The sequence below is a fragment of the Vicugna pacos genome, chromosome 5 (assembly GCF_048564905.1).
Source record: "Vicugna pacos chromosome 5, VicPac4, whole genome shotgun sequence".
NCBI classification, from domain to species: domain Eukaryota; kingdom Metazoa; phylum Chordata; class Mammalia; order Artiodactyla; family Camelidae; genus Vicugna; species Vicugna pacos.
In genome coordinates this window covers 89,141,831-89,430,188 of record NC_132991.1, presented here as the reverse complement: position 1 = coordinate 89,430,188, position 288,358 = coordinate 89,141,831, and the positions used below count along the sequence as shown (strand labels likewise).

Here is a 288,358-nt window from a genome sequence, read left to right as displayed (position 1 = left end):
GAACAAAGCAGAAGAAAGAGCAGGGTCAGGAAGCCCAATCAGGTTTTGTTTGTTTGTTTTTTTCCTTGTTTCTTTTTTTTTTAACTTTTTTTTTATTGAGTTACAGTTATTTCACAGTGTTGTGTCAAATTCCAGTGTAGAGCACAATTTTTCAGTTATACATGAACACACATATATTCATTGTCACATTCTTTTTCACTGTGAGCTACCACAAGATCTTGTGTATATTTCCCTGTGCTATACAGTATAATCTTGTTTATCTGTTCTGCATATGCCTGTCAGTATCGACAAAGTTTGAGTTCCCAGTCTATCCCTTCCCAACTCCTGCTCCCTCAATCAGGTTTTGAGTAAATAGAACAACAAGTCTTGATCTGCCCTAAACAGGAATGTATTCATGGGGGTTGGTCAGCAAGGAGTTTAGGAATTGAGGATTTGGGGAACCAGCATTGTCAAGGGGAGAGGGGGTGTTCTCTCTAACATAACCCCAGGAGGTTATGGGGATGGACCTTCAGTTTGCAGACACCTAGAGGGGTCCCACTCACCCGCACACCATGTCCACACTCAGCCAGCCACTTTGGGCGTCCCCTGGCTTCTGTAGTGGATTGAATTGTGGCCCCCAAAAGACATGTCTACCTGCAACCACAGAATGGGACCTTATTTGGAATAAGAGTCTTTGCAGATATAATAAGTTAAAGATCTCCAGACGAGGTCATCCTGGGTTTAAGGTGGGCCCTGCATCTAATGACTGGGTCCTTATAAGAGAAAGGGTAGCTGCTGAGAACGAGACACAGAGATGGGGCTGTGAAGATGGAGGTGGAGATGGGAGTGAATGATGCATCTCCAAGCCAAGGAGCTCTAAGGGTTGCTGGCAGCAAGCGGAGGCAAGGGAAAGGCATGGAACAGATTCTCCCTCAGGGCCTCCAGGAGAAACCAACCCTATTGACACCTGGATTTCTAAGGTGATCATAGGTGTTGGGAAAGGAACTCATGCTTAAATAAATTTGAGAAACACTGGGTTTAACTATAGGTTTCTTTGCTGAGGAATTTCTCAGAGCCTTTAATAGGCTATGAGTCCTGTGAATTTCCCAACGGGGTAGGGGGTGGGGGGTGGGGAGCCAGTATTGAACACACATTTCCCAAGCTTGTTTAACCAAGGAACACTTGTGTATTAGTCAGCTCGGGCTGCCATAACAGGATACCACAGACTGAGCGGCTTAAACAAGAGACATTTGTTTTCCACAGTCTGTAGCTTCAAGTCCAAGATCAAGGTGTTGGCAAGGCTGGCTCTGGTGAGGTCTCTTCTCCTGGCCTGCGGATGGCTGCCTTCTCACTGTGTCCTCACGTGGCCTCTTATCTGTGCTCACACAAGCACACACATGCGCACGCGTGCGCACACACACAGAAACAGCACTCTGGTGTCTCCTCCTCTTCTTATAAGGACGTAAGTTCTGTTGGATTGGGGTCCTATGCTTTTGATCTCATTTAACCTTGATTACTTCCTTAAAGACATCTCTAAATACAGTCACACTGGGGGGTTAGAGCTTCAACGTATGAATTTGCAGGGGAACACCTTACTTCACGGGACTGGTTTTCTCCCAGAGGCATCTGGGGAAATGCAGATTTAACTTCCTTGAACTTGATCCCAGGGACATGGGGTGGGAAGGGGCACTTTGTTGGCAAGTGGCTGTCATCCATCCCTGCCTGTATAACAATATTCTTGATATGGCAGGAGAGGAGAAAGAGCTGCGGTAGATTTTTTAAAGGTCACAATATTTTGTGGCTCCTCCTGTCTTTTCTCTGTCTCCTGAATCAGAGTCAGCCACATGACTTGCCTTTGTCAAGGGGACAGTAGGAAACATGACATGAGCAGAGGCTTAAAAAGTGTTTGTGCTTTGGGGCTTGGCTTCTCTTACTCTTTTTGGAACCCAGCTGCCAAGCAAAGAAGTTTGGCTAGCTTGATAATGAGATTCTTGTGGCCCAGTTGCCCTCATCACCCCAGCCAAATGCCAGACATGTGAGAGGGGTCAACAGTGACACAGACCATTCAGCCCCCAAACCACTTGCCTAACTTTGGCCCCATAGTGAACCCAGGTGAGACCAGCAGAAGAACCACCCAGCTAAGCCCAGCCCAAATAACAATAACAACAAACAACAACAACAACAGTATTTACTCTGAACTACTCAGTTTTGAGGCATTTTCCTACATAGTAGTGAAGTCATCTTAGAAGAGACCTGTGACTGCTTTATACGGAATAGTCTTCTCAGGGTGCTGCTGTCTGAACCAAGTTAACTTCTCAGTGCTGTGGAAAAATATCTTTGCCGCCAGTCTTGTATTAAAGTTTTCTAATCTCTTAAAGATATTAGCTTGATGAATATCAGGTGAAAAATCTTAAATTGATACCCCACAAAAAATAGGATGTGAGTTTTATCAGGTCGATCCCTGAAATTAGCCATAATATATTGGCTATAGCAAAACTGAAAACATGTTTTAAATGATAGAATGTCTTAAATATGTAAAAACTGACCAATCTTGAATATTCTTGAATATCCCACTGGAAGGAGCTGGTGAAACACTTAGGTTTACTTGCAAAGCAATTTCCTTTTGAGAAATGGTACCATCCTCTGAAAAATCAAGCTGAAATGACTGTCTTGTTCAGTCTTGGTTATCTTCGGAGAGTCAGGGGCAGGGAAATGGGAGAGAGAACAGTGGATATGGGGACAGCTTCCAGGTGCCCTCCCAGCCTGATCTGGCTCTCTGCTGCCGCCCAGTGCTGGTTCTGTGGCATCACAGGAGGGTGCCAATCCCTGATTTAGGCTCCTGGCTCTGTAGGAGGCGCATCTCTCTGAGGGTCTGGCTCTGAGTCCCAGACCCCATGTGACAAGATGAGAAACAGGTTTGTGTTCCATACTCACTCCCATCCCTACCCTGAAAGCTACACATTCACTGTCACTCTAAAGGTGTCTAGTGACAGGAGAACAGAGATCATTAGCAACCACTGCCTTTTCTGGGCCGATTTTATTTTGGGGTCCCACTCACATCATTTTAGGTACACAGAAGATCACTCAAATTCCACATTAAATGTGAGTTCCATATAATTATATAAGCGTTGACTTGCATTGAAGTTGAGGGGGTTTTTTCCTGGTCAAATACACGTAATATAAACTATACCATTTAAACCATTTAAAAGTGTGCAATTCAGTAGTATTAGGCACATTCACAACATAATATGACCATCACCACTATGTAGTTCCAGAACTTTTTCATCACCTCAAATGGCAACTTGTACCCATTAAGCAGTCACCGCATTTAACTTTTTAATATGTGTGGTCACAAATTTTAGATATTTAAACATTAACTTTTATTATTAACATTTACTAATCTGAAAATTACACTTTTATTTTTATATTTGGAACCAATGAATCTTTTTTTTAAAGTTACACATATTCTCATAGGACATTAAGTCTACTAGATGTAGCCCTGTGCCTGGGGTATCTGGGTATAAGGAGACCATGAGAAACCTCCCTCCACTCCCACCTCTGAGCCCTACCAGGAACTACTGGGACCCTGGGCTGCCTTCCCAGGGCTCCCTGCCCTCTGCACCACCATCAGCAATGGATTCTTTTAAACATATCTGTACAGCATAACTGTTTACCTAAATTATAAAAGTATGACATGGCCATTATAGACAAGTTGGAAAGTGCAGGTAAGCATGAAGGAGAATAACTACCCTTTCTAATTCCACCACCTTGAGATCACCACTGTTAACATCTAGGTATCTTTTTTCCCGCAATCCTTTTTTTTTTCTAGGCAAAATTACCATCCAACTTACCTCAAGCAACATATACATGGTATATTTTTACTTACAAAACTGGGATTGCACTGTACTTTCAGTTTGAAACTTTGCCTTTGTCCACTTACTAAAAATGCTCCTTGGAGCAATTTCCTATATCCTTAACTATAATTTTAATAGCTGAATACATTCAAATATAAATTTTAATTGAAAATATAACTTCAAATTTAACAGTTGCACTCTCATCATTTAGACACATTACACTTTATTTAGCTAGGCTTCTTTTTTTTTTTAATTGACGTATAGGTGATTTACAATGTTGTGTTAGTTTCTGGTGTACAGCACAGTGATTCAGTTATATAAATATATATTCCTTTTTATATTCTTTTTCATTATAGATTATTACAAGATACTGAATATAGTTGCCTGTACTATATAGTAGGACTTTGTTGTTTATCTATTTTATATCTGTTAATCCTAAACTCCTAATTTATCCCTCCCCAGTCTCTAGATCCATCCATGTTACTGCAAACAGCATTATTTCATTCTTTTTTTGTGGCTGAGAAGTAGTCCATTGTATATATATATACCATACCTTCCTTATCCAATCATCTGTTAATGGACATTCAGGTTGCTTCCATGTCTTGGCTACTGTAAATAGTGCTGCTGTGAGCATTGGGATGTATGAATCTTTTTGAATTAGAGTTTTTTTTTTCCTGGGTATACACCCAGAAATGGGATTGCTGGGTCATATGGTAACTCTATGTTTAGTTTGTTAAGAACCTCCATACTGTTTTCCACAGTGGCTGCACCAAATTACATTCCCACCAACAGCGTAGAAGGGTCTCCTTTTCTCCACACCGTCTCCAGCATTTATCGTTTGTGAACGTTTTAATGATGGCTATTCTGATCGGTGTGAGGTGACACCTCATTGTAGTTTTGATTTGTATTTCTCAGATGACTAGTGATGTTGAGCATCTTTTCATGTGCCTTTTGGCCATCTCTATGTCTTCATTGGAGAAATGTCTAATTTGGTCTTCTGCAGCCAGGCACCTATGGCAGGACGTTTTTTAGTCAGTTTTCACTAGCAATAGCTGCAGGAACAGCGTATCCCAACATCTCAGTAGCTCACGACTATCTGGGCATATTCCTTGCCCTTCTTACATTTCCTCCACAGCTTGGATATGGCTTGACTCCTTTTGGCAATGGGTCAGCTGTGGCTGTGATTCTCTGTTCAAGCTGAAAAAACAGCCCCCACCAGGGACACGTCAGTCTTGGGCAGAGGACAAGTGCAAGTGAGCAGGTGGAAATAAGCAATGGCTCTTAAAGTCGCTGCTATGATGTGCCACAGGTCCTGTCGGCACACAGGCCATTGGCAAAGGCAGTCATGGGGTCAAGGCCAAAGTCAGTGGGGCTGGGTTAATAGTCTTTCCCAAGGCGGCACCACAGGTCACTCGGCAGTGGGTGGGGCTGTATAATCCTCTTGCAGGAAGCGAGAGTGAATAATTGGGAACAATAATACAACTGTCTACAGATGTTTTGTGTTTAAACTATTAAATTGCTTTTGAGCTCTCTTTTTTAATGATATTAAATCTTATGCAATTAAAAAATTAAATTTTCATTTTAACCAAGGTTGCACAGGTACGTGTTTTTAAAAGTCAAATAATTCTTTATGGCTTATAAAAAAACCAAAATGCCCCAAATAGCAGCTTCCTTCCAAACAAATTCCCACACCTCAACCAACTGAAGAAGAACTTTCCCAGTCTTACGATGTGCCAGGAACTATGCTACATAATTTACCCAGATTATCTCAACCTGATCCTTACAACCAGCTCAGGAGGTAAAGTTTATATTATTACTCTCTCTAATAGAGAAGAAATTTAGGCTGAAGAAGCCATTTCTTTGGTATAAGGGGCCATGTGCCAGCAGCAGACATCTTTGCGATTAGAAACCGGGTTACCCAACGCCAGAAACTGGGAGTGGAACATCCCTGGCAGCGTCTCTCACCGTGTGGTCCTCACCAGCAGCATCAGCCTCATCTGGAACCTTGTTAGAAATGCATGTTTCCTGGGCCCCACCCAGCCCTGCTGGCTCAGAAACTCTGGGGTTACAATCAGCAGTTAGGTGACTCTGATAGACACAAAAGATTGACAGCTGGGTTCCACCAGCCTTGCTCCCTCCTCCTGAGAGCCAGGAAGGTACCTGTGCCCTGTTACCTCCCCTCCCCTACTCTACCCCTCCCCTTTCCTTTCCCTCCCCTAACCCTTCCCCCTCCCCTCCCCTTTCCCCCACCACATCAGTGATTTGAGGCTATTAAAAACTTCCCTTTGGAGCCAGACTTATGAGCCCCTGCCCTTCCGTGGTCCTCCTCACTGGCCCTCCCTCACCCCCAACATGCCCCCCATGTCCACCTCCAGCCAGACTGCAGCCACAGCCACAGATCTCCTCTCTTTCCCCTTTGAGAGACGAATGTGTGCGTGTGTGGCTTGGGGCCCTGGCTGGTTGCTCTGGGAGGTCTGTCCAGCTGTAACCTGGGCCCAGAGTTGCCTGATGTCTGGTCTGGAACCGCTAGCTGGGATCTTTGCACTTTTCATCTAGGAAATAGATGGAAAGAAGGCCCAAACCTGTATAAGGTATTCAGGTCCTCCACCTTCTAGTCAGGGGCCCAAACCCCTGAGTAACTGGATGCCATGGCTCCACTGTCAATCACCAAGGGACATGATGGGGCTGGCCCAGAGCACTGTGGGAAGGTGGGGAGGGGCCCTGACCGAACGTGGATGAGCTTAGAAGCTGAGGAATCATTCATTTATTCAATATGTATCAGGCGCTGCCTCCTATGACCTGGTATTGGGAAGACACTAGAGAATGAGATGTTCTCCTGGAATTTCCAGACTAGAGCAAGGAGATAGGCAATAAACAAGAAAACAAGTAAATAAAATCGTTCCAGACTGCAGTAAGTTCCATGTAGGGCATAAACAGGGGATGTAATAGAAGGTTTGGGGGTGGAGAGGGGCATGCCAGAATGTGTTGTCAGGGAAGCCATCTCAGAGCTCTGAAGGATGAGATGGTGCCAGGCAAAGAGCCAGAGAAAGGGAGTCCTACCAGAGCAAACAGCACATGCAAAGGCCCTGAGGTGGCAGAGAGTGGTCTGGCCAAGCACAGGGAAGGAGAATGTGAGCAGAGGTAGGCAAGGCTCAGCAGTAGGCTGAGTTAAGCTTGGGTTTATTCTAAGAGCCTTAGGAGGATTTTCAGCAGGACAGTCATGTTATTTGGTCTGATTTATGTGAGATCTGGCTATGGGACCTGAACTTCATGAGTATTTTGAGTGGTTTTTGTAATTTTCCATTTGTAGTGTTGTGTTGGGAAAGTCTCAATGAGGGCTATTTTTGGTTTTCTGGCCAACTTGGTTAAATCAACAACAGAATGCATGTTATGCATGCAGAACAGCAGGGCAAGTCTCAAAACCTCCACCTGCTTCTTTATGACCTTGGGGTTGTCTCCCCCAGGATAGGTCCTCATGCCCGCTGAATGGCGGACCATTCGTCCCTGACATCCTGTCACTCAGCACCCTCCAGGCCTGCCTTCCACTGTGAGCAGATGCATCAGTCAGGGCTCCCTAGGGAAACAGAACCAATAGGAGATAGATGATAGATACATAGATTGGTAACAAAACTTTTGACCTGGGCTCTTTTGCTCTGTTGCTCTGGGCAACTCTGTGTGTGTGTGTGTGTGTGTGTGTGTGTGTTAGGAACATTAACATCCACCAACTATCTTTTGCTTGAAGTTGAGGGCATTAGGCTGAGGCTGAGCAGGCCTGAGTTGGGGAAAGAATAAAATTCTGGGCACCTGTTTCCCAGCCTGGGCCTGGAGCCTGGTGTGAGAAGCTGGTCGAGGCCAAACCTCTCCCCTCAGCTGTTTGACTCTCAGCCTGAGTTCAGTGACCCCCGATGAGGTTCCCGGCCAAAGTGACTTGGGCCCTGCTAGGCAGGAGATGCCTCACTACACTGGTTCCTTTGCTCGGGGCTGGGGAGGGGGGCAGTTTCCCTAATTTCAAGTCTTGGCTGTGCGATCTTTGCTTTCCCTTAATCAGATACCTCAAGGTCAAATTCGAAGGGTCTGATCCTTCCCACAGAGTCCACTGAACTCTGCTCCCACAGCCCTTCATAACCTCCTGCTTCTCTGTCTCGGTGGTTTGTGTGGTCGGACGACGCCCAGCCGCAGAGACAGGCAAAATAAGCCCAAGGGGAAATGAGCACGTCCCCCACATCCAACTCTGGGGTGGAGGGCAGGAAAAGGCCCTGGTTAACAGTCCCGCCTGAAAGGGTATGTCTGTCTGTGTCAGCGGGTAGGCAGAAATCATACCAGGCTCGCGCCCGGTGTGCTGGGGGGAAGGCGGCCAGCTCTGTAACTATTCTGGACTTTGATTCAAGCCTTTGCCCTGGACAGTCAGCGAGGGGGCAGTTTCCCCTGTTTCAGAATCAGCCCCATCCCCGGGGACCTTGACCCCCAACCCGAAGAACATGATTGCTTTATCTTGAGTTCCCTCAACAGCAAAACTTGAGACAAGAATTGGGTGAAGTCATGTATCTGATGTGATCTCGAAGAATATGGGGTTGAGGAGTGAGACAAAGATGAGAGGAAAGAAAATCAGGTGTGTATTAACGGGCAAGTTCTGGCCTTGGGAAAGTGGGGTTGAGTCCTACTAGGGACCCCTCTGAGAGACTCTGTGGAACATACCTCACAGTTGTCCCACCAGGGGGAAAGAACGCTGTGGTACATTCATTATCTGTTTTTTAAAACAGTTTTAATAGGATATAATTGTCATATGATACAATTCACCCATTAAAAGTTACAATCCAGTGGTTTTTCGTATGTTTACAGATACGTGCAACCATCACCATAGTCAATTCAGAAGATTTTTATAACTTCAAAAAGAAATCCCACCCCTTTAGCTATCACCAGTCTCCACCGCCACCCACCTCAGCCTAAGCAACCACTACCCTACTTTCTGTAACTATAGATTTGACTATCCTGGCCATTTCATATGAATAGAGTCATTAATACATGGATTTTTGTGACTGGCTTACTTTACTTTTCATCATTCAGTCAAGCTATAGCATGTATCTGCACTTCCTTTTTATGGCCAAATAATATTCCATTGTATGAATATACCACATTTGGTTTCTCCATTTGTTCACTGATAGACATTTGGGTTATTTCCACCTTTTGACTACCATAAATAATGCTGCTATGGAAATTTGTGCACAAGTTTTTGTGTAAACATGTTTTCATTTCTCTTGGGTGTTCTAGGAGTAGAATTGCTGGGTCATATGGTAAGGCTATATTCAATCATTTGAGGGACCCTCAAACTGTTTTCCAAAGTGGCTACCCTATTTTACCTTCCTACCAGGAGTGTATGAGAGTATTAGCTATTGCTGCATAACAAATTACTCTAAAACTTAGCAGCTTAAAACAATAAACATTTATTATATCACCCCGTTTTTGAGGGTCAAGAATCCAGGAGCAGCTGAGTTGACTGGTTCTGGCTCAGGGTCTCTTGTGAAGCTGGAATCATCTGAAGATCTGACTAGGACTGGAGGATCCACTTCCAAAGGGGCTCTTTCACTTGCCTGACAAGTTAATGCTGGTTCTTGGCAGGAGTCCTTCGTTCCCTCACCACACACACACATACTTATAACAAAGCAGATGGCTTCCACAAAGAGCAAGTGAAGCAAAAGAGAGTAAGGCAGAGGCTGCAAGACTTTTATGGTTTGGGGTTTGACACACTGTCATTTCTGCAATATCCTATTGCCTAGTTCAACCCTATCAGTGTGGGAGGGATCTACCCGGGGTGTGAATACTGGGAAGCAGGGCTCATTGGGGGCCATCTTGGAAGCTGCCTACCACATAAGATATTTATTGGTCCATTTTCATCCCTCCATGGGAGGGTGGTCCCTGGGGTGTTAAGTCCCTGACACTTCTGGCCTAAGCTAGAACACCCTGGAGACACTATCATGCTGAAGAACAGTCTCAGGCAGAGAGAGCAAAAGATTCAGGAAGCTGTCAGTTTGTATGAGATGTATTTGCAGATGTCTACAGGAGACGAGGGGAGGGCACTGACTTCACCTGCTACAGTGGTCACACCTGCCTGTATCAGGTCTCCTGTGTCCCGCTTCCTTGCTGAGAGGCCCACTGCCACCCAGCATTTGTCCTGATGCCAACATCCCTCCCCTTCCCTGCCTGAGTGTGCCCACCCTTTGGTGTTTCCTATCCTGTGGTTGGAACTTTGTTCCAGCTCTTATCTGCTCCTCCCTTATTTGGTCAACAGCTATTTCAGCAGATTCCTCAGACTTCTTTAACTACTTACTTAACTGATTTTTTGTTTGTTTTATGATTACACAAGCAATACACACTGATGAAAATTAAAAGACCAAAAAACATCTAACTTAGAAAGTAGAAGTCCCTTGTAATCCACTCTCCAGAAATGGCCACTGTTGCTTGATTGACGTATATTCTTCAACAATTTCCGAGGCATAAAAACCCACCCAGTAATTTACGTGCCTGCTGCTATGTTCCTTACAGGTATATCTTGGCAACATATCTTGCCTGGGTGCCTTTCTAGGACAACATGTGTTGTCAGCCTTCATCTTCACATGCATGCACTGTGCTACTTAATATGCACATCTCACCATTTATTTTGCCGCTTCCTTAATAGCAGGTGTCTTTGGATTCCCCTGTCTCCTTCTCTTGGCCTGACTCTGATTTCAGCTGCAGCTGGGGAGGGAGGGTCCCTACTTGGGTCCATGCCCTGCATCTTCTGATTTCTGCTCCAGAACTTTCTCTGACACAAAGGAGCCCTCTGGACTCTTGTACAAACATAGTCAGGAAGTGCCACTGAGCTAAGAGCCCTGGAGGGAGTCAACTAGCAACCACTTGTCTGGTCCTTCAGGCAGATGGCTCAGGAGGTACCCAGAGAACTCTGCTTTCAGGAGCTAAGACAAAGAAAATTTAGATTGTCTTCAGGCAAAATTGCAAAACTAAAAGGATAAACCTCAATAGTTTGGTAGTTATTGTGAAATTTGTCTTCCAGAAATGTTGTAATTCCTATCCATGTTGAGGGAGCCTGTTTCCCTCTATCTGGAGGCTGGGTGCAGGGAGGAGGGTGTCCTGCATGCCTCTTAGATAGAGGTGGGGAGGGGGAGGAGACAGCTCAGAGCTAGGCTTGAGTGGGTGAGGAGGGATCTTCAAGATTGAATACTGGAGGGAGTCTACTCAATAAGTAAACATGTTGAAAATAACAGAAGGCATTTTTTCACTCTCAAGGTGGGATAGAAAAGGATGAATGCTATGGTGTTGGGTTGGAATTAGAGGTACTGATGTCAGTTCATGTTTTTCAATATTTACAGATAGATATAAAAGTAAATCTTGATGTGTGCGTATGTGTGTGTTTATATACATGTGCATTTATCTTATACATCTATTCCCTAGTTCAGCTCGCTGAGAGGGCCTGGGGACAACGCTCCAGTAGTAATGAGCACACATGGCACCCAGAGTTTGGTTTCTAAACTCTAGTTTAAAAGGAACCAGAGCTCCTGGGAAAATGGCTGAATCCATGCCGGCCCAGGGAAGCACATGACGAGCCAGGAATATGTTTTTGTGCTAGAAAATACAGAAATATTTATGGTGCTACATGAAAAGGTTATAGAAGGCAGCTTGAAGGGGTTCCCACTGGCCAAATCTGGGACAATTTAAACATCATAAATAATGACAATGGATAACGATTCATTGAATAAAATAGGAAATCCTGAGTCCACATGGATATAAATAAATAATGAGAGGCAAAAAATTTTTCTCACAGTAAAACGCCAGCTAATTAATGAAGGGATGATAGAATTAGAATCACCATTTGGCAACCAGTAATTAGTTCATCTAAAAATCATAAATGAATGCTAAAATTAGTGGGTAAGAGTTTGGTGAGAAATGGGATATTTGCATAATCTCAAAATACCTTCCACAAAATACAAATTAATTCCAAAAGGAAAACTAGTAGCTTTCCAGAGGCGAAACCTGGCAGGTACCACTGTAATCGGGGGAATAAAATTATTATTTTTAGGAACAGGACCTGGATTCAGGCTCCTGGCCAGAGGCTCCTGTGTGCCCTTGGTGGCCAGGAAATGTCCGTTTTGGGCCTGGGCCGAGGTTGCTCTTCTATCCCAGCCTCTGCACCAGGACCAGCAAGGGGACCATAGGGCAGAAAGCCCCACACTTGGGGGGTGAGTAGTGGAGAGGGGAGCAGGCTAGGGTGGCCTCTGGCTCCTCACACAGGGCCTGGGGATCCTGGGTGCGTGACAGGGGTGACACAGTGGAGGATGTGACAGTTGGGGGTGACAAAATGGCAGCAGTATGGAGGGGGCCTTTGCGCGCCAGGGTTTGTGACCGGCTGGAGTGCATCTCTGTGTCCAAGTTTTCCCAAGCTGTCCTTAGAAGGCTTGTGACCAGACTAGGCCTGACCCGAATGATGGTTTGAACAAAGGGCTTGGCCAGAGACAAGCCACTAGGATTCCATGAGGAACTGCCTTTTAAAATGAAAAAAAAAAAAAAAAAAGAAGTATATAGTTATTATAGGAAGAACAAATGTTGACTGTTGAGAAAAATCTTTTAAACTGAAAACAAAAAGAATTAATTCCCCTCCTCTTACCCGAATCTACTCCCCAGAGATAAGCCTGTTAACTTCAGAATTGAGGGCCCCAAGAGACATGGCCGCCCCTCCCGCAGGGCTGCTGGGTGCCTGGGATGAGCCCGCCCAGCTCCACTCCCCAAGGGGTACGTGCCTCCATTCTACAGACCGGGAAGCTGAGGCTGCAGGAGGGAAGGGACTTGCCCAAGGTCACACGACTTGTCCCTGTCCCTGTCCTTGCTCTCACTGCAGCCACCCTCCCTCGCTCCAGAGGAGGCCCTGTCCCCTTCCTGTTCAGGGCCTGGGGCAGGGTGGGGGCTGCGGTCCTCCTGGGGCCCCGTGAGGCTGGGCGCCTTTCCTGCGGCAGGGGTTCAGCCCGACTGAAGTGGTTCTGCCCTAATGAAGTCCTGCTGGTTGCACCCCACTCTTCCTGTCCTTGTTTACAGCGCCTCCACGCAAACACTTGAGACTTTTCTGGGAACTTGAGAGCTTTCTGGGAACTTGAGAGCCTTCATGGGAAGGCAGGATCCCAGAGAGAGCACCTGCGGGAGGAGGAGGGCTGCCCCAGCACGGCAGACGACTGTGTGTCCTTCTGGTTCACTCTCCACGATCTCCTCTTCCCAGAGGATAAAGAGAGAAACATCTATATTATTTTCTCTTGCTGTCTTGGAAGGAAAATATTAAAAATCTCTTCCCCTGGGTTCAGAAACGTACCAAGCATCTAAGACATGCACTTCCTTTCACTTATTTGAAAAATAGTTCTTATGTGCTGGCTAAGCACTTTCTGGGCACTCTGCAACCTTTATTTCATTTACTGCCCAAAATAACCTTATGAAGTAGGTCTGTTGCTGTCCCCATTTTACAGATGAGGAAACTGAGGCATGGAAAGTCTAAGCAACATGCCCCTCCAACAGACTAAGGACGAAGATTAGTCAACTTCTGTTCCTGGAAATGCATCTCACAGTGTCTCTGAGCTGTGACCACGCATTGTCACCCCTTGGAAGGCACCAAGCCCTAACTTGGGAGCTCTTGAATTTTTACCAAGAGTTCCAAAGTGAACTGGACACCAACACCCTAGGGAAAGGCACTCAATGGCCTGGCTTGTCCCCGCGGAGCAACTGCTTGTGGGCCAGAGCAGGCTAGCCCGAGGCAGGTGCCACCTCCAAGCCATTCGGGGCCAAGAAGAACAACAGCACCCAGGCAGGGCAGCTCTGGGAGAAAACTCACAGCCCAGGGAAGGAAAGGCAGCGTGGGCTTCAGAAAGGCAACCAGGCCAGACATGTCTACAAAACCCTAGTCCCGGAGGGATTAAATATACACACGGGTTTTTCTTTTTCTTTTTCTTTTTTTAAATTTAAGTCTAAACTCTTGAAATTTGACCCTCTTTGGAAGTGGGGGGACTAAGGTCAGAACTGTAAAGTGAAAGGTAAAAGTTTTTACTCACATAAATTTAGTTTCAAATCTTAGCTTCAGCACTTAGCTATGGGTCCTTGGGCAAGTTACTGAACATCTCGGGCTCACTGCTTCCTTGTGTTTAAAGCCAATTTGTCATAATCTCTGTCTCAAGGCAGCTGGGAGAATTAACATTCTCTACTTGAGAATAAGCTGTTTATAAGTCTGCTATTTTTTTTTTTGTCAGTCCAAATGGATCAAGAAGGGTTTAAACTTTCAGTTCCCCATGTGGTTCCTTCAAATAAGAGTGTGAGCTGGTCCTTCCAACTTTGAAAATCTGAAATCTTTTATCTTCTTTGCAGGCACATGTTCTCCTGGGCATTGTTTTCCAAAAAAGTTTTGTCAACACTTGGGAGCCTATTGGGATAAGCACCCCCACCACCCCCAACACCAGGTTCCCTGTGTCCACATGAGATGCACCAGCTTCCTCCTCTGATGCTGATGCATTTGAAGGGGACTTGAACCCCTGGGTGGCAGGGAATTGCGTGCTTTGTTTCAGCTGCTGGGCACCTGGGCTGTCTGCCAGGGGCTGTGGATGCCCCACTGCGTGAGGACTCTGCCTTCCTCCGCTCCAGAAGACCCGAGGGCTCACCAAACCGGAGACGGGGTAGGATCCGTGACATCTCAAGTCTCACCCAGGGCTGGGGGTCCATCAAGTGCCTCAAAGAAGTAGGGACACGGTTCCTGCCTGGGGCTCATACCCAAGGGCCACATTGTCAGCCCTTTCAGCTGCAAGGGGTCTTCAGCTACCTGATGATCTTCAGGAAATCCTGCCTAAATTAGCCAGAGCCAGTTTTTGTTTGCTTGTTTCTCATTGAAGTATAGTTGATTTACAATGTTGTGTTGGTTTCAGGTATACAGCAAAGTGATTTAGTTATATACATATATATGTTCTTTTTCAGATTCTTTTCCATTACAGGTTATTACAAGATACTGGTTATAGTTCCCTGTGCTATATAGTAGGTCCTCGTTGTTCATCTATTTTATATATAGTAATGTGTATCTGTTAATCCCAAACTCCTAATTTATACCTCCCCTGCCCTTTCCCCTTTGGTAACCATAGTTTGTTTTATATGTCCATGAGTCTATTTCTGGTTTGTAAATAAATTCATTTGTATCATTTTTTTTAAGATTCCACATATAAGTGATATCATATAGTATTTTTCTTTCTCTTTCTGGCTTACTTCACTTAGTATGATAATCTCTAGGTCCACCCATGTTGCTGCAAATGGCATTATTTCATTCTTTTTTATGGATGAGTAATACTCCATTGTGTAAATGTACCATATCTTCTTTATCCAGTCATCTGTTGATGGCCATTTAGGTTGCTTCCATGTGTTGGCTGTTGTAAATAGTGCTGCTATGAATATAGGGGTGCATGCATCTTTTCAAGTTATAGTTTTATTCTGATATATGCCCAGAAATGGGATTGCTGGGTCATATGGTAACTCTATTTTTAGTTTTTTAAGGAACCTCTATACTGTTCTCCATGGTGGCTGCACCAATTTACCATTTTTGTTATTTTCAAACCAGAATTGTCACCTGGCACCAGAACCCACTGTCGCTTGCAACAAGAATTTCAGCAGCAGCATCTTCTGGCACTGTGCCTTCTAGTGCTCAGACTCCTGGCCCTCTTTTAACTTTGGACCAGCTGTGCCCACCCTAATGCCTAACACCCCCCACCCGCTCTCAGTGTCCCTGTGTTCTGTGCCCTCCCCCAAACTGAATGGTTGCTTGTTGACGCACTCAGCACTTTTTACTTACCTTGTGATAACCTTAGAAAGACATCGCTCATGCACCAACAACTGTCACCTTGTCACTACTTTTAGATCCTTTGATTTATTTTCTCCAATTTCCTTTGTAATCCTGAGCCTCTTTTTACTAACACTTTGAAAATGTCTGCTTTTGTATCTATTGGCTGTGGAAGCAGTCTGCCTTGGGAATGGCAATAACTGGGAAGAAACGTAAGGTGGTAATCAGACCAACTCAAAGTGGTCTGCTTTCTATTATCACAACACGCTGAGTGGAAAGATGTTACTCCTGCCAGGCGGACTGCTCCCTCTACACCCGCCCCTTGGTACACCACTGCCTATGGGAAGGCAGGATTAATAAATATTTACGGAAGACTTTGAAACTAAACCAGAACTGAAGTGTTAAGTGGTAAAGGGGCATTATGTTTGCAACTGACTCTCAAACAGTCCAGAAAAATTATGCACATGTTCACACACATTTCCAGAAAAGGATTCAGGAAATATAAAAGTTTAACATTTGGGTAATCAGAGTGAAGGGTGTATAAGAATTCTTGGTTCTATTTTTTCAACTTTTCTGCAGGTTTGAAATTGTGCCAATATAAAAAGCTAAAAGGAAAAGCAAAAATACCACTGTGGACTAACAAATTCCCAAGCCCTTTGATGTCAGTCACTGGTGGGTGGTCTGGGGGATTTGGTTCTGAGCTCACCATGAGCGTTCATAAAAGGGATGATCTTAAGAGGGGCCTCTATAATGCATCTGAACGTGGTTTGGTAGCTGGGAAGGTGTGTGGATGAGCAGGTGCCAGAAGTGCTCTGTGGGTACCTGGTAACAACTGGCCCCACCCTGAGGTGGCATAAGGGACACAGTCTCAGGACAAGACAGAACCAGGCCTTTTCTGGCCCTCTCACTGTGTGCCCGTGTCCTCCCCTTGGCTACAAGTGGAGGTTGGGGCCTGGGGCACCAGCGAGCAGCTGGGGTAGGAGGTGGCTGACTCTGAGTCCCAGGCCCTTACGGACCTGAGAAACTGGGGTAGCTCAGAACCAGGGCGCAGGACCCTGGTGGGGCAAGGGGCTGGACAGTCCCAGGTGGCTCTCTGCACTAGCAGGAGAGGCAGAGGTGAGAATCACCGGAGGTCTCCAAGGTCCGCCCGCAGAGCCCGGCCCGCCTACACCGTGGCCGGCTTCGTGTTCTCCTTCCCACTGGGGCACAGCTCTCTGGCCCCAGCTCGCTGGGGACCTTCCCTTCCAACCTGCTAAGTGAAGCTCTTCTGTCCTCCAGCTCCCACCCCAGCCCTGACTCCTGGAATTTTTCCAATATCTTCCAGAGAATTCTGAGCCACCATTATGGCCACCATTTCTTGAGTGTGTCAGCCGTAAGTGTTTTAACCTGTGTTATCCTGCTTAATCCTGACAGCACCCTGAGAGATCGGTGCTGTCCTTGCTGTCTTACAGACCAGGAAGCTGGGGTCTGGAGGGCACAGTGACTTGTCTGAGGTGGCACAGCCAGCTCGCTGGCAGAGTGGGGATTCTCACCCGGGCCTCACTGTCCCCTGCCTTTCTTTGCCATCTCTCTTCTTGGGGGTGAGCCAGTTTCTGTGAGCGGAGCCAGGCCTGAGGACTTGGGGAGTACAGATGGCCACATAATGCACCCAGCTTACTGAGGTGCGTCCCAGCCCCCCACCACCCTGAGGGGCTCAGACCTTCCTCCTCTCTCCTGGCTTGGCCTGACTTGAGCCCAGCCAAGCAGAGCCAGGTGGAAAAGTCTCTGGCCTGGGGAGGTGCCCAGGTAAGCATAGTGACTCTCCCCACCGCCGGATGTTTGCTGTTCCCAGCTCTCCATGTTTGCTGAGCCTGATTACTGGTGGGTCCTGGACCGCCCCGTTTTCCAGGCAGCAAGGCTCCCTGGGCCTGAGGTACGTGACTAGTCCTATAGCCCTCCTCATCCTGCTGAGTCCTGGAAGGCCCAGAAACTCCCATCCCCACGCTGCTTTACTGCTCTGGGGGAGGGGGCAGACAAGGATGATGCGCTGGGCTTGGGGACACTGAGGCAGCCAGCTGTAGGAATTCCTGACAAGCAGGAACCATTCTACGTCTGTGAGGCAGAGATAAAGTTCTCCGTCCTTTCCTGGGCTTTGAGCACCTCCAAAGGGTCCACAGTGGGTTTCAGGCTGCTCAGAGTCTGTGCAAAATGGTCATGGCAGTGTGTGTGAGTGTCTGAGTGTTCCAGTGAGGGGGTGGGGTTGACAAGGCTCATCACACGCTAAGTGCTGTCTGTGACCCCATAGTGGCTGTTTCCAGCGATGCTGCCTGCCCCTCATTGCTCATCTGATGTGATGGCAACCCCGATCTGAAGGTTCCGGCCAGACTTAAACATCTGAGGCTTAGTTAACTCTCAGGGGCACCCTAGAAGCCTTTCCCCCAGGGACATGGGGACTATGTGCCCCTGTGCTGCCTGCAACCTCCCTGTGCCTGGGGCTGTGTTTACATGTGGAGTTGCTGGGAAGGGAGCCTGGCGGAGACTCAGAATGTTTAACTTCTAGTCTCCAAGGCCACACATTGACTCCTGTGGAGGAGGGAGGGGCAGCGAAAGTCTGAAGGAAGAAGGTCTTGCTTCCAGTTGTCATTAAATGGATATAATCAAACCCAAATCCCACCAGAATCCCATGCGATATTCTTGAGTGCTTGCTGTGTGCCAGCCTTGTGCTAAATCTTGGCATTCAGTGAATCACAGCACACTTACAATAGGAGTAATGATGGGGACACATTTTATAGGAAGAGGAACAGAGGCACAGAGGGGCTCTTCCCTACCACACAACTCACCAGCAGATTTTCTGGGGCCTGGGGCTTTGGACTTAACTATTCCCATCCTTCTCAAAGTGTGCTTCTGGGGGCTGGGGCTCTCTGGAGAGGGTGTGTATGTGTGTCAAAAACAAGGATTTCTGGATCTTGCCCAGACTAAGTAAATCTGGGAAGAGGCCCAGGAGCCAGCATTTCAGCCTGTGCAATCCATGCTTCTAGGCTCGCCAGCAAGTTCCTGATGAAATAACTTCAGCTAAGGAGCTGGATGGAGGGGTGAGCTGAGCAGGGAAGGTGCTCCCTGCTGAGTTTACACGTGCATGGTTTGGAGGAGCAGAAGGAGGCTTGGTGGGGTCCTGGCATTCACTGCTCTTCACTCTGCGCAGTTCCCTCCCTCCTGCAGACACCCCAAAGCAGGGTGAGAGGGGCAGAGGGCATGTTTGAATGTATGAGAGGTATTTGGGGGTGTCTGGGGCTGGAGAATATAGCAGTGGAAAGGCCCAGAAAGTCAAGTGGAGATGGGGAGGTCCAACACCAGGGTAGACTTCAGAAGGGAGTGGGCAACTCTACAGTAGGTTTTCAAGTAGAGGAATGTCATTGTTGGGGGTTCAAGAAGATGACTGTGCTGTGGGAGGTCAAACTGAAGGCAGAATGGAGTTTCCTGAAGCAGTTCTGGGAAGGGATGAGGACCTGGACTCAGGGACTGGAAGGCTCCGGAAATGAGAAGGTGGAGACTGCTGTCCTTGGACTGAGATACAGAGATGGGGGGATCTCCACACCTAAGAGAGGGAATGAGATCCTTTGGGGCTTGTTGACTTGGAGAGGCTGGTGGGACGTCCTTGGAGGTGTGTTTGAAACATGGGGCAGGAGAGGGTGGGATCTGGAGGGACACCATAATAAGGGTTATGCTAAGAGTCAGACTGCTGGAGCATGGGTTCAGCATGTGAGATCCCAGTTCACTAGGACTTCACCTCTCTGATGCTCAGTTTTCTTATCTGTAAAATGGGTTGTTTTGAGGGTTCCACGAGGTAACGGTGCTTCTGGAAGCGCTCCATCAAATACTTGAAAACACAATTGCTACGGTCTGGGTGGGTATGAGGGGCCTCAAATGAATGTGTCTAGGTTCAGCGGCCGGGTGGCCTGCGGGGGCGCCACTGCCCCCTATTGGCAATCCTGGCCTGGGCGGTCCTGGCCCGGGCGCCCCGGGCCCCGGACAGGCGGGGCAACCCCGCGGGCTGCTTGTGGCTCCGCCGCCGTCAGTCCGCCAGTCGGCTCGCTCCTGGCGCCGCGTCCGCACGTCGATCGGTCCATGGACGCCCGCCCTACACTCAGCGGGTGGGCGCCTGGCCCCCGGATCTCGCTGGCAGCAGACGGCATGGTAGGTGAGCAGGATGCCGGCGCGGGCAAGGGCGCAGCGGCTGGAACGCACGCGGCCAGGCGGGGAGAGCGCGCGGGCAGGGTCTCCCCAGGGCAGTAGGAATCGGGGAGCCCGTCGGGGCTCCCCCCTCCCAGGGGGACTCGCAGCCTCCCGGGGTATTTCTGTCTTTTTTGCCCGCCACGCGTGCAGCGGGGCTGGGGGGCTCTGTGCGACGACCTTTCCCGGGGGCGAGGGAGTCTCCCTCGAACCAGAGTCGGCGCTTGCGAGCTCCCAACTCATCTCCGCGGTCTCCGCTCGGATCCCGCAGCAGCCTGGGTAGGGAATGAGGGTGTGGTGGGGCCAGAGGACCACTTGAATGGATGAAGATAAGCCTTGATTCCAAGATGCGGGATTAGGCGTCGGAGAGGCAAGGAGGCTGGGGGAAGCTTCTCGGTGGGGGCTTTGGTGAAGAAGAAGATACTCAGGATTAAGAACCCTTGGGATCTCGGAAAAAGAAGGACCTGAAAAAGAAAGCTGAACGGTGGGTGTGCAGGTACTTGGGGACCGGGAGTTCCCAAGCCCCCACCTGAGGAGAGGAAATGGAGCCTAAGAGAGGATCCAGGAACCAAGCCTGAAAATCCGCAGTTGCTCAGAGGGGAGGGGACGTGGTGGTGGCGGTTTGGGGAACAGGCTCAGTAAGACAGCTCCTGGCTTTTTGAGTCAAGCCACATGCCTAGTGGAATCCCATTCAGCCCCTGGCCCAGTCCCCTGAATTGTGCTTCCTTTGCCTGTGGGAAGGAAGGATCATGCTACTATGCACTGAAGTTGAGCACCTAAAATGTCAGGCACACTCCTGAGAACTTACTCTCTCATTTAATCTTCCAAGAAATTATGAGGAAGGCTCTATCGACTTACCCATTTTATAGATGAGGAGACCGAGGCACAGTGAGGGCCTGTCACAGAAGAGGGTGGCAGAGCTAGCATTTGACTGCAGGTCATTAACTTCCTGGCTTGGGTCCTTAACTACTATATCTGGTGGACTAGCAAAGAGAGGAGCCTGAGAGAGGAAAGGGAACCTCAGAACTGGCAGTGTCAAGGTCTGGCAAATATTTCAACTCCAAACAGTTCAGGTGATAGAAAACAGAAACAAGAACGAACTTTCAGATCTGCATTATAGCTTTTGGACCTTTCATGCCTTTGCTTGATCCCCACAGTGACTCAGTCCTCACAGTGAGGTGACATAATCAGGCCCTTCTGTGTGTCAGACAGGCCCTGCGTTAATACCTTTCATGGGCTAAATTCCTTTATCTTTATAATATGGAAACAACTGCAGAGAGGTTACCATGAAAATGGCCCCACAGCCCGGAATTCAAGAGGCTGGATTTGAATCAAGGCAGCTGTTTCCAGAGTCCTTGCTCTTAAAACCATATGATACTATGTATTGTGCCCATTTTACAGATGTCCAAGCTGAGCGTCTCTCCCAAAGTCAATGGCTTGAAATGGGAGAGAACCAAGGAGAGGCTGCTGATAACAAAGCCCATGCTTGAGATCAGCTCCATCACTATTCAGAGGCTTCACTAGATCTTGAAATTTAAAATTGAAGTCCCACTTTTTACTATTTTTAAGATGTATATATTTATATCTCTGAAATTGTAATGCCATTTTAAAATGTATGGCAGAGTTTGTCCTTCTCTGTGTTACATAAAATAATGGCCTCCTTAGTATCTATTGATGGTACTTTTGGTTTGATAAATTATGACGGAGCCAGGTTCCCTGAGTGACTTTTTCTGGTGTCACTCTTTTTTTTTGTTCCACAGGCTCCTCTTTGCCTCAACTGCTCCATCCTCCCTGGAAACAGGTCCCTGGGTGCAAAGAGCCTGGTGCCCTGCAATGGCAGCAGGGCCTTGGAGTCCTTTGACCCTGAGGACTTAAACCTGACTGATGAGGAGCTCAAGTTCAAGTACCTGGGGCCCCAGCAGATGGAGCTGTTCCTACCCATCTGTGTCACATACCTGTTGATCTTTGTGGTGGGTGCTGTGGGCAACGGGCTGACCTGCACTGTCATCCTGCGCCATAGGGCCATGCGCACGCCCACCAACTACTACCTCTTCAGCCTGGCCGTGTCGGACCTGCTGGTGCTGCTCCTGGGCCTGCCCCTGGAGCTCTACGAGATGTGGCGCAACTACCCGTTCCTGCTGGGAACCGGCGGCTGCTACTTCCGCACGCTGCTCTTCGAGACGGTCTGCCTGGCCTCGGTGCTCAACGTCACTGCCCTGAGCGTGGAGCGCTACGTGGCCGTAGTGCACCCGCTGCAGGCCAGGTCCGTGGTGACGCACTCCCACGTGCGCCGCGTGCTCGGGACCATCTGGAGCCTCGCGGTGCTCTGCTCTCTGCCCAACACCAGCCTGCATGGCATCCAGCAGCTGAATATCCCCTGCCGGGGCACAGTGCCTGGCTCGGCCGTGTGCACTTTGGTCCGCCCAAGAGCCATCTACAATCTGGTCGTGCAGACCACCGCGCTGCTCTTCTTCTGCCTGCCCATGGCCACCATCAGCGTGCTCTACCTGCTCATCGGGCTGCGGTTGCGGCGTGAGAGGCTGCTGCTGCTCAGGCAGGAGTCCAACGGCAGAGCCAGGACCAGGGACAGCCGCAGGCTCCAGCGGCTGCCGAATAGGGGTCGGACACAGGTGACCAAGATGCTGTGTAAGTTTTGCTGCTGGCAAGAGGGGCTGAGCCAGGCACTGGGTATGAAGCTGGGGCTTCCGGGGGCCCTGGGGAAGGGGCTGAGTGTCTGGGTTTATGATGGAGGCTGAATGTGAGGTATGGAGTAACACCACTGCCACCCACTGTGTGCCCGCGCGCATGCGCACACTCTCACACTGCAGGTGTATAATTTTTTAGATTACCTTGTGAGAAACCGACACCAAAGAAATGTTAATGGTTCACGGCAAGATCAGCTACATAATTTGTGGGACTCAATGCAAAATGAGAATTTGTGGTCCCCTGTTTAAAAAACTCAGTAAGAATGACAAAACAGCAATAGCAGAGCTGCTCTCTTGACCCTTCTGAGGTGTGGGCCCTGTGCAAATGCACAGGTCGCACCCATGAAGCCAGCCCTGGCTCATGGAACCAACCACAGGCAGGCCGGAGGCATGTGGCTTGGCTGTTCATAGGATCTGGACCCTCCAAGCAGGTCTCTCACCTTTACTCCTAAATATATATTTCTAGGTTCTGTCCTTCCCTAAGCAGCCAGGGCGGAGGGCATGGAGCTCCCCTTTCCTGAGGAACTAACTGTTCTCTTCTCTTAGTGGCTATTGAAAATCCCAGGGAAGGATTCTGATTGATGGGCTTAGGTCATGGCCTGCCACTTGGCCAGAGTGGCAGGATGCTGGTGAGCAGCCCCCACAGACTCACATGGTGGGATCCAGGGGAAGCAAAGTTTGAAAAGATGGGGAGCAGGGTGCTGGAAAGGCAAGATGATGAATTTTCTCTACAGTATGTCTGTGGTTCTCTGGGGACCACAGGAGTGACCATGATCTAAAAGAGGTCATCAGGAGGCATGTTTGTGAGGGTCGGTGTGCAGAGCCCAGGAGAATCAGGGCAGAAGTGTGGATGGGGGCCAGCTGGGGGAACACTCAGCTGCCTTGAGGCCCTGGATCTTTCTGTGGACTAGGCCTGGTGCTTCTTCAAAGACAGGGGCCCTGGGGAAGCCAAACTGATGCTCAGCCAATCATTGATTCCCTCCCTATCTCATCCTGTCCCACAGGACCTGAATCAGGTAGGTGGGGTGAGCCAGGGCAGGACAGGGCTGGTGAGGCCTTGATCAAAGCCATGGGATTATAGCCAGCTAACTGGGGACTGCCCCATTCCCAGAGAGATCCACTCCTCTCACTCCCCAGGACAGTGCCCAGGAGGCCAGGGTCACTTGTGCAGTCCCCTAAGATGGGAGTGACTGTGACACTTTGTGCTTGCCTCCTGCACAAGACCACCTGCCCCTTGGCTGTCTCCACTGCCTCCTGCTCCCCTGACCACAGGGGCTGAGTCTGCTCATCTGGGACGGCTCTTGTCCTGTGAAGGTGGGGTGTTTCCTTAAGGCTGCCTTGCTTGCTGGCCCGGGGCTCTGGCTTTTTCTCTCCTTCCTCCATCTTTGCTTCCCGAGGGCCTACTGTGCACAGGCTGTGTGCTGGGGATGTTGTAACCAACGCCCCGATTGACATCTGGGGCTGTGAGGAAAACCATGCTGGGGTGTGAGGTGGAAGACACTGCAGGGGAAAGATTGTAAATTGGAGAAGCAAACATGAGGAACAAGCAACAAAAATCAAGGCAAACCTGAAGGCAGAGACCCAAGGAAGGGCATGGTTAAGACCAGAGCTGGAGGGAAGCTTGGGAGAAAGAGCGAGCGCTCAGCTGGCCTGTCCTGCTTTTTGCTGGTGGTTGGGGTGGGGGGTTGTCAAGGAAAGGGGAGTTAATGCAGGGCAGGATATTCAGCAGGGCCCGGGAGAGCTGGGGGCTGGGAAGGCTTCTAGGGCCAAAGCAGGCAAGTGTAGGGTATGTGTGTCTGTCTTGCTCTCTCTGGCCCCATAACCTCCCCGTCTACTACCATCTAGCCATGGGCCCCATTCTCCTGCTTACATCAGCAAGCATGGCCCCAAGATGTCACCTAGAGTGGGCTTAGCCCCACAGTCTGTGTCACGCTGGGGCTCAGCATCCCAGCTGACATGAGGCTGTAGAGCACGGGGTTCCATGGGGACAGAATTGGACCAGGCCAGCTGGGCTCGGGTGTCCACACCTGGTCCAGGGCACACACCCACTGCCCAGTCAGTGACGGTGGCGAGAGTAGTCTCTCTAAAAGGGGCACGGTCAGGGCAGGCAAACTTTCAGAAAATTCCAGATGGATGGTGGGCAAGGGTGGCCTGTGGGAGAGGAGAGGAGGTGAGACTGAGCGGACCAAATTGAAGCCCAGGGCAAGCCACTGAGAGGGCTCTGGTGGGTATTCAAGTCTTTCTCCGCCCACAGTTGTGCTGGTCGTAGTGTTTGGGATCTGCTGGGCCCCGTTCCACATCGACCGCCTCATGTGGAGCTTCGTGTCCCGCTGGACCGAGGGCCTGCACCTGGCCTTCCAGTACGTGCACGTCGTCTCCGGCATCTTCTTCTACCTCGGCTCGGCCGCCAACCCCGTGCTCTACAGCCTCATGTCCAGCCGCTTCCGCGACACCTTCTGGGAAGCCCTGCGCCTGGGGGCCTGCTACCACCGCCACAGACCCTGCCACAGCTTCCACAGCCTCAGCAGGGTGACCACAGGCAGCACCCTGTGTGACACGGGCTCCCTGGGCAACAGAGCCCATCCTCTGGCTGAGAACGGTGGCCCAGGGGGGCAGCAAGAGACTGACCCCTTCTAAGTGGAGCCTCGAGGCAGCTTCACCCCAGGGTGCCGGAGCGCCATGCCCAGCTTTGGGGGCCACATGTGCCTCCTCTGCAGGGATGTCTTCATGGCCTATCCCCTTTGTACCTTGTCCCCATTTCAGCCTAGAAACTTGGGCCATCACCTCAGTGACCCCTGCCCCACCCAAGTATCAGAAGGAATTTAAGGTCTTTAAGGGTCTGCCCTCCAGATCCCCAGGCCCCCAGTTACAGGCCCACCCCTGTAGGGACATCACAGTTGGTTAACTGGGCACAGCGACTCCATCTGGGGACTCCCCTCCCACTACAGTACCTGAAGTGTTTCCACGTGGCCCAATCTTTCCTTGCCATTTCTCCCTGAGCTTCTGCAGGTTCTGGCCCATTCCATGCCTCTCTAGCTCTTGGCCTGCACCTGGGGCCCTCCTCTGCCCTGACCCTTCCCTGGCTCCCAGTTGGCTCGTTCTGCTCTGGGATCTCCACCTGGTAGAGTCACTAGGTGGCAGGTATAGCAGGGATCCAGGGAACCTGGTTCCAATCTCAGCCCTGCTGCCAACACTGTGCCCTGTGGCATCAAGGAAGTCACCTCACCTTATAAACCTTGGTCCCTTGTTTGCAAAATGAAAGGGGCCCTGACATTCTACAGTGTCTCCCTTTGACACCTTAGCTGTGGTTTTCTGTGTGTGTGTGCAGAAGTCACAGCTTGTAACAAAAGAGATACCCTCAGATTAACAAGGTGGAAATTTTAGGAAATCTTAAGGTCCTCACCAACCCCCAACCCTTACTCCCTCCCTGACCCCCGCATGCTCCCCACCCCACCCCCTTGAGAGCCACTTGTCCTAGGGCAGAGGGACTGCATGTGAGCAGAGGTCCCTGCCTGCCTCTGGACTCATCTCCTCACAGGCTGGCTTGGGGGTCTGAGGTGAGCAGAGCATTGGGACCGACTGGCCAGAGACTCTGGGGGCAAGAGACATGGGCAAACCAAGGGCAAAGAGTGACCCTGTGAGGACTGCTTGGGGCTCAGTGAGGTGAAAAGAGAGACTGGACAAGTATGTCCTGAAACAAAGCCCCATTCCCAGTCCCCGTGGGCGACCTGGTGCTCAGTAAGGACTCAGTTGATGGACGGAACTTGTCTCGCTGCAGTCCCTGGATGCCGTCCTCCTCCCGAGAGGAGACTGCAGTACAAGGAACCCTGGCCTCCCTGGAGGGGAGCTGCGGGGTGCCCAGGGTGCTATGGGGCCTGCGGGCCGAGTCCTCCCTGCAGCCTCTCCCCTGCTCAGGTCCCAGGTTCCCTGCCTAAAAAGTGGAGGAAATTGTACAGGGTTGCATGTAATGTTCTGGAGTTTTTGCAATTCAATTGTAGAAATAATAAATATTCATTTTAGAAAAATTGGAAAGTACAGATGAGCAAAAGTCAAAACAATTTAAAATAATTAAAAACCACCCTTGCTGGGGGAGGAGGGGAGGGGGAAATGGAGAGTTGTTTAATGGGTACAGATCAGTTTTCCAAGATGAAAAAGTCCTGGAGATTGGTTACAAAACAGGGTGAGCATACTTGAACAATACTGAATTGTACACTTACATAGTTAAGATGGTAAATTTTATGTGTATTTTACTATAGTTTTTTTCAACGAAAGGATTAAGTCAGGAAAAGAAAAAATTAAAAACTATTGTGGCTTACTCTCTGGAAGAAACCACTATATACAAGATGAATGGGGGATTTGTGAAAGGAGCTTGTGAAAAGAGTCTATGCAGAGTTATGAGTGCCCAGTGACACTCGGAAATGAGCTCCCAGGAGGCCTTGAGGTGGCGTCGGGGGAAGGGGTGTGGTTGAGGGGAACGGTCAGATGCCAAGCTTCTGGCTGGAGCTTGAAGTTGAGCTAAAGACTGGACTCCCTGGGACCTCTCTTAAGTGATAGTCAGGAACTTTGGTCAGTGTGCGTTTACAAAGGGACTACTATGTGCAGAGAAGCACTGGGCAGACTGGGGAAGGTGAGGGCTGTGAGTTGTCAGAAGGCACCAGATCTTAGTGTAAACTTGATGTATGTCTCTCAAGGGTCTCCACAGCATGTCGGTGGCTAGGTCCCATTTGCCATGAGTCACTGGTTACCATGGAAAGTAGAAACAGCAGCTCTGGGCTCAGCCTTGGAGAAAAAGGGATGGAGGTGGAAAGGCCAGCCAGCAAGATCCCGCTCTCACTCCTGAAAGCAGCATCTTCCGCTACTTGCTCTCCTGCACTGGTCAGAGTGGGGACAGCATTCCCAAATGCACAGGGCTACTCCCAAGACAGGAGTCCTCAACTCCTAAGTGTCTGGCTCACCTGGGGCTCAAGTCACCTCCTGTCCCAGCTGCGGTCACACACATCCCTCCTTCTCCCATCTTCAAGAGTTTGGGCTCTACTTCTTGTCTGCTCCACTCCTGCGTGGGTGATGCTGAAGTCCACGTGGATGGCCTGCTGCCGCCCTGACATCAGCTTTAGATCTTTCCTGCAGTTTCTGGAGACTCTCCTCCACCCCAGCCTCTCAGTTCCTGGTCACCTCCTCACTCCCAGGACCTCCAGTTTTTCCATTTCTGGAAGTGTGAACTCTTGACTGTGACTGCCTCCTTCCTGCTCTGTTGCTAAGTGATAGGTTTATTCTTTAACTTCATCTAGCCTCTTGACTGCTCTGTTTTCTCCCAATCCATCAGCTTCCTCAGATCTTCACTTCCTTTCTAATGGGTCCCAGATCCCATGGTCCATCACACGCAGCCCTCTCTGCCAGTATTGCTGAGGTGAACATACTGGAATCACCCTTTCCTTCTCAGAAAAAAAAGGTTTATTTTCTTTGGGAACTACAAGAATTCTTGGGAACATCTTGGGAAATCCAAGATGTCTCATCAACAAAGCTGCGTTTGCCCAGCCTTCCTTCTGTTAAGTACCGACTCAGGAAATGGAAATGATGCAGCACTTCACAGCTAGTCTTACATGGTCAGATGGCATTTCCAGACCAGTCCTGACATTAAAAAAAAAATTGTTATTACTTTTTTATTTTTGGTGGGGGAAGGTAACTAGGTTTACTTATTTATTTATTCTTAGAGGCAGTACTGGGGACTGAACCCAGGACCTCATGTATGCTAAGCATGTGCTCTACCACTTGAGCTATACCCTCCCCAGTCCTGACATTCTTGTCTTCTAATGCATCCACCAAGTTTTCTCTGTCCCAAGTTTTCTTTCTAAAGAGGAGTTGCCCTTTTGGAGGGCTCCCTATATTTGCACTTCCTTCCCCTTGTGGGGAATCCCTCAGTGGGTGACTCTTGGTGGGAGACCAAGCCCAGGCTCCCACTACAGAAGCTGAAAGGGTTCTGGACACTCTCCACCCACGATGTCACTGTGTGGCTCATGACTTGCACTTGGCCAGCTGGATGATGCGACCTGGGACTTCCATCTGGAGCAAGTGATACTAAGACCCACGACAACAGGGGCAGATGTGTCCAAGGCTGCAGCGCTAACAGCAGCATCCTGTCCAGGCTGCCCTGGGGCTCCTGCTGCCCAGCCTGCCTTGGTCTCCACCCATTTTCTCTGCCGGGTTTTCCAACCTTCCTGTTCTTCTGAGCTACCAAGAGCTTTTCAATCAATTCCTTTTCTGCTTAAGTTGACCAGAATCTTTTGCTGTTGTTTGCAACCAAGAACCTTAACAGATCCATCAACCACTGATGTGAAGGTTACACTTTCTATTTGTTCTACTAGTTGTTATCTTTACATTTTTCTAAGATGAGCAAATATTATCACTGATTGTTTTAAAACCCCAAACTATAGTCTGTAATACTTAATAATTATTTTCATTCTCTCTTTTTTTTAAAACTCTTTTTTTTAGAGGCAAGAACAATGAGGACAGATTTAAGGAATTTGATCCTAGAAACATATTTACATTTTTCTAATAGTCTAATTCTCTTCAGCACAAAACTTTTGGTGTGCTTCTTCAGACAAAGCAGCAAGGACTCTAGACTCAAGCTACCAGGGTTCAAATCCTGGTTCAAAAGTCAGAACAGCCTTAGGCCAAAGTCAGACTGGACTGAAAGGTATGGACATTACTAAAGAAAGAACTTGCACCCTGCCTGCACACAAGTAAGAGACTCAGAGGCCAGCACTGACCACTGCATCCTTCCAAAGAGTGTCCTAAATCTGTAAGGTTCAGTCTGAGGATGGTAGTTACTCTCTAAGGTAAATGCCCCTTTGTGCGGCCTCTTTATTTATTTTTAAAATGATGTCATTAAATATTTATTGAGCACTTCTTCTAAGCCAGGCACCGTTCTGGGAATTAGAGCAACTACAGTCAAAAAGAGGCAAATATCTCTGCCCACAAAGAACTTTCATTCTTTGGACTAAATTTTGAATGAAAACTCACTGTGCTCAGACATTGAACTAAACAGCATATATGTTAACAATGAAGAAAATGCAATCTCACCCTCAGGAAGTTGCAATTTACTTGTTTTTCTCTTGCTAACTTTATTTTTGTCTTCTTTCCCTGTTTTTTACTTTTCTAGAAAGTGAATCCTAGGATACTTAGGTCCAAGTTAGCCTGCATAACAAAATATGTTGATAATTTATTTAGCAAATATCAAGAATTCCCTTTAAAAATTTTTTTCCAGCATTTATTTTGATGTTTTAAATTGAAGTATAGTCAATACAATGTTGTGTTAGTTTCTGGTGTATAGCATAGTGATTCAGTTATATATATATATATATATTTCTTTCCATATTCTTTTTCATTATAGGTTATTACGAGATATTGAGTATCTTGTTGCTTATCTATTTTATGTAGTTAGTATCTGCAAATCCCAAACTCCAGTTTATTGTTTCCCACCTCTTTCTCCTGCTGGTAACCATAAGTTTGTTTTCTATGTCTGTGAGTCCCTTTCTGTTTCATAAGTAAGTTCATTTGTGTCTTTTTTTTTTTTTTAAGATTCCACATATAAGTGATACCTTACAGAATTTTTCTTTCTCTTTCTGGCTTACTTCACTAAGTACGATAATCTCTATTTCCATCCATCTTGCTGCAAATGGCATTATTTCATTCTTTTTTATGGCTGAGTCACATTCCATTGTGTAAATATATACCACATCTTCTTTATCCAGTCATCTGGATAAAGATGGACATTTAGGTGGCTTCCATATCTCGGCTATTGTAAATAGTGCTGCTATGAATATTGGGGTGCATGTATCTTTTTGAATTAGAGGTCCCTCCAGATATATGTCCAGGAGTGGGGTTGATGGATCATATGGTAAGTGTATTTTTATTTTTTTAATGAATTTCCATACTGTTTTCCTGTGTGGCCTCTGCCTGCCTGCCTTCCTTCCTTCCCTTCTTTCTAAATTTTTTAAATTAATCTTTCTTTTGGCGGTGGGGAGGAGGTAATTAGGTTTATTCATCTATTTATTTAATGGAGGTACTGGGGCTTGAACCCAGGACCTTGTGCATGCTAGGCATGCACTCTACCACTGAGCTATACCCACCCCTCCCCCCAGTGTGGCTTCTTTAAATGCAACACTCCAACCTCATCCTCTTTCAAAGTTCTGCACAGGGCAGGGTAGGACAGTTGAGGGGTGTGGGAAAAGAGGCTATGGCCCAGGTGAGGGACAGTGGGGATTCAGTGGGTAAGAGTGTCCTGGATCAGAAGAGGTGGCCACAGGCTAGGGCTAGACTGGAGGGCCTGGAAGCTGCTGCCACAGTCTCTGGAACATCCCCAAGAGGACCTGGGATATTTTAATCTAATATTCAAGTACCTTCATTAGCTCTAAGCAATGTGGACATCATTCATTCAGCTACCATCTATTGGCCATGTACCAGGCACTGTCCAAACCTGGGATGGGGGACATACAAGTGCTCTGACAGCTGGAACTCTGGGGCACAGAAGAGAGGCACCTGCCTTAGTGGAGCAAAGGCTTCCACAAGGAGGCAATGCTGCTCAAGACTCAAAGTTCTGGGAGAAGGGGCCTGAGTGGCCTCTGAGCTTTGGCCGGGGAAGGGTGGAGCATCTCTAATGACATGTATGGAGCCTGTAGCAGTACAAATAAAGTGTTTACAGGAGAAATAATAGGATGCCTAGGAATCACATTAAATACTCAAGCCAAAAAAGCAAACAAACAAAAAACCAAAGAAAGAAAAAAAAAAGAAAAAAAAGGAGAGAGGGAGAGAAAAAAAAGTGAGACAGGGAATAGCTGAAAGACGAATGGCAAAAATATTGAAGTGATTCATTATGGTAAAAAGGGAATCATTATATATTCTCTCTACTTAATAATGTGTGTTTGAAAATGTCCATAATTTTTGTAAAGGTTGCAGTAAAGATTCACATATTTGTCTCTTCATCAGCACGATCACTTATCGCTGGGTGAAAAGAGTAGAATTCCTAAATGTAAGGAATGAAAATTTTTACCTCAATGGAAATTGCCAAATTTCTCTCCAGGTGTTTGTAATGAGGGGGATCAGGATATGCTACCCCAAGACACAGCGCCTTGGCACAGTGAATAGTTTAAGCTGAATGCACTGGAAAAAAGCAGGTGCAGGAAGGACTCTCTGACCTTCCCCTGAAGCAGATTACAAGACCCTCCCTCCACTTAGAGAAAAGGAACATTCTTTTCTCCAAGACTGGGGAACAACAGGAGGAATCTGGGCAAATAGACCTTGTCATTTCTCCCAGTGAACCACTTACCTCATCACCCTTTCTGTCCTATCACATTTTTTCACACCCTCCACTCTTCATCAGACCTAGCATGAAGAGCAGGGTATAGCTCAAGTGGTAAGGTATATGCTTAGCATGCACGAGGTCCAAGGTTCAATCCCCAGTACCTCCTCTAAAATAAATAAGTAAATAAACAAACCTAATTATCTCCATCCCTTGCTAAAAATAGAACAAAACAAAAATCTAGCATGAAGATACCAATTCTTCAGGTTTTCATTTCCTTACAAAGGCTCTGTGACACATACAACTTAAATAAGTTTATATGCTTTTCTCTTGTTAATCTGCCTTTTGTTACAGGGCCTCAGCCAAAAATTTAGACAAGTAGAGGAAAAAGATATTTTTCCTCCTCTATAGTAACAAGTTGCCTTTTCACCAGTTTCCCCACAAACCCAAAACACTTGTTCTATGCTTTAATTTCTGTTAATCTGATGGATACAAAGTGGTATCATATTATTGTTTTAAATTAATTCCCTGGCAGTTCTGAGACAGGAAGGAAGAAGGCAGGGTACTACCATTAAAAGAATGACACAGCAATTGAGGATAGGATATAAACCATAAACTGGTCAGAACAAAGATGCGGAATATTTGACTTCCAGTTGATCTTAAACTTCATTATACGTTCACCATAATGTATTAGCATGCTAACTGGCACTCCCCTGTTGCACCATGACAGTTCCAAGGCTGGCCATAAAAGGCCAAAAGTGAGCAATAGTCCAATTACTGGAAATCCCTGCCGCTTTCCCCAAAATACTTGGAATAACCCTCCTGCTTGTTAGCATACAAAATCACCCAGCCCATGAAAACTAACAACCCCTCACCTCATGATCACTCTTCCTCTCACCCTCTGAGGTGGCCCAAACTCTCTATAGAGTGTGTATTACCTGGAATAAATCTACTTTCGCTTTCCTATGGCTCAGTCTTGAATTCTTTCCTGTGTGAAGCCAAGGACCCTCACCTGATGGGGTGTGTCCCAGGGACTCGAGGGAGATCTGAGACAGGACCATTCTCTCACACTCCATTTTCCTGAACAGTTGTACAGTTGAGCATCTCTTCATAGCTTTATGTGCTACCTAAATTTCTTCTGAAAATTGCTTTTCATATCCTTTGCCTGCTTTTTCTTACTGTAGTTTTTCATATTCTGATACTAAATTTTTATTATATGTTACAAATATTTATTCCCAATTTGTTCCTTATATTTTAGAATTGTTTATAAAGACTCATGCATCCAAAGTTTTAAATTGTATCATGGCAAACCCGTCATAATTTCACTTACGGATTTTTGCTTGGCGTCTTAAGAATGATGGCGTCATTTATATTCTAAATTCTTATTACTTATTTTAATAAGAATGCTTCTTAATTTTTGCCATCAAAAATATTTTTTACATTTTCACAGATAAGCTTTATCTAAAATGATATAGTGTTTTTCTTCCTTTAGCTTGTTAGTTTAATTGACATTATTTCTTTACCTTGAAGCATCTTGCATTCCAAAGGTAAATGCTATTGGTCAATATTCTTTTACTACATTCAGTGAGGGACTAAAATCTCTGAACTACGTAGGCAGATCGATCTTCCTCTTCTTTCCTAACTTGGAACTTACTCAGGGCCACCCTTCCCCCACACGCCCCCCCACAAAAGCCCTTTTCCAAATCCCAATATGGGTATAATTACTAGAATTTTCATCCTGCTATTGGGCCTAACGGTGCTAATGACCATAAGATAGCACGTTAATGATGGTTTAACTCAAAGAAACTAGGAGACTGTATTAAGTAACTGAGGATGCAAATTAATGGCCTCGGATGAGTTCCTTAACCTCTGTGAGCCTCAATTTCCTTAAAAGTAAAATGAAACTAGCAATAACATCTAAGTCACAAGTTTGTTTCTAAAAGTCCACAATAAAACGTATAAAAAGTAACCAGTACAATGCCTTGCGCAAAACATCTATCAGTGTATTTTACCTATGACCATTACTACCGTCACTACTTTGATGGCAGTTTCAGGAGCCAGTGGGCAAGGAAGCGGCGATGCCTGGGGTCAGAAGGCCAACTGCCAGGCTCTGGTCCCCGCTGCGCTTGGCTGTTAAGGCCTGTGCCTCCTTCTAGGCTGAAAATCGCAGCAGGTCTAACACACACTCCAGTGAGTGGGTGGCTGCCTACCGGGTTAACGGATGTAAGCGCCTGGAACCGACCCTGGCTCACAAGCCCACAACGAAAGACTGTTTTTATGACTGCTGTTTACGTTTTACAGCTCCACCCGTAGGTTAGCTGTGTGACCTCCCGCCAGGTCCCCGAACTTAGCGAAACCTGCGCCTTGTCCCCCGGCAACTTGGGACTAATGCCGAACGACCTCCGAGAATCCGGACCAGGGGTACTACCGGCTCCCGCCCGCACTAAAATGTCCTCCCCGCGCGCAGGCGCAGCACGTGCTGTCCCAGCTCGAGTCCCCGCCCCCTCTCTGGGGTCGCGGTTCGGGATTGGCCCAAAGGCGTCACGGGCTCTGATTGGGCGAGGTGGAATCACGAGGGTGCGGTCCCCTTCCGGTCTGTGTTTGGCTGGGTTCTGGAGTGTAGAGCGGCCGCTGGGAGGTGCCGGCGCCTGCGGGCCTAGTTCTGTTCCGCTGGGGCTTGGCGTCCGGGACTGCGGCCGCGCGGTGTGCGGGGCCCTACCTACACCCGCGGTACTATTAAAAGGAGAACTAGTCAGGGAAGACACTGTGCGGGTTAATTTGGGAAGTGATGGTTAACGGTTCCGGCTTGAGACTCCTTACTTGTGTTGTAAATTTTGGTGGGGGCAGAGATGGAAGCTGCTCCATTCAACACTGAGTTTTCAGTCTGGAGACGTAAAGACTCTTGAATTGTAGGTACTGATTTTGTTCTGGTGTGTTGTGCTGTTTGGCTCTGTGTGCTTCCATTTGAGCAGTCGGTGGTGGAATTACTGATTTTTTTTTTTAAAACCATCACAGTTATTTGAAAACGCGTGGTGAAAGGAGCAGAATGAAGGGAAAAGGGAGGAATTCCTGGGGCTTGCCTATTTTTACCTTGAGGAGGTTCCATTTCTATATCGTGGCAAAAGAAAAGATAAGAGAGACCTAGCCTGCAAACATACCAAAAATTATCTTTTGCTATGTATTTTTATATTAGCTGGTGTGAGTAAAAGATATCAAATGAAAATAGCTTTAGAATGAGGCCTAACACGAATTTATTGCAAATGGAAACTTAACTGCAAATATTGGAGGCAAAAACATGCATAGCATGGACTGTTGAAGGCCCTGTCATGTGCCTAATGATCTTGTCCATTTTAAGCAGGGAAAAAAATCAAGGGAACTGAAGAAAAAGAACCTTTCCCCAAAGGAGATAGAAGATGGGAAAGATGAGATGTCTGAAGATAAGGACAATGGCAGTAGAGATAAGGTAATTGTATGTACAGCGTGGAGCATTAATAGCTTATTAATGTCAACAGTCAAAATCCAGAGTAAGGCTGTTAAACTGCACTGTACAATCTCACAAGTGGTATTGTGAACTCTTTCCAACTAGTTTCGCAAGCCCACCCTAAACTTGGTACCAGAAACTGACAAAGTCATTTTTAGAAAAGAAAATTACAGACCACTCTCATGAGATGCAAAAGTTCCAAACAAAATATTAGCAAGTTGAATATCAGTGTTTTGTAAAAAGAATAAGACATTGTAAGTATGGTTTATTTTGGGAATGTAGAAGTGTTTTTTGTTTCAACGGTGATATTGATTGCCTGGAAATACTGGTTTGAAAGAAAATCTCATGACTCTTAAAATTGCTTTATTAAATGTGTGCCAACCAAACATGTTTATATATTTATTCTTTCTGCGAGTATTTAGATCCGTAGTATGTTCTGCTTTTGACTTGGAGCTTCTGCATTAGTATTTGAATATAGATGGGCTTAAGTTGTGTCCTAAAAGAATTGAGGTGAGTGAATGGGTACACAGGTACTGAATACTGAATGCTTCATGTGTGCAGCCACTGTGCTAGGACTTTATGCATTGTCTCATTTCATCCTCCCAGTGATCGTATTTAGTAGACATCCTTAGCTCCACTTTACAGACAGGAAAACAGATTTAGTCATTGACTAACTTGCTCATGGTTTCTTAACTAATGACAGAATTAGGATTCTGCTGAATCCAAAACCCTTGCTCTTTCCTGGTTCATTCCTCAGTCTTCACCCAAGCAACTCTTTTGGAGAGGCAGACGGTGGATATTTATTGTCTGCTTTGAGCAGCTAGCTGCATAGTAGAAACTTTAACACTATTCAGTCTAGTAGTTTTAATCAATCAAGGGATAGAGCACTGTGCTTAGCATGCACAAGGTCCTGGGTTTAATCCCCAATACCTCTGTTAAAAAATAAATAAACCTAATTACCTTTCCTACACCCCCCAAAAAATAAAACAAATAAAAAAATGTTTAAAAAAAGTAAGTTATCTAGGAGGGTAGGGGTATGGATGAAATAGATGAAGAGGATTAAGAGGTACAAACTACCAGTTATAAAATAAGTAAGTCGCAGGGATGTAATGTACAGCACAGGGAATGTAGTCAATAATACTGTAATAACTTCATATGGTGTGTAATCTGTAAAAATACAGAATCACTGTGTTGTACACTGAAGCTAACAATATTGTACAATAGTACTTCAAAAAAGTCAATTATTCATGCATACTTTTTGATTTTAACTTGAAACATTAAATATGTATTCAGTTGCCAATCTTTTGATGTGGGATGAAAGCCTTGTCTGCATTCACTGTTGGCAGTAACTTATCTTCTCTGTATAAAATACACCCATAGTGCATCTTCTGCATTTTAAAATTTGCTTCTTGAAAGCAAAGCAAAACTTTAAAAACCTAGCAAAGCAATTTGAATGCAGACTTCCACATTTTTACAATTTTCCCCATTCTTTTATGGTTGCTTACCCACACCTGACTTGACTGCAGTTTTTAAACTTTATCAAGTATGTCCAAAGTGTTCAACTTTGTTTTCATAGATTCAATAACTTTGTGCATTAATTCAATCGGTTAACATGACATTTATTATGTAATTGAAACTGCACCTACAGTGGTCATATACAGGTTTGCAAACAAACACAACTGAGGCTTATTAAGGGTACATTTCAGCTCATGGGAGCAGAAATGCCCAGGTGTGCTGGGAGTTCCACATAGCAGTCCATTAGCCACACATGCTTTGCGTTTCATAGGCATCAAGTTAGTAAATCCTGGAATTGAGGCAGTCATTTACTCTAGCCACATAGTTCAGTGTGGCATAGTTAAGTGGACATAGTAGACACAGTTTAGAGAGCACCTACTGTACTGTGATGTCTACAATGCAGTACATTAACTCTCCATAGCCGTCAGAGCCAAAAAAGTCTTGGTGAATGCAGTGTTTGTTTTGGAACCTAGACTGCTAGCTCAGAGGGAAGTAGAAGCAGTCACGTTATGTTTTCCTTAAACTGAGATGCATGTGATATATTTCTAGACTGTTCCCACTGGCAACCTTTAGTCATTCCTCTCTAAAATGTGATGTCTGTAACAGTTTACTCTAATTGGTGCAGCAAATAATAATACTATCACAGATTAACTTTTAGGCTAACCAAACCCTACTGTTGGCCCATCAAAATTATTCAATTTAAACCCAAGTCAGGGGAGAGTATAGCTCAGTGGTAGAGTGCATGCCTAGCATGCAGAAGGTCCTGGGTTCAATCCTCAGTACCTCCACTAGAAGTAATAAATAAATAGATAAACATAATTACCTCCCACCCACCAAATAGATTAATAAACCTTAGTCTTTTTCACATATCTTCCCTGATCCCACATCATTCCCAGGTCAGATGAACCGGTCCCTCATCTGTTTCCTTGTCAATTTTGTTCATTACCAGTATTGCTAATCACATCATATTATAGTTTCTCATCTCTTCCTGTGATGTGGGTTGAGATATATATACCAGTTGTGTTTTTGCTGGGGCTGCCGTAATAAAATATCTCAGACTGGGTGACTGAAACAACAGAAGTTTACTTTTTCACAATTCCAAAATCAAAGATCAAGTTGTTGACAATTTGGTTACTTCTGAGGCCTCTCTCATTGGCTTGTAGATGTCTGCCTTCTCACTGTGGTTTCACGTGGTCATCCATCGCCCATAGTTCTTCATTTTCTCCTTTTGTATATGGTGAGACTTCATTTGGTGTTCTGCTAAACTTTTCATCTTTAGTCATTTAGTTTTGTAACACTGTGCCCTGTTATCAGTAGCCCCGGGATGGGAATTGACAGGGTAGACAGGAAGCATGAAGTCCAGTCTTTGGGGCCTGGCTCTCATTCCTGTGTATATTCCACGTGGCTGTGTGGGGCCTTCTTTGGTGTTTCACTTGTATGCAGAGAGCTGGGACTCCACAGGCACGTGGAGCCTCCTACACAGTAGTTGCCTTGGCGTACTTTCCTTGGGCAGTGCTTGCATATTTTTAGAAACCTAGATCCTTCCCTCTGGAGATTCTGATTTGCTAGCTCTTAGTGAAGTATGAGAATTTTCTTCTCTTCTTTTCCTTAGACAAGCATGCCAGGTTATTCTGGTGCTGGGAGCTCTTTCCTGCACGTTGAAAAATTCATCCTGGAGGAGATCAGCACGGATGTTGACACGTATGCCCGAGCAGATCTTGCACTTGCTGACTGTGCAGTATGATCGTCACCTCCTGGCCAAAGGGGAGACCTCGTCACTGCTGCTCTCCCTCCTCCAGGTTGTCATCCCTCAGAAGAACCATAGGAAGGTTACCACTGCTCCAGGAAATAAAGTCAGGGGGAAAAAAGCATCTGGCTCCCATGTTTGCTGAGAAATTAATACCACCATGTAGGGAGGGAGCCACAGGAGCCAAGCTGCCAGGAGATAGGAGGAATGCCAAGCTGGAGGGCCGTGAGGAGAGACGTGCGGACTCTGATGAGAATGAAGGTAAGAACAGTGGGTTGGATGAGGACCAGGAAGGTAGAGACCCCTTCTGGGGACGTCCCTGGTGCTGGCTGTAAGGCGGCAAAGTTCAGCCCTGCATGCCATCCCACATGGCTCTGGGACGGGTTCTGTGAAAATCCCAGCCCTCAGAACTGTTGCCTCGGAGGTCCCCGGCCGATTCACCAGGCTTGGCTTGAGGAGTCTCTGAACATTTGACTTCTGCTGTCCAGAATCAGAGAATGACCAGAATCAAGGTTTTCTCTTTGAGCTTTATACCTTGATTGTTTCTCTTTTTGTGCTTATGAGCCACGCAGGTGAATCATCCCCCTAACTTACTCTCAAGTGATTTTGTTTTTGTCTTGACAGACTCTGTGTAACATTTTAAATGGTATTGCTTCCAAAGCAATAATTCTTAGCGTTTTTTAAAAAATACAATGGCAAAACATTTTAAATTATTTCAAAATATAAGTTTAAAATGACAGTGAATTTTTCCCCTTAGATTTGTGTATATAGTCAGATGTATGAGCAGTTTCTCTGAAAGAACAGTTTGTCATTTACGTTCTTAACAAGTCTGTGAGGCAGTAATTGATTAGGAGGGTTTTCATTTAGATTCTGAAAAAGAAGTCATATGAGAAAAGCCTTTCCTGTGGGGGCGAAGGAAGATGAGTAGGATAGGGAGGGTGGTGACAAAGGCTGCCAGGAAGAGGAGGAAGAGGGAGGTCAGAACGACCTGAACTAGCTCTGGAAAGTGCTGGCCACTATCAGGGAATAAGAGAGATAAGGGAAACCCTTGGCCAGGGCTGTGGGTTTCTTTTATGAACTTGGACTTTCTAATTAATTTATAAGTGCTTTTAAAAGTGTTCTGACAGACCTAACCCAGGCGTCTGGTGGCGAACAGGCACCACGTAGGTACAGTGTTCGTGGACTTTGTAAAAGCTTCCACTTTACTCATTAGTGGCACAGATCATTAAGAGTGCAACATTCTGGCTTTCACCCGCAGAGTCTATGCAAAAAACCACCTGATAAACAGAAGAAGGAAATGGCCAAAAGAAGGCTTTCCCTGAAGCCAAAATACAGAAATTAGAAGGTAACCTCTTTGCTGTGTTTTAAAGCACAAGAGACACGTGGAGAATTTCATATTGGCAAAACTCAAATCTCTGTTAGCCCAAATGATGAACAAAGGAGTTTTAATTGCAGCCTGGTGTTACAATATGCCAGTCTTTAATGGAAATTTCTTTTGACATCATTCTGAACTGTTTATTTGAGTTCTTTCTTTTCTTTTTTCCTTTCTTTTTTTTTTTTTTTTTGCCTTTTTGTATGGCAGCTGAACCACCTGTAACTTTCAGACTATTTGTTGGAAAACTGAATTTCAACAAAACCGTTGCTGAACTAAAAACTGATCTTAGTGAATTTTTTGCTAAAAATGATGTCGCAGTTGACAGTGTCAGAGTCAGCTTGTCCAGGTAAATAGATTGTTGTTAAGAGTTTATCAGCCCAACAATGATTATTCAGGTCAGACCGTCTTGTGACTTGCTCCTCATCCCTCAGTAGGACATTACCTTGGTCTCTTGCAGTTTAGAGCATTTAAAACCCTTCAGTGGCTTATTTAGTAAATCCATTATATTAATTTTTGCTATCCCATTTTTCCAACCAGAATACTAAAGTAATCCGAAGATCTTCCAAGTCATTCCAGAGACACATTTTCATGATTTTTCAGCTGTGAACAATGCCATTTGCCTTAGAATTATTTTAAACTAATCACAAATTTAATCATGAAACCCCTAGCTTTGGTGGCAAATATAGGTTCTGTATCACTTCCGCTTTTTTGCTGAGTTGAATTGCATCCTTTCTTACTTCTTTCTCATCAGAAGCACATGCCTTGGGCATGGGCGTGTTTATTTTATGGTACTCAGAATTTCTTAGGTAGAGTTGAGAAGATAATAGTAAACATTCACTGAGCGCTAAACTGTTCCAGGCATTTTCTTAGTTCCTTGTTTATTTAACTCCTTGAAACCATAAGACAATCCTCAGTAGTAATTTTTGTCATTATTCCCATTTTACAAAGGAGGGAATTGAGGCACAGAGAAGTTAAGTGACATGCCCAATATCCCACAGTTAGAAAGTGGCGGGGGCAGGATTTGAACCCAGCGCTCTGACTCCAGAACTTCTGCCAAGACTTTTGTCTTATTGCTCTTTTTACCGTTTTTGTGAACTGTATTTTGAAATATTGTCGCATTTGCAGTAAATAAAGGTTCCTTTTGCATTAGAAAAATATTCTGACTGTAATAGCCCTTGAGTTTGCTAACATATTCTGTATTAGGATTGATATTTTTGTTCCAGTTCCCAAATGCAATGGCTGTTTCTTAAAACAGAAATTCAAAAGCTTGTCATTTCAAGCTTCATTTTCTATAGCTTTTGGTTAAATTTAGTCAGTTTTTAAACAGAAAACTAATAAAGATTCAACGGGTAAGTTTGCACTGACTCTCCGTCCTTGCCCTGGAGGAGGGCTTTTCAATTTTGGCACTATTGACATTTGGGGCCAGATAATTCCTTGTTATGGGGGGCTGTCCATTTCCTTGTAGGCTGTTTAGCACATCCCTGGGGATCTTCCCATTGACACTGGAAGTGCCCCCTTACTAGATGTGACAGCCAAAAATGTCTCCAGACATTGTCAGACTCACCCCGGGTGAGAACCCCTGCTCTCTGGTTACTTCATAGCACTGCTGTTGCTAGTTGGTGGAGCCTTGGTTTTAAATTGTAAATTTGGCAGCTGTGTTTGACTCAATGCTAATTTTCACTCTCATATCCAGTGCACTTAGCCAACCAGAAGGCATGTACCTCTTGATTTTACCTGTTTTTTTTTTTTTTTTCCTTTTCGGCTACATCTCTGTTAAGAGATTCGGTTTTGTGAATTTTAAATCTGTTGATGACCAGGAAAAAGCCCTGGAACTTAGTGAGTCGGAGGTCCTTGGGTATAAAATTAAATTTAAGAAACCAAAGGGAAAGGAAACAAAGAAAGGTATGCAAACGAGGTACCTTGTTCATAGATACCTGTGCATCTAGAAGATTCTGCATCAGGCGGGAATATCACGTTCTTTCTCATCCAGGGCAAGTACTCCTCAGTTTCTGGCAAGTCACCGGCCTCCACAGCACAGTCTTTCTCACCTTTAGGCTGCATTGCTCACCTGCCCTGTCGTCATGTTCGTGACTCATTCCCTGGCCACTAACAGCCCCTCCAGAGAGTCTCAGCTTAAAGGTCACTTCCTTAGATCAGAAGCATTTTCCCTGACCCCTCAAACAGTTAAGTCTTCTCTCCTCCATGTTTTCATTTCCCTTTTTATTTACTTTTCCTTCCTGGCACTTACCACAGTTTGTAATTATGTGACTGTTTGTTTACTAGCCTTTTCCCCAACAAGACTACGTTCCCAGGAGTGGAGGCCAAGTCTGTATTTTCACCACCAGCACGTAGCACAGGCCCTCACCCAGACTCTGTGTTCAAATATTTGTTCAGTGAAGGAATATGTACTGTTTCCACTCTTTAACTATTTGAGAAGTATTTTTGTCTCTGTTAGAGCACTTTTGATGCTTATGAGATCTAAACTCAGACTAAAAATACTCTTTTGTGTATATACAGATGGAAATGCCAAAATGCTTTTGATCAAGAACAGAGTCACTCAGCATGAATTAATAGAAGTGTTTGAGGATACTTTTCAAATCAGACTGGTGAGCAAGGATGGGATGAGTGAAAGGTATGTTTTGTACCTTGTACTGAAAATATATGTCTACTGGATTCTAATGTAACAGAATTTCATTATATTCTCCCAAATCACTCATACCTGATTTTAGAGAAGAGTAGTCATCCAGGCTTTCTACTGGCAGACATAAAAAGCATCATAAATGGATAGCCAAAGGCTTCTAGAAAATTGTAGTGGTGTCACAGACAAATAAAGACTTACTCTATCAAGTATAAGATTGAAGACTGGAAGAATCTAGTTATAGGTTTTTGTTTTGTTTAATTTATTTTTATTGAAGTATAGTCAATTTACAGTGTGTCAATTTCTGGTGTACCTCACAATGTTTCAGTCATACAGGAACATACATATATTCATTTTCACCATAAGTTACTACAAGATATTGAATTTATTTCCCTGTGCTATACAGCATAAAATTGTTGTTTATCTATTTTATATGTATTAGTTAGTATCTGCAAATCTCAAACTCCCAATTTATCCCTTCCCACCCTTTTTTCCCCCTGCTAACCATAAGTTTGTTTTCTATGTCTGTGAGTCTGTTTCTTTTTGTAAATTAGTTTTTTTTTTTAGATTCCACATATAAGTGATATCATACAGTATTTTTCTTTCTGTTTCTGGCTTACTTCACTTAGAATGACATTCTCGAGGTCCATCCATGTTGCTGCAAATGGCATTATTTTACTATTTTTATGGCTGAGTACTATTCCATTGTATAAATATACCACATTTTCTTTATCCTTTCATCTGTTGATGGACATTTATGTTGTTTCCATGTCTTGGCTATTGTAAATAGTGCTGCTATGGACATTGGGGTGCATGTATAGTCATAGGTTCCCTGCATTCCACTTTATTTCAGTCACTTCAGGGCTAACTCCAGTAAAATCACACACTTGGTGAGTTACCTGTGCAGGTACTAAAAGAGAACATTGAATTGGTCTGTTAGAATGATGTAAGCAATTAATGAAACACTATCACTGTGTATCTAGGCTTTGGTAGCATAAGAGGGTGAATACGGTGAAATTAGAAAAGATGGACTAGAATGCATTTTGAAGGGATTCTCAATGAGACGAAAATTGGAAATCAGGATTACAGATACACTTGAGCTAAATTTGTTGGTGTCAGTTAACTCTAAAATAACCTCTACTGTATATATATATTTTTTTAGGTTTCTCTATTTTTATTTTATTTTTTATTGAAGTATAGTCAGTTTACAATGTTGTTTCAATTTCTGGTGTACAGCACAATTCTTCAGTCATACATGAATATACATATATTCATTTTCATATTCTTTTTCACCATTCTGCCATGTATTCTGATGAACATAATCTCTAGAAAAGACTCCTGCAGATTTAGAAAACAAGTCTGAGAGGATAAATCCCAAATTGTTAGTGGTGTTTGCTGTAACAAGTACTGTGAGCACTCTGCTGGGCTTGCAAACTATACAGAAAAATTAACTAAAATAGATGAAAGACCTAAATGTAAGCACTACGATGAAAAGACAGAAGTAAATCTTTGTAATCTTGGATGAGGGTATTACACAAGCCATAAAAAAGAAGATTGAGAAATTGGGCTTTATCAAAATTAAAAACATTTGTACTTCAAAAGACACTATCCAAAAAGTCATAAGAAACTCTACATCCTGGGAGAAGATATTGCAAATCATATATCTGATAAGGGACTTATATTCAGGATACATAAAGGACTTGTACAGCTCAATCATAAAAAGGCAACCCAATTTAAAAATGGGCAAAGGACTTGAATGGACGTTTCTTCAAAGAAGGTATACAGACGGCCAATGGACATGAGGAAAGATGCTCAACATTAGTTGTTAAGGAAATGCAAATCAAAACCATGATGTGATACCATTGCATATTCATTAGAGTGGCTGTGATAAAAAAGACAGACAGTGACAATGTTGGCAAGGAAGTAGAGAAATCAGAACCCTCATTCATTGCTGGTGGGGAATGTAAAACAGTGTAGTTGCTTTGGAAAACAGTTTGGCAGTTTCTCAAAATGTTAAACATAGAGTTGCTGTATGATCCAGCAATTCTGCTGGAATTGAAGTACTGATACATGCGACAACGTGGATGAGTCTCCAAAATATTGGGCTGAATGAAAGAAGCCAGACACAAAAGATGGCATATTTGTATAATCCCATTTATATAAGATGTCTAGAATAGACAGATCTGTAGAGACAGAAAGTAACGTAGTGATTGCCGGCAGCTGGGGGACGGCAGTGAGTTGAGGGGAATGAGGGGTGACTACTGATGGGTACTTTGTGGGATGCTGAAGATGTTCTAAAATCAGATGGTGGCAATGGTTCTAGAATTCTGTAAACACACCATTGTACACTTGGTGAATTTTATGACATGTAAACTATATCTCAGTAGAGCTTTAAATAAAAAAAGACGTGTATATGTGTATACATTTGCTTTTATATGTACAGCATGTTACCTCTAAGGATAGAAACTGGGCAGAAGGAAGACTTTGCTATATCTTTTCTATCTTTTGCATTCTGAGTCTTGTATGTTCATTCCTGATTCAAAAGACAAATAATTAAAAGTGCTAAATGTTGACCGTTCTTTCTTCTCTCTCCTATCCCAACCCCACAACTGCAGGATCGCCTATATTGACTTCAAGTCACAGGCCGATGCAGAGAGAGCCTTAGAACAGAAACAAGGAACTGAGATCGGTGCCATAGTTCTGGACCATGTTGGAAAGAAAAGCCAAAACCAAGAAGAGAGAGATGGAAAAAACAGCGCCTGGAGAAGTAAGGGTGTTAAAGCTGTAGATGGAGACTTGCCAGGCTTGTTTGTTAGCATGGCCCCCAGGGAGGGACTGGCAGGAGGTTAAGGGAACTTGATACTTTTAAATATAATTTCTCCCTATATCAGAATGCATAAATCATCCTCATAATTCTATCAAGCTAATGGGTTTTGTCCTAGTGAACTGTGACTTTGATGTCTGCAAAAGGCGTGGCACTTTGAGATACATCAGTTCAGTTCCCCTTTTTGGGGTATCTTCTAGGATTCTGTTTGAACAAGATCTTGAACCTTTGGTTTCAGAATTAGATATTTAATTCTCTTCAACATTTAATTCTCTTCAAATAGAGTTTTTATCAAGTTTAAACCAGAGATTCCAAACCAGTGTCCCTAATCTGCTTAATCTGATTGGTAGACATGATGCCTACACAGTGTTTAAAGAAAAAAACAATAGAATTTACCATGAATATTTTTATTTAAATATTTTTTTCCTTTTATAAAGCTTAAATTTTTTTGCTTGTTCTAATTTATTTTATTTTTTATTGAAGTGTAGTTGATTTACAATGTTAGTTTCAAGTATACAGCAAAGTGATTCAGTTACATATATACATGCATAAGTATATTTTTTCAGATTCTTTTCCATTATAGCTTTTTATAAGAAATTGTATATAGTTTCCTGTGCTATATTGTAGGTCCTTGTTGTTTATCTGTTTTATATATAGTAATGTAACCGTGAATATTTTTAAAAATCAAGAAATTTCACATAAAAATCTGGATTTCTAGCTTCTTTTGCTACATCAGAGAATCTGGTGGCCCTGGGGCCACACTCTACGTGTCCACAGGCATCTGCTCCCTCTTAGTGTTGGCTACAACCCCCACTGTTCTTGACGTTCTCCCCAACTCTGAAGGAGTGACCATACTCTGACACTTTGGAAAAAATAGTTAATACTTTTTTCTTCCAAAGTGGTACTTTTTTCTTATTGATAAAGATGACATTTTAATATGTCTTGTATATTTGTCTTTTAAAAGTGGGAAAATGAAAGTTAGAACAAGAAAGCCATACATTTCAAGAAACATGGGAGAAAACTTATTTCTTTGTGGAGGTAAAGAATGTTCCTACATGTTTAATATGCAAAGTCTGTCTGCGTCGAGAGAATGTAGCCTAAGACAGCATCATGAAACCAGCCATAGTAAGAACCATGACGGGTTTACGGAAAAGATGCGGGATAGAAAACTCAACGAGCTGAAAAAAAGACTGAAATTTCAACATGATTTTCTTTTGAATGTGAGTAAAATAAGTGATGCTGCTATGAAATGTAGTTAAGTGTTAAGCAAGAAAATTGTCCGGGCATCAAAACCCCCTACAGATGGCGAGTTTATAAAGGACTGTCTACTGAGTGCGGCGGAAATCATGTGTCCTGAATAGAGACAAGCGTTTGCCGACATCAGACTCATTGGTGATATTGTTGCGCAGCACGTTGACAACATGACTGAGGACTTGCAGGACAAGTTGCAAGAAAAAGCCAGATCATTTGTGGCTTTCTCCATTGCAGCTCAGGAAAGCACTGATGGAAATGACACCCCCCACAGAGCTGTCTTTATTCGTGGTGTCAATGAAACTTTTGATGTGACCGAAGAACTTTTGGGTGTGGTCCCCATGACAGGCACAACATCAGGAAATGAATTATTTCAATTTGTTGAGAAAAGTCTTAAAAAATTTAACATGGACTGGTCAAAATCAATATTAGCACAGATGGTAATTCTGCAGTGGTTGGTGTTAAAGAGCTAGTTACAATACTGAAATTGAAAGTGTCGGGGCTTTGCCAAGACACAGCACTTAAGTCTGTGTGTGGCCTCATTCTCCAGGAGTCACTTTAGGCTAAAAAATTTAAAACGGACCACGTCATGGACATAGTAATTTATACCATAACCTGGATACGTTGCCATGGCTCGGACCACAGAAAGTTCAGTGCTTTGTTTAATGAGTCAGATGCACAATATGGAAGCATGTTCTGCTCCATGGAACTTAAGTGGCTAAGTCATGGTGAGATCCTCAGGCACTTTTTTGAACTATTGGAAGAAATTGACTTTTTCATGTCTTCTAAAGGAAAAGCTGTGCCTCAGCTTATGAGCAAAGACTGGGTCAGAGACTTAGCCTTTTTGGTTGACATTATGACGTATCTAAACATGTTGGATATTTCTCTGCAAGGATGTTCACAAATGGTGACACAAATGTATGATTCACTTCACTCATTCCTAGCGAAATTGGGTCTTTGGGAGACTCATTTGGCAAGGAACAGTCTGGCCCACTTTCCTACGCTGAAATTAGTTTCTGAAAATGAAAAGGATGGACTGAACTACATTCCCCAAATTAAAGAGTTGAAGACTGAATTCCAGAAAAGGTTCTCTGATTTCAGAGTTTATGAGAATGAACTAATATTGTTTAGTTCCCCTTCTCCATTAATATTAATAATGTGAATGAAGAGCTACAAATGGAAGTTACCGAATTGCAGTGCAACACTATACTGAAAGTGAAATATGATGATGTTGGGGTCCCAGAATTCTACACATACATTGGGAATGGTAACCCTAAATATAAAAACCATTGTGCAAAGACTTTGCCCATGTTTGGAAGTACTTTATGTTTGTGTGCAGCTATTTTCTGCTATGAAGCTGAATAAAACTGAATACTGCTCCCAGTTAAAGGATTCAAAGATGAATCCTCTGCAGGATGTTGCAACACAAAATCCACAACCTTAAGAAAAAAAATATCTACAACCTGACATTGATTGACATCTTGCGGCATAAGAAAGGAATGTCAGATTTTGAATTTCAAATCTGAGGAGTAATACTTTGAATAATTATTTCTATTTCCAAATTATATTTTTTCAACGTCAAAGTTAAAGTGCAATCTCTGGCATCATATGTTTGTGCCTTATAACATATGAAATAAAGTTTGATAGTTTCCTGGCAGTTTATTTTTCCTGGAGTTTACCTTTCTGGCCCTTAGATTATTCAAGTCTATAAACCTCTGCCCTAAAAGCAGCCACATTTTCCCTAAAGGCACTTGGGAGCCGGGGATGTGAACCAGGGAGTCAGCTGCGTGAATGGAATGTTTAGATGCCTTTTTGCAACCCTATCCCCAGGGATGACAGATGTGCCACAGTGATTGTGGAGCTTAGGCCAGAGTAGCCCCCTTCCTTGGACGGAGCTGGGATGGCACAGCCAATAGTGGCTTCTGGGCTTCTTTGTTGGTGCTTCCATTTTGCATTTAAACACATTTCTTTTGAAATTTCAACATTGTTGGTCAGCCCACTGTCAGTTGTGGCTGACCCAGGAGCCATCCTGCCTCTTACAGACAGAGATGGGCATTCCTTTGGCATTTGGGCCACCCCAAGGGGATGAAGAACGGGGTGTCAGTGCATCTAAGAGCTTATGACCATTTTCCCGGGGAGAAGGCCCATAGCTGCCATCCGAGTCTTAAAGAGGTCTGCGACCCAAAAGGTGTTTTTCCATCATGAAATTGGGACAGGATTGCTCACTCATACAGAAACTGTATCAGAAACTTTGTCAAATTACAGAAATGATGTAGAACATTTGGAAACTAAAGAAATAAAAGGAAAAACCTATAATCTCCACAACCCATGGTAACTCCTATAAATATTTAGGTATGTTTTCTTTCTGTTAACTTCCTGTGCATTATTTTATATGGTTGAGTACATTGTGTGTTCTGCTCCCTTCCCCCTCACTCCCCTCTAAACATCTGTCAGCCTTTCAAGTTCAAGGTTGAGTTTACTTGATTCTGTCAGGTGTGCACCAGTGGCCTTTGCCCGCCAGAGTGAGTTCTCTTAGCATCACGTGAACCATAAGGTTGATATCCAGGGGTGGGGTTCCTCTTCCATTCTGCCAGGCTCTGATAGGCCAGAGAAATACCCTGTTGTCTGGGAAGGGAGAGGCAGAGGGCATCTGAAGACTCTCAGCACAGCCTTCCAGCGGAGGTGCTGGGACCACTAATGAGAAGAAATTCAGCTGAACAGCCACAGCAGAGCAAAGAGGGAGACGGGGCCTTTGGATGGGGTCTAAATTCATGGCTCCAGTCTTAGCTGAGCCACCAGTGCTCCCTGAAAGTCTTCCATGTCCCTTGTCCACGTCCCCATTCTCCCCACAAGTCAGATCAAACCTGCCACTCTTCTCTCATTCTCATTTGGTAACTTCACATCCTCAATAAAAGCCATTTGAGAAGAACCCCTCCCCTCCTGTACATGTTTACATACTTGCCTGGATCTGCAGCCTCCTCCCTTCCCATCCTAAGGTAACTTCTTCCTGTCCATGGCCAATCCCTTGATCCTCCCACTGTTCTCTGGTCTCCATCCTTGAGGGCTTTCCTCCATCCTCTACCTTTCTGAACTTCTGGGATTTTTGTTTGTACTGGCTCCTTCCACCAATATTTAAACATGCCCATGTCCCTGTCATACTCCTTTTAATTTTCTAATTCAAAGTTCTAAATTAGGACACACATTCACTGGTTCGGAATGCAATAGGTGTAAATTGAAAGGTCTCCCTCCCACTCCCCTGGTCACCCAGCTCCTTTGTATGAAAGTAAACAGTGTGGGGGCTTCTATGGGCTGAGACTAGATATGTGTTCACCACTACCTTTGGCTAGAGCTTGGTCAAGTGACCATGGCTCTGTTCCCAAGGGAGGAAGGGAAATGTACAAGAGCCATGCATCCAGGAATAAGGAATGGTTTGGATGAGCAGCTAGCCAGTCTGCTGCCATTGGTCTTCTGTTGATGCTGCCATCAGTTCCAAAGAGTCCAAAACAGAGCCTTTCCCTCAACCCACACCTGCCTCCGAGGTCCTGTTTCCTTGAAAGTGTATCTTGTGTGTCTTGAAAGAGTTTCCCAATTTGCTGTCTGTAATTCCCCTACAATTCCTCCGTGCAGCTGTGATGGAGGTGCCCCCACCCCCTCTGTTCTGTTGAAACTCTTCCCAAGGACACCAGGGACCTCTGTGGCAAAGGTTCCCAGATGCTTTTTAGATCATATCTTAATCCCTGTAATATTTGACACCACTGACCACCCCTTCCTCTCCCTTTGAAATCTCATTATTTTCATTTTTCTCCTCTCTGAATGCTTCTTCTCGGGCTCTCCCCTTCCTCTGGCCCTCAAATGTTGTTGCTCCTCAGATGACTCCCCCCCCCCCCGCAGCTTATCAGTGGCTTTTACCCTTTGGGGAGAAGGGGAAAGGGGAGGGCAGTCAGGGAAACTGTTGGCGCATCAGTTAAAAGTTACCAACTCTCTTGCAAGAATTATGTACATGTGCACCTACACATGTATTTTTATTGCACTTTCAGGAGGTCCTCAGATGCAGATGCTCACCTTGATCTCCAGGTTAAGCACCTCTATTCTATGAGTTTCTTGGGTGACTCCGTCTAGCTCATGGCTTCAGTTACATGCAGAGCCTTCCAGAGTGATATCTCCAACCCAGCACTTCCTTCTAAATGTCAGCTTGTAAGCCGCTGGACCTCTCCATTAGGGTATCCTACAGGCCCTGTCAATGTATGGTGTTCAGGATTGAATTCACCGTTTCCCTAACTTCTAAAGCAGCTCTCCCTTGGTTTTGTTTATTTTGCTGAATGGTGCCACCATCCACCTAGTTTCTGGCTCAAGTCCAAAACTTGGGAGTCATCTTGTACTCCTATTTTCTCATTTCCCATTTCTATGTTGCTGCTAAATCCTGTTGCTTATATTACTTAACTAAGCTTTTGAATTTTTCCACTTCTCTAATCCCATTAGTAACAAACGTTATTACTCTTGTTGGGACCATCATCATCTCTTGCTTGATCTTCTGTGCAAAAGCCCTCTAACTGGTCTCCCTGTGTCTCCATCTATAATCTTTCTGCCTTCAAAACATTCTCCACCCAAGTGACCAAAAAAAAAAAACAAAACAAAAACCAAATTAGGTCACATTACTCCCCTGCTTAACAGTCTCCAGTGATTCCCTAAATCATTTATAATAAGACCCAAACTCTTCTTAACAATAAAAAACCCAATTAAAAAATGGACAAAGGACTTGAATAGACATTTCTCCAAAGAAGATGCACCAAATGGCCAATAAGCAAATAAAAAGATGCTCAGCATCACTAATCATTAGGGAAATACAAATCAAAACTACAAGGAGATACCACCTCACACTCATTAGAATGGCTACTGTAACAACAACAATGAAAAAAATAACGTGTTTCTGAGGCTGTGGAGAAATCGGAGCCCTGGTACACTGTTGGTGGGAATATAAAATAGTACAACTGCTGTGGAAGACAGTATGGTGATTATTCAAAAAATAAAAAATAGAATTATCATATGATCCAGTAAATTCACCTCTGGGTATATACCCAAAAGAATGAAAGCATGGTGTCTTAACAGATATTCGTACACCCATGTTCATAATGGCTAAATCGTGAAAGCAACCAAAGTGTCTCTCAATGGATTAATGGATAAGCAGTTTGGTATATACATATACATACAATGGAATATTAGTCCTCCTTAAAAAGGAAGAAAATTCTGGCACATTCTACAACATGGATGAACCCTGAGAACATTCGGCTAAGTGAAATTAACCAGTCACCAAAAAACAAATATAGTATGATGCCACTTATTTGGGACACATAGAGTAGTCCAAATCATAGAAACAGGAAGTAGAACAGCGGTTTCCAGGTCTGCAGGGAGGGGGAGTGTGCATTTTTGTCTAATGGGTATAGAGTTTCAGCTTTACAAGATGAAAAGAGTTCTGGAGACGGATGGTGGTGATAGTTGCACAACGTTATGAATCTATTTCATACCATTGAACTGTACACTGAAAAAACAAATTAAGATGGTAAATTTTGTTATATGTATTTTACCATAGTAAAAAAAATTAGGAAAAAACCCCCAAACCTCCCACCTAATGTGGGACTACAAAGCCCTGTGTAATTGGGGCTCTCCTGTCTCCCCGATCTCTTCACCACTTGCTCCTCACTGCATGCCTGATAGTCGCTTGCTTTCTGTGCCTTGAGTCCTTTGACATAACTGTTCCCACTGCCTGGAATAGTCCTTTCCAGATCTCCTGACCACTCAGATCGGAGCTACTTCTGAGAAGTATCCTTCTCCATGCATGATATCAGGAGGCACGTGGTTTCCATCTGCCCCTTTCCTGGTGATGTTCACTTTGGTCATTTGGTTAAGATGATTTCTATCAGGTTTCTTTTTATAAAATTACTCATTTATAAGTATCTTATGGAGAGATATTTGAGACTCTAATATCCCATCATCCTGCTTTCTCACACTAATTTTACCATCTATTGCTAAATCTTGCCTGAAACAATTATTGCTGAATGGTGGTTTTCAGTTTTTCTCATTTTACATCTATTAGTTAGAATTCTGTGAGATAGGCTTCCCTTATTTATTTCTTCATTCATTCAAGTATTTATATCAATATGGACTCACAGATTCTTATTTTATTCTATAGGTTCTTATTCTGTGGATTATCATCTGTTACCATCATTATTTATTTTGTCTGTCAGATTGTCCCAGATTTGGCCTGGGAGCCATTCAAGTTGCCTCCTGCGTCCCCATCATTATTTGAGCCCTTTCTTCCCTTCTGGCACCACAAGGATGTTGGAGGCTCATCTTGTGCTTTCCTCGCTGCAACCCTGGAAATAGTTATTTCTGTACAGAGTCGTGGTGCCTCTTCTGGGAGAACAGCATTAGACACCAAGATCCAGGCCCTGGTGAGTTCCCTGGTGGTGTGCTTTAGGACTTTCAGGCCCTCTCGGTGGACAGAGTTAAGTAAACGTATATGGACACACGTGCATGTCTAAAGCTATTTCTCCATCTATCAATGTGTATTTTGAAAACCATGAGTTCACACTGAAGCCACCACAGTGTTCATCAACACCACAGTGTTTATTTCAGCCCACCGCTTCATTACTTCCAGCTCAGTTTTCTGACAGTCAGAAATCTGGGTCTCATTAGTCACAATGTATTTACTTATTTGCTTAGTGCTGGAATACACATAAGCAGTTTCTGAATTTCTAAACCATAGCTCTGTGAAAATTGAACCTTCTACTTAGAGTACAATATTGTGCTGCTTTTTCCCTGTAGTCTTGGAATATATAGTCAAATACTCATTTCTGAATTCGCTCAGGTGAGTGCTCCCCGGAGTCCTCAGTGTTGTGATGTTACTCATTTGTGGTACAGTTTGGCTCATTCGTGTCTGTTTGTACTCCACGTTGGGTCGTCTCCACTCCCTGCCTTTCCCAATTCCTCGTTGTTTGAATTTTAAAAATGTGTGGAACATAGAAATGATTCTAAAAGTTGGAACTACACAGAGATACTCAGACAAATGTCACTTCCCCATGTCACCCCCTCCCGTCCTTCACACCCTGCCCCACCCCTACAAGTAACCGATCTCGTTAGTTTCTGGCTTATCTGAATTTATCACTTTTTGCACATGAATATTTTCTAGTTCCCCCGCTTTACATGATAGGCAGTGTGCTATAGATCGCTCTTGCACTTTGCTTTTTTCACTCGACAGTTTCTTGGGAATCATCCATAAACGTTTGGGCTATTGTGTTACGGCACTGTTACTCACCACCAGTTCATTTCAACTGTTTCCCCGGTCCTAGAAGGGGAGGTGGAGGGAGGCCAGGCTGGAGGGGCAGGCAGAGGCCAGATCCCCACCCAGGCCCTTGCTTGCTGCACTAGTGACTGGGACAGGGCCTGGGCAGGGCCAGGGTGAGGAGACAGGGAGCCCAGCCAGGAGACCCCGCAGTCGCCTTGGCCTGAACGAAGGCAGGGGCAGAGGAGATGGAAGGAAGGGGACTAATTGGGGAGGGTGACATCTGGATATGGGGGGACAGCAGACAAAGAAGCAAAGATGCCTCCCAGATTTCTAGCTTGGTGACCAAGGGAGAGAATGGAAGGCAGAGGAGCTGGTTTGAGGGAAACCAAAAGGCTGATTGAGAGCTTGTTAGAGGGCAGGGGTAGGGGCTGTGTACCATCAGCAGATAGCTATGGTTTAAATGATGGCTGTGCATGGGATGCCAAAAAGTGAGATTCAAAAACGGGTGTGGTATAATGCTGAGTGAAAGTAGCCAGACCCAAAGGCTACCTGCTGTATGATGCCATATCTATGACATTCTGGAAAAGGCAAAACCAGAGAGACAGAAAGTAGATCAGTGATTGCCGGGGCTGGGAGTGAGAAAGCGAACTGACCACAAAGAGCGTGAGGGATATTTCTGGGAGTGGAATACTCAGTCTGGATTATATCATGACTGCATATGTTTACTGAAACTCATTGAACTGGACACACACAAAAGGGATGAGTCTTACTGTGTAATTTTATATCTCAATAGGTGACTTTTTGAAAAATGGAAGAGCCTAGGGGATGCTGATGGCTGTGGGGCATTAAGGAGAGGGTCCAGAGGAGAATGAGGGTCCCTGAGCTGCGTCCTGAGACACTATGGAACAGAAGAATTGAGTGTCAAATACCAAAAGGGACAAGTAAGATGAGACCTAGCAGGTTTCCCTTGGATGTGACAACCAGGAGGCCACTGATGACCCTGACCAGAGGGGATTTGTTTTTTCTCCTGTGTAAGATTCCATCTTCCCCATGTAGGGTCCCCAGTCCTCCCTGTGTAGGGTCTCCATCCTCCCCATGTAGGGTCCTCATCCTTTCCAGGCTTCCCAGAAGACAGTGAGCTGTGGAGACAGGCATGATCAGGAGCCCCAGAAACGCTGAGCAAAGGCAAGGCAAGGGGAAGGGCCCAGCACATTTCTGGGAAATGGCAGTGATGGGGACCCCTGAGGCAGCATAGGTCCTGCCTCCCAGCACCATAATTTAGGGCCTACTGCAAAATGAAAATGCAGGGCTCCTGCTCAACAGTTATTGAGCATTATACCGATCCCAGGGCCCTTCTAAGGGTGGGTGGCATGCCCATGAAGCTGGCATGAAGTCGAGTTCCCAAGAAAGCACAGTACTAACTATAGGATCTGGCTGGAGAGGCCCCGCTGCCTTCTCCGTGGCCGGCGGGGCTCCCAGGCTTCGCCAGAACCTGGACATACCGCCATGCTGCCACCTGCTGGCCGTATCAGGCCACTGCACCTCCCTTCAGAGAAGGACCTCGGGTAGAGTGGGAAAACCGGCTTGGTGATCTCCAGGCGACCCAGCCCTTCCTTTCACCCAGGAGAAAACAGCCCCTGGGGCCATTCTGCCTGAGGTCACACCAGCCACAGCACTTAACTGTTGTGTTTGAACCTCATTGTTCTTTACAATCCCGCAAAGTAGAGATGATACTCCCATATAGGTGGGGGGAGGGAGTTTAGAATTTGAGGTTTCCGACTATTGTAGTTGCCTCCCAGGACCCTTTGTTGTCTAGGCACTCCCTTGATCGTTCTTTGGGGGCCCTCTAGCCCAAGGGCTGACCCACCCGGGCCTGGGGCTGCGACAGGTGGGAGGCCCTCACGGATCAGCATAATCCCACTACCTGGCTGCAGGGTAGGCCTGTAACCCAAAGACAGTGAGCAAACTTCTTTTTGGCTGGGACTGCTGGAAAAGATGTTTTCTAGCTCCCTCGGTACCCTAGAATGTGTAGTTGTTGCTTCAATGAAAGGATGAAAGCTGGTCTGAGCATGACGCTGACCTGGAGAAATGGGGAAAGACAGACAAAAAAGTGAGTACAGGATGACACCCTTGAGCTGCTGGTCAAGCCAGCCCTGAAGTGCTGAGAGTCTGAATCCCCTTGTGTATGTAAACAGTTTTGAGCAGCTGTTTACAATGAAAGGTGTCTAATGCAAAAGTCCCTCAAACTGATACAGGAAAAATGAGTGTGGGGCACGAGAAGGGCCGAATCCCAGGTCTCAGCTGAGCCCCTGGGACGTGGCCCGCCAAGTGTGGGTCTTGGGCTTCGCGCAGGAAAGAATTCAAGAGCGAGCCACAGTTGAGTAAAGGTAGATTTATTCAGAGAGATACACACTACATAGAGTGTAGGCTATTTTAAAAGGCGAGAGAAAGGCCAAGACGGGGTGTGGGGGTGGGTGCTCAGGTTAAAGTACATACTCCATAGACAGAGTGCAGGTTGTTTCCGAAGATGAGGGAGTGAGAGAGGCAGCGACTGGGTTTTATGGGCTTGGTAGCCTCGTATGCTAACAAGTGGGAGGACCATTCTAACTACTCCGGGAAAGGGGCTGGGATTCCCAGGAATTTGGCCACTGCCCACTCTTTGACCTTTTATGGTTAGCTTTGGAGCTGTCATGGCACCTGTGGGAGTGCCATTTACCATGTTAATATTACAATGAGCGTATAATGAAGCTTAAGGTCTACTAGAAGTCAAATCTCCTGCCATCTTGAGCCTCAAGGCCTACTGGGAGTTGAATCTTCCACCATTTCGGTTTCAATTGCTGTCATTCCTTGAATGGCTGTGCCCTGACCCCTTCCCTCCTGTCTCAAAAACTCGATCTGTGTATCTAGCCCCATCTGCCAAGATCACAAGTCCTCACATCTCAGTCTCTTTTGAGTCTTCAAAGGCACCAGTCCCCTCCCTCTCTCTCTCTCTCTCTCTCTCTCTCTCTCTCTCTCTCTCTCTCTCTCTCTCTCTCTCTCTCTCTCTCTCTCTCTCTCTCTCTCTCTCTCTCTCTCTCTCCATGGCCTTTGCATAGGCTGTTGTGCCTGCCTGGGACACTCTCCCCTCCCTCATCTAGCTGACTGATCCTAGGGGCCCTTAGGGTTTTAGCCTACCTGGCATCTCCTCTTCCTAACTCTGGTTTACTCCAGAAACGTTGGCTGAGCTCCTACTTTGCCAGGCACCAGGCTAGGCCCAGCTCCCCCACGGGGAGCTCTGGAGATGCTGGTGATTTCAAGGGGAGTGGGGAACGTCAATCAAAGGGTCACACTCATGTCCTCAGAAGGAGACTTGGACCTTGAAGTAAGAGTATGGCTGGGTGAATTTGGGGATGTCAAAGAAAGCCAGTAAAACTGGAAAGCAGAGCCAGGGAGTTGGGAATGGGTCTTACTGTCATAGGAGCACGAAGGTGGTGAGGAGGCTTAGGGTTCTAGACATACAGTGAAGGTAGTCAACTGGCCTTCCACGTTTGCCAAGCTACCTTCTGAGTCAGCTTCTGTTGTAGGTCTGCACATAATCTGATCCTGGTCTAGTAAGAGCTGTATTTCTCCTTGAAGGCTAATATGTTTTTATATGGATTTTTAAATTGTGATTTAATTCACATATCATAATATTCACTCTTTCAAAGTGTACAATTCAGTGGGGTTTTTTGGCTCATTTTGGTATCTTCACAAAGCTGTGAGACCGTCACAACTGTCTAATTCTAGAACGTTTTCATGACCTTAAAAAGAGACCCTCTGCCCATCCGCAGTCACTCCCCACTTCCCTCCTCCCTTGGTCTCTGGCAGCTACTAATCTCCTTTCTGTCTCTGTTGGATGTTTCATATAAGTGAAATTATAAAATATGCGGTATTTTGCATCTGGCTTCTTTCACTTGACATAATATTTTCAAAGTCCATCCATGTTGTAACAAATATAAGTGCTTTGTTTCTTTTTATTGCTGAATAATATTCCATTGTGGATAGACCACCTTTTGTTTATGCATTCATTCTTGTTAGACATTTAGGTTGTTTTGCCTTTTTGTCTACTGTGAATAATGCTACTGTGAACATTCATGTGCAGTTTTTGTATGGATATATGCTTTCATTTCTCTTGGCCAGACACGTAGGAGTAGATTTGCTGGATTACATGGTAACGCTATGTTTAACCATTTGAGGAACTGGCAGACAATTTTCCAAAGCAGCTGCACCATTTTGCGCTTCCACCAGTAGTGTTGAAGTCTTCCAGTTTCTCCAGATCCTCACTAACACCTGTTATTATCTGACTTTTTCTTATTGCCATCCTAGTAGGTGTGAAGATGTATCTTGTTGTGGTTTTTATTTGCATTTTCTTGATGGCTAATGATGTTGAGCATCTTTTCATGTATGTATTTGATATTTATTATATCTTCTTTGAAGATTGTGTATTCAAATGCTTTGCCCATTTTTAAATTTCATTTAATTTAATTTATTTTTTACTTTTTTTATTGTGTGATAGTCATTTTACAATGTTGTGTCAAATTCTAGTGCAGAGCACAATTTTTCAGTTATATATGAACATATATATATACTCATTGTCATTTTTTTTTCACAGTGAGCTACCACAAGATCTTGTATATATTTCCCTGTACTATGCAGTATAATCTTGTTTACCTATTCTGCATTTTAAAATACCAGTCTGTCCCTTCCCCTGGGCAAGTTTGTATTCTATGTCTATGAGTCTGTTTCTGTTTTGTATTTATTTATTTATTTATTTATTTATTTATTTATTTATTTATTTATTTATTTATTTTAGATTCCTCATATGAGCAACCTCATATGGTATTTTTCTTTTTCTTTCTGGCTTACTTCACTTAGAATGACATTCTCCAGGAACATCCATGTTGCTGCAAGTGGCATTATGTTGTCATTTTTATGGCTGATATGACAACATATTTTATGGCTCAATAGTATTCCATCGTATAAATAAACCACAGCTTCTTTATCCAGTCATCTGTTGATGGACATTTAGGCTGCTTCCATGTCTTGGCTATTGTAAATAGTGCTGCTATGGGGTGCAGGTGTCATTTTGAAGTAAGGTTCCTTCTGGATATATGCCCAGGAGCAGGATTCCTGGGTCATATGGTAAGTCTTTTCCTAGTCTTTTGAGGAATCTCCATACTATTTCCCACAGTGGCTTTCCTTGCTTCCCTTTCCCATTCTTAATGATTTAGGTGTCTTCTTTTACAATTTTGTGTTTATTATTTCTGTAATTCAGGCAGTTATCTCCTTTCCAGTTATGAGTTTCTCATTTTTGTAGCATCCTGCTTTTTTTCTATTTAGAGTAGACCTGTCAATATTTCTTTCAGCATGGGTTTAGTGTCATTAAACTCTTTTAGTTTTTGCTTGTCTGTGAAATTCTTTATCTCTCCTTCTATTTTAAAGGATAGCCTTGCTGGATAGAGTATCTTAAGGCTGCATCTTTTTTTCATTCAGGACTTTGACTATATCTTGCCACTCCCTTCTGGCCTGTAGTGTTTGTGTAGAGAAGTCAGCTGAGAGCCTTATGGGGGTTCCCTTGTAACTCACTCTTTGCTTTTCTCTTGCTGCCTTTAGGATCATTTCTTTATCCTTGACTCTGGCCATCTTGATTATGATATATCTTGGTGTGGGTCTGTTTGGGTTTGTCCTGTTTGGGACCCTCTGAGCCTCCTGTACTTGGATATCTGATTCCGTTAGGTTTGGGAAGTTTTCAATCATGATTTCTTCAAATACCTTTTCTATCCCCTTTGTTCTTTCTTCCCCTTCTGGAACCCCTATTATGCGTAGATTGGCACGCTTTATATTATCCCATAGGTCCCTTATATTGTTTTGTTTTTTATTTTTCTCTCAGCTGTTCTGATTGGGTGCTTTCTGTTGTCCTGTCTTCTAGGTCACTTATTTGTTCCTCTACATTATCTAGCCAGCTTTGCACAGCCTTTAGGTCAGCTCTCATCTCAGCAAATGAGTTTACTAATTCTACTTGGTTCTTCTTTATAGCTTCTATTTCATTTTTGACATATTTTAAATCCCTAAACACTATTTCTTTTAGTTCCTTCAGTACTTTGATCACTCCTTTTTTGAAATCTTTATCTAGTAGGCCATCAATGTCTATTTCCTTGATCATGCTTTCAGGGGGTTTCTCTTGATCTTCTTGATCTTTTAATTGGGAGTGGCTCCTCTGCTTCTTCATATTGCTCATATCTCTCTGGCACTGTGGCTTAAGGAGTATCAGTTATCTAGTTCTCCTGGAGATGGTGTGCTCTTAATGATTTTATCGAGAGCTCTTTGTGTCTTCGCCCTGTTTCGCGAACTCAGCTTGCTGCTTCCAGAGGCCCTCTGTTGGCGCCCTCGTCTGTGCTGCTCCCAGTGGCTGTCAGCTAGCAGATCGTGCCCCCTCCCAACACTGGGTGCTGAGCTCTTACCAGGTGGGCGGGCGGGTCACTCCCCCTCCCAATGCCGCAGTCAGATGCTGCAGTCCGGTGAGGCCGGTGGGCAGATCCCGCCCCCTCCCAGCACCGTGGTCAGGTGCTGCGTTCCTGCCAGGAAGGTGAGTGGCTGCCTACCCTCTCCCAGTGCCAGTCACTCCGCTGCTCTGTGCAGCTGTCCACTCTGCCTCTGGTGGGCGCTCGGAAGGCAGGCTCGGGGAAGACCGCGGAACGGCCCCACCCCTCCTCTGTGCCAGATCACAGCTCCTTGTTTGTCTTGGTGGCGCGAGTTCTCTGAGGTGCCAGGGCAGAAAGATCCTATCTGCCTTGGGCTGTAAACAAGTCTCAGTCCTGCCTAGGAGGTTACAGAGCCCCCAGGTGCGGATTCAGGTCTCGGCCCTGCCCCTGGCCGGGCGCTGCACACAGGAGGAGATGGTGGCTGTGGCTGTGCCCCACCTCTCTTCTCGCAAGAAGGGTCAGTAATGGCGACGCAGGTCTGAGGAGACAAAGGCTATGGCACCCCTCCCCCCAGGGCACACCAGACTTGTTGCTTTGCTTTTTTCGCAATTTATGGGGGACTGAGGTGGTTCTGCTCCATATCCCCTCCCAGCCTCGGCACGCAGCCCCCTGCAGCCACCTGAGACGCTGCCTCAGCGCAGCTGTCCCCGTCCTCTGCCCGGCTCGGGCGGCCTGTCCCAGCTCCAGCTGCCGGCTAGCGTCTCGGGCTGGGTGTCACGGGGACCCTTTGTGCCCATTTAACTCAGTTCTGTCGGTCAAGGGGTGCTCGGGGCAGATCTGAGCCTCAGAGGCTCCCCCTCCGTCCTGCTGGCCTCTCCGTTGGAGAGGGGAGACCCAGTGAGCGAGTGCCAGTCCTCCTTTGCCACTCCCTCCCTGCGGGATTAGTCCCACACTGTTTTGCTTTTTCTTCTTTCTTTTCTCCTTTTCTCCTACCAGATTTTTGGTGTCTTTGTCTTTGGAAGAGGGTGATGTTCTGTCGGAGTTCGGCAGGTGCTCTGGTTGGCTGAGTAGGTCCGTAGATGTGAATTTTGGTGTATTTGTGGGACAGGGTGACTTACAAGCGTCCTTCTACTCCGCCATCTTGCTTCTCTACCCTGCCCATTTTTTAATTGGGTGTTTTTAAATTTTTTTATTTGTTGTTATTGTTGTTGACTTATAGGAATTCTTTGCATGTTCTGGATACTAACCTCTTACCAGATGTATGATTAGCAAATATTTTCTCCCACTTGTGGGTTATCTTTTCACTTTCTTGATAGAGTCCTTTGCAACACAAAAGGTTTTTTTATTTTGCTGAAGTACAATTTATCTTTTTCTTTTGTTACTTATGCCTTTGGTGTTATAGTTAGGAAACCACTGCCTACCCTAAGATTAGGAAAATTTCCACCTATATTTTCTTCTAAGAGTTTTATAGTTTTAACCCTTACATTTAGGTCATTGATCCATTTCGAATTAATTTTTGTAAATGGTAGGAAATTGGCATCCAATTCATTCTTTTGCATGTAGATATCCAGTTGTCCCAGAACCATTTGTTGAAGAAACTGTTTCCCTATTATCTTGGCACCTTTGTCAAAATCAATTGACCATAAATGTGTGGGTTTATTTCTGGACTTTCATCTCTATTCATTGATTTATAGGTGTATTCTTATGCCAGTACCACACAGTCTTGACTATCATAGCTTTATGATAACTTTTGAAATCAAAAAGTATGTCTTCTAACTTTGTTCTTTTCCAGGATTGTTTTGGCTCTTCTGGGTCTCTTGAATTTTATATGAATTTTAGGATCAGTGTGCCATTTCTACAAAGCAGGTGGCTGGAATTTTGATAGGAATTGTGTTGAACCTGAGATCAACTTGGGGAGTATTGACATCTTAACAAAATTAAATCTTTCAATCCATGAACACAGGATTTCTCTCAATGATGTTTTGTAGTTTTCAGTGTACAAATCTTGAACTCTTGTTAAACTTATTCCCAGGTGTTTTACTCCTTTTGATTCTAGTGTAAACAGAATTGTTTTCTTAACTCCATTTTTGATTATTCATTGCTGTCGTATAGAAACATAATTGATTTTTGCACATTTATCTTGTATCTTGCAATCTTACTGAACTTTTCATTATCTTGAATAGCTTTTTGTGAAATCCTGTTGGATTTTCTATATATGAGATCATATGATCCACAGGTAGAGACAGTTTTACTTCTTCCTTTCTGAACTGGATGCCTTTCTTTCCTCTCCCAAACCACCTTGGACAGAACCTCTAGTACAATATTGAGTAGTGGTGGTGAGAACAGGCATCTTTGTTTTGTTTCTAATCTTAAAGGAAAAAGCATTCAGTCTTTCACCGCTAAGTATGATGTTAATTGAATTTTTTGTGGATGCCTGTTACCAGATTGAGGAAGTAGCCTTCTGTTTCTTTTTTGAGTGTTTTTATCATGAAAGGTGTTAGATTTTGTGAAACATTTTTTCTGCATTTACTGAGTATAGTATATGGTTTCTGTCCTTTATGGTTAACATATTTTTAAAAGTAGTTATTTGTGCAGTTAGAGGAATAGGAACCAGGAAAATGGGAGACAGGAGAGCAAGAGATATCCTTTTATGTTTTTTGGTTTCTTGAATATATTTCTTGTTAAAAAATGAAATTGTCTTTAAAAAATTGTTGCAACATATGCATAATGTAAAATTTACCATCTTAAACATTTTTAAGTGCACAGTTCAGTAGTGTCAAGTATATTCATACTATTGTGCAATCTCCAGAACTTTTTCATCTTGCAAAACTGGAACTCTATACTCATTGAACAACAACTCCCCATCTGCCTTCCTCCCAGCCCCTAGCAACCACCATTTTACTTCCTGTATGTATGAGTTTGACTACCCTAGTACCTCATACAAGGGAAATCATACAGTATTTGTCTTTTGATGACTCACTTATTTCACTTAGTATAACGTCTTCAAGTTTCATACATGTTGTAGCATGCATTAGAGCTTCCTCTCATTTTGTTTATCCTTTCACATGCTGATGGACATTTGGGACCTTAGGCTACCATGGACAATATTGTGAATAACAGCCAAACATGGCTGTTGAACAAGGGTGTGCAAATGTCTTTCAGACCCTGTTTTCTATTCTTTTGGATTCATATGCAGAAGTGTTATTGCTGGATCATATGGTAGTTCTATTTTTAATTTTTTGAAGAACTACCATACTGTTTCCCATAATAGCTGAACCATCTTGCATTTCTACCAACAGTGCACAGGGTTCTAAGTGTCTCCACATCCTTACCAACACTTGTCGTTCCCTGTTTTTTTTTGTCTGTGTGTGTGTGTGTGTGTGTTTGGATAGCAGTCATCCTAATAAGTTATCTTTTAAAAGTTCAGGTTTCTGAATCTCCAAAGCTGAGGTCCAGGCCCTCAGCTACTTTCAATGTAACCTTCTTTCAATCCTCAGACAAGGCAGGGCCTTAGACCCAGGAGGACAATTGGAGGAATGGACAGGAACAGAGGCTGAGGCCCAGTATGGGGCAGAGGCGGCTCAGGAAAGGCAGTACCTGGCTGGGAAGGGTGCCTCAGCTCAGGTAAGGTGACCATTGGCTGGGTTAGACTGGAGGACCTGGAAGCAGCTGCCTGGTTCTCTGGAGTATCTGGGATCTCCACAGTCCCTGGAATATCCATCGGAATTCCTGAGCACTCTGCAGCTAACCCTGAAATTCTTCCAACAACTCTAAGTCATGTGGTCCTCATTCACAGAATCAGCATTTAGTGAGCACCAAGTGCTTGCTGACACTGTGCAGAGCCTAGGGTTAAAAGAAGAAATTCCACGCGCCCTCCAGAAACTCACTGCTGAGTAGAGAAACATGGACGCATATTCACCCTCAGACACTGGGACAGCTGGTACTTTAGAAGCAGAGAGGAGTTTCCAACCTAATATGAGGGTAACAGGAGGTCTCCAAGAAGAGGTGGCTGAGTCCAGATCAACCAAGAGGCCAGGGATGGGGGGGGAGGTAGTCTCAGGTTGCGGAAGGAGCATGGGAGAGGGTACAGGTGGGACAGAGCCCAGTGGCCCAGTTGGCTGAAGCCTGGAGGTCACGGCCAGGCACAGGACCAGGACTAGGGGAGACAAGTGAGGCAGCTGCTTTGGGCGTGAAGTTGAAGGCCAAAAACTCAGTCGTCAATACAATATTTTACTGCCAGATATGAGACATGTGTTCCAGGATAGAAAACTGAATACTGTGAGAATGTCAGACTTTCCAAAATGAGTGCAAGAAAATCCATGATGAACAAAATAGCAAGTTTGAAATAAAGACAGGATCAATAATGGGGCTGCGCAAGCCACAGTGGGCCCTGAGGCCAAAGACGTACCAGTAATACTGAGCCTGTGGGTTTTTAAAATTTGATTTTCTGTTCATTGTCTTTCTCCCATTAACAGAAAAATATTGCACTGAACTATTGTTCATCTTGATCACTGAGCTTCTGGGTCCCTTAAATTTTGTGCCAGAGACACAGGCCTTGCTGGCCTCACCTTTGTCCCCCTCTCTCAGTAGGAAGTGAGCTTTCAGTCGTGGGCTGAGGAGGCGCTAGGGGTTCACCCTGCTGGCTAGGAGAAGTCATTGAGAACTTTTCATTATTAGAATGTATATCTGTTGATGAAAAAACTGATGTAGCTACAGATAGATTAAGATGTCAGGGAGGCCAACTCAGAATGGCTGCCTAATCCAGGCAGGGTGATGAAGGCTTGAAGTAAGAGAAGCAGTGGGAAGAGTAGAAGACCCCGGAGGGCCAGGCCTTAGGGTGGGGCTGGGCCTGCTGTGGGGCTGAGGGGGAGGCTTGCTGAGGTCTTAGACAACGCCCGGCTCTGGCCTGGGAGGACGAGTTGCTGTGTCCCATTTACCGAGGTGTGAAAGATGGCAGTTTACAGTGGAGCAAGGAGCTGAGCTCAGTTTGTGACGTTTGGAATTTGAAAATTTGTAGGACACCTAAGGGAGCTGTCTGGAGCCCAGGAGGAAAGTGGCTCCTGGAGAGACCTTGATTTGGGCGCCATTAGGGGGCAGTTGTCCCCAGGAGGTGGAGCCCAAACCAGAGAAGGGGCCCCAAGCAGAGGGGTAGGAGGTGGGGGTACATTCGGAAGGGAGGAGACCAAGGGGCTAAGGAGGTTATCCAGAGAATAAGGGGGGAGGAGAAGGAAGGTAGGCGAAGAGGAAGGAGGCAGCAGAGAAGTTCCAAGGACGGTGTGGTCAAGAGAAAGAAGAGGAAGAGAGGCCGAAGAAGATAAGATCTGAAAGCTTCCTTTGGGCTGGCCACCAAGAGGGTGCCAGTGCAGGAGGCCCTGCAGGGTCTGAGAGGGACTGGCAGGAACTTGGCTCCACTCTTCCCAGAAGCTACTTCCCATAAAGGACAAAAGAAGGGAAGGAGGATATTTTGATGGAAGGTATGGCTGAGGAGATAATTGGAGAGGAGATGGGAGGGGCTCCTGGAACCTGAAAAGGTGTAGTTTTAGAGAAGGATTCTAGCTTCCTTGGGGCCTGGAGGGCGGAAAGCTTAGGGCTAGGGCTGTATGTAAATCAGAGGGTGGAATGCCCTGGGGAGACCTGTTTTTCTCCATGAAGTAGAGGCTGGGATAACTGTTGGGATGGAGGGGTAGGGGGCCTCCTGAGAGAAGATGCTGGAATAGATGCTGGGGAGTTGGGAATGGGAGCCCATGATCCACTCGGGAGCTCCTGAAAGACTTTCTGGGCAGCTGCTGAGAGCAGGACAGTTGGAAATCCTGGCTCCTTCATCACAGGATTTCTCTCCAGCATGGCCCAGCCTCCTGGATGAAGAAGGGAGAGCTGACAGGGGCTGGGCTGGCATGGCTACCAGCTCTCCTACAGCAGGCTCAGCTCAGAGGCCTCCTGGTCACTGGTGTGGCTGGGGAGCTGAGAGGAGCTGAGGGCTGACTCCTGAGTCTCTGAGCTGGCAGATGAAGCTTCTCAGGCTCTGGGGGAGACAAAGTCTAGGCCTTTGATTCAGGCCTCTGAGCCCCAGAGGCAATGGGGCACAAGTTGCCTTGTGCATGAAAACACTTGCCTAAACACCAAACAAGGCCTACTAAGAAGAGCTTAGGATCCCCCTTCAGCATCTCGCTGAAAGTTCTGGAGGCTTCAGGGAACCCCAAAAGATGGAAGCAGGCCAGGTTGGTACAGGGAACCTGGCTCTGCCCATCTTCACACCCCCCAGTACCGGAGTTGATGCTGTGAATTCCCCTCATGGCCAAGGCGGGTGCCCACTAGACCTCTGCTTTGGGCATCTTTCCTGGAAGCTGTGCTGGTCCCTCCATCCTTGGCTCTGTCTTCAGTGGACAAGCCTTCCAGCTGCAGGTGGCAGCTGCCTCCTGCTTCTACCTTATATTCTTTCAACCCTGTAACCAATTTCCTGCTTTAAACTCCTTCTATATTAAATACCGGATGTGATTTTCCTTCGCTAGTTGGAGCTTAACTGAGGCTTTTGGTTCCTGGCTGGGAACTGGAGTTAATCTTTCTGAAGATGTGTAGACTTCCTCCTGTGGGCTGTCAGACCCTCGCATTGACATGAGGCCCATTGTGGTTGAATGGGTCTAGAAGGGTCCAGAGGGCCCATGGATGCACAGAGTGGGCACCTCACTGTAGACAGGTGTAGTGGGTATTGGGGGCTGGCCAGGCCATGGCAGGGGGGCTGTGCCAGACAAGTGGCCAGCAGCTGCTCAAATACCTCTGAAGCTCTGGGCTGGTGTCAGAAGCTGATCAAACTCCCCAGTGTGAAAATTCAGGGAAAAGAATTAGAGCGATGTTTCTAGGGGATATGGTAGCCTTGCACCCTCTCCCACCCCGTCCCTCCTCTGCCAAGGTGTACAGTGCTCTCAGGCAGCAGATAACCCTCACCGGCCAGGGTGGGTGGGATCACTCTCAGCTGGAACTGCCACCAAAAATCCTAACGAAAGGCAGCATGTGGGAGAGCATCCACCAAAATGTAAAAGGCCATACCCTCGGACCCAGCTGTTCTACATTTAAGTAATTCTGCAGGTATAATTTGCACATGTGCAAAATGAAGTATGTAAAAAGGTTTGGAACTTGTAATAGCAAAACATAGGGAACAACCCTAAATGTCCAGCAGTGCAGACTGGGTTAAATAAATGATACTTCCACCCAAGGAACACTTTGTTGCTCTCAGGGAGAATGAGGCAGCTCTGCATGCACTGATGCAGGAGTTGTGAGATAAATTTAGTTAATAAAATAGAAGGGAGACTTCAGAACAGTGCATACTGTATGACTACATTTGTGTTAAACATAATAAATACACCTTTCTATTTGTAAACTCACTGACTGAAGCCGGAAGGAAATGCCAGACAGCTGCTGGCCCTGTTCTAGGACACAAGGGCTAGAGGACAGGGAGGGAGGAGAGAGTTTACTGTGTATTTTCTCAAACTTTTGGAACTTTGTGCCATATGTGAGCTTACCAACTTAATAAATAAATCATTCACTTTTAGAAATCCCCCTCCCCACCCCCCACAAAAAAGGTGGCAATTTGGAAACAAAACTCCTACACCCCTGCCAGTCTATTCTGCACAGGTTCTGTGGTCCTGAGTTAGGGTTGGGGGGCGGTGGGAGGGAAGCATTTAGACCCCGGTGACGATAAAATAAAGCTGGGGTAGCCTTACTTATATTTATGGGCATTTGGATAGCTACCCAAGGTTTCCTTTCCAGACTCTCAGATTCAGATCCCTTGAGGATGTGCATTGATCATCTTTGCCTTATTCTTAGTACTCAAGCATACCCTTGGAAAAGGGAGCAGGAGGTCCTGCTTTCATTTAACAGATGAAAGACATGGAGGCAGAAGGCCACACAGTGAAGATGCAGTATTTCATATTTCCCATCCATTACATGTCAGGGCAGGTTCAGATTTTACAATTTCCACTCCTCCAAGTTTAATGCATTTGCTAGGTAGGTCCACCCTGAGCTGAGGGGCATTCTCTCATTCAAAGCAATAATCTGTTCTTTCCGTAGGCAATTTACTTCATTTGGTGTTTACTTGTTTTTTATTTATTTTTAAAATTTATTTTTAGATGCCCTGTTTTTTTTTAATTTCAGCTTTGAGGAATAACTGACATACAACATTGTAAGATATTTAAAGTGTACATCATAGTGATTTAATATACATATACCTTGTGAAAGGATTTCCCAAGTAGTTAATTAATACATCCATTACCTCACATATTTATCTTTTTTGGGGGGAAGAACATTTAAATTCTACTGTCTTAGCAAATTTCAATTATACAATATAGTGTTATCAACTATGATCACCATATTTTACATTAGATCCTCAGATCTTATTAATCTTACAGCTGAAAGTTTCTACCCTTTTACCAACTTCTCACCATTTTCCCCACCTCCTAGTTCCTGGCAACCATTTTTTATTCTATTTCTATGAGTTTTTTTTTTGATATTCCACATATGACTGACACCATCCAGTATTCATTTTTGTCTGGCTAACTTCACATAATGACCTTGAGATCACTTGTTGCCATTGTAACAAATGGCAGGATTTCCTTCTTCTTATGGCTGAATAATATTCCATTATACGACATCTTTTTTTGCATATATATAAATATGTATCTTTATTGAGGTATAGTTGATTACAATATTATACTAAATTTCAGGTATACAACATGGTGAATCAAAATTTTTAAAATATATCACATCTTCTTTATTCATTCATCTGTTGACAGACACAAGTTGTTTCCATACCTTGGCTATTGTGAATAACATTTTAATGAATATGGAAGTGCAGATATCTCTTGGAGATACTGATTTCATTTCCTTTGGATATATACCTGGAAGTGGGATTGCTGGATCATACGGTAATTCTATTTTTAATTTTTTGACGAACCTCCATATTGTTTTCCATAGTGGCCACGCCAATTTACATTCTCTTAGTTACCTTTCAATTTAATCCTTTGGAGTTTAAGAAAGTGTCCCATCCTTTTATCTTGCTAGTCGGTGCCCAGTAAACTCCATCCAGCTTTCTCTCCCTTTCCTTTTAAAAGACAGCCTCCTATTCTTCCAAAAAGAGACACCAGCAGACAGGAATTACCGTAATTCTCACACCCACACTCCATTCATTGAATGGACATTTACTAAGCACTTTTTATGCACCAGGCACTGTCTGGGCACTTAAGAGGCACTGAGCCAGCCTGGCAGTAAGCTCTGCCCCCCAGAGCCTACATTCTGGCTTACTCTTACTGTTAGTTATACAGGTACACTTACCTTTAGTCTCAAATGGTTCTGGACCGAGGGATAGCACCTTCATTTAAGAATCCTCACTTAATCTTGTCCTCTCATTTCTCTTCTAAGCTTCCAACTCTCCCTGTACTGGCTCCTTTTCATAGACTATAAGAATGTTCTTCTTCCTCCTTGAGCTGTGACCACTCCCTCTCCCAGGATCCCGTCCTACAAGGGCCCTACACTTAGCACTGCCTTCTCCATCCACAGCAGTGCAGCTTCTACCCCATCATAACGGCCCAAATCTCCAACACCTCTTAATACCAAATCCAAGGGACAGGCATTGGACATTGTTCTTTTTTTCCCTTTTTCTTGAAATCTTTTCTTCCCTTGGCTTCCAAAACTCCTCTTTTCTAAGCTCTGCTTCTGCCTCTGGGCCTTCTTCCACCCTAGATGTTTCCTGCCATTGGGCCTGGGTCTGCCCAGCCTTATCCTCTCCTCATTCTGGCTGGTCTTCTAGGCTGGTCCCTCATACCATCTTTGTCTGCAGCTATGCGACCACCTCTGCCAACTGCCTAAAGCGACGGGTATTCCTCATGCATTCAACACATCCAACACTGAACTCAGGAGCTCCCCTCCCAAACCTGCAGCCCAGCTGGTGTCATTCCATTTAACATACACACACCCAACAGATAATGGAAATAAATGACCCTTTGTCCCTCTCTATTCAAGTCACCAACAATAGCTTATATTAATTGAGGGCTTATTATGCATCTCAATACTCCTAACAACCCAAGAGGCAGGTACTGTTATCCCCATTTTATCAATAAAGAAACTGGGATGACAGAGCAGTGTCTCAATTTAAATCCTAGTTCCTAGCTCTGTGACCCTGGACAAGTTAATTTATCTCTCTATGCCCCAGTTTCTGTAAAACAGTGATAACTTTTTTTAAGAGTAAATGAATTAATATATAAAGAACTGGAATTGTGCTTGGAGCTTCATAAGCATTAGATAAGTATTAGGTATCACTATTTTTCTATCCCAGACTGAGTCCAAAGCAAGGCACTTGAACACTAAGCTACACTGGCTCTCTGCACTGCTCCTTTATTCAACAAATAATTTTTAGCACTACTTGTGTCAGGCAATGCTTAAGGGGCCAGGAATAAAGCAGAAAAGAAGGTCTGTGTTCTCATGGCTAGGGAAAGAGCAAACAGAAAATAAGTAGCCAAGAAAAATGCCAGGTAGTGGGAATTACCTGCAAGGACTAAATGAGGGTGCTGTGGTAAGGAGTCTCTGGTGGCACTTTTCACTGGAGGGTTGGGAAGGCCTCTCAACAGGTGATGTAAACCGAGTTCTGAACTGAGCAGCCAGTCATGCCAATATTTCTATAACGCATCCCTGTCACCTGGTCACGCCCACTGCTCATTTCTCCAGCCTCTTTCCACAACTGCCCTAAGCTTACTTCGTGCCAAACTGCTTGCAAACACTCGAGTCTTATTCCACTATGCTTTGGCTTATGCTGTTCTTCCTGTGTCCCCCATCACCCAGTAAATGTCCCCTTGGCCCCCATCCCAGAGTTCAAAATGAGAACCTCGCTCAGGGTGCTCTCCACAGATCAACAGAAAGCAGGGTGCAGACCATAGAACTGGCCTCAGCCTCCTTCCTGATCAGAGAGCCCCAGTGGGTAGCTGTGAGTTTCCTATTCACTCAGTCCCAGGAGTGTTCTAGTAAGAATTGCAAAATAACTTGATTGCTCACAAGAATCCCCTCGGGCCCTTGTTAAAATACAAAATCCTGGGCCCCATCCCAGATCTCTGTAATTAGAATCTCCAGAGGTGATTCTGAACATTAGTTCAGTTGGGGAAATATCGTTATTGTTGAAGGTATTCTGGCTTTGTAGTTAACAATTAGGTACCAGATGCCCAGGATGTAACTAACCATCCTTCCTGGGCAGGCTCTAAACTGAATAAAGCGTTCTGCTTAAGTTTGACACCAGTTAAGTTTTGCCACAGTGATCCATCTGAATAATTGGTAAAAGCACAAAGCAAAGACAATCTTCTGTGCCTCTGCCATCCAGGGACCCTTCCTTTGACTCTTTTTGACTGACTCCTGGGCCATCTGGTGACACTGACTTAGCAGCCACCATTTTTTAATAGGTGCTTTAGTCCTATTGTAACAAAGAGGGAACTTCTGAGTGGTCAAAGGCCAGGCTCTGTGGTTGGCCTGACCAAGTTCTCCTCCCCACCCCACAGTTATATAGCATCCTGTGACTGCCAGGGTGTTCCCCATTGGGAAAAATTTCTAGTGTACGAAGTTTCTTTAGATTAAATATTGTTTCTGTACTGCTCACAGTAAACCTCAGAAACACAAGCGACTGTCTCTATCAGCAGCTCTCAGGAGGAAGCTTCAAGCACGTGGCCCAGGGGGGAGTCACCAGCAGACAAGGGGACTTTCTGGACCCTGGTTCACTAGCGGGACGGACTAAGAGGGGTCCTTAAGGCGAGTGGACCCTGAATTTCCGGAGGTCTCGGGTTCATCTGCGGGGAAACGGGGCAAAATCTTATCTGCACTGCCTTCAAGAGGCTCAGCGTGGAGTGCAGACCGGGGCCGCGCGAGAGGCCTCCCGAGTCGACAGGACCAGGAAACATTCAGGAACCAGAGCCCATCTGCACCCACCGGCCCCAAATTCGGGTACACGCGGCGCCAAAAACGTCCGCCTCACGGCGCAGGCGCCATAAGCGCAGGCCACGGACGGGTACTCAAGGAACCGCGCGCCCACCGCCCAATCAGCGCCGGTCTTGCACAAAGCGAGTCCCGCCCCCAGGGCGCCACCACGAATCTCCTCCCCCTTCTCTGGCCTCCTCCACCCGCCCACTCCCGCCCGCGCCCCGCCCCGCGCCGTTCTCGGGTAGAGGCTTGCGATTGGCTAATGGGATAGGCGCGAACTCTGGTTGGTCGACGCGGGGTCACGAGGGCGTCGTCATCTCCTTTCCAGAGGCGATTACTGGGCAGGCTCAGTCTTTCGCCTCAGTCCCGAGCTCTAGCTGGCAGCTAAGCGTACGCGCTCTGGGATCTTCAGTACCAGCGGCCGCCATCGACGTTGCTTGGGTTCCTTTGGGCTCATCTGCGCCGCTTGCTCGCTATACACTCCGCTGTCATAAACCTCCATCATGGTAAAGCTCGCAAAGGTAAGAGGCCTTGCCCGCGCAAGCACGGATATCGAGGCCTGTTTTCCGAGGAGCGCGCGCGCGGCGCCGCCAGGAGGAGGGCCCGCGCGCCGTCCCGGGCGCGTTCGAGGGCGCCATGCTGCGGGAAGTCTCGCGCGATTAGCTGGGAGGTCTCGCGGCTTTTGGCTGCGTGGTGGGGAGGTGAAGAGCTTCGGCAGGTGCCGCGAGTGGTGGATGGACTTCGAGGTTAAGCGCGGGGCGGGGGTGCTGGGCCTCGGAGTGGAGGGATGAGGCCAAACTCCTGCGACGGGCCGGAGCGGGGCCCCGCCTCCTGACGCACGTGCCCCCGCGTGCGGCCCGCCACGTGGGCTGCGCCGTGTATGTCCCGGCGCTCACCGAGGGGACGCGGCCCTGGGGCGGAGAGGCGGCCAGCGGGATCTCTGCTGCTGGCGGGCGGGCGGGCGGTGGGTTCCGGAAGGAGGCCTTGCCGCGTGCGTTCTGCGCCGGGCTGCGCGCACATGGTGGCCTGCGAGGTGCCCCCACGTGGCCCTGCCGCGGCCGAAAGGGGCGGGGTTAATACCCTGGCAAAAGAAAACGTGAGGGAAAACCAAAGATTGAAATGTGAATTTTTCTTAAAGGTTGCCTTTATTCAAATTTAGACGAGGGTAGTCGAGTTAGGTGCCATAGTTTACCCCCAAAGGCTTATTTAAGGTAGTTTGCCCCTGGTGAAGGTCTGGATTATTGGCCATCAAAGTTGTCTGATTATAGACTATTGAAAAATTGTGCCCTGATGCACGGATCGATTCTCGCTGGAAGTAGTTTTTAAAACAGGTGTGCTTAACGAAGGCAGCAGGAAGGAGATCGTTTCCTTGAAGTTGCCTTTTTATCCTAAGGTGGTTTTTTTTTTTTTTTTGGTAGAACTTGACAGGAAATATGTGGGAAGTTGAGAATCCACCAGTGTTAACACTGATATCAAGAATAGTTTTTATGTTAATTGTATTTACCAGTATGAAAAGTGGGCTCTTAGGGAGATGACTGCCGTTTTACTATGAAGAATGATGGCAAAATATGAATGACCTGCAATGTGGGAGGTGTAGTGTGCTTATCATTGTGTCTATTTTAGGCTGGTAAAAATCAAGGTGACTCCAAGAAAATGGCTCCTCCCCCAAAGGAGGTAGAAGAAGATAGCGAAGACGAGGAGATGTCAGAAGATGAAGATGATGATAGCAGTGGGGAAGAGGTAATTGTATACAGTTCAATGCAGGCTTGTGTTAAACTACAAAATGGACGGTTAAAGCAGGTGGTACTGAGTGTCTGAAAATACTGGCAAAAGTAGGACTATATGCAGATATAACCTGCTGTAATGTTTCACAAACTTTATTGACCTGTCAGGATACCTTAAGGGTAAGTATTTGAATGAATTTGGGATAAAAGGTGTGGAGGTTTTTCATGTGCCTTCTGCAGAGCTTGGTGTGATATATTGCAATAAATCATTAGTATTTCAGTTTCAGCGTGGAATACTAATGATTAATTGGTTTCTATATTTAGCCTATTTGAGCTTGGTAATATGCATGGCTATAATGTATGGATTGAAGGTTGCTACTTTGCTTTGTGTTAACCATTGACCTTGTTTAGCACTTCCGGATACTGTAGAATGCTGTAAAGACAGCTAAACGCTATAATTGTTCATATTTCTTATTTAGAATTTAATAAAGATTTTATTTCCACATATATAACCTAATAGAACCAGTAGTTTAAAAAAGTGGTTTTGAGTGTGACTTAATTGTAGGTAAATGGTTTTTTTAATCAAACTTACGTGCTTACTCTTTGATTTGTATTAATTTTTCGAGGATCGACTGTAGAGCTTGACCGGTGGTGGTTTTCTGTGTGTAAGGCTTTTAATTACGTATGTCAACTTGTAATCCTTAAAAGCAATGTGTAAGATTAAAGCGTTAGTTTCAGATAAGAAAAATATTAAAGCTTAAAATTAAGTTTTAAAACTGCCTGAGACCATGCAGTGACACGTGGAATCTAGAAGGTCTGTTTTTCGAGTCCGTGTTAAGGTGTGCTGCTTCAACACTGAAGTGATTAAAAAGTATGAGGTGCAGAAATTTAGAGGTCTGGCTCAGAGATATTTTAAGTGTTCAAGAGTTCACTGTGCTTAGCTATGACCTGAAGATGAGGACAGGGACCTCAAGCATACAGAAGGACACGTTACACGACCCTGCAGTTTAACATCCTATCATCCAATGCGTGGAGTCTTGAGCTAGAGGCAGTGCCAGAATTTAGCATTGATTTATGGGGCCAGGGCTCTCTTTGAGTTTAGAAACAGGCTTATGTTTGTTTTTAATTATTCTCAAGGTCATTATTCCTCAGAAGAAAGGCAAAAAGGCTACCATAACTCCAGCCAAGAAGGTTATGGTTTCCCCAACAAAAAAGGTTGCAGTTGCCACACCGGCAAAGAAAGCAGTTGTTACTCTTGGCAAAAAGGCAGCAGCTACAGCAGCTAAGAAGGCAGTTACACCACCTGCCAAAGCAGTAGCGACACCTGGCAAGAAGGGAGCCACACCAGGCAAAGCGTTGGTAGCAACCCCTGGTAAGAAGGGAGCAGCCGCCCCAGCCAAGGGAGCAAAGAATGGCAAAAATGCCAAAAAGGAAGAGAGTGATGAGGAAGATGATGACGACAGTGAAGAGGAGGATGAGGATGACGAAGATGAGGATGAAGATGAATTTGAGCCAGCAGTGATGAAAGCTGCTGCTGCTGCTCCTGCCTCAGATGATGAGGATGATGAGGATGAAGATGAGGATGAAGACGATGATGAGGATGATGATGAGGATGAAGAGGGTAAGGCATTTGTGTTGGTAGTTTTGGGGCTTCTGTTTGCATGGTGCATTAGGACTGGGGTTTGGGGAGTAATGCTACATGCTCCTGCTGACATCCTGGGGGTTAGGCAAGAATCCTAGGGATTCTCTGGGCTAGTTGTGGGGCACTAGAATGGGACCTGGGGTAAAATGCTGTTAAATGCTCCTGTGTTTTTCATTATGTAGGATTCTACTTCCAAGTGATCTGTTAGTTCTTGACATAGCTACCAAGCACAGAGGCATGGATAGGATTGCGTTTATTTTCCTTTATGTTTTCCTAGAACTGGGATGATTCTGAGTTTTTGACTAGGTGGTCTCTCTTTCAGATTCTGAAGAAGAAGCTATGGAGACTGCACCACCCAAGGGAAAGAAAGCTCCAGCAAAAGCTGTTCCTGTGAAGGCCAAGAGTGCTGCTGAGGATGAAGATGAAGAGGATGATGATGAGGACGAGGAGGATGAAGAGGATGACGACGAGGAGGATGATGAGGATGACGAGGAGGAGGACGAGGACGATGAGGAGGAGGAGGAGGAGGAAGAGGAGGAAGGTAATCAACTTAGATTCTGAAATACATGGACATGGGTTTTGTTTAAAGGAGATAATTTGAATATATGTGTGGCTACTTGTGGATGACATAGATTGTTTGAAATCTTGTCTAGAGCCTGTCAAAGAAGCACCTGGAAAACGAAAGAAAGAAATGGCCAAACAGAAAGCAGCTCCTGAAGCCAAGAAGCAGAAAGTGGAAGGTAACCTGCAGAACTGGGGAGTGGGGAACGCCACCTAATAAATAGCACAAATGATGAACAACACAGGGACTTAATACTGAACCCTGATGTTACGTTGCAATGTGCTGATGTGCTGCGTGCAGAAATTTTACATTGAAAGTTAAGTTCGTGTCCTACTTTACAAATAGACTAATTTGAGGTAATTTTTGTATAGGCACAGAACCAACCACAGCTTTTAATCTCTTTGTTGGAAACCTGAATTTCAGCAAATCTGCTCCTGAATTAAAAACGGGTATCAGTGACCTTTTTGCTAAAAATGATCTTGCTGTTGTCGATGTCAGAATTGGTGTGTCTAGGTAAGTACAGGAGAGTTATGTCTTAGTACTTCCTGCCTATACTCAAGGGTCTGCTAATGCCTTTACCCCTCCCCTTTTAGGGCCTTAGCCCACTACTCTTAAATGTGAATATGTAGAAGTCTTGAAAGATTGGACGTTAATGAATTAAGTCATTGGATTATCAGATTGTAAAACCCCCAAATTAAAATGACCATACTCTCCCTTAACTTTTGATGTAGCACAAATTAATTTCTAATAAATTATGAGATTTGATGCTTAGAAATACGCATTAGCCTTGAGTAGCTATAATGGTGAATGCTTTTAACCAGACAGGATTCTCCTGTCTTGGTGCTTAAATGGTTTCTTGAGCAGTGTAGCTAATAAAGATCTCAGGTGAAGTTGCATTAAGTCTTGGTACTTAGACCCTGCTCTGTAGCCCCAGCTTACAGAACCTGACTTAATTTTATTAATAGTATAGGTGCTTTTTAATTTAATCTTTGTTTGCACCATCACATTAGTGCTTGCCTAGAATTTATGTCATTTGGCTCTTGTTCGGTGTTTTTTCTCCCACTTGTAATTTTTTTTTTTGTCCTCTTTACCTTAAAGGAAGTTTGGCTATGTGGATTTTGAGTCTGCTGAAGACCTGGAAAAAGCCTTGGAACTCACTGGTTTAAAAGTCTTTGGCAATGAAATTAAACTAGAAAAACCAAAGGGAAAAGACAGTAAGAAGGGTAGGTAAGACTTTAGGTAATTGTGACACTGATAGGTAACTTGTTAATGGCTGTGTATCTAATGTAGACCAGTTGGCCAGAATAAATAGTTTAATGTTTTTCCCTTGTCTGCCTCATGATATTGTGAGGCGGGTTAAATGAGTTAGTGTTAAATGTTTACAAGAGTACTTGGCACTGCTTATTGGGCTTAATCAAAAAATAATTGGTTAGATACATCTAAATTAATAGATCCCTAACTACTCCATTTGTGTCTTTTACCCTTCTCTATACACTTGTCATATTTCAAGTGTGTGTTCATGATCTTTTTAATTGAAAAATACTGAATACCTACTCTATATGCTATATAATACAGAGCTCTGTTCTAAGTATTCAGGACATAGTTTGCTTGTGTGGCAAAACCACTGCTGTATCTGTATAGTAGCAGAATGCCTTGTACAGTGTGGAATCTCAAAATTACTTAAATAGAACTTGTATGTTGGTCAGTCTTTGGTAATCTTCGGGGAAGGAAGGGTCTTTAAAGCCATCTGGTTCATTTTTGTGTTTTATCTAGATCGAGATGCGAGAACACTTTTGGCTAAGAATCTGCCTTATAAAGTTACTCAGGATGAATTAAAAGAAGTGTTTGAAGATGCTGTGGAGATCAGATTAATCAGCAAGGATGGAAAGAGTAAAGGGTATGTTTTATATCTATTTGAATGTTAAGAATTTTATTAAAATTAATGTACTTCACTGATTTATAAAAGAAATGTTTATTAAACTTCCATGTGTGTGATATTGGGCAAATTTATCTATAATCCACACCTCACTTTCCCATCTGTACAGTGGTGACAGCGTACTTCATTCAGGCTGATTTTATAAGATGAGCTTACGTATAAAGCACTACAAATGCACCTAACCTCCAATAAATGCTTTGAAAGTAATTGTAATTATTGCAGCGAGGTGGGCTTAACATGAACGAACACGTTTTCTAGACATTTGGTGAATTCTGTGTAGTGGGCGGAAAGTTTCAATTGAGAAGTGGAAGATGACGGAAACCTTGAACATTTCAATTAGCGTAAAATGAGACGTTTTTATTGTACTCACCTGAAACAAGGTCATGTTGCTGAGATTAAAACGTTTGTGTTAGAGAACTAATACAGTTTTAAAAATCAGAAGAGTTCTTAACATTTATTTTCCTACTGTAGGATTGCTTTTATTGAATTTAAGACAGAAGCCGATGCAGAGAAAACCTTGGAAGAAAAGCAGGGAACAGAGATAGATGGACGATCCATTTCCCTGTACTATACTGGAGAGAAAGGTCAAGGTCAAGACCCTAGAGGTGGAAAGAATAGCACTTGGAGTGGTAAGAATTTATAGGCTTCCTACAGGGTTCTTTAATTGATGGAGGGAAATCCTTTGCATCTTTGTATTTTATAAAATTGACTGATTAATTGGATGAAGATGGACATTAAGTTATACATGTATTTGTAATTGAATGTCTTGAATGAGAGCTGTATGAAATCTTTGCATTAGAACATAGATCTAGTTTCCTTTGTATATATGTTTTATACTGTAAATGACTTAGATGGTTTGCGTTTTTAAATCAGAATATTGTTCTAGGAAGACATAGAGCTGTAATCTGAACAATAAGGATGGAAGGAAGCAGGATGTGACAGTACATAATAGGTACTTGATATGTTGAGAAACAAGTAGGATTCTACCTGCATCAACATTGGAGTGTTAACTCTTACAAGCACAGAAGTTATTAAGAACAAGATATGGCTGTGATTGAGCTACTGCTTCAGAGTCTTAATTTGGTATCTCTTTATTTGTAGGTGAATCAAAAACTCTGGTTTTAAGCAACCTTTCCTTCAGTGCAACAGAAGAAACTCTTCAGGAAGTATTTGAGAAGGCAACTTTTATCAAAGTGCCCCAGAGCCAAAATGGCAAATCTAAAGGGTAAAGTAACTAATACCTTTATACTGTCAGTAACAGGCTTTAAGGGTGCCTTGCAGAGGTAAAACGTTTTCCTGGCTGTTAGCAGAAGTTGCAGCAAATGTTTGCTTGAGGGATAAGGCTTGGTGGCATCAGATACTGCACAGGAGCCATGTGCTTGATAACTAAGTATTGACTGTTTATCCTCAGGTATGCGTTTATAGAATTTGCTTCCTTTGAAGATGCTAAAGAAGCTTTAAATTCTTGTAATAAAAGGGAAATTGAGGGCAGAGCAATCAGGCTGGAGCTGCAAGGACCCAGGGGATCACCTAATGCAAGAAGCCGTAAGTTGATAAATTAACAGGATGTTGTGGATAGGTCCTCGGGGCTGTGCTTTAACTTTTTTTGTCAGATATAGGAAACATTTGTTTCTGTTGCTGCTGAGTAAATGATACTGGATATGATGACTGATTATCTGAGAAATAATTGATGAAATCTCAAGAAAATTCCTCTAGATAGTCAAGTTCTGATCCAGCTAAGTCAACTCTGAGCAGCAGGTTTGCCTGTGGTTTACTGTCCCGTGGTGTTGGTAGCTGCCTGCTTTAGGACCGCCACCTAACTTGGCTTGGGTTGCTTCTGTTTCTCCATGAAAGACAGGTTCTCAACTGCTCTGGTGATCAACATAAACTTGAGATGGCAGTTGATCTAAGCCCTTTGCTTTAATTAAGCATTAGTTGATGAAGTTGCTTTTACCTAATTATTCAGACATTCAGAATGAAAGGCTAGCTTTTGCTAAGACACGCATTCTTAGTAGTCCGTTACTAGGCTGCAACATACAAATCCAGTGTGTTGTCATGAATTGTGACTTTAAATAAAAGGTACAATTTTTATTTTTCTTCCCCAGAGCCATCCAAAACTCTGTTTGTCAAAGGTCTGTCTGAGGATACCACAGAAGAGACATTAAAGGAGTCGTTTGAGGGCTCTGTCCGTGCAAGGATAGTCACTGACCGGGAAACCGGGTCCTCCAAAGGGTAAGATGGAGGGATGTGCATGGTGGAAAGCTCCCGACTAAGTGTCTTCTCATTGAGCTCCTTTCTGTCTATCGGTGACAGTTCAGGATTCGCACGAGAAGAAGAGACAATTCACAGGGCTAGCATTATTGCCTTCTGTCATCACAGAGGTGTATTTTGCTGTTTTGTGAGACATTCTAGAGTTCAGGCTGTCAGTAAAACCGGTTTCAGCTTTCCTTAGGGAACGACTCTTCAATTGGGTCCAATTAGCAAGGCTGCTTTCTATGGGATCCACTATCTAACATAGGAAGTTACTTTGGCACTTGTTCCATATATTTGTTTTATAATGGCTAATTTCATTTGGTGTTTTTAGGTTTGGTTTTATAGACTTCAACAGCGAGGAAGATGCCAAAGCTGCAATGGAGGCCATGGAAGATGGTGAAATTGATGGAAACAAAGTTACTTTGGACTGGGCCAAGCCTAAGGGTGAAGGTGGCTTCGGTGGCCGAGGAGGAGGCAGAGGTGGCTTTGGAGGCCGAGGTGGTGGCAGAGGCGGCCGAGGTGGATTTGGTGGCAGAGGCCGGGGAGGCTTTGGAGGTAAGGAACATGGTGGGCTACCTCACTGTACACTGGACACTAGGTGGAACATGAACTTTGGAACCCGAAGGCCTGGGTTCCTGCATCAATTCCAAGTCCTCATCCCTCTGGGGAGGGGAGAACTGGCAGCTTTGCAGCCACTCTTTAATGACATCTTGCCTTCTTGCAGGGCGAGGAGGCTTCCGAGGAGGCAGAGGAGGAGGAGGAGACCACAAGCCACAAGGAAAGAAGACAAAGTTTGAATAGTTTCTTCTATCCCTGTCTTTCCCTCTTCCATTTGAAAGAAAGGACTCTGGGGTTTCTACTCTGTTACCAATGACAGAGCCTTCTGAGGACATTCCAAGGCAGTATACAGCCCTGTGGTCTACTCGGAAATCCATATAGATAACATTTCACGGGAGATAACCCTGTTGGTTTTGACTGGATATTCAGATAAACTTTTTAAAGAGATGAGTGATAGAGCTAACCCTTATCTGTAAGTTTTGAATTTATATTGTTTTTTCCCATGTACAAAACCATTTTTTTCCTATGAAGTTTTTTGTTTGTTTTTTTGCGTTGGGGGGTGTAAAGGAAAGCAGAATGTTTTATCATGATTTTTGCTTCAGCAACTTTGGGACAAATTAAAAGTCCTAAACTCTGGTGCCAGACTTGTACTTCCTAGAGTGTGTCCTGGAAAGTCAGTGAAGGTGGAGCATGACAGCCAGCTCTGCCACTGTGGATCTTCTCCACCCCTGATGGAAATGCTTGATGCTTTGGTTTCAAGTATCCCAGTCATAAGTTTTGGTGAAATGACTAGTGAGGTGATCAGCTTTCTGTAGCCCTTTGTCATATGAAAGGTTTATTGCAAGGTTACTGTGGCCTTATCCCGCTTAAAAGCAGGCCAGAGGGTCAGGAGCGCTTCAGTTGGGCCTCTTCAGAGTGCATCTGATTATAGAGTGTGGGTTCTGGAATTGGCAATGACTAATGAATAGGATTCATGCTGTGAATGAATGGACCAAATGGAGGCTTTGGGACTGTGAGGCTGGGGAGGATACTACCAATCTAGTTGATGGACCTGATTGTTTTGTAAGTCCCCCAACAACCTCAAGTTAAACTGACAAGAAAGGCCTTTGGTTTCACACTATGATGAGTACTCACTCTGATTTATTAAGCACTACTGTGGGCGTCCTCCCCCAACAGAAGATCACATGAAAGGCCTTGGTCAAGGGGTTTAACGTGTATTGAGTTGCCCCAGGTGGTACAGAGCAGAGATGATACTGACAAGTGCCAACTCAAAGTATGGTAGAAGGCAAACTACAGGATGCAGACAGCTTAGTTTGTCCTGGGTATGAGTTGCTATTGGGATGAGGGAATCTAAGCATTGTGCATGTCATGTACCACTTAGGAGTCTGTTCCGAGTACTAAGGGCATGGACCAGGACAAATACCTTGTTTTGAAGGGGAAATGGGGAGGGGGATGGGAGATTGAAAGTTTAGTGCTGCTAGGAAGGAAAATCAAGCCATTAGAGGGACAGTCTGATGAGGCAAACCTAAAAAACTAAAACGAACACTTGGCAGCCTATGTATTTTCTAGATTTAAAAGTTCTAATTAATTGGAGCCTAACAGGGCCAATGAATGAGTCAAGTCTGTTACCTTTTCAGTTACAGCAAAGCTGAGTAGAGTTTTGACTGAAAATTTGTATCAGTGGCAAATCAGTCAGTCCCAAACTAGATTTTCAAGTAGGGGCCTGTGAGATTGGTCTCTGTGTCTCCACAGTCTTCTCCCAAGTGGGTGCCACCTGTGACTGGTATCTAGGAATGTGAATTAGAATTGCTATTAGCTCAGGCTCAACACAGCCAGTTAGCTTATTCAGTACTTGAATTACATTTGAGAGCCTGTGGTGGAGTTTTGGTAGGTTCCCTCATGGAGGTTTGGTGGGGTGCAGGGGAGGCTCGAACATGACTTTGCTAGCAGCTCAGTTGGCAAGAATTTTTGGCTTCTAGAGTCGGACCTGCAGTGAGATACAAGTCAACCCGCACTGCTTTACAGCTAACGTTTTTGACTTTACAGCTAGTGATGCTGTGCCCTCAGTATGTCGGGCTTTATCTCACCCCCCGGTAACCTGCTGTGGGGCAAAGCAAGGGTAGAATAAAGGTTCTTCCTGCTATCCTTTTCCTTCCCAGTAAGGGAAGGGAACAGTGCAGCCCTTTTATTACTGGTTTTTCCAACCAGGGCTACTGATTTCCAGTGGAAGGAAGATGAGGATGGAGGGTGGTCACCCTACACGGAGGTGAGGGGCGTGGAGAAGCACTGGCACTTGGGTTTAGGGACTACAAACCTTTTAATCCTAGGCCTTCCTGGTGCCTGTCTGGTTTCTGGTTTGGATTGGGTGGGTTTTGCAGCCATTTTAGAAAAGCAGCTCCCTACTGCAAATGGTAGTTGCCACTTTTGTCACTCCTCCAGCAGGTGGCAGCACCCACAAGGATGTGGACAGCTGGCAGGGAAGTGTCACTAGCGAAGCCTGAAGATTAGTTTCAGGCCAATGGGTCTTCAACTCAGACTCAGGTTAAGTGATAGGGCCTGGGAATCTGCAGGAAGCACACTCAACACAGGTGCTGTGGAATCCCCATGAGGAGTGGCTTTCATTTGGGTCCAAGAACTAAAATTTTGAATACTTGTCCTGTGCTCTTATCTCTGAGCATCCCATTAATCCATATTAGCCCACTGATTATCTCCTTGTAATGTAATCTTTGTCTCCCCTCAGCCTTAAGAGGTGCCAAAGCTTTCTCATCCAAAAAAAGCTGTCCTCTGAGCTTACCTCCCTGCCTAGCTGTTCCCTTTGACCTTCGTTGCCAAGCTTTGGGAAGGACCACACTGCCTTCCACTTGTTTGCCCCCAAGCAGTGTGGCTTCTGTCCCCACACCAGCATTGATTGAGCTAATTAAAGATGCCAGTGACCAGAGGCTCTAAATTCAAGTGGTTAGTCATCCCTCATTTTCCCAGCTTCCCTATAACACCTTCCAGATTCCTTCTTCCTCCCTGAAACTTCCTTCCCCCACCATAGAAAACTTAGGTGGTGGTTCTGTGACAGCAGACTGGGGTGAAGGGGGAAGAAAACAATGCTGGGATAAGAGACTGTCAACAGAATTATACCCAATTAACATACGTAAGCCAGGGGCTGTGCTTCACACATCAGGTAATCCTGTAATGAGAAAGGCCTCGCTGGTCCTACATGGAAATGCGAAAAGAGCACTTCTATTCCTACCAACCTGTGAGTGGAAGGACTTGTTTTGTTCATTGTTCTGTCCCATTGGCCATGGACAGTCCCTGACACATAGCTACTCGGTAAGTAATGAATAAAGGAATCCTGTACAAACTTCCCCCGACTGCTGGGAAAGCTGCCATAGCAGTGGGAGAGAATCTTTTAAGGCTAGGAGTTACATTTTGAAAGTTTTAAACACTTTAGGGAATTCCTTTGGGAGTCTGGTAAAGCCTTTGAAAACTTCAGAATAATGTTCTCAATTTTTTAAAAAAGGGATTATAAGTGAAATCAATTACATTGAAAATTTTTAAAAATATTTTAGCACACCATTTGTGATGGAATTACATGTGTTCATTCACTAATGCGTAAGATAAGATTCATTTACATTTAAAATACAGTTAGGGAGTTTGGCTCTGGTGATTATGGAGTGGCTTGTAACAGACTGGCCCTCCTATTGATAATTATAAGTTCTGGGTGAAATAAAAAGTCAACTTCTGAACATGTTGAAGTTCAAACAATACCAGATGGAAACGAGCATATAACATCCTTGAAAGGACACTGGGGGAGATACATGTTTAACCAACTCTTCCCTTGAAGGTGTTCCCCCTACCCCTGCCATTAGCGTGATTATCTGGGCATAGAGTTTAAGGAGAAGGAGGGTCTTACTGAACTGAGAAGTCAGGTTGGCGTTTGAATCTGGAAATTTTCCTGAAGATGAAAGAGGCAGAAGAGAAAGCCATAAAATAGGTATACTAACTGCCTTTAAATTCTTGGCTGAGTCCTAAATTTATGAGCAGGGCAAGGATAATGAGCTGGGGGGAAAGAACATTGGAAAGGTGGGAGAGTTGGCTACAGATTCCAACAGCCGCCTGGTGCTGGAGAGAAGTGTGAAATTCAAGTTCTGTCCAGTTAAAGGGGTTTGATAAACTCTTCAAGTTTTCTTTGAAACTCAGAAGGTCCATCCTTTAGAAGTAGCATATTCCAGGCCTAAGGATTAAGCCCTAGGACTAAAGCAAAATGCAAAACCAAAATAGACTCACCCTTATAAAGCCTAAAGCCTAGAACTAATCATCCACATAATCAATGGGGGAGATCTGTTGGGAGTTTAATTGCCTGCTAGAACAAAATTGAGCAGTGTTCAGGGGAAGGTAATGCACTTTGCTTGCTGGACATTATATGACATATTGCAAAAAGAAGACTAGACATGCAATGAAATGAAAATAGCCACAATCAGGAGAAAAGCAAACACACAACTCATGTTGAAGTTTGTAGGTAAGAACTTTAATCATTACAAATATGTTAAAGAATTTGCAGGAAGAGATGAATCTATTGAATGAAGAAATGGAATTTCTGAAGAGAGATGGAAACCCTAAGAACCAAATGGAAATTCAGGAACTGAAAACAATATATTAAAGAATTCACTAGGTGGAGAATTTACAGCTGGAGAAAGGATCAGTAGAGTAGAAGACAGACCAAAAGTAATTACAGAGTACAAAATATGCTACCCCAAAATATGACGTCTTGGCATATTAAATATTTCAAGTGGAAGAAACAGAACCAGCAAGTGCAGGAAGGACTTTTTTTTTTTTTGTAGGAAGGACTTTCTGGCCTTCCCCTGAAGCAGGTCATAAAACCTGCATATGAGAGGTGCCCTCCTAACACCTGGAAGAAAGGGTCAGCCTTATCTCTTAAGACAGACGGACATGGTAGGGGGGCAGGCCATAGCTCAAATGGTAGAGTGCATGCTTAGCATGCACGAGGTCCTGGGTTCAATCCCCAGTACTTTCTCAGTAAGTAAACTTCATTACCTTCCCCTCAAAATATTTATTTAAAAAAAAGACAGAGGGACATCAAGAGGGAATTCAAAGGAACAGGCCTTACTATTTCCCCCATTTACTCTACTCAGTTCATACTCTTTTTGGTCCTACCACGTTTTTCCACAACTCTACTTTTCATCAAACTTAACATGTCTTCAGGTCTTAATTTCCTTATGAAGGCTCTCATGCCATGTAAGACTTAAATTCATATGCTTTTCTCTTTTTAATCTGTCTTGTTACAGGGCTTCAGCCAAGAACTTAGAAGGGTAGAGGGAAAAGATCTTTTTCCTCCCCTATATCATCCAAACTGAAGCTCAAAGAGAAAACAATTGGGGGGAGAAATGAACAGAGCCTCAATGTGACAGTATCAAATTGTCCAACACATGTCTAAATGAGTCCAAGAAGGAGGGGAGAAAATGAAAAGACAGACAAACCACTTAGAAAAATAATGGCTGAAAAATATTTAAAATGTTTAAATAGCCAAACTGAGAGGGCCCATTACATGCAAAGGAATATCTGTAAGAATGATGGCTAATCTCATCAGGAAAGCTACAAGACAATGGCTATCTTTAAAGTTCTAAACGAAAAATATCAACCTAGAATTCTATTATCTACAAAGTATTCTTCAAAGATGAAACCAAAATAAGTCATTTTCAAACAAATGAAGCTGAGTGAACTCATCACCAGTATACCTGCATTTCAAGAAATGCTAAAGAAGTTTTTCAGGCTGAAGGAAATATCAGATGGAAAATGATCTATAGGAAGAAATAAAGAGCAATGGAAATGGTAAATAATATTCCCATTGAAAGACTACTGTCTACTGCAAAAGCAATACATATATTCTGAGGTTTATAATATATGTAAAAGTAAAATACATGACAAAATGGCACAAACTAAGGGAAGTGAAATAATATGATTGTAAGATTCTTGTATTACACTTAAACTAGTATAATGTTAATTCAAGGTAAGCAGTGATAAATTAAAAATGCATACTGTAATCCCCGGGGCAAACATTAAATAATACAAAGAGCTATAGCTGAAAGGCCAATAGAGAATATGGAATACTAATTTTAAAGAGACGGAATGTTAAAAAATAACTCAACCCAAAACAAAGTACAAGGATTAGAAGGAACATTAGAAAACAAATAGTGCAATGACAGAGTTAAACTCAGTCATACCAATAATTACAATAAGTGAAAATGGACCAAAGAATAAAAAGGCAGAGAGTGTCAGACTGGACGAAAAACACAAGAACTAACTATAAGCTATTTACAAGGGATGCATGTTAAATACAAAGAAAAAGACAGTAAAAGGATGGAAAAAGATATACCATGAAAACACCAGGCATGAGAAATCTGTTGTGGCTCTATCAATATCAGACAAGTAGATTTCAAAATGAGGAGTATAACCAAACATAAAGAAGGACGTTTTATAATGGAAAAAAGGTCAATTTATCTGAAATATATAGCAATCCTAAATGTATATTCACTTAATAACAGTTTTATGATATGTGAAGCAGAAATTGACAAAGCTAAAAGGAAAAATAGACAAATTTGCAAATCACAGTTGCAGATTTTAACACTTCTCATTTAGTAATAGATGAAGTACGTAGCTTAATTTATCAGTAGTGATATAGATGAATTGAACACTATTTAGCCAAGTGGACCTAACAACATAAGAATACACATTTTTTTCAAGTGTACATTGAATATTAACCAAAATATTCTAGGCCACAAAACAAGCCTCAAGAAATTTCAAAGACTGAAAAACACACATAGTATCTTCTCTGACATAACAGAAATAAATTAGAAACCAGTAACAATAAGACATCTATCTAGAAAAACCCCTGAATATTTGGACATTGAGTACACTTCTGAAAAGCACTTCTGAATGGGTCAAAGTAGAAATCAGAAGAAAAATTAGATAATATTACAAAGTGAATGATAATGAAAACACATTTGGCATGCAGATAAAGCAGTGTTTAGATGGAAATTTATAAATTTAAATGTTTTAGAAAAGAAAGGAGAAAGACTTTAAATTATAGATGGAAATTTATAAATTTAAATGTTTTAGAAAAGAAAGGAGAAAGACTTTAAATTAATGATCTAAGTTTCCAGATTAAGAAGGTAAAAAAGGAAGAGAAAATTATGCCAAAAATAAACAGAAAAAGGAAATAATAAAAATAAGAATGAAAATTAATGATACAGAAAATCAAGGCAAAAGTTGGTTCATTGGAAGGTTCAAAAGCATTAGTACAATTGATAGCAAGACTGATTAAAAACAAAATGAAATGAAAACAGAAATCGCCAATAAATTGAACAACTTAGACAAAATGAGCAAATTCTTTGAAAGCACAACTTTCCAAAACTGACACAAGAAGAAATGGAGCACCGGAATAGCTAGCCCTACGTCCACTGGAGACATTGAACTCACTATTCAAATTTATAAAGTTACAAAGGTATTTAATGGGGAAAAGATAATCTTTCCAACAAGTGGTGTTTAAAAAACTAGGTATTCATTGACACAACATTGTAAAATGATTATAACTCAATAAAAAATGTTTTTAAAAAACTAGATATTCATATTTTAAGAAATGAACCTCAACTTTTACTTAACAGTGTATACAAAAATGATTTGAGATGGATAACAAGTGCAAATACAAAACTTAAAACTGTAAAGCTTCTAGAAGAAAATAAAGGAGACTATATTTATGACCTAAGGGTAGGGGAAGATTTCTTAGGATACAAAAGGCTTTAACCATAAATGGGAAAAAAAAAAGGATAAATTGTACTTCATCAAAATTAAAATGTCTGCTCATCAGAAGACACTGTTGAGAAAATGAAAGAACAGGCCATAGATTAGGAGAAAACAGTCACAATACACGTGTATTTCTGATAAAGGATTTGTACCCATAATATACAAAGGACTGAAAACCATAATAAAATGACAACCCAATGAAAACACTAAAGTCTTGAACAGACACTTTAAAAAAGAAGATATCTGGTTAGGAAAAAAAAAAAGACATGGAAAAGTGCTCAGCATTATTAGTCCTCAGAAAAATACAAATTAAATCCGCAGTGAGCTACCACCATATACCCACCAGCATGGCTAAAATTAAAACTACTGACGATGCCAAATGTGGTCAAGGATATAGAGCTAGAACTCGCAGGTTGCTGGTAGAATGTAAAATGGCAGAGGCACGCTTTGTCTTATTGTGCTGTGCTTTGCTGTACTTTGCAGATATTGTGTTTTTTATAAATTGAAGTTTTGTGGCAACTCTGCGTCAAGCAAGTCTATTGGTGCCGTTTTTCCAATAGCATTTGCTTACTTCATGTCTCTGTGTCACGTACTGGTAATTCTCACAGTTCTTCCAGTTTTTTCGTTGTTGTTATATTTGTTTTGGTGATCGGTGATCAGTGATGTTTGATGTTAGCATTGTAATTGTTTTGAGGTGCCATGAGCCACACCCGCATAGGACAGCGGACTTAATCGGTGAGTGTGTGTGTTCTGACTGCTCCACTAACTGAAGTGCCTCCATCTCTCACACTCTCCTCAGGCCTCCATATTCCCTGAGACATAGTATTGAAATTAGGCCAGTTAAAAACCCTACAGTGGCTTCTAAGTATTCAAGTGAAAGGAAACTCTCACTTTAAATCAAAAGCTAGAAATGGTTAAGCTTAGTGAGGAAGGCAGGTCAAAAGCCCAGACATGCTCAAAGCTAAGCCTCTGGCACCAAAGAGCCGAGTTGTGAATTCAAAGGAAAAGTTCTTGAAGGAAATGAAAAGTACTATTCAGTGAACATATGAATGATAAGAGAGTGAAACAGCCCTATTGCTGATATGGAGAAAGTTTGGTCCAGATACAAGATCAAACCAGCCACAACATTCCCTTCAGCCAAAGCCTAATCCAGAGCAAGTCCCTGACTCTCTTCAGTTCTATGAAGGCTGAGGAAGGTGAGGAGGCTGCAGGAGAAGAGTCTGAAGCTCGCAGAAGTTGGTTCATGAGGTTTAAGGAAAGAAGCTGTCCCCATAACAGAAAAGTGCAAGGTGAAGCAATAAGTGCAGATGTGGAAGCTGCGGAAAGTTCTCCAGAAGATCTAGCTGAGATAATGAAGGTGGAAACACTAAACAACAGATCTTCAGTGTCAACAAAATAGCTTTATATTGGAAGATGCCACATAGGACTTTCACAGCTAGAGAGAAGTCAATGCCTTGCTTCAAAGCTTCAGAGAACAGTTGACTCTCTTGTTAAAGGGGCTAAAGCAGCTGGTGACTTTAAGTTGAAGCCAATGCTCATTTACCATTCCAAAAATCGTAGGACTCTTAAAAATTACACTAAATCTACTTTACCTGTGTTCTATAAATGGAATAACAAAGTCTGGATGACAGCTCAATCTGTTTACAACATAGTTTACTGAATATTTTAAGCCCACTGTTAAAACCTACTGCTCAAACCTACTGCTCAGGAAAAAAGATTCCTTTCAAAATATTATTGCTCATTTTCAACGCACCTGGCCACCCAAGAGCTCTGATGGAAATGTACGATGAGATTCATGTTGTTTTCATGCCTCTAACATGGCATCTGTTCTGTAGTCCATGATCGATGAGTAATTTCGTAAGCCTATAGCTCCACAGACAGTGATTTCTCTGATGGATCTGGGCAATGTAGAGTTGACCCTTGAAAAATGCAGGGGTTAGTGGTTCCTACCGTCCTCACAGTTGAAAATCTGTATTCTGCTTTCTCTGCCTCAAAAACAAAGGAATTGATAAAGGCAGGAAGCTGAAAGAGTGAATAGAATAAGGACTCAAAGCTTAGATCACATACTGTGATCTCCATTTGAACACAAGCTTTTTCTCACACTTAATTTAAAGATCTGTCAAATGAAAATACAGGTACTATATTTATTGAAAAAAATCTGCTTTTAAGTGGACCCTCGAATTTCAAACCCATGTTGTTCAAAGGTCAACTGGAAATTGAAAACCTTCTGAAAAGAATTCACCATTCTAGATGCCATTAAGAACATTCACGGTTCACGGGAAGAGGTCAAAGTATCAACATTAACAGGAGTTTAGAAGAAGTTGATTCCAACCCTCATGGATGACTTTGAGGGGCTCAAGACTCAGTGGAGGAAGTAATTGCAATGAGGTGGAAACAGCAAGAGAACTAGCATTAGAAGTGGAGGCTGAAGATGTGTCTGAATTGCTGAAATCTCATGCTCAAACTTTAACATGTGAGGAGTTGCTTCTTATGGATGAGCAAAGAAAGTGGTTTCCTGAGGTGGGATCTACTCCTGGTGAAGATGCTGTGAAGATTGTTGAAATGACAACAAAGGACTTAGAATATTACCTACACATACTTGTTAAATCGGTGGCAGGGTTTAAGATGATTGATTCCAATTTTGAAAGTTCTACTGTTGGTAACATGTTATCAAACAGCATTGCATGCTGTGGAGAAATCATTCCTGAAAGGAAGAGTCAATCCATGTAGTGAACTTCATTATCATTTTATTTTCAGAAATTGCCACAACCACCCCAATCTTCAGCAAACACCACCCTGATTAGTCAGCAGCTGTCAACATTCAGACAAGATCCTCTACCAGCATAAAGATTACGACTCACTGAAGACTCAGATGATAGTTAGCATAACTTTTTTATGCACTGGGAAAGCAAAAAATTCGTGTGACTTGCTTTAATGCAATATTTGCTTTATTGCAGTAGTCTGGAACCGAACCTGCAATATCTCCAAGGTCTGTCTGTAGAGCCATTTTGGAAAGCATCTGACGATTTATTATAAAGTTAAACATACACCTATAGTGAAAGTTTATAATAGTGTAAAGTTAAACATACAGTTATCTGATGACTCATCAGTTTCACTCCTAAGTATTTACACAGGAGAAATGAAAACATATTATGTCCACAAAAAAATCTTGCAGCTGCTTTACTCATAAGAGCCAAGAACTGGAAACCACTCAAATGACCATCAAGAGGAGAATGGATGAATAAACTGTGGTATATTAATGTAATGGAATACTCCTCTGCAATAAAAAGGAACAAACTAATTTACTCAACAACTCGAGTGACTCAAAAATATTATATGGAGTGAGAGAACGCAGAATTAACAAGCAAAACTAAACACTCGTCATAGAAACAAACAGTGGCTGCCTCTGGGGATGGGGGTAGACTGAGTGGCAAGAAGCTCAAGGGAATTTCTGGGGCAATGGAAATCATCTAAATCTTGATTGGGGCTGGTGGTTACAGATGTATGCAATTGTCAAAACTCATAAAACTGCACGTTATGATTTGTGTATGTTACTGAGTATAAATTATACATGACCTTTAAAAATGTATAAGCAAGTTAAAGTCAAATTTTAATTCTTAAAAGACATTGGTGTGAAAACTCTTATTTAATTTGAAATAAAACATTTAACTATATAACTACAAGGATATATTGTACAACACAAGGAATATAGCCAATATTTTTTAAACACTTTTTTTTATTGAGTTATAGTCATTTTACAATGTTGTGTCAAATTCCAGTGTAGAGCACAATTTTTCAGTTATACATGAACACACATACATTCATTGTCACATTCTCTTTCACTGTGAGCCACCACAAGATCCTGTATATATTTCTCTGTGCTACACAGTACAATCTTGTTTATTTACTGTACATTTTGAAATCCTAGTCTGTCCCTTCCCACACCCCTGTTCCCCTGGCGGAATATAGCCAATATTTTATAATAACTATAAATGGAGTATAGCCTTTAAAAACATGTGAATCACTGTATTGTACACCTGTAACAAGTAATATTGTGTATCTACTATACTTCAATTAAAAAATAAATGAAAGATACTATAGGGTGGTCTTTGAGAAAATACACACATAATTTTGTACATCCAATTGATTTCAATTTTCCTTTTTGATCAGTTCTGAAAATCTTCATTTGCAAAGATACATACCTAGGCTTCCAGGGCTTCCTTTATCAGATGAAGACAGGCTTTTCTCAAAGACTAAGAGAATTCTTCACAGCTCTTTTAGTCAAACTCTTTCAGTCATTAGTATTTTTGTCCTAAGAACAATGAGTTCATCCTTTGCTAGGTCACCATTCAGAAGCATGTTATCTCAGAAAGAAAAGAATTGTGGATTCATGGTTCAACTTTGATGCCCTAACTACTGAAATAACTTTTGAAAGAGTTATGAAATGTTTCCAGGCGTTGGAAACTTTCTCTTGGCAAAGAAATTGAGAGAATGTTTTGTGTCTGCTCTCTGTCCTGGTAGAGCTCTTCCCCAGCCCAGGATAATTTGCAGAGATGTTGGCACAATATTCTCCTTCCACATTGTAAGCTCCACCAAGAAAGCGTGCCAGTTTTTTAGCATTGTAAATGGTGGCTTCAGGACTTTGAAGAGGAAGACATCTCATTCATATAGTTAAAAATATCTGCCAAGGATAAAATATTTTCCTTCAAAGAGTTTCCAAAAGTGGGCTTTCTTTTTCTTTTGGTGGGGGTGGGGAAGTAAGACTTCTGCTGTTAGTCTGAACAAAGCTCTTGTCCTTTGAAAGCCAGTGTTTTCCCATTTCCTGATGAACTTTTTAAAATGCAGTGACTGAGAAACCTGTTTCTCAGGGAGGTGATGACTTTGATCCATGTTGACTAAACATCTTCCAGAGATGTCAGAAAAGTCTTTATTACCTGTATTCGTCTGTGTCAAAAGCATTGAGTGATGACAACGTGGAGTCTAATCACTAAGTTTGCAAAATCAGCTTTACAGGAGGTCCATCTGGACAGAGAATGAAGCTTTTCGTCCCAGGCAAATTTTTCTTTGGCAAAGACCCTTCTTACCCCTTCCAAAATGTCCACAGCCTTTGGAGTTTGCAAAGGCGACTCAGGGAGTAAGAATTCTTTGCTAGTGCCAGCACGCCCACAGTGAGCGAAAGCAAGAAGCTGCCTGCTTTTAAATTGGTGAGGCTACTGTTTCCTCAATGAGCTGCTTCAACATGTTAAAAGAAATGTCATCTATTCTAGAACGTACCTCACCACGTGACAAGGAAACTGCTTCCAGTATTTTCTTCCGATTCTATCCAAAAAGCAGCTTGATAATCTCTGTGCACGTGCTGTTGCACTGTAACAAGATTCCCTGACAGTGTGGGAGATTTTTCTCTGGGCCTCTGGTGAGCAATTTTGGAGGATGCTCCAATAAAAGCTTATGGTGAGAAAGCAAATCCAAGTGTTGGAAGTGTTCTAGCTTTTTTGTTTATTTGTTTGTCTGTTTATCTGTTTGTTTGTTTATTGTTGGGGGCTAGCTTTTTTGAATTGAGCTTTCCTTATACAACCCCCCCCCAACATCTTTAAAAGCATTTTCAGGAGGGATAGACATGCCATTCCCTTTCCATTTTGCTGGTTTCATTCTTCCATTGACAAGGATTTTTTACTACAAGAAACACTGCGGTTCTGTGTCCTGTCATGTTCATTATTAAAAGTGAAACTGGATAATACATAGTCTTTCTCATACTTCCGTATTACTCCTGCAATGTGATTTCTTTCGGTGTCTGTGATGGTCTTCTGATGTGTCAGCCTGGCTCGGTACAGTTTCCCGTTCTTCAGTCCAACACTAAGCTAGATGTTGCAGGGAAGATGTTTTGTAGATGGGCTGAACGTTACTAGGAGATTACCCCACATAATCTGGGGGGGCCTAATTCAAACAGGTGAAAGGCTGTAAGAGCAGAGTGGAAGATTCCCCAAAGAAGCTCTGCCCCTGCCCTTTGGCTCCTTTTGGACAGCTCCAGCCCGCCCTCCCCGATGGTCTGCCCTGTGGGTTTCAGACGTGCCCACCCCGCAATCCTGAAAGCCAGTTCCTTACAATACCACAAGTCTCTTAACATATATAGCTGATCCTCATTATTTACGGATTTTGTATTTGCAAAATCTTTTTTTTAACTTTTAAGAAATTGAAATATAGTTGATAGTGGTAGTGTTTAGATACATGCTTGGTCTTGCTTTTTCTTGTATAGCATTTTTCAATAAACTTAAAGAAATATATTAGTTTCTGGTGAACAGCATTTCAGTTTTATATATATAGTGATTCAGTTTTATATATACATAAAATATATATATATTAGTTAATATATTTTATATATATATATATTCTTTTTCATTACAGGTTACTACAAGCCATTGAATATAGTTCTCTGTGCTACACAGAAGAAACTAGTTATTTATCTGTTTTATATATAGTGGTTGGTATCAGCAAATCCCAAACTCCCAGTTGATTCTTCCCTTCCCCCTTTCCCTGCTGGTAACCATAAGTTTGTTTTCTATGTCTGTGAGTCTCTTTCTGTTTTGTAAATAAGTTCATTTGTATCATTTTTTTTAGATTCCACATATAAATGATATCATAGGATATTTGTCTTTCTCTGACTTACTCCACTCAGTATGATAATCACTAGGTCCATCCATGTTGCTGCAAATGGCATTATGTCATTCATTTTTATGGCTGAGTAGCATTCCATTGTATATATATGCACCACAACTTCTTTATCCAGTCATCTGTTGATGGACATTTAGTTTGCTTCCATATCTTGGCTATTGTAAATAGTGCTACTATAAACACTGGGGTACATGTGCCTTTTCTGAAAATTCTTTTTTAAAAAATAAAATTCATTTGTAACCCCCAAATCAATACTCACGGTGCTTTCATGGTCACATGGAATAATACGCGTAGTTATTCAGGACACGTGCAGAGAGGCAAAGACTTTGAGACATTCAATGTGCACATAAATGGCTGCAGCTGGATAAGCTGACCCTGCCTTCTTGTTTCAGCTCTCACACTGTAAGTGTGTCCTTTCCACGATCCATTTAGTGCTGTAGTTTTAGCATTTTTGTCCTTTATGTTGATGACTTTGCTGTTTGAAACGACCCCCTTGGATAGTGCTGAGGTGCAGTCTAGTGTCCTGACCACAAGAGGGCTGAGTGTGGTGTGCTTTAAGGAGAAAAACGTGTGTTAGACAAACTTCGTTCAGGAGTGAATTACAGTGCTGTCGTTGTAAGTTCAATGTTCACAAACCAACATATAGGGGGAGGGTATTGCTCAAGTGGTAGGGCACATGCTTAGCATGCATGAGGTCCTGGGTTCAATTCCCTAGCACCTCCTCTACATAAATAAATAAACCTAATTACCTCCCCCACCAAAATAAATAAATAAATGAAATAATAAAAGAATTGAAAAAACCAAAAAACAAACCAACGTATATATAAAATTAGGTGTCTTTAAACAGAAACACACCTAAAACAGGGTTATATGCTGATCAATCGATGAAGTTTTCCCCGGGAGCAATGCTCCAGTGTTTGCAGTGATTTTATAGAACATCACTGCCACAGATAAGAACAGACCGTATCTCCTACCGATTGTGTTTCTCTGGTTAAAAGTCTGACTGATAGAGTGACAGTCACAGAACTGCTAATATTACTGTGCTTTGTTGCCTACATTTACAACTAAAGGAAATTTAAGGGTGAAAATGAAGATGTAAGTTTTGTTCCCATCTAAGTGTATGGACCTCCTGAATTTGTGGTCTCCAGGTTAAGACCACATCTGAAGTCGAACAGAAGATCATGGAGGAGGACCACACTGCCCGTGGTGGTCAGGTAGTGCAGGCTGGAGGCAGGGAGGTTTCCACAGACTCTAAAGAGGCCAGTGAGGCCCCAAGGCTGGGAGAGCTGAGGGAGGCCCAGGTGAGGCTGTGCTCTGCTGCTTGGGTACCACCCAGCATGTTACCTGCGGTTATTCTTCAAGGGGTGATTGTCCCCAAGGCTGGGACATCCGGGAGAAAAATGTTTGCCTCCAGTGCTGAGGAGGAGTGGCCTACACAGAGGGGAGTTTGGCCCAAGTAGCTCCGAGGTCCCTCCCCGCGGGGAGCCTGAGAAGATAAAACCGGTGTCACCAGGGGCTGGACACCACCCGCCTCTCCTCATCTACTGTTCTACCTCTGCTTTTAAACCTCCTTCTGTCTGGACAAACTCACCTTTTGCTTTGTTGTTAAATTAACCAGTACACCCTGGCTTACTGGGCCTGGGATGGCCCTTTGGCTGGCTGTGCACACAGGCCCGCTCTCCCATCTTATTTAATTTTTTAAATTAAAAAAATTTTTTTTTGTGGGGAGACATAGTTAGATTTATTTATTTATTTTTTTTAATGGAGATACTGGGGATTGAACCCAGGACCTTCTGCATGCTAAGCACCAGCTCTACCCCTGAGCTCTACCTTCCTCCTTTCTCCCATCCTAGAAGGTGAGAATGGTCCAGTCGGCCAGGCTCATTACAAAGGTGGGCTGGTAATCCGTCCTGTCCTGGCCACTGTGCCATTCTGCTTAAGTTCTGAGGACACGAGGACTTGCTCCTGTCACCCACAGGCCACGGGGCTGGGCCTTGGTCCTTCTTGGCTGGGCTCACATTTTACCTCCAATTGTTGGCACTCCCTTAAGCACAGCTCCTTGACCCCATGATATCACCCTCTATCATAGGTTGTATTGTGCCCATTTTGTGAACAAGAACTGAGCTTCACAGGGTAACTAGACTGACTGGCAAAATGTTTTTTTCCAGGCTGAGCTGACCCCATCTCACTTTACCCACTCTCAGATGTCAGCTTTGCCAGAACTTTGCCTCATATTTCTGCTGTTGGGTAAGGATGTGGCCCTGTTTTTGGCCCTGGCTCTGTGGCCTTCCATCCCTGAATGAGCTGACACCAATTCCTGGGGTGAGATGGGGGAGCTGCACATTTTTCCCAGAAGCCATTTCCCCATACTCATTCCTGGAGAAATGCTGTTGACCGACCAGGACCACTCTGCCCTCCCACTGAGGAAGACTGTGCTTTCACACTCTTTCCAATATCACAACTGTGACGTCCCACGACATGTGGCTCGGGAATTGTCAGATGGAACCTTGAGATTCAACTATACCCCAAATGAACATGTTTGTCTTGAAATGGCTCCTCTGTGACCCGATCTCTTTTTTGGAGCCTGTTGGTGCTTTGCTAGCATCTTGACACCCGCCTGTGAGCCCAGGGAAATTGCAGATGGATCTGGGTGCACGTCCTGTCTTGGAATCTGCAGTGTTGCTTTGAGAGTCTGAGGAAAGCCATGGACCCTCTCCAGAAAAATCCACAGATCTGTACACAGAGAATTTTTTTTCAGTGACTCTTGGAATTTTTATAATGGATGGTTTGGCAGGGTTTTCCTTCTTAAGAAGTCAGTATCAATTTCTACCAAAGTAGCATACATATAATTAAAAGTCAAGTTTAGTAAGTCATAGCAAAGAACTGCAATCGCCCATCCCATCACTTTCTGCCCTCCCCTCACCCTTAAGTCCTATTCTCCAGATTAACCCTTTTAATCTTTTTAGGATTTCTTTTTTTTTTAATTCTTATTTTTTATTGAAAGGTAGTCAATTTACAATGTTAGTTTCAGGTGTACAGCAAAGCAATTCAGTTATACATACATATAAACATATATATATATATATATATATATATATATATATGTTTATATATTTATATTCAGATTCTTTTCCTTTACAGCTCATTACAAGAAACTGAATATAGTTCCCTGTGCTATACACCAGGTCTTGTTGTTTATTTTATATATAGCAATGCATACACAGAGAATCTTGCAAGCAACTTCAAGGGGCTCAGGGACTCCCCCAGTCAGTCATATCCCCTGTGTCAAGCACCACTCATTCAGGCAAAGTGAAGACAAAAAGTAAAAGATTCCAGCCCTACTTTTACAACTGCTCTAAGACAACAGGGGTTGTGAATCCAGGGGCAGAGTCTTGGCCATGGCAAAGTTCAAATAGCGCGGTAGAATATAGGAACAGATCTGCCCCTGCCTGGGAGTTAGCTAAGCTGCTAGGTCATGGGCATAGCCCTCCAGACTGCCAAGTCTACCCAAAGCGTCTCACACCTGCTGCAACAAGTTCAGCCAACTGTACTGTTTGAGGGAGCAGTCCCCACAAGACACCAGCTGCAAGTTCAGAGGTCCCAGGACCACCTTTACTTTAGACCTGTGGCTACAAATTTCAGGGTCCTCAAAAACAGGTTTGATAATTTGCTAGAATGCCTCACAGAACTTACGATTATACTCACAGCCACATTTATCACAGGGAAGGATACAAATTAGAACCAACCAAAGGAAGAGATGCATAGGGTGAATTCCGGGGGCCTCCAAACATGGAGCTTTGCCCATCCTCTCCCTGTGGACCTATGCGTGGCATTACCCCTCCTGCCATGATGTGTGACAATATGCACAGAGGACTGCCAACCTGGAAAGTTCACTGAGCTTCCGTGTCCAGCATTTGGACTGGGGTTTCATTATGTAGGTGAGAATCAGGGCCCATGCGGTTGAACTCAGTCTCCAGGCCACCCCCTTCCCTGGAGGCCGAGCTGACAGCACACCAGAAGTCCCTTAGGTTAAAGCACCAGATGTGGTCCAGGGGCCCACCATGAATAACAAAGACATTCCTGTCACTTGGGAAATTCTAAGGTCTTAGAAGTTACTTCCCAGGAGCCAAGACTAAGTGACCTTTCTCATGAGGGAGGCCAAATTCCTTTGTACTCAGCTCCCAACCCCAGCCCTCTGACCCTCAGGCTGGGTGCTCACCTCAATGCTGACTGTACATTCCCCATTGTAAGTGACCCCACAATCCACACCCCTCCCCCCAGGGCTGTGAATTGGCATTGGGATAACGTTGAAGCAGGTAGCTTGGATCCTAACGTCTGTTGCTGTCCCATCAACCGCCAGGCACTCCCCTGCAGACCCTACTGGTTCTTCAGGCGCTTGGAGCAAACTCCAGCATCTGTGGGTAGACCCAGATTCCTGACTGGTGACTTGTGGAAGGACAACAGGTGGCCACCTCCACCACCTCCTGCCCTTTGCCTCCCCCTACTGGGCACCACGTGGAAGTGGGTACCCTGAGCCACATCCTTCAGCCTGAATCCTGCTCCATGTTGACTTAGCCTGTGGGGGTTTAGAATTGGGAGGACTGACCAAATGACCGAGCATGGCCCAGAGCTCCCCATCCCTCCCAACCATAGGCTGATGGGGGCAGATGGGTGTGGAAGCCGATTCAGTGGACTGAGGAGTGAATGGGAAATGGGAAGGGAGGCAGGAAGTAGGTGATGCTCTCAGAGACCTGGGCACCAAGGGTCAGAGTAGACAGCAGTAGATGAAGAGGATCATAGGATTGAAGGAAGGTTTTGTTACCGAGTCCAAACTTGTTCTGCTCACTGCAAGACAGGTCAAAAAATTGGGAGATGAGGTGTTGGAGCAAGGAATAACGACTTTATTTGGAAAGCGAGCAGACCAAGAAGACGGCAAGCTAACATCCTGAAGGACCATCTTCCTCCAAGTCAGAATTGAGGCTCCTTTTATACTAAAAAGGGGAAGGGGCGTGGCTGGCCATTGCAAACTTCTTGGTGTCTGAATCCTATGTTCTTGCAGCTGTCTACTAGGTCAGGTCATGGTGTTCCTCCAATAAAACAAATGTTATTTTCTTTTCTGCAACTTTTTATCTTTATATGAATGGAAAGTGTTATACCTTTAAAGGTCAGAGCCTTGCGAATGGGCTTTCCTATATATTTCAGGCTCTAAGCAACATTCTTTTACAAAAGGTGCTGAGCCAGCATGACTCAGCACGGGAAACAGCACAGGGTTAAAGTCAAAGGAACAGATTGAATATGTAGTCAGATTTGTTCTTCTCTATTACAGTGTTAGTTTTTGTTTGTTTTTAATGTGTGAGAGACTTGGGTCTATATAAACAGCCATTGAGAAGGGGTAGGGGGGCAATAGACAGATGTGGACCACAGAGGGGAGAGTGTTCCTGAGGGGCTTGGGTTGGTGGGCTCTCAGTCTTGGGTGGAAGGGCTGCCCTAGAGAGGACGGAGGGTGGGTCTCCCACTTTAAACAGAAAGTGCTCCCCTATGAGTCCTGCCATGCCCTTGTGAATTAAAAAACAAAGTCATCTGATGAGAAGTGGAGAGATGTCAGAGTCAGAGGTTTGAGAAGAGTGGATAAGGTCTCAGATAGACTGTTGCATAGGAAGCATGGAAAGAGACTCAAATGCTCAGGAGAACTTGGTATATAATTAACACGACTTGTCAGGTTGGTGGAGGAAAGATGAACTGCTGTTGGGACAGCTGGATAAGCATCAGCAGAGACAAAACATTGTACCTCGTGCCTTATGTTAATATAAGTTTCTTCTTCTAAATGAAGTAAGCCAGAAAGAGAAAGAAAATTACCATATGAGATCGCTCATATTTGGAGTCTAAAAAAAAAAAAAAGAACATAAATACAAAACAGAAACAGACTCATAGACATAGAATACAAACTTGTGGTTGCCAGCGGGGAAGGGGGTGGGAACGGACAGACTGGGAATTCGAAGTTTGTAGATACTGACAAGTATATATAGAATAGATAAACAAGATTATACTGTATAGCGCAGCGAAATATATACAAGATCTTGTGGTAGCTCACAGTGAAAAAGTATGCGACAATGAATATATGTATGTTTGTGTATAAGTGAAAAATTATGCTCTACACTGGAATTTGACACAACATTGTAAAATGACTATAACTTAGTAAAAAAAAGTTAAAAAAAATAAAATAAGTTTCAGGTGAATCAAAGACACTGACATGAAGAGTGAAATATTAAAGTACTAGAAAAAATAAGGTAAAATTTGTTTTATAACCTCAGAGTTGGAAAGGACTTTCTATGAATGACATGGAATCTAAAAGCCATAAAAGAAAAGATGAGTAATTAACATAAAAATAAAATATTACTGCATTATGGAAAAATCATGAGAAAAGATGAAAGGTAAATGACAAATAGAAAAGTATTTGCACAGCATAACAGAACATGAGATTAATATAGAAACTGGAGATGTGCAGAAGCATTGGAGGGGCTGGGAGAGGAAAGGATGGGAAGACACTGGAAGTGAGGGGATGGCAGGGATGGTGCGGAAGGCACCACCAGTGATCCCAGGTGCCAGCAGGACCAGGACCAAAGCAGGTGACCCCCAGAAGCAGGTGACCCCCAGGAAGACACCTGGAGCTTCTGGAAGCTGTCACCAAGGATCTCAGCCGCCTATAGCACTGAAATGGGGGCCTTGCAAGGTGGGAGGGGTGCCCAGAGCCAAGAAAAAATACCAGCAGTGATTTTCACTGCTTACCCACGGCTGCTCCTGGAGAGCAGTTGCTTCTACTTCCTTCAACCTTCTGAACCTGGTGAGGGTGTCCCTCATGGGCAGAATTCAGCCTAGAACGTACTAGAAAGGGATTCTGGAAATTCAGGGGAGATGTAAAAGGGGATGATGTGATGATGTTATGTTTCAATGATTGATCTCGCATGGACATTAGAGAGGCTGGTTGTACACATCAGGGTTCGTTCCTAGAATGGAACACCAAGCAGTTTCCAATGAAATGTGGCAACTCTACCAGACTGATGCGGAATAATCTTTCAGCTTCACTTTTAAGAGCAAAAGCAAAATGTGGCAAGCCTAGTGTGCTTCAATTTGTGTAAAAAAGAGGGTAACAGCTCCATATGCATTTGCATAAATTATCTCGAAAGCATCCATAGAGCCAGGTGGCAGTGGTGGCCTCATCGGATGGGAAGGTAGTAGCTGGGAAGGAACAGGAACTTTTATTCACTGTATTGTCTTTTGTAATTTTGTGTGACATGTACATATTCAAAAGTAAGTAAAATGGTTAAAAAGCAAATGACCAAAAAGAGAAACAAAGCAAATTCCTAATAAGATAGATGGGAGCCTGGAGGCCCCCCAGCCAGCCCCAGCTGGATTTGCCGGGGGTTCCTCTGCGTGGCTTTTTCTGCCCAATGACTGTCAGCAGCACTGGTGGCCAGAGCAGGGGCTCTTGGAATCTGAGGAAGCCTAGACAGGTCTGGGGACAGAGCCTGGGCCCAGGGACAAAGCCGGCCCCCCCCACCTGGATGTCAGCGTTTGCCAGCCTGGCCCCCAGGTGGGGCACAGGGCCAAGAAACAAGCGCTTCCCAAAATACCAGGCGCTTTGAAAGTTCTGCCTGAAGCAAGTATCTCCAGGCCAGGAGCTTGGGGTCGCTGTAAGCTGCTGCTTTTCCTGCAACACCAGTGAGGTGCGCCTGGCCCTCTGCTGGCTGAGGACCACAGTGAAGACAGGCAGGTCCTCTAGCTGTAACCTGGAAGGGTGGCTGCCGGTTTGGGGACAGGAGAATTTGGCCAGCTGCAGGGATGCTGGGGCCCAAGCCCTGCCTTCCACCCTAGTCCCTCAGTCTAGGTGTCCCTTTACGAGTTCACGCTCTTTGTCGGCTTCTTAATTTTCTCGGCTTTAGACATACCTTGTTCTATCTAGCACACATTCTGAGTTTTTTCTGTTAAATTGGCTTATATTTTTCAATTGTCTATCCAATTACTTTATTAATTATTTCACTTTTACATCTTCCTTTTTTGTTGAATCTTGTATGTTCTTTCAAAACTTGAAAAATTAAATACTTTAGCTGAATTATTATTTTTCCTTTAAATTTCTGAGCGTCTGGTTTCCAGGGTTGAATTATTCACCTGGGCCAAGGATCATGGGGTTGCAGGGACACATGGCTGGAAGGACTTGGGGGTCTCCAACCTGATATCAGAAGGAACGGTCCCTCCTTTCAGGCCTGGGGGTGGGAGGCACAGGCAACTGCCCTCTTCTCCCCACCCTTGACATCTCTCACCTGCGATTCCTCAGATTTCCTGCCCCTCCCCTGACTCCACAACACCTCCCCGTCCAGTGCCCACAGGTTCTAGAAGCGCAAAAGGTTGACATGTGAATATACTTCTATCCAGTGTCTTTCTTTGCGACTCTCCCTATTGCTTTATGCAGAGAACAACAACGACATGTCCATGGACAGGTCCCACTGTTTTTGTGACCTCATTATTATTTTTTACCTTTGTCCTTTAAGTCTCGGATTTTATTCTGTTATATATTATCCTTGTTATTTTCCAAATAATCATGTCTTAGAACCATTTATTGCAAGAACAGTCTCTTGCTCACTAATTTGCAGTTCCTCCATGGTTATATTTATAGGTAATCCTGATTATCCCAGGGTCAGTTTCTGAGCTGTTAAGTATCATTAACCTGACTATGTATTATTGTACCAGACAATATTAACTACTTTAGTAGTTAATGTGTAATGGGTTTTTAATCTGGTAAAGCTAGTTTCCTTCCTTTTCAAATGTTCTTAACTAGCCTTGATTGTTTATTCTTTCAGATGGTTTTAATTTTATTTTATTTTTAATTGAAGTATAGTCAGTTATAATGTGTCAATTTCTGGTGTATCAAATGGCTTTTTAAAACTTTGTCAAATTCTCAAAAAAAATTAAAAGAAATTTTGTCATTAAAATTAGTTTAATTTTCTTCTTGGAGAGGCCATACAAATAATGATTTAAAAAAATGAAGAAACACTGATTTAGATTCATACCTTGGACCCATTAAAAAGAAACACCAAGTGGATCTTGGACCTAAATTAAAACCTAGACCTAAAACTTACAGAAGAAAACAAATTTTTTTGTAGTCTTATGTTGGGCAAGGATTTTGTAAATATGACAAAAAAATGATTCATAAAAAGAAAGAAAAAAACTTTAAATAAGTTGGATTCTGTCAACATTATAAACTTCTGCTCTTCAAAAGTTTGGGAGAAATTTTGCATCACATTTATTTGATAAAGGACTTGCATCCAGAATACACCAAGAACTCTCAAAACTCAATAATAAGGAAAAAAATGGAACTTAAAACACGGCAAAAGACATTAATAGCACTTCATCAAAGAAGATACACGGATGGCGAAGATGCACATGAAAAGTTGCTTGTGGGGAGGGTATAGCCCAGTGGTAGAGCACGTGCTTAGCATGCATAAGGTCCTGGTTTCAGCCCTCAGTACAACCACTAATAAATAAATAAACCTAATTACCTCCCCCGCAAAAAGACAAATAAAAAAAAAAGATGCTCAACATCACTAGTCAGTAGCAAAATGCAAATTAAAAGTCCAAGGAGGTAACATTATATACTTACTAGAATGGTTAAAATTAAAAAAAAATTTAAAAACTGACCTTATTAAAAAAAAAAAACTGACCTTACTAAGTGCTGACAAGCATGTGGAAAAAGTGGAACCTTCCTACATTGCTGGCAAGAATGTAAAATGACACAGCTACTTTGGAAAAAAGTTGTGCAGTTTCCGAAAAAGCTGAACTTACATCTACCATATGATCCACTCATTCTACTCCTAGGTACTTAACCCAAGAGAAAAGAACACATGTCCATGCAGATTTGTACATCTATGTTCATAGCAACCTTACTTCAAATATCCTTAAACTGGAAGCAACCAAATACCCATCAAGAGATAAATGAATGAAACCAACTGTGGTATATACCCATACAGTGAAACACTGCTCAGTAAGAAAAGGAACTACTGATACACAACAATGGGTGAATCTCTAAATAATCACGCTGGGTGAAGGCAGCCAGACAAAAAAAGAGCAAAAAAGAGGATGATTCCATTTATATAAAATTCCAGAACATGCAGTTTGATCGATGATGATAAGAAGCAAATCAGTGCTTCCCAAAGAAGAAGAGGGGGAGGCATAGCAGGAGAAAAGAGGGAGAGATTATTTAGAAGTATGCGTTAACTTGGGAGTGATGAATACGTCCACTATCTTGATTGCGGTCATGGTTTCACATGTGTGTGCATGTCCTGCTTAACACATTATACACTTTTAACGTGTAAAATGTATCGTATGTCAAAATGCTTCAATAATGAAAAAATATGAAAATGAATATATGTACGTATATATATGACTGAAACATTATGCTGTGCACCAGAAACTGACACATAGTAGACTGACTTTATTTCAATTAAAAAAACCCACTTCAATAATACTGTAAAAGACCCCCCAAATTTTGGTTAGAATTGTGTTAAAACCTGAACATTACCTTGTAAAGACTGAAATTCTTACAATATTCACTTTGCCATCCTGGAACATGTATTTTATATCACTAAGAGAAAATTTTATATTTCTTCATATATCTCTCTTACATTAATTATTAAGGTTACTCTTAATAATTTGGGGGAGTTATTTTGATGGAGTCTTGCCCATCATTATCTAATCTATTGGTTGTTATTAACATAAGAAAACATTTCTGTTCTTCCTATATGAGTGCTAATCTTGCGTTTAGCCTCTTTGCCACACTGTCACAATTGATTTGGGATTTTTTTTGATAGTAACCAATCATATCATCTGCAAAGAATCCAACTTCCTTTTCACGAATTATACTTATGTCTGTTTTATTTTCATATCTTTTTACAGAGTGACCTTCTAGACCTAGTTAGTTCATGACTGTGGGATGAGCACATGTGCTTTGCCCTTGATCTTGATGAGAACCACTCTAGTGTTTTACTGTTACAAGTAAGTACTGTTACTTACTTTTGGGTTAAAATTAATGCTTAATAAATCTTTTACTAGGAACTGTGTGAAGCAGACGTTAAAGTGGAAAGACTGGGATAATGAACCTCTTAGCCTTCACCCTAGCTTTGCCCAATCTCACTTCATCTGTCTTTCATTCTCTTCTCTCTCTCCTCTCTGGATAATTTTGAAACATACTCCCAATGTTCCATTATTTTGTCCACAAATACTTCAATATGTATCTTTAAAAGTTAATGAAAAAAACCCTGTTTAGCCATTACCACATCTTAAAAATTAAACATTAATTCCTGAATAGCATCAAATATTTAGTCAGTGTTCAGATTTTCCTGACTATCTTGCTGTTTTTTAAACTTGGCTTATTCAGATCTGCACACATGGCTCTGAGGTCTCTTTTAATCTATGGATTCTCCTTCCCTCTTTTCATTTTTCTTGCTTGTTTGTTCATTGAAGACACCAGGTAATTTGCCCTGGAAGAATTGCATATTCTTGGTTTTGCTCTGGTGATATTTACCATGTTCCTCTGTCCCCTTGTTTATTTGGAGAATTTACCATATGGAGGGAGTTTCAATTTTAGGGGCAAGTATACATCAGGCTGGTGTCATGGGGCAGGTGGCTGGGAGCCAGACGCTGAGAGGAGATTTGCAAAGGTTTTGGGGAGGGCTCTCAGGATCAAGGTCTCCAAGTGGGTGGGGGAGGTGAGATGGGGCAGAAGGAACAGTTGAAATAGAGGTCTCAGTTGACCACGGGGAGCTCTGGAGCTGGGATAGCCCTTCAGAATTGTTCTGATTGGAGGCAAGGGGTGGGGCTTCTGTATCCTCTCATTGGCCAGAATTCAGGGCAGGAGTGTAACCCAAAGTTAGCCCCCAGGGAGGGACCCGGGTGTCAGCAACAGGCAAGACCATATTTCCAGCAGCTGGGAAATGCCTGCCACAGTCTTAGATATGGCACCTGAGTGGCATTCCAATTGATACTTATCTCATCACATGGAGGGTGGAGTGGGGGACATATAGTCTCTGGTTGCCTTTCTTATGATGTTAAGATTGATCAGTGGGTTCCGCTCTTGCCAGCCTGATCTATCCATCACAAGCTTCCCATCAGCTTTTCCTCAGTGGTTTAAGCAACCACTGAAGATCATGGTTTAGATCTGTTATTTCATGACGCATTAGGAAATGAGGATATTCTAGTTCTAGTGTTCTTTCTTCATTTAAAAGCTGCAAGTCTTCTATAAGGAAGAAATTTTCCTTATAAACTCTTTGGTTATCCGGAGGTAGAATTCATATGGAATAGGAGAACAAGTGCTTTATTCTGTTCCTTGATTTTCCAATTAAAATAGACCTAGTGATGCTGAAGCTTCTAGTCTTTGGATCACACCTTGATCAGCAGCTCAGCATCACTGGAGATGTTGTTGGAACTGCAGACTCGCAAGCCTATACCAGACCTAAAGAATGAGGGTTTGCAATTCAATAAAATTCCTTGGTGATCTGTATCTCCATTAACAGTTGAAAAAGTTTTTAGAATATTTTCCCTTACATGCATCCATAAGTATTCAATTCAGTACTGCCTGCTGAATTTTATCAAGCACCTTTTCATCGTGATATTGAGATGATCACCACTGTTGATCATTTGCTTAATGTTGAACTGTATTTTTTTGTTGTTTCATGTATCAATATCCTTTTTCTCAGTAGTATTTCACTGCACGGAGATTCCACAGTTTATTTATCCATTTGTCTGTTGGTGGACACTTGGTTTGTTTTCAGTTTTTGACAATTACAAGTAAAGCTCCATGAGTATTTGTGTACAAGTTTCCACTTTTCTTGGGTAAATACTGAAGTGTGGAATGGCTAAGTCATGGATCTATATTTAATTTTAAAAGAAACTTCCAATATATTTTTTTCAAATTGATCCTCAAAAATGTTGTTCAGATATAAATTTTCACCAGCATTATGTAACAACACCCATTTCACTACACTCATGTCAACTCTGGATACATTTCTTTTAAAAATTATCTATCTGTTGATCTGCCTATTACTGTAGGTGAATATGCTTTACATAAAATGTACCATTTTAACCTTTTAAAAGTGTACAGGTTAGTGGCATTAAGTAGCATCAAAATATTGTGCAATTATCACCACTATTCACCTCCAGAACTTTTTCATTTTCCCCAGTACAAATTCTGTACCTGTAAAACACTAACTCTTCTCTCCCCACCTCCCCTGGTAACCTTTACTCTCTGTCTCTATGAATTTGACTACTCTAGTTACTTCATGTAAGTGGAATCATATGATATTTGTCTTTTTGTGTCTAATTCATTTCACTTAGCACAATGTCTTCAAGGTTCATCTATGTTGTCACAGGTACTATGTTGCAGCAGTTTCATTCCTTTTTATGGGTGAATAATATTCCATTGACCATACACCATATCTGCTGATGGACATTTGGGCTGTTTCCATGTTTTGGCTTTGTGAATAATGCTGCTATGAACACTGATGTACAAGTGTCTGTTAGAGTCCTTATTTTCAATTCTTTTGGAATTGATGTAAAATTGTTGGATCAAATGAGGATCAAATGGTTTCTGAACAGCTGAATGGTTTTCCATAGTGGCCGAGTCATTTTACACCAGCAATGCACAAGCGTTTCAATTTCTCCATATCCTTGCCAACACTTGTTATTTTCTATTTTTTTGTGATAACAGCCATCTTAATGAGATGCTTAAGTGCTATCTCGTGGGTTTGATTTGCATTTCCCTAATGACTAGTGATATTAAATATCTTTTCATGTGCTTACTGGCTATTTGCTTATCTTCTTTGGAGCAAAATCTATTCAGATCCTTTGCCCTTGAACTATATTTTTAATGTCCTACCAAACTGGATTCTCTAATATTTCACTTATGATGTTTGCACCTAGTGGACCCACTTAATCTGCTCCCAAATTCCTCAGATATTTATCATTTTAAACTGTTAAGTTTTGGTATAATTTGTTATGCAGCAGTAGATAACTAACACGGGTTCAGTTCTGGAAAGCAGGCCCCCTTTTTGTGCAAAGAAAATAGAAATTCCTACTCCCTTTCTTCTGCCCTGGGTTCCTCCTTCCTTCACTCCAAATATGGTTTTGAAGCCACAACTCCAGATTTGCTCAGCCCCAGGGAAAGTTATATGAACTCTATTTAAATTGGGGTTCAGCCACAAATGAACAATCCTGTTGGACTTTGGTGGGCAGGGAATGGAAGCCAGATTGCAAGAAGGCTCAACAGCACCCAGGAGAAGAAAATCTCGTTAAGGAAGGGGTTTGGTGGAGGGTGAAGGCTTATCTGGGAAGCATCTGATCTTGGGCAGAATGTGAGGGTGAACTTTAATCCATCTCAGCCTGGGTTTTATAGGCTGAATCTATCCTCCGCTCACTGCTCTCTTTCACTGTAATCCTGTACAGGCCATGTGGACCAAGTGGGGCTGACCCGGCCTTTGGTCTTCATGATGTCCTGATTAGAGGACTCCATTCTCCCTGCTACGGACACTGATTCAGGCTTGGAGTTAGAGTTTCCCCTTGAGTTTTTGCTGGAAATATCAGAAAAGACACTCTTTCTTCTTTTTCTTTTGGGAATGTGAGTTGTAAAGACCACAGAATTTCTGAAGCCGCCTGGGACCGTCTTTACCCCCATCTGGAGGAAGCCTGCTAGAAAATCAAGTCAACTCACAGTAAACAAGAACTAACAGATGAGGAACAATCATTTAAACACCTGGACCCAGCCATGCCTGAAGCCCAGATTTGTTGCATCCACCAAAAGTTGTTTTCTCTTGAGTTAGTTTGAAGTTGGGTTTCAGTCAGTTACCAGTGAATAGGAGAAAGTTTTGTGGCAAAACTGAAAAAATCATATTCTCTCAGGGACCCAAGCAACCCTACTGTGGTATCCACCACTCTAGGAAGAGAAAAAGTTATGAAAAGGGGAGAGGCATCTCAGTTAGGTGAGAAAGCTGGGAGTGGGAGACAGTGGGAGGAGCTGCAATCTCAAGGGGAAGGATGAACTCTGCCTAGTCCATTCTCTGTCCCCAAGGCCTAACAGAGTCAGCCTTAGCATGCAAAAATCCCCAAGAGGGCCTTCTTGTCCATAGCTGTTCAGCAATGCCCATGGGCTATGAGGGTGGTCCTGCAGGGTCAGAGGCCCTCCGTAGCAGTATGGGCCCAGGGTGGTGGGTGAGCATGTTATCCATGTGGAAAGTCAATGAGACCAGTGAGGAAGACAGCCTGCAAAGCCTAGCTGCGGTGAGAGTCATTCAGAAGATGAGCTGCCTGGGGATCCCAGGGATAATTCTGAAAAGAGAAGGCTGGGTCCGTCCTTGACAAGGGGGACTATTAATCAACAGGATTTAGGGACAAATGGAAAGCCAAGTACCGGGCACTGTAACACCCAGAGACGAGAGCAGTTCTGGCTGCCTGCTGTGCTCTGTTTGCTGGGCTTGGGACTGGGTTTCTACTGTCTTCATAAAACGAGTTGGAGAGCTTGTCATTCTTTTCCATGTCAGAAATAGGTTACATAGGCTGGAATAAGTTGTTTCCTGGAAGTCTGAAAGAATTTATTGCCCGAATGATTTGGGGGAGGTGATTCTTTGATAATGCTTTCAGATTCTTCCTTGTTTATGGGAGCGTATGGGTTTCTTTTTGAGTCTATTACTTTTGTTTATTAATTTGAACTATACCTTTCAATATGATTTTCTTAGAACAAACAATTCCAAAATTCATATGGAACCATAAAAGACCTTGAATTGCCAAAGCAATCTTTTGTAGGCCTTTTTTTCCTCTTTCTTCTTTTTGTTCTCTTTTCTTGTGGTTCGATAACTAGATCCTTTAACATTTGTTGTAAAGCTGGTTTAGCGGTGCTGAATTCTTTTAGCTTTTGTTTACCTGTGAAGCTTTTGATTTTTCCTTCAAATCTGAACGAGAGCCTTGCTGGATAGACTATTCTTGGTTGTAGGTTTTTCCCTCTCTTCACTTTAAATATCTCCTGCCACTCCCTTCTGGCCTGTAGAGTTTCTCCTAAAAAATCAGCTGATAACCTTATGGGAGTTCTGTTGTATGTTATTTGCTGCTTTTCTCTTGCTGATTTTAATATTTTCTCCTTATCTTTAATTTTTGGCAATTTGATGCCTATGTGCCTTGGCGTGTTCCTCTTTGGGATGATCCTGTGTGGAGCTCCCTGTGCCTCCTGGACTTGGGCGACTGTTTCCTTTCCCAAGTTAGGGAAGTTTTTGGTCAATATCTCTTCAAAATTTTTCTCAGGTCCTTTCTCTCTCTCTTCTCTTTCTGGGACCCCTAAAATGCAAATATTAGTGCATTTCATGTTGTCCCAGAGTTCTCTTAAACTATCCTCGTTTCTTTTTACTTTTTTCTGTTCTGCAGTAGTGATTTCCACTAATCTGTCTTCTAACTCACTGATCCGTTCTTCTGCCTCATTTAGTCTATTTTTGGTTCCTTCTAATGTGTTATTCATTTCAGTGATTTTATTCTTCAACTTTGGGTATGCTTTATATTTTCCAGCTCTTTGCTAAAAACTTCGCTCTGCACGTCTATTCTCCTCTTGAGTTCTCTGAACATCTTTGTCATCGTTATTCTAAACTCTTTCTCGAATAAATTGCCTATCTCCTCATCACTTGTTTCTTCTTCTGGGATTTTATCTTGTGCCTTGGCCTGGAAGATATTCCTCTGCCACATCATATTGCCTATCTTTTTATTTGTATTTTTAGGTAGGTTAATTATGTTTCTCAATCTTGTAGAAGTGCCTTTCAATAAGATGTTAAAACTCTATTCACGTAGTCATATGAGAATTATGTTTTCTTTTTTTTTGTTTCCTCCCTTTCATTTTTAAAGAAAAACTTGACTTATTCTTTTTCAAAAGTTTCCATATTAATCTTACATCTGCTTTAATTATATCAGCTTGCTAATTATATTTGTCTTTTCCTATATTAAACTTCTCATGGGTCTAGCTATCTCAATGCTTTATTTTGTTTATTTATTTTATTGAAGTGTCATTGACCTATGACACTATATGGGTTCCAAGTGCACAGTATAGTGATTTAATGTTTCTCTACATTACAAAATGACCACCACGATGTATCTAGTTACCTTTTGTCATTTTACAAAAGTACCATGATATTATTGACCATATTCCCATGCTCTGCATTTCATCCCCATTACTTGTTTATTTTGTAACTGGAAGTTTGTGCCTCTTAATTTTCCTCATCTGTTTCTTTCCTCCCCCAACCTCCTCCCCTCTGGCAACCACCAGTTTATTCTCTGTATTTATAAGTCTGTTCTGTTATGTTTGTTTTATTTATTTTATTTTTTTAGATCCCACATATAAGTGAAAACATACAGTATTTGTCTTTCTCTGTCTGACTTATTTCACATAGCATAATACCTTCTCTGTCCATCCATGTTGTCACAAATAGTAAGATTTCATTCTTATTTATGATTGAGTACTATGCCACTGTATGTATAGACCACATCTTCTTTACTCATCTGTCAATGGGCATTTAGGTTCTTTACATATGTTGGCTATTGTAAATAATGCTTCAGTGAACTCAGGGATGTGTATATCTTTTCAAATTGGTGTTTTTGTTTTCTTTGGAAAAATACCCAGAAGTGGAATTGCTAGACTATATGGTACTTCTATTTCTAAATTTTAAAGGAAACTCTATACTGTTTTCCATAGTGGCTGCACCAATTTACATTCCCATCAACAATGCACAAGGGTTTATTTTTCTCCATACCCTTGCCAACACTTTTATTTAGTGTCTCTTTGATAACAGCCATTCTGACAGATATGAGGTGATACCTCACTGTGATTTTGATTTGTCAATATTTAGATTTATTTATTAATGCTACTGCTTTCAAATTCATTGAATTCCACTTTCATCTTTATAATGCCTTTATTATTTCCTTTTTCTGGCATTAAGCTGGTCTGTTTTAAATTTCTCTCCCTGAAATTTTGAGTTGAAATATTAGTTCAATTATTTGTATTATTTTTTTCATAGATAATGAATGCATTTAAAGTGGTTAAATATTACAATGTTCAACTGCATTAGGGCCAAGGCCCAACATGTGACACCTTTGAAATCATAATGACATAAACTGGTGTTACCTTCATAGATATAATTATCCAGAATTTCTGATTTCAAAGCAATCTACCATTACAGCTTTCATTTTCTCTTTGATGCACAGTTATTTAAAGAAAGAGGCTAGGATTATTGTCATTGTTCTTGTTGTTTACTTCTGTGCGTAATTCCTGGTTTATTATCTCATGGACGTGGAGTTTGTCCTGTCCAGTTTCTGCTTTGGGGGCAACCTTGATGTTTTCTTCCTAATACACACATGCAGTAAAAGTTTCCTGTGTGAAAAGAAAGTAGGTGCTGCATGTGGTACAGAGTTTAATATGAAGCTTTGATTCAAACTTATTCATGATAGTGTTGGGTCTTTGATGTCTTTTATTTTTGTCAATGAAATCTATGCTGAATTGACTAAATAACATGTTAAAGACTCACTACTTTTGTGTTTCTGGCAACAGCTCCTTGTTTTCCTATCATTTTTTTTCTGTTTTGTTTGTTTTTTTAAAAATAATATACCTATTACACCACACTTCTATAGGTCAGAGGACAAGCACAGCATGGCCGGGCCCTTGGCTTAAGGTGTTGGCCTTATGCTCTCCTGCGACTCAGGCTCCTCTTCCAAGCTCATTCCTGTTATTGGTAGAATTCAGTTTCTTGCAGATGTAGGACTGGAGTTCCTACTTCCTTGCTGGCTGCCAACCAGGGTCTGTTCTCAGCTTCTAGAAGCTGTCTTCACTCTTTGCCACTTGGTCCCCTCCCTCTTCAAATCAGCAATAGCACGTGGAATCCTTCTTCTGCTTTGAACCTCTCCAACTTCTGCTGACAGGAGAAAGCTCTCTGCTGTTAAGGGCTCATGGGATTAGATCAGGCCTCCTCAGATAATCTCCATATTTTAAGGTCCACTGTGCCATAGAAAGCAATGTAGTTATAGGAGTGATACCTCATCAAATCTGAAGCGGGACATCTTTAGAGGATGTTAAATGTATTCTAATGCACAATGGCTCGTAAGTCTTTATTATAAAAGATATATTTTATCATTAACTTTATTTTTTAAAGTGCCAAACAACATAGCTTCAAATTACACAAAATAAATCCAGCAAGAATGTTTGACTAGGTCTCAGTGTGCTGGGCTGTCTGCTTTGAGTCTGGTTTGTCAACCAGCAGCCAGTTTTAGTTAACTGCAGGCAGCAATGGTCAGCTGTTTCCAGACCTGCCTCAAAGTCTTCCAGACGTTATGCATGGGTTCAGTGTGGTAGTCAACGTGCAGCTTTTGCAGCCTGGCTGCTTGAGTGCAGATCTCAGCCCATTACTCTCAGCCAGGTGGCTCCAGCAAGTGGGGAACTACCCTATGTCTCTATCCGGATAAGCAGCTGTATCAGACCAACCTTGCAGGTGGCTGCCCTTGGCCTTTCACTCATGTAAGCCAACAAATCACTTTCAAAGTCTGAACCAGTTTGAGCTGAATTTTATGTCTTTTGCAACCAAACCTATCTAAGCAATGCTGGTTATATATTAGCTTTTACAGAAGATGGATTATTGTATCATTTGTCTAGGAGATCTTAGATATCAAACAATTACAAGGACGGCAGACCGTTTCCAGACACCTAAGGCCTTCTTTCTGACATCAGAAGGCCTCTGAGGGTGGGCTGGCCAAGGTGATTTCTGTCAAGAGGCTGTACCCATTTCCTTAGTGGGTAAAACAAGAATTATTCCTCCTTCCCCTGCAAGAGGCCCCCTGAGGTGGCCTTCAAGGCCTCAAAGCCACCTTGCTCCCTCCAAGACCACAATGTCTGTCCGAATTTGGCACATGTCTATTTCCTGAACTTTACCCCTCCACTCAGTGATTAAGCTCTCATGGTAGAAAGACTTCCTTATACAGATAAGCCAAAAGAAAGGGATAAAATCCCTGGCATCCCACTACCAGGAAACAATTTCTATTAAATAGGTTGGTGTGGAGAATTCCAGCATTTTTGAGGCACACATGCCCTTGGGTATCGAGGATAACTTGGGGTGCAAGTATTGCAAGTTACAAATTTAATGGCTTCCTCCCTATGGTCACGACGTCCAGTGTGGTCAGCTGGGGGCGCTCCCCGCCCTCTCCTGGGATAGCTCAGGTCCCTCGGAGGCCTCCCGCCCTCTGGCCCCGCCTCGCGCCCCGGATCTTCGCGGGGCCCCGCCCGCAGCCAGCGGGTAGGTCTCGCCAGGAGGTTCCACGCTCCCCACCTCCTGCCCAGGCCCCTAGGTTCCAGCCGATTCCACCACCACCCACCCCTGCCTCCTCCACCTCCGACGGCAAAGCTCGACTGTCCCCTCTAAAGCGGAGGTGGTTCGGCGATGGCCTCTGGGTCGCGGGCTGGGCTGACCGCCCTCCGAGGTCCTCACCCGCCAGCAACTCCGTTCTGCTCTGTGATTGCGAGCCCTTGGGGGGCACTGTCCAGCCTGGGGCGGGGGCAGGAATTCCGGGCATACTTGTTAGATTTCGGCGCCACAGAAAGACAAAGCGCGAGGAGATTTCTAATCGGTCACCTGCTGCACTGCAGGGTCTGTTAATCCCCGCGGCCCGAGTCACCTGGACTAGCGCCCACCCCCGAGGTTCGGGTGGAACCCGCCTGGGTCGGGGCCTGGACGCAAGCATTTTTTCAAAGCTCCCCGGGGGGCTTTTCAATGAGCAGCGGGTCTGAGCCCTGTAGGAAAGGACTGAGGTCTAGGCTCACCTAGAAGGTGTAAAATTTATTCCAAGATGTCAGTTTTGTGTCAGAAATAAATGCAAAAATTGCATTCTTCTCTAATGTCTGTGTTCGTTTCGATATAAAAGCAATTGTAAAAGATAATTTTCAGGAAAAGGAAACTTGTCAAAAAGCACACATTTATATGGAGTGAAGGAATTGAATTGCAAACGGAGGCAAAACTGGTTTTTCCACAGGGCAGAGAGACGCGGATGGAAGCTCTGCAGGACCAGACTAGTGCTTGCATAGCCATCAGTGCCTGCAGTTTTGAAAAAGGTGCAAAATAGCTCAAAGATCATGAACTGGGCTAGAAGCAGACAGCATAGAGGTTGTGCTTTAAAAAATGCACAGTGTTTCAGAAGTGTTTCTTCACAGTAATTTAAGAAACCATCTGGAAAAATTCTTTGTTACAGTGTTAATACTGCTGGGGTCCCCCAAACCCAAAATACCCAATTTCCAGTCACTCATGAGATAGAACATTTTTCTACTCTCTGGGCTTTGGGGCAAACCCCCCAAATACGCATGGAAGTTACTGTTACAGATAAAGGCAGAGGTTTGAATCTTTTGGGAGATGGTAGGGCGAGGATTTAGGAGCAGAGACCTGGGTTCAGGTCACGCAATAGCTGTGGGACCCCTCTTTTGGGAGCCTCCATTTCTTCGCTTGACTGCGGTAGATCACAGGGTTCCAGAAGCTTCCCGCCCTGCTCCTGCTCAGCTTAGGTGGACAGAGTAAATCTCCTCAGTACAGGCTTTTCTTTGTTAAGGGTTCGGTTCTTTGAGTGGTCTCCTTTAGTTATGTAAATGTGGCCAAGTGGGCACCAATTTCCTGGCTGAAGGCGCAGAAGGGATCTTCTGTTGCCTGACAAAGCTATGCTTCTCAAGGCTTCTAGGAATGCAGAGCTGGTAGCAGGGGAAGTATCTTGCACTCCAAGCTCAGGGCCTTTGGGGAGGAAAGGGCTTGAGACCACCCCTCAACCCCCAACCTGTTCCTCAGGATCCGGTTGAAAATTGACTAGAATTTACTGTCAGGAAAGGCCTAGAAAGTTGCTCTCCGGGGACAAAGAGAACCTGAATTTGTGGGTTTCCCCAGAAGACTGTGTAATCCACTGGGAGTCATAGGGCCGAGCACCCCTAAGTTCCTCTTCTGCTTTTGGGGGAAAGGTGGCTGTGCTGGCGAGGGCGGTTCAGAGAAGCATCACTCTGGGTCTGAGGTGTGGGCCCTGCTGCAGCCTCTGCCAGGAAGATAGCACTGCAGCACCCACAGGGCTGGGTGGGGTTCCACAGTGTCACCGTGTCGCCATGTCAGGGAAGAGGCAACAGCTGAGGAGGGTAGCTCAGACTTTCCAGAGAACACACTTTACACTGAGGAAGCCCTTGAAGTTCCAGGCAGTTTAGGAGTGAGTGGGCTCCAAAAGGAAGAGGTAGGATTTTTGTAGGGAGGAAAGATAATTTTCCCTCTACCCTTCTAGGTTCTTGGCTGAGACCCTTCCCTATAATAAAAGATTAAAAGGGAAAAGCAAACAGAAATTTAGTAACATGTGTACCTCCTAGATGCATGGAAGATATCCAGGAAAACTCTCTGAAGTGACCCAAGCTGCCACCTGAAATACCATTGTCAGTTGAAGACCAAAGAAACGTGGTGGGGGGAGCATCAGGACACCCCACCCGGCCCCTCCCATCTCCGGCACTGTCCACCCAGGCAGCTGGCTACGATGACGCCCTGAATTTTTGCACTTCTGGGTGTCGCATGTGTCCCTGGCCTGGACTGTCCCTCCTTGCCTTTTCACCACAGGCAAGTGCCCACTCCTTTAAGACACAGGCGAACTGTCAGGCCCAGGCCTGAAGGCTGCTCCCGCCCTTGTGCTAGGGCCTTCCTCCCTTCCTTCTTGTGTGCTAATGCTGGCGCCTCACCCCTTACCCAGCCCTCTCTGCCAGCCCAGCCTGGGCCCCTGAGGTCTGAAACAGAGTCAGGAGCAAGGGCCCCGGAGGGGCAGAGACTGAGGAAGTTCCCAGGCTGGCAGTCTGCTGCTGCCACTGAGAGCTCCCCGTCCGTGGGGCCCAGCTGGAGACAGAAGGAGCCCAGAGGAAGGGTTGTGAATCCAGGGCTTCTGCTTCTTGTCCCTCTGCTCTCAGGATCAAGTCTGAACAGCCTCCTGCAACCCAGAGGCCTGAGGTTCCCAGCAGCCTTCCCTTCTGACAAGCCTGCTCTGCTGCCTTCTACCCACCTCCACCCCCACCGTGGAGGAGCTCCTGTCCTAAGGTCTCTGGCCTCCCTCCCCTCGTCCTGCCCACCCTTCCTTCAGGTGGCAGCTGAGCACAAAGCCTGCCTCTTGACCCCCACCCAGGCCCTGGGTCCAGTGGCACTTCCACCTCATCTCCTGGCTCTTGCCCTCACTGCACTGAGCTCTGAGAAGGCAGAGGCCCCAGTACCCCACCCGGCTTTCTGTCGCCCCTGGCTTCATTGGGTAAGTGATGGACAAACAGTGCCGACGACCTGTGTGGTCACAAGGCCCCACCTCAGAAAGGCCCTGTGCTTGGTTTCACTCTGCTGTGGCCCTCTTGAAATTCTTAACAGTCTAAGATGCTGTGTTATATTAGGATCCAGCCACTCCTACCACTCACCTGGAGGAGAGGCCTAGCGTGGACATTAATAAGTGACTCTCTTGGGGCATCTGACCTACTGGGTGCAGGCTGGGAGCTACTGGCTTGCTTATTACAGCCCTAATGCCCCTTCTGGGGGTGGCTGCCCTCGCCACCCTGGAAGTAAGCAGTTTAAACCAAGGTTCCCTGCACAGTGCAGTCCCCACAACAGCAGACCCCACAGAGCTGTTTTGATGCTTCTGGTCAACCTTATCAGCTCTAGGTTGGCTGAAGGAACATCAGGAAGCCCAGCAGCCCCAGCATGCCCCACCCACCCCCACTCGCTGAAACACCAGCCTCAGGGGCAGCTCTGGCCTCCCCGCCCCACCCCCAGGAGAAAGCTGTTGGCTGTAGGTCTCTTGCACGCCCACCCCCAACAGCCCCCAACAGGGGCCGTCTTTCTTGACTTTGCCCCTTGTGGCCTCTGCTTTCATCCTGGCTCTCACCTCCCTCTAAGGCCCGTCAAAGGGTCCTTGTGTACCCACCAGCCAAGAACAAGGAACAAGCTATGTCTTCAGAGATATCCAGCAATTTTGGCCCCACACAGACCCTCCGATGGAAATGGCAACAGGAACTTTGACACCACAAGAAAACCAGTCCCCTTTTATTGAGAAAATAGAGTTGATCATTCAATCTTTTTCCAGGTGACTCCATCCTAAAGGAGGTGGCATCCTTCTGCAGCCACCCCAAGGACCCCTGAGCCTGAGTTGGGTGGCCCATGAAGGCCACTCCAGTCCTTCACAGGGGCAAATGCTGGTCTGCTCAGGCTCTAGAGAAGTAGGCGTGCAGGTTGGGCAGGGTTCTGGAGGGGGGCTATGATGGGCATGGGGGTGCCCAGGGTAGGGGTGGGGCTGGGGGGGGCAGGAGTGGCCGGGCCACGTGGTGTCTTGCTGAAATGAAGGAAGGGAAGGGATGAACATCACCAGCTCCCGAGGCCTGGCACCGTCTCCCTCCAAATTCTTCATAAATAAAACTTCACAGTAATAGAGGAATGTCCACTTCCAGGGTCAAACGGGCTGGTTTCTGGCTGGGGAGCCAGGCCTCCACGGGGCTGCAGGAGGGCCCTCGACCTGGGCTGGTTGGGCAGCACCGTGAGCGCCGGGGCCAGAGCGCTGCCCCCTGGCCCTGCGTCAGGGGTGAGGTGGGGCAGCAGCCCATCAGGAGGTTCTGAGGATCGCTGAGGTAGTCAGAGCGGCGGGTTGTGCTTCCAGACGGGGCGTCACAGGACGCAGCCAGGAGTGAGGCCACCTGGGGGTAGAGACTGGGCAGCCAACTCCAGATAGGTCTGGGAGGGGGTGTGTGTGCTGAGGACCTTCTGGGGCTCGGTCCCCAGGAGACCTAGGGGTGTAGGGGGGCCTGTGAGCCTGCACAGGGTCGAGCCTCTCCTGAAGGGGCACCTCGGGCCCGTGGGGAGACAGGCATTTCACAGAAGGAGAATCTTCTCGGTGAAAACAAGAGGGCAGCCACAGACCCATCCAGGGCCAGGCCTAGCCCAGGTACCTGAGCACAGGGTTCCTTCAGAGGCCACCAGGGCCTCCCACCAGGTCAGAGGGAGCCAGGCAACCCACTCAGGTTAGGAAGGTGGCCAGCAGCCAGGGGCCTTGCTCCCCAGAGGACCTTCTCCGGTCTGGGCAGATCCAAACGTTCCCGGGCCTCAGCTCCACTTTCTGGAGAGGGTCCCCTAGGGAGGACCCCTCTGGCTACCTGCACTCTACCACACCTAGGGGCGTATAAGGCCCAAGCCTTCCACCTCCCTGCAGGGGACCTGCTGTGCCCTGGCACGGCAGCCCCATGGTTTGCGGGGCTCAAGGGCACAAGCTCTAGCCTATCTTGGCGGCCTGGCCGGGGTCAGAGCACCTGGAGCTTGCGGGAGCAGGTGAGGTTGCCATGCACTAGCCCCCACATGGCCAGCAGCTCCGTGGGCAGCAGCTTGTGCACGACAAGCATGGAGCGGAAGAAGCAGGGCTCTTTGTTCATGCGGCTGTTGCGGTTCCTTGAGATGCCGAAAGTCTTGAAGCCCTCGTGGGCCGTGGGCCGCACACCCAGCACCTCCAGGCACATGCCCAGGAAGACGTCGTCAATGGGGTACAGCTCCAGGGTGTCGCAGGCGTGGTGCAGGCGCCGGGCCAGGCCCCCAGCCATTAGGAAGCCCCCTCCGCCTGCGTATGGCGGGTAGCTGGCCTGGCTGTACAGGACCCCGGGGATGTAGTATTTGTTATCCTTCCTGCGGATGGGCCGAGCGTGCTGCAGGACGTCGCCCACGAACAGGTCTTCCTGTGGCCGCCGGTCAGCCAGAAATTCCAGCAGGTTGGTGGGGTGGACAAAGACGTCGTCGTCGCCCTTGAAGATGAAGCGGACATTGGGGCAGTAGATGTCAAGCCACTTGAGGAAGTGGATCTCCTTGAGGGTCAGGTTGAAGAAGCTGTCGAGAAAGTCCCACTGCAGGATGTCACCGTAGATGCGGTCCTCGTAGGCCAGCAGCTGCTGGTAGTGGGCCCGCTCCTCCTGCTTGGAGGCTGTGCCCAGCAGGAAGAGGGTGCGCACGGCGCCGCGGCCCCTACCCGCTGACTCCTGCTCGCGGCCCCAGGTCTGGCGGATGGCTTCGCGGCGGTCATGCTGTGTGATGATGGACTTGACAACCACCAGCAGGTAGACGTCGCCATTGCACTTCTCTGGATGGTTCAGCAGTATGGGGAAGTATCGGCAGTGGCGATAGAACAGAAACTGCTGGAAGTGTGGCTCCAGGCCCTGGAACCAGGGCTGGTGTGTCAAGTTTATATTGGCTGAGCAGTTAATGGTGGTCACGTCCCAGGCCTGGGGCCCCTGTGAAAACGTGGGTGCGGGGGTGACCACATCCTTTGGGTTCTTCCAGAAGTTGTCAGGGTTCAGCCGGTGTCCGCTTGGTTTTTGGGCCTTCTGTAGCCCTAAGGTGGGTGGTGGAGGCTCCTGCAGAAACTGGCTGGGGGTCAGACTGCGCTGGAATACTGTTACGGCCACAAGCAGGGCCAGGGACAGGCACACACTCTTGTAGATGGTTCTCTTCCTGGGGATAGGGGTGAGGTGGGGAGAGGATGGTACAGAGAAGAGAATAAAGGATAAGTCCCTTTGTACAGAGGTACAGTCACAGATGGGCAAGTGGACTCTGGGCACAGGCTCAAGTCCCAGGCCTCCTGAGTGGTCAGAGGAGGGTCCTGCTTTCTCTCCCATCCTGACTTTTCTCCTCCAGGGCCAGAGGAGACACACAACACAGAGCCTGAGTCTAAGCACTCTGGAGCCAGATTGCTGGGATTCAAATTGTAGTCTAGCCACTTTCAAGCTAAATGGAGAGGTTGAGTGGATCTCCCTTAATCTCTCCAAGTCCTATTTCTTCTTTCCCAAAATGAGGATAACAACACAGGGTTGCAGTGCTATCTATAGTGCCTGGCCCACGGTGGGTTTGGAGTCAGGGGACTGCTGTGATTCTACAAGGATGACCTCTGCTCTGCTCCCTGCTGCCTGCAAAGCACTTTGTTTGCTTTGTGCAAACCTGGTGAAACATTGGGGTGAGCTATTGGGAGGGGCAGAGACGGCATCTGCTCAAAAAGTGTGGGGGACATTGGGGAGCAGGCTTTAACTTGGGATCTGAAGAAGCCTGACCCTTCCCTGTACCCCACATCCATTTGACTTAACCAAAAAAAGAACAGCTCTCATGGCTGACAGAGGCCTGAAAACGGGGTGGGCACCTCCTAGCATGTCCAGTGCCTCCTCAGCCCTAGTCTGGGCCTCACTGGGAGAGGTGAAGTCCTGCAGTTCTGCTGCCTTGGGAGGAGGATAGTTGGACCCCTACTCTCCAGGGATCCTCGTGCCCAGGTTACCCTGCCACAGCCCTTTCGGAAGCAGAAATCAGAGCTTTTTGCCAAGAGGGCTGGCAGGGCCAGGGTCCTGAGTCCCTGGACCCTAGGACCCTCTCTCCTCAGCTCACACTCTGGAGGTAGCCAGGCTACCTGACTTGGTTTCTCCTGTGGAGACACAGGTGCTGAGGGCTCCAGGGAAAAGGCAGGCCAGAAAAGTGTGGCTTCACAGAGCCAGGCCAGCAGGGAGATGGCCCTGAATGCCCAGAGGGGAGATTCACGGCAATGGTATGGAGACTGCGAAGTTGTGAGACAGGGAGGTGGTGGAGAAGCCTTGGGTGGCCTCAGGACCAGCTGGTTGAGGGTGCAGGTACCCAGGGTCAGTGTAGGCTGAGCCCCATGGCGGGACATTTTTCCATGGGGTCCCAAGGTTTCCTGTGTATAGCGCTGGATCGAGATTGGATCACCTGAAGCGCTGGGGTTGGGGGGTAACCCAAGACCCTACCCTCCCAGCAGGGAGAAGGAGTGCTCTGGGGCCAGTTCTCCCGCCCTGGGAGTTTCCTGCGAAGTGTGCCACACTCCAGTTGGGCAGGCCAGACGGGAGGAAGTCCAGCGGGGGTCACCCGGAGGAGGGGGAATTGGCATGCCCCTCCACCCCAGGCGGGTTCCACTTGCAACGCCCCACTCCATTTGTAGGAAAAAAGCCCCCAAGGGGAGGTGAGGGGGTCTGGCGGAAGGCCTGAGCTCCCGGGGAAGGAGAGCCGCTCTGCTCCGAGATGGGGGTTGAGGACCAGGGTAGCTCAGGACGCAGGAGGCCCTCGAGATGGGGGACGGGACCCAGCAGCCGGCAAGACCTTGGCGTCCCCAACTCCTCGGATCCCAGAATGGGATCTGGGTGCCTTGGGGCCCGGGGGTAGGGTAGCAGAGGGGCCGCCAGGGAGGGCTGAGCGCACCGGCCCGTGGTTCCCAGCTGCCAACCGGCTAGTCCAGGAACCGTGAACTCCCGGACATCTCCGACCGCCGCCGCGCCACCCCATCTGTGTCCGAGAACTGAGGCCAGCCCCGGGAAACCCAGTGCGGCACCCCCATCTTGTGCTCCCTGGACTCCCGGGAGGCGAAACCCAGGGGTCCCCGCGCCCCAGCCCAGGCCCCCCGGCCCGACGGCCCCACTCACCACAGAGACATGGCGGCCCGGGCCAGGGCAGCGGCGGAGCGGGGCGCGCGGGTCTCAGCTCTGGGCGCCGCGGCTCGGGGATGTTGGGCGGGGACAGGGACCGGGACGGGGGCGGGCGGGGGCGAAAGCCGGGCCGCTCCCCCGCCGCGGCTTTCCTCTTCTCCGCGGGAGGAGGGGCCAGGAGGGTAGGCGGCGGCCAGGTGCCTTAACCCCTTCGGCGCCCCCGGCCCTCCATCCCCGCAGGCGCGCCCTAAGCCCTCCGCACCGCGCGGGGCGACAATACCCATTTCTCGGAGGTGGCACCCGAGCCCCGGAGCGCGCGGAGCCGCCCAAGATCACCCGGCCCGAGTGTTAGTGACCGAGTTCCGACTTCGCAGCCCAAGAGGGTCACCTCTCTCTCCTGGGACGCGGTTTCCCGGGAGGAGGGGGGCTTCCCTGGGAGCGCCGGCCCCTCTGGCCGCGTGCGACCGGGACCCCACCCACCTGCAAACCTCCCCGGGCGCCAGAGGTCCAGCCATTTACCTCTGGCCGGGTCCGGACTTGTTCTGGGTGCGGGAGACATAGGCAGACAGCGTTTCCTTCTCCCTCCGCTTCCTCCTGCCTCTCCCCTTTCCCCTTCCCAGGCAGGCCTCCCGCACCCAGCTGTTGGGGTCTCTGGCCCAGCTGTCTAGGGCTGGGTCTGTGGAAGAGAGGGACTGGGTCCCAGAGAGCAAAACCCTGAGGAGGGGTCAGGAGGAGGCTGGGTTGCCTGTGTGGGGACCCTGGCCCAGGCCGCAGCTCTGAAGCCTTCTCTGCGCCCCCGGGCAGCGGCCCTCTCCATCTCTGGGGTCCTACCCACCTCGGAGAGCGTCTCCTCACCACCAAGGGAAGGCCTGGCTTCCTTTTCATCCATGAACAAATATTTCACTCAAAACCCTTTTTGTCTCTAAGCCTGTATTAATCTGTTTATGTGTGCCAGACCCAGTTGCCCCTAGGGAGTGGGCTGCACAGAAACATAGAATTGGGAGGGCCGTTCTTGGTCCAGGTGGTTCTGGGGTGGTGTGTGTTCCAATCTGGTGACTTCCAGAATCCTCTAACAGGTTAAAACCTCATCTGATCCTGCCGCAGCCTGGATGTCTCTCCTAGTCTTGTTCCATGTTGAGGTCTCAACACTGAGTTTGCAGTAGGACCTTAAAATGCCCACAGTATTGAAACGGAAGCATTTCACAGTCCACTAAATAACAGGTAACACTCATTAGGTAGGTGCAATATGCCAGGCACGGTTCTAGGCCCATGCATGAATGAGTCATTTAATCCTAGAGGCTATTATTATTACTTTACAGAGGAGGAAATGGAGATGCCTGCCCAGTGGACCAGGTCTCATAGTAAGCAAATCCAGGAGGCCTGCCTGGCTGTGGAGGCAGCTCTTTCACCCTTCCGCCAGGGAGAGCAGTGACAGGGAGCTATTTCCTGCCAAGGGGCACCCAGGGAGGCCAGGAGGCCACAAGGTACAGTCAGAGGCAGGTGGTAGGAAGCCTAAGGAGGCTGCTCTTGCCCAGCGGGACCCAGACCCCTGAGGCTGGGGTGAGGACCCTTTTCCTTAAGGCTCAAGGGCCGCTTGGACAGGGAGGAGAAACCCAACACGCAATAGAATTTTCCAGGATGTTGCAAGCTTCAGTGAGAGAATGTGAAGGAGCTTCCAGGCAGAATTCCAGAGGAGAACCCTGGGGCCACGCCCTTAGTAACGGCCCCTCCCAAGTACCAGATCAGGAGGAAGGTCTGCCCTGTAGCCCAAAGCCCCTGTTGGCCTGGCCGCCACAGGGCCCCGGGTACTTCACTCCCCTGCCCGGGCTCTGGGTTCTGGTTTGTCCAGCACGTGCAGCCCTGAAGGAGGTCTGGCGCTCTCCTGGCTGAGGACAGCCCACCTTGCCTCGGCACTAAACTTTCACCTGGAAGCTGTAGGGTCTCTTTAGGAGCCTGGTAAAGGGTGGACACAGCAACCCCTGAGAAGGGGTTTTGAGTCCCGGTTTGGAGACTGGAGGGGCAGGGTTGGGTCTGCACTTCCTGGTTGTCACTATGGACATGTGGTTTATTCCTTTGAGACCTCAAGTTTCCTGCTAGCACAGGGCTACTTGAGATGATGCCTATGAGGCAGATCAGTGTCTCCTAAATGGTGACACCATGACAGACTGGCCATTGTTAGCGTTATTGTTGCTAATATTTGACCCAACCCATAAGGTCCCAGAACCCAGGGCTCAACAAGGTGGTGATTTGGCGGGGGAGAGAGGGGGAGCTGCCGCCAAAGCCAACAGTGTTTGCCAGTGGAATCTGGTCCATTGAGAGGAACAGTTTGTCATCATGGTTCATTTGATCTGTGCCTAGGTGGAACTCAGACTGGGAAATGGATGACAATTAATTACTCAGTCCCTGACTCTCGTGTGGGGGTAGGGGCTGTGGGAGCTGGGCCAGGCCCTGGTCAGCTTTCACTGTCAGTCTGACTGGCTTCCCTGGGGCCGCTGGGCCTGTCACTTTCAGGAGCACTGGCGCTGGCCCAGCCTGGCCCCTCCACCTGTATTGGCCCCTGCCCCTTGGGCATAGCCCCAGCAGATCCCTACTGATGGTCTCAAGCCACAGCTGGAGTGGTTGAGCAAGGCCCCTGAGGAGGCGGAGGTCAGTCTGCAGATGGAATCTGTCACCTGCCCCATAGCCCTGGCTGAAGGCAGAGGAAAGCTGCAGAGACAGAGATTCCCCAGAGGTGGAGGGTGGTCTGTCCATCACCTTGGAGGGAGGGTAGGGGAGTGGGACGAGCTGGTGGGGTAGGGGCTGTAGTCCAAGAATGGTGGGAGTGGGTTACGTGTCCTTGTCACATGGTCATCCTCTGCTCCCCTCAGGTTGACATTCTGTCCTGGAAGAGGGAGCTCAGTGAGCCCTGCCTAGGAGAACCCCAGGTGCTGCCCCTTCCCTTCTCCTGGCACACTTTGTCTCTTACTCCCCCATCCCTCTGCCCCCAGCCCTTTCCTTCCTCCTCTCCTCCCTGCTCCCTCGTTTCTCTCTCATTTCCCTTTCCCCATCCCCCTTCCCACTTTCTTCCATATTAGCCCCCACCAACCCTCCAGATCCAGATCCCACTGTTTTCCCCTGAGGACAAAAGCCCAGGGCCAAGGGGCTGCTGAGCCCTCAGATAGGGGAAGCCATCTGCCGGACCAGAGGGTGCACCGGGTCAGCCCCTGGCCAGATAAGGTGTAAGGCACTTTGGGTGCCTGGGAGAGAGGCCACTGCCACCTGCCACTGCCAGGGGCTGGAGGTCAGAGCTCCAGAAGGAACAGCGACCCTGGCTGTGGTCCCTTCAGTGCAGCAGTGGGATGTGTGTGAGTGTGTTTGTGAATTCACGTGTGACCATCTACACTTACACCAATGGTCTGTTCATTGGCTCCAGAGTGTTGGAAGCCTGTGTCTGTTGGAAGATGTGCACCTGGCAAGAAACTGCATAGGCCTCTCTGCCCAAAGCTGAACGAGCCCAGCAACCCAGCAGAGCAGTGCTCTGAGCCCAGGACTTTCTCTAATTGGTCCTGGGTGTCCCCACACAACCATCTGACTGGAGGGTTAGCGAGTCCTTGGTTAGCATGTCCTGGAATTTGCCCCGGGACAGAAAGTGGGGCCCCCTTGGGCTCCTGGGCAGTGGTGGGAGATCTGTTTTTGTGCCTCTTGGTAGTAGATGCTTTAAGTGGGGCAGCATTGATTTCACTGTCACACACCACCTGTCCAAGAGGTGTGGGGTGAAGCCTACTGTCCTCTCTCACCTCTGGTCCTCGGAGGCCACCTATATCCACTGCAGAGAACCTGACCCAATCTGCAGGGCACCCTGGGAGGTCAACCAGGCTGTGTACAGGCTGGCACTGGAGGAACAACCGGACCCCTATCTCCGGCCCCAGGCCAGTGCTGTCCCCCTGCAGACTTCCAGGAGAACGTGTCCTGTGGGTAAGGTCTTCCTTTAAAGAGTGGGAGGAAGAGGAGGAGGCCAAGAAGGAGTGGAGAGATGGGGGACAGGGGCAGAGAGCAACAACAGGCTTTTCAAGCATGAGTGTCCATTTTGGATTCTGGGAAGTCATCTCACCTAAGGGAAGATTGGGCCAAAGAGAAACCCAGTTCACAAGTGGTTGAGAGAAGGTGGGAGGAAGGTAAAGGGGGCTCCTTGCAGGGCCCCCATATGAGCAACACTGCAGGCAACCCCACTCTTGCCAGGGAACCTCAAGATGCCCTTCAATGGCCAAGTCCTGATGGAGCCAAGACCGACCCAACAACTAGGAAGGTCACGATGTTGCCATAACCAGTGAAGATGCTTTAAAATCATGATTTCAGGGCCTGCCTGCAGAGAATCTGATGGAACCTGGGAAATAGTGTTTTTCCACTTTCCTTGATGATTCTAATGTTCACAAAGGTTTGGGAACCGCTGGTGTTGAGCTCGCCAATTCCAGCTCTTTTCGTCAGCTGTGGGCAAGGGCTAGTGGGGGGACACTTCCTCTTGGGTGCCTGCGGGGAGGAAAGATGGAATGGGAGGCAGCTGTGGAGGAAATTGGAGCAGAGATCGAAGAGCTGAGGAATTCACTTTCCCATCGAAGCAGGTGGCGGTTGAGGAAGTGGAGGTGAAGTTAGGAGCTTGAGAAGAGTGGGAAAGGGGGCCACAGCCCCTGAGTGGGATCTGAGAATGCCAGGGAGGGACAGAGGAATGTTAAGCACCAGGCAAGGGCGGTCCTGTGCACTCTGGAGACCCAGGCCCACGACTGAGGCAAGGATTGTGCAGGGCCCTTTGGCTGCAGGTAACAGAAACCCAAGTCAAAGTAGCTTCAGCTTGTTTGATGGGCCAGTGATCACGTCTGGGGGATGGGGGATGGTGATTGGCCAGGCGTGGGTCATGTGTACCCTGCTGTGGTCAGAACAACCCTGAGAGGGGCAATTTCCTTAATGGAAGCTACTATTCTCAGGATAGCAGGGGAAGAGCTGCCCAGGCCAGTCCTGCTCACACCCCCCTTGAATTCTCCAACCACCCTCCAAAGCGAACCCCTAAGCCCGAGAGCCCCAGCAGGAAGAAGGGGCGGTGGCCATGTGGGGATTGTCTGCACATGTTTTCCTGACAAGTCCTTCTCTCCTTGTGGGGAAGAGCTCCAGGCGGGCCAGTGGTGGGTGGACACAGCTCCCCTGGGGGGCTGCCCATTCTCTGGCCCCTTTCCTGTGCCTGGGTCCCCGCTGGCTGGCCTGGGGGCAGCTGAGGCCACCCAGGGCTTTGTCGGGGTGGGAGTCTGTAGAGAAAAGCCAGAGTTCAAAGAGACCCAGGAACCAGGGTCAGGGCGGCCTTCCCAAAGCTGGGCAGAGAAGGCTGGTGGGAATGGAAGAGCACCGCCAGGTGCTGCTCCGGACGCAGGCCTGCTGGGCTGCACCCCAGGCTCCTGTGGGCAGGGCGTGGTAGCCACACTCACAGCATACACACCCAGAGCCACACAGGCGGCAAGCGACAGACCCAGACACACACCCCACCCCAGGAACAGACATGCACACCCAGATGGACTCAGTCAGAGACAGACAGCACTCATCCAGAGACACATTCACACTTAAGCACGAACATTCAGAGAGAGGCATGTGTGACAGTCATTCATATTCACACACGCTGACACACCTAAGATATGTGCACACTCGATGGGAAATACACAGACTCACACGTACACATACACACTTACAGAGACACACATTTCCAGAGAGAGGGAGGTGCACTTATACACACCCAGATACTTATCACACACACACACACACACACACATACACACATGCACACACACACATGCACACATGCATCCACACCCTTTCCCGGGTGGGAGAGGCTTCTCCCAACCAGGTCATTTGCTACCAGTGACACCCTGCCTGGCAGGCCCTTGAGAGTGGGCTCCACACCAGGCAGGTCTCTACTGCATTCATGAGTGGCCTCTTATGATCTATCGCCAGGTCCTCAAGACTATGCCAATCCCTCTCCCCAAGAGCCTCCGGGTACTGCCCACAGGCCCTTTGTCCCACCCAAATCTACCCCCCACCCCTTCTCCAGCTGCCCTGGCCTTCCTCTCCCCTTCACAAGACCCCAGCTTCCTTCAGCTCAAATGCGCTCCCAGATTCTGCATTGAGTGAACTGCTCATCTTTCAAAACCCACCACCAATGTCCCCTCCCCTGGAGTAGATGCTCCCTCCCTTGGTTGGCACCACCTCTGTCTGTCTGTCATTTCTCCATTTGTCCCACTACAACTAGGAGCAGGGACAGGTCTTTCTGTTTCCTGGCAGCACAGGGGAGGGGAGGCATGGACGCCCGATGGCTGAAGAACCGAGGACATGAATTGGTAGCACTGGCTGGCAGGAAGGAGGCCAGTCTCGCCATGGCCATATTCAGAGGATGATGGGGTGTGCCCACCCAGGGAGACCTGGGGGGCCCAGACAGATCTGCAGAGTCCCAGCCCCACCCCCAGCACACGCATTCAGATTCACACTGACACGTATTCACACGCGGTGGGCATTGTGCCCCTTGCCCTGGACAGCTGGGTGCCCCCTCCCCCCGGCCACCAATGACTCACATCCCCACCCGCCAGGCGGCCGGCTTGGGCACACACAGCCTCCTTTCAGCCCCTTGGCCTCAAACACTAGCTTAGTCTTCCCTCCCCGGCGCCTCCCCCTCCCTGGTGAGCCGGTCTGCCCTCCCAGCCTGGCAGCTCAGCCCCACGGGGAGGCCACGCAGAGGCCTCCTTCCTCTCTGCAGCACAGGGCTCCCTGTCTCTCATCACCCGGCTCCTGTCCAAGCCCTGTCTGGCTGCTTTTTCATGGCCTAGAGCCTGGCCAGGTGCATTCTGGGCAGCCCTGCTCCCACCACTGCCTGCGGGGAGCTGTCGGCCCTGGTGCTGCTACTCTGGCTGAGCCTCCCAGCCCCTAAAGTCCTTCCCAGGCTCCAGTCGAAGGTCCCCTCACATCTGCAAAGACTCTTCTTCACACATACCCTCCCATCTGCTTCTCTCGCAGCCCTAATAGCCTGGGCAGGCACAGATATTTATTATTCCCATTTTACTGAAGGAAAAACTGAGGCCTGGAGAAAAGTCAGCCCGCTGGCAAGTCGCAGAGCTGGGACCCATCTCAGTAAAGAGAGATTAATACCATGCTGGACTTGCAGGGGGGCTGCAGTGAGCAGGGTGAAGTGCCCTGGAGAAGAGGTCTGTGGGTGGGCGCCCTGAGACAGTGGCCACAATCAGTTCTGGGTTTTGTACCCATCCCTCCCTTCTTTGGTAACAGACCTCCTCCCTCTGGTTTCAGGGTAGACTCCCAGCCAGGCTGGGCCAGTCACAGTCCCTTATGCCCCCTCCTGATACCGTGTTGTATTTGGTAGAAGGGATGAGCCTACAACCTGCACTGGGCCGATCAGGGCTCTGCCCTGGGGAGTGGAACTGGGAGACAGGTTCTCCTTTACTCTCCAGTCATCGGGCTTTTGAGGGTGTGACGCTGAACATACTGGAGAAAAGTGCCACAGGCAACCCATTCCCCCGACATAAACAACAACAAAAAACAACACACAGCAGAGAAACAGGAGTCTGAACAGGGCCGGAACCCTGGATCTAGGGGCCCTGTGGTCAGTAAAACAGTGCCCCTGCATCAAAGATGTCTATGCCTTTATCCCCAGAACCTGTTACTATGTGAGGATATCGGCAAAAAGGATGCAGATGTAATTAAGCTTACAGACTTGGAAATGGGGTGGTTAGCTTCAATTATCCAGGTGGGCCCAATCTCATCACAAGTGGCCTTGAAAGCAGAGAACCACTCTGGCTGGAAGCAAAAGGGAAAGTCGGAGAGACTCCCGTATGACAGGGATTTGACATTCCTTATCTGGTTGTGAAACAGGCATAGAGACCTACTTGGAGCTCAGAGACCAGAGAGGCCTCTGGCAGCTCAGGGTGGCCCCCACATAATAGCCATCGAGCATACAGGGACCTCAGTCCTGTAACTGCAAGGGGCTGGATTCTGCCCATAGTCTGAATGAGCTTAGAAGCAGATTCTTCCAGAGTCTCCCAGTAAGAGCCCACCTCACCTTGTTTTTGACCTTGTAAAATTTCTGAGCAGAAAAACTAGCTAAGCCAGCCTGGGCCTCTGACCTACAGAAGTGTGAGAGAAAAAATTTCGAGCTGCTTAGTTTGTGGTAAGTTGGTACAAGCAGCATTAGGAAGATAATATAGGGCCTAAGAACTCATGCCACCTGCCTCCCCTGATTTGGTTCCAGGTGCCAATAATTTTTTTTGCAGGTGGTTTTTATCACCTACAACCGAAGGTTCTGGACTGATGCTGTTACTGTTATCTGACTGCATTCACTGTTTCCCAAACAGCCTGCCCTCATGGGTGGTAGGAGACAGGGCACCCAGGACTTGGGGCAGCCACCACTGCACAGGCTTGGGGATGGCAAAGGATGTGGGAGGGATGGGCTCTCTTGGATCTCAGAGCCTTCAAAGGTCTGAGGCAGTTCATCCAGAAGCTCAGGTGGCCCAGCCCTGCCCCTTCCTCACCAAGCAGGGCTGAGGTCACTGGGGAGAAAGCCGACACCTGGGAGCCAGGGAAGAGTGACTTGTCTGAAGATTTTCTAGGTTGGCTTATCAAACTTGTAAATGTTGACAAGGTCAAAAGATAAAGGGAGTTGTGGTCCAAGGTGAGACATAGGAGGCTCCTGAACTGACCTCCTCCCAGGAACATATCAAATCTACAGCTACACACAGAGCAAATTCTCTCTGAAAGGAATCCAGAAACCTGCTGAGTGACAACTGCACATTGAGAAAATGGGAAAATATCAACATCAAAATGGTAGGAAAGTTTGAGACATACTCTTGCCATGTATTCCATCCCTGGTACAGTGACCTCTACAGGGAGGGAATTTACAGCCCCCAGCTTCTCCCTGAGGAGTGAAGCGTTTGGACCCAACATCTAGGGCCCCAACTTCTAAGACTACTACCCGAGGGAAGAGCCCCCAAAACACCTAGCCCTGAAAGCCCATGGGGCTTTTGTCCCTGAGACCCACCAGACTATACAAACAGGCACGCAGTTCTTATCTGGCTATCCCCCCAGGCCTGCACTAACAAAATTCCAATGGTGTTTTTCACAGAAACAGAAAAAAAAAACAAACAAACAAACAAACCCCCAAAACCCTAAAATTTATATGGAACGACAAAAGGTTCCAAACAGCCAAAACAATCTTGAGAAAGATGAATAAAGCTGGAGGAACTACATTTGTGATTTCAAGTTATATTACAAAGCAATAGTAATCAAAACAGTATGGCATAAAACAGACACAAAGATCAATGGAACAGAATGACGAGTTCAGAGATAAATTCACGTATACGTAGTAATTCAGAACAAAAGAGGCAAGGCCAAGAATATACAATTGTATTGGGAAAACTGGACAGCCATATGCAGAAGAGTGAAACTGGACCTCTGTCTTACACCATACCCCAAATCAACTCAAAATGGATTAAAGACTTGAATGGATTACAACCTGAAACCATACAATTTCTAGGGAAAAACAGGGGGTAAGCTCCTTGGCATTAGTCTTGGCAATTTTTTGGGTTTTTTGGATTTTACACCAAAGGAAAGACCACAAAAGCAAAAATAAACAAGTGGAACTGTATCAAACCAAAAAGCAAAGGGACCATTGACAAAATGAAATGGCAATCAATGGAATTTGAAATATTTGCAAATTTTATATGTGATAAGGGGTTAATATTCAAAATATATAAAGAGCTCAAACAACTCAATAGCAAAATACCCTGAGCATTCTGATTTACAAATGGTCAGAGGAACTGAATAGACATTTTCTCAAAGAAAACAGCCCAATTGTCAACAGGTACTTTAAAAGGTACTCAACATCACTAATCATCTGGGAAATGCAAATCAAAACCACAATGAGATACCACCTCACAACCTGTTAGGATGGCTAAAATCAGAGAGAGAAAAGATAACAATTGTTGGTAAGAATGTTGAGAAAAGGGAACCCTTGTGCACTTTTGGTGGGAGTGTTAATTGGTGCAGTCATTATGGAAAATAGTACAGAGAATCTTTAAAAAAATTAAAAATAGAACTGCCATATGATACAGCAATCCACTTCTAGGTACATATCCAAAGGACATGAAAAAAAAGGGTTTTAAAGAGACATTTGCACTCCCATATACACTGCAAGATAATTCACAATAGCTAATATATGGAAACAACCTAAGTGTCCATTGTTGAAGAAAATCAATAAACAGTCAATAATAAGAATAGAAAAGAGTTTTATCTGAGCCAAATTGAGGACAAACTCAGATTACTCTGAGAAACTGATCTGGAGAGTTTTAGATCTTGTCAGAACAAAGGACATTAAACAAGCCAGGGTTACATTTCTTCAAGTTTTCAAAAAACAAAAAACAAAAAACAGACGTACACAACATGTATGACCTTGGCACCTGGGAAGTGAGTCTTATCATCAAAGGAGTTCCAGCACTGGTGTCCTGAGAAAAGAGTCATTTAATCTTTATTTTTAACATGGATATTCTTTACTTGTGATTAATGTGCCCTTTCCTTTTATAATTAAACAGATGTACAATGTTTATTTGATAGGCCACAAATAGGCTGTTTTTAGTTAGCATAAAATTCAAGTTAACTTATATATAAACCAGAATGACTCCCCTATATCTCAATATGTGATAATTTATTTTATAACCATCAATGGATGAATGGATAAAGAAGATATACACGCACACACAAATATCATTCAGCCATGAGGAAGAAGGAAGTCTTGCCATTTTCAACAACATGGATTGACCTTGAGGGCATTATGCTAAGCCAGACAGTGAAAGATCAATACTGTGTGGTATCACTTATATGTGGAATCTAAAAAAAAAGTCAAACTCTAGAAACAGATAACAGAAGAGTGGTTGCCAGGGACTGGAGGTGGGAGAAATAGGGAAAGATTGGTAAAAGGATACAAACTTTCAGCTGTAAGATGAATAAGGTCTGAGGATCTGATGTAAAACTTGATGACTGGAACTGATAACACCATACTGTATAGTTGTAATTTGCGTAGAGAGTAGAAATTAAATGTTCTCACGAAATAACTTAATAACTAGCTAACCTTGAGGTGCTGGATGTGTTAATTAACTAGATGAGGGAATGCTTTTGCAATGTGGACCTATGTCAAATCCCCAAGATGTACATTTTAAATGCCTTGCAATTTTATATTGTCAATTATACCTCAATGAAGCTGAAAAAAGAAAATTATGATTCCGAGGAAGATTTGCAGCAACAGGATAGAAAAGGCTGATGTTTCACAACATCAGCGCTCACCTAGTTGAAAACAAACAGGAAGAGCTCGGGAAAGAAACGAGGGAAAGGAAATGAGCAAACAGTTCTCAGAGGAGATATAAGGCTAGCTCACAAACAAGGGAGAAAGAAATAAAGAGGAGGCAGAGTCAGGGAAAGAAGGAAGGAAGGAAGGGAGGAAGAGAGGGAGGGAGGGAGGAAAGGAGAGAAAAGGAAGAAGGTAAATAGCACTTTTCACTGAATGGCTGGAGACAATGGCATCTGAGCCCAAAGTTGCCCCCTCCCTTCCCCAGCCTGCCCCCCTGCTCCTGCAACCTCCCCCACCTCCTTCTGGGAAACTTCCACCGCACTTCCTTAGCAAGATTTCTGGAGCTGTGTCTCCCAGAATCTCTGGTCTTTGCACATTTAGGGCCAAAGCCCCTTCAGCTTGCCTGCCTCTCTCCCCAACTCTGCTCCCTGGTTCTGCCTTTCACAAGCATTGATTGAGCATCATGGGCATACAGGTGAGTGCCAGGTGCCGCAATGGAAATGAACATTTCTTAGATACAACACTAAAAGTGTGATTCATAAAAGTAAACAAAATCAATTATTTGGACTTGAACAAACTTAAGAATGTCTGCTCTTTCAAAGACATTTGGGAAAGAATAATGACAAGTCATCAGCTGGGAGAAACTATTTGCAAAGCACATCCCGGAGGAAGGACTTGTATCTAGAGTCTACAAAGAACTCTCAAATATAGTCCTTAGAAGACAAATGACCCCATGAAAAAACATCAGCAAAAGACTGAATGGACATCTCGCCAAAGAATATCTACAGATAGCAAATAATCACATGAAAGATGTTTGACATCATTAGTCATGAAAGAAATGCAAATTAGAATCACAAGGAGAGAACACCGCCCATCTATCAGAATGTCTGAATGACTGAGTCTGACCGTGGTAGGCGTTACTGAGGATGTGGGCAACTGGAACTCTTGTTCGTTGGTGATGGGAATGTAAACTGGACTTTGGAAAGTAAACTTTTCAAGTAAACTTTGGAAAATTGTTGGACAGTTTCTTACTAAGTTAAGTTAAGTTACCACACGATCCTGCCTGCCATTGTTTTACTCCTACTCTCAAGTGTTTACCAAACAGATACAAAACTCATATCCATATGTGAAGACTTGTACATGAATGATCATAGCATCTTTATTTCTAGTAGCTAAATAAACCAATGGTGATATTATACAATGGAATACTATTCAGTAATAAAAAGGACTAAATGATTGATACCTGCCACACCGGGATGAATCTCAAAATAATAATGCTGAGTGAAAGAAGCCAGGTAAGGAAGAATACCTGCTGTGTGATTATGTTATGTATGCAAAAGTCTAGAAAATGCAAATGTGTCTTTAATATAGTAAAATCAGTTGCCTAGAGCTGGGGGAGGGGCAGAAGGGAGAAGTCACAAGAGGCTGGAGGAACTTGGGGTTGATGGGTCTGTTCACTCCGTTGCTTGTGGCAGTGGTTTCATGGGTGTTTACACATATCATAATCTTTCACATCGTACATTTCATGCACATAGTTGATTGCATGTCAGTAATACCTCAATAAAACTGTTAAGAAGAACAAGAAGTGATTATGACACAGGTTCCCTGAGGGGGTTTGTAGGGAGGCAGAGTTGAGATCCAGCCAGGAACAACTCCAGAGTGAGGGGCCGGGTCTCGAGGGTGTGGCTGGGGAGCCCTGGATTGAGAGCCAGCGCCCTGGTGCTTGTTGGGATGGACTCCAGGCCACCAGCCCTGCCCAGGTGACTCCTGCACATTCAGGTGTGCTGTGTTCCTGCCCCATGGGACACTGGGCACAGGACACAGGACACTGGGTGTCTGCTATGTCAGCAATGGGGACGGAAAAGGTCTCCCAGGAGCTGATGTCCCAGTAGAGTCCCAAGGAGGACTAGGGATGAGTGGGGAAGGGCAGGCAGGGGCCAAGGCACAAATGGGATGTCATCCAGGTAGACAGAGGCAGGAGCAGCCCAATCCTGTGTTTCCTGGGGGCTCACCTTTCCCTAGGAGCTGGCAGGGCCTTCCTTCCTCGCAAGTGAGAGCCCCCTGAGCCTGGACCAGGGTGATCTGCTCAGCCCCCACATCCCCACCCACTCCCCTGCCTGGCTGCTGGTCTTGCTTCCCTACCCCCGGGCCCAGGGTGGGGTCTCAGGAAGCCAAACTCTGCCCAGAAAGCGGTAAGACAGATGCAGTGTGACACACCTGTCTGGGGACGGTGCCCCTGCGTTAGTGGAGACCCCAGCCTGCTCCAGGCACTGTGAGAGGGTATCCTTCAGCCAGGGGTAAGGGACCATACGGCCCTGTCCACGTTGAGATGGGAGACGTGCAAGGAGTTGAAAGGCACCAGTTGAGATGGAGCTGGGGCTGCAGCCCCGCCAACAGAGGCTGGGAACAGACGACACGCGACTCCATGCGCTGAAAGTGCCTGCAGGGAGCTGCCCACCTGTGGGGCCTCCCCCCACCCCCACACCCCACTGCCCCGGCTTTAGACAATACTAGGAATGAAGCTGTGAGGCCCGCCTTTGGTGCTGACCTTTCCCGCCCTCTTTCAGCTCAGTCTGCTTTGGGAAGGTGAAACCCCACACCCAGTCCTGCTTGACCAAGGAAGCTTCCAGCAGGACTGGGGGAGCTGGGCTCAGTGCCCCTTCCCACCCTATCCCCCATGGACAGTTACCCTTCTGACAGCCTTGGGCTTCTGGCAAGAGAGCAAGGCCTTTGGCCTTAAGGCTGAGTTGCTCCACTTTCAGAGAAGCCAGAGAGAGGGGGCCAAGGGAGGCCACGTCGTCACGGGCCCCTCCGCCCACTTCCGAGTGGCAGCTCTTCTCCCATTCCCCACCCCGCCCTGCCCTCCCCATCAAAACGGGGAGGGGAGACCCTGACAGAACCATTTCTCTGACTGGGAGCCTCCTCCCTGGGATTTGTACCTCGCACCATCTTGGCCCGATCGTGGACTGTGTTTCTGAGTTGGTTTGGTCTTGGTTTGAGGCTGACCGTAGACCCAGGATGCCACCTGCATTCCCGGAGTTTATGGAGCCAGAAGCCCCGGGCAGGAGCGGGGAGAGGGGTGAAGGTCTCCGCTGCTGTCCTCTACCCTCTTGTCCCTGGGTGGAGTACCCCGTGCCCTTCCTCCCCCTGGAACTGTCATCTGACTGGGGCAGGAGCTGGAAGATTGCCGGGAGCCCCACGTAGATGAGAGAGGAGGGGCTAGAAGGAAGCGGGTCAGTGAGGGGGTGGGGTGGGGGCATTTTCAGAGCCAGGGGACCCACGATTCTGGAGAGTGGGACCCAGGATCTTTCCTTAACATTAGAATGCAGGTGTGGGGGAGCCCCGATTATAGACGGTGGAGAACCAGTGAAGGAGAACAGAGAACCCAGGTCTGGATCTGATGCAGTAACAGTAGTAGCCAACCAACGGAGGCCTGCGTGAGGGCAGAGGGGCTGAGCCGGGAGCCCGGGGCTGGGAGGTCTGCCCCAGGGTGTAGAGGGGACAAGGCCATAGCTGTTCCAGATAGGAGGGCACAAAGGGCAATGAAGGCATGTCTGTGCCTGCCTGACCCATCCTAGGGAGCAGTCACTGCCTTTTACTCTCTGGAAGCAAACTTTTTTGTTAGCCACACTGTCTTGCAGGAAAAAGATGGTGGTGTATTTTATCTCTGAGCCAGACAGAGTTTCTGAGAAGATGTATTTAACTGCAACTAGGATATTAGACTTTTTGGTCCAGTTTGTATGGGCTACTTCTGCTCCTGCCTTATGGTGACCTCAGAATCCTCACAGGAACCTTGACGCTCACGACCAAGGTAGTGGAGGGAGTCTAGTCCCTGGGCGGATGGTGAACTTGGAGCTGCAGCATCACTGTCAGTCCCACCTTTACTCCTGCTGCTGATTTTCCACACCTGGCCTCATGGTCACCTTTCTTGTCCCTTCCTAGTCCTGCATGACACATGTCACAGAAGGGACCCTCACTTTTTTGAGAAAACAGTGCAGGTGGAAAACTGCTCTCTCAGGAATGAGGGGTGAGTGGTCTGGAACTTTATTAGCGGGGTGTTTGCTGCTAAAGGATCACAAGGGACCCAGCAAAATGAGCTTTCGCTGAAAGGACCGGAGGCCAAGGGGCAGAACCACAACATCGACACACTTCCTGCAGGCTGGGGAGAGGAGCCTGCGTGTGGGAGGGAGCGCAGCTGCAAATGAAAAAATTCAGAATCCAGGTTAACGATGCTTTTCTGCAGCCTCGAAGTGCCGGTGAAGGTGGGTTTTGAAGGCAGACTGGGAGCAATGTGGCGGGCAGGTCTGAGCGGATGGGTCACTGTTTTAATTTTAAATCTTATGGTTGCCAGTAAGTGACACACCCAACCTGAAGAATCATTAAAAAAAAAAAAAAAAGAAAGAAGAAAGAAAGGTAGGGATTTATGGGTGATTTATCGGCCTAGATAAGCAGAAAAGGTCCAGGTGCTGCTGGAAACAGCTGATACCAGGACTCTGCCCAGGGATGGAGCTCTGCCTCCTCCTCAGTGGTGCCTCATTTTTCCTCCTGCAGGCGGGGGCATGGCCACCAGCAGCCAGCCTCTCAGCCTCGCCATCCAGAAGGAAAGGGGTCCCCAGGTCTGACCGGCTTGGCTCAAGTCCACCTCCCACCTTGCAAGACCTCAGGGGGGCAGGGTCAAGGCAGAGGTTTCCTTTTGGACTCTGCGGCCAGAGGTGGGAGGGAGAAGGGGGGAAGAGCCCCCCCACTTGGAGGGAGGTCTGCTCAGGCATCTCATGGTAGCACCCCAATTTCTGATCATCAAGGCATCCCAGGCACAGATGGTGTGGCAGAGCCATGTCAGGAGTTGTGTGGTCGCCCTGTACCCCAGCTTTAGCGGGGCCTCTGCCACCCCGAGGTCACAGCTCCCCCTCACCAGCTGCACCCCTGCACCTTTCTGAGCAGTTGATCCTCCCTGAGGTCATTGTGATGAAATGCCACTCCCTCCTTTCTTCCCCATTCCTCGAAGCCCTCTGAACAGCAAAGCTCCAGTTGCAGGGGCGTGATCAGGGGAGGGTCTGGCCTGGCCTGGCTTGGCCCCCTTTTCTGTGATGGGGGAATCTGTCTCCTTGGGATTCCAAGGTGGTCTGGTGATAGCCAGGTCCCCATGTCTCTCACTATTTCCCTGAATCCCTCCGGGGGGGGGTCCCCAAAAGCTCAGAAATCCTTCTCTTTTGCCTGATTTTTGTGCCTGCCGCTCCATGCTCTTTGTGGAGGGAGGGTCCAGGCCATTGACTCCCTGCCCAGGAGTCCGCACCCAACACTTCCCCAGCCTCTGGGCCCCTCTGCCCAAGGCAACTGGGGCCTTGTCTGTGGAGCTTTGGGCTCAGAAACTGGGTCTCCCTGAAGATGGCTCAGCAGGAAGCTCCCAACACCTGGCTCCAGCCCCTCGAATCCTGGGGCCTGGGATCCGGGAGGCCTCAAGCCCTTCAGTCATGCCGCTTCCCAGGTGCGGCCCTTGGGGGCTGGCTTTGACCTGGGGATGGCGCTAGTGTCCCTCCTTCTCATGCCCTGGCCACTTTTGCTCCCACTCTTCTTACCTTTGGCTCAGGCACTTTATCCAGGCTCTGTGCCTGCCTTCTGCCAGTGAAACCAGGTCCCCAGTATGCCCAGACCCTAGCCCTCTGGACCTTTAAGTCTCAGGGACCCCCTGCCTGGCTTCTGCCTCAAAGATGCTGTTGCCTGACTTCAAGCCTGGCCTGGCTGCCACCTGAGGTCCTGCTGGTGTGAGGTGGGCATCCCATACTAACTTCCCTTTCAGTCCTGCCAGTGCCCCGATCTGGGTGTTCAAGAACCAGAACCTAAAGTCCTGGGAGGATGATCTACCATGGTGACTGGCAGAAGGAGCAGCACCATGCCCTTAAGCTTGCGTGGCAGGTGTGTTTCTAGGCAGCACAGAGGCAGTGAAAGTGTAAGCAGCAACCAAGAAGGATGGTGCTCAAACACACCCAGAGTCACTGCATGTAACCTGCAGTTACCACATGACCTGGGAGAAAGGCTCCAGGCCAGCTCTTGCAAGAGCTCCGGTCAAGGCCCGGAGGTGACATGATGCAGCCACCACCTGTCTCCCGCACATGCCGCCCTGTGTGCTGGCCATTCTAGAGGGCACACACCGCCCTGCCCCTTCCAGCTTGCCTGCAGGCCTGGTCCACCCAACCTTCTGCCTCAGGCTGTACCTCCTCGCCTATGACTTCACAACCAACTCTGCTTCTTGGGGGCTGGGGGAGCCCTGGTTTGTAGTGTTTGTCAGTTTCTGTGGTGTAAATATCCCCTCCATGGACAATTTCAAGCTACCAAAATGATGTCACTGAACAGACTTGGGGAGCAATGCATAGTAGCGTTACATCCTATCCACACCCCCTTCCCCAGATACAAGAGACGTAAGTAACCTCTAGGATGAAGAGTAAAATTAGGAAGGGAAGAGTTTTGCATATTTATTCCCATTGTTTTTAACACAACTTAATTATTATTTTTGTAAATAAAGCTTTATTGGAATCGGGGCTGGGATTAGGGTTCTGCAAGCAAAGTAGGGTCATAGAAGCAGAGGGTCAGATGCTGTTTTTATTAAAAAGTTTGATACTTTGTCATGGATTTTTTGCATTAATCTTATTTATTTGTGCTTTTTTTTTTTTTTTTAAGCTTTTCTGATTTGGGCCAAATCCTTCCTAATCTACTGAGTTATCCCTGGTATCTGACTGGATCTCAAACTTTTACCTGCCTCTTATATTCTCACCAAGAGTCATAATTTAAATTGTTGTCATTTACATCTTGTGAATGAAGTAAGTAAGATCAAGTCCTACTCAGGAGAAATTAGGGGGCCAGGTAACCAGAGACCTGAGGTCAGCTTCTAGGGGCAGAAGGACTCTTTCTGAAGGCCTCCCATTTCTCAAAAGTTCCATAGACTTCTCTCCATGGCTTCCCTGGGTGGGTTTCATGGGCAAATCCTAGGAGCTGTACAATTAAATCTCCACGATTAGATGCCCTGTGATTAGCTGCACGATTAGATGACCTGTGAAAACATTTTGGTTTGTGTATTTGGGTTGTCCTTGCTTAGACCATGTTCACAACCAGCTCCCATTAGGCCAGCAGATAGCTGGAATGTTAACAAATTAGTTGTTGGTATTTTACAGAGACACTTTTGTGCCATCAGTCTTGGGATGTGGAAGTGTGTTGTCTACAAGAGGGCTCTCCTAGGGTGCAGTACAGAGGCCAAGGCCTTATTTACTCTTCCCGGAGAGCCATCCAGACCACACCTGGTGACCTCAGTGTAGTTTGCCCCAGTTGGATACTTCCCGCATCACTAAAAGATGGTCTTTTCTTTTCCCCAAACGGCCATTTACAAAACAGACTTTAGCTCATCCGTAGGCTTGACAGAGAAACAGAAGCCATCGTTGCATCAGGGAGAGAATGGATGGTAACGGGTGAATCTCTCACTCCCTCTGGATTCTGGAGACGGGGCTGCTCCCACGCCAAGGCAGGGTAAGGCTGTGCCCATCAGCGGCATCTGAGGAATCTGGAGGGAGTGGATTTGCTCAGGAGAATTAGAGAGATTTTTCCATGATGCTCCTCTGCTGTTCATCTACACTCTGCCTTTTCACGGTTTCACCATGGAGCGCTTCCATTTCAGGGACTCAGTCTTTGTGTCTCCTGTTTGTCCGTGTCAATAATACTGAGAAAAGTATTTGTGTTTTCTGGCCCACAGAGTCCTAACACGCCCAGACTTGCACCACTGCCAAGAACTCGCAAGTTTACCCAGGGTCCCAGCCCATGAAGTGTTTACGGTCATCATTGCAGGGGTAACCTGGCCTCTTGCCTGCCCCAACGTTCTCCTGTTTACCTTCTCTGCCTGCTCTCCTGAGGAGTCAGAAGGCCACTGAAAAACACAATGCTTATCCTTAATTTATGTCAGTGGGACCACTGAGATGTCTCCACTAACGGGCATGGCCAAGGCAAATGGACTTCCTGGGAGATAGCATGTGATTTTATTTATCTCACACACACACACACACACACACACAGGCACACAGGCACACACAAGTACCATCTAAATACTGATAATTTTATTTCAATATTTCTGTTTTAGGACAGGTCAGACCCTGCTACTAGCTTGGGTAACATTGCTGGCTCTGCACGTGAAATTTCTTCCCCTTTCCTAAGTGGGCCCTGATGTCACCCCTAGCAAAGAGCAAGCATAGGCCTCCTCCCACAGAGACCAGTCACAGTGCCAGTGATGCTGTTTGCATCTATGGTCTTAATGGAAGGAGGGAAATGGCATTAAACTGGTCAGCCCTCTGAGCCCTTAAAACACATGTGCAGAAGCACGGGGCTGCTTTGGAACTGCTGTATTCCCAGCCATAGTGGGTAAGGTACCAAATTTTCATCAGAGTTTAAAAGAGGAAGGAAGTACCAAGTCTGCTGCTCAGGCAGAGGCTTGAGCATGAGTTTCCCTTATTCTAAGTCCCTTCTGTTTCCTCGTAGTTGGTCTCAGTGAGGAGGACCGGGTTTCCACTGAGGCCGATGTCCTGTCTCTGGCTGAGCTGTCCGGACTTGGCTTCTCCATGCAAGCTCTGGAGGTGGATGAGCTGGTGGGTTTGGCTCTGCTGCTCCCTCAGCTGGGTGCCGGGGGAGGGTAGGCAGGAAGGGCAGTGTCAGGAGCCCGGCTTGCGGGCTGCGGTGGGCCTGCCCCTGGACGCTGGAGAGCTGGCCTCCTCAGGCCACTCAGCGGCTCAGAGATAACTGTCTCTTCCCATCTGTCACCTGCAGCAGCTGGCTGAGAACAGGAAGCTGGCTGGGTCATTGGGCAAGGGGACGGTGACACCTCACTTCCTGGAAGCGTGGCCGCCTGGAGAAGAAAAGCCAAGCAAGCTGCCAGCACCAGGGCTGACTCGGCACAGAGCCCCCTCTGTCAGCCCTCCCTTCAACCAGCTGTGGGCAGACAGAAGGCAGAGAACCTTCCCTGCCCGGGTCGCCTCCTCTGTGATCAGGGCCTGACTCTGTGGTCACACTTTCCTCCCAGGAAGCAGGCTGCTCCATGTGGGGACTCAGTGAGCTTCGCTAGCAGCAGCTCGTGTGTTTGGGACCTGCGTCTGCTGCTCCCCACCCCGGGGGCCGTGTGGTGCTCTTGGCCCCTCAGCTCCTGGGTGCTGCTACTGTGACCATTCCTAGATGGGGCTCCCGGGCCTGGCCTGGTGCAGCCTGGAAGTCAGGTAGGGATAGCGAGGCCTGTCTGCCCCTCTCCAGGCCCAGCTTGGCCTGCATTTGCTGGCGTTTCCTGTGGCCCTGTGTTTGGAAGCAGCCTGACCTGCACTGCGGGTGGGGAGATGGGGTTAGGGCTTCGCTGTGTGTTTCCCAGCAGAGAGGTGCTGAGAGAAGGACCCCGCCCCTTCCCCCGGTTCTGCGCACGCCCCGTGCTGTGCAGACTTGGCCCATTATCCACGCTTCCAGCTCAAAGGGTCCCCATTTGGCCACAGCGCCCAGGGCCCTGTCAGGAAGAGGGGGTGGGGAACAGTCACAGGAGTGCATATATCCTGAGTGTGACTGATTCTGTCCCGCCTGACATTCTTTTGTTTGGCTTCTCTTTTGTTTTCCGTTCTTTTTAGTAAAGCCCTTTAGAAAAGTCCAGGCTCAGTTGGGGAGTGGGGTGGGGGTGGGGTTGGTCAGCTGGCCAGCTGGGAGGGGAGACAGAGAAACGGTCTTTACCATGAGCAAAAGGGCAGGAGGGTGGCCTCAGGGACAGAGTGGGGTCCAAGTCCCTCTGGCGGCCCCTCTGCCTGGCCCACGAGGAAGCACCTGCTTCTGCTTGATCACGAGGCTGCCCTGAGCAGTTGCTGGCTGCCTCCCACCAGAAGGCAGGTCCAGGTTTCAGGTCTGACCACGCAAGCCCCACGCACGGGCACCTCGTCACTGAGTGGCACATACTGCCTGGAGGGTCTCACTCTGCCAGCTTGTGCCTGAGCTGCTGAGGCCAAGGGCAACTTCTTAAACAGAAATTTATGGTCCTGGTCCTATGGGGAGGGGAAGCGGGCCTCTCCCCTTGGTCTGATGGGCACAGGAGGAGCACGAGTCGGGTGAGGAAGCCCAGTTCATCCCCCCTCCCCCCAGGCTGACTTACTCTGCAGGCTCCTCGTGGAGGACATCGTGGAGCCGGGGCGGCCAGCCTGCTGGGGGCCACACAAGGAGAACTGGGGGGACACAGCCGATGCCTTGGCCTTGGGTGAGTTCAGATCCAGCATCTCCGGGGTGCGGGGGGCCCGGGGCTTGCAGGTGAAGCCTGATGTAAACTCCCTGGAACAGAACGTGCAATGCAGACCCACAGGAGGAAGGAAGGATTTCCCCTTTGGAGCACCAATAGATGCCAGGCAGGCACTGCTCTGGGCAGGGGGAGGTAGAATAGGGCACCCAGAGGCATAAACCCTGCCCCATGGAGCTCACATTCTAGGGAAGGACAGAGATGACGAAAGAAAGAAATGCTAAGAAGGAGATCAAGCAAGGAACATGGGAGACAAAGTATTAGATCGAATGGCCAGGAGGTGTGGCTGGCAGAGTAATGGCCCCCATTAGTGTCCACATCCTACTCCCTGGAACCGTACATGACAAATGGGAATTAAGGCTGCAGATGTGAGATTATCCTAGATTATGGGGGTGAGCCCAAGGTAATTACAAGTTTCCTTAAAACTGGGAGAGAGAGGTAGAAGAAGAGAGTCAGGGAAATGGGTATGGCCATGAAGAAAAGCCCAGAGATGCAACGCTGCTGGCTTTGAGGGTGGAGAAGGGGCCACAAGCCAAGGAGGGCAGGACGCCTCTAGAAGCCAGAAAAGACAGAGAAGAGATTTGCCCTTAGACCTCCGGAAAGTAACATGTCCTGTGGGCACCTTGTTTCCGGCCCAGTGAGTCCTGTGTAGGACTTCTAAGATAATAAGATAATGAATGTGCATTTGTTCGGTCACCAAATTTGTGGTAATTGACCACAGTAGCAATTGAAGACTGATTTAGAAGGGGCAGCCAGGGAAGGCCTCGCTAAGAAGGTGACATTTAGCCGCCACACAACCCTGTGTGGCAGGCATTACTACCCCATTTTACAGTTGTCCAAACTGAGGCTCCAAATTAGTAAACTTTCCCAAGGTCACACATGTTACAAGCAGATAGTAAGGCCAAGACCTGAACTCAGTGGGATCTTACAGCCAGCCATTCTCCAGATGCCTGCCGGACCCCAGCCCAATGGAGACTGGAGGCCACGTCTGGGAGCCAGCTCCCTTCTCTCTTTTGGTGCCTGCAGCCACCGCAGGTGCGGCTGGGGATGTGAGTCCCCCGCCCAGCCCTTGGCTCTCTGGCTGTCACTGAGCTATAGACAAGCTCAACTCTCATGCCCACCTTGACTTCTGGACCTCTGCTAGCTACATGCTGGTTTTCCTGACAACAACTCTGAAGACTGGAGCCCCAGGCTGTCACCCAGGATTGTTGTCACCATTGAATGAGCTGATGTAAGCACCAGCTCAGCTCCCGGCAGGGAGCAGATGCTCCTGGTCCCACTTCCCTTCAATAACTGGGCGTTTCCATTTGCAGGCTGCACACAGTGGGTGCACAGAGGATACTGTGAACCTGGTGAGTGAGGGTGTGCCCCCTCCGCACCCTCAGGACAGGGAGATGCTGACTGTCTGCAGGGCTCCCCAGTGGGCAGTGGGGAGTGTATGTGTGTGTGTGTGTGTGTGCGCGCATGTGCTGGGGGATGAAGCCAGGGACTGTAGGATCTGGTGGCAGGGGAGGAGGCTGCAGGGGCCCCCGAGGGCGGGCTCATGGAAGGACCCAGACTCTTAGTCCTGTTCTGTTGCTCTCTAGCTGGTGACTGAGAGTGAGCAAGTCTGCTGACATTTTGGAAGCCTCATTTTCCCCAAGTGTAAAATATTTCCTATAGAACAGCTCTGAAGCTTCAGTGAGGCAGTGCCCCAGGCCCAGTCGCGGTAAGCGCTTAGTAACTGGGGGTTCGGGTTCTGAGGAGTGTGACTTGGGAGGAGACTGCGTAATTTTTTGACTCATTTCTATATGCCTCCCTTTTTCACACTGCGAATCTATTACTTCAACAATTAGAAAAGTAAAATTTAGATATCTGAAAAGTCTCCAATTTCAAATTTAGAGAAAGATTGGCATAAAACCTGTCCATCTTCTAGACAGGAAACCTTTCATACCAGCTTGAAAAAGATGAGGGGGTGGGATTAAGTCCAATGACTTTTTTTTAAACTTTAAGATAATTTTTTTCTTTAAAAAGCAAACTTATCTTTATGTCACTCACAGTATCACCCCTCCAGATAGTGTCCATGTTAGACCTTTTATCAGTTCACTGGTCAAATTGCCCTCCTTGTCTGTGAACTTCCTAAAAACAGGAATTTGGTGTGGTTGATCTTTGATCCCCAGCGCCCAGCACAGGTCTCAGCACACGTGTGCATTATGAGTGAGTGAAAGAGAAGCAAAATGTTAGGGCAACGGCATCACAAATTACAGCGTATCGATGAGATGAGAGTACATGATCAGTGTAAACTGTAAGGATGGGGGCTCCTCAGACATATGAGAGAAAACGGAACAAGGCCAAAAACAGAGCAGTACAGAAGGGCGCGTAAGTATGACTGCAACGATGTGAAAACAGGCACGTACCACTGATGCTTTTCTTACATATGCATAGATCAGTCCTTGATGTGGGCTAGAGAGGTGGTTTTCCTTTAATATTATTTGGTTCAAATGATTTTTTTTCTATTTTGCTATTCTATTTCCAACATTTTTATCATTGTTATAGCAGTTAGCTATTTAAAAATTCTGGTAAAATAGACATAAGTAAAAATGACGATCTTGACCATTTTTAAATGTGGCCCCAACTACATTTTAAGAAGGAACAATTGAGAGAAATTAGTAAAAGCTACTCAGGTGAATACTGGCCGCTGTTCCTGGCAGCGGTAACGACAGAGGGGTAGCCTTGGGTTACCTGGGGATGGCCCATCACACGGTCATGGGACAGGGTGGCCAGATGTGGGGGAGCTAGTTGTACAGGCCCGGGATGGCCGGCCTGCTTCATTTCATGGGGCCTTAAAGCCAGTGGGCCACAAGGTCAAGTTGCAGGGTGAGGGGCAGCTGAGGGGAGTTGGCAAGTGAAGGGAGAGAAAGGGAATCTACAAGCTCCCAACCCAGGGCAACCAGAAAAGGGCTCCATCCTTTTGGAGAGCAATTTGGCCATGCGTATGAAAACCCGTATGTGTAGGTTAATTTTGTGTGTCAATGCTGCTGGGCCATGGCGCCTCGGTATTTGATCAAATATTGTTTTGGATATTTCTGTGCAGGTGTATTTTGGGTGAGGTTAAGATTAAATAGGTGGACTTTGAGTAAAGCAGGTTATCCTTCAGAATGTGGGTGGGCCTCATCCAATCACTTCTGGATTTTGGACTTGCCAAGCCTCTATAACCAGGTGAGCCAATTCCTTAAAATAAATCTAATTATACACACTTCCTGTTGGTTCAGTTCCTCTGGAGAACCCTGACTAATACACTTTAAAAGCCAGCCTACTCTTTGCCCTAGGGTATGACCTTTGTTTGGCCAGGGTGGCAGCGTTGTTGTTGGGGAAAGAGCGCCCTCAGACAGAGGCTCCCTCTGGCTGGCTCCTCCCTCTGGCATTGGACAAAGTAGCCCTTGGCAGACCCCAGGGAGCCCCCTTTGGCTTGGCAGAGCCCACCCCCCGTGAGGTCCTCCAAACCACCTTGAGGGCTGCAGGAGGCGGTTGTGTTGACTGAGGATGCTGGGCGCTGTCACTGAACTCTGCAAGGATGATGGCATCAGCGCCTTCCGGGAAGGACACTGCGGGAGGCAGGGGTGGATGGCTGTTGGTGAGAGTCAGCTTGGTCCCTGAATGCCCCCTAGCTATCCCCCCAGGATAGGTAGCCTGGGTAGCCAGGAGCCAGAGCCAGGAAATGGCAATGGTCTGGCAGGAGATGCAGCCAGATTAGGGCAGAGCGAAAAACGCACATGGGAAAAGCACATGGACGGCAGTCACTTGCGAGTTAGAAAAAAGTAATCTGCTACAGGAACACATGGTGCTGGGTACTAGAAAAAGGTAAACTTCCATATATTGGTAAATTGAGAGGTGCCCCGCGTGACAGGCGATCACGTATTAGAAAAGGCCGGCTCGCTTATACTATCTCTGTTCATCAGTAGGAGCATTGTGTTGGGAGTAGCAATAAAAGGCTTCTGGAGATATTTAATCTTTACTTGCGTTTGGAATGCTGCTGAGTCATGATCCCACAGCTGAGCATTCTCACGCCAGATGGACGGAGCTTCAGTCCTCCGGAGGAGCTACCGTTTGCATTAAGGCACAGATGGAGGTGCTCAGCGGCTCCCTAAGTGGACTCTGCTCATTAGGGTCCATAACTGGCTCTCAGCCTTGCTGTGGATATTTCATCTGGGCTGCAGCAAAGCTGGGAGAGGGGTGGGGGTCTGGGGAGGGACCACGCCGGATGAAGGCAAATTTGAAAAGCTCACCAACAGTTCACACGTGTCTGTATGTGTGTGTATAAACGCGCAGTCAAGCTACCCTGGTTTCCCCGGCCTCCTTGTTCTTAGTCTGCAGTTTCCTTTTGCAGGATGCACTGTATGTGGCATCACGAGCTGTCATCTATCGTCTGGGGACAAATGTGATAAGGGAAGAGCATATATGGACACATAGGTAAAATCTCTTTCTTCCTTATTTTCTAAAAGCCACGATATTTGTGGCTGGATAGGAACTTCGACACTGTTTGCTACTGATCCTGGCCTGGGACTGGGCGGACGTCTGGGCTGGAGTGAGAGCTCCCACGGGAGGAGCCCATTCCCTCGCTTGCCCTCAGGCCACATGGAGGGAATGTCCAGGCAAATGCCTTCCTGTCCAGCTGGGCTCCCCTCCATCTCTGTATGGACCATGTGCCAGCGCCACGCAGGGTGGGACCTCAGTAGATGGCAGGCAGTGGGTGGGTGGCGGGAAAGGCCATGTGACCGCCTGGGCAGCCTGGCCCCTCACCTTCCCGGAGGTGACAGCTGGAAACCAACCCCGCCCATTCCAAGTGCAGGCCAGTCCCTCCAGGCCTGTCTTGACAGATTTCCCGGGAGAGCACCTTGGCTCTTCTTGGGATAAATGCTACCCCCCTTTTAAAAAAATGCATTTTCATAGCCTGGTTAACAGGCTACTCAAAGCTAAGGAGTCTAAGAAGGGATAGGAAAAAAGAAAAGGAAAGCTTGGCTCCAGGGAAGGCAGTGGGGTGGTGGGTCCTGAACCTTTTAACTCCCTACATCCCAGGAAGGCAATTTCAACAGCAAGACCAGTTGCAGTTATGCACTGGAGCTGCAATTATTTTTAAGCCACTTCAAAGTCTGGGCTAAGAGATAAAAGTTATCATTCTGTCCACTACCCAAACCCCGAGCTCCAGGGCCTTCCGCCGGTTCCGAGCGGTCAAGCAGCACCACTCGTCTTCTGGGGACAGGGACGACCCTCCCGCTAAAGACTGAGAGAGAGGAGTTGGGGGAAGCTGAGGAACATAGGTCCGCCACTCAATCCATCAGAGAGCCCCCCCCCTTCTCTTACTGATTCATCAAACACATATTTTGAGCACCTGCTCTGGGCCAGGGTATGGGAACACAGGGAAATGCCCTACACATGGCCCATCTTTGAGGACAGTGGGAGACGGTCATGGAGCATGTGACCACGCAGTGGGCTCCGGGGCCCCTTGCAGGGGGACGTGCTGTGTGACTGGATCTTGGGTTCAGGTGGGAGAAAAGGGTACTTAGCTGAGACCTGGAGCCGCTGGGTGAAGAGGAGGTTGCCGTGGGGAAAGACTACTCCAGGCAGGGCTCAGAGAGTCACTGGGAAGGAGGGGAGGGAACAACAGCATATGTTTCCTTCTTTCCATCTTCCCCTTCCTCAAACAGCGCCCCCTAAATAAGAGTTGAATTCAAGTGATTGACAGTAAGGTGAGAGCACCCATGGGTTTAACCCTGAGGGGGCACCTGTGCCCAACAGGGGCTTGGAAGGCCAGCGGGGTAACTGCACTGGAAGTCATGAGGGAATGTTTCCAGGAAGAGAGACTTTGGGGTCCCTGTCTACATGAAAACAGTCATTTCTGGGGAGAGAGATGAGCCTCAGAAATGAATTCAGCATTTATAGGAAGAAAAAAGAACTGGCCCCTACTCCGGAAGGGCAGATTTGGCCTGGCTGAGTGGCAAGTCTGGCTCTGGGTGGGGCCCTGGGTGCCAGGAGGCAAGGGCAGCAGGGCCCCACCTCACTGAGGTCTCTTGTTTTGAGCCCACACTTCAGGAGGGTGCCGTGGGCCAAAGAACCCCCCATCCAGCTGACTAGTGTGGGCCCCAGACATTTCCAATCCCAGAGCCCACCTCCAGCCACTCTGAGAGGGGAGGAGGCCCAGGAAGGGCAGGTGGTCCTGGGGCCCCAGCCAGTCAGGGGTTGGGCTGGAGGAGACCAGATGCTCGGCCCTCTGGCTCACCCTGCTCTCCTTTACATCCTCAGCCCGGTCAAGGTATCCGGGACTGGCCCCCACCCTAGTCCAGGCTCCATGTCTTTCCTGTGGGCTTGTCCCCACACAGCTCTGCTGGCCCGAAGCCCAAACAGCAGTAGCAGGAGTGGGGGGTGCAGGCGTGCTGCCTGCCCTGAGGAGGGTGACTCCAGCACCCTCCCCGCCCCTCGCCCCCCTGACTTCCTCCACCAGTGGGTGCCGGCTCTGCCAGGCCTTCTGCCTGTTCTCAGTAGCACTGGCAGCTCCAGGTGTTCCCACGCCTTCTAGAACTCAGCAGGAATTCCTATTTCTGCAGGGTTTCCATCAGTGGGAGCCTGCAGGAAGGGCAGTAAGGCCCCTATAAGGGGACAATGGCCAGCGGCTGGTTTCTCAGACTCCCCTGGCCTGGGAGGGGGCCACCTCTGCAGAGGGTGGGGTGGCTTCTGGCCTTGAGGCCGGAAATGGGGGCCTCTCACCACCTCACCCAGCTCCCCAAGTCCCCGCTGCTGCGGAAGGAGCTGCTGATCTGGTAAGTGAGCTGTGATCACAGCTGAGGTCAGGCCTGTTCACTCAGCACCTCACTGCAGGCAGGGACGTACTTCCCTATTCTACAGGAAGGTGGAGCCCAGAAGGCCTGACCAGCCACCATGGCAAGGTTCCTCTAACTCAGAGACTCCCGGGGTGTGGTCATGTCCAACATGTTCCAGAGCATGTTCCAGGGTTCTAGAGCAAGAGCTTGGTGCTGTGTCCTGAAACACTCAGCCTGCAGGGCTCCGCGTGGCCGGGAGGAAGTGGTGGGCTGCGGCCAAGAGACAGGTTAGGTCTGAGTCCAGGGCCAGTGCCCTCCACCCCCAGCAGGTTTCTTCAGAAGGAAGAGGCCTGTGAGATCATCAAAAAAGCCCTTTCTAGACTCTAAAGAACCCCTAGTAACCCTTCAAGGCCAGTCTGTGCTTATTTGGTACAGAGGAAGAGAAAATATCTGCTTTTTTTTTCCCCTTCCTGGGAGTCCAGTTTCTCTTTTAGGAAGCTGGCATCTGAGCCAAACCATTTTACTAACCTCGTTCTTCATCTTTCTCCCCTCCACACCACCTTCTCCAAAAGCAAATTGCTAGGATTGGACATTGACTTCAAGTTACCCCGAATCACACACCCTCCCGAACATGTTCACTTAGCAGTTCTTAAAACTAGTCCCTTGGGCATGTTAATAAGTTTTCTCTCCTTTCCATCTGAAGACCAATAATTCCCGGGTGGTGGGTCCCTCCCCTTGGGCTCTGAGGTTAGCAGGCGTGGTGCCCACACTCCCCTGAGTGTCTCAGAACCACAGTTCAGGCCCCAGAGAAATGCTCCTTTGCTTCCATTGTCAGAGGCCAGGCCTCAGAGGAGCCTCCCCAGGATACTCCCCATCCCTACCTGGAAGTCTCTCCACTGTCCGGGGCCTGGGGCACCTCCCGAGGCCGCCTAGGGGTCCCCGCTGGGGGCAGGCGGGGCTCTCCTGGCCGTCCTGCTGGCAACCACTCTCCCGGCTTGGCGTCGATGGCGGCTGGAGAGGAGGAGAGAGAGCTCAGTTGACTTCTGCTCTGGAAGCTCTTTGAGGATGCTCTTTACTGGGCAGGGCCGTGGAGCCAAGAAAAGCACACACCCCAGGCCAGTCCCTGACGGCTCCTGGCGCCTATGGAGGGGCCTTGTTTACTTGTGCAGCTTGGGAACTTTCCAGACGACCACTTGACGTACTTATAACCTGAGGGTGCAGCAGGCTCGCTCTGGCTGGCCCACACGCAGCACAGGGAAGCACAGACCATGACCCCCCTGCCCCCTTCACCCCCACGCCTCTCAGGGAAAAGCCAACAAAACCCAGAATTGTCTCCTGGGCCCCTGCTTGGCACCACCGCACAGCGGCATGGAGACACTGAAAAACTATTTATTTTTACCTGAAGTTCAAGTTCAACTGGGGGTCCTGTATTTTTATTTGCCAAATCTAGCACCCCCAGAGGTGGGGCTCTCTTTGCCCTGAGCTGCCCCAGGCTCCTTCAGGCCTGAATCCCTCAGTCCTCCCACAGGGGCAGGAACCTCCCTTATACCAAAAACAAGGACTAGACCACCTGGGTCATCCGTGAGACCACAGGACAGTGATGGGAGAAGTCCCAGATGACACTGCCGAGGATTTCTCCCGAGGCTCCAGGACGGGCCTATTCTGTATTTCACGTGACATGGAGCCTCCTTCTCTGGCCCCATTTCCTCTCTCCTCCTTCTACAGCAAAAGGGGTCCACGTCGCTATCAAAGCAACACTGGGACAAAGTCTGGATTCACTGCTTCCTTAATCCAGGCTACTTTCAGCTCCTTCATTAAAAAAAAGAAATCTCTGTAGTACCTGTGCAATATGACCTCCACTTTATCTTAGAGTCTTCCCTGAAGGTCTCCTCAAAACCACAGAAAGGGGCAGGGTTTTGATTGCCACGTAACTCTCTTTTGACCCACATAAGGACTCTGCTTCTGGTATGGAACCCAATGGCTGGCTTTATTTACAGTCCACACTGGACAGTTTCCACCCAGAGCTGGGACTGGAACCAGAATTTTGGCCTTCTCTGATCTGTTCTTCAACTGACAACTGGCTAGCTTGTCTGTGACCTCTGCTCAGTGGGCTTATAATAAGGCCCAGGACACCAGACGTCGGTGTATGAAGTAATAGTTGAGTGGAACTACACACAGTGCTGGGCTACACAGGGAAGACCCAGGAGAATTAATGGCGTTACAAGATGGCGCCCAGGGGTAGGCAGCCCTCCAGGAGGAGCCTTCCCGGGCCGGTGGAGGTGAGGGACAGGTGGCAAAGCCCCCTGGCAGGAGGGAGGAGAAATGAAGCTGAGCTCTCTGGAGACCCTCTGAGGTCTTCTTGGTTTGTCACCAAGCTACCCACTTCCCCCCTTGCCTACTCCTCCACTTTGGCCACATGGCAGGCTTTCAGAGCCCACCCTGGCCCCCAAATATCAGAGCCACGGGAAGAGCCGGGAGCTGGGAGGAGAAGGGCAGCTGCGTGCATGTCCCTGAGGCTTCCTGGGACAAATTTCTGTTTTCCTACCTATTAATCCAATTCAAACAGGGCTGGCATTTTACCTCCAGGGTCCCCTGACAAGCCATGTGATTTTGATATCCTGGAGAGTCTTGGTTGAGGGGGAAATGAGAATAAGTTCCCTCAAGCTAGTATCTTGCAAAATTCTAAGTCACATTCTTGGCTTTTTTATCTTGAGAACCATTTCCTTTTGGCTCTGCGGGGCTGAGTCCTTTGCTTAAAAATAATGTACTTTCCGGCCCCGCATTCAACTGATCAGGCAGTTGGAGGATCCTGTCAGTTCCTCATCAGGAGTTCTGCCTTCAGTGCTGACCGAAAGCACAGATGTGAAGGGGGCATCCTGAGCAGCCCCGACGTGAGGGCTGTGGGCTCCCACGGGTCTCGAGGTGGGACCTTAGTTCTCAGCATGAGCGAAGTGAAGGCCAGGAGGCCAGACTTGGTAGCAAGTCATGTGTGAGGGGACCTGTGGGGATTAGCTGGGCAAGGCCAGAATGGGAGAGGGGGACAAGGTGAGAGAGAGCCGAGACGTGGAAGAAAGGGCTGGACAAGCAGGACTGGATGGATGGAGGGGAGGAGAGGAAGTCAGCTCAGCCCCCGCCCGTGAAGGAATAAAACTGGAGACAGTGAGGATGAGGATGGCCACACAGCCCACCACCGTCCTCACTCCCCAGTTGTGGCACTCGTCCTGGTTGAGCCCAAACGCAGCCTCAGAACCAGTCTCCACGCAGCACTTCAGCCCGTTAGCTGAAGCCTGTGTGCACCCATCCTCATATGGAGGCTGAGTGAGAAGAAGCGATGGCGGCGGCGACACCAGGTGGGGGAGCTGACAGTGGTCCATGGAGGAGGCAAGGGGCCTGGGGTGGCTGGGGCTGTGTCAGCCTGAAAGTGGGTAGAAGGAAGAACAGAATCTACACCAGAAATGGAGTCTATGTTCATTAAATGACCCAGAGAAAGCTGTTAACCTGGATGCTTGACTTCTCCAAGGGGAGAACTTTTGTCAAGTAAAAGGATTTTAAAGGAGGACTAAGGGTGCTGCTGGCCTGAGGTGCAGGGCAGGAGAAAGAGATTTATATGCCGGTGTCTGGCCAGGGGAGTGAAGCTAGACCGCGGGTTAGAGTTCCGGAGTCCACCGAGGCAGGCGGGCAGTGGATGGGCTCCCAGGATGGGAGTCCGGGATCCCAGCTGGGCCTGAATGAATAGGAGCAGGTGGAGGGTGAGACCCGAGGATCACACGGCCTCAGTGTCCACAGCAGGCTCCTGGGTGCGCCCGACCGCACGACTTGGGACGATCAGCTGCCTGGCCCCAGAGGGCCCATCTGGTGGGGCGGGGGAGCAGCTGCTGCCTCCCCAGGGAGAGGCACTGGGAACTGCTGGTGATCGCCAGGGCCGAGTGACTGGTGGGTACCCACTGTTTTCATGTGAGGAACCTGAATTTAGCAGGGCCCAAATCAATTGTTGTTGAAGATAACAGTAATGTCTATGTCGCCAGCAGCAGCAGCAGCTGCCACTCAGCTGCCTGTATCCCTGACGACAGCAAGGGCCTCCACCCCGCAGGTAACGGAATGATAAATCTTTCCAAATACAGGACCATACTTACAGTCAGTACAAGACTGAGGGCCACCCCGGTGGCATTTGGGTAAAACAAGGATATTATGATAAAAAGTTCCCCTAAGTGCAACTTGTTGGACGTCCAGGCCTATAAAACTTGAAATCATTTTTAACTCAGTGGCATTAGGTCAAATTGGCAAAAATTGTTAGACCACCTAAAACCTCCACCCTGGCGGCAAAAATCTGTGGATGAAATATCGAGCTAATCATCTCTTAGGGAAGGCATATTACTGTTTGCAGCTCTAACAAAACACATGTAAAATAACAGATGATCAAAGTTGGCCAAACTTCTAAAACTGCTTATTATCAAGAGACCCTCTCCCAGAGTCCCAAATAACCTGGCTTTCTCCTGGCCCTGACAGGCCTACTGCTCAGAACTGGGGCTCAGAGGCTTTTGAATCCAATTGTGAGCAGATTATAAAAGCCTGCAGATGTTTCTCATACTGGAATCTGACCTGCTCCTCTGTTGTTTTTCCTTCTTGAATGGAGATTAGAGTCTTATCTGACCTGTTCATATCCTTTTAATTTCCTCTTGAAAATTAAAAAAAAAAACTTGTACATTTCTAATTCAAAACATGTATTTTTTCTGGCATCTAAAAAATACTTTTATTCCCCATCAGTCTCTGGTGAATTCAACCAGATGCTTCAAAATGTGTTTGAATCCCACAGTAGCTGTTGCTACTAGTCACACATTTCTGACTCAATTCAGCCTTGTAACGTGTGGCTGACCGCCTCAGCCCCAGAGTGTGGGGGGCACCAAAGCTTTGGTCATAGATCTACATCATTCTGAGAGTCCTACTTCAAAATCTCACATTAAACATGGCTTTCCCCAATCAGAAATCTTTTTCAAATAGCTTACAGATGTGAGCAGTGGACACAGTGCTCGGAGAGAAGGGGTCTGGAGAAAAAGCCCAGGGGCAGGTCTGGCTGCGTGGTCACAGGTCCCTGGGTCTCTATGCACAGGGCAGTGGCTGAGATCAGAGGGCTTCTCAGGAGCAAATGTGTGACCAAGGCCTTTCTGGGTCTGTAACTGCTGCTGCTTCATTAAGAGTCTAGGCATCACCAGTCCCACAGCTGCCCCCTAGTCCAGAGCTGCCCCAGCCCCATGGCTGCTCCTCAGTCCAGAGCTGCTCCTGGTCCAACAGCTGCCCCCAGTCCAGAGCTGCTCCTAGTCCCACAGCTGCCCCTAGTCCAGAGCTGCCCCCTAGTCTCACAGTTGCCCCCCAAGTCCCACAGCTGCCCCCCCCACGCTGCCAGAGTTCTTACACGAATAGGAAACGCCAGGCTCAGAAGCACCAGGCTTGCCCCCTTTGCAGACTGGAAGGTGCGCGTTCAGCAGGGACGGAAGGGAGACGTTCCTGGCGTGTCGGGCTGTCTGAGGAGACACGGGATGGTTTTCTAGCCTGGAGGGAAAAGTGAAAGCAATAAATACAGATAGGAGATACTGGACTGCTGACTACGGTGTAGCGTCAGTAAGTGGAAGTGCCTGAAGTTCTTTTGTTAAACTGGAGTTAATAGACATTAAATCTCTTTAAGAAACTAGGAAGTGTCCTTACTTCACTCTCGTTAGCTCTTATAAATTTACAGTGAAACGTGGCTTATTATTTTTCTAACACACAATTGTATCTTTTGGCTTTGATGACTCAGGAGCATGATACTTCAACCAGACAATTTAAAGCACCAATCTTCTGGGTTTGCCTCCAGGGATGAAGCTGATTAGCCAAGGGATGAAGCCAACCAGAAAAGACATGACGTGTCATGTCAGCCGTGACAACCAGAGTCAGGCAGGAACAGCACCAGGGAAGAGCTTGTTTTCTAATGGTGTGTGCAGTGCCTCACGCTGGCACCCGGGGCGGAGGAGACGCATTCAGCCAGCAGACATGCACTGGGCGCCTGCAAGAGACGGGGACCTGGGCCAGCACATCACAGAGAGGCAGGGTGGCGTCTCAGGTCAACCTTCACAACAGAACAGAGGAAGGTTCTCCAGTGCGGGCAGAGCAGCACAGTGCTCACTCCCCCTCAATAAGGGGACACTAGCCACCTGCTCCAGCAAGGGCTGGGTGAGGACACACCATGGCAGGCGTGTGCCTGCCCTTCCGAGGGATGGGCCCCCCTGAAGAGGCTGTTCTTGAATGTCAGTTCCAGTAGCAAAGACAAACAGACATTTAACTGTCCTGTGGGGCAGGAAAACCTCTGTGTGTGTGTGTGTGTGTGTGTGTGTGTATGTGTGTGTGAGACACAGAGAGAGAGACAGAGAGAGACAGAGACAGAGGCAGAGGCATAGAGACTCAGTCAGTCCTGGAGTCTGAGCTGGGGTTTGCCAGGGGCCCAAAGAGGGAACATTTCCCAGCAGGGGTGGCACCACAAGCAAGGGGAAGACACACACACACAAAAGGCCTATACTTATGCTGCGTTGTCAGACAGATTTACTGCATCCAAAAAATGCAGACTGGAGGCTGCAAGTGTCCTGGGGAACTTGGAGCTTTGAGGGCTGAGGTTGGGGAGAATCAATTAAGAAGGAGCTGGTTGGCCAGATTCGACTTGGTCTCTAGGGGAAATAGGAGTCACAGAGATGACGTTCCATGACGATGTGCTAGAAAGATCATTCTGTCTATAGTCGTGGAGGGTGGACCTCAGTAGGGAGAATGGTTAGGAGGCTCTCCTCGGCCTGGGGAGAAAGAGATGGCTCAGGAGGGCAGACAGAAGGGCCAGAGCCAGGAGAGCAGGTGGGAGGGAGAGGGCTGGGTGGCCCATAGGATGAGATCCTGGCTTGGGTGTCTGGGGGTGTTAACATCGTTCCATGAAGCAGGGGGCTCAGAAGTGGTGTTCATCCAGGAAATGCTGAACTGGGGGTGCTGTGGGGCCACATCTAGCCCTGGGGGGCAAGTCTGGGCTGGAATCAGAGATTTGGGGGTCAGCAGCATGTAATGGGAGAACAAGCAGGATGGGATGGGGACCTTAAACGGGGCCTGCAGGACATAGTGTTTTAGGAGGAAGAGGGTTGGGAATCGGAGAACAGCCCACAGTGGCTGTGGGTCGGAGGTGGGAGAGCTATCAGGAGGGTGGTCACCAGTGGCAACCGAGAGAGATGCCAAGTGCCGGAAACTGGAGGGCCACCTGTGGCCATGGCAACAATAACTCACTGGAGTCACTGCCAGACCACGCAAAGGGCTGTGAAGGGAAGGACGAGGCAGGGGAGTAGCCAGAGGCCAGGGGGTGAGGGAGGCAGGGAGATGTGAAGCCTGGTGAAAGGCCTTGGGAAAGAAGGCAGCGGAGGGGAGGCTGAAGATGGAACAAAAGAGGTGTTAAATGAAGGAGCAAAGTTTGGGCAGTGACAGTGGAGAGAGGATCCAAGGAGGGTGAGGCTTGGCAGAGGGGAGGTGGGAGAGGCCCTCATCCCATGCTGGGGTGAGAGAGGGTCCCACATTGCACGGGAGTGACTATATGCATTATTGTCTTCTCTTAAATGGATTATGACTTTATATTTAATGGAGGCACTGGGGATTGAACTCAGGATCTTGTGCATGCTAAGCATACACTGTACCACTGAGCTATACCCTCCCTGCATATTTGTTACTTTTAACCTTTTTTTTTTATTTTAAAACCAGTGCTTATCATGAAAAATTAAAAAAAAAAGAAAATATAGAATGTCCTGCCCTCCCAATACCTAGACACAACCCCTATTAATATCTGGTATCTTTCTACTCTTTTTAAAATGCAAATGTATACTTAAAAAACAACAACTTGGGATCACTGTACATGGCCAGCAGGCTAGACCACACTATTTTATAATTTGCATTTTACTTAGCAACATATTGTGAGGCTTTCCCATGTATTAAATATTCTTCTGACTGTTATTTTCAATACTGTTTTGTGTGGCTATATAGTTTAACCAGCCTCCCACTTTGGGCTTTTGAGTTCTCATTTTATAAATGTTTCAATAAATATATATACACATATACCTGCAATATATACCTGATTACTTCTCAGGATAAAATCCTAGGCGTTGACTGCAGTAATCCTAGGGATTACTGCCTGCAAAAGTACCAGTTTCTGGTATGCATGTAATGCATACTGTCAGAGTGTCCCCAAGATCACTGAGATTCTTGATTTATGTACACTCTCGGCAACACTGGTTATCAGAGGGTGCCGGTTGTGCATGGAGAGTCATATAAACTTTTTCAGGAGGCTGACCTGAAAAGTTTTTCAAGAGGCTGACCTGAAGATACTGGACGTTAACTTTGCAAAAATAAGCCTGCCATGCGGAGCACCCCTGCACTCTGTCGTCACCTACTTACCACGTTACAGCCACTCTCTCTCCCCTACCTGGCGGCTTGCTCTGCATGCTTCTGAGAATAGGGACCACATCTCCTTTATTTTTGCAACCCTAGCAACTGGCACACAGAAGTGTTACAAATGTTTGCTGAATTGGCCCAATGGAGGGAGCTGGTGATGGGGCAATTGCTTGGTTAGAGTGGAAGGGCCATCATGTCGAGAAAATGAGGGGCTCTCATTCCTGGCAGGGACCACTTCCGCAAGTCAGGGGACAGCCACGTGGGCTCTCCAGGCATGGAAAAATGCCCTCTTTCCCTCAATACCAGGTAGAACATTTGATCCAAGAATGAACTGTGCCCATTGGTTAGATCTTACATTTATTAGATTCCTTTTACACTTCTCTCCGACTAAATATGTTATTGTTGCCTCTTTGTGAAGCCAGGGTTTTAGTAAGTTTAAAAAATAATTTTACAGTAATTTTTAAAACGATGATTCAGTGTCCTCTTTCCCATCTCAAGCAAGATGAATTTTATTAATTCCTGTTACTACTTCCATTCAAAAAACAGTAAATTTATAAACTGGATTCACTAGTAGTTGACACTTGGCTATGTTCTGGATCCAAAAAACAAACACAAAACCCCTCAGATATAAATGACATTTTGGGGATGATTAGTAAATACTGATATACTATATATTATTAAATTAAGGTTAACTTTCTTAGGTGTGATAATGTGGGTAAATAAAAGAACAATCTCATTCTTAGGAGATGTGTGCTGAAAGTGTGTCACCTTCTTTCAAACAGTTCTGGAAACAAAAAGTGTATGTGTGTAAATTGTATATTATGCAGAGAGAGAGTGAGAAAGACAGACAGAGAGAGAGGGAGTGAAAGCAAGAGCGCACAAATATGGCAAAATGCTAACAGCTGGAAACTCTTCACTGTAATATTCTTGTGACTTTTCTGTAGGTAAAAAATACAGGTTGTAGATATAAGAGAAAAAGGCATGATATTAGTCTACATATTAATGATTAAAAACAAAAACCTTGAAATATGAAGCACGTGAAATTAAATAAAAAAAATTTGATTTGAAATTAAATCAAACAGATCTCAGAGCACCAGAATCTATTTACAGCCCAGAAATATTTACAGGTCAGGTCCCGGATGGGCAGCATCAGGAGTGGGGGTTCCGGTGTCCTCAGCATCCGTGCACAGAGGTCTGCAAGGGCAACATGTCTGTGTTTTGTCTGTTGCTGTATCCCGACTGCCTGGTTGTTCATTACAAATGACTATAGAGTAAACCTGTAAACAACCAAACTGCCCAGCTCTAGGGGATAACTATGCAAAATACATCATTTTCACCTGGAATATTTTGTGGTCAACATTTGTTGAATGAATAAATGTAGGTTTTCGCCTGCTCTCTATAACCCCTTTATTCATACCTGTTTCTCTCCAGCACTCTCTCCAGACTAGAAAGGAGTCCACCCAGGCCTGGGAAGAGGCTTCTCCTTGCCCAAGCTGGACTGCCCAGTCTGGGGCTCTCCTGGAGCCCACAGGGGTCAGGCCCCCAGACCAGAGGCTCTGGGTAACCAGACTAGTTTCATTTCTATAAATGAGGTAGGAGCAAGGCTATGAAGAAAGAATAAGGCCTGGCAGCCAAAAATGCATACAGTTGTTTTAAAAAGTCATCTAAAAATAAGTTGATGGCATCTTAAACTGACACTCCACCCTAACAAAGGGCCTGGCGCTACGGTCAGAGGCTGCCGAAAAGGGCAAGCGTCCTTTCTGGGTAGACCCACTATTCCTTTTGGTCTTTTCCTTTGCAATTAGATTGGCCAACACTAGGCTTCTCCTGGATAAAGGTTGTAGGTGGCCCTGGAGAATCTGAAATCCAACCACTTCATTTTTTGGAAGAAGAAACCTGGGGTGAAGAGGGAGGCTCAACCACTTTCCTTTCAAAAAATCCCCAAAAGATAAATAATAAAGAGATAAGTGCTTTTCAATCTGAACATTTTATTTTGAATTTTAAAATACATACATCTTACGCTGCAGTTATTCAAGATGAAGCTTAAGAAAGTAACTCCCTGCCTCCTTTAGCCCGGACTTACGCTGGGTACCCGGTCCTGTGGCCGCCGGGGGTGACGGGCCGGCACAGGGGCTCACTGCTGCCCCACTGCCCACCGGCCGTCCCCCTCCGCCTTGCCTTCCCGGTGTTGGTCATGATCTGGGGAAAGCAAAGAGGAAACAGGGCTGGAGAAATCATCTAGCTGAGAGCTGACCTAGAAGTTCTAACCGACTATATTTAATAAATTAATCAGAGGCTTTGTGAATAAGTGAGGGAGGATCATGACATGGATTATTCAGATAAACAGGAAGTCTTGGGGGAATCCTTTTAGGTTTGCATATTATACGATTTAGCAGTATAAATTTTTTAAAAAAGCAAAATCAAACCATGGAAAAGGGAGAAGAATAGAGAAACTTATCACATCTCTGGAGAGGACTGACTTTTGAAAGTAAGAAGGGAAAAAGATGGATTTAGTTTCATAAAAAACTAACATTTCCACAAATATAGTATATTAAAGACAAGCCAAATTAACATGTAAACAATAAACTGGGAAGAAATATTTGCAGCAAATGTAACAGATTAAAGGTTAAAAATTTCAGTAGATAAGGAATTCTTACATATCAACGGATAAAACACTAAATAGATAACTGGGCAAAGAATTCAAAAAGCCAAGGCACAAAACAGAAAATATCACCAGCAAAGAGAAGAAAAAAATGATCAACTTTACAAGTAACTAGAATCTACAACTTTACAAAAAAGGTATTCTTCAATTATTAAATGAGTGACAGTTAAAGACATGATCCCATCCACTGCTGGTACTAGTTTGAAATGTCAGTGACATGTAAGTTTGAGAAAGTAATTTAGCATTTTATATCAAGTCATAAAAATGTTCATATCCTTGGGTGTTAAACCCTAGTGAAAATCCAAAATAAGGAAAATGATAAATAAAAAAGTTGTTTATTACAAAATTATTATATAGTAAACTGGCATAATGTAACTGTTTAGTAATAGGGGAATAATTAAGTAAAACATGGCATATTCATTTGAAATATTATATGGCTATTTACAATGATAAAGACTAGGTAATAGGTGGCGGGTATAGCTCAGTGGTACAGTGTGTGCTTAGAGTTCTGGGTTCAATCCCCAGTACCTCCATTAAATAAATGAGAAAGAAACATAATTATACCCCCTGCCAATGGTAAAAAAAAAAAAAAAAGACTAGGCTATGAAGGAAGGTGTTATTTAAAATATTTAAGTCCGGTTCCAATGTTAAACATAAGTGAGGATTCCCATGATGCTAAAAGTACACAAAAAGACTGGAAGGAAATGAACACTAAAATGATTACAGTGGCTCCATGTGATAGAACCAAGAATAATTTTTCTCCTCTCTATCCTCCAACTCTTCTGAAATATGGTTATATTATGTTAATAATTAAGAAAATTTCTTTTAAAAAGGCAACAGTGTGAAATTGGTGAAATCTGAATACAGCCTGTGGACTGTACAAACATCAGTCTCCTGGTTCAGTATGCGCTTCAGTTACCACTGGGGACGCTGGGCGAAGGGTGCAAGGGACTTCTCTGTACTACTTTTTCAACTTCCTGTGAATCTATAGCTATTTCAAAATTTAAAAAAAAAAAACAGAAAAAATTTTAATTGGAATTACATCTTTGATTTCTTGACTTCTGCTGAGAAGCTATTTGGGTTTTTCTAGTATTTGAGGTAAGGAAGAAGGAAAAAAGGGCCAATTTCCTGTGGGAGAGACTCCCCAGGCCTCCCCTGTGCTGGGGGAGCAGCTGCCAGCAGGAGGAGCGGGCAGGGTGGTGGGGTGGCGGGGGCAGAGGGAAGGGAGTGCGAAGGGGAAAAATGGGGAGACAGGAGGTGGGAGACCTCCATCCTCTTAGAGGAAATGGAATATAATTAAGCTTCCCAGTAAGAACTAAAATGCAGTTTCATTTCCCTTTGAATCTCTTGAGAAATTTACAAAAGATGGTTATTTTAACTGCAATCACTTAATACGGCTATCTGCTTCTACTCCGACTTTCTTTCTGTCAGGCTGTTCCTATCTAGTATCTAGGGTCAAATTCACATGTCTGCCTCATCATCAGACCCATGACTTTTCCCTTCCTCTCCAATTTGTCAGTCAGAACACCTGGGTCTTTCCACAGAAGACTAAGTCTTAAGCTACCAGAAAGGGCAACAGTGAGCGTGTGGGAACCCTCTGCCCATGCCCCTCCGCACTGTCCTTCTGAGCTCATCCCTCCTGATTCCCTCGTAGAGGAGAGAGAACAGAGCACTTATATTTGAGAGTGTTTCAGCCTTTGGGAAACGCTGTCGGCCATACTATCTCCTTAAAACATCACAGGCCTAACTAAGAAATACTTTAAGGTGGGTGGTATTTGTCCTCCCCAGTGGATGAGGAAACTGGGTCAGCCCTGTGGGAAGAACCATCCGGTGTGTCATCAGAAAGCCTGAGGAAAGGTCCTTGGTGAACAGGGTTGATGTAAGGGCCCAGCAAACTGGGTTGGGCACTCAATATCTCAGAGCAGCGCTTTCTAGAGGGCTTGTTTCTTGTTCCCCTCCCAACCTGCTGTGCTCGTGGGCCTCACGAGGGCTCCAGGGCCTTCTCTGGGCACCTCAGTTGCAAAGGAGCCTTTTGGGGCTAGAAAGATCTTAAAGTGTATCTACCAACAACATGCTATCTACACTGAGTTCCACAGAAATGCTTCAGGGGTTGCTGGGAGAGAAGTGAAGGGCTCCTGACAACCATCTTACTCATCAGAGGAACTCAGCTCCCATCTGTGACACAGACAGAGATTTTGTTCAAAAAAAGATTCTCCTACTAAAAAAATAATACAGCATATTTAACGCCAATAAAAAATGCAGTATATGATTTAGCTGAATATAATTTATTCAGTAGTAAAAGATGGTCAACACTTGTCAATTTAGGTAAGTAATTTCCCATTTACTAGATTTTGAGTATTGGTGAATCACTTAAAGCAATTATGACATGTTACAGAGCAAGATGAATTTGGGTAAGAAAATACAGGCACATAATACATCTATGAATCTATACACACAGAAAATAACCTGGATGCTGAAGGAGACACCAGTAGCTGTCTACCCAATATTCATTCTCTTTCTTGACCAACAACACACTCATTTTGTTGGCACAGAGATGTGTCTACTTAAAAACACCTTTCCAGACTCCCTTGCAGCTAGGAGCGATGTGACCCAGCTCTGACCAGTAAGAAGTAAGTGGAGGTTGCCAGAGGGAGCTTTGGGGAAAGGACCGCATGGGGGGAGGATTTGGCTGGCCTGTACGTCTGACCTTCCTCCTGACTTTATCGTGATCTGTGCAGGGAGCTGCATCCATCATCTTACGACAAAGAGGTGACAAGCATATGGACAGTGAACTGACTCACTGAGGCAGAGCTACTGTGGAGATGCTAGGCCTCAAAAGGTGCCCTTGCAATGTGTTTACATGGGCATATGTTTTTGCAAAATTTGCAAAAGTAGCATGTTTTAACTATATCACTTAATACTGCTGTTTCTTTTTACTCCAACTTTCCTTGCCACGCTCCCCCTCCTGTTGGTGGCATGGTGTTGGAATGGCTAAAGACAATTGGAATTTAGCTAATGGGATGGTGGGTGACATGTACTTTGGGTTTAGTGTGAAGTATTTATATGATTCCCTGTCACCTCTGTGCATAGCCAGATAATCTCTAGCTGTCCTGGTATGGGAGTGGCTTCTAAGAATTCCACCTGTCACCAGGATATGAAGAGTCAGTGTGCAAGAAAACTTGAAATGCCCTCAAATCTTCCAGTTTACTTATAAAAGACATTTAGGAAGGTTTCCCCAATTTCCTTCTCTGGTTTCGGTTTTTGCTGCGAGCAAAACAGAGCCAGCTGCCAATGCCTGGTGCTTCTGTCCTGTCTCCCTCCCTGGCTGGGCCCTGCCCCCTGGCCGGCTGTGCCCACTCCCCATGCAGAGGCCCCATTAACCTCAACGTCTGCCCCTGTGGCAATGCTTCCATGGCCCAGACTCTGGCTTCAGAACCGGTGAGGGGCATAATAAAGGTGCAGATTCCTGGGGCCAGGTCCACACACTCAGACGCTCTGGAGGCAGGGCCAGACCCCTGCTTTAACCAGCTCTTTAAAAGATCTCTGGAAAACTCAATGAACTTGCAGGGAAAGAAAGTGCAGAAAGAGACTAATCAGCACTGACAACAGGCAAACCCCCCGAAACTGAGTCTATGCTTAAACATTGGATCATACATATAGTAACCTTGACTATTTCACACAGGCAGAGATGCTAAACTTTCAACTGCACAACACGATTCACTGGGAAATCAACAGCTCTCCCAGAAGGCGGCAGTTAGCGCTGAAGACCCAGCTGGCTCGAGTAACACTCGAGAATGTTCCTCAACCTTTTTCAGCCTTTGCTTCCTGATCTATAAAATGCAGTATGAGCAGAATTTACCCCATCATTTGTTGGGCGGATTAAATACATGGAAGCAGAGGTGTGAAGCAGTCAGAACAGGACTTGGCCCAGGATGTGTGCTGAACTAATTTAGGATATGCCTGTGACTATTGTTAAACTGAAAAACAAGTTTCAACTTCAAAATAAGAACAAAAAACTGAGATTCTGTGGTAAATATCTACATCCTTTAAACCAAGGTGATGAAGATATTTAAATCAGGGCATTCTTTCTAGGAAGGATTAAATGATTATTCGGCATAATATGGATGATTCTAAAAAATTCAGAAATAATCAAGCAAGGAGAAGTGGGCAAGTTATCAGTCCTGACTTGCTGCTGATCACAGCCTGAAGAAGAAACGCAAAAGCGCGCTGCTTTTCACCAGACGTATGAGTAAACGACACGTTTGAGGGGACCACTGCCATGCTCAGGCAAGCCTAGGAAAAGTGACTTGTTCTCCAGTCCAAGCTTTGTGTGTTCTCTGTGGTCACCAGCATTTTTGTGGCCTGGGCTCTACAGTGCACAGGCACTGTCTGCTTGCACTTGGGAGAGGACAGGCAGTGAGTATGGCCTTGCAGGGAGAAGGTGGCCATAACTGCCCAGCAGGGGCTGAGCCACTGGGTCCAGGAATCCTGGGAGCTGCTTCCTTCCCCTGAACACCCTCATGGGCCACCCTCGCTGCATCTCCACCTTTACCCCAAACTAGCAGCTTTAAATCACTGGTGTGTACAGTAATTGCTCCTGGGATTATGGTAAAGTCTGGGGTGGGGCGTAGGCTCTGTTTTTAACCCACATTTGCTGGTCTGGGACTTTGAGAAACCCCAGACCACCTCTGACATCACAGGACAATACTCATCACAGGCCAAGCCACTGACCCTCCTCACTGTTATCTGCATCCATCATTAATAGCACAGTTTTTTTACCTGCTCTGTGTCATCTTTTGTAAACTTCTGGAAGATAAGCTATGTGTGTGTTAGGCAATACAAATTTTTTGAATACAATTTTCTGACACAATGTTTCAAAGAGTCAACATCTTTCAACTGATCTTGAGAAATCTACAGTTTACCTAGTGCAACAGAATGGGAGGCTTGAATTGTGATTTGGGGCACGCATTCCCTAGTGAGATGCAATGCCTTCTATCTCTGGCAGGGTCCCTCCTTTGGTGCAAGCAGTTATGAAGTTATGCAGTTATGCAGTAAGTGCAAAGCCCCCGTGTGAACCACTGGAGCCAAAGGTGGGCAGATGAAGTGAGCTCACAGGGCCGGCAGGGTGACAGAGCGCAGCTCGGGACGAATGGACAAAGGCAGCAAAACTGGGCGTGTATGCATGCTCTCGGCGATGACTGCTCAACAGTAAGTTTTCTAATAAAAATTTTAAGTGTTTCCACTATGAGCTCTTATGGGGACCTGGCATAGTGGGTTGAGTGGTGGCCCCCAATACATCTGTCCATATGCTAATAACCCCAGAACCTGTGAATGTGGCCTGATTTGGAAAAATAGTCTTTGCAGATGTAACTAAGTTAGGGATCTGGAGATGAAGAGATCAGTCCAGATGATCCTAAATTCATTGATGATCCTGAATCCAATGACAAATGTCGTCGTAAGAGACAAAAGAGAATACAAAAAGAAGAGGAGAAGGTCATGGAGAGATGGAGGCCGAGTCCCGAGTTCCACAGCCACAAGCCAAGGAAGGCCTGGAGCCACCAGACGCTGGAAGAGCAAGACCGAGCCTCCGCTAGAGCCTTCGGAGGGAGCACGGTGGTGCTGGTAACTTGATTTTGGACTTCTGGCTTCCAGAACAGACAGAGAATGAATTCCTGTTGTTTTAAGCCATCCAGTTTATGGTCATTTGACACTGCAGCCCTAGGAAGCTAATACACTTGGTCTTTACGTCTATACCATGAACTCTCCTGGACCTCACCCCTACCACTCCCATCTCCACCAAAGTCACTGACAGCAGCAAGATAAAACAAGCCTGTGTGGAACTTTCCTAAATATTTCCTTCTGGCAAAAGGACAGTGCACACGCACTCGGGAGAGTTAGAACTGCAAGCTACGGTAAAACAACACTGTTTCCGGAGGCCAGTAAGCTGGGTTACTGGCTGATTTGAAAGCTCTGTCCCTTTGTGCCTCACTAAGCCGCGTGATTAAATTGGTAGCCCCAGCAAGTTCTGCATCTTGTTTTTGTTGCTGCTGTCAAAAATCTTCACTGGATCAACAGAAGATTTCACCCTCGTCCTTTCACTGTGCAGAGGTGCTCAAAGCTATTTAGCCAAGGCGCTGCAATTGGGTTTCTGTCTGAACATCCTTGCTGACTCTCGCCTGCTCAGCTGGTGGTGTCTGTGGGAAAGTTCCTACAGCTCAGGGCTGGGTTCTCAGCAGCTTCACCATCGCCCTCCAAAGAAACCCCACAAGTTTGCCTCTGGTCTTCCTCACCACCTGCCCATGAAGCAGAAGAGTCTTGCTTTTAAAAATGCGTGTCCTGTCAAATGGGGCTCAGCCCTTCCCTGACAAAGCCAGTGTTCTTCCAAAGGGAAACAAAGGCCTAGTCAGGACTCAAGACTCCCATCAACAACTTGGAGACCAGCTGACCTCATTTCTGACCTTTCTCAAGCACCTCCCCACCTGCCCTAATGTAACAGAGCCTCCGTGGTCCGCTGGGCTCCTTTGAGCCTTGAGTTGTTGCTGAGGACAGTGACAGGCTACAGGTAGCAGACCTCATCCATGACTGGGGGTCTGCTGGCTACTCGACCTCCTGCAGGTCTTTTCATTTTTGCCCACTGCGGTCTATTCTCCACAAAGCAGCCAGAGTGAAAATAGAAGTTAATATATTAAAACATATGTCAAATTGAGTCGCTCCCCTGCTCTGAACCCTTCATAATTTCCCAGCTCATGCAGAGTAAGATCCAAAACCCTTGCCTGCAATGAATGCCCTCAAGACTGGCCTTTGGCTGTTTCCAACCTCACGTCTCATCAGCATATACTGTACTCCAGCCTGGGGCCCCTAGACATTCCTTGACGATGAGGAAGCCCAGGCCCTGGTAACCAGGGAGATAGGTGCTCAGGGTGAGGTTATGAGGGCTGGACGGGGACAGAGACGGGCATGAACAGGCACTTTCTGCTTCCACGGCTCCTGTGAAGGCTCACACTACCTGCACCCACCTTTTTCCTTCCCAAGTCTCTGTCTTTGCTGGCCAACTGTTGAGAGCCTGGCTCCCAGCTACAACATCAACTTGCCCAATGTGAGGAGATTTCAGGGTCCATGCGAGTGACCCAGTCAACCACCAGCTTCAAAATTGTAGGAGTTCCTGTGTTTTTTTTCCCTATAATAAGCTTTTATTATTTATTTTATTTTGCTTTATGTGTATGTGTGTGTGTGTGTAATTGAAGTACAGTCAGTTTACAATGTTGTGTCAATGGGAGTTCCTGTTAATGCTGGTGGCCTTCGCCCACATGTGCTCAGCCATCTGTCACGGGGCTTCAGTCTGAATTGGTCCTAATCCCTTGCAAATGCTCCTCCCTTCAGAAACCTTCAACTCCTGCATCCCACCTGCTCACGCATGTGCTCTCTGATCAAGGTTTCATGAGACACCTGTGGGCCCTCTACACCTCATCCTCTGCCTGCCAATCGGCAGCTCCCCCTGACTCACACCCTTCCCTGATAGTTGGTGGGTGGTAACCAGTGGCTCCCAGAGCATCAGAGTCGTCGAGGAGGTCAGAAGATGCCCCCTCACAGACGTGTGCCTCCACAGGCCTCTTGGATGCTTGGACTGACCAGTCAGCCTATCCTGAAACACCCCTCCCTCCTGTTTTCCATGGCATTGCTTCTCCATAAGCCTCTCTGTTCACTTTTTGTCCTTCTCAGGGGCCCCCTTCCTGCTCCTGATATGCTGGTACGTCCTTCTGTCCTCAGCTCCTCCCTCCCTCCCCACCCTCCACTGCAGTGGGCAACTTCATCTGCTCTGATGGCTTCAGACATCACCTGTGTGCTGATGACTGACACACCTGCTGCAGTCTGCCCTTCTCATGCATAGGGCACATGAAAATCAAGAAGCTGGATGGGTAGATGATTACTGCCAAGGATGGGCATAACTTCAGGTGTTGTGAAGGCCTTTTAGCTATATTCTAACCACCTTCTGTTCACTAGCAGATCTGTTTCAGAACAGTAGCTAGGGCCACCATGCGATTTAGGGCCACCAGAAGCAAGTTGGCTAACACAGAAATTCTCATAAACACAGTATCATAACACAGATCAAACCAAACCCTTATGTGTTACTGCAAATGCTAAGACCATCAATGGTCCATCTCTCCTTTCTATTTCAGGATCCCCACTCCCTTCACGCGGTACTTACTCCCAAGTACTCCGTGGTCAGAAGCTTCTCACCGGAGAGTTCTCCAAGCTGGGGCTGGATCACTTCATCTTTGTCCAGATCAGCTTCCATTGTGTCATGGTCCTCCTGTTTCAAACGAGACATGGAATGAGCGCTCTGGACCCCTAGCTGCAAGTTCCCAGAGGCTGGCTCCCCAACTGGGCATGTGCCGCGTAGTGGGGAGGCCTTAGCCCAACGGCAGTAGCTCATGGGTCTGCATTTCAAAGGGTCTCAAGGGCAGTCTGCTTTCTGCTCATAACCTCCGTCAAGATGAAAAGGAAAATGCCAACCACTTCTTTAGGAAGCTGGGTGCCTAGTGGACACTTCCACGGCCACAAGAGTGAAGAGGTTCAATAAGACGTGTAACGGTCTTTCCTAGTTACAGTTCTCAGAATTCTTTTCTCTGTGAGTTAAGGTACCATGTGAACAGCCCAATGAGCCAGACTACAAATAACTATTAAGCACCTTCATATGCATAGGCCTTACAGCAGATACAAAACTGTGTATTATAGGCTTGCTCTTTTCAAGCAGTTTATAGTCAGTAAGCAAGAAGACTCAGCAGAAGGAGTTGTTTTGCTTCTAGGAAAATGGAGTGGACATACTTTTCCCTGTTCCTCCCATCAAGTACAACCAAAAACACTGGGCATTTATACAAAATAAATGAGAGACCCTGAAAGATGAAGAGATGGAGGCTGACTGGCTCGGTACCCAGGGACAAAAGGAATGAAAGGTGGTGAGTCCCCTGGGTTTTCTTTTTGCCTTAGAGAGTCCAGACTGGGAGCTGAAGAAGCCAGCAACCCAGAAATGTGAACAGTGAAGACAAAAAAAGAAAAATACTGTCACTCCACCCTCAACCACATCAGCATGGGCGTGAGGGAGCTCAGACTTCTACCCTCACCAGGCTGTCATGAGGCACCTCAACATCCCTTGCTGGGGTGATATCAGAGAAGGCCAGGTATGGAGGGGAAATTCCATTCCTGCTGGGTGGTAATGAGGCTCCCCACCCCAAGGCCAGAGCAGAGACCATGTGGAGAGCCTGGACTTCCATCTTTACTTGGCAGTGATGGATGTCCCCCCCTGCCTCATCCTGGGATGGTGTTTGTTAGAGGAGGCCTGGCAGAAATTCAAGACCTTCATCACCCCCAGGTTTCAGCATGTTTCCATGGTGTCAGGGGAGGCCACATGAAGAGCAGTAAGGAGGCATTCCTACTTCTTCTAGTCACTGGTGGAGGCCTAGTAGGGACTTAGAACTTCCATCCCTGTCCTGCAGAAATGAGGAGTATTCTCCCTCCTCTCCACACCAGGTGTCAACAGAGGCCAAGTGTAGAACCTGGACTTCTACACACCTAACAGTAATGAGGAGGGGCCCCCACTTCCCCTGCCATAGCAGTGTCAGAGAAGCCAGATAAAAGAGAAGGTTTAAAAAGACAAAAGTTTCATTAGATAATATCCAAAATACCTGGGCTTAAATAAAAAATTACTTATCACACCAGGAACCAGGGTGTCATCAAATTAAATTAAGAAACAATCAATAGATGCCAACATCAAGATAACAGAGATGCTATAATTATCTGACAAAAATTTTAAAGCAGCCATTATAAAAATGCTTCCACGAGCAATCACAAACATTCTTGAAATAAATTTAACACCAGGAAGTCTCAAGAACATAGAAAAGGAAGAACAAAGTAAACCCAAAGTGATACAGGAAAATGGGACACAAGAGGATGGCCATGTCCCAGGTCCAGGCGAGTCCCTGGGATGTGCCCCATCAAGTAAGGGTCCTTGGCTTCGTGCAGGAAAGAATTCAAGAGTGAGCCATAGTAGAGTGAACGTAGATTTATTCAGAGAGATACACATTCCATAGACAGAGTGCAGGCTGTCTCAGAATGCAAGAGAAAGCGACCACAAGGTGAAGGGTTGTCAGTTTTTATGGGCTTGGTAACTTCATATGCTAACAAGTGGGAGGGTTATTCCAACTATTTTGGGGAAGGGGCTGGGATTCCCAGGAATTGAGCCATCACTCACTTTTTGACCTTTTACGGCCGGTCTCAGAACTGTCATGGCACCTGTGGGAGTGCCATATAGCATGCTAATGTATTACAGCGAGCCTATAATGAAGCTCAAGGTCTACTGGGCATTGCATCTTCTGCCATCTTGGTGCTAACTGCTGTGTCATTCTTTTAATGGTTGTGCCCTGCCCTCTTCCTTCCTGCCTCAAAAGCAAGCAAAAGGAAGGAAATAATAAAGAGAAGAGTAGGAATCAATGAAAAGGAAAACAGAAAAACAGCAGAGAAAATTGGTGAAACCAAAAGCTGGTTCTTTGAAAAGATTAATCAAATCGTCAAACTTCTAATAAGACTGACAAAGAAAAAGAAGACATAAATTACCTATCAGGAATGAGACAGGAACTATCACTACAGACCCTGCAGACATCAAAAAAAATAATAGGGATTACTATGAGCATATGTACATAAATTTGACAGCTGAGATAGAAAAACACAAATCATTCCAAGTCTCTCAAATAACTTGAATAATTCTATAACTATTAAGAAAATAAATTCATAATTTAGAAGTTCCCCCCAAAGAAACCTCCAGGCCCCTATGGTTTCACGGGAGAATTCTATCAAACTTTTAAAAAGAAAGTAACACCAATTCTACACAATATTTTCCAGGAAGCAGAAGAGGAAGGAATACTTCTTAATTCATTTTATGAAGCTGGTATTACCCTGGTACCAAAACCAGAAAGGATAGTACCTTTATAAAAAGAAAAATAGAGACATATATTCTTTATGAATAAAGATGTAAAAATCTTAAACACTCAAGTTATAAGAAAGTGAAAAAAAATCCTTAACAAAATATTAGCAAATAGAATAGACCAATAGCTTGATATGCTAAGAAAATTATATACAATGACCAAGTGGGGTTTGTTCCAATGATGCTAGTCTGGTTCAATATTTAAAATTTAATCATTGTAACCCACAAGATTAACAGGCTTATATGAAGAAAAAAAATCACATGATCATAGTAATGGATGAAGAAAAAACATGACAAAATTCAATGCCCATTCATGTCAAAAACTCTCAGAAAAATAGGAATAGAGGTGTACCTGAAAAAGAACATCTCCAGAAAACCTATAGCTAGTATTATACTTAATGGTGGAAGACTGGATGCTTTCCCTAAGATTGGGAACAAGGGAAGTATTCCTACTCTGACCATTCTTAGCGCTAGAGGTTCTAGCCAGAGCAATAGGCAAAATAAATAAATAAATAGATAGATAAATAAATAGCATACAGATTGGAAAGGAAGAAACAGAACTGTCTCAATCTGCAGATGACATGATTGTCTATGTAGAAAATCCCAAGGAATCAACCCCCCAAAACTCCTAGAACTAAGAAGTGAGTTCAGTAAGGTCACAGGATATAAGATAAGCATACAAAAAGCAATTTCTATGTACCAGCAATGAACTTAAATTGAGATACTGAAATTAAAATTACAATACAATTTACAATTGCTTACACACAAAGAAATAAAATAAGAAATACTTAGGTGTAAATCTAACGAAACATATATAAGACTTGTATGCTGAGAACTGCAAAACACTAACAAAAGAAATCAAATATGATCTAAATAAATGGAAAGACATCACTTGTTCATGAATTAGAAAATCCAACATAGTTAAAAATGTCAATTTTCTCCAAATTCATATATAAGTTTAATGTAATTTCTATAAAAATCCCAGCAAGATTTTTCTGTAGATAGATACAAGACTATTCTAAAATTTATATGGAAGGGAAAAAGGAACTAGACTAGCTGAGACAATTTGGAAAAAGAAGAATACAGTGGGAGGAATTAGTCTACCTGATTTCAGGACTTATTACTGTAGACAAAGAATGTTGCCTGAACATTTCAATAAACAAAGGATGTTGTGGCCATAAAGCCATCAGCCACTGTAGCCACCCCTGATGGTGCACCATAAGGGGAACTCAGGATGGAAAAAAACCCAGGGTACTGGCCCTAGGTAGTTAAGATGCATATTAAAGGAATAATTTCAACGAGCACAGACTCCTGTATCTTCCCATACATAGAAAAGCACTAAAATCGTAAACTTGACATGTCTGTTTTTTGTGATTGGTAGTAATCTTTTGATGTTCAACTACACTTTTTTCCCCCCTCCAGTAAAAACCCCTGTTATACCCTGGCTCCTCCCTTACCTCTTTGGGACAGTTCCTCAGAGCAATCTGAGAGGCCGTGTCCCAGGCTACAGTTCTCAGTAAGGCCCTGGAATAAAACATGACTCTCCACTTTTAGGCTGTGCATTTCTTTTTCCAGTCAACATTATATCACTGCAGGAATCAGGACTATGTGGTGCTGGCAGAGGGAAAGACGTATAGATCAACCGAACAGAGCAGACAACCTGGAAACAGACCTACATAAATTGGCTCAGCTGATTTCTGACAACAGTGCAAAAGCAATTCAACAGTCTTTTCAACAAGTGGTGCTGGAGCAACTGGACGTGCACAGGGGGAAAAAGTGAGCCTTTCTCTAATTCTCATGCCTTGTATAAAAATTAACTCAAAATGGATCATGGACTGAAATGTAAAACTATCAAATTGTTAGAAAAAATAGTAGAAAATCTTCAGGATCCACGACGAGGCAAAAGCCTCTTATATTTGACAGTAAAACACCGCCCATAAAAGGAAAAATTTGGTAAATTGGATGTTTATTGAAATTTTTAAACCTTTTGCTCTCTGAAAGACCTTGTTAAGAGGCCATAAGAAAAGCTACAGATTGGGAGACATATTTGGAAACCATATATCTGACAAAGGACTAGAATCTAAACATATAAAATACATAAAGAACTTTCAAAACTCAACAGTAAAAAACCCAAACAATCCAGCTAGAAAACGGGCAAGAGAGATGAAGAGACATTTCACTGAAGAGGAAATAATAGATGGCAAATAAACACGTGAAAATGTCTGACATCACTAGCCATTAGGAAAATGCAAATTAAAACCACAATGGGTCACTTCACACCTATTAGAACAGCTAAGTTAAAAAATGGTAACAAAGTCAAATGTTGGTGAGGGTGCAGGGAAACTCAATCACTCATCTATTGCTCGTGGGAACACAAAACTGGTACAGCCACTGGGAAAGTTTGGCAGTTTCTTAAAAACCTAAACGTGCAACTACATATGACTCAGAAATTATGCTTTTGGGCATTTACCCCAGAGAAATGGAAACTTATTGTCACATAACAGTCGGTATATGAATGTTTATTACAGCTTTTATTTGTAATAACCCAAAATTGGGAAAAACAGATGTCTGTCCACAGGCAAATGTTAAACTAAACAGTCTGTGGTCCAGCCACACCACGAAGTATTGACACACATGTACCTGGATGAATCTCCCGTGAAACGTGTGAAAAAAGCCAGTCCTCAGTGGTTATATACTATAGGATTCCATTTATATGACATTATTTTTTTAATTAACTTTTTTGGAGGGAGGCAATTAGGTTTATTTTTATTTATTTATTTAATGGAGATACTGGGACTCGAACCCAGGACCTCATGCATGCTAAGTGTATGCTCTACCACTGAGCTATACCCTCCCCTCCATGTGGCATTCTTGAAATAACAAAACTATGGAAATGGAGAACAGATTGGTGGTTGCCAGGGGATAACGAAGAAATGGGGGTGTGGCTATAAAAGGGATCCTGTACTAATGGAATCTTCTGGCTCTTGCTAATCCTGGTTGTGGTGTTTATACTATAGTTTTACAAGAGGATGGAATTGAGTAAAGGGTAGGTAGGATTTTTCTGTATTATTTCTTACAAATGCATGTGAATCGACAATTATCTCAAAATAAAAAGGTTTTAAATATACAAAAAGAGAGGAGTTAGAAACAAAATAATCGTATTTATGAGACGTTCCAAGCCCGTGTATAATCCAGTTGTCGGCTGAGCGACGTACATGGTAATGGGGAACCTGTGGTCTCTCTCCCACTCCCTGCCAGGATTTCAGAGACCACACTTTCTTTTGCAGATTAAATTATAAAGATCAATACAAAACAAACCAGACCTTCACCTGACTGAGGTAGAAACTAAGGAACATGTGAAGGGAGTGGCCTGAGGAGGGTCCTGGAGGAGCTGGCAGGTCCAGCGCATCCAGGCTCACGTGGACAGGTGCCGTGTGCCTAGGTGACAATGGTTCCTGAGATCATCCAACCAGTCCTTCCTGATTCCTTGCCCACTCAACCACATGTGATTTGCTTCCTCTAAACTTGTCAACAGGAAGAGAGAGCTCTATTCTGTAAACAGAAGTACTGTGTCCTTATTTTCAACTTAATTTCTATTCATTTTGGAGGCTCCAATCTTTCAGGAACTTCATTTATTTTAGTTAGTTTCCTAGGGGTCCAAAGGCCCAGATTCCGGTGAGGATGCCCCTGGGTAGGGCTGTTCTAGGGCTCAGCCCCATCTCTCCAGGCTCTTGTCAGCACACAGACAGCATCCTCTGCCACCACTAACCACTGTCGCCGCAGGATGGGCTGCCTTAGAAAGATGGGATCTGACTTATTCTTGGTGGCCCCTCAAAGCGGGTGAGAAGCAGCAGACAGAGAGGCAGCTCCAGACGGACCCGGAGCCTTTCCGAATGCTCAGCGCCGTCTCACCCGCGCAGGGGCTGCTGAGGGGATACTGCCAATTCAGCTTACATTTGAGAGCATTGATTGGATGCCTTCTAATCACAGAACCACTGAGGAACACAACTGACATTTCCATAGCACTTTACATCTCACAATGACTCCCTGTGGTCCCTTTCCGTATACCTATCTTGTCAGATGTGGGACCTGAGCTGGAGACAAGTGCCAAGTCCGCAGGGATAGCCTGGCCCTGAGGCAGGAGTCTCAACTTGAAGCTTGGGGCAGCCCCCTCTGTCCAGCTCTTTGTGACTCAGCCACTTGGAGCCCTATAGAGAAGCCTGTTTCTCAGGAGCCACAGGCTGGACCATCCAGATCATCTGAGGCCCGAGGACCCTTACTGCCTGGTTGGGATGAGCTCAACGGGGCAGAGAGAGTGGAGAGGAGGCCCCGGCAGCTTCTAGAGTTCACTGTCTCGTCCTCTCTCCTCCAGTCCTGCCTAATCACAAACGGAGGATGCACTCTCATCCTACCTGGAACACCAGGTTCATGGTCAATCCTGCCTCTAGTCCTGGCTCACTCTCCATGCAAGGGTTGCTGCCTTTTCCTCCTGCTGCTTCACCTGAGTTGGCAGCTCTGCCAAGAGCGAGTGTACCCACCATCCTGAAATTTCACTCGGGGTTCCTTAAAGGTAATGCTATCTGTGAGGCCCTTCCTGAGGTCAGCTCTGGGACAGCCAGGTAAGATTTGTACTGCTGCCTTGGCTTAGAGTTTGGCTTATAAAATACCAACATCTTAGTGATCAAATCGTGTGTACATTATATGATTATTTTAGGAAAATGACTGCTCTTTGTGAACAAAAGCATCGGGCTCTGTGAGTCTGGTCAGAGTGAGCAGCCCAGAGCCCTGGGCCGTGGAGTAGTGTTTCATCTCTTTTCTAGGGAACCAAGCCTTGGGGGCACCAGCTGGAAATGGGCTTATGAATCACAGTTTCACAGAGGCATTGGTGATACACCACGTCCCTGCCAGGATGAAACATGAAACAAGTGTCCACATTCCATTTCAATGAAGAATAAAAGGTCAACGATTAACCTCAGTCAATGCTAGCAGAAGTATCTCCTTACTCGGAACAACAAGTACATATGTAAGTTACAAGTACATATGTAAGTTACAAGTTACTCAAATTCACTGACATATTTATTCATTTTTTAAAAAATTTAAAGCAAGTTGAAGCTGTTTTTTATTAGAAGAAATTCATAGTTAAAGAACTTCATGGATAATTCATGGATAAATTCATGGATAGTTGATAACCTCCAAAAACACAGGACAGTTTCTACATTTGGTCCCTAATATATACAACCCTGTAATAAAAGTTAAGTCAAGTCACAGTGTAATTTACTAGTGTGGGGCCAGAGAGAGAACCAGTCCACTTGCTCACCACCTGGAGCATTTGCTTCTTCTGCCACAGTTCCTCTGCTGGCAACATTGGTGGTGTTTTCAGGAATATTATGCTAATATAAGATGCATAAATGTAAATCATGATTAAATCGATAGTTCTTGGTTAAAAAAGTTTTGTACTGAGGCTCTGATAAGACGAGATTCGTATCAGTGCCCCTGTTTCTCCATCCAGCAAACACAAGTATCGTGCTGCCTCCTTTAAAATCATGACTTACCTACTGAGGAAATTTCTTAAGGTCTCTGATTTTGAAAAGCTGTATACAGTACAGACAACCACAAGTAAGAAACACTGATATTAGCGAAAAGGAAATGGGGGCATCGTTACAACTCATGAAGTGTAAAGAGTACAAGTAAAATGAGCTGTACTAGATGAGCTGGAAAGTGCAATTTAACAGAGAGAAGCAGGAGCTTAATTCAATACTTTTCAATCTGTTTCCAGCGACCCTTGGGAAACTATATGCAGAGGGAGATTTGGGAAGGCAGAGGAAACCACTAGATGCGGTGGGAAATGTAAGGAGAGAGCCTATAAAAATGATGTCTGCTGATAGGAGGGCACTGGGTCCACTTTTTCAGTTGGTGCCAAGTGGTTTAAAACGACTGAGGATGTATAAGAACTTTATGAAATGGGCAAACCTAGGAGGCATTCAATGATACTTACAGCTTCAGCCTTCTCGCTGGGAGAGAGGCAACTGCTTTCCACTGGTTTCACCCCAATTTAAGTGGAAGAATTTTACTCGCCTCACTCAAGTGTGAACAGTCGAACATGGTGACACCCTGGTACACAACTGCACAACACGCCGTGGAAAAACAGCACCAGCCACATTGTAGCTTCTCCGAGCTGCCTGGTGCATTCCAAATGAAACATATTTTGCAATCTACTCTGTGAGCTAAGCAGGTGATGGACAGGGAAATGCTTCAAGAATAAATGCCTCATTAGGGTGGTTTTAAATACCATTGTTGGGAAGAATTTTACTAAAATTACTGGTCTTTATGTACTTTAGCAGAATGTATCAGATTACTAAAGGGAGAGCCCAGGGATAACTGATTACTTCAAGAAATTAAGAATGCCTCATAAAAAAGGCACTTGAGCTGAGATGAATTTAGATGTTCTAATACGAAGCTTCCCCATAGCGGCTCGGTGATCTTATGACACTACAAGATTCTTAACTGGAGGCTTTAGATACATAATACTCCAGACAAACCAGATTCTAAGCAATTGGCCTGAAAGCAAAACTAAGGTTGACCACTAAATGCATTTGAAAACTCAGATTCCTACAGATATAATGCCGAGAGCAGAATGTATTCAAGTGGTTTTACATATGACAAGTGAGGGTATCAAGTGTGTTTTCCACTTGAAATAATTACAAGACTTCTACCAGCAGGTTAAATTTGAGACACTGTCTCAGAACACTGAAGTGGAAATCTCACTCTTTGTAAAAATAAGGGAAAAACACTCCACATGGGAGAGAAAGGCTGAGCCAAGGTGACCAGGCAGGCAATGTAATCAACATATTTCCCCTAGTGGAACAGACCCTTTTCATTCTTGTAGCTTTCTCTGAGTGTGTGCCAGGACTGTGGGTGGAAGCAGTTTCTAAATCCTTGAGGACCCATCATGATGTTGAGTTGTTCTAGGCAGCCACTTCCCCATCCACAAAATGACATTCTTGGGCTAATGACAGCTGGTTTAATAACCAGCCCAGTTCATTAACCACGGGAGAGAAACCTGACAAACCCCAACACCCTTTATTTCCTGATTCTTCTAATCCATTGTTTCAGCTGCTCAATTTCCTTGCTTAAACTTCCTGTGAAGCCCTAGTGAACACAGCAAGATCTGTGGAGATGATGGCAGTGATGCTCTGTGAGAAGCTGTGTTATCAAAATAGGTAATACACAGAATCCCAGGAGACCTGGAGGCTCAACAGGATCGGAAGAGAAAGACAGTAGAAAGCTTATGGGTGACAGAGGGAGGAAGCCAACATCCTAGCAGCGTCCAGACACCACGCCTCATACAGACAGGTAACCCGAGTCGTGGTTCCCTCTAAACAGGGGTCACTGAGTGTGCTCAGGAGATGGGGGAGGGGCGGCACTCAGTGGAGACCCAGGGACCCTGGAGTGAGTACGGGTGGCTAGCTGACCAGCCAGAAACCGCCACTGCAGAACTGGAAACACGCCCCCAACACAGTGAAGGTATGTTCTTACACATCAGCAAGAATGTCATGAGGAAAACCCATTATTCACTTTAAACCACATATGTTCTGAAATCATGTTTGGATGAACGTCAAAGTCCTCATAGAATCTAGATGAAGGAGATTTGAAAAGTAAGGATTTGTCAGTGTTTCTCAAACTCCCTGGAGGCATGGGGTACATATGGGGAGTGTTGGTTAGGAATCTGAATTTGGTTTCTCAGGAAAAACCTCACAGGCTGGCTGTCACCGAAGTCTGCGCTGGGAACAGCCTCCCTCCCCTCCTTTTACCCCACTGAGGGTGTCCAAGTTCTCTGCCCCCTGCTACCCACCCCCAGCCCCATCCTGGCCACCCACGGCCTCAGCTCCCGCTCTGGCCAGACGAGACACAGGGAACCTCTGCTCTAGCAGACTTTCCAATGCATTAGTCTGGTCTGCCTCTAGATCACCATGACAATGTCAAAACCGGCTAACATGCACTTCCCGGGGATTATTTCATTCAGTCCTCACAACCGCCTGATGAAACGGATATTTACAGTCTTACTTACTGAGAACACTGAGGCCTAGAGTGAACAGTTAACCAACTCGCCCAAGGCCACACAGCAGGACTCAAACCCGGGCATTCTGATTACTGAACCACTTTTTCTGTATTTAGACACTGTTTTAACATTCAGCAAGTATTTGTCATTTCCAGGGTCTGTGGGGGCTGCAAGAGGGGCTTCTGTGCTTGGCCACATCTGTTCCCTGTCACCGTGGACTTGGAATGAGGACAAGGACAGCACATTTGAGCAAATGCACACAAGAGAGGAGACAAGAATGTGATCCAAGACCCCAGTGAGCTGCAGTCATATGCTGTGCATGTCTCACTGCCCATCCTTCCCTGCATTTTTTCTGGATTAGATTTATTCCACATAGAAGGAGCGAGTGGGTACTATATGGACACAAAGGGAGGAATGGAAACTCTCATTTTGTGTGTGTCCATTATGTGCCACAGATTGACTCACTGATCTCACAACAATTCTGTAATAATTATTTATCCTTATTTTTATAGATGAAGAAACAAAGTTAGTAACGTGAAAGAAAACATAAAATTTGACTGGGGGTCTCATTGAGTGGGGTTTTGAATACCACCATCAGCAGTGTAACTTTATTAGGTGACAGGAAGCATGAAAATATTTTTAAGAGGGGATCAAGTGAAAGTGTAAATGGGTTCAGCCACTTGAGAGCAATTTGGCAGAATCTAGCAAAGACGAGACCCTCTACAGCAGTGAAGTGGATGAACTAGGGAGCACGTACTGTAGGAATAAATCTCTAACACGTGATATTGAATCAAAAAAGCAAGTTGGTAAGTGATTCATAGAGTATTAGTCCATTTATGTAAGATTGAAACTGTGAACGAAAAATATTGCCAGATGTATCAGTAAAACAGCATGGTTAAAGATTTGATTACAATGCAATTGACAAGGAACTTGGATATTTCTATGACATAACAACATTTTAAGATAATAATGAGAATTATGACTGATACCAGGACATATCAGATTTTTAGGAATTTCATACAAATTTTGGAATATCTATATTAATGTTTATATTATATTATATATTAATATAATAATTAATATTAATGTTCCATCTCTAATTAACTAATTGTTTCATCTCTAATCACAAGTAATTTAACATACTAAATAAGTCTAATTAGTTTAACATTCCTCTCTGAGATGTCTCAGGGTTCCTTTGAAGCAAGCATCCCAGAGTTAGCTGGAGGTTAAGAACTTTAGTTAGAATTTGATATTTGGGAAGCGTTAAAATATTAAAAATTTTAAAACAATGAGGTCACTGTAAAACAATACTTATTTACTCAACCAAAGTGACAATGGTTTCAAAAACAGATACAAATCACAAAACTCACATAATCTGTTATCAAAAATAGCACTCCAAGGGACTTCGCTCTCTTAACACAGAGACTCAAAACCTAGGGGGGTGTATAGCCCAGTGGTACAGCACATGCCTAGCACGTGTGAGGTCCTGGGTTTAATCCCCAATTATCTCCATTAAAACAAACAAACAAACAAACATAATTACCCCTCCTCAAACAAATAAACAACAAAAAACCCCCCAGTCTTGTACCAGCTTACTTTTAATAACAAAATCCATTTACTCATTTAAAATAAATCTAAGTTTAGTCGACTCTCACTGTACACAAAACTCTTTTCTCAGGATTCCTTCTCCACAAACCTTCCATCACTTTCTGTATCCATATAATTTTATCACTTAATTCTCCCTCTAGAAATAATCAACTCTAGGTAACAAAATGCAATTCCATCATTTATACTTTCTTTGGCTGAAAAGAGACATCCTATTTTCCTGCCGTATACCAAAATGGTCATGACAAAATTGGTCATGAAATGTCTCCCAATATATTGGTAGTATGTAGGACCAAGGTTAAGCACTGTGAATAAAAAATATTGCCAGCCATGTCAGTAAACAAAGAATGCTGTGGCCATCAAGTCATCAGCTTCTGCAGCCACCCCCAACCGTGCGCCCTTAGGGGACTCAGGAAATGGAAGAACAGGATACTGACCTTGGATGGTTAAGGTGCAGATCGAAGGAAAGATTTCAGTGAGCCCAGACCTTTGCACCTTACCACACACAGAAAAGTGCTAAATTCCTTAACTCGAGATATCTAGTTTTTTTTAAATTAATCTTTTGATGTTCTCACTAGCTGGTCTTCGTTGCAAAAACTCATATATTCTGGCTTCTACCTTGCCACTTTGGAACATCCTCTTAGAGCAATCTGAGGTGCTGTATCCTGGGATCAAGTCCTAAGGAAATCTGCCAAATAAAACATAACTCTCAACTTTTAGGTTGTGCATTTTATTTCAGTTGACAAAACCCATAAAAAAACAGTGTGTATTATTAATGGAAACATAATAATATTACAGAAGCACAGAATGCTCTGTGGAATTTTATACACCAACTTCAGGATGGTGGTTAATTCTGGGGAAGGTGGGAGGGGAGACGAAGGGATAGATCCAAAGCCGTCTGTTATATTATTTTCTGTACTTTCTGGAAAGTTTACAATGCCCCCCAATTTAAAAATTAAGTGATCATGTCCCTGCATGATCCAAGCTCTGCTTTGGGAAGATGGTCTGGTGGCCACGTGTAGGGCAGGCTGAGAAGGGAAGAGACTGAGGCTTAAGCCAGGATGTGGATCAGAAAAGGAAATGAAGGGGAAGATGAAAGTGATTTTCAGGATGAGCCACAGTGACTGGAGGATGATGAGAAAGTCTGAGGGAGAAGGAACAATCACGAGTCACTTAGCTGTTTAAAGAGTATGGGTGCCTGATATAAAAGCAAAAGAAAACAAATGGGACCTAATAAAACTCACAAGCTTTTGCACAGCAAAGGAAACTATAAGCAAAACAAAAAGACAACCTACGGAATGGGAGAAAATATTTACAAAAGATGAGACAGATAAGGGCTTAATTCCAGAATATATAAACAGCTCATACAACTTAATAAGAAAAAAACAAACAACCCAATCCAAAAGTGGGCAGAAGACCTAAATAAGCAATTCTCCAATGAAGACATACAAATGGCCAATAGGCATGTGAAAAAATGCTCAATATCGCTAATTATCAGAGAAATGCAAATCAAAACTACAATGAGGTATCACCTCACACCAGTCAGAATGGCCATCATTCAAAAGTTCACAAATGACAAATGCCGGAGAAAAGGGAGCCCTCCTACGCTCCTGGTGGGAATGCAGGTTGGTGCAGCTGTTACGGAAAATAGAAAGGAGATCCCTCAAAGGACCATATGACACTGGATAACTGGCTCATTTACAGAAACTGGCTCTTGTATATGGCAGAGTCAGGACCCCAACAAGGCTCCCTGATTCTAAGATGGGTGATGTTCGGCTAAGTCCAAATGCCTCTTCAGTCTAGAAATTCATGAGGTCCACAGGCTACCTGGTCCCAGTGCCTCAAAGCTCAGTTCAAAGTACAGGAATGCCAAGGCCTGTCAATGACTCACTGAATTCACTTGGCAGTTTTATTGCTGATTGTGATGCAGGAAATGGGCACCTTGAGTGATTACTTAATGCAGCAGGAGTGATAATGTCACTTTTCACTTTATACCTTCTAACAGCTTCCCTCCTCTCTCAGAATAAAAGCTAATGTCTTCCTCAAGGCTTTGGGTGATCTGACCTTAGCTACGTTCTCTGACCCCATATCCTATTCCCTCCCCCATTTCTCCTTGTGCCTGGAACACTCCAAATAGTCTACCTTGGGGCCTTGATATTTGCTGTTCCCAGTGTCTACCACGGGACTCGCTCCCTCGTGCCCTTCCTACTTCTATTGTTCTGTAGGGCACTTACCCCATTTGACATATTATATTTCTATTTGCTTGTTTGTTTGAGGTCTGCTTTCTCCCACTCAAGCATCTATTTTGCTTACTGCTGTATGCCTGATGGTGGCTGGTAATGGAACATAAGTAGGTCAGGCAACTCCCCTCTACACAAATCAAGTACAAAGTGTGACACATTTATTAAAAACAATCATTTCAGGACCCTGGAAACTGACCAATGGCAGGCAACAATTTGAGAGGTGTTTGCTTACTGGGGAAATACTACTGCAATTGGGCGAGAATGGTGCATTTATGACCTTCTTGGCTAGGGGAGTTCCTGTCTATTTCAGGCAGTGAAAACCCACAGCTTTCACAGCTGTGGACTTGGTAGAGGGCAAGCAGCAGAGCAGCTAGAAGTTGAAGGGGGTGACCTGGAAGCAAGGGAGCCATAGAAGGACAAAGATAATAAAATCTCCAAGCATCCTTGACCAACTGCTAAACTACAGATGCACGCAGAAAACCCCAGGGAGCTCAGAGAAAATTAAAAGCTTGGGGAGACCCGCAAATTTTCTGTGTTTAATGCATTCCTCAGCCTACACATAACTCAAGTGAGCGAAGGTGGCCACTTCAGGTGTGTAAACACAACCTTTGCCTAAGTCTCTGATTGGCGCTTAAACTATGCAGGGAAGCCTCCGGGGCAGGGGAAATAATAAACAGAGACACCTGGCTAAGTGTCACAGGGCAGACAGATTTCACAGTTAGAGACCAGGCAAGTTAACTGCTTCACTAAAAGAAACAAAACAATAACACTCAGGAGAGCAAAATGTGATCCAGAATCATTACGGCATATTATCTGCGATGCCTAGTTTTCAACCAAGGCATTACCAGACCTGGCCAAGAAATAGCAAAATGTGCCTTGCCCTCGTGAAAGGTCAGGTAGCCAACAGAACTAACTTTGAGTGGGCCCAGGTGTTGGATTTAGCAGAAAAAGACTTCAAAACAGCTTCTATGAAAATGTTTAAAGAATTAAAGGAAAATGTGCTTAAGAGTTAAAGAAAAATACACTAAAAATGGATGAAAAACAGGAAATCTTGACAGAGAAGTGGACACTGTAAAAAGGAACCAAATGGGAATTCTGGAGCTGAAAAGTGTAACTGAAGTGAAAAATTCAGTGGATGGGCTCATGAGCTGACATGAACTGGCAGAAAGAGCCAGTCAGCTGGGCGATGGGTCAACAGTAAGTATCTGGCTTGAAGGACAGAGGGAAAAAACATTGAAGAAAATGAAGAAAGTCTCAGAGATCTGTCAGATACTATCAAATATTGTAATATGTGTAATTGGATTTCTGGGCAGAGAGGAAAGAGAGAAAGGGGCAGAAAAATACTTGAATAAATAATGGCTGAACACTTTCCAAATTTGGTGAAAAACTGTAATTTATAGACCCATGAAGCTCGATAAATCCTAAAAAGGATAAATACTAAGAAAACTACACCCACACGCATTATAATCAAATTGCTGAGGGCCAAAATTGAAGAAAAAAGTCTTCAGTAGCAGCAAGGGCAAAACAATTCAGCACATCCAGGGAAGGGATGACAAAGGATACAGGTAACAGGTGGCTTCTCCCCAGAAACGAGGGAGCCAGGAGATGAAGAATGACATGCTCAAGGTGACAGGGAAAAACCTGTTGACCAAAAGGTCTATAGTCAGCGAAACTGTCCGTCAAAAGTGAAGCTGAAATAAAGACGATTCCAGATTTTAAAAACTGAATTTGTTGCTAACAGACTTGAATTAACCAGAAATGATAAAAGCAATGCTTCAGGAGAAAGAGAAAGGGCATCAGATAGTAACTTCACGGGAGGAGTGAAGAGCCCTGAAAATGGTAAATACGTGGGTGGATGTACAGATACACCCTTTCTCCGAATTTCTTTAAGAGGCTTATGACTATTCAAAGCAAAGACTTACAACACTAGGTTGACAATAAATATAGATGTAGTATATATGGCAACAAAAACACAAAAGAGGAACAGAAATGGAGACTTAACTGGTGCAAAGTTCTTCTGTTTTACCAGAAGTAAGGCAGAAGAAGACTGTGATAAGTACAAGATGCACCTTGTAATCACTAGAACCAATTTAGAAAGAAAAAGGCAAATATACAAAAAAGCTAATTAAGCTGGTATACCAAAAAAATTGTTTAATACACAATCAGGTAATACATATATTTGTTTAATACAAAGGAAGTCAGGAAAAACAGAGGGACAAAGAGACAATTTAAATAGAAAACAGCAAATAGCAGACTTAAAACCAACCATGCCAATAATCACGTTAAATGTGAATAAGTATTAAGCAAAACAATTTTGAAAAAGAAGAACAAAGTTGGTGGACTCATATTTGAAAACATATTATAAAGCTACAATAATTAAGATCATGTGGTACTAGCACCAAGACAGGCAGAGACCAAGTGAACAGAAATGAGAGTCCAGAAATAAATACTTACATTTATGGTCAATTTTTTTAGAGAGGCTCAATTTGACGAAGTGATTCAATAGGTCAAAGCATAGTCTCTTCAACAAACGGTACTGGGATTGGGTGTTCACATACAAAATGATAAAATTCAGAACTTTACCTTGTACTATCCACAAAAATTAACTACAAGTGGTCCTAGATCTAAACATAAAAGCTAAAGTTATAAAACTCTTACAAAAACACAGGAGAAAATCTTTGCAATTTTGGTTTAGGCCAATGGTTTTCAACTGAAGGTGATTTTTGCCTCCTAGAGGATATTTAGCAGTGTCTGGAAATATTTCCGGTTGTCACAGCTTTGGAGCGGGGTAAATAACCCTGGAGCCAAATGTGTAGAGGCCAGGGCGGCTGTTAAATGTCATACAACACAAAGGACAGCCCCCACAACAAAGAATTATCTGGCCCAAAATGTCAATAGTGCTTAAAGTTGGTAAACTTTGGGTCGGGCAGAGTTCAACAAAAACACATACCATAAAAGGGGAAAAAAAAGATGATTAAGTTAGACTTCATCAAAATAAAAAACTTTTGTACTTCAAAAGATGCCATTAGGAAAATGAAAAGACAAGCCATACACCAGGAGAAAATATTTGCAGATCAGCTATTAGAAAAAGAACTTGTATCCAGAACATACAAAGAACTCTCACAACTCAATAATACAAAGACAAAGAGCCCAATTTTAAAAATGGGAAAACTATTTGAATAGACATTTCACCAAATATATGATATGCAAATGGCTTGTGTTACGGGTTGAACTGTGTCTCCCAAAAAAGGTATGTGTAAGTCCCAACCCTCCAATACCTCACAACGTGACCTTAATTGGAGGTAGGTTGTTGCAGATGTAATTAGTTAAGACGAGGTCATACTGGAGTAGGGTAGGCCCTTAATCCAATGTGACTGTTGTCCTTAGAAGATGACACAAAGACCCACGAGGTGAGAAGCACCTGCAAGCCAAGAGATGCCAAGGACTTCCAGCTACACTGTGGACAAAGGCATGGAACAGATTCTCCCCTGGAGCCTTGAGAAAGTGTGGCCCTGCTGACAACTTAATTTCAGGTTTTTAGCTTCCAGAACTGAGAGACAATACAGTTCCGTTGTTTTAAGTCACCCCATTTGTAGTACTTTGTTTTCCCAGCCACAGGAAACTAATACAGCTAGTCAGCACATGAAAAGATGCTCAACATCATTAGTTATTAGGGAAATATAAATTGAAAACACAATGTAACAGCACTGCACACCCACGATGACTATAATTAAAACAACAGAAAATAGTAAACATTGTCAAGGATGTGGAGAAATTGGAACTCTTATACTTTGGCTGGTAGGAATATAAAAACGAGCACAGCCGCTTTGGAAAACACTTGGTCCATTCCTTTAAAAGTGAAACGTAAATTTGCCATACAACTCAGGAATTTCCACTTTTGGGTAACTACCCGAGAGAAATGAAAACACATGACCACACAAAGACTTAGACACAAATGTTCGTGGTAGCATTATTTGTAACGGCCCCCAAAATGGAAACATGTAAATGTCTATCCACCAGTTAACGGATAAACAAAAAGCGCACACCCATGCAGTGGAATACTATTCAACAACAACGAAAAAGAACGACTTCTTTCTTCTATATGGCTAAACCTCAAAAATACCATACTAAATGAAAGCCACCAGACGCAAAAGACTACATGTTACATGAAGTGTCCAGAAAAGGCAAATCTACAGAGGCAGGAAGCAGATTAGTAGTTCCCGGGGTGGGAGAGGGAAAGTGGACAGGGATTCACTACAAAAGGGCCTAAGGGACATTTTGGGGGTGGGCGGTGCAAATGTTCTAGAATTGAGCTGTGGGGATAGTGGTGCAACTCCGTAAATTTATTAAAAATCATAAAATTGTGTACTTAAAAGATGAATTTCAATGGTATGTAAATTATACTTCGATAAAACTATTTAAAAATATGAATGCAGTAAATAAACGCTCCAATCAAAGGCAGGTTGTCAGACTGGACAACGCATAGTGATAAAGAAGTCAGTCAGCACTGGAGGACGACATAACAATTACAAATACATATTCTTAAAACAAAAGAACTCCTCACTGGATGGAACAAAACTGACAGAACTGAAAGGAAAAACAGGCACGTCTACAATCGCGGTTGGAGATGTCCATGTTCCTCTCTCAGTGACCAACAGTATAAGCAGCCAGAAAAACCAGTAAGGCTATAGAGCAGTCCTTGGCATAAAATAGGTGCTTGATAAATATTTGTTAACTAGATGAATTCTCATCAAGTCAGTTTTTGTAAGATTCCCAGAACTTGATCAACTTGAGTGAAGCAAGAAGACACAAAAAGCCACCACTGACTGAACCATGCACAGCAGGCCCCCTGCCCAGACTTAGCACAGATACTCCACTTGCCCCTTACAACATAACTCTGGCTGGTAGAAAAAGGTAAGATTTCTGAAATTAAGAGCTGAGGGTAAACCCTGATAAGGCGAGTGCAGTATGAGACTCAGGCTGAAATAGGCAGTTGGCTTTTCCAATCTGGTAAGGTTTAGACTGTAATAAATGTCAATTTAGATTTCTAGAACTCTGACTTTAATTTGAAAGAATTTTCTGAGTTTACTGTGAATTTTTATGTGTATATGGGAAACCACAGAGTTACTGGTCTCTGTGAATCCTACCCTTCTCATCTGGATCATTACAAAGGTCATGGCCAAGAGGAGAAGGTCCCATCCCGGGGACAGCCACATTCAGCAACAGAACTTCCATACTGAGGTAGGTGGACCCAGGAGGGAGAGCCAGAAATCTCTCTGAGTTAATTTTTGAGGAGGCTATTTTAGCCCACAATAGCACCACATGCTTGTGGATGATGGGAGCATGGAAGGACCACCCAATGTCTAGACTCTCAGCCCATTGTTGAGTGGCTTTTGAGATAAAAGGTGCACCATGGTTAGACTTTGTAGACAAAGGCTATCTTAAAATGGTTTGGTTAGACTTTGTAGACAAAGGCTATCTTAAAATGGTTTGTTGTAAGAGAATCTCACTATGGTGGGCTGTTTAACAGACACCCACTCCTCCCGTCCCAGCAAGCATACTCTTTCAAGAGGCCTAGTGGCCTTTTCCTTCTTAGAACTCGGCAACAACCGTGCTGTGAAGACGCTCAGCAAACTCACTGGAGAAGGGCAGGCCCCGCTGCCAGTCGGTGAGTGAGGCCACCTAGGCCTTTCCAGCCCAGCTGGTCTCCAGCCAAATGCAGCCACAGGGAGGAGTCCAGGTGAAACCAGAGATGTCAATACACAGAATCTGCCCAGTCAATACACAGAATCAGGAGGAAAGGACTGTTGCTTTTTTAAGCCACTAAGATTTGGGGCAGTTTCAACTGTTAGCAAAAGCTAACTGGTACTGCCAAATATAACACTGAGCAAACAAGCCAGATTCAGAGTGCATCACGCTGCATGATTCCATTTATAGGAACGTCAACAACAGAGCGAGAACTTGCCGGGGGCTTCTGAGACGCAGACACTAATGAGCCGGATGGTGGTTACATAGGCGTGTGCATTTGGATGAGGGGCTTCTGCCTGAGTACCTTCTTCTGGGGGAATTCTCTGCAGAGAGATACTATCAGCGCTCCTGTGAGCATTTACCCAGTCAGGATCCCTGCCCAACCACCAGCGTGTGCCACCTGGTGGGGGAGCCCTGGGGAACAGAGCTGACACTGTCCCTGCCTTAGTGGCACTTACAGCTCACGGGCGGAGAATAAAAGGCAGTGCACATAAAGAGCCCCTAAAAAAAGATGAGTCCATCATGAAAGGTGATACCAAAATAAATGCCAAAAAGTAGCACACAATCGACTGCAACATGAGTTGCTAATTAATTTCCTGTAGCGTGTCTCCCACACACTGCACAGCAATGTTAACTGTCACTTCGCTTCTGTTTTTTGCTATTTCAAGTAAACTCATTTAGCTTTTCCCTTTAAAGATCTGACTTACATCTATTTGTCTACTGTTAGCAGTAGGTCATAGCTTAGGGGGAACACACCATGCCTAACAACTGTTTAACAAATGTCCGTCCATTTCGTAGATCTTATCATTCTACAAAACTGAATATGGTGCATTGCTCATTTTGCTGATACTAACAGAAAACTGCTTCAATTTCTATGCTTTACATAACAGACATATTCAGTATTTTATATAACATACGTGGCACACACAATTTAGATACAAACTGATTCGAGTCAAACAGACCCCGAGCCCTTACAACCAAGTGACAGTGATACAAACAAGGGCCTCACTGACCACCTGGAGCACCAATGTCTAGAATCCTGAAGTTGGAAGGGATGGCACGCCATGCACTATTTTCTCTCCAGTCATATTCCGAAGCCTGACACTGAATGTTTCATCTTTGAATGCCAAGTGATAGTGATTTGATTGGTTAAGTAGAAACACGTTTATTTATTAAACAAAACTTGTAAAAATGAAATGATGTAGAATGCACTTAAGTATAAGAATTTATCAAATAGGTCAAGATTAGAAATATACATGCCTCACTACATAAAATATACTATTATTCCAAAAATTTGTGATATGGGAAAAAGCCATGCAGTGCTACAGTATTTGTAAAAAATTAGATAAGAGAAAAAAAGTTAACTGGGGAGCACTGGTTCACCGTTTCTGCATCTGTTTCCATGGAAACAGATGTTGGACACATAGGGTTTATAAATGCCTCGGAATCACGAGGTGTCTAAGAGGCCTCACCTTGTTTTGAGTCATCTGATGTCTATTTCCATGGAAACCAGAGTGGAAATGAGGGCAGTAGCCATGAGTCAGCCTTTGACTGGTTCATTCCCGCCAAGGTATGAGAGCATAGGAGCCGTGTTAGAGAAACAAACGAATTTAGAACCAGAAAAAGAGCAAAAGTCTTAATTGGAGAACACTGGTTTCTTTATTGACTTGGTTAAATAATGGAAAGACCCTGCAAGAAACACAGACATAAAACAGACGTTTCTTGGCTAATTAGGTAACGAATTAAACCGGTGTCCACGCATTGCCAAGTGAGCTGACCACACGGGGTGGCAACATGAATCAGAGGAGATTCACGGAGAGCAGCGTGCTGTTGGTTCTTTGAATGCGTGCTCTGAAGCAGCTTCAGGCGGTCAACCACCTCACAGGTTGTGCATAAAGGTGGCCAAAGAGAAAGGAGGTCGTGGCCCAAGCACTCAACGTGTCTCTGTCTGTGAATGCAAGGTCACGCAAAGGGAGCCTGGTCAGAAACTGACTGGATCCCTGCCCCATCATTTTCTGTTCCAGCGAGATAACAGCATGTGCCCCCACATAAAATCAAGTTTCCCCTGCATATGATACACACCCCTCACCAAGCCTGTGTTTCCGATTTTTGTTAAAGGCATCACCACCCTCCTACCCTCCCAGCCTTCAGTTCCTACTGCCATGCCCTGTTAGCGACCAATCCCTGCTATTTCCACCTGCAAGAGCACGCTCTGCAGAATACCTCCCAGCCGTGGGCCAAGTTCAGCACCACTCCCCCTGGAGCCTGCAGCAGAGGGAAGGCAAGCACAGACTGTCACACGAGCCTGGCTGTAAATTTCAGTTCCACCAATTACTGCCCGTGTAACCATGAGCAAATTTCTGAACCTCTCTGAAGTTTGGTTTCCTCATTTAATAAATAGGGCTAATAATAGTACCTACTTGACAGAGGGGCCATGAAGACTAAGTTGAAGAAAGCTTGTAAAGCTCTTGGCCCAGCCCTGCACACAGTTAGCGCCCAAAAGATACTGGCTGTTAAGTATTCTAAGTGTTCTGGATCTCCAGTTAATTTGAACACAGACGTCTATAGCTTACAATCTTCCTATAGCGCGGCTCTGTTCACATCCCTCCCGGGCTCACAAATATTCAGGGCTTTACAAATACTCCACTTTATGTAGTCTGGCTCCTAAGGAAGTGGATTTTGTCTAAGTAAATGGATTTTGTTGTTAAGAGTAAGCTGGTACAAGACAAGGGTTTGGTCCTCTCTCTAGGTTAAGAGGGCAAAGTCCCTTGGAGTGCTACTTTTGATAACAGATTGTGTGAGTTTCTGTGCCTTTAATTTGTATCTGGTTTTTTTTTTGAATCATTTGTCACTTTGGTTGAGTAAATAACTATTGTTTCACAGTGACCTCAAGTGTTTTAAAATTTTTTTGCTATTTTAACACTTCCCAAATATCAAATTCTAACTAAAGTTCTTAACCTCCAGCTAACTCTGGGATTCTTGCTTCAAAGGGACCCTGAGATATCTCAAAGAGGAATGTTAAACTAATTAGACTTATTTGGTTTGCTAAATTACTTAAAAATACATTGTCAAGTGATTAAAGATGAACCTTAGGTTATATGTAGAGATAAAGGTAATAAATATAGATACTCCAAAATTTGTATGGAATTCCTAAAAATCTGATATGTCCCGGTTTCAGTCATAATTCTAATTATTATCTTAAAATGTATGTCACAGAAATATCCTAGTTGTTTGTCAACTGTATTGCAATCAAGTCTTTAACCATGCCATTTTAAGTCTTGTCATTTATAAAGAATCATTGTTTTATTCTGATGCTTTTATAAAATGAAGATCTTTGGGAAGAAGATTCATAAAAAGGGACTTACCTTTTATACAAATATGTCTCTGATAACCTTTAGCTCATACCACTGAACTGGGTAAATTATGAAACTCTAATGGAAAACCTGATGACTTCATTTAGATAAAAGGAATTAATTACATGGGACTGAGTGAACTGATAAATGTTGATAACCTTATGACTTTTTGAGAACCATTCTGGCCTTTAATCTTTTATTTTTGAGGAAACCTTTCCTCTTATGCTATGACCTATAAGTTGATAAAGTATGCCTTGGTAAACAAGGATGAAACATTTATCTTTTTCTCTCTACCTGATCCTTCCAGAATTTAACTTCTCCAGCTGGCTCTCCTCTGGACCTGACGGTTAGTGCAACTAGATTACAACTAGTTATACTAATCATTGGTTTAATTTGTTCTTTGTTTCCAAATTGTTACACTTCGTATGACTTTATTAAATGTTACTAGCTGTATTACTTATATTCTGTCTATTTTGTAAGAGTTTTGTCTCTTACATTACCCAATAAGTAACCAGGTTTTCAACAAAATTGATGATGGCTAGACACCTTGAGGAAATAGATCACATTTATAACTCTACATAGAATAACTGCAATAGTGTGATTCTATGTATGGGAAGAAGCAATGATGGAAAACACTTCCTGAATCATAACAGACTCGTAAGACAGGTGACCCAGAGAAATTTTTTTGTTATCAACAGGGTCTGATCTAAAAATTAGCACCTTGAGTGGCATGTCAACAGTATTTTCACCTGATCTAGGAATGAGCCTACTGAGCACCATGGGACAAAACTGGTCATGAAATGTCTCCCAAAATATTGGTCAAATTTAGGACCAAAGGGGAGCACTGTGAATGAAAAAAACTGCCAGCCACATCAGTAAACAAAGGATGCTGTGGCCATCAAGTTATCAGCTGCTACCGCCACCCTGACAGTAAACAGAGGGAGCTCAGGATGTGGACAAGCATGCAGCCTGGGCTCTGCTGCCACACCCAAGGGGATTCAGGATGTGAAAGAACAGGATACAGGCCCTAGATAGCCAGGTGCATATCAAAGGAGTGATTTCAATGAGCCCAGACCTTTGCACCTTCCCATACATAGAAAAGCACTAAATTCCTTAACTTGAGGTATTTGGTTTTCTTTCATTAACAATATTTTAATGTTCTAACTAACTGGTCTTTGTTGCAAAAAAAAAAGCTCCCATATATCCAGGCCCCTCCCTTGCCTCCAGGGAACAGTCTCTTAGAGCCACATGAGGCTGCCTCCCAGGCTTGAGTCCTCAGAAAGTCCACTGAATAAAACACATCTCTCAACTTTTAGGTTGTGCATTTTAGTCAACATCTGGAATCTAACAGCTCTAACACCTCTCTTATTCACTATGTTTCTGCCTCTTGTTTTTAAATAAATAAAAGCTTCTTTTGAAAGACTTTAGCCTTTATCAGTTGGGGTGAATACTTAAGGGAGCAACATGAACCTAATGACAGATGACCAGGTGTGATGATGGCAGCACCTGTCCCAGCCCTGGAACTCAGGCGGCAGCGATGGTGGGTTGAAGGAAGTAGGGGAAATAGCAGGGAAGGTTGGAAGCCACACAAGGTCCCTGGAGCTCCTGTGTCCTTGGAGAGCCCATTTCGGGGAGAAGAGGGAGATGAGGCTAGAAAGTTAGGTGGGACCAGGCTGTGGAAACCTCGTGTATTAACCATGTCTTTTATTTTCTCTATTCTGATGCTTTGACACCTGCGGCCTTGCTGACCATGGAAGGACTGGCCAGTCCCTGGAGATGATAAACAACTCCTGCAAATGCAAACCAACCAATCTAGAGTCCATACCCCAACCATCTCCCGCATTGGGCTCTCACACTCTGGGCCATTGTCCACCTGCCCTAATCACCCTAGGGCCAAGTACCAGACAACCTGGGACAGTTCTTGGATCCCAAAGCCCAGTGAAATTGTTCAAACTAGTCAATCCTAAACCTGCCTTCCCTGCCGCATCTCGTCCTTCTTGTGGAAACCACAAGAAAGGCTCTTGGTCACACTTGCTTTCTCTCCCTCAGCCTCCTCCCCTCCAACATGTACCCTTCGGGGTGTGGTGTGTCCCCCATCTTGGGAACTGTGTGTAACTACCTTTTCAAAGACAGTCGTTTTCTGATCTGTTAGACTGAAGCTTAAATATTTCAAAACACTCGAAGCTATCTACGGCTCATCTATGGCACCAAGCTTCCACCAGAGCCAGGGAACAGGGGGACACCAGGCGCAGAAACACCAGTACTTAACGTGGCTTTCTGCAGCCAGGCACGGTGGGCCTGCAGCTGATGACAGTGGTGCTACTCATGACTGTCATCGTCATAATGGGAGCTAACATTCACCAAGGGCTTACAGTGTCCCAGTGCTTTGATATGATTCCTTAGTGATGTCAGAACATACTGGGAGTTTTAAGGGGAGGGTATAGCTCACATGGTAGAGTGCATGCTTAGCATGCATGAGGTCCTGGGCTTAAGCCCTGGTACCTCCTCTAAAAATAAATAAATAAATAAATAAACCTAATTATCTCGCCCTCCACCCTCCCCAAAAAGAACACACTGGGATTTTGTAAAAGCCACTGATTCACTGCCTGAGCCTGGCCTTTTCTTTGAATACTAATGTTTCTACCCAGGGTTTTGTATTGGTAAATACATCTAAAGAGACTACCACTTGAAAAGTAGTGATATAAAACTTTTTTTAAAGGAACACGACCCAGTTTTCTGCTTTCTACATTGATGTTTTAGGAACTATGGTTAAAAAAATTAAAAGCCCAGTCTTCCTGTGTCACATCAACCACATGAGATGGTCACTGGGTCTGAGCTTACAGCCCTTGTCTGGGGTTAGCCACAGACCCACCCACCAGCCATCCTTCCCCTTCCTGGGCCCAACCAGTTTCATTTCCTCAGGAGAACATGTGCATATACCATGGGGCCAGGTGGAATGGGTAAGGGTAGAAGAAAGGATAAGACAAAATAAAACAAAACTAATTCCAGCCCCCAGGAAAAGATGAAAACCCTCCTTTATTTTATGAAGCCAGAGTAAATTTTAATAGACAAACCCATAAAGGTTGTACAAAACAAAACTGCAAACCAATTTTCTGAATGTGGTCTGGGGAAACTTCAGAGGCCTCAAGACCCTTTCAGGAGGTTTATGAAGTCTAAACTATGTTCACAATATATTATTATTATATGTCAGTCACCTAAAATATACTTCTATAATTATTATCATTTATAAAATATAAAATAGTATATGGTTATTTTAATAGTAATATTTGCCTTTTCCACTCTCATTCTCTTGTGATACAGTGAAGTTTATTGGAAGCTACATGACATAATGATATCACTCTGATAGCTAACAGAATGTCTGCTTGAGTATTCTTGTGTTTTCTAGAAATTTCTAAGGTTTAGGGGATAGCTAACAGAATGTCTGCTTGAGTATTCTTGTGTTTTCTAGAAATTTCTAAGGTTCAGGGCATAAGTATGTGCATTTTCATAACTAAGTTTGTTCTCAGGACTTCTGTGCGCTTTTACTAGCTACATTTGGTTTTACCTACTATAACTGACATAACTTCATTATCACCCCAACATTTGTATTTTGAAATCATGAAACTTCCCTTGCTCCTATGCAAAAATAGACTAGAAGTACATTTATTGCTTTATTTTGCAGTAATATTTTTATACTTTTTCAAAAATTTTTCTAATTTTAAAAATTTTCTCTAAAACAGTTTAAATTTTAAGAATTGTTTATTCTAAGAAAAAAGAAAATTTGTTTATCTTTCTTACACTTTTAAGGATGGATCATTGGCTTTAAAAAGAATGATCAGAGGACTCAATTTCTCAACCCACAGCTTCACCATTTATATGAAAAGATGCTGAAAAAAATGAAATTGACTTATCAGAAAGCTCTCTGACTCATGGAAGGGAGGATCTATTCCAGGGAAGCTGGGTGAAACTGCAAATGAAAAACAGAATTACAGTGGAGGTTATCTTTCCCTCAGCTTTATAGACGCAAATAAGTCACCCTATTGTGTCTTACGTAACAGAACACATTTAAATAGTATTATAATGCCAGTTAAGTTAAGGTGTAACTTTGACACCAACCATCCAGAGTCTAAAGAAAAAGGATTTGAATGTTTTAAAAATAGATATGATTGAGTTCTTTAAAAGTCAAAAATTGAAAATTTGTTTGTTATAACAAATTAAAAATCACTGAAGCCATGTGATGGGCATACAGAAACTGTATTTTTTTTTTTGTAAATCTAAAATTACTGCCCCCCAGTTATTTTAAAAATGATTTTATAATTATCTAAAAACAAAGCCACTGAAGAATCTTGAAGGGTAAGTTTTTGTATTGCTTTGGTCCAAGAAACATACACAATAGCCTTATAGAGGTGATACTGCTGAATCCCTGATAGATGGAAAGTTAGCAAAAGAAATTACAGCATGCTACTGTCCAATGAAACATTGTTAAATTAAAGATTAAGCTGCAAACATGAATGCTGAGTTAATATCTCATCCGCAGATATGCCCGGACTTGCTATTTGGCTTGTATTCATCCAGTCGTTAAAGATCTTTAATGTAAATACTTGGCAACAAAACACAAGTGATGCTGAGACAATGCATTGAATACCTTTATTGACTTTCAAGGTTTATCCTGGAACAGCTGCACTGAAATCTGAACTTATGGTACAAAAGCAATGGAGGGTAAAACCACTGGTGCCACAGCATCCATAAGGGCTTTGCTAACAAGCTCTAGTAGGAGTCACCGCATTCACCACCACCACCACAGGTAGACAGGTAGACAGACAGACTTATAAATGAATAACAGAAAAATGATAGACGATAGAAAGAAAGGAAGAAAGGAAGGAAAGAAGGAAGGAAGGAAGGAAGGAAAAAGAAAGAGAGGAAGAAAGAAAGATAGATGTTAGGAAGATGAGAGAGAGTTTTGTTTAAGAAGTCCTTGATGAAGCAGCAGGAATTAATTCTATTCTTCGATTCTTGTGGCCCACCTTTTTAACATTCTGTGTATCAAAAGGATGTACATGGTGGTTATCTTGAGGAAAAGCAATTGTGAGGTTATCTGAGGTGCAAGCTGAACTAGGCACTATTTCAAGGAACATCACTCTTACTCGAAAGAATGACAGATGAACTATGGTTATTTAGCCTTGGGTATCTGGCAGAACTTTTCTCAAAAATTAATGAGATAAGCTTTTCACTTCAAGAAGAACAATTGATAGCATCTGTTATCATTAATAAAATTTGAACTCTCAAGAGAAAACAAGAATTTTAAAGAACTTGTACCTGCCACTGTGAGCTTGATAGCTTCCCAATACCTAAAGACCTTTCTGATGAGATCAGTGACAATATTAACTAATGCAATTTAATAGGGATGTTTTATAATGAAATATACCAACATTTGGAAGAGCTGTAAAAACGCAAAACGTTGTTTCCTCAATTATCAGTGCTTGAAAATACAAAATCATGCATGGATAAAAGACCTACTGAAAGTACAAAACAAGCAGGATGCCTGAAGGAATTGTGAAGAACTTCCGAAAATCCATTCTCCAAAAAAAGCAAGAACACTGGAAAAATTGTCAAAATCAATTTCTTCAAAACTCTGAAAATTAACCAAAAGCCTGCAACAATCTGAGGAGTGTTTATTCAAGGAAAAACTGGCTAATCCAGCAATCTCTCTCCTGGGTATATATCTGGAGGGAACTCTAATTCGAAAAGATATATGCACCCCAATGTTCATGGCAGCACTATATACAAAAGCCAAGACATGGAAACAACCTAAATGTTAATCAGCAGATGACCAGATAAAGAAGTTGTGGTATATTTATACAATGGAATACTACTCAATCATAAAAAAGAATAACAATGCCATTTGCAGCAGCATGAATGGACACAGACATCGTCAGTCTAAGTGAAGCAAGCCAGAAAGAAAGAAAAATACCATATGATATCATTCATATGTACAATCTTAAAAAAAAAAAAGAAAAAGAGAGGACATTAATGAATCCATCTACAAAACAGAAATAGACTCGCAGACATAGTAAACAATCTTATGGTTATCAGGGGAAAGGGGGTGAGAAGGAATAACTTTGGGAGTTTGAGATGTGCAAATGTTAGCCACTATATAATGTTAGCCAGATTAAAAAAAACAAATTTCTTCTGTATAGCACAGGGAACTATGTTCAATATCTTGTAATAATCTTTAATGAAAAGGAATATGAAAAAGAATATATGTATGTATATGCATGACTGGGACATTGTGCTGAATGCCAGAAATCAACACATTGTAACTGACTGTACTTCAATTAGACAAATAAATAAATAAATGGCTAACTCTCAGTAAGAACAGCAAATGTTGTAGCATTTAAACATGCTCTGTTCCTCTCATTCTCTCCCCAACTCCTTGAAAACCACCAGCCCTGCAATCAAAGTTAAAATCAGCATCCAAGCAGTCACTGAGGTGAGCAGACAGGTTTTGAGCTCCCCAAAGCCTTACTCTCAGAGAACTGTCATTATTTGACCTGACTGTCAATTCCTTGGAAAGTCTTCTCATAGAGTTTGTCTTTATTTAACCTGAGAGTTTACTTGGGGTCAACAGCATTATCCTCAGAGGCTTTGTTGAAAACATACTTTTAAATAATCAATGGGTGAATCAATCATAAGGAAAAGTAAAAAGTATTTTGAGATGAACGAAAATGAAAACACAATCTTCTAAAACTTATGGGATGCAGCCAAAGCAGTAATCAGAGGGAAATTTATAGCTGTATATATTTACTATATTTAATGTCTACATTCAAAAAGGAGAAAGATCTGAAATCAATAAGCTATTTTTACACCTTAAGAAACCAGAAAAAGAAGAGCAGAAGGAAGGAAATAATGAAGATTAGAGCAGAGATAAATGAAATAGAGATTAAAAAAAAATAGAGAAAATCAACAAAACCAAAGGTTGGTTCTTGCAGAGGTCAACAAAATTCACAAACCTTTAGCTAGACTGACTGTATTAGTCAGCTTGGACTGCCATGTAAAACATCACAGACTGGGTGGCTTAACCAACGGAGATTCATTTCTCATAGTTCTGGAGGCTGGGAAGTCCAAGATCAAGGTGCAGGCTGATTTACTTCCTGATGAGGGTTCTCCTGGCTTGCAGATAGCGGCCTTCTCTGTGTTCTCACATGGTGGTGAGAGAGAGTGCTCTGTAGTGTCTTTTCTTACAAGGATACTAATTTTATCAGATCAGGATCTCACCCTTTTGACTTCATTTAACCTTAAATACCTCCTTACAGACCTTATCTCCAAATATAGCCATCCATACTGTGGGCTAGGGCTTCACCATGAATAAATTTGAGGGGACACAGTTCAGTCCATAGCACTGACCAAGAAAAAGAGATAAGACTCAGATTACTAAAATCAGAAATGAAAGGTGACCTTACTGACCTTACAGAAATAAAAAGGATCATAAGAGAATACTATGAACAACTGTACACCAACAAATTGATGTCTTAGATGAAATGGACAAATTCCTAGAAAGACATAAATTGCAGAAACTGGCTCAATAAGAAATAAAAAATCTGGATAGACATATAACAAGTAAAAAGATAAAATTAGCAATAAAAAAAAAAGCTTCCCACAAAGAAAAGTCCAGGTCCATAAGGCAGCACTGGTAAGTTCTACTAAACATTTAAAGAAGCATTAATATCAACCCTTCACAAACTCTTCCAAAAACAGAAGAGGAGGGAACACTTCACAACTCATAATATGAGGCCAGTATTACCTTGATATCAAAATTAGACAAGTAGGGGAGGGTACAGCTCAGTGGTAGAGTGCGTGCTCAGCATGCACAAGGTCCTGGGTTCGATCCCCAGTCCCTCCATTAAATAAAAAGTAATAATGATAATAAATTAAATAAATAAATATTACCCCCCAAACAAACAAAATTCTAAAAACTAGACAAGGATGTCACAAGAGAAGTCAAAATACGGACTAATGGCTATTATGAATATAGATACATAATCCTCAACAAAATACAAGCAAACCAAATCCAGCAACCTATGAAAGGGATTATAAATCAGGAAGAAGCAAGACTTATCTCAGAAGTTCAAGGGTAGTTTACATATGGAAACCAGTAACTGTAATACACCTAACCCTAACCCATATTAATAGAATGAAAGAAAATCCCCACATGATCATCTTAATTGATATAAAAAAAGGCACTTGACAAAATCCAACATTTAATAAAGTTGGAAAAGAAGGAAACTTTCTCAACCTGCTAATGGGCATCTGTGAAGAACCCACAGCTAACATCACACTGGACAGTAAAAGATTGAAAATATTCTCCCTAAAATCAGGAAAAAGACTAAGGATCCACTCTCACCACTTCTATTCAACATTGCACTGGAGGTTCTAGCCAGGGCAATTAGGCAAGAAAAGGATACAGAAGACATCGAGGTTGGAAAGGAAGAAGTGAAATTACCTCTATTCACAGATGACATGGTGTTGTATACAGAAAATCCTAAGGAATCCATCACAAAATAGAACAAACAAAAACTTTCAGAGTTCAGTAAGGTTGTAGTATACAACAAGATCACGATACTAAAATCAGTTGTATTTCTACACACTAGCAATGAATGATCAGAAAATAAACAATATGCAAAATCAAGAAATAGATTTTAATTAACAGTATGAAAAAGATTTGTTGATAAAGTTAATGATTCCACATTGCAACTAACATTTAATAAACTATCACTTGTCCAGTTTTGTAGCAGTATCAAAGAATAACATTTTCTATCCCAAAAGCCTATTAAAATATTCTAGCTCTTTCAACTACATAAATGTATGAGGCCAGATTTTCTTCGTATCTTTCAATCAAAGCAACATATTCCAACAGACAGAACCCAGAGGTGGATTTGATAATCCGACTATTTTCTAATTGAGACAAAGAGAGTTGTAAACATAAAATACAATGCTACTGTTCTTGATACTTTTTTGTTGTTGTTTTAGAAAGTAATTCTTTAAAAAAATTAAATTGACACATAATGGGTTTATTACTGCCATTTTAAAATTAATTAATAAATACATTTTTTTCTGTTTTAAACTCTCATTTAGCAAACATTCATAGCCAAAATACACACAGACAAAAGCTCTTTGGAATCTTCAATTATTTTTAAGAATAAAAATATCCTGAGACCAAAAAATTGAGAATGGTCACTTCAAATCTACATGAACATTGTGTATATATATTGTTTTCTATGTATAAAATATTAAATAATTAAATTTTAAATGAAAAAAAATCTTAGAGGAAAATTTAGATTTTTAAATTTTATTTATTGATTTATAATCATTTTACAAGGAAAATCTAGATTATATATAAAATTTAGGGTTAAGGAAAACCTCAATCAGGACAGAAAACTCAGAGGTTATAAAAGAAAGAAAAGCCAATATATTTATCTTAAATTTTTAAAAAAGACTTATAACAAAAGATATTATTAAAGTAAGTCAATAAGTAAGAGATATATTTTTAAAATATTTGCAAAAAGGGTGAAAAAGGGTCAATATCTGTAATATAGAGATTCATATCAACTGATGTGGAAAGATAAACACAATTTAAAAAACGGAGAAAGGCTGTGAATGGGAAATTACAGCACAGCAAATCCAAATATCCAATCAAATACACATACTCATACTCACTACTCAATGGAGACGCAAAATTAACATACAAGGAGACAGCACTTTACCACCATTAGATGGGCAAAAAAAAGAAGAGTAACAGCATCTATCCTAGTGAAGATGGAGGGAAAGTCTCTCCTGTTCTGCTGGTGAAATCTGAATTGCTACAGGCTTTCTAAAAAGCAATCTGGAAAAATCTATTACGATTAAAACACACATACACTTCAACCCAGCGACAAAAGCCCTATTAAATAAAAGCACCACTAACTAGGGATATATTTACAAAGTTTACTGTGGCAGTGTTTGAAGTGACAAAAATCTGGAAACCACACATTCACAACATTAACAGAATCAATTTGCTACGCTGGCTGACTTAGAAAGGGATTTCTGGAAAACATTAACAAGGGAAAAAAGGCAACACTGAGGATGTGTGTATTTGTATCTATACCTTTTTTATCTCATTTTGTAAAATGAATATTGACAAAAACATACTGTACATATTTGTGTGTACTTTGTGTATGTTTCTTATAAGAAAAGTATGAAAGTGTACATACATCCTAGGTTGTTAATACGGGCTTCTTGGGAGGTAGTTGTGGGTCAGGGGAGAGGCAAAGGACACAGCTTATGTAGTCTCCCCTAGAAGATGCCTCTTCTGCTTTCCTGACCACTTCCTTCTCTTCATCAATCCATTCCACTCATTTTCACCCTCAGCTAGGCAAAGTCCTCGAGAGAGCCACCCTCCAGTCTCCTCTGAGTACTTGGAATTTCTGCAGCACTTCCTATTTCTATCAGATTCATGGACCTCTGAGCACATATTTATTTTTTTATTATTCCCTGTTTATATATGTTTATAGATGTCTCACAAGAGACAAAATCATGTAGTGGTTAACAGTGTGGACAGTCAAGTCAGACCACCTGGCTTTCATTCCTAGCTCCATCACTTACTTGTTAGCTGTGTAAACTTAGCAAGTGAAATATTTTCTCTGTTTCCCCATCTGTGAAATGGGAACAGTAAAATTACCTATCACAGGGTTGCTGCAAGGAGTAAATGAGTGAATAGCACATGTAAGGTGACTAGAACAGTGCTGGGCGCATCGTGATGCCATATAAGCTGTTATCAGGGCTGTTATTATCTCCCCTAATCTAGACTTTAAACTCTTGGAGGCATTTTAAACCATAGATATTCTTTAAAATTTTTTTTTGATCCCTTCCCCATTATTTCCTACAATAATGTTATTTTAAGGCCTTCAAATATTTGTTGAGTAAGTGAATGAATGGCTCTTAGATTTGAGAAGCCTGTAGAGAAAGAAACTGCTGAGCACGTGATTGTCACTTTCATGGCAACCAGCAAGTAAATGTCCATGGCTGATCTACCCTGGCCTTTAAATGTATTTTGTTAAGAGAGGAGAATGATTTGTCTTAAAATCAATCTTCTGGAACAGCACAGACCAGCCTTTCATCTCCACTTACAAAGCCATTTACAAGCGAGACACAAGGAACCCACCTCAAACTGTAATAAAAAAAGTGAGCCACTTGTGGTGATAGCATTGGAACCAAGTCTCCTTGTAATTTACCACTGGCCCTTTGGGAACATATTACATATGTTTAATGTAAAAATAAATTGTATTAGATAAGATAATAGTGCTTCAAAGCACTAGGTGAGATGCGTTTGAATGCTTAAGTTGTAGCTGTCATCTGTCCATTCTCTTGTGTGTACAGTTTAAGCTTATCTGATGGTGGTTTTATTATCCTGGAGGTTTAGTGAGCCAAGAGAGTCTAAGAAGCCATTTAGAAAACCATGAAAACACCTGTCCTTCTGATGCCATCCTCTCTCACTCCTCCTGCTTTGAACGTTCAACCTATTCCTCTCAACTGGATCCTTCCCATCAGCATTTTAACATGCTTAGGTGTCTTCCAAATTAAAACAAAACAAAAATGCCCTATGTAGCCACCATCAACTCTCTTCCTCTGATCATGGCCAAATCTGTGAAAAGAGTGGTATATACTTACCAGCTCCCTTCTCTCACTTCCCACCTGCTCCTTAACTACAGTTTAGCGTTTGCCCCATTAGCCTTCCAAAATGCTCAGCAATTGACCTCCGTCCACTAGATGCAGCGTGCCTTCTCCCTGCTCACCCCACGTGGTGAGTCTGCAGCTCTCCGCCCCACCGATCAAGGCATCTCTTCCCCTGTTACCCACTTCCTCCCCGCCAGCCCCTACCCAAGGAGTTTCCGGTGTCAGCAAAGAGGGTGTAACTTTCTACACCTTTCGGCTATGCATAAGCACCTATATAAATCATAAGGAGGTGTGTGTATAAGTTTTTTTTTCTGAAATCAGATCATTACTGTGCAATTTCCTTTTTCTGTCTGACATTATATCCTAGACAGTCTACAAGTCAGAAAAAAATTAACTCTACCTTAACATTTTTTTATTTTGGTATATAAATGTATGCATATTCAGACATAACTAAATAAGTGTTAATACATCAGGACGAGTCATTACATTTTTAGAAATTAGAGAGAAAAATCAGATTTTGCATCTGGGGGTCCTTGAGAGTTTCCAGTGAAGCAGGACCAGTGGCCGAAGGGGCAAGTGTACAGATTTCAGCTCAATGGACACAAAGTAGCCATAATAAACCCTGGCCTCCGGCCTCTCCTGGAGCTGTTTTACCTTCAGAGGCGCTAAGCAGCGAACTGAAAACAGTGCCTTCATTATCTGTGTTTTGGGTTTAAAAAATTTTGCTATCTCCTTCAAAGTTGCCACCTTGGGAGGTGACAGCCACATTCCAACAACAGGGTGATTTGCTCAAATTATTTTTGGAAATTTCCCTTTAGTCTAAGAATCTCTCACTCTCTCCCCCACCCCACTCCCATTTTAAAAGTACACCTGGCCTTGGGGAAGCTGAGTGAAACACATGTGCTTATCTGCCCCAGGTCTTCCTTGCTCGTCCTCCACAGGGTCCAGAGGGATGGAAAGTCCAGAATCTGCTGACCTGAACTCACCACAGAGTCAAGTTTTGGCCCCAAATGACAGATCCTTTCCTTATAATTTTCCAACTAAGCCCTTTCAAGAATCTTCTGAAAATTCTAACTATTACAACAAATATTTTCAAACACTACTGTCTTAAAATAAAAATCTGCACAGAGTAGCAAGAAGTCCAGACAATTAAAGATCTCTATATTCCTTCATTTACTAGTTGACTAGAACTGCTTCCACAGGGAAATGTCCAAAAGCTGAATTTCCATCATTAACAGAAGGGTTGAACCAAATGACTTTTCCCTTGTAATACAAAAGGGTTAATAGCAATACAAGAAAACAAAACAACCCCGAAGGATGACACAGGAAGGTGGTAAAACAGATCTTGAGGGGAGCTTTTCTTTGACAAAAAGTTACTGGAATTAAATAATTAAGATATTAACTCAAAATATAATATAAAACAGTATTGAAGGGTTAGGCACACAGGTAGTGACTTTTTACAGTCCTGAGAAGACTGAGTGAGTCAGGGAGCTGGCTTCTCTCTGGGGTTGGCAAACGACAAGCCAAGGTGCCTGTTTCTGTGAGGCCAGCAAGCTAAGACTGACTTTCACATTGTTAAATTTTAAATATTTGAAAAATATTTAATGACACATAAAAATCATATAAAATTCAAACTTTAATGTCCACAAAAAATTTTTATGGGAACACAGCCACCTTCATCCATTTATATCTTGTCCACAACTCCTTTGTGTTACAACAGTGGATCTGAGCAGATGAAACAGGCTGTGTGGCCTGCAAAGCCTAAAATATTTACTGGCTTCCTCTTTATAGAAAAAGTCTGCTGATCCCTGTTCTAAACCAGATTTTACTGCCATCAACTCTGTGTGAACAGGGCTGGCCTCCTCCCCTCTCTGGACGGACCTTTGTAAAGGAAGGGGCCTGGAGAAGGTGCTGGCCAGGATGCTCGTCTGAGGTCCAGAACTGTGCTCGGCCTTCATGGCAGTGAGCAGGGACACCGCTGGTGCCACCTACAGGCCATGAAGAAAACGGCAGGCGGGAGGCTGCCTGCGGAGAGAGCCACTCACAGATCTTTGCTCGGCCATCCTCTCTGATGGAGGGCACTGATGTGAACTGTCCCCCAAAGGACATCATCAGTGAACAAACATCTGGCTTTTACACACTTCTTAAACTGATAGACCACAACTCCAAATAACAATACATCTTCCAGCATTCACTTCAGGAATAAACGCTCCTCACAAAATACAAGGACTGCGAACCACTTGTTAGCACAGAGATGAGAGAAGACAACACGCACGGTCTTCTCAGGTCTGAAGGAAAAACCATGAAAAAGCCTGTCGTGTGATAATCCATCTGCAGTCCACTAGTCACCATTCTCTATACCATTTCACAAGACTCGCTCACACTACTTCTGAACCTCCACACTCTAAAAAACCAGGTAAGCAGGTTTTTCACAGCTGAGGAAACCCGTATCGAAAGAATGCAAATAACGGGGTAAAGCGGTTGGCTCTGCTAGCTCTGAACCAAGCCCTGGACTCTCACCTTAGAAAGTCTCACCATGAGCCTCCAAGGGGAGAGAAGTGAAAGCTTCCAGTCCTCGTCTGGGCTGGGCAGTCTCGGAATGTCACTTCTGCTGCGTTCTGCTCAGGGGCTCATCACGACCAACCCAGGCTGGGGGAAGGCACTTAGACGCCACCAACCCGGGGGTTCCGGGCGGGAGGACTTGGGGGTGGCCGTGTCTGAAGACCACCCCCTGCACTTCGGGCGGGTTTGCTGCAGCCAGCACGGAGGTGCCACACTCTGCACTTGGCTTGATCAGAGGCTGAAAGATGACAGGTCTTCAGCATGAGTTTTTCGCTCTGAAGGGTGTAAGCCTCTACCTGTCTTCCCTGTGGGTAGGAACACTGGTGCAGGGGATAGTCTTCAGACATGGCCACCCCCAAGTCCACCCACCCTGAACCCCCGAGTTGGTGGCGTCTAAGTGCCTTCCCCCAGTCTGGGTTGGTCGTGATGAGCCCCTGAGCAGAACGCAGCAGAAGTGACATTCCGAGACTGCCCAGCCCAGACGAGGACTGGAAGCTTTCACTTCTCTCCCCTTGGAGCCCAGCCCCCAACCAATAAGGAAGTCCAGGCAAGACCACCGAGTGGTCAGAGGCCACGTGGAGAGGGGCTGTGCAGGATGTGATGCCAGCTTGGACACGGAGAACAGCTGCATGACATCCCAAGAGAGACCAGCAGAAAATCAAGCAGCTGAGCTCCAACCGACCCACAGAATTATGAGAAGAAATGCAGCAGGGATTGAAATCTCTGTTTCTAGACTAACTTTTCAAGGCAAGAAACAGACTCAGAATAGTTGGCCCAAGTTTTCTATGGGGTATCAAGAGCCTCCAACTTACTTCATCATCTTCGTCTTCATCATCATCAGATTCAAGAACACCATCCACGAGCTCTTCTATAAAGAAAAAAATCAATGAATAACTGTGATCACCTTTGGGAGCCTTGGTCAACAAAATCCGTCGGCTGCTGTAGAGATATGTAAACACCTTGGTGAGAGTCCAGTTATGTCCAGTCACACTTCCTGGAGTTACATCCTACCACGCCATAGTTTGGTATCATCTTAAGAAAATTTAAATCTCTCCATTTTCATCAGAACACATCAGTAGCATGAAAAAAAATTAAAAGCCAACATATAATTTGAGAGTAATTTAGGGGAAGAAAGTAAGCTAGGATCATTACTAGCATCATGCTAGATAGCGTCACATGTATTATTTCACTTAATCCACACTAAGATTTTATTGACTTTCATCCCCATTTTATAGCATACATCAAATGGAGGCACAGAGGATAAAGGACTTTTTATGGTTATACACCCAGTAAGTGAGCGCTGAGATTCAAAGGGAATCTATTTCTAAATCCCATGGTTTCTCCAAAGGGGCTAGAGGTAGTGGTCATGGCAGGTAGGGTTCCTGCAAGAGCTTAAAAGAATTTACAAAGGAGAAATAAATTAGTAGCACAATGGAGTCAGAGGAAGAATAAGCCTGTTTCTTCGTCTGTAAAATGGGTATCAGACCTCCTACTTCCTAGGCTTGTTGGGGGATTTTATAACACACTGGAACTAAACCCCTGGCCCGGGCCCAGGTGCACAGCAGGCACTACATGGAAGCTGGTTACTTTCTCCTCCATGACGCCTTCCCTGACCCCTCCCTGAGCAATCACCTCCTTGCCCTCTGAACACACGTGGCATTTCGTCTAGAACTCTCACAGTGCTCACCACCCTGGGGTGGTAAACGTTTACTAACGACTGAAGGGCTGACCTGTCCGGTATCCTTCTCACTCTCTGTACTAGACTGCGAGTCGGGGACAGAGCTCCTAACCTGCTGCTCACCCCTCCACCCCTCTGCATCTTCCTTATTGGCACTCATTTCTTGAACAGATGACATGAAAGTAAAGACAGCCTGAGAGAAGAGGAAAGGAAGTCAAACAGGAAGTGGGAAGAAAGAAGGAACTGAAGGCTATTTCTGAAGAGCTTGCCCAGCACACTCAGGAAGGCGGCAGATTCACCCAGACGTCACCAAACCCCAAAACCATTTCCTAGAAGGGAATCCTCAGAAACTCTAGGACTCCGGTTGTCCTGGACACAGCCCTCATTCTGAAGGGAAAGTGACTTGGCTGGACCGAGGCCAGCAGGGCCCTAACCAGACTCACATGCCTGTCATGAGCTGTGCTGTTGTCTTGCGATGCTGCTTAGTCAAGAAAGCTGCCCTGCAGACGGGAGGATGCTGTGTCATTCTGCACTTGGGCTAAAGCTTAACTACCTAACTTCTCTTCCTACTGGCCCCAAACAGCACCACTCCTTTCCACCTTCAGTAAGTGGCTTTCAAAACGGGGATGCTGCTATATTTATCAATTATGAATCTTTCTTCTTCAAATATGAAAATGCCTTTTAAAAAAACGTTAGATATTTCATGAGGCCAGTCCAGCCACACTCCCCTCCCCTGAGCCTGTGGGCTCAGACTCATTCTATCTCCAGAACAATCCAGTCCTGTGAACTCAAGGACCTTGTGAGCCTCAGCTCCTCCTCTCTGACATGACAGGGACATCAGCCCTGCTCCCTGGATTGCAGCCCTCAATGCAGTAACAGGGCCGAGCACTGGCGTGACCTCTCCTGAGAGCCCACTGGTGAAGTTGGCTCTGCCTTGCTCCCGCCCAGTGACCTGTCAGGTCTCCCTGTCCTCTCTTTGGTGACCAGCTGGTATCTGCTGGACCCCCTCGCTGGGTGCCAGACTTATGGACAAACCTCCCTGCTGCTGCCGGCTGCTCACCCCACGTGTCGTATCAGCACACCGGAGCTCCCCTTAGGGTTCACCAGAGCCATCCTTCCCCACCTGTGGGGTAAGGGTCCTAAAACACACAGGAATTTTTGTATTTGAGGACCTTAAAGTGCTATTAGAAAAGGAGTGCTAGAGGACTGAGATGGGCTTGAATGTATGAAAACGCATACACATCTTCATCTTCACTAAAATAACACAGGAAAGTCAATACTCTAAAAAAAAAAAAAAACTGTGGCAATACCATGTCACATACCTTAAACTAGTAAGTGACTAATAACTCACACTCTGCTACTAATTTCCGCTCAGGGGTGAAGACTGGGCTGGAGGGAAACCTCCAGCTCCCCCTCCTCTAGGCTTCACCACGATGCTTGCAGACTCATCTGACTTGATGCTGATGACGTAGCCTAAGGTATCTGTGTGAGGATGTCTGGTCCTCCAGCCAAACCTTCAATGACTTTCTGATTTTGTTTCAAAGTATCAGACTCCTGGGTAGTCATCTCTGGGGTCCTGCCACTGTCTTATGGATGCAGAATAACATCCGTGCTTGAGACAAAAAAGAACCACATCAGGCTCCACATTTAAACTGAAACTTACTGAGCGAAGCAGGTGGGTGCCCAGCCTTTCCTGAATACTCAAGGTTAGGCGTCAGGTCTGTCAGCGATAACTTCCTGACAAAGCACATCCCTCACAGAAACGTAAACTGATCCCTCCTCCTCACATTCTTTAGCATGCTGGTCCCAGGGCTGGCTTTATACAGGAGAAAGTGATGATTTTTGGCCGGAGAGGCAAGGCACCATGCTTCTTGGCTGCCTGGGAGGAGGAAAGACTGACAAGGAAATGGAAGTGAGTGTGTCCCGACAGACTGAAACAAAGTCAGTTTGGAAGAAGGTTCCCAGCCCAACCCTGACCCGGCTGCTGCAGAGGAGCCCTGGCATGGGAGGGAGGTCTCAGCGTGGCTAGTGACCACAGAGCAGATAGGCAACGACTTTTCCCAGCATTCCCCTGCCTTCCCCAACTGTGGCCTCCCCAGGGAAGGTTAGGGAGTGACTTGGCCAGGACTAAGGTTCAGGTTTTATTTCATTTGATTACTATTTTCTTATTATGCCCACCCAGCAGAATTGGAGTGCAAAATCAGAAACGAAAATAAAGTCAGCTGCAGAAAATAAAGTTCTATTCCTTGTCGATCTGAATCTGGAATAAATTACATTTGCTCCCTAAAAACTAAAGGAGAGGATGTTCAAATGGAAACAGGCCCCCAGCCTGAAGGCAGCCAAGGTCTCAGCCTCACGGCTGCTCGCCCTGTCGCCCCCTGTTGATGGGGCGCCCTCTGCGTCCTCCTGCCTCCCAAGCTTTGTGTCCGTCCACAGCAGGGATGGGCCAGCTCAGCTGCACAATGGAATCACCTGGGAGCTTTAAACACTCATTATCACACCTGGGGTTCCCGCAGAGATTCTGATTTAACTGGCATAGGGTGCTGCCTTGGGGATTTTCAGGTGTCCCCAGGTGACTGCCGTGTGAAGCCCAGGCTGTGAACTGTGAGCTGGAAGAGCCACCTGCAGGCTTCTTCCCATGAAGGGCTGCTGGCATCTCTCTTTTGCTGCCACCTCGGGATTAGAGATTAGGAGATCCATTCTTAACCTTCACTTGTGTGCTGAACAAGATCTGCGCACTTGGACTTTCAGTGACGTGGATGCTGAGTGTCGGGGGAGGGCATGTAGGAGGACAAAAGTGACAACCTTGGTCTGGATGCTGGCAGTGCCAGGTGCCTTGTACGAGTCAGTATCAAGGTGTCAGGAGTCCAAAGAAATAGCTAATAGCTTCCCCACCATCCCAGTCCCATCCAAGGCTTCCTTCACCTTCTTCTCTTGCTTATTAAGGTATGTGGGTTGTCATGGTAATGGAGGAAAGAGGATCACATCCTCCCATGTTGCTGATTTCTGGAGTGAATGAATGAATGTGGGAGGGCGACGACACTTTCTACATTGGTGCTGGAAAGGCTGGGATCTGTTTTCATTATCTGACCCTAGGACCCTGGGGCAGCCACCCGAACAAGGTGGGGGAAATGATTAGGAGATAAAGAGAACTTCTGGTTAGAGAAGGGTTTCTGTAATTGCTTTTGAATTCTTTTTGTTGACTATAAGCCTAAAGTGTGATGAGGGACTGATCTTGGGACAATGTGACCTTCACTGCCTGCTTGAACTTTTGTTCATTAGGGTCTCCCCACCTCCCTCAAGGCCTCTTGAATGAATGCCAAGAAATGACAAGCCCCTCTAAGAAAGCCCATGTATCTTTCTGGCACATGTGAAAGATTCAAAAGACAGATCATAGATTTTTAAGCAGACTCTTAAACAGACCTGAATTGAGCTGCTTGATGATAAACTCAATCTGGCGGATCATTTCAGCATTGCCTTCTTTGATGAAGCAGCGAAGGATGTCTTCCATTCCCTGGAAGCATTGGAGAGAGTAAGAGTTAACATTTCCGTTTTGAGGGGGAAAATTCCTTTTCAATGGGATAGTTTCATGTAATCAAAAATAAAACAAAACAAAACCAACCCTTTATTTTTTTCCAGGAGGAAGGGATATGCACAATAACAATTCCTCTGCTCAGTTTCTAAACATTTTTTGTTGTTATTTTTAGAATTCACAGTGAAATTATTTTCTTCTTGGTTGACTATCTGACCCAACTATAAAACATTTATTTAAAAAAAAAACTGCTGTAAAACTTTACTGCGTAAGTGTTCCCTTTAGTTTTGGCAATACATTGTTTTGGGAAGTGGTTTCTTTCCTGTGTTTTCCCTGTATTTATACACTGTGTTATGGATTTTAGGGCTAAAAGTGGTTTTTGAAAAGTGAAACCATATGTTCAGAGAAGTAAATGAACAAATAGAGCCTTTTTTTAAACAGCCATCATTCTTTTTCTATCAAAATAAAGTCACTATGTTGTGTATTATTTACTTTACTACAAAACGCTGACATCAGAAATGTAGAGGTAAGTGTCTGTTTCCCTCCTTCCTCTGTCCTTGTGGGACTGGAATGTATGGCTGGAGCTAATGAGGCCTTCTTGCCACCAAAAGGAAAAAGTGTATCTAATATTGAACCTAAAGCAGAGGAAGCAGAGTCCAGAAGTGTGGGGAGGGAAATGGATCAAGTGACATGAGAATCCTGATTAGGTTGTACCTGAAGCTCATGGCTGGACTTTTCAGTTACAACTGCCAGGAAGTGCCCTTTTTAGGCATGAGGCCAGTTTGGAATCAATAGCTCTGACTGAACCAAAGAAAAAGTGCCAAGTGTGGTTTTGAACATGGTGAGTTTCAGTCATCTACAGCAGAGCATTACCCTCTGCAAAGGTCAAGCCTGGACTGTAATTCTAGCCTCCCCATAAACCAGCTGTGCCACCTTGGTCAAATTACTTCACTCCTCCCAGCCTGTTTCCTCAACTATAGAATAAGGATGGCAACTCAAGTTAACGTGAGGTTTCCTTTTTTAATTGAGGTATAGTTGATTCACAATGTTGTGTTAGTTTCTGGCATACAGCATAGTGATTCAGTTATACTCATGTATTCTTTTTCATTATAGGTTATTACAAGATACTGAATGTTCCCTGTACCATGAGATTTTTAAAAGATATAACTGGGTGTTGGTTATGTAGGTGTATATATTTTTCAAAATGCAATGAACTATATATGTAAGGCCTGTGCGTTTCACTGTTCATAAATTATACCTAAAAAAAGCATCTAGGCCAACAACTGGCACACAGTAGAGTCTCAATAAATGGTTGAGACTGCTGTGTCCGGCAGGGATCTGTGGCTCAGAAGAGAGATCTGGTAGCTGAAGCAAGAGAATAAACAACGTTCCCGGTGACCACAGAGTGAGAAGAGAAGAGGGTTAGGACAGAAACTTCAGAGAATGACATGTAACAGGGGAGGCACGGCAGAGACTGATAAGCCCACAGAGTTGGTCTGGAAGGAAAACACTCTGGAGAGGCCTTAAGTCAAGGGAAGAGCGTTTCAGAGGCCGTGCAGCAGTGCCAAGGCCTCTGTGGGACCAGTCAGACACACTGGGGCTTGTCCCACCAAACAGACAGGCCCTCCATTGTCAGGAGAGCTGAATTTTATGTCTCTCTGCCCCATTTTATGTCTGAGACCCCTTCCCCATTCTCCATCTCGACCCAAAATAAGGGCCAGAGAAGGAAGAACATTATCAAGTACCAGCAGTGTGATTAACCCCAAAATGCCGAAGGTCAGGATCAGCACAACCGGCTGTGTCAGCGTCTAATGTTCCCACCCATGGAGTGGGACAGATGATTCCTTCAGGCTCTCCTCTATATTTCCCTTCACAGGTTACTTTTGCAAATGATTAACTGCTCATATATTGAAAGATCTTTTAATTCTCATTTGCTCTTTCCTCTATCTCTAGCTCAGTTGTTACTTGGGGAAAAAAAATCACAAATTCCTTCTCTGTAATTAAAAGTATTATTGGGGGAAGCTTTTTTAATAGAAAATTCCCCAGTGAGGGGGGAGGGTATAGCTCAGTGATAGAGTGCATGCTTAACTGCTTAACATGCACAAGGTCCTGGGTTCAATTCCCCAATACCTTCATTAAAAAAAAAAGTTTTAAAAAAGCAGCAAAACAATATTACTAATTATCAGAGAAATGCAAATCAAAACTATGATGAGGTATCACCTCACACCAGTCAGAATGGCCAACATTCAAAAGTCCACAAATGACAAATGCTGGAGAGGCTGTGGAGAAAAGGGAACCCTCCTACACTGCTGGTGGGAATGCAGGTTGGTGCAGCCACTGTGGAAAACAGTATGGAGATTCCTCAAAAGACTAGGAATAGACTTACCATATGACCCAGTCATCCTGCTCCTGGGCATATATCCAGAAGGAACCCTACTTCAAAATGACACCTGCACCCCAATGTTCATAGCAGCACTATTTACAATAGCCAAGACATGGAAACAGCCTAGATGTCCATCAACAGATTACTGGATAAAGAAGATGTGGTATATTTATACAATAGAATACTATACAGCCATAAAAAAGACAACATAATGCCATTTGCAGCAACATGGATGTCCCTGGAGAATGTCATTCTAAGTGAAGTAAGCCAGAAAGAGAAAGAGAAATATCATATGAGATCGCTCATATGTGGAATCTAAAAAAAGAAAAAAAGAACATAAATACAAAACAGAAACAGACTCATAGACATAGAATACAAACTTGTGGTTGCCAAGGGGGCAGGGGGTGGGAAGGGACAGATTGGAATTTCAAAATTTGTAGATACTGACAGGCATATGCAGAACAGATAAACAAGATTATACTGTACAGCACAGGGAAATATATACAAGATCTTGTGGTAGCTCACAGTGAAAAAAAATGTGGCAATGAATATATGTATGTTCATGTATAACTGAAAAATTGTGCTCTACACTGGAATTTGACACAACATTGTAAAATGCAACAAAAAAAGCAGCACAAACAAACAAACAAAAACAAAATGAAAATTCCCCAGTGAGAAATTTCACTTATTTTAAATATATATATAATTTTTACTAAACAAAACTGTAAATTATAGGAATAATAAATTATAAAAATAATAATCTTTTGTCGTGAAGGCAATAACACATCATTTCAGATAATCTGGGCCAAATAAAAATGCCAAGGTAGATAAAAAGGATAAGCACAGGTACTCGTGTCTCAGTCAGATGTGTGAAAAGGAAAGCATGAAAGTGTGTAAAAAATGGAGGAACGAGGAACTCACGCTCCTGCCAGCCAGCTGCAATTCGACATTATCCTAAAGACAGCCATACAGAAGAATGTATTTATGTTATAGTGTTTTTTCAGTGTTTATTTTATTTTCAGGCAGGGGAAGTAATTAGATTTATCTATGTTTTTTTAAGAGGAGGTGCTGGGGATTGAACCCAGGATCCTGAGCATGCTAAACATGCACTCTACCACTGAGCTGTGCCCTCCCCCTGTATTATAGTGTCTAAGGAAAGAAAACGATTGGTCACGTCCAGAATCCTCACTAGGTAAAGGTTTGGGGGTGTATCCAGTCCCGAGTCCGGGGCGACACTGCAGCCCAGGCGTGGAAAGCTCTGGAGCCGAATTGCCAAGGCTGGCTGGTCACTGGCACGTGGCCCCAGGCAAGGGATTTAACCTCTAAACCTCATTTCATCAGCAGCAAAATGGGCACAACCCTAGTAACTGCTCAGGGGGCCTCTGGGAGGTGACATGAGATAAAGCACCCGTCAGAGCCTATGACGTGCATGGAACACCGCACAGTCCAGGTGGTTCCTAACTCGCCTCTCCCGTGCTCAGCAGGCCAGCTCTCTACCGCGTTCTATTCCATTCCAGCCCACAGAGTCCAAACCTACATCCTAAAGGTCACCAAGAGAAATTTTCCCTTTAGAAGTATAAATTGGGGGAGGGTATAGAGCAGTGGTAGAGTGCATGCCTAGCAAGCACAAGGTCCTCGGTTCAATCCCCAGCACCACCATTAAGAAGAAATAAATGAACAAATAAACCTAATTACCTCCCCCTCAACAATAAATAAAAAGAGTTTAAAAAAAAAGAAATATAAACGTATATTTCAGGTGCATATAAATACTTTCCTTTAGTTATGGAAGCTATACAGGTTCTCTGTAGAAAACTTGTCAACTATATAAAAGAAAATAATAAAAATTACTGACAAGCTCCTACACTCAGAGATAATAATTGTGAACATTTTAAGGTATGTCCTACCTTTTATGGGCACTGTTGTACATAACTGGATAATATTGATAATATAATACTAACTATTATTTTTCAACTAAATTTTATGATCATTTTCATGTGTCAATAAAATCTTTATAAGCATAATTTTAATAGCTATAATAATAAAATTATAGCAGTAACATTTTTCAAGGCTGCTTTTATATATATTAGTTCCTTTAATTCTCACAATAATCTTACGAGGTTTGGTTCTATACAACACCCATTTTACCTTCTGAGAGAGTGAGTCGTAAAGCCTGCGGACATACAATGATACACTAGGAAGTGGCAGAGGTGAAATTCAAACACAGCCTTATGCTCGGCAGCTCCCGCTCTTAACCATTCCACCCTTCGCCCCTGTTCTGACTTAATCATCATCCTCCTACTGTTGGACACTTAGGGTATTTCCTGTTTTCCACTATGACCAGTAATGCTGTAATGAAATTGTGGATACATGAATCTTTGTTCGTGTTTTGTATGGAGCCCCAGAAATAGAATTACTGAGCCAAGAATATTAATATTTTGAGGATTATTGTATATATTGCCAAACTGTTTTCTAAAAATCAGTTTATAATCCTCTCACTAAGATTTCCACACTCATTCTGAAAAGCCCACACACAACGGATGCCACAGAATACAGCAAATGGGCTTACCAACTGTAATGGGCAGCTGCTATATTTGTAGCTGACGAACACCTTTAAAACAGCTTTTTTATGATATGTTTGTGTCCCAAGGGAACAGCCAGAACGTTAGCATTTCCAGCCTCCCTTCTGCCAGGGTGCAGGCAGAGGACTTAGGTCCTGCCAATCAAATGTACCCATGTAAGACTGATTTAGAAGTGGGCGATGTGAAGGATCAGGCACATGAGGGACACACAGCTTCGTGAAAGTTGGGTAGTGGTGGCACCCAGTCCTTCGGGGACAGCAGGGCAGTTTCTGGCATCAGGGCATGAGCACGGTCCTGGGACCACAGTGCAAGGTGCAGTGGGGGTATCACTGGAGCAGCCCCATGGAGTGTGTGGGCATTCCTCCTGGCTGTTTGGCTTTTAAGCCCAGCCCCCTGGCTCTCCCAGAGACTCCAGGAGCCTCCACAACTTACAGAGCATCTGGTCTTCTCCAGCCCAGGGTGCAATGTCTGGCTGGGGTTTAGGTCCCAGGGAAGAGCTCCATGGCCGACAGTTACCCCAGCCCTGGTGCAGGAGGCCTTGAGTGGGCATCAGGGCAGCCCTCTTGGTCTCATCTGCACTCTAGCCCAGACCTTGGCGGTCTTTTAAAGTTCAAATCAGCCTCAGGGTGCTCATTTATCTTTTATTCCTTTTATTTTTTTTGGTATTATTTTAAGACCACCATAATAGCATTTGGTACTGATATAATTTTATGCATTCTTTGTCATTTGCCACAAGCACACAAATGTTTTACATAGTTGCAAAAACAGAGTTCTTATAATGTCATATTCTGCTTTTATTCCTCATACAATAAAACTTTCCATACTGTCTCACATTGCTTTTCCTAATTATCATCTTCAATAGCTATTAATATTGTGAGCAAAAGCACCATACTCTTATTAGCAATCCCTCTATTACCAGGTATTTATGTTCTGTTTTCTATCATAAAAATGCTGAATAGAGCATCTTCATGCAGAGTTTTTTCTCTGCATCAATAACTTGAGGAAAATGAATGAATCCAAAATATAGAGGTTTCCGTAACTTTTCATATATATTGCCAAACTTCTTTCCAAAGGATTGTGCCAACACACATGGCAAATACCGGCATGGTCTGAACATCAGCTCGGCCACCACCTCCCCGGCATCGTGTGTGGGCGGATGTCGGGGCGATGAGATGGCGCATGACGTTTTCCTCACTGTCTGTCTCCCCGTATGTGCAAAAGGAATGTAACACCCTTTATTAATCTGAAAACCTCCTCAAGGACAAGAACGAAATGAGGGGAAATCTCAGGGGTTTAGAAAAACTCCGTTGAAGCCATAACCTCCCTTTAGAGGCCTCTCTTATAAATAAACAGGCAACTGCTGAGGTGATGTGTCCAAAGGCTTCCCCCTGTTAAAATGCTAGAGGGAAGCTTATGCTACATACACCCTTATTTAAGTGGTCCAGGTTCTCTTTTTTAAAGTCAGTCATTCAGAGGCTGTCTAGAAATTTATGTCAGAAACTATAAAGGAAGATATTAACAATACGACTGTCATCAAAGCTGCCATATGACTAAAACCCTGTAACTAAAAGACAAACAAAAAATTGTGGGAGATACTTGTAACATATGTCAAAAGATAAATAGCCCTAATTTCCCTCATGACTCACCGGATCCAGAGGCGACTCAGAAGCATGTGGCAGCCAGCCTCCAAGATGCCTCCTCTGACCCACCCCTGGAATTCATGCTCTGGAGCGGTCCCCTCCACCCTGCTCCAGTGCTGGTCTGTGTAATCACTTCTGAGATTAGGTCATAAAGGAGACCATGGCTGCTCACTTTGTGTCTCTCTGGGGTCACCCACTCAGGGAGAAGCCTTATGGAGAGGCCCATGTGCAAGGAAGTGAGGTCCCCAGGCAACAGCGCAGGGACCTTGGAGGCGGATCTTCCTGCCTCAGCTACACTGGCTGAAGTCATCACTAACACCTGAGGTTGTCCCTTTCTTCTACCTTTTCTCTATGGCCTGGATGATCTTGAAGGGCTGTGCCCTCTCATGCCTGACACCAGCGAGCCTCTCTGCCTCACCTGGCCCCTGTCCCTTTACTACCCTTCCCTCCTGCCTGCTCCACCCCGGATGCCTGCCCTTTACACCTTTTGACTCCATGTCACCTCCGTTCTTTCTTTTTCTTCAACCTACATGTTTTCTTCCTTGTTCTCTGCTTTGGTTGACAATTCATCTCTTTCACCTGAATGATCATAATGCAGAATTTAATTAAGTTTATTTCCCCACACTCTGCATTGAAAAAGCAGATCTTTTTCTTTAACACCAGTAGTCAATTAAGTTTCACTGTTTACTGTGACCACACAGAATAGTTCTTAAATAAGTTTTTGTCTCTGGCATAACTGCTGATATAATTTTACATGACCCATTAGAAGATATAGCAATTCTTCTAAGTAAGAAAAGTCAAGGGGGAGGCCATGTTTCGTTGGTCTCAAACTGAACTTAGCCTGTGTTTTGACAGTGGAAATATGTTTAATCCTTTATCACAAGCACTTAACACGCACACTATTAACCTGCTTTCATATGTCATACGGAAAAAGGACAAAACTCTAGTGGTTTTGATTAGATCTAGAAAACATTTGTCATCTCAAAAGAAGATGATAATCACTTGAGGTTTGTTTTATGCTTCTAATATAAGCACTAATATAAACAGTAAGTATTCGATTCACTATTTTCCAACCAAATCAAGTAGCAGACAGTTTTATCATCTTCACCAGTGTTTCTGTTCCATCTGGTTGCTCTCAGGATGTCTGCAGATTAGAGGAGTGTTTTGATTGTACCAGGTCTCACGCCACAATTCCTCCAGAAATCCTGGAGGTGAATCTGATGATTTTCTCCATTTCATCATTTGCCTGTTAAGCTTCTCCTACTATGGAATCCATAAGCATTCCCAAAGCCCCAAATTAAAATGAGTCAAATTTGGGTGGGAGGAGAGTAATAGCTCAGTGGTAGAGCACACGCTTAGCATGCACAAGGTCCTGGGTTCAATCCCCAGCACCTCCATTAAAACACACACACAGATACATACAAACAAAAATTTTTAAATGAGTCATATTTTAAAAAACATCTACAACTTTCCAAAAAATAAGCCTGCTAGGAACTTTCTGACACTGTGGGTCTTAATCATTTAGGCTGGGATCCCTTGAGAATCTGATAAAAACTACAAACTCTCTAAGAAAACTGCAAATATGTATTTGAGATTCAATTTCAGGGAGTTCGTTAACTATCCGAAGCCTTCCCAATGGAGCCCCGTCAGAAACTCTTTGCTTTAATAGCCTCTGATCCACGGCACTGACAGGAGCTGAGCGACTTCTCAAACATTTTCTTACCATTGCTCTTGCTTCCTCACGGATGGATGGAATAGAAAGGATGCTGTACAGGGCTCCATTCACATACGGCTGAATCTTTAAGGGGAGAAAAAAACAGTCATTTGCAGGTTCTATAATACTGTTACAACTCAATTATCAATCACCACCCTTGAGAACAGCCTGGCTGAGGAGGGTGAGCACTACCATCTTCACAGCTCTCCCGAGAGCCAGGATGCACGTTTTCAAATGACAGACATCTCCACTGGCAAGTCCCAGGGCAACAGCTGCAACTAAGGATTCCAAACAGAGTTCATCTTTCCCACACAAAACTCACTCCTGCTGAATTTCATTGCTTAATTAATGTCGTCCTGATCACTTGGGCTGGAAACTTTGAAGTCATCACTGATTTCTCTCTCTTTTTACTCTGAAATGTTGAGTCTTGAAGCCACTGGAGAAGGGTTGATGGAACCCTTCTTCTCCATATGCACAGCTACTGTCCTTATTCAGTAATGATTATCCATGACCACAAAATGTGGTCATCGCACATGCCACTACGCCAAATGCACAAAAGGGTCTTTTGCTTTCGATGTTCACTCTTTAATCCAACCATCATATCCTTGCCAAGATTCTATAGCATGAAACCTTCCATAGAACCTACCTGGAAAGTCCTAACTCCCTACACAGGGCCCTTCAGGGGTCTCTGTATCATCTCTATATCATCTTCCTCTGCTCCTCCCTTCCTGCCACATGAAGTTCACACTGCACACACTCCACATGACTTGCCCACACACACACCATGCTGTGACATGCCCTGGCCTGGTTCCAGCACTCACCTTGCTGAGAACACTCGTCCCATGTATGTCTATCTGGAAAACTTAGCTCAGACGTATCTCAGAGGGAGCCTTTCCTGAACCCCAGACAGGCTACTCTGCTTCCTGTACACCATTCCACGTCTATGCCAGATTCAGTCTATTTTTTAATGTATACTTATGTCTCCCCTATTATGAGCCCTTCAAGGACAGGACCCATGTGTTACTCACACGGATAACACCAACATCAGGTCAGACAGGACATGGGAGGCGGCAGGTGCTTGGTAAGTGAGCCCTCCCTGCTGAGCAGACTGTGCACTACACTCCCCCACCGCAGGGGGCGGGGAGCATTTCCCGTAGCCCTTTTCCAGCACTGGGCTTTATTCCTACTCTCTATTTTTGTCAATCTTACGGGTGAGAGAAAGCATCCCATATTTGGTTTTATTTTTATTTCCCTGACTGCTAGCGAAACTGAACACCTTTTCATGTTTTTAGGCCATCAAGATTTACTATTCTGTAAACTGTCCATTTATCCTTTTCTCCTGATGGCTTTTTTTCTGTTTGACTCTTAGTTATCAATGTATAGGAGCTCCTCATATATTAGGGATATTAGACTTTTGCCATATGGATGCAAAAATTTTTCTCAAAAAGTCTTTTGACTTTGATTGTAGCATCTTTTTCCAAATAAAAAATTTTAACAATGAGTGTGTATATGTCCATGAATGACTGAAAAATTGTGCTGAACACTGGAATTTGACACAACAGTGTAAAATGATTATGAATCAATAAAAAATGTAAAAAAAAATAAAAATAAAAAAATTTTAATATTCATATAATCAACAATGTGTATCTTTTATGGCTTCTCACGTTTATTCTTCAAGATAATGACTGTCTCATAAGGATAAGTGTGTGTAACATTTATTTGTGCAGCAAACACATTTCTAGGCTCTAAAACATATCCAGGTCGATTTTCCAGCTCATTCTCAAAGCAAATGCATTGACAAGAGTTAATGACAAGATCTGAATTCTTTGGTCTATTCAGTTTTCAGAGCTGACACGTGGTTCCAACACTTGAAACCAACCTTTACTAACAGATGACAGAATATACTTCCCACTGGCATCAACTGCCTGACTTGGACAGAATGGAGAGCAGAGGTCATTCAGGCCTAAAAGTAGTTCAGAGCTCGCTGATTTTGACATATCAAAGTCATGGCCGGCGCTGTAACCACCACCAAAACTGCACTTGCTAAAGCAGCCCGGGCACTCAGCTGAGGTGGGTAGGGAAATGTGAAAGAAATGACCAGAATGGGAACTCCTGGAACTGACTCGGGGAAACCACAGACTTCACTCTGACCCAGTAGTACTCAGTCCCGTCCTGCCGAGACAGCCCTGCACCTGATCTGGCTAAAGAAGGCACACCTTTGTGGATGTTTTGGCTTCAGGGGCAAAGCGATGCCATTTGCAGAAAGCGAGCGAGAGAGCAATCATATTGTTTATTAGTTTTATTAGTTTATCCAGACCTTGACTTTACTTAAAAAGGGCTTGCAGCCCATCGGCTGGAAAATCACACCAGTGTCAGGGAGGACATGAGTGAGAGCAGAAGCTAGCATGACCATTCTGCAGACAATCTGGCAGGACTCGGACCCAGACAAACGGGGTGAGCCCGCAGGGACGAGTGTGCCCCAGGGAAGCTGCGGCACGGGCCCGTGTGGGGCAAGTGCGTGGCAGCCAAGAGTGGGAGGCAAGAAAGGGGACACCCTGAATAAAATGAGAGGGCTGCAAACACGGGGCTCTTGTGCAATAGTGAGAGTTAAAGAACTAGATGTATACAAAGCAACACAGACAGGTCCTAGAAACACAGTGAAAATACTAAGAATGAGATTTCGAGGGCAATACTATTTATACAAATTCAATACACTCACAGTATTAATACTTTTTTGAGCTACATATATGTCCACAGACATACATTAAACCCAACAGAGGCGTCAGCGTGGGGGCAGGGGAAGCAGGGGGAGACAAGGAGGGAAAAACAAAGCCCGAGAGGAAGCTGCACGGGCCGGCCGTGGCCGTGTGCTCAGAAACCAGGCGCTGGGAACAGCCTCCTGCTCTGAGCTCCACAATGTAAAAATTATAAAAGTTCAGGCAGCTTATGCAAGTCCCTGGAGGAGGGCGAGTGCTGCAAGGACCCCAGCCAGCCCTCCCCCGAGCCCGGGGCCAGCAGCGCTGAGTACCTCGTGGTTTTCATGGCCCAGCAGATCCGAAAGAACTTTCAGCACGAGGCCCGCCACCTTGGCACACATGTTCTTCCCTTTAAGAAAAAAACAACAAAACAAAACAGGATGTGTCTAAACTCAGTGGCACAGTTTCAACTCAGAGACGTGAATACAAATCTTGGCTCCTCTGCTTATGAGCTGTGGGACCTTGGGGGAGTCACTGAACCAGTCTGGGCCCCAGTTTCTTCCTCTGAGGTCCCTTAGGGATTCTGAATGTCCACGTCAAAGGGCGATGCAGAACTGAGTAACTCAGTACAGGCTGACACACTCCAAGTGCTCAGTAAGTGCTGGCGGTTACTATCACTCAGGCCGAGCACAGAGAAGCATGATACACAATAGAGCTCGTTCTACCTCCTGAGACACAAACCGTCCCATAAAAATCCTACAGGTATTTCAGTAATTCCAAACATCATTATAACAATCACTGCAAATAAACTAAGGATAATTTTAAAAAAACTGATTACAATCTGGTGAGTGTTTTAAAGCTTGGATATTTGCACAGGCTATTTTTTAAAAGAGGAGACTGAAACAAGTCATTCACTCAGTCAACAACACACAGTTAAGTGGTTCAGATTATAGAGCGCCTGAAGGTGAAGAAGCTTCTGGGAAACACCCCCGAGCTATCTATCCAGGGAACCTTCTTTTCCCAACATGGGGGCAGCTGAGACTAGGAAAATCATAGGCTGGACGTGACACCTCTTCTAATGAAGCTTCTTCCATCCCAAGTAACAGGTCATTAAAGTGGGATGGAATCTGTAGAAAAGCTAAAATCACTGTCTTTACTGATCAAGAACGTAAATGACCTGAGGTGTCACATGAGGGTCCCCATCTTCAGGGGCTGGAGTGGGGAAGACTGGTTAAGAGCAGGGGGCCTTGTTCAATGTCCTTGCTCTGCCTCTAGCTTAGTCCTGTAGAATCTTGGGAACGTAATTCTCTGTCTTCAGATAAAATGAATCATAATTCTTAAATTCCTACCTTTGAATGATACCATGAAGATAAAGAAAAACATAAACTAATTCAATTTCCTCTTAATGTAGGTACTGAATAAATATAAAATATTCTTTCCAAGGCCAGAATGGCATTTTGGCTTTATACTGAGTTGGACATGCTTCACACTCTTTTCTGTTTTGAGTTTTCTATAAGAGAAGCTAAAGGCAAACCACATCAGGCTCGTGGGTGATCCAGAGCCGGGGGCGGGGCCGGAGGCTGGAGACCTGCGCTCCGGAGGCAGAGGTTCATGAGCAGAGCAACCGAGTACTCCAGCGTGTAGTCAGACAGGCAGTCAGGCTCCTTCAGGATGTCAATCAGCCAGAAGATGAGGCCGTCTTGAATCATCGCTGTCTGCAGCGCACGCCTAGGATGAAACAGCCTACAGGTAATTAAAGCTGACAAGAATCCGTTTATGTAAGAGTACATGGTAACGTGAGTGCATAACAGAAAAGACACTTCACAAAAGCTAGACTCTGAGGAATACAGACTCTACACAATTGAAACAGCAACAATGAACTCTTTACTTTTCCAGGATATTATTAAGGGTTTAAAAAAAATAAGGCAGTAGGAAGACTTCCTATTTTGAATGTTTCCTTTTCAATATTTAGAATTAGCAGAGTATTACTTCAAATATTTAATATATTTATTGATAGCTTTTGGTCTCCTTAACCCAGGAAACAGAGTCATAGAAATAGTTCATTAACAAACAGTATTTTATCTTAAGTCTAATCTATTAGGCACCTTGAGCTATGTAAAAATGAAGAAATATGAAAAAGAAGAGCATGAAGTCGGCTAAATACCATTTTGATTCAGATCTCGATAGACAGGGTAGTTTAATAACCTGGGTAATACAATCTACATGGGATTATTTTTCCACCCAAAGTCCAGGTGTAAAATCTTACAAAATCCAATGCCTCATCATAATGTGTTATGGTGAATGTCATCATGTCAGCCTTAAGAACTGATGAGACAAAGCATCGTATCAGCATGAGAAACCATCTGAATTCTTTGAAAATTCAAGCACCACAGTGGAACCACTATTGTGCATCTCTTGCTTAACAGGTGATGGTAAAACTTCCACCTGTGGCAGTATCTGTTCATGCTCTTCCTAAACACTACATCCACCCACTCAGAGCAATTTATCAGAATACAATGAAGATTGTGCTCGTCCAGTAAGACTAGCTACTTTCTACATTCGTCATAGAGGCCCTGGAAGACTGCAAAAACATTAGGCACATTTCCAGAACAGAAAACCTTAAATTACCATTAGAAAAAAAAGAAAAAATTGGCAGTAAATGCCTGCATTACTAGGCAGAAATATTTCTTCATCATATCTTATGTTACTTAACTACAGTTATTGTATTTCTAAAATTTTTCCAAGTACAGTCAACATCAAGCTAAATTATCTTTATAAATAGAAATAAGAAGGAAGTAGGGGGGAGAGCATAGCTCAGTGGTAGATGCACAAGGTCCTAGGTTCAATCCCCAGCACCTCCATTAAATAAATAAACAAACAAACAAACCTAATCACCTCTCCCCACAAAAAATAAAATCAAAATTAAAAAAAAAGAAGGAGGTGATAATTCTGGATATTATCTGGATATCTGGATTTTCAATTCATATAGTTAGAACAAGACATTTTCATCAGTAGGGACCTGGCACATAGTAGGAACTACATTCCTACAGCTTTCCCCTACTAAACAAAAACACTTAGAATATGTCTCTTTTCAGGCTTTAGGTTATTAGTGAGAGTCAGTCAAATGTTAACCACACCTGATGGGAAGAAAGTGTGTTCACAGGAGGACTGACAGAAAAAGTCAAGAACTCATGGCACTAAAATTCTTAATAGTCAAAAAGAAAGTGAGGTGGTTATGATGGAATACAGATGCTGGAAGAATTAGCATATAACCCAGCAATTCCACTCCTAGATACCTGCCCAGCAGAGAAGAAAACATATGTCCACACAAAGACTCGTATATAAATGTTCATAGCAGCTTCCACACAATGGCCACAAAGTGCAAACAACTGAGATGTCTATCAACTGATGAAGTGATAATGAAATGTGGTCTAAACATATAATGGAATGTTACTCGGCCACACAAAGGACAAAGTACTGATACATGCTACGTGTGTGAACCACAGAAACATTACACCAAGACAAAGAAGCCAGTCACAAAAGAACACAGCAGTACAGGTAATTCTACAGGAAATTGACAGTACAGGTAAATCCACCCAGAGCAAGGGGTAAGGATAAAAAGCGACTGTAAGTAGATATGAAGTTCCTTTAAGTGGTGATGGAAATGTTCTAAAATTAGACGTGGTGATAGTTGTACAGCTCTGTAAACATAGAAAAATCACTGACGTAAAGCTCTGGGAGGACATCAGATCTGGTTTGAGAAGAGGTGTCTGATTTTTAGATGTCTGAGGTGGAACAGTTCCAAGTCATGACTGGGTCCAGACTGAGACTACAGGGCAGGTGGCTGAGATATATGGTCGAGGATCCAGGAGGCTCCACCCGGACCTCCACAGAACCACCTACCCCACCGGCCATGCCTGCGCGTCTATGAGCACGTCTCCCTCAAGAGCTGTGAACAACTTGCAGGCTGAGGATCTAATGGGTTTTATTCATGTGCTTATCTTTAAAACTGGCACATGACTTGAGACACAATCTGGTGTCTAGCACCTGGTCAGCCCGAGATAATGTTCTTAGGAGAATACAATGGTGCTTTAAGAATGTCCACCTCCACCTGCAGCAGCCAAGAGCAAGATTTTGTGGATTTTTTGTTTTGTGGATTAGAGATACGCTTTCTGGCTCCATTTTGGAAAGTCACCCAACCTCTTCTAAGTATTCACTGAAAAATATCATCTGCCTGTTGGATTGTCACAGGGACCAAATAAGTGCAAAATAGTGGCTTGAAAACTCCACTCTGGTTTCACAGGAGCCACCATAACCTGCTGCACGGTCAGCACCTGAGGCTGAACTTCTGCAAGGCCCCCAGCACGTTCTCCCGGGTGATGGCATCCTTGTCCTCCTCCTTCAGCCTTTCCTCCAGCATCCGCAGCACCTTTGTGCTCTGGGCAAGGTAGAGGCGACCTAGTGATATAACCAGAGATGAACAAGTGAGAGAATTGATCTTGCGTTAAGTTCATGCTCCAAAACCCCTGTATACAAAAATTTTGCATGTAACACATGTAGAGTTTGGGTAATTTAATGTTCTAAAAAAATTATTAAAGGGTATTTCATCTGCAAGTTGGTTTTATTGACTCACCTATCTAATGAAGAGAAAATCACTTTTCTTGTCACCTAAACATGAGTCCTCACTGAGTTCTTGTGGGGAGTGATGTCTTTTAGTTACCTGAAATCTTAAACCCAAAAGCCAGATCATGAGGGAAAGGAGGGTGAGGAATCTGTGTGTCATGAGCCCCTTAGTCTTAACACAGAGGCAGCCAAGCAGTGCTTTCTGGACACACCCATGGCCTGGAGAAGAAGGAGGAAACATACCTGGAACCCTATTATAAGCCTTGAATTGTCACAAGACTGTTGTGGACTTGTATCTCGATACATTTATTTCAGACGGAACTGTCAACATTATTATATAAATGGTCCTTGGCACATACCCTGGCTTATCATAAATGTACATGGATGGAAGAACAAAGGAATGAATGAAAAAACTTTTGGAGTATCACACAGTTGCAATTTGAGAACTCCCTTTATTCATGTTAAAAAGAGTTCAAACAAATTAGAATTTATGGATGATAATGGCATTTTGTAAAATCACTTTGAATTCAGTTATGGTGGCACGTTATTTTTGAAATTTTCAAATCCTCTTGATTTAAAAGGTTTAGTCTTTTGAAGGAAATGGTACAGTGCTTATTGGGATCAGCTTTAATTATTTCACCAACCTTATTTTGCCTTAAGAGGAAAATGACAGAAAATGCATTACCCATTATCTTGAAAGCAGTCTAAAAAGTACTATGTTACAAAACCAACAAGCTCACAAAATAAAATAAAACCAGAGGCTTGCAAAATAAACTCCAAAGCCATCAAAATTTGCTCTGACATAAATCCAGAGATATGACAATAACTAATTTTTCACAAAAGACTTTAGATGCATTAAACAATAACAAACTGAGGAAACACGTCATCTCTAAGAAACTTAGGGAAGAATGTCCATTTTCTTTTTTTAAATAATTTTAATGAAAATTATATCAAACTTTTATTATTAGTGCTTTAAAAAAATTTTTTTAATGGAGGTACTGGGGATTGAACTTTGAATACATGATCTCTACCACTGAACTATTACCACCTGCGCTCCCCCAACCAAGAATGTCCATTTTCACAGGGAAAAACACATCCATAAGACCTAGCTCTTCTCTTTGAAGGAAGGCTGGCGTCTCACCTTCTGCCAGGGACGCGAACGCATTGATGAGCCTGGCCGTGTACTGCCGCACCACCTCACTCTTCGAGTGCAGCAGCTGAAGCACACTCCTCTGTGGGAAGACACATCAAAAGAGGAAAAATAATGAGGTTAAAGAAAAGTGAGAGAGAAGCCTATGTGCCCCCCGCGGACCTGCCGTTCTCTTCCTCTGTGTGTGTTTATTAGAGGGGAAATAAACAGACTAAAGCCAAACATTTCATCTGGAAGTCTTGATTTCCAATGGGTTTTTTTCTGAGGGCTGGCAAAGTTATTCAGTCTTCCAAATTAGGAGAAATAATCATACAAAGCATTTAGGACAGTGACTGACACAAGGAAGCAATACTGTTGGCTGTTACGGACGGTTCCTGATGCTTTTCCAGGTCAGAATGATTGAGCCAAGACGCCCATCTAATTCTGCTCCCTCCAAACCACAGTAAAACTACAGTAAGTGATGCTTAAGGGAGACATACATTCTCAAGGACAGAGAGGACATCCCAGGAAACTATAACTACACAATTCTGCAATCAGGAATGCAGGACAGTAACATACTGAGCAGACCCAAGCATGCCAAATGGGAAATGGGAAATTACCCAGTGTACATCGCTTAATCCTCAAAAGGCTCAAGGACTAGAGAAAAATCAAGAAGAATGAGTGAAAGCTGTTAAAGCAGCAGTCTGATGTCACTCATGCCACTCCTCCTGTGTCCCTCCCACCACACACTGGGAGCGCTCGCCTTTGAGGGCAACACGAAGGGTGTCTGGATGCGGGGCACGAGGCACAGATGAGCAGGGCTTCTACACCAAAACTGAGAGTGGGTGGTGCCTAAAAACACAATGAATGCTAAACAGAGAGCCACCCCCAGGACTTCTCCCCGTACCTGGATTCTGGAACTCTGGCAACCAGACCCTTACCCTCTAGGCAGGAGATCAGAAGATGCTTCTTGGAGGAAAATAACCAGCCTGAGGGAAAAGAACCAGAGCTCCTGAAATCGGAGGTTCCCAAAAGATGGCCTACCAGGATCACCCTCCATGGAGCTCTACGCCTACAGAACCTATCCTCACAGTCCGAACTTCCAATCAGCTTCAGTCCCCCCACATTAGGAGATGACCAAGGTCTACCAGGAACTCAACGGAAGTTTCCAATATGGAAAATAAGGCCAAAACAAATGGGGCAGGGCAGAGAAGCAACTTGGAGGAAATGAGACTGTGCAGGGAGAAGAAAACTAAAAATAAACATTTGTCACTAGTATCCTCAGAGGTGTAAGAAGCGATATCGTACCCATGACACAGCAGGATGCTATTTAAAAAGGAGACGGAAAACTGAACAGAAGGGTTGGAAAATAAAGATGAGGAAATGTCCCAGAAAGTGGAACAAAGAGAAAAACACGGAAAACATGGAAAACATGAGGGAAAAGTAAGAAACTTAAAGAGCCAACTTAGGAGGGCCAACATTCATGAAGAGAAAACCGAGAGAGGAAAATCATGAACAGAATAACTCAAGAAAAGTTCCCAGAACTAAAGCTGTCAGATTTAATGGGCTCACAGAGCATTCAGAACAATGAATCAAATACACCTCATGAAAGACATCAGTGGGAGACTCATTAACACTGGTGAAAAGAGAAGATTCAACATCTTTCTGGAGAGAGAAAAAAAAACAGGTCACATACAAAAGGTCAGGAATTAGAGAGGCTTAGGACTTTTCAACAGCAACACTGGAACCTAAAAGACAATGAAGCAATATCTTCAAAAGTCTGAAGGAAAATTACTTATAACCCAGAGTTCTATACAAATAATAAAGATATTTTCAGACATACACAGTCTTGAAAAATATACTCCCCATCCATTCTTTCTCCAGAAGCTATTAACTAAAGAATGTGCTCCACCAAAAAGACAACAGAGAATACTAGAAAGAGCCAATTCAGGAGAGGGGTGATAGGAATCTACAGCCATTTGGTGATGAGAGATTTCTGGAAGGCAGCTGTGCACCAGATGCAGAGAGCCACAGTGCAGACTGAACCGAGCTGCCTCAAGAGAGGGACGCACTGAAGGGGCCTGCGCTGATGGTGCAGGGTGCCTACTGCCACTGCACCATCTTTATTTAGGAAAAATTTTTATTGAAATATAACATCCATACAGAAAACCACACAGATCATATGTGTACAGACTGATGAGTCTTCACCAAGGGGACATGTGAGTAACCCACAACCAGGTCAAGAAACAGAACTTGACCAGACCGCCAGATGCCCCTCTGGGGTCCCTTTCAAAGCAAGGACAACATCTCTCCTAGCTTCTAACATCATACGTTAGTTCTGGTTTTGAAATTTTTAACAAATAAAATCATGCAGTTGGTATTCTTTCACGTCTGACTTTTTCATTCAGTATTACGTTTGCGTGACTCATCCATGTTGTGTGTCTCTTCCCATCGCTTGGTATGTCCCACTTTACAGATATATCACAGCTAATTTATCCATTCAGTTCTTGATAGACACTTGAGTTATAGCCAATGTTTTGGTTCTTATAAGCAGTGCTGCTGTGAATATTCCTGCACATCTTTTAGTGAACATATGGACACATTTCTATTGGGGTCATACTTAGGAGTGGTTCTGCTAGAACATAAACTATGCAGTTTTAACAAACACTGCCAGGGTTCCAAAGCAGTGCCCGAGTAACATATATTCAAACAGAGTACAAAATACCTGGGTAAGGTGAGCTGAGCTCAGACTCACCTGTACTTGGATACCCTTGCCCATGTGCTGATGGAGTTCCAGCTCCCCCTTCCACATCCTGATGTGTGCATCAGCTGTGGACAGTCTTTCCACCCCACAGAAGTGTTCTCATGTGATCAACTCCTGAGAACTAGAAGTAGACCAGGCGAGCTTAAAAACCAAAATGACAGAGCAGCTCACCATTCCTCTTGGCCATAAATATTGCTGCCGGATAAACAGTACCTGGTCAACCTTTCAGCCCTGCCAGACGTCCTGCACTTTCCAGGACACTCTCCTGACCTTGACTACCAATGTCCCCAAAGGGGACCAGTAAGAGCCCAGGGAAGTTATGCCTGATTATAATCCAGCGATTTTGTTCATGTCATCTTTCCCCGAATGCCTTCACCTAATGTGGGAACAGTACCCTTTCCCTGCAGAGCAAGGTTTGTACTTGCTACTCAGCAAACCCCAAATCAAACACTATATTATTCAGGGTACATATACAAATGGGGACCCTATAAAGAAAAGCACGGAGTCAGGGAGGGTATAGCTCAGTGGTAGAGCGCGTGCTTAGCATGCACAAGGTCCTGGGTTCAATCCCCAGCACCACCATTAAAAACAAATATATAAATACATAAACCTAATTACCCCCCCCAAAAGAAATGCATGTAACAAATGAAGACAAAAGTCAAGATGCTATACCCATGTTCGATGCAGCATTATTCACAACAGCCAAAAGATAAAGGCAACTCAAGTGTCCATTGATGGATGAATGGATAAACAAAATGGGGGGTTGTATTATGAAATATTATTCATCCTTAAAAAGGAAGAAAATTCTGACACATGCCACAACATAGATGAGCTCTGAGGACATGATGTTAAGTGAAATAAGCCCAGTTATCTAGGTATCTAGGGTGGTCAAATTCAGAGAAACAGAAAGGATGGTGGCTGCCAGGGGCTAGGGGAAGGGGAATGAGGAGTTTTTGCTTAACGAGTACAGAGTTTCAGTTTTGTGAGATAAAAAGACTTCTGGAGATCATGGTGCACAGAAACATGCGTAGACCCAGCATGACTGAACTGTACATTAAACATGGTTAAGATGGTAAATTTCATATTATGTTTATCTTGCCACAATGTTTTAAAAAGTTCGGATGGTGTGTAACTTTTGATGGAAGGACAGGGGTGCAATCTAGTAGCCTCCAAGTTACTGGAGTTTCTATCTCTTAATCTGAGTGGTGGAAACATTGGTATTTTTTTATTTATTATTATTCTTTAAACTGTTCACACATGTACACTCATCTGTGTGAATGATATATTTCACAACTGAAAACATGATTCTGAAAAATAAGACAAAATTCCTTTGATTTAAGGAACCGTTCTTTTCATAAATGCATATATCATGCTAGATAGGTAAAACTGTCAAATGTGGAAAATTTGACATCATAGCACCTCCAGCAACATGAAACATAGTGGAATGACTTCAAAATCAGCTAAAAATGAAAAACTCAGTTATTTGCAATTTGATTAGATTTGATTCGTTTCAAGGTTTTTTGTTTTGGGTTTTTTTTTTTTTTGTCTAGAACAGTGATTCTCAAAACATGGTCTGGGACCAGTAGCATCAGCATCACCTGAAAGCATGTCGGAAATGCAAATCCACAGGCCCCATCCCAGACCTGCTGACTGGAAACTGCAGGTGGGGCCTGGTAATCTGTTTCGCCAGCTCTCCAGGTGGTAATATCGAACACTAAACTCTGAGAACCACTCAGCCAGACGAACAATTAGTTCAACTTCCAGACTGAAAGGGCCAGTTTGTTTTGGTGTCATGGGGACATGGCATCCACGTTACCCAAGGAGTTTAGTTTTCCTTCTTTGTAGATTCTCAGACATCTTACAATAATTCCAGCCCACTCCTTACTAACAAAAATAATAATAAATAAACCTTAGCAATTAAAAATAATGACTTGAGGAAGAAATGACATCTTCAATGGCTATAAAGATCACGGCATTTTGACAAATATCATATATCACAAAACCAAAGACACTTTTCATTAGAGGACACATTATTTTTTATATACAACCAAGAAAGGAAAAAGCAATTAAACTATAAACTGCCAATTCAACTCTAACAGGCCATCGATTATTAGATATACTCCAGTTTCACAGGTGCTAAAACGCAGGGGTGGGGACTGGATCTTAGACTCAGTGAAATATGATCATTCAGAAAGAATCAGTATTAAATTTACTCTTTGAATTTGAATATGTAAGTCCTGACAGTATATTATTCAGCTGCTTCATGGTTGGTCTCAATGCCATTACAAATACAAACCAAAAAAAAAGTAAAAGAAAGTAAGTCAAGAATCTGAGAGACTATTTTTCATACTTAACTCTTCCATGGGAACAATAAGACTATGTACAAAGAATAAGCTCAAAGCCCTGAAACGTTGTCTCCTGTGCGCACAGCAGATTACACATAATGAGCTTTCACGGGGGAGCTGTTTCATGAGCAATCATAAGAGGTATGGATACTCCAGTCAGTGCACACACTGTGAAGCTTGATAATAGGGAGGTGATGTTTTTAGAGCATTTTGGATAAACGGTCAGCTGAAATAATGAGATGCAGTATCCTCTTTATTTAGGCCATGTTCAAGTTCTGGATCCTCCTCTGGTCTGATAACAGGTGCCAAGAACAGGTAAGAGAGGTGGGGTGTAGGGAGAACCACCACGCCTGGACTTCTCTGTGCTGGGCCCCTGGCTAAGTACTGCCCACACGTAACCACGTGACAACCCCAACAACCTCCTGAGGCAGGATGGCCCCTTCTCAGATGTGGGGAAGCCCCCTTAGACTGAGAAACTTGCTTCAGGTTGTCTGGCCAAGAGGTGGCAGGGCAGAGATCTGACACCTCCAAATCCCAAGCATTTCACATTGCATCAGTAGACCTGTCTGGTCCAAAGCTACATACAAATAGTGTTGACATTTTTTAAGGCAGGCCCAGAAGAAGAAACAAACAAACAAAACGAATCTGCTTACCTACCTTGCCCATCATAAGTCATATTGAGTTTTCAGGACACATGGTAAGCAGTAGGGTGAGGGAAAGAGTTGGGAACTTGAGAAAAGGAAAAATGGCACAAAAGAGCTCCAGAGCTGAATCAAGCAGCACTCTGCATGAGAAGTGAAAAGTGGGCCCAAGTCCAGGGTCAACAGCATCCGGTCACGGTACTGAAGATACGCGTAAAAATGAATGCATTCCCTTCTCAGATCCTCCCCTCGAAATGAAGGCCCTGGCTGGATGCTGGCCCAGCTCTCACCGACCTGGCTGCGGCTCTGACAGTCCAAGAGGTCATTGCTGATGTAGGCTTGCAGAACGGTCTCTCTCTGCTCTCCAGGGTGGGATGTGGTCAAGCGCTAGAAAGAAGAAAAACAAGAGCAACAAGATGCAAGTGTGAACGTGGAGACGAATGTTCCCACAGTTGGTATGTGTTAACGGGCAGTGCCAGCAACTATGCCTTTCAATCCAACAAGATGAACAGTACCCAGCTGGGAGCTAGTCAACCAGCCAACAAGTCAATTAACGAGAAATTACAATGTACTTCCTAATGGGTGATGTAGGAGTCGATTTACACACATGAAATCTCCAGAGCAGTGAAGTGGAAAAGGGCTGGATTGTTAAGTGAGCAGATAAGGGAGGGCTCGCCAATGCCTGGAGAGGGTTTTTATTTTTTTTGCAGGAAGTGGCTCAAGAGCTGGTTCCTGAAGGATGAACAGACTGTTAGGCAGCACAGGGGGTGTGAGAGTGGGGAGGGAGTGGGACGTGCAGTCCAGCTCAGGCAGGTGTGAAATACAGGATGCACTCATGGGGCCCTCAGTGAGGGGAGGACAGGGCAGGCTGTGAGGGCCGTGAGCAAGGGCCATGCCCACAAGCAGACTTGACCCTACAGGGACTGCCACAGCAGTACTGTGACACTGTACACACACGTGTGTGCTTGTGTGTGTGTGCGGGGGTGTGCAGCTGAGTAGAATTTTGTAGACATTGAAAAGCTGTAAGTTTGTTGTGTTGTTTTAAGTAAGAATTTACTTAATGTCCATCGGGCTGTAGGAAAAATGTTTCGTGGAGAGCATGTGAAATGTGTGTGTGTTTGTGCACCTGAGAAAGCCGTGTGACTACTGTGAGCAAACGTCCTTGTGCAGGTTGTCCAGGACAGCCTTGCTAGACAAAGCTCCCTGAGACTGCAGGCGAGGAGCAGCGGGACGGGTAAAGAACGGGGATGGGAAGATGGGAAGAGCCGCAGACCACCTGGAGGCAGGTGTCACTGAGGGACCGGACCCCCGTGGCCCACGAGGGAGGTCCTGAGGGAAGAAAGGACTACATTAAAGGAGGGTGGTACCAGGAGGGTCACATCTGGGGGCTGCTGTTGAGTTTGGAGGCTACTGCTGGACTGGGGTGGAGTGGAGGCTCTGGAGGAGTCTCAGACAGAATCATAAAGATCTGTTTATTTTCCTGGTTGTTCTGACAATGCCATTCACTCAGCAAAGGAATAAATACCCTGTCTCACCAAGAGTACAATGGACTGACAGCAAGTGCCGGGTGGATAATCTAAGAACCAAAGGAAGGATGGGTTTGGTAACTTGAGCAGAGAGGCAAACGTCCAGTGCAGGGCGGCCCCTAGGGAGTCCTCCTGCCGCCCCACGCGCTCCAGTCAACTGGCGCGAACAAATCCGGAGCGACACCACTGACTGGCCACGGGACCCTTTCCGCCGGTCCTGAGTGCACCCTCAGAGCACTCCTCCAGACCCGCCCCCCGGAAGCACTAGCAGCCGTCAGAAGTGCAAGGGAGGAGAGCTTTTTCAATCCGGTGATGGAGAAATCATTCAGAAGCATCTGATGTCAAGATGCCCTCAGGTCTGGGATCCATGAGAGAGTCTGACAGTGCTGCAAGCGAATAAGAACAGATGTCCAGCTAAAGCGTGAACCAGTGTTGGCGTAACCAGCAGTTCTAAAGTGTGTTCGGGGGAACCCCGAGGGGCTTCAGAGCCCCTTCCGGGGGTCTACAAGGTCACAGTTATTTTCATAATAGTACTAAGATATGTTTTTCTTTTCAATGATCTACCTCTCAGAGGCTATATGAAGTGTGATACCATGATAAATTGAATGTAGAAGCAGAGATGAGAATCCAGCTGTCCTCCATTAAGCCAGATATTAAAGAAATTTATTTTAAAAATTTATAAAAATGAGAAAATAAAAAATTAAAGAAAAAATGTTTTAAAGAAATTTACAAAAATGTAAGACAACGTCAGTCTTATTAATTTTCTTTTTGGTTTGGAAAATAGTTACTTTTTATAAAAAATACGTTATGTCCTTGGTTTTTTATTGTTCATCATAAGTGAATTAATAAGTATGTATTTTACATTTTCTGAGTTTTAATTTGCAGCACTGTAAATTTTGGTAGATAAAATTCACAGAAACAAAAGCTCTTTGGGTTCCTCGGTATTTTTGACAGTGTAAAGGGGTCTGAGACCAAAAAGCTTGAGAACCACAGGCTTAACTGTGATCACTCTGAACACTGGGGAGAAAAGCAACCATTTAGACTGGGCTTTATTTTCCTTAAAGACTTGTTAATAGGTTTTTGCCCTTGATGCCTGCTCCTGTGCCCGCCTGGTGACTCCTCAACTTGGACGGAGGTCTCTGCGGAGATGCAGTGTGAGAATGAGTCCATGCTCTGACACGCCGACACCTCCCAGCTGCGAGTGTGGCTCAGGACCAGGAAAGGGCCAGACAGGGGGCACCTCTGGGGCCTTGAAACTGCATATATCAAAGGCGATGGCAACCATAACGTCAAGGAGTTTTTAAAGAGACCACAGCGATCTTCGGAAGCTGCTTTTAACTTTAGCTCTTGGCGTCATCAGGTAGCAGGAAGAAAGAGTTTGAGAAGATGTGTTGAAAGATACAAGCAAGGTAACCAGCCAAGAAAACCGGCTTTTTTTTTTTTTTTTAACTTCAACAAAAAAATGTACGTACCCAGCGCAGAGCCTGCAACAAGAAGGCTTTCAAGCGGTCACTCCCCAGAATCAAATCCTTCTTCAGTTTCTCATAATCCAAGGAGGGCAGTAATGGGACATCCTTCAATTTCCTACTCAGCAACACAAGTCCAAAGAGAAAGAAAAGGGCAGAAGGGCATGTTCACTACATCTCCTGAGTATCATGTCGCCCCATCTAGACCTGCTCGGACGGGCTGAATGGGCAGTGGCCCACTGCCCTCTGTGCTCCTAACTCCAGGCCTCCATGCAGAGGGCTGGGTTCCAGGCTCCCCACCCCAGCTGCAACGAGCTCAGCTCAACCCCTTCTGTTGCATGGACTAAGGGTGATACAGCGGTTTTCCTAAAACGAGGAGTCTCTGCCTAAACGGGTTTAGAAAGCACCACATTCACATTAGGCCGGGGCACCACAGACGGGGATGAAATCATCTTGGAGGCATCATAACTTTCCACCAAAGTTCTATTTAGAATCCTGAGCAAAGCCCAAAGCCTATTAGTGTCAGCAGGCCCCTAGTGTCCTCCCTAAGGACCCGAAGCCACTGTCCCTCTCAAACCTGAGGGACCGGCCTGAGGGAATGTGAGAGACAGACCGGCAGTCAGGAAACACTGTGAGCAGGAGCTGCACCATCGACCCTGCAGCAGGTAGAGGGTGTGGGCAGGAAGCAGCAGCGGGGACAGGCCTGTGAGACGGGGAGTGAGTTGAACAATTTACAAACCTTCCTTGAGAGGACTGCAGGTCAAAGGCCTCAGCGGAAGGCGGGTTTCAAATAAGAGAGATCTCTGTTCAAAGATCTACACTCTGCAGATGACCCAACACCCACTTCTGGTTGTCCAGGTACAAGGACAACCACCTCGGATGCCTTGTCCTGAAACAAGTGTCTTCACATTTTGTTTGCTGTTTTGTAGAACAGAAGGAGATTGGAGTGTGCGGAAAAAACAATGAAAACTGAAAGAGGTCTGTGCTGTCTCAATGCTAATGTCCTCGTTTTGATGTTGCATTACAGTCATGTAAGATGTCACCGCTGGGGAGGCTGGGTGGCCTGACTTCCTGTGAATCTATAATTATTTCAAAATTAAAAAACTAAACAAAATATGATTCTCCCAATATTGTGCTGAGAATATTACTACTCTCTGTACAATATTAAATGAGGATTCATGAAGAATTGAGTGAAAAGACTAAAGATGTTTTTAAGGGTGGAATTAAACTGAGGTAATACCTCTGGGAGGTAGGATTTGGGATTCCTTAAATTTCCTTCTTCGTATCTTCCTAAAGATTCAAGTTTTCTATCATGAGCATATACAACTTACATCATTATAGGGGAAAAGTTATATGCTAGTTTTCAAAATGTTACTGTTTAGAAGACAAGATGAGATCCTCTTACAGGGCCGGGAAGAAAAAGCTAGAAAAGAGGGCATCGAACGAGGTCTCAGTAAACACTTCTGGGGAGGAGAGTCTTCTATCTTATACAGCAAATGGTAGACTCCTGTACATGACATATTGATTATTTTGACTATTTTTTCCTGAGGCAGATACTATTGTGAGTTTAAAAATTAATACAGATAACTTAAAAATTCCAGTTATAAATAACTGGCCCGTATTCTTCAAAAGCATCAAGGCGTAGAAAGACAAAGACTGAAGAATGATTTCAAATGAAAGGAAACTTAAGATGTGACAAGACTAACATGTGATCCTGGACTGAATCCTGGACCAGAGAAAGGACGTAGGGAATAACTGGTAAAACGTGAATAAGGTCTGTAGGTTAGATGACAGTGCTGTTTCAGAGTCAATTTTCTGGTTTTGATAACGGCACTGGGCTTGTGTAAGACAGTAACACTGGGGAGTCTGGGTGAAGGGTATATGGGAATTCTGTGTACTCTTTTTACAACTCTAAGATTATCTCAAAGTGAAAACTTTTTTAAAATTTAACATTCAAACAGGCTCTTTTTCTAGATCAAAGAAGTTCCATTTGTAAAGCCATTTTTGAACATGGGCTATAGCTGGGGCGCTTCTATTGGAAGGAAGAAAACCTGTCATAATTGGGCCACATTCACTTGCCAATAATGGCAATACTACCAGCTAAGCAGCTCAGCAACCCCGCACTTCAGTGGTCCAGCCACTCTCCCACTGTCCAAGAAGCCTGGGCCATGCCTTCTCATCCTCTTAACCCCCGCTACCAACCGCCCCCCTTCACTCTCTGCAGGTCGCTTTGCCTTGCCGCACTTTTATCACTGGGAATACATTTACCGGAGAGTTTACTACGTTCCCAACACTGTACTAAGTGCTTTAAACATACTGCCTTATTTTTAGCCTCACAACAATTCTATAATAGAGTTACTGTTATTATTCTCATTTTACAAGGAAGGAAACTGAGGCACAGAGAAGTTATAAGAAGTGGTCCAAGTCACAGAGCTGGTGGCAGAGGTGGGGTTTTAACCCTGGCAGTCTGCGCTCACCAGCACTGCATTACACGGCCACCATCCAAAGAGAACGAGGTGCAGGGTCAATGTCACACTCGGGCAGGACCGAGGGAGGAGGAACGTTGTATCTACTGCAGGTGCTGAGTGATCTCACAGGACCCCCCGCCCTCCCCTCCACCCAAGGCTGGCAAGAGTCACTAGAACCCACCCTAGTCCTATGTCCACACCAAAGGTTCTCAATTCCCTTGCTACTGCCTGACAAAGTTCCTATGCATCAGATACCTGCGTGAGTGACGACCTAACTGACTTGGAGAGGAATACTCGAGCAGACACCAAGCTACCCTGTAGCCTTGGTCATTATGTGAATCAGCAGAGAACATAAAATGTAGACACTTTAACCCTCTGTTGACTGCCCTTTGACAGGAGATTATATTGATTTCTGCATAATGTTATAGAAACAATTCAACAATTTTTTCCATTTGATGCTACTTAACCAACATAACAGAATTAACATTAAAAGACACTTCTAGTATTACTTATAATTACTGGTATTTCCTTTAATATCCAATATAGCTCTAGCTAATCAAAGAAATTCACTAAGCAAGGCGATTAAGATGAGCATTTCTTAAAGCTACTTTGAATTTCAGTTTTACCCATAACTATTCTCTTTAATAACAGCTCCTAAGAGCAGTTACTTACACGGGTGCCAAGGAGGCTCTTAACATGGTTGAAGCCTGAGGAGGAAGGGGAGAGAAGAAAATAGACTGTGTTAAACATTGACAGCAATGCATTAATCCCTAATCACTGTAATGGCACAAAACCAACAGATCTGCAAAGTTTTTCATCCACCAGGATTCTCCAACCATAATCATATATGATTTAAAAATTAGCCCAAGCTCCAGTTAAGTAATACCTTCCTGATGCATTTCCCAAGCCACCCACCCTTGGCCTCTTGCTACTCCACTGCAAGGAGCACTCTATAAAAAGATGGGTGGGTTCGCCCTGACCAAATTCCCAGAGGAACTCAGAGCTGCCTAGTCAAAGGCATCACAAAGAACAAAAGCAATGAAGCCCAGTTTATTATCTTGATTTTCTTTTTTATTAAGATTTTATCTTTGAGTATAAAAATAACACATGCACTTTGTACCAAGTCAAACACTAGAGGTGTTTATAGAAAAAATTCACAATCCCCCTTCTACCCCACGCCCCTTTAATCCTGCCTATAGGCCAAATCATTGCCTACTTTGTGGGCATTCACACTGCCCCGTTTATTGTTTTCTTGTATTGTTTTTGCCACTATGGGCAACGCAGTATTAAGCATGTACTAAAACAGAGAAACCACCAAACGCTGTGAATGGCACGTCTTTGGACCGACTCAAATCAATTGTAAAAGACATTTTGAGAAAATAAGGGAAATGTGAGTAAGGACAGCACTGGTACTACACGGCACTGAGGAATTAGTGTTAATTTTATTTGGCACTGTGGTTATGTTTCCTTCTTGTTTTTAAAGCCCTTATCTGTAAGCGATGTACATAGAATTATTTACAGGTAAAGTGGTATGTTCGGAATCACTCTAAGAGAACTCCAGGAAAAACCAAGTAGAAGAGAAGAGAGGCAGTGGTCCTTGGTCCCCTCTGTCACCACAACCCTTGAATGAAACATTATCCATGCTTATCATATTGAGCTGTAATCATTTTGTAACCATTTCTGTGTCTTTTTCCTTCAGCAGACACTGAGTTCCACAGGAGCTGGAGAGAGATCCCCCATGAGTCCCCAGCACCTGGTATAGTGCCTGGGCACACAGAAGCACTCAATCAACATTTGCTGAATGAATGAATGCAAGCTGACTTCCAAAAGTGGGCACTCTAGAATCCTTGACTGATTTAATAAATAAATGTAATAAACTGGCCCTGTTCTCAATTGCTTCCCTTTGCAGTATTTACAGATCCCCAGACTCTTACCTCAGAGACAGCAAACTCCATTTTTACAAGGCTCATGACCATGTATTTTAAAAATATTTTTTAACCCTTGATTTTCTTTTAAGTAAAGGAACTACCTATTATTCCTGTTATTGGCTTACATAGCAAGGAGTTCAGAAAATAAGTTGGAGATGTCATCTAGATTACTCATCTAACACATTAAGGGGATCAAGAAGCCAGTAATGAGTCAAATAAGGACATGGCCATGTTAAAATGTTAGCATAATCCATACACAAATGAAAAAAATTAAATTAGTGATATTGGATAATTATTTCCACTAGTAAAATCCATTTATATATACCTCCCTTTTTTCATAGTTAAGAAAACGTTTTCTATCTTTTAAAACATCAGTTCTTTTTTGCTAAATTCAGTATCATTCTATTTGCCCTGTAAAGAAATTACTTGAAAAGCAGTAATAGCTGATCCTTTTATGAGAAGAGCAGGAATGTTAAACATAATTGAGACTTCATTACCGAATCAAGTTAAAAAGAAAAAAAAAGCTGGTGATGAGCTGTGGGAAGAATGAATGGCCCAGCGTGCTTTTAATGAGAGAGGAGGCTGTGGTATTTCATTCAGTAAGTACTTGCTGAATGCCTACTACCTGCCTCGTTTCTGCTGGGCACTGTTGATACTCTGTGAACAAAGCAAAAACCCTCTTCTCAGAGAGTTTGCAATCCAACGGGGAGAATCAACGGTCAGATAACTCTCTGTGCTGCAAGTGGGCGGCAATACTAGTACCAGCGGGCACAGATGCCAATGAGAGCACATGACAGGGATGCTAGAGCTAAGAAGTACTAAGCTTACGTCATGAAGTGGAAGTTGACCTTAACATTGACACTTGGGTATAAACTTGCACGTAGAATGGAGAACTCACAGCAGGCAGTAGCTACCTAACCATTAACGTGGAGGCGTTAATAAGAACACTTGAACACTAAGGAGGCTGCTCTGATCTGTGGACCAACCTTTACTTCAGACTATATTTCTAAAGGTCACTGCTACCACCAGTTTCTGGCACTGCTCTGTGTATGGGCAGGTGGACACGGTCTGGCCAAGGAAGAAAAGCCCCAGGAAGAAAAAGCTGGGAGAGGCTCCAAAACCATCAGTCAGTTGGAATAATTTTCCTCTCGAACTAACAGTGGATTTTGAGTATGAACGGATGAGCCCAGGGAGGATCCCCTTGTTAAGGAGCCCCTGACTGCAGCCCAGGTGGGTGCTGTGTGATGATTTGATGCTGGGCACTCAGGGAAAGGCCCCTAAGGCCCAGGGCACCAGAAGGAAGTGGTGGATGTGCGCGTGGACAGTGGTGGTTTCCCATCTGAGGAAGCATAGCCTGAACTTTCGGCAACCCCTTTAGGGTGCAGTTGGAGGACAGCGGAACAATGAATGTATTATCCCATCATTAGTCATTGAGCACACATGCGTACCAGGCTCCAGGCAAGGCTCCCTGGAACCCTTGGGCGTGGGAGAAATAAAATGCTCCCTAAGCCAAGTGAAAGAGCAGAATTGTGGTCCCATCACTTCTCAGCTACAGGTGAGAACTTGAGTCAGGCCCTCAGTGCTCATGGGGTGGGGGAGGAGTTTACCGGGGCCACATGAGCCTAGGACAGCTCTTGGTGACAACAGCAGGATGAGAGGCTTTGCTACCGATCCATGACATCAGGAAGTGTGTTAGAGCAACGGGTATGAGGTGTGACATGAGCAAAGTGACTGGAAGTTGGCTGGGGCAGACGAGGTTAAGCAGTCCTTTACTGCAGGGCTTCTCCAGGCGCTAGTGTGCTGCTGAGTGGCGTGAATCCCGGGATACAGCATGTCGCAAACCTCACATAAGTGGTTTGTTTGGGGACAGGGACATCCTGTGGGATGAGCTTTTAGACACGCACTTGGGAAAATGCTGCTCCACGTGACGGCCGCGGGTGTTTGAGGCCCCGGGAGGATCAGAAAGAAAGAGCTGCGACTCAGCACCAGCAGCGCCAGGGTGGCAGGAAGGCACGATGTGCGGTGCCGCAAACCTCCCCAGACCAGGGCAGACTCCCGGGCCCTGCTCACGCGGGCCGCACGCGGAACCAGGTGCGCATGCGCCGTGCCGGGGAGCAGGTGAACAGGGAAGGCGGGACCCCTTGGCAAGCGACCTCACGGGGAATGACCACCAGGAGAGGTTAAGTAACCACAGCGGGATTCGGAAGGAAATGCGTGCCAGCCACGGGACAGAGAGGCAACGGGAGCCGGAGGCCCAGAGGGGCATCCCCGCCAATGAAGCAGGGAGGCTGTGGGACCAACTCTGTAACACGAAGGGGGACTTGCACAACGAGGGTTGTGACTGCAGGAGGGGAAAACGGTGCGAATGCGATTTGGAAGTGGAGCTCAGTATGTGTGTGTGTGTTGGGGGGTGCCCCAATGTGCTGGCAAGTTCTACAGAAGCTTCCCAGGCAGGAGCCTCTCTGGCTCGCCAGGTCACTGAGGGCACCGCCTTGGCCGGGCTCCAGCACCCTGTAAGCTGCAGGCGTCTGAGAGCCTGGGGCTGGGCTGGGTGCACAGCAACGCGCACACCTGGGGGAATGCCGGGGGTTTGGGCACTGGGACTTCTTGGAGTTTCCGTGACCAGAGCCACGCCTGGAGAACAGATGAGCATCAGATCACGGAAGGCTGGGGACCTGACGCTGAGCACTTGGGACCAGAAGCAATGACAGGTATTAAGCAAGAGAGTAACATGATCAGATGTCCGTATGCACCCAAATGCTTCTTGAAACCTGAGGGTGTAAATGAATGAACAAGATACAACAAGAAAGGTCACTCCAGCTCCCATGTGAATGAGCCACCAGAAAGCTCAGAGCACTGAGACTGAGACCAGTTAGGAAATGTTGCCTTATACCAGGACACAAATAGGGAGAGCCTGAACAGACACAGAGCCACAAAGATGGGGCAGGAAGGAGGAAGCCCGTTCAGATCCCCACAGCTGCCAAAGCACAGGGCAAGGGAGAAAGAGCCTCGGGGGCCCCCTAGCGTTCCCTGGAGTGTCACTCATTGACCGAGAGAAATACAGGAGGGGAAGTCACCTGGCTGGAAGAAAAGATAAGCCCAGATTTGGACACAGAAAATGTGATGAGCCTGTCAGACACCTATGGAGAGAAGGCCAGCGAGTCTGGATTTGGAGGTCAGGGGAAAGGTCTGAGCTAATCGCATAGTCACCCTCTGCCAATCAATGTCCTACCGACTGGCTGAGATCGAATGTGTTCAATCCTCACCTCACCAGGGTCAGTTCAGGCACTGGTGTATGAGGTGCAGCAGGGAGAGGGAGCTAGGTGTGCAACCTGACACACAGAGCACTGGGCGCTGAAAGGCTGCCTCAAAATGCAGTGGCGAGGCAGGAAACGGGCAGCATCCTGCCAAGACAGAAGAGCACCTAAGGGAGAACGCGAGGGCTGAAGATGTTGAACTTCACCTGCAGAGCCACAGTCCACACAACAGGAAGCTTCAGGAAGCATCCTCCTTAGTGAAACAAGGTCAGAGCAAGGCCTGAGCAGCTGCACAGGCCGTCCCCCCAGAAGGGTCACCTCCACCGCCTCCATCATTACCTCCACCACCACAACCCCCAGTCCCCTACAGGTTTTTATTGCTAACAAAGATGATTGATTTTGGAAGTAGATGCTTCTAAGATTCACATGTCGTGGGCCTTTAAAATATTTAATGCAATCACACCTCAAAGTGTTATAACTTACATTTCCAATGGGGCCTACTTGGAGTTGCTGAAGAAAGGGAGGGTGAATTCCCAAATGAGCCATTTTCCCAATAAGAATGCATTTAAAAGGAAACTTTCCCATCCAGTAAATCCACAAATTCAGAGGTGCCACTGGGTGGGATGTGGGTCTCACCCAGGGGCTATGCTCAGATTTTTACCTTGAGTGTCTCTGCATTCATGCTTGCCCAGAGCAAACAAAGGGCTAAGACAGGGACTTACCACAGTGCTTTTAAATGCCATGTGCAGCATTAAGTTAAAAGAGACAGTTGCAGAAAGATGTGCGTAATAAAAATCTCAATTACACGTGCTTTTTAAAGGTCTAGAGGATACATACGAAACACAGTCAACAGTGTCACCTATGGAGGAAGGTGAGATGGGGTGAGTGTGGGGGAGGGAAGGGGTTTATGTTTTGCTCCATTTACTGCGAATTGTTATACATTTTCGAGCTAACACATACTCGTGTATTCCTTGTGTGACCTGAGAATACAAACAACTCTCCCTCTTGTGCCCTGAGGAAGAAGTTTCTCCTCTTACTACTTGTCACGAGATTCCTGATAATATAAAATCAGGTTCATCTCCTATCCCAGCAAATGACAGGCCCATGGTTTGGAATCTGATTGGGTAAGGACCAAACCTGGGGTCAGGGTGGCGACAGACAGTCAAGCTGGAAGAGGCCACCTGGCAGAGCTATCCTCTCAAAAATGTAATCCGTCATTCTCAATCCTGGAGACCCAGAGCTGAGGCCCAGCTGTGACAATGTAGCAGACTTTTGGACACAGTCACCTGGGCGGGAATGAGGCAGGGTGGAAACACACTTCTTCCACTCATGGTGCTTCCTCTGCGGGGCCTCCACCGGCATAATCGTCAGACACAGCCCCCAGAGAGGGGGACTTCCTGGATTTGCACTGCCCTGTACCCCTCTTCCTCCAGGCAGTGAGGCTCCCAGAGAGCACAGGCCCGCTTGCTCGCCCTGCTGCCTGGAGGTGCAGGTTGTGGGGGTGGGGGGGCTTGGCCACGCAGCTGTCCATGACTGGGTGAGCACATTTCTTTAATTCAAGAGGGTTCAAGAGTAGGTGACCCACCTGCTTACAAAAAAACCAAAATCCATGTTCTCCAATATACGTGTTGTGAGAATCAATGCCAGTGTCTTCAGCTCATTTTTCCTTCATTCTATTGCCCTATTTTTCAGTTGGTTCAGAACTTGGGAAGGAAGGGTGCTATTTACTTCTGAGCCCTTCTGAACTTTTAGCAGTGAACAAGGTTGCAGTGGGCCAGATTTGAAGACCAGAATCAAATGCACTAAACTTGACAGGCACCAGCCGCTCCCTGATGGACCCCGGCCAGGCTCCTTTACAGAGAACAGTGAATTGAAACACTCAAGGCCAAGGGGCAGCTGGCCAGGGAGCAGGCTGGAAAGAAGGCTGGTCTGTGCCCACCTATTCATCTTGAAATCGATGGCACTCTGTTTGGACCTAGAGTAAACGATATTCCCTTAAAAAAGTAAAAGAGTAATCTTCTCCTTTCGGTCCTAGATACTATCAGTTTAGTCCCCTGAAGTCTTATCTAAATTGTATCCTAATTTCCTCTTCATACGTTATAAATCTGTTATCATAAATTGATGCTAGGCATGCCAAGTTAACTACAATATTCTTTTATACTTTTATAATGACCCCTTATCCACAATAAAAGATTGTTTGCAGCCTTTATTGCCTGTTACTAAGTCAATGACTCAGTAGAAAAAAAAATGGTTACAAGTTAAGGTAAACAGAGCTCATCCTGTCTCCCGTGGTTTCTGAGGCTTAGAATCTGTACCTTAATGTCACCATAACAGGGAAGGATGGCAGGACCAGTCTCCTGACAAATGAAGACAAAATATCAGATATGCTGTGCCCCGTTCCCTTTTCTCCTGCTCCTTATTAACATAATATCAGTTTTAAATATGCTGGTTTCATGACTCTGCCAATAGAAAGGGTTCTTGTATATGTGAAACAGGATGGGATTTTATAAACAAACCTGGAAAACACTAAGTGTTTACCGAATTATGAATTAATACATAAGTGGAAGAGAGAGAAGAAAGAAGGGGTCTAGACACAGATCCTGCAATGCTAATTACTGCTAGAAAGTCTTCATTTTTGGTAAATACTCTGATTCTTAACATCATCCTTAAGCTGATAACCTTCAGCTAGGCATATTCTGGACACAGAAGGTCGACTCAGCCAGTCCTCAGGGATATGGCTTGAAGCCCCTCATCCCGAAGGCCCACGAGGGAGATACTTTCCCGAAACTTGGATGTCTGTATGTGCTTTACTGACATTAAAAAAATGGCCAGCTCCCTAAGATTCTGCGTGCTAACACCACCGGGGCCACATCCTAAAGCATGGACTCTGCAGGTCCTGTCCTCCAGGGTCCACAGGTCCGACACAGTGACAGCCCCTCGGTACTTCCACGTGCACCTCTAGGACATGGCCAAGGACGCTGGCTCTTCACCACATTACTGCATCCTTCTTACCAAGATCCACGAGAAGAACTATCCTCAGGACTTAGCACCAGAATAACACTGTGAAGCGTTGTTTTTGACCTTGCAATCTTCTAAAAAAATGTTCTTAGACTTATTAAATTATAAGAGTAATACACCTAACTTGGGAAAATTCCATGGTCTAAAGGGCACACGAGGAACACCTTGAAATGGTCTATTGTGGGATGTGTGATGGGCTGGAGGGGGCTCACTGTACTGCTGTGCTTCCTAGAACGCACATGTAGCACAAATGTTTTAGATGCAGTGAATATCACCTTCCTTTCCTTCATAAATAAATTATGTAAACGCTTTTTGCACAGGCTGCGGAGAGCCAGGTGCCAAATCTGTGCCTCCCTCCCTAGCTGTACAGCAACTTTGAACCTGTATTTTTTATACCAGCCTTAGCCATTAATTACCTTTATTTTTCCTACCCTCATTTTCCTTTAACCACAATTTCTTTGTCCCTCCAGCATTGCTGAGATATAACAGACATGGAACATTGTGTAAGTTTAAGGCATACAATGTGATAAATTGATAGATGTATCTATTGTGAAATGATTATTGCAAGAAGGTCAGTAAACACATCTGTCATCTCACATGGCTACCTTTTTTGTTTTGTGGTGAGAACATTTAAGATCTGTGCTCTTAGCAACCTTCAAGAATACAATACACTATTGTTAACTACTGTACATTAGATTAGATCCCCAGAACTTATTCATCTTTTTTATTGCATTATTTAATTATTTTATTTTGGCAGTGGGGGTGGTAATTAGGTTTGTTTATTTTTAGAGGAGGTACTGGGGATTGAACCCAGGACTTCGTGCATGCTAAGCATGTGCCGTGCCACAGGAACTTACTCACCTTAAAACCAAATGATTGTACCCTTTGACCAACATTTCATTTCTCTCACCCTCTGGCAACCATCAATCTACTTTCAGTTTCTATGAATTCTAATCAAAATTTCTTTCTCTTTATTTTCTATTTTTGTGTTTCTCATATTTGTATTTTCTTGTATTATAATAATAAACTGCTTCATACCTACTTGAGTATGAGGAGGTTGTTTTAATACTAAAAAAGGCCTCTGGTTATGAAGGCCTTAGTATTCATGTGCAGACACATAATGAAAAGTCGGGGTCCTGACCCTGGAGGCTGCCTAAGGATCCCCTGGGGCTTCCTTCCTAATTCAGAGCATCAGGCTCCACCCACTCAGCCTGGGGAGGGGGCCCCAGCAGGTTGGTATGCACTCCCGGACAAGGGTTCAAGGACTCTGAAAACTTCCTCGGGAGACACTGGTGTACTCACAGCCCCAAGCAAGAACCCAACTCAACTCCACACGCCTCCAGCTGAGCTTCTAGGAAGGACGCAACATCACCTATGTAATATTTTGGCCTGTCATGCGAACCTGACTCCAACCACAAAAGGAACAGTGCTCTACTTTTAAAGGAGAGGAAGGAGTATATTCCTCTAAAATGTCAGTGTCATGAGAGTCAAAGGAAGACTGGGGGAATGTTCGAGATGAATGGAGGCTAAAGAGACACAACGAATCAACACACTCCTAGGGTGCGGCTGCTGTAAAGGGTGTTAACAGCCCGGCAGACAAAACTGGAAAATGCACCGCAGGTCAATTAGGTAAGAATAGTGCATCAATATTAAGTTTACTGAAGTTGATAATCTACGGTTATGTAAGAGAACATTCCTATTAAGAAATGCACACTGCATTCAAGTAGGGAGGGGAAGAGAACCATAATATATGTAATTTATTCTCAGATGGTTCAGAAAACATATTGTGTGTGTGTGTGTGGAGAGAAAGTAAACGGGTAAAATGCCAGCAGCTAGTGAATGAAGGGTAGACAAGTGTCCTTTCCGCTACCTTTGCAACTTTCTGTAAGTCTGTAATTATTCTAAGTATAAAGTTAAAAAAGATTAAACGAAAGCCCCTACCTTAGGCTGTGCAACTCCAATGTGACAGTTATTTTTTAAAAAGCGGAAAGTTTCCTTCGATTCCTGCTGACTTGCCGCTGTGACCAGGCCCTGGACCCTCAAGCAGCTCCACTGGGCAGAGAAGAGGGCGCCTCCCTCCCCACCCCACCCCCCAGGAGGCCGCCTTCCAGCTGCTCAACATTGAAAAAGAGCTTTCTTTTCCTTCTGAGAAGGCACAGACCTCCTAGGCCGGCTGAAACACAGACCCTGGAATGTGTTATTTTCTCCTGCTCTCTCACTTTTTAATGTTACGGGACTTTTCAGTCTGGGGAGCAGACCAGGGGCGCAGAGCCTCACCGTGCCAGGCCTCGTGAAGTCCACGCTGTGCGCCAGGCTCTGCCGCATCTGGTTACTGAAGAGGCGGACACAGACGCTCTGGAGGTACTCCGGGGTGATCTGCACAGAGGACAGAGGACAGCTGGTGAAAGGCGCGAACCGCCCCCTCCCCAGCCACATGCGGCGCCCTGGCAGGCGTTGGAGCTGCCCCTCAGCAGTCTCTCTGTGGGCACAGGGATGCGACTCTGCTTTAACATCGGAGCTCCAGGGAGCTAAAGCACCAAGCGCTATAGCAAAAAAACTGCTAACCTACTACAGCTATGATCATGGGATAGCAGACTTTAAGTTATAGAATTCCACCTGATGTACTCCCACTGTCATGTAAGATAAACTGATTTTAAAGCTTTTGTTGTTGTTACTTCAAGCAATACAGTCATTGGGTGGCTATAATGTGGGGGAAAGAATGCTGGGCTTAAGATCTGAAGGCCTGGGCTCAAGGAGTGGACCCCTGAGAAGGCCAGCAGCTCTGCCTCCTGCCTTCCCGACCTGTCAGATGAAATGAATGACGTTCACCGCTCCGGGTCACAAGGAGGGGTAAACGAGGTCAAGGAAAAGCCTCGCACATGGCTGATGGCTCAGTAAAGGCCTATGGGAAGAGTGATGGAGACATTTTATAAACCATCAAGAGCTTGACAGCTGGAGGCTGGATCACTGTTGCATCAACACTACTATATCACAGCATTTTTCTGTGGCATCTCTCATGCCTCTCTCCACAACTCCTATAAATCAGGACTAACGTACAACATCTAAGGTGGTAATCTCTGAAATTTTTTCTTTTCATCTTACATCTTTTCTTTTTATAAAAGTAATGCATGCACATGTAAAACATATGAACGCCATAACCTCTCCCCAGTCCCACCCTGCCCCCACAAACCAATCCCTGGAGGTAACTACTCAACAGGTTTACATCCTTCCAGTCTTTTCTATGCTTGATGGTTAGAGGGAACCTCCTTTTCGACAGCCTCGTGATTCCACGTGGTGAACTTCCACGTGGTAACGTCACTGGCCTCTCCTCCTGCTCCTCACTCAGTCCTCACCGCAGGAGGAAGATAACTGATTGGTGAGTCAGAAAGAGTGGGAATGCTGGCTAGACCCTCTTCTCTCCCTCTGGTGCTCCTGCCTACCCCACTGGAAGCTTCTGATCTGCTCAGCCACATGGAAGGCTCTATCCCCCTGTGGCAGACGTCTCTGGTCACTCCAAGGCACTCAACTGTAAGTGACTCGAAGAAGGGCCTTATCTCTCAAGGCTGCATCTTCTACATTACCCTGAGTCCATGTCCTCTGAATTCCTATAGTATCAAAACGTAAACATTCCTTTTTCATCCTGTATGTTTAACCTTCCCTTTTATAACTGTTCCTTCCCTAGCTAAAAACATGTCCAAATATATTTCATATTAAACAAATGTCTTCCCCTTTCTCCTCCCTAGGTCCTCACCCATCAACCCCCTACCACTACAATGTTCCTCCTTCACAGCCAAGGTCCTTGCAAGAGCAGCCAACATTTGCGGGCTTACCTTCCTACACGCCACACTCGAGCTCTCAGGTGCACCTGCACCGCCCCAAGGAAACTCACCGCCAATGACCTTCTAAATGTCAAAAACATTGGACACCTTTCAGTTCTAGACTTCTAGAGTTTTCTGTGAGGCTTTGGATCCAACCCTTGCACTTGAAACTGTTTCCTCCTTTGACTTCTAGAACTGCTACCACAACCATCTCTTTAACAAGGAAATTTGTTCCGTCACTTTCTTGCTTGAAACAGGTGAATGAGGAAAGGATATGAATAAACAGTTGACTAAAAGACAAAATATCAATGGCCAACAAACATGAAAACATATTCAGCCTCACACATAAGTAAAGGAATGTAAATTGAAACATTCAGAATACCAAGTTTTACTCACCAAACTGGCAAAGATATCAAAGTATAATCATGTCTATCTAGTCTTGGCAAGTGTGTGGAGAGACACTGATACACTACTGGGGGTGGGGGTGGGTAGACACTGTTGAAATCTTTGGAGAAATAATTTGGCAACATCTATCAAAATTTGAATGCCCATAACCTTTGACTTAGCAATTATACTCTTAGGATCTCATCTTACCTATATTCAAAGGTATACACTATATATAAGGATGCTCATTGCAACAGTTTTTGTTATAGCAAACCAAAAATCTGAATGTTCATCATCAGAGATCGGATGGATTATGGTTCAGTCTTACAATGGAATAATGTACAAGCAACAAAAAGACTGAGGTAGGTGTCTGGCTGTGTGGAAAGATCTCCAAGATATAGTGAAAGTGAAAGAGCAAATTTGAGAAGAGCAATGGGTCGCATGAGCCCACGGAAGTATGTGTATATTACATGCACATGCACACACATGTCCACACACGCATATGCACAGAAGTGTTCTGAAATAATACACAAGAAACCTTAGTCTCAAATATCAATAAGGAAGTGAGACTAAGGAATTGTGTGTGGAAGGGGCCTTTTCCTTCTTACTACATACTCCTCTGAATTATTTCAATTTTTTACTAGGAGCATGTATTTCTTTTACATTAAAAATAAGAGAGTTAAGAGTCCAGTCCTTGCCCCTCCCCTCCATCTCACCGAACTTGACCCTGGAGGCCCCGCCCACCCCACCTGGTGGTCTGTGGGCCTCTGTGCACAACTCCAGCAGTGACAGCTTGAGTGCCCATCTCTGGTCAGCATGCCACATCTGGTGTCACATCGACCCTGGCCGTTGGAGGCACACCAGGATGATGGTAGTTATATTTGAATAGGAGAGAAGGCAAAAGGAAAACGTATGCTTTTCTTTTTATTTTTCTCTGTACTGTTTCGAGTTTTCTAACTATGTACATGTCTTCTTTTTCTTCCTTTTTGTCAACAGTAGCTATATAAGCCACTTTTGGTTTGTTTCTGGTAATTTTTTGTACTAAAGAAAAGTCAGTATGTGCTATTTTCGAAACTAAAAAAAACCTCTAACACTAAAAGTCCAGTTTTCAAGATACACATTTCAAAAGCTGCTCACTGACTGCAGGATAAAGCACGAATTCCTAAGCAGGGTCTACAGATCTCCCCACTATCTTCCCCGATCCACTCCATCAGTCTTCTTTCAACACATGCCATCCCTCCAGCTTCGGCCATTTCCAGACACACGAAGCAACTCTGAGCAGTTGTGTGAATGTTTGTGCTTTCACACAGCAAAGAGGTTTCAGCACAGGATATTAAAACATATGGAAAAGCTATTGGAAAAACAATGCATGGACGTAGCTCTGGCCTCAAATTCTGGGGGACTCCCAGGGAACTGCACACCCACTCCTTCCAATTGTTTACTCAGATGTCCACATATATAGGTGAAAACCTGGAAACAACCTTAATGTCCAACAATGGGGACCCACCTGAGACTAAAATAAAGTATGGCATTGCCATGTGATGGGAAACTCTGCTGCTACTGGAGCTGGGGTATGGTAGGAGAATATTTAATGACTTTAAGAACACATGATTTAGGGGGGAAGGTATAGCTGTAGTGGTAGGGCGCATGCTTAGCATGCACAGGGTCCTGGGTTCAATCACCAGTACCTCCCCTACGAATAAATAATTAAGTAAACCTAATTACTTCCCCCCTAAAAAAAGAACATACAATTTAGTGTTAAGGAAAAAAGCAGATTAGAAAACTGCATGAACTGAGTCCATTTTTGTGAAACATGTGTATCTAAGTATTGAAAAAAGTCTGGAATGGTAACAAATGTTATTACTAAGTGACAGAATTTAGGTAATTTTATTTTTGCATAGTTCTAGATTTTTGAAACTTCCTATTATGTAGTAAGTTGCTGAAACAATTTAAATACACAAGCTTAACTGGTATAAAACTGAGTAAAGCTTAACACACACACGAGTACAAGTAAAACTGGGAAATCAGAATAAAAGCAACGGATTATATCAATACCAATATCCTGGTTGAGATATTGTACTATAGTTTTGCAAGACGTTACCACCGGTGGAAAATGGGCAAAGTATACAAGGACTCTCTCTGCATTACTTCTTAAAATTACATGTGAACCTATAATTACTCCCATTAAAAAAAAAACTATATTTCCACAAAGAGATTTTATTATACTTTCTAATTTTTTATTGAGTAAAACACCAGAGGCATTCCCATTAAAGTCAGGAATAAGACAAAGATGCCAATGATCACATTATTCAACACTGTCCCGGTGGGAAGGGTATGGTTCAGTGGTAGAGCATGTGCTTAGCATGAACAAGGTCCTGGGTTCAATCCCCAGTGCCTCCATTAAAGAAACAAACAAACAAACCTAATCATCCCCACAAAAAAACAAAAAACAAAAACAGTGCCCCAGAGTCTTAGCCAAAATGTTAAGAAAAAAAAAAAAGAAAGTTATGATATATAATGAGAAAAGCAAAACAAAAATATCATTATTTGAAAATGATTTGACTGCCAATCTAGAATATAAGAGAATCAATCAAAATAACCTATCAGGTTAATAGAGTTGAGAAAGGCAGCTGCATACAAAAGCAATATATAAAAATCTATAGCTGTCTTATATATATATCAACAGGGTACATATCCCCCTCGTTTTTACACCACTACACACTACTTTTTTCTGTTGCAAATTTATTCTTTGCTAACATTAAGAATAAGGTAGAGCGATAAAGACATGGTAGATAACGTGTTAGGGAAGTAGATGAAATGCTGCAGCAGCATGATAAACAGCATGCATGTGGCTCTGTGAAGTAGGGGCAGGTGTCACTGGCTGGGGGCAGCCAGGAATCACATATCAACACGGTCCATGCCCATGACGCACCTTTATCTCAGAGAAGACATGTGAACAATGCGGGATCTTCCTTACCATCTTGCCACTGACTGTGGCCTCCAGAGAATCCACCAGCTCGGCTGTGACTCCAATGAGATTGTGGTAGTCCGCCTGGATCTTATTGTACCGTTTCAGGTATGTCATTGACCTTCGCTCAGCTTCTACCAGCTGCTGGTGGAGCTGCTGCAACATTTCTAGGAAGACAATTTATACTTACATTAAAACAAAACAAGAACAACAATTTAAAAACCCTTACAAAATTAAAAAATAATTATATTCTTCTCAAGGGAATACCACACCCATTGCTAGAATATTTTACTATAACAATGAACTTGACACTACGTATTTGTGTTTAATACTACTTCTGTTTCACACCACATTTAATTACAAAGTGCTTTGTAATCACTGATCTTTTATTTCTTATCCCTTGTGGTTCAACTGAATCATCACTGATTTTCCTAAAAAATCTATTTCCTTGACTGAACCCCACACACCTTTTAGTTCTTCTATATAAAAGAAACAAACTCAGCATTTCTTTCTATCATCAGCTCACAAAATGGTTGAACCAAACCTGTGTCTTTTTCTCTGTTAGTGCCCCATGAAGTTGCCTGGGGGATACTTCTAACCACTTTTTAAGTAAAGGTTAGGGCTGCTTGCCTGATGCTGAGAAAACTAGAATCCAGGATTAGGGAAGATCTTAGGTGCTCATCCTGCCAGTTCCATAAGGCACAAGCCACCTCAATGGGCCTTAGAAGTCTTGGAAGGTTCTCGGGTTCTCTTCTTGGACTCTCCCCCACCCTATCTTCACCTCCGTGCCCCATGGGCAGCACCTGATGGCCAAGCCTTCCTGGGTGCAGTTGGAATATGTGAATTTTCATCGGCGTCACACTCCTTGGCCCTACCCTACATTCTCCCTTTCCTGGAAGACTGTGTTTTAGATGGAGGGACGAGTTGCTGCCCCTAAACGCAAGTTAACTCACTATTGTCCCAATGCGGGCACTGTATAACATCTAAACTCTTCATTTTAGAATATTTCATGTGTATAGAGACTTTAAAATTATAAAGACCAAATATGGTCATTGTTTTATAATAACTAAAGTATAATTGACAAAAATATTGAATCACTATGTTGTACACGTGAAACTAATAAAATACTGTAAATCAACTATACTTCAGCTTAAAAAAATTATAAAGACCGAGGTTCAAATTCCTACACTACCAATTTCTTGCTGGGTAACCTGGGTCAAGGTACTTAATTTCTCTGCTTCTCATTTCTTAACCTATAAAATGGGGGAAATAATGATCTTGAAGGGTTACTCTGAGGATTAAATCAACAGACATACTCAAAGTGCCGAGCACAAAGCTGGCCCGTAGCAGCTGCCTGTTCACGGCAGCTATTGTTATTATTCCCTTTCATGGAAAGGGGTCAAAGATTTTCTAAACGTATTTCTATGCAAGTAGATAACTTGAAAAAGTGACAGATAGGTTACATCCGAAAGCAGTGGTATGCAAACTCTGACATCTATCAGAACCACCCAAAAATAGAGATAATCAAGCCTCACCTCAGAGAATCTGATTTTGTGGATGCTGGGAAGGGGCTGACTATCTACACCATCAACAAACTCCCCAAATGGCTCTGACACAGCCCACAAGTTTGAGAACCACTGTCCTAAATTATCATTTCTTCCTAATCTGTGTCCTAAACAGCTATGAGGATCACCCACATTCAAACTGTATTTCAAGAACTTTCATGTCTCACCATTGTTGATGTGTAAAAGTGAAATATTTTAACCATTAAAACCTAAAATATCTCAAAATAATCAAGTGTTATTACTATTTAACACCCATGAAATCTCAGTATTGAGAGGTAACTAAAAAGTCACCTGGCAAAAATTTACATCCATTACTTGAACATCTGGAGAACATTCCTGGAAATCCTTTATCAATCTTCTAATACGATATGGGGAAGGAGTCATTACCTTCTTCCTACACTAAGTATTACTTAAGCTTTTTCATACATACAAAACTCAATATTACATAAACAAGAACTTCCAAGGATGAAAATTACACAGATAATACACAGTCCCATGTTATGGTAATAAATACTGGAAAGTGTCTGTGTGAACTTTCTCAACAGGTACCAAGTGGCAGGTGAATGAAATACCAAAACCCATTAGGTGGGTCAACTGCCTTTCCAAATCATCAGTGTTGATGTCACCAAAGTGGTCCCTCTTGAAAGGAGCCTGCGCACACGTACAAAAAACATCCTTCCCCTCAGAAACTCATTGCACAATTAACTAACTGCAAGGGACTATTTGTGAAACTTTTGCCTTGGGAACCCAGAATTCATGTTTATGACAATTTCAAAGTATGGTAGTATACCTGAGGGAAAGGAGGCCTAACTGCCAACAGTCTACAGGAAAGAGTAAAGTAGGCAACTGGGCTGAAACGTTCATAACCATTTCAGATACACCATTTAGCGAAAAACAGCCTGCTATCCAGAGATGTCACCTTGCAGACACCTTAACTGGCTACAAACAGGATGTGACCATTACTGTAAGCTATTGGGGTTACAGCTCAATACATCAACTTTATTTCTTAGCATTAAACAGAACTTTGACTCCTTTTTCCTTGTTAAAAGTTTTATGAGACAAGGACAACTAAGCCAAGATGCCTTGCCACGCAAGATCTCAACTTTCAATGGAGATGTCTTATTCCATGTTATTTTAGTGAAACTGTCATAGTCATGCCAGCGAAGTGTATTGAGACTCTTCATATTTCAAAGCCACTGACATAATTTGTGCAAAAGTCCAAAGAACTGCATCCCAGGTTTTAAACAAAAGATACATACAACTAAAAGAATGCCAGTTAAGGTCACAGAAAGTTTTCCTATAATTCCACCATGAAATGAAACAATAACAAAAGTGATGGAGATCTTCCCTACAGTCAAGCAGGCAAGCTTTCTCTTGTTAACATTTCTACTTCATCTAGATACATTGCTTTTTTTTTTTTTAAGAGCAGATGAGATTTAATTTTAGAGACCCCTTGGCTGCTCAAGATGATACATTTTAAAATATGGAATTTTTTTCTAACCTAATATAAAAAACTAAAATCAATCACTCTATTCTTACAATACCATAGACTCTTTTTAATTTGTATTCAGATATATATTGGCTGTTTGCTATTTTGCTAGCCAACAAATACTGAATGAAGAAAGTTAAGACTTGTAACTTGGAATATAGGTCATCATTTTCAAAAATACTATTTACAGCTCTGGACTCTAGAAAAATAATCAGTTTTATTTATGGTTTCCTTTGCTGTGCAGAAGCTTATAAGTTTCATTAGATCCCATTTGTTTATTCTTGCTTTTATTTCTTCTAGGAGAAAATTTTTGAAATGTCAGATAATGTTTTGCCTATGTTTTCCTCTAGGAGGTTTATTGTATCTTGTCTTATGTTTAAGTCTTTGATCCATTTTGAGTTGATTTTTGTGTATGGTGTAAGGGAGTGTTCTAGCTTCATTGTTTTACATGCTGCTGTCCAGTTTTCCCAACACCATTTGCTGAAGAGACTGTCTTTATTCCATTGTATATTCTTGCCTCCTTTGTCGAAGATGAGTTGACCAAACGTTTGTGGGTTCATTTCTGGGCTCCCTATTCTGTTCCATTGGTCTATATGTCTGTTTTTGTACCAATACCATGCTGTCTTGATGACTGTAGCTCTATAGTATTGTCTGAAGTCTGGGAGAGTTATTCCTCCAGCCTCTTTCTTTCTCTTCAGTAATGCTTTGGCAATTCTAGCTCTCTGATGGTTCCATATAAATTTTATTATGATTTGTTCTACTTCTGTGAAATATGTCCTGGGTAATTTGATAGGGATTGAGTTAAATCTGTAGATTGCCTTGGGCAGTGTGGCTATTTTAACAATATTGATTCTTCCAATCCAAGAGCGTGGGATATCTTTCCATTTTTTTAAGTCTTCTTTAATTTCATTCATCAATGGTTTATAGTTTTCTGTGTATAATTCTTTCACCTCCTTGGTTAGATTTATTCCCAGATATTTTATTACTTTTGGTGCTATTTTAAAGGGGTGGTATATTTATACAATGGAATACTACTCAGCCATAAAAACCGACAACATAACGCCATTTGCAGCAACATGGATGCTCCTGGAGAATGTCATTCTAAGTGAAGTAAGCCAGAAAGAGAAAGAATAATACCATATGAGATCGCTCATATGTGGAATCTAAAAAACAAAAACAAAAACAAACAAACAAAAACAAAGCATAAATACAGGACAGAAATAGACTCACAGACAGAGAATACAGACTTGTGGTTGCCAGGGAGGTGGAGGGTGGGAAGGGATAGACTGGGATTTCAAAATTGTAGAATAGATAAACAAGATTATACTGTGTAGCACAGGGAAATATACACAAAATATTATGGTAGCTCACAGAGAAAAAAATGTGACAATGAGTGTGTATATGTCCATGTATGACTGAAAAATTGTGCTGAACACTGGAATTTGACACAACATTGTAAAATGATTATAAATCAATAAAAATGTTAAAAAATAAATAAAATAAAAATACTTAAAAAAAAAAGAAAAAGAATCAGGTGCCCATTTTCTGAAGGGGCCAAATCAATTAATACCAGAAATGCTAAAAGATATTATTTCTATATCCTTTTTAGAAGGCTAGGTGAAAATAACAATTCAATATGCTATAATGCCAATCTAAGTTTTTATTCTAAACACCATTTTTAATATAATTTCTTTTAAGAGACTTTTCCACTCCAAGCACTCACTTTTCTTGCCTTCTTCAAAAGTTTATGGAGGGTGGGTGAGGCGAGTATAGCTCATTGGTAAAGCACGTGCTTAGTACCCATAAGGTCCTGGGTTCGATTCCCAGTACTCTCATTAAAAAAAAAAAGAAAAGCTTATGGAAATCTCATTTCTCTATTTATGAAAGCTGCCCCTTCCTATTAAGACACATAATGATATTACCCAATCATTCAGATTAAGAAACAACACCTGGCTCTGAAATTAAATTAAATTGGAGGCTTGTCTGTGCCTTGTGGTCATCATGGCCTTAGCTAAGGGAGGAAGGGACAAACTGATGACAACGAGCTATCGTGACACCATGCCTGGGCCCAAGCCTCTGTTCCAAGTGCCCTGTGGTGCTAATCTCAGATCTCCACGGCAATACTACATTTGGGGGTTTATTCCGCCACAGACACACACTGTGCCTGCCAGACTCAATTCCACAGACATTCAGCTTGGCTATCTCAGAAAACTCATTAAAATCGAACCCAAAGAAAGCTTGAAAACCTTGGTCTCCTTGCTGAAATACCAAATGAAGGAGCTGTAGGAAAATACAGACTCTTCTATTTGCACTCCCCTCCTTGTTTATTTTGCCTGCAAAATTGGGCCACTTACCAGAGAGAGAACTAGTTCCCAGAAAAAAGCTATCCTCAAAAACTGCAGGGTATGCTAGGGTGACAGGAGCTGGCAAAAACTCAAGAATCTAGAATTCTCTCACCACTTTCCCACCCCCAATGCTTAGGAGTCCAAAGGTCAAATCAGAACAAGGACTAAACAGATTTAGTCAAGAATTAAGGCAGTTCTCTGGGACCCAAAGGATGCAGGTGGGGTGGTGGTTTTAAAATATGACTGCGAAGGCTTTGACACTCCTTCCCGTAGAGAGGTGGAACGTAACAACTCTCCTTCCTGCGAATGTGGGCTGCCCGTAGGAGCTCACATCTCACGAGGAGAATGCAGCAGAAATGACACTGAGGTATTTCAGAGGCTGGGTTAGAGAAGGTGACACAGCTTCCACCAGTTCCCTCTGGGGACACTGACCCTGGGTGGGAACCCAGCCACCAGGCCCCGAGGAAGCCAGGCCACACGGAGAGTCTGGCACAGGTGTTCCAGCCCAGGGCCTCTGCCGAGAGCCCCGCCAACAGCCGGCCTCAGCCAGCAGACTTGTGCACGAGGGTGAGGAAGCCTGGCAGAGGGCTCTACCCGGTTCCGTCTACACCTGGGAGCCACCCAAGGGAGGGCTGCCCAACTGAGCCCACAACTCCCAAATGATAAGAAGAAGAAATGGACATTGTTGTTTTATGCCACTAAGTCTGAGGTGGTTTGCTAGGCAGCAAGGGAAACAGAAATAGTGAGGCGAGGGAGTGTTTCCAGGAGTTTCAGGGCAAGGCCCAAGTGACCAGCCCAACTGAAGAACTGTGGCGAGGGAACTGGCCCAGGCCCCCAGCCCAGGCCCGGAGCTGCACTAACCCAGGGGAAGCGGGCCTGAGTCGCTACAGAGACACCCGGGAGGCCTGGTCCTCGGGTGGAACCATGCTGGGGGCAGAGCCACCTCGGGGAGCTCACGGCTGTGGCCTGTGACCCTCTGAGTGTTCCACGTTGACCCCAAGAGGCCAAAAATATACCCTGCTACCCCACCGTGTTCAGGCGTGGACCCAGGGACTGATTCCTGAGACCTGCGGCTCCTCCATGAAGGGCCCCTCCGAGCTACAGGAGGGGCGGCCCAGGACCAGCAGCATGTCTCAAGCTGCCGGGCTGGAGACACCAAGGCTACAAAGGGCGACAGCAAACATGCAGACTCTTTCATCTGAAGCTACTGAGGCCCTCGTGGGTATCAAATCTGAAGCACTGCTCATCTGTCAGCTCCCCGGAAAGCAAAGAGCTAAATAATTCATTTATGCTTCTTTTCTTTAGAAAACTTCAACTCTCTAAAAGGAAACAGAAAAACAATGGCAGGAAGTTTTGAAATCCTCTCTACCGTGATTCTGCTGTGAGAAGGGCAATCGTGCTATTTTATGTAGTAAAACTCCACCTGCTGGGAATTGAGGATTTTGCCCTTAACACCTAGCAAAGACGTGTAGCGCATCACACACCCTTTTCCAACATAATAATTTAAGTAGTTTTCATAATGTTGCATCAAAGACAAAACTCTGGCAAAGAACCCCAACCATGGCCACCAGTTTCATGTTATCTAAAGTTTTTCTCACCTTTCTGAAGAACTAACAGTTCTTGGTAAAAATTACTAATGGTAGAAAGCCATCATTTTATGCTAAAAACTGAAGACTGGATTCCTCCTTTGAATGTGAAAACTGGAAATGCTTTAATTCTTAAATGGGTAGTCCATATGGCTACCGGGATAAGACCCTGTTAGACTAGTTCAAGGAAAAGTGGGAGAGACCAAAGTAACTCACTCCCCATCCACGCTGCACTGTGTCTTCTCACTGTGCTGGGCGGCTCCCTCCCTCGGGCATACTGCTTGGATTCCCTGTGCTTCTCTGCGTCTTAGTTACCCCACATGCAAAACGAAGCTCACAATACCAGCCTCCCTGAAAAGTGGGCCTCCAGGAATGGCGATAAAAATGACTGCAAGGCACTTCATAAATATTTAGACTGTTAAAGCCCGCGTTTGCCAAGTCTGTGGAATTCTCTCCATCTCATTGCTTAGAACTTGAGGTAGCAAAGCTGCTACTAAGAAATTTAATCTGGATGATTTACCTTTGTTGCTGTGTCCATTCTCCTTCTGAGATGGAAAGAAGTTCAGGAAAACAGGCTTTCAGGAGACAGAGCTCAGAGCACCGCACGTTGTGTCGGTCAATCTGAGAAAGAGCCTCTGAGGTAGAAAAGAGAAACCTCAGGACAGGGAAGGGAGCTTCTTAGTGTTGCTATAAGCAGCTAAGACAGCTACTGACTTCTCAGCCCTTGAATGACTCCCTCCTCTCTCCTAAATTACTGCTCTGTGCGGCCAACAACCCCCTAACTGGTCTCCTTACCCTTCAAAAAGCTCCCTCGCAGCAACCAAAATGTTTGACTAGAAATGCAAATCTGAATTCATACCCTTTAACTCTGTAATTTCAATGCTGAAGCTTTAGCCTGAGGAAATGTGGACCGGGATGAAACCAGCACAGCGCAGCAGCGAAGACGGCAGACCTGGAGCCAGCCTGCCTGGGTGTGCGTCTCAGCTCCTACACGTCTGGTCGCATGACTGAAAGCAAAGTATTTCCCTGTTTTATTTAGATTTTCTTAAATTTTTTTTTTGGTAACAGCTTTATTGAGCTATAATTCACATGTTTTGTAATTCACCCACTGAAAGTATACATTTCAGTGGTTTTCAGTACATTCACAGAGTTGTGTAACCATCACTACAATCAGCTGCAGAACATTTTCATCGCCCAAGAAAAGAAACCCTTTGCCCCTCAGCAGTCACCCCCACTTCTACCACCCTCCCCAGCCCTAGGCAACACTAATCTACTATCTTGAGAGACTTCCCTCTTCTGGATCTTTCACACAAATGGAATCATACAATACGCAGCCTTTGGAGTCCGGCTTCCTTCATTTAGCATAATGTTTTCAAGATTCAACCATCTTGTAGCACAGATCAGTAACTCGTTCACTTTTATTGCCAAATAATATTCCATTGTATGGCTATACCACGTATTGTTTATCCACTCATCAGCTGATGGACATTTGCGTTGTTTGCCCTTTTTGGCTATTCTGAATAATGCTGCTGTGAACATTCACATACGAGACGTTGTGTAGACATATGAGTATGCAGCTAGGAGTGGGATTGCTGGGTCATGTGTATTCTATGTATAATTCTATGTATAAACTTTTGAGGAAATAACCTATTTTTGAAGAATATTTAATGATATGAAGAAATGCTCTATTTGATAAAAATACTTTAAAATACATACACCTGCAAGTATCTATCTTTGTTTACTGTAAACGTTACATACTTTGGGATGTATGTACACATACAAATGTATTGCTGTGCTCTCCAGATTTTCTAGAAGGAATATGATCAATTTTATAATCAGGAAATTTAAGTGATTTTTTAAAAAAAAATGCAAACATGACCACATTATTCTGCTCCTTAAAAAGCTTTAGGGCTCGTCAGTACTTACCTCACAGGAATCTTTATGCCCTGGGCCCTGCCTAGTCTCCGACTTTCTCTCTCTCAATCCTTCTGCTCTAGCAGTACTGTAATTCTTTGTAGTTTCCCAAACATACTGGCTCAGTGTTTTTGCACGAGCTGGACCTCCCATTCCTCATTCTGTCTGCCTCCAGACACCCATTTTCCCGTTCAAAACTCCAACTTGGATAAGACAACTATGTCTTGGCCTTTTCTCTTTTAATAGATTTTTTATTTTTTAATATTTTTTTTATTGAGTTGGCCTTTTCTTTGTATCCCTAATTCCTAGCACAATATTCAACCTAATATATGTGTTGAACTGAGCTCCAAATATTTCCACATAACAAAAGAAAGGAATACTGTTTATAGTTACAGGCTATATTTCAGTGTATCTGTTTCAAAGCATGTTGAACAAGATAAAAGATGACAAGCATTTGCAAACTATAATACTAACAGCTAACGGTTATCAAGCACTCTGTGTCAGACTATTTTAAGCAAGTAAATTTTTTATGTATTAACTCAATCCTCATATCTTTCCTATGAGGTGGGTGTTATTATTAACATAACTAATATGATCTACAATGTAAGTAATTTCTTCTAGAATTCTTATGTACTGGTACCCATTACCTTTAAGGAGAAATATTTTTTATAAGAACATTAAAATAATCATAAGCCAGGTTGGAAAAGTCCTAGTTTCACTGAAATCTGTCATTTTATATGGAACTCTAAGAAGGAAAAGAATTGGATATGCAAACATAATGGTACGTGGCCAGAGGGACGTATCTGAACAAAATCTTAAGGATATAAAAACAGAGAGGAGAGCTAGCTGTATTCTGTCAGACTGGGGACAGTCTCAAGGCGAGGCAAAGGAGCTGCATATAGGCAACAGGGAACCCCTGAGGCTTAGGAACCTGACACAGGAGTGTCACAAAATCCCAGGGACTAAAAGGCTCAGTGAGGAAGAGTCCTGTGCTTCAGAGTTAGAAAGGAAGCAGAAAGTGTTATGCAGCAAAGTGCATAAATTTTTTATTAAATGAAACAAAACAAACATCTACTTTACAATTCAAAATGCTATATTCTTGTTACGAAATAACTTTTGATACGTTCTTGTTCAGAATGAAAGGAGACCAGCATCCCTAAAGACTAACAAGCTTTGGGAAATCAGCCTCCCACAGGCGGGGTGATCCATTCCATCTTCCTTGGACAGGCTCCACTTACACCTGTGGCCTGATTAGTGTCCCCTTTTTACTTTCAAAAGTGCCCCTACTTAAACTGGATTGTGATGATGGCTGCACAACTCGACGCATTTGCTAAAAATCATTGAATAATACACTTACATTGAGTAAATCTTATGGTGTATAAACTGTATCTCAATAAAGTTGTTTTTTAAAAGTCCCAATTTGAATGACAAGTTATATATATGACTTGATCCATATGCCATGGCCTCAAGGCCTTAAAAGTGACCGACATCTGTGAAGGGACAATTCTTCCAAAGAGTTCTTTTCCAAGACAGACATTTTTTCCCCTACTAAGACAGCTTTAAGGCCAGTGATGTGAAAATAAGACCCTAGCCAAGTCTCAGAGACCCAATGCCATAGAAGCCAACCACTTACAGGCCTTGACACATGCTCCCATTAAAGCTTCATCCACCTCTAAGCACGAAAACAACGCTACCATCACTTAGCCCGATTTGAGTCCATCTAAGCCAGCGTGCGACATCATATGTGGTCCCTACTTGCTTCAAAAGGATACATATAATGTTAAAAGCTTTGGCGTGCTACTGGCTTTAAAGATTAAAGCCAGAAACTTTTCCAACTTCAGCTTTAATTCTGGAATCCAAGAATCCTGAGGAGGGAAAAAAAGACAATTAGAACATTAAATGCCAACAACATCGTCAAGTTGTGGCCTTTAGGGTAAAAGAACTCTGCCACAGTTACTGAAATCAGAAGCAAGATGTCTTGCCAAAGGTGTGATGCTATAAAAAAAAAAAAAAAAAAAAAAAACAGGTTTTAGGACATTTGACCAATTCATTTATAGAAGATTCAAGAGCCCACAGGAGGAGGAGAGAATTGAGTACTTTCATAAACAGGGAAAAAATAACCCTGCCTGTGATTTGAACATTTCATGTGTTTTAAACACAAGCATGACAAGTAACCTTATTAGGTTGAATACCAGAATAACTGAGTACAGTTCAGTCATACGTGGCACTGGCAGGCATACAATTATCACTGAGTTCCTAAAAGTCTCCAAAAGAAAGGGACTTATTTCCATAAACCTCATCTGGATAAAGAAAACAGAAAGAAGTTGTTATCTACCTCAAATATGCCATCTGGTCAAGAATTATGATATACTTTTAGTTTGGTCTGGCCCTTAAAAATAGTTTATTTACCTCAAATCATGCTCATTGATAAGGAAAAAACAATGATTTAAACAGTAAAAGAGTGTCACAAGCAATGATCTCTCTCAGGACAATTCTCCTTATAGTCTTCAAACAAAAATATCTACCACCCAAACCAAGAAGTTCCCCTAAAAAGGAAGCTATAGCACTAAAAGTTCATGTCCACTTACCTCTCAGATCCTGCCCCATCTCCATCATACCTGCCCATCCGCCCCCACTTCTCTACGGCTCCAGTCCTCACCCACACCTCCACCCCATCAGCCTATCCAGGGCATTATTTGACTTTTTGGGAAAAATACTGCCAGATAAGCAGAGAAGTCTCCCATTTTTAAAAGATTTTGTAATTCCCTGACACAACATGATAAGTTTATTTATAATGTGTCTGTTACTGGTTGAACTGTGTTTCCTAAAAAGATATGTCGAAGTCCTAATCGCCTTGGAATCTGAGGTCACTAGGAATGGGGGTGTTGTGGTTGTGATCAGTTAAGATGAGGCTGGATTAAAGTAAACTCTTAATCCCATATGACTCGTGTCCTTATAAGAAGGATATTTAGAGACAGACGCAAAGAGAAGACGGTCATGTAAAGACAGGGCAGAGATCTGGAATTAAGCAGCCACAAGCCAAGGGACACCTGAGGCTGGAAGAGGCAAAGAAGGCTCCTCCCCTAGAGGCTTCGTAGGGAGCAGGGCCCTACAGACACCCTGATGTCTGACCTCTGGCCTCCCACACTGTGAGACGATAAACCTTTGTTGTTTTAAACCGCCCAGTCTGTGATCCTTTGTTACGGCAGCTGCGGGAAACTAACACACTGTGCTCCAGCTAAAGGCTCTCTCTGCTCAACCAGACAGAAAACAACCTCTGCTAAGTACCACTAGGTTGGCCAACATAAACCAAGACTTAAAAACAAAACAACCTAAAATATTTGCATGTCCCTAGGCACACGATCGTGAGATTATACAATCTTAAAGGCCAGAGGAAAAAAGGTAGATCAGCTACAAAGGAACAGTAAGTAGACTGATGGCCAACTTCAAAGCAGCAATGATGGGAGGTAGGAGACGAGATAACAACACCTTACGTCCCAAAAGAAAATAATCGTAAACCTAGTGCTCCAAACTGTTTCTGAGAAAGCAACCGATGTTTTCACACAGACAAGAACTAAAAGAAGAGATCCTCAGCTAAAGGAGATTTAAAAGGAACGTACTTAAGGTAGAGGAGAAAATGATCACAGATGGAAGGCCCTCAACGCTGGCAAAATGGAATAGGAGGCAGAAATACTGGCAAATCTAAGAGTGAACCTATATATGTAGAGTGCATAAAATAACAAAACTTTCTAATTCATGGGGTTGAAATATATAATCAAAATATTTGACAATAATAGCACATAAATTGGGAAGGGGATGAATGAGGTTAATGCATTCTAAGGTCTTTACAATGGTCAGGAAGAGAGTAAAGATACTAACTTCAGATTTTATTATGTATACACACTATAGTATCTGTGATGACCATTAAAAACATGTATTTAGAGAGCAGCAAAAGGAAAAAAATGAAATAAATGACCCTCCATGAATACTGATGACCTCTAAACTCCTGGCCTCTGAAGAACCTGAACTTTGCCTTAGAGCCCAGACCGGAGTGCCCATGGGCCTGCGGGCTGAGCGGGACTCACCCCGACTCTGCCAGCTCCGCCTGACCTTGACCCAATCTGCAGCCACACCGCCCCGTTGTAATTCTCCTACACAGACGCCCTGGCTGTGAGAAAATCTAACACCCCATTTCAAGTTTCATCTTCTTCCTAATTATTTGATATTTTCAGCCTTCTAGAAGAAGGCGGTAAAACCAAATTTGGACTGACAGAAAAATTAGCACGGTCTTCAGCTTGCTACTCTATACCAAGCAGGTCTGATGGAATCCGTCAGCTCCCTGACCTTCCGTTTAACAGTTACTATTCAGGAGGGATGAAATCTGTTTTGCTGAATCACAGCAGAAACTAAAATGGACTGGGTTTGGAGGAAGAACTGCACCCGTTGTTCAATGGCAGGGGAGTAAGCGCCACACAAATTCCTGAAAACTGAGATCTTTAGACAAAGTATCTAATTACATCAAAATGTCTGTCTCTAAATACATTTCAATAAGCCTCTGGATGGGACATATTAATTTTAATAAGTCAACAAAAATTACTCTAATAGATAAATATTGTAAATAAATGTTATGGTAAAATGTCAACTAAAATGAAGTATAACAATTAAAAGAGCTAGAGAGAAGTAGCATGATGGAAATAATATAATACACAATCAGGGAGGCAGATACACACCAAGTAAGTGAGAATTTTAACACAAATCTAAATATACATGGCCAGGGGGAGGGCAGAGCTCAGTGGTAGAGCATATGCTTAGCACGCACGAGGTCCTGGGTTCAATCCCCGGTACCTTCGCTAAAAATAAATAAATAAACAAACCTAATTACCTCCCCCTCAAAAAAATTTTTTTATAGATTAAAAAAAAATGTCAAAATATACATGACCAGCAACTGTGTAAAATAACCTAGTTTTTCTTTTCAGGCTCCTTGTAATTATAATTGAATAAAGTACATTGTAATTGAATAAATTATCATTTCACTGTAATTGAATAAACTATCATTTCAATACTACAAAAGTATACACAGAATAATTTTAGAGGTTAGCATATTTTAAAGTATTTATGTCAGTCTGTGTTAACAAGTCTTGGCACACCCAAAAAATCATTTTACGGTACAAGAAAAGTCTGTTACAGCAAATTATCTATACACTCTTTTAAAATACAACATAGGCAAATTTTAGAGTTTTTTAGAGCATCATTCAGAAACTACCAGCATATACAAAGTGAAACTGCAAAGCTGTCCAGGTTCTGATACAAGAGTCAGAGGCTGTCACTTACCTGGAAGAGTTCTTTAAATGAGGGGTGCACCATAGGGTTGGGAACAAAAGGAAGTGCATAGAAAGGGAGAAACTCTGTGGTCTGGCTCAGTGCTGCCCCTTTGGTCTCCAGGTAGGATTTGAAATAGGAAATCCTTTCATCCAGTTCCTCTTTGTCCTACAAGGAAGGGAGGATGCTTGTCTGAGATCTCCTGTTTGATGCCAGTTCACCCCTTCACCCCATCCTCTCTCTGCGGCTCCTTCAGTTCCAGAACATTGCTGGCATCCTCCCACTCCGGCCCAGCCTGCGCAGTGTCTCCAGTCATCCTAACATCACCCCTGCTTTCATCCCTTCATGAAACTGTCAGGAGTATCAGAGAGCTAGATATATCGTGAGTTCAAATGCTGCCTTTATGTTCTATCATTACCATTTTCTCATATCCTTAAAATTCTTCCCACTCATCATTTTTAATGGCAGAACAAAACCTCATCTTGTGAGTCCATTGTCATTTATTTAACCAATGCCCCCATTATTAGCTATGTACACTGTTTTCATACTTCAGATATTATGAACACTTGTCTGCCTTCCCATGCATGATTCCCTTACAAGAAGTTTTTAGAGGTGAAGAGCATTTTGAAACAGAAGTTTCCATATCATTATTGCTTTCCTTTACTCAGCTAACTAAGAACTGATCTTGCCTCCTTCCCTGCTTCCACGTGTAATCCCAGGTCCCCAGCAGGGTTTCCATTTCCTCTCGGGCCTCAGTGAGTGGGTCCTCCCTGGCCCCACCAGTCACATCCCTCACCACCTCACACTCACGCCATCACACTGCATCTCACTTCACCTGCATCTTGAAGCACCTCCCTAGCCACTGGACTGTAAACATTTATTGATTTTTTTTTCAATCTTACAGCAAAATGGAAAAATTAGAAAATAAAAATAAATACAAGGAAAATGAAAATCTCCTTTGCTGGCACCCACAAGTACCATCCAAAGGAACAGCCTTCCAAGAATGGCTCCCACAATGTACTGTAAAGCTGCTCCCTCCACGCTGACCCCTCCTATGGCCCCCTGACATTTTAATAAGTTAACACAGGCCCTGGCCCTGGTGGCAGTAGTCAGTGCGTGGAGAAGCCACACAACAATGCACAAAGTTCACAGAAGCTAAATTCAACCCATCACCCAAATGAGCTTTCACAAACAAGCATACTATTTTCCCCCTAGTGAAGCTTATATTTATCTTTTAATATATGGTTGAAAATGTGGTCTAAATATTTGTTCTTTTAGATATGCATGTATATATTTTAAGTTGCCAAATAAACTTTATTTTGCTGAGCTTTCAAAAATTTGAGGTACTCAGGAAAATGCAGCTTTCATTACAGAAATGGTTAACTTTCTGTGTAAATTAGAAAATAAACTGCTGGGAATGAGATAGAAAGTCACTCATCAAAACATAAGATGCCTACTCCTTAGAAGTAATATGGTAAATTGGCCACAAAACTAAATTAATTCCCACTTGCAAAACACAACAGCTAACGTTCTCATCTAACACACCATTTAGACCAACCCACACCACATGGTGAACCTACAGGTCTCCCTGCGGAGTGTTTCAGAAGGTAAATGGCAAAATGGATGTGAAGATAGAATTCCAACTTCTGGGCGAGGGAGTCACCATCTCGGATGGAACTGGGCACGTGCTCCTCCCACAAATCGAAGAACATCTTCTGGTCTCCACTGTCAAATGCAGCAAGGAGGTCCCTCTGGGGAGAAGACATCACACTGAACCCCAGTCATAAGGGATGCCCCTTCTCCCAACACCCCAAATTCTCACACCCTCCCAGCACCTTGGAAACCCCATATACTCCATCATGTCAGGGTGAGGAGAACTGGGTCTCCTTTTCAGAGGGAAGAGAGAGGAAAACAGAGCCCCAGCAGGCTTCAAACTGCTTAGGCTGAGAATCCTGCAAACTGATCCTGGTTTTCCAGCCCTTTGCAACATCAGAGCTGAGCATTCTGAAAAAACAGATGCAACACAAGGTCTCTGAAATGGAAGGAACCAGGCATAGGCCAAAGATTTGAGCACATGAATACACTGAAGTCACCCTTTGGACTTGCTGACTCTCGACCCACAACGGATGAAAAAAGGCCAGACCCAGAGCCCAGCCAGATCTCGGAACAAACCGCACACCTATGGACCCACTGACGGCCCAGCTGCCCAGTCCCCGCGTGGCCAGGAGCTCATCCACACGGAGCGCAGTCTGTCCCAGGCCAGGGAGGTGGGCGCTGTCACCTGCCCACTGTGACCAGAAGCACGTCTGGTGCAGAGGGCGCCGTGGGAAGCAACCACAGACCCCAGAGAACCCACACAGTGACTGCCCGGGCCCTCCAGGTCCAGAAACAAAGAGGCACAGGCTGGAGATGGAGGAGGGAGCACAGGCCTGGCACCAGCCCGACCTCGGAGCACGCGAGTCTGGCTCCGCGGGGCAGAGGCAGCTTCCTGAGCCACCATGCAGCAGTGGAAATAGAGAATTTTGGAGAAAGGAGGTGGCAATTATCATGCCACTTGTCTCACAAGAAGAATGATAACTGACCCATCACAAATACCTGCCGCATAAATCTGCAGATCAGAGTTTAAGGCAGAATTGAAAGAACTTCCTGATAGTTGAAAACAATGTGACTCACGTGGTTCTCCTTTTTGTATCAAATGCTCAATATACTCAGACCTACATTTTTTGCTCAATTGCAAAAGCTTTTCTCAGACTGGATTTTCTGTAGAATCACCAATTCCTCCAACCAACATCACAATTATTTACCACCATTATTTGGTCATTGTTCTTTTATGGTTTTTTTTTTAAGTTTTTACACTTTTTCTGTAAAATTGTTTCTTTTTTTAAAGTTACATATTCTATTTGCTTTTAATCAAGCTTTTTAACATTATAAAATGAGAGTGTATAGAGAACAATCTTACAGTGTTTGGTTATCCTTAAGTCAAAGACATTTTCTGGTAAAGAACTTTCAAATGTGAATATTATAAAAAATGTTCTGTGTGTCATATGACAGGGAACAACTGTCTCTGAATACTGTCTTACTCTAGAAGGTACTGCCATACATTTGAAAGAGACACAGAATTTTTCAGAATAAGCCCTACAGTGATAATAAATAAGCCCTCCTTAAAATCGGCCTCTTTCTGTTCCTCAGCCGTGGAAACAGGGAAGGACAGCAGGTCAGCAACTGTGGGCAGGACGGGGCCGAAACAAAGCACAAGCCATCACGGACCTCCAGGAGAATCTGGGGAGCCTGGTCAAAGGATCCTCTTTCCTTGCTACTGGCTGATGCTAAGGTGAAGGGGACTCTCCCAAGGGCTGTGCGGCTGGGGCCTGGCCCCGGCTCAGGCTCACCTCTGAGCTCCGAGCAAACCTGAGAGGCGCAGTGACCACACGAATGGGGAGCGCAGACTCTCGTGGGTACTTTACAGCTTGGAGTCAAGGTATTTTCTTAACATGGCTTGACAAAGTCTACGTGTCAAATGGCCCATCCACAGTTTATTTGTTTATTCTAAACTCTACATCTGTAGACCTAGGGTCACAAATCTTTGCTGTGTCATCATAAGCCCAGTCTGTGAATTGTATTCTGTACCTGGAAATGGTCCCTGTGTTTAAAATAGTATCTACACATAAAGCAATCCGGTGTTACAACTCATAGGGTCACAAAATATTAACTACTTGAATGTAAACCATGATCACAGCCAGAATGACCAAGATCAAAAAATTTACACACCACTAATAATCACCTATAAACACACACAGACACACACACACACACATTCACACATTCTTACAGAACTGTGCTTAGTGAAACTCTTCCTTTGCTGAGTGTCACTGACACTTAGCAAATGTTGCTAAGCCCCTGCTCCAGGTATTTTCGTTTGGGAAATATATAATGATGGAGCATAGCTGTTTACCGAATGAGCAGAAAAGACCTGCTTATGACAATCATAAAGTTTCAGGGTCTCTCCAGTTAAGAACAGCCTCTGTTTCCATGTCTAATAATGATTATATTCTTGTTTCATGTTCTGGAAAGTTTGCTTTGGGGTTGGGAGGAACCATCAGGCTGCCCTTCGACAGGGGAGTCTGTATCTGAAGTGGCGGCAGCTCAGCATCTGAGTGCCTGAGGGCTGGAGGGACGCTGGGCAGAGCACACAGCCCCACTTGAGCTCCACAGGCCACTTCGACGGTGCCCCTGCTCAGCGGTACCCTGTGCCAGGCCCCTGGGGAGTCAGGGGTCAGGAGCAGACAGGCGGTGGCTATGACCTGACCTACAGCCACTCAGTGGAACTCTCAAATCAAGTCTCATATTTTTCCTGGAAGTATGTACATTGAAACAAATAAATTTATTAAAATAATAAAATGCAAAGCTGAAGTATGGTGTTTTGGGAAATGGGATGCTCTCCTGTCACTGGACATGTTCAAGGTGAACCAATGGTTGGAATAAGGACTTTTAAGGTCCTTTCTAACCCTGAGAATTGAGGACTGTATAATATCTGCCCTCTGCAGCTCACTGCAAGGGGCTCACAGCTGCTCAGGCCTTCCTTTGACAGGATGCTGCCTTGCATACAACTCTTGCTCCCTGGCCCCTCCAACCACCCCAAATTAGAATGCAAGCACCATGAGGGCAGAGGCTGGTTTGGTTTTGTTCACCACTGTGTCCCCAGGACCTAGCATGACTAACCTAAAACTTCCCAGGTTGGGAACCACATTTGTCTCAGTTTCTAAGCATTGCGTGGTTTCCTCTTTTTCTTCTTCCCAAGAAATGTATGTGAAAGATCTTATGTTCCACCCATTTCCTAGGCAGGGTACAGAGATTTGAAGCTGACATTACTAATTTATCCATAAACATCTGCACAGTCTAACCGTCACTCTGCCCAGGTCCCCTGAAACGATTCCACCATTCTCTTACAGTAGCATTTTTTTACAAGTTGGGAACATCTTGATTATCTACAGAAATCAAAAAAAGTAAAATATTACCTGGATTATCAATGATTTGGAGTCCCTTAAGGAGCCACATGCTGACTTAGATAATGGTTTTCCTTTCATTTTGCATTCTTTTGAAAATGTTTTCAAGGTATCTTCAAATTCGGCAAAATCCAAATACTATTTAAAAAAGAGCATAAGTATACATATATTTCTCTGTTTTAACATCAACAAAGTAACCATCTTTGGTGTAACTGTACCAGCTCAAAATGTTATCATAAACTTATAATGGGGTTAATGAACTCTCATCTTTGGGAGAAGTAACTTGGGGTCCAGCTTAGAATTTACTTATCAATATACACACTAAAAGCCTAGAAAGACAGTATCATAAAAAACATTTATTTACAGAAAACATATTTGTTTTCAAAAGGAACATGTGGGCTGTATGATTCATTATATTCATGGAAAATAAGACGGTACGTGCGGCAGTCTGAAAAAGGCAAAAGTGATCGGCAGAAGGCCTGCCAGCTTAGGTCTAGTAGGTCTCTGGGAATTTGTTACTTGAAACAGAGGGATTAGAAATAATGCCTGTCCCTGAGAACAACAGGTAAGTGCTTAAAGATGGGCAAGGTCATCAGTGAACTTCAAGCCCGCACAAGGACCACCAGCAGTTGTGAAATGCCCCACCTTGTGTTGTTGACATCCAGTGCTCCGCACTTCTCCGCCCCCTTCTCAGGTTGTGTCAGTCACACCTTTTCGTTTCCACCTCCTCTAATTATGCCTATCTCCCCAGGCTCTCTCCACAACCCCCTGCTGTGACAGCTTGGAAAATTTATTCCTGGTCACGCCAAATTCCAAAGGTGCATTCCCAGGCGGGTGCCTCATTCTGGTTACAGTGCCAGGACTCAGTGTCTAACGGACAGTCCAATCACACAGTAAAACTGCAGCAACCATTTCTTTAGCGCCAGCCGTGTGCCGGCCCCCTGCTAAAGCAGTAGAGGATACCAGCAGCAGAGCATAAGGCTTGGGTCCCACCCTTGGAAAGCCTTCAGCGCAGGACACCAAAATGCCCGTGAATAGGTAACGAGTTAAACAGGTGATGCGGCCACTCCTCGAGGCAGGTCTCAGGAAGACGTTCATACTACATTACTTTTGACAGATAGAACAATGTGTGTGGTATCATCGCTTTTTGTAAAACAAACTACAGTCATGTGAATATATTTTGAATATTTGTAGAAAAAAGTCTGAAAAGATAACACACTAAACCATTAACAGTGGTCACTGCAGGTATAGAGCAGGGAAATTCACTATTTCTATTTCTACACTTTTCAAATCTTTTATCACAAGCATATGTAGCTTTTATAACTTTCTTTGAAGGAGTCCTGCAAAGGAGCTTAAGATTTTGGTTGAGCTATGAAAACAAAATATAAATGCATGGAAAATTATAAAATGGAAAAAGATAGATGTACTGTAATGACAGAAACATTACAAGGCACTGTAGAATTTGTTGTGTTGTAAAATAAAAGCTTTACAAGTTTTCAAGATCCCTTTTTCTGTGACCTGTATTTTGTAAAACATACCTCTTTCACGAGTCCAAGTAATTCCGATTCATGAGCCAGAATATCCCCCATACTGAACTGTTACTATTAATTCTCACAGCAAAAATCTCTACAAGGCAAAAACATAAGACAAAGGCTTTCATTTCAACCATCTGTATAATCACAAAAAGATCCTGTGGCGGGCAGAATAATGGCCCCCAAAGCTGTCCATGGCTGAATCCCCAGAACCTGTCAATGTGTTAGGTTGATGGCAAGGGGAGATTAAGGCTGCAGGTGGAATTAAGGTTGCTAATCAGCTGACTTTAAAGTAGGAACAGTAGCCTGGATTATCTGGTGGGCCCAGTGTAATCCTTATCAGGGAAAGGGGGAAGTAAGAAAGTCAACGTCAGTGTGATGCAGTGGAAGAAAGACTCGACCAGGCGTTGCTGACCTTAAAGAGAGAGGAAGAGCCAGCAACCAAGGGATGCAGGCAGCTTCTAGAAGCTGGAAAAGGCAATAAATGGATTCTCCTTTGGAGCATCCAGAGAGAAACAAGCCCTACCAACACCCTGACTTTAGTCCAGTGCGACCCCATTCAGACTTCTGACCTCCAGAACTGTAAGGTAAGAAATCTGTGCTGTTTTTAAGCCACTAAGTTCATGGTAGTATATTACAACAGCAGTAGGAAACACAGTGGCTTAAGTCAAAAGGAATTCTCTCTTCTACGACAATTGCTTAAAATGAATATGGACAAGGACTGGAGGATGGTGTAAATGTCAAGGATTGCTGGTGAGAATGTGGAAGATTATTTTTCTTTTCCAGAGTTTTCTAATATGCAAACATGTAGTAGGTGTAATTCAAATAGTCAAGACCACAGTGTATTTAGAACAAAATAGAGTTTAATGATAAGGTCAATCCATTTACTTTAAGAAAGGATCTGCACTAGAATTAATGTGATGTAAATGAACACAGAGTCACCAATGCCTCACTCTGCTTCCAAGTAAAAAACATTAAATATTCACAAAAGAGATCAGATACTGCTTACTTAAAAGAAATCTTTAATGTCTCGCAAAGACCACAATCATTCAGCCTATGGTATTGGGAGAGGAGGTGGTGTGCATTTGCACACATATTATCCACACCCAGGAGATGGATTCTACGAGGAAGACACGTGTTCACTTGGCATCCTAGAGCCTGGCACACCATAGGTGTTCAAATATACTTACTGAACAAATGGAAATAATTTCAGATATGGAGAAAACAAAGCAAAGAAGGAGACAGAGAGTGGAGGAGAGGGTTCTTGGGTCATTTTAGATCAGGTCTTCATAGAAGGCCTCCCTGGGAATGGGACATTTGAACAGAGATGTGAGAAAGCGAGCACTTCCCAGATCTGGGGAGGAGGGACGCGTGAGCGCTGAGCACTCATGGGGGCTGCGGGTGCAGCTCCAGGAGGAGAGCAGGCGGTGAGTGAGGTGCCAGTGCCAAGTCAGTAGGTCTGTGTAGCTAAGGGGCTAGGAAGGCAGGAGAGAGCGCTGAGGAGGGGACCGACCCACCCTGACTTACGGCGTGTATTGAGTACTGTGTCTGCCTGTGTGTGTACCGAGAAGAGGCTGCAGGGACCATGGACGGAAACAGGGGCACCAGCAGTGATGAGGGAAGTTGGAACCAGCAAAAGGAATCTTGTGAAGTGTTCTGACTCCAGGTGTAAAAGGCAGAGGTGGTCAACTGCTGAGGAACAGGCTATGGAATGTGAGGGGACAAGGTGAAGGGGGACACCTGGGGCCTGAGCAGTTGGGGGAACAGTGTGCCACTGGCTGAACTGGGGAAAATTAGGGAGGGACAGTCTGAGAGTTAAATTAAGAGTTCTGTTTTGGCCATAAATCTATGATGTATCTTAGACATTCAAGTTGGGGTGCTGAAGAGGCTGGTGGAGTAAAGGAAGAAGTGGGAGCTGGAGAGAAGCATTTGGAAGTTATCAGCATGAAGAGCACATTTCAGAAGATGAGTATCCTAAACAGATGTGGCCTCCTCAGGAGGAAGTGTAGCCAGGAGAGGAGGGCAGGCCCAGGCTGAGCCCTGGGGCACTCAGCACTGAGGGGTACGGAGAGGGCAGCAGCAGATGGGAGACCAAGCAAGATCAGAGACCTATCAGCGAGACACAACCAGGACACTGTGACATCCTGGAAGCCCAGGGAAGGTGCTTCCCGTGTCTACTGTGTCTGCGTGGTCAAGGAAGATGAAGGCAGAAGAATTAATCCCTGGATTTGGGAACATGGAGTGTGACAGTGACCTTGATAAGAGTGGTAAGGACATGAACCTGACTGAAACGGGTTAAAAAGAGAGAAAGAGAAGTAAAGGAGAGTCAAAAAGGAGAGGAGAGATGGTGTGGTGTCTGGAAAGAGATGGGAGGTTTTTAAGACTTTTAAGGAAGCTCCATACTGTTTTCCATAGTCGCTGCACCAATTTACATTCCCACCAACAGCTACCATATGATCCAGCAATCCTACTCCTGGGTGTATATTCAGAGAAAGCTCTAATTTGAAGATACATGCACCCAAATGTTCACAGCAGCATTATTTACTATAGCCAAGACACGGAAGCAAACTAAGTGTCTGTCAACAGGTGAATGGGTAAAGATGTGATATATATATATGTATATATATATATTTATATATAATGGAATATTATATAACTATATATGTAGTGGAATATTACTCAGCCATAAAAAGAATGAAATTTGCGCCAACATGGATGGACCTAGAGACTATCATAGTAAGTGAAGTGAGTCAGAAACACAAACATTATATGATATCACATACATGGAATATAAAACTAATATAAATGTATTTATTTACAAAACTGAAACAGACTCACAGACATTGAAAACAAACTTATGGTTACCAAAGGGAAAGGGGGGGATGGAGGAATAAATTAGCAGTATGGGATTAACAGATACACACGACTATATATAAAATAGATAAACAATGAGGATTTACTGTATGGCATAGGGAACTATACTCAATGTCTTATAATAACCTATAATGGAAAAGAATCTGAAAAAAACTATATATATAACTGAATCACTTTACTGGACACCTGAAATCAACACAATATTGTAAATCAACTATACTTCAATAAAAAATAAAAATAAAAAATAAAAAGGAAGACATTTCAGCAGCGTGCTTGTAAGTTGATAGGAATGACCCAGTTAGAGGAGGAAAAATGGATGAGGCAGAAGAGAGAGGAAACGGTTAAAGAAGCAATGTCCTTGATGCAGCCAGTGTCCAGTGAAGCCCAGGCCTTAGACAGGGGCAGGGACAGAGGGATGGCAGAGGATATGGGTACTGACCAAAGAAATGGACAGGTTTGGTGATGAGAGGTGAAACAAGAAACAGGGTCATCAGCTGAGAGTAAGAGGCATGTTGGTATTGTGATGAGAACGGAAAGTGGGAACCAAATCAACTATGCATACATGGCAGGGTTTCCAGTACTGACAGTCTGCTTAACATGTGGACTCTAATCCCAAACAGAACCAGTCTGCACCATTTTGCAGTTTTCTCCAGCCACTTTCAGCTGTCTGAGTTAGGTTAACCAGGGTGAGGCTTTTCCAGGAGAGGTGAAAGAGAAAACAAGTGTAACAGTGATGGAGCGTTGAAGCCAAGCTTCATGAAGAATGGCAGGAGGAAGGGTGCATAAGGGGGTTACCAGGCAGTGAAAAAGTAACGGGGTCACAGACCTGCCTCAGAGGCACACTACAGTGAGCTTGAAAGATAAAAGGTGGTGGTGTAAGTGGGATAAATACTTGAAATCAAGATTTCAAAAGTAGTGCAGTAATAAAAAGTTCATGACCGCAGAAGTGGGTGGATGAGGAGGATGGAGGAAAAAGGTGCCTATGAGTAAAGGAGGATGAAGAAACCTGTGTGGCCAGGATGTTGAAACCTCTCAAAATGAAGCAGAGGAGGTGTAGAGGTAGACACCGTAGTCTTCAAGGGAAAAAACCGTGGGAAAGCCCACAGCGTGTACTTCAAAGGAAGGGGGCAGTGATCTGGAAGCAGCAGTGAGGAGCAGCGAGGACACCAACCCCGCCTGCACTTCCAGGCCTGCCAGATACAAGGTGTGAAGAGAAAGACTGCTACCGCCTGGGGCCATCCACCTCTCCAGCCTTCCTCTGGACCAACCACCACTCTCATTCCTGGCTGGCTCCCTTCTAACACTTCCCCACTTCTTAAGCTCCAAGAATAGTGAACGCCCAGCCATTCCCCCTTACAAAATGCTCTTTCACGATTCTAAGCCCTCTGATGTACTCTTCTTCAACTTGTGGACAAATTTGACTCATCATACTTAGAGCTTGACCTCCTTCAGGAATTCTTCCAGGAACCCCTCTCCTTCTTTCCCCATCATGGCAATTCTCTCCCCTCTGGGGTACCTCTGTAATCTACATTTACTTCTATAGTTGTACTTTTTACCCTCTTTATAAAGGCAGGGAGCTATATTTAAATTTTCTATCTCCAGAACCTAGCAGAGTGCCTGGCAGGCATGGTAAACACCCATGACATCTGACAAATAAATGAAGCCCAAGCAGAGAGAACGGCATTTTTGAAGGCCCTGGAACAAGACAGCTTTGCTGTTTTGAGAATTCAAGATCCTTCCAACCTCAGGGCCTTTGCACATATTGTTCTCTCTGCCTACAACGCTTTTCCCCTCTTTCTTCACCTGGCTAACCTCTGTGCTTCATAAGCATCACTTCCTCAGAGAAGTTCTTCATGACCATCATTTGAATAAGATTCTGCTACTATCATCTGTCAGTGAACATGAGCCATCATTGGGTATTCTATTACTCTGACATTCTTGGAAATACAGAATTTTCTGTAAATCTTTATATCATTATAAGTTCATTTATTGAGGACTTATTGTATGCTAGGCAACATGCAAAATGCTTCACATTTAATTTTCACAATAAATCTGAAAGATGAATATGATTTATATTCTCCTCTCACAGATGAGGCAACTGAGGCTCAGGAAGGTTGAGATGCTCCCAATAACTCAACTAGTAAGTAACAAAGTAGAAATTTAAATCCAGATTGATATTAACCACTACACAGTATTACCTCAAAGTGTGGACCACCTGAATGAGAATCACCTGGGATGCTTGTGCAAATGAAAATTCCTAGCACCACTCTGATCTTACTGAACACAATGGCAAGCACAATGCCCAAAAATTGTTTTGAACAATCCCTCCGGATGACTTTTATGCAGTTGAGAACCACGGCTCTATGCAAAAACCAGAGAAAACTTCTTCAGTCACTCTTGAGGGTTGCATTGGCAGCTTCTGGATTTCTATATGACAGGGATTTAGGGCCTACAAGCTGGCTGAATTAAGGGTTAGACTATGGGATCTTTCGGGGAGACGAATTTGTATAGTAAGCGTCCCGCCTTTGCTTAGATTGGATCAAGTCTGGACTTAACCTGGGTGCCTGGGGAGAGGGGTTAGCTGATGTGGATAACGGAACATAAGGGATGGATATAAAAGCCCCAGGTCACCCTCTCAGACGCCACAGCTGGACGATTTGGGCCCCCCTCCAAGTTTGGCTCATTGCAGCAAAGATCAGGGACTACTTGTGGAAAGCAGCTGGGCCTGTCCCTGGGATGTCCAGGCTGCCGCCCCGGGCGCACGCCACAGGAAGAGCTCAGGGCAGCAGGCGAGAAATGGGGGCATCCGGCAGAGGCTGCCGAGTTGGCGCGTCGGGATAGTCCTCTGGGGAGCGGGCTCAGCAGAATCTCAACCCTCTGCTCCTCGCCGTCACTGACCCATCACTGCTCATCCCCGTTTGGAGACCGCGGGCTCAGGGATGGCCCGGCCGCGTCCGGGGACGCGCTTACCTTCTGCTTAGCCGCGGGCACACGCGCCTACCCAGCCCGGTCGCCACTTCTCCAGCCGTCGCCCCGGCAACCGCCGCCGCCAGCCTGGCATCACGTGGAGAAGCGCAGCCAATCACAGGACGCGACCGGAGCGGAGCATCCTGGGTCGAAAGGCGGAGCCTAGGGAGCTCCGCCCCGAAGCTTCCAGGCGGCGGAAATGAAGTAGGGGCTAGTGTTTCAGGGTCTCCCATTTCGTGGTCACGTCTTCCGTGCTTTACCCCACGACTTCCCAGTCGTTCATTTCCGCAAGTATTGCTCCTGTAGTTGTGCCTGGCTCTTGGGATGAGCCCGAGCAGGCTCAACCCGTAAACTCTAGGAGCTCATTGTACCACAGGGAAAACAAAACCGGCAAGAGATTACAGCAAAGTGTGTTGGGGCTGCGGTCAGGGGCGGGGAGGAGGGGGAGGCGCGTTATTCTCATTTTATAGGAGCGACCCAGGGCCACCTTAGAACCGAGAATGTCACCCAATGTCACCTGCCTTAAACCTCCAGGCACCAGGGTTTCACCCCTTTCCAGGGATTTTAGAGAAACTTTTTCCCACATGAAATGTAGGTTTTTAAAAACAAAACAGAAGTACAGATCCTCCCTCTCCTTGCACGTGGTGTCTCTGAACTGAAGTTCATCAGCACTGAATGAGCACCTGCGAGTCACCCAACTCTGGGCTGGAGGCTGAGAAGATGGCTAGAGATGGAGGAAATCCCTCCCCTCCAGGCACTGAGTCCCAAATCTCCATGTTTCCATCTTCATGCTTCCAGGAAGGTGGAGACCAACAAACCTATCGGTGCCCACTTAGCATTGTGCTAAGTGAATTACATAGATTATTTAATCCTCACACCACATCTATGAGATAGACAATATTTTCAGGGTTTTACAGATTAACAATGTTGTACTTTACCTGAACCCTGTGCTCCTGGAAAACAGTGATGGTTGAGAAACCCCCCACCCTTTTGTGTAGTGGGGAGTAGCTTACCAAAAAGAGCTACCCATCCTCTTGTGACTTAAATAAGGCTCACTGACCACTCTTTCATGACTCCTGTAAGATTCATGGATGATGCCCTTGTTTACCAGTGACAAGGTCACATATAGACCTGCCTCCATTTGCCTCAACCTGCTGACAAGGCTAGACACAGACCTTTAAACTTTCTGTACTTTGTCTCATGGTTGATGAGCTAAGAACTGTTTGTGCCTCCCTGACACTAGTTAGACACAGAGATAAACATTTCCTGTTCAGGTAATTGACTGAGATTTCCCCTGGTTGCAAGATTATCCCAACTGTAAATCATCCTACCTGTAACTGTCTACCCTCACCCCATACAAATCCAAGGTCAAACTGCCTTGTGGAGACACTCTAATGTCTAACCTGGGGTGCTCTCCCTATTGCAATGGCCTGAATAAAATCAGCCTCCTTGCCTGGCCAGATTTTGTCTTTGACAAGATGAATAACACAGGTTAAGAAACTCTTCCAAGTTCACACAGCTAGGGAGTGTGCGGACCCCTAGAACCAGAACTGAACCCAAGACCTTGAGCCTTTGAACCCTAGGCTCTTAGCTATAATAAGAATCATTCCTGCTTTGTTCTCTGTTACAAGTTCATTTATCTGACTGGCAGGAGTTTGGTCACTGTGGTGGCTATTCTCTTTGTTTGCCCAGCATCCTTTCCCCTCTGGTAATGCACTGCACACCCCCACCCCTGACCACAGGAATAGGCATCACACCCCAATCTGGACCAATTTTGCCGCATCCCTCTGGGCAGTGATTGGTCCAGGATAGGCATGTGATCCAAGCTGATCCAATGAGAGACTCCTGGGGTTTTTCTGTTGAAGTTAGTCAGGTCATTGTAAAATGAGACTCCAGGACGGCCTACTACAATGTTCTTCATCACATGGAAAGGCCTGAGAAAATGAAGCTGTTACCTAGGGAGATGCAAAGAGAGCATGTTGGGGACATCAAATCTTTGGCCCTAGACTCCTGAGTTCCCCGGAGCAGCCCTCACTCCATCCATTCTGAGTCACCCCCATCCCCACCCCAACATCCTTCCAATCAACCATCTTTTTTATTTCAACTGGTTCTAGCTGGGTTTCTGTCACCTGCAACCAAAAGAGGCCTGACTATTACAGACATAAATTTCCATATGTTATATCAATGAAAAGTGGCTTTAACAATGGGTTTATTATCAATTAAACAATGTAAGTTTACTTCCTTATTAAAAAAAATCCAGGGGTAGCTTCTTACCAGCAGCTCAGGTTGCTTCTTTGTGACTGTGGATGATACTGGAATAAGTAGATACAGTCAATAAATATTTAAACTGCAATAATTCCTTACTTATAGTTTATTTTAAGACTTCTTTCAAATCCTAGAACACTTGGGTTGAGCTTAATACAAGAATTAAATTGAAAACATCTCTAAATCAAACAGTATATTTAACCTACTTGATATGGTCTTATAAGAGTACAAAGAATACTTTCGTCACAAAGGCAAAACTGCTTAGGTCTGAAGCTTCATCTGGACAGGACTCACGTTGGCCCTGCACCGTTTGTTCCATGAGTTCTGAGCAGTATGCTGAGCAACTGCCTAACCTTCTCAACTCTCAGGACTTGCCGAAGTATCCCATTGGCCCTATGTGCTCTTGTTTGACCACTCCAGTTTTTCCAGAGTGGGACACATACTGCCACTGGGCCCAAGATGACTTTCTAAAATGTTTAATTATAAAAATCTCAATCATATACAAAAGTGGAGAGAATCATTTAATGAATCTGCATGAACCCCTCACTCAGATTCTAAGATTATTAAGATGTTGCTCCTGGGAAAAACTTGACCCCAAATTCAATTCTTAGAATATGCAGAACACTTCAGGCGAGGTGGCCAGCCTTGCACTGGACAGCAAAGGGACTGACTGAGCTGTGCATTCAGGGACAAACCTGAGTCTTCTGCAGCCCCCAGCCCTATGTGGGCCCCAACCCTTGCACACCTTAGGGGTGAGAAGCTGAGCATCTCTGTGGCATGCTATGCAGCTCTTGAATGAATCCATCTTTGCAGCTATAGCAGGTAACTGCCTGGCTACTGTCTTTGCTGAAGAGCAAAGAGCTGAGACTGCAAGCAGAGGAAGAGCCCCAAAAGGAGGAGCTGGTAAAGGGCATCCCCCGCCCAGTTGAATAAAAGGATGAGGCCACCTAAATTAAGTCCTGTAAGGCTGACCCACACAGACAAACCTTGCAGCCCTCTAGACTGAGCTCAGCTTGCCTGGTCTCCAAGCTCCTCTGGGGGAGTTCAGACCAGGAGCATGTCTCTGAGCAAGTGCA

General features: G+C 44.7%; 4 protein-coding genes, 1 long non-coding RNA gene and 3 other non-coding genes across 15 annotated transcripts; 6 read left to right on the top strand and 2 right to left on the bottom strand.

Annotated features, from left to right (window-relative positions):
* Nucleotides 1-18,786: 18,786 nt before the first annotated feature.
* NMUR1 (neuromedin U receptor 1) lies at nucleotides 18,787-26,553 on the top strand. Of its 2 annotated transcripts, none has more exons than XM_072962134.1 (3): nucleotides 18,787-18,885; nucleotides 21,902-22,527; nucleotides 24,841-26,553. In XM_072962134.1, exons 1-3 carry the CDS (start codon nucleotides 18,788-18,790, stop codon nucleotides 25,221-25,223), a joined length of 1,107 nt encoding a protein of 368 aa, XP_072818235.1. In that variant the 5' UTR covers nucleotide 18,787; the 3' UTR covers nucleotides 25,224-26,553. The 2 variants fall into 2 exon arrangements, with proteins under 2 accessions (XP_072818235.1, XP_072818234.1); XM_072962133.1 differs by lacking the exon at nucleotides 18,787-18,885 and adding an exon at nucleotides 19,735-19,845 and having other exon boundaries at nucleotides 21,642-22,527.
* Nucleotides 26,554-34,495: 7,942 nt separating this feature from the next.
* Nucleotides 34,496-53,031, top strand: LOC107033874 (uncharacterized). 5 transcript variants are annotated; one of them, XR_012072939.1, is made up of 7 exons: nucleotides 34,496-34,793; nucleotides 35,240-35,347; nucleotides 38,493-38,888; nucleotides 39,886-39,972; nucleotides 42,520-42,634; nucleotides 45,256-45,407; nucleotides 52,958-53,031. It is a non-coding gene; the product is annotated as an uncharacterized lncRNA (long non-coding RNA). The 5 variants fall into 5 exon arrangements; XR_012072937.1 differs by lacking the exon at nucleotides 52,958-53,031 and adding an exon at nucleotides 46,429-48,987; XR_012072938.1 differs by lacking the exon at nucleotides 52,958-53,031 and having other exon boundaries at nucleotides 35,243-35,347; nucleotides 45,256-48,987.
* Nucleotides 53,032-72,715: 19,684 nt separating this feature from the next.
* On the top strand, nucleotides 72,716-81,694 carry NCL (nucleolin). 2 transcript variants are annotated; one of them, XM_006207897.3, is made up of 14 exons: nucleotides 72,716-72,904; nucleotides 74,007-74,123; nucleotides 75,245-75,728; nucleotides 76,072-76,290; nucleotides 76,403-76,489; nucleotides 76,683-76,824; nucleotides 77,410-77,534; nucleotides 78,085-78,208; nucleotides 78,719-78,876; nucleotides 79,349-79,472; nucleotides 79,659-79,792; nucleotides 80,353-80,479; nucleotides 80,832-81,055; nucleotides 81,225-81,694. In XM_006207897.3, exons 1-14 carry the CDS (start codon nucleotides 72,887-72,889, stop codon nucleotides 81,299-81,301), a joined length of 2,160 nt encoding a protein of 719 aa, XP_006207959.2. In that variant the 5' UTR covers nucleotides 72,716-72,886; the 3' UTR covers nucleotides 81,302-81,694. The 2 variants fall into 2 exon arrangements, with proteins under 2 accessions (XP_006207959.2, XP_072817946.1); XM_072961845.1 differs by lacking the exon at nucleotides 72,716-72,904 and adding an exon at nucleotides 73,103-73,129.
* Nucleotides 76,533-76,602, top strand: LOC116280688 (small nucleolar RNA SNORD82). The gene has a single exon (XR_004190179.1). It is a non-coding gene; the product is annotated as a small nucleolar RNA SNORD82 (small nucleolar RNA).
* On the top strand, nucleotides 79,904-79,983 carry LOC116280689 (small nucleolar RNA SNORD20). Its single transcript, XR_004190180.1, has one exon. It is a non-coding gene; the product is annotated as a small nucleolar RNA SNORD20 (small nucleolar RNA).
* On the top strand, nucleotides 80,523-80,656 carry LOC116280758 (small nucleolar RNA SNORA75). Its single transcript, XR_004190237.2, has one exon. It is a non-coding gene; the product is annotated as a small nucleolar RNA SNORA75 (small nucleolar RNA).
* A 37,979-nt stretch (nucleotides 81,695-119,673) lies between the features above and the next one.
* On the bottom strand, nucleotides 119,674-124,276 carry B3GNT7 (UDP-GlcNAc:betaGal beta-1,3-N-acetylglucosaminyltransferase 7). The gene is made up of 2 exons (XM_072962132.1): nucleotides 124,071-124,276; nucleotides 119,674-122,109 (listed from the first exon to the last, which is right to left on the bottom strand). Exons 1-2 carry the CDS (start codon nucleotides 124,079-124,081, stop codon nucleotides 120,915-120,917), a joined length of 1,206 nt encoding a protein of 401 aa, XP_072818233.1. The 5' UTR covers nucleotides 124,082-124,276; the 3' UTR covers nucleotides 119,674-120,914.
* Nucleotides 124,277-143,503: 19,227 nt separating this feature from the next.
* On the bottom strand, nucleotides 143,504-285,144 carry ARMC9 (armadillo repeat containing 9). 2 transcript variants are annotated; one of them, XM_072961844.1, is made up of 26 exons: nucleotides 285,021-285,144; nucleotides 279,183-279,270; nucleotides 277,657-277,782; nucleotides 274,222-274,392; nucleotides 272,654-272,809; nucleotides 269,095-269,187; nucleotides 265,929-265,953; nucleotides 258,433-258,590; nucleotides 253,531-253,629; nucleotides 243,723-243,757; nucleotides 240,589-240,700; nucleotides 237,885-237,977; nucleotides 231,853-231,943; nucleotides 230,423-230,546; nucleotides 227,677-227,816; nucleotides 226,421-226,497; nucleotides 223,402-223,476; nucleotides 214,968-215,058; nucleotides 210,679-210,734; nucleotides 171,816-171,920; nucleotides 163,031-163,146; nucleotides 162,073-162,141; nucleotides 157,919-158,055; nucleotides 153,390-153,519; nucleotides 145,577-145,749; nucleotides 143,504-144,307 (listed from the first exon to the last, which is right to left on the bottom strand). In XM_072961844.1, the coding sequence occupies exons 2-26, from the start codon at nucleotides 279,231-279,233 to the stop codon at nucleotides 144,285-144,287; spliced, it is 2,526 nt and encodes an 841-aa protein (XP_072817945.1). In that variant the 5' UTR covers nucleotides 279,234-279,270; nucleotides 285,021-285,144; the 3' UTR covers nucleotides 143,504-144,284. The 2 variants fall into 2 exon arrangements, with proteins under 2 accessions (XP_072817945.1, XP_031533725.2); XM_031677865.2 differs by lacking the exon at nucleotides 162,073-162,141.
* Nucleotides 285,145-288,358: the final 3,214 nt, after the last annotated feature.

Coding starts and splice junctions, on each gene's coding strand:
- NCL (XM_006207897.3), top strand. Junction 75,729..76,071: donor TGATGATGAGGATGAAGAGG/GTAAGGCATTTG, acceptor TCTCTCTTTCAG/ATTCTGAAGAAGAAGCTATG. Junction 80,480..80,831: donor GAAACCGGGTCCTCCAAAGG/GTAAGATGGAGG, acceptor TGGTGTTTTTAG/GTTTGGTTTTATAGACTTCA.
- ARMC9 (XM_072961844.1), bottom strand. CDS start 279,233: ATGGGGGATATTCTGGCTCATGAATCGGAATTACTTGGACTCGTGAAA. Junction 226,498..227,676: donor CCTCTGCCTCCGGAGCGCAG/GTCTCCAGCCTC, acceptor TTTTTCTTAAAG/GGAAGAACATGTGTGCCAAG. Junction 171,921..210,678: donor ATGAAGACGAAGATGATGAA/GTAAGTTGGAGG, acceptor CGTTTGAAACAG/GAGGACCATGACACAATGGA.
- NMUR1 (XM_072962133.1), top strand. CDS start 19,777: ATGGACGCCCGCCCTACACTCAGCGGGTGGGCGCCTGGCCCCCGGATC. Junction 19,846..21,641: donor CGCTGGCAGCAGACGGCATG/GTAGGTGAGCAG, acceptor TTTGTTCCACAG/GCTCCTCTTTGCCTCAACTG. Junction 22,528..24,840: donor ACAGGTGACCAAGATGCTGT/GTAAGTTTTGCT, acceptor CTCCGCCCACAG/TTGTGCTGGTCGTAGTGTTT.